Raw genomic sequence first — 288358 nt, 5'->3', positions numbered from 1 at the left:
CATGCATATTAATTACTTATTGTGTAAAATCCAATTTTTTTAATCTCTGCAGAATGTTATTGTAATGTTTTTTTGTTTTCTGTTCACTAGTGCAATATGTGGAAAAAAAAAACCCAAACCAACACTCTACCGAGACCCTTCTCTATGCAGGCTGAGAAACTGAGCTACAGAAGGATTCAAAGGCATCGTTTCTCATGGATCATTCTTCACTGCTGTGAGTACTGATATCGATAAATGCTGTTTGCCAGGCCAGCTTTAGAGACATGGAAGGGAGATGAATTTTGTGTTACGACAGCTTCTCTGGATAGTGGTCGCCTTTGGCTACTCACAATGCTGTCATATTCCGACCACCAAGACTTTATGTTCTTCCTTCTTTCCTCTGTGTACAATCAATATTATATATTCTACAATATTGTTTTGTTCTATCTAAGTTTGAGAGTGTGAACCACAATTCAACTTTTTATCAGAGATCTCTTCTATTCCTTGGATTAAGTTTGTTTTTCTCCTCTTTTTCTTGCGTATTTCTTGCCTGTTTGTTGAAGGATCCATAAGGGGGACTAGATGTTGTGTGGGTGAGGTCTTCAGTTTCCAGAACGGGAATTTATAGTGCTTTATTGGTGCTTTTTTTCCCCTGTTATTACATACATGACATTGCTCCTACAAAGCTATTAGGAAGAATGACTGTTTCTTACATCACTTCAGTTGAGCTACGATGAATGACTAAATGGTGCGCATAAGAATTGAAGCATTAGTGTGTGTGTGTGGGGGGGGGCGGGGGGGGGGAGGGAAGTTGGAACCAGGAAAAATCTTACATCTGATTACTGAAATTCAACTCACTATTAATTTCTTCATCTGTAGAAATGTTATTGAGTATCTATATTTTTATTTGTTCACTGTTTTGGTTTCAGAGCAGAATTTTGCAGAACCTTCTGGTAAATATGAGCGCTGGATATGGTGGTAGATTAATAGTATTGGAAATAATAGGCAATAGGTCATACATCTTTTTTGAAGTGGCTTGCAAACCATTGTCTGGGTCAGGACGGTCATACATACAGAAACACTACCAATGAGCTACAATGAGAGGCAATGAGTGCTTAAATTTCCAGTCCTCACAGATTCACAGGCCTGACGCAAGATGAGTGGATTCCTTGCGGATCTGGGTCAACAATAGAACAGCAGTACTGTATAGATATGAAAACATCTGCTGTCTAAATTAAGTATACAGAAATCTACATCTTTTAGAAGCAAAATTGTCTTCATGCAGCCATGAGTGGTTAACCAAAGGCAGTGGGCAGTGTATTATTTTGAGACTATTGTGCAAACTTAGAGAAAGGAGATTTCCTTATAATCGCACACACAAAAAAAAGTCCTATAAAACTGACTCAGGTACAGACTAAATTCTGAAGGCTTCATAAGTGAAGTATAAAACTTTAAAAGTCTGAATTTCTTTTTAGTCTCTAATAAGAACTCATCTTATTAAAAATTAACACCTTTTTATTATATCTAATTTACTTATAAATCTTATTGCCACTCATTATCAACTTTCACAGACATCTCAATCAACCTTATGATTAAATCTATTTTTTTGAGGGTATTCTTTTCCCACTGTTTTTAATTTTATCTTAATGACTTTCCTGCTTTGCTTGAAAATTCTTTCAACTTTTGATTCTTACTGTTTCACACGTCACTGGGCTCCTTTTGTAGATACTGTCTGGGTCTTTTTATTACAGGTATGGTTTTTTGTTGAGAATTGTATGAACTCCAAACTCTGTAATCAGGTTGGTTTTGTTTTTTTATGGTTTCTTACCTTCCACTATAATGCAAAGAACAAGAGCTAGTTTTTACGTTTTGCTCTCATGTATTTGCCAAGCATTGTTGGCTTTAGCTGTGACTGAGTAACCACTGGAGGTTAAGTTTTAAATTTGATAATCCTTACCAGATAAAATGACCACAGGCAAACAATAAAGTTCATCTATTCCCTAAGGTTCTAGTGTGCCAGAAAACTATTAGACCCACATGCTAGGAAGGTTTCTTATAGAATCTGAAAATGAAGTCATTATTTTACCTGATTATCTGCAGCTTGAAGGAATAATGTTACTCTCTGACCTATCGTGCACTAATAACTGAGAGTATGTAAAAAATAAAAAGACATCTTCTAGAATATGTTGAATAATTTTGCAAACCGAATTTATCCTAATTCTACACAGGTTCATGTCTTATTGTGTCTCAGAATCTCCAAAGACAATTTTTTTCTCATTATAAGGCAAGCAAATGGGCAGGGGCTTCCTTTTTGTCTTTTTTATACATTCCATTCTATTGTGTTTTATTCTTAAAAGTGCAAAATAAGGTCTTTCTATAGTAAATCAAACACTATTTCTTCCAACAGTAGAGGTTGTTACAATGATATAAAACAAAACTATCTCAGTGTACCTCAGTGCATTTGGATTTACTGAATGAAGGATAAATGAGGAATTTGCCCCACTGAGAGTGTATTTGCAGGAATATGGGTCACTACTATAGGCAAGACAAAATCCCAGTAAAGAGAAACTTATTGAATGTTTCCATTAGTTGTGTTGTAAGATAGTAACAATAATTGTTCCACTGAGAACTACAAGAAAAAATAAGGCATAGTTGGGATTGTGTTTGTGAATGGATTAAGGAAACTTCAAAATGTGCTCTTCTTAATTTATTTTAAGAAGTGCTTGTTTAATGATATTTTTGTCTTAATTTTTCCATGGATTTGTTTAGTCTTAGGAGCACTTTAGGTAAGTATTTTTAAGAATAGGTAGATATTTAGCATGTGTATTTGCTTAAGCACTCTCCAGAATATTGGAGTTTTGAAACATAGCCAGCATTTTTTATCCGGTAATCCAGTTGTTTTAGTATCTGTGTGCTCCAGTCTCCTGTCAGTCATGACAAATGGTACAGTTTCTTGTTTGTTTTATTTTCTACTATTTTTTTTTTTTTCCTGTAGAGTACTAGCTATAGAGAACTGTTTTAAGGAAAAAATGCTTTATTATGTAGTCTTTCACTCACATTGCTCCCATGGCATGATATTGTTCCTTTATGCTCTGCTGTTATTGTGCCAACTTGGATGGGATAATAATCAGATAATAATCGTAACACAAGTTCTCTATAAAAAATCTTCAAACCTTGAAGTTCCAATTGTATGTTATTTGGAAAAATAGTTTTAATATTTGCGTCTCAGCTTGCATAAGCAATATCACATTGTTTGGAACTCTGTTTCCCTATGACAATTCCCTCAGGCAAGGACTTTGCCGTTTCAAAATGTTTTTGTCCCACTTGGCACAGATAGATTTTGCTGCAGGAGCCAGTCGATTGTGAAATAATGGGAAGTAGTTTTAGTCTTGTTTCTGAAAGTTTCCTCAGTTGTCCCTCTAGGTGCTGCCCCTGCAGACAGCAGGGGCAGTATTGAGCCTGTGGATTTCCTAGTTTAAATAAAAATGACTTGACTAGATATCTTTCCTACCTATGTGACAAAAAATATATATTTGTATCACCTTTTTCACTTGAAAATGAAGAAAAATTCAAATGTTTTGAATTCAACAAACAGCCTACATAGTATACTTACCATTTGCTGACCTGTCGGTCATTGTTATCTAGACTGCTCTAGGTGTCCCTGGCTGCAAGCTCTTTGACAACATCCCTAGCAGCCACTGCCATTTAAACTGTAGACCTTTTTTCGAGAGTTGTCTCTCTCTTCCCTTCTTTCTCTCTCTTTTTTTTTTTTTTTTTTTTTTTTAAAACTCTTAATAATAGAATTTTGTTACTGTTTTGAGAGAAACTGGAATAGTTCTATTCCCTCTACTTTTTAGGTAAGTACTTTCTACTTAAAAATTCCATTTCTCTTTGGATTAATCTTTAATTCTAATGAAGATTTAGAAAATTTCCTGCTAGCTTTCTAGAACAGTATTTTTCACCAATGTGAATAAAATTATGTAGAACGCGGGTTATTTTCTTTTTTAGATAAATAATGTTTTCTGTAGTGAATTTTGAGGTTATACAAGAGGAAATCTGGACAAGACAATGCCTAAATACTGCACACTTAAACACACTATAGGCTTATAATTCCCTGTATTCTGATGCTCTTCAATGCCAGTGATCTTCAACTGAGAGCTGTGGTTACCAGCAAAACACAAAGTTAGGTCACTGTGTGAGGTTATGTTGATTGACTGGATATAATGCCACCAGTTAGCTTTTAAGGCCATGCAAACTCAGTAATAACAAACTGAAACATTTTATAAATGGTTTCTAATTGTCTTTAAAAAAGATTTGCAAATCATATTCTATTGAGACTGCACATTAAAATATTTAAAATACTGTTCAAATATATAAAGATTTTTTAAGCGAAATGAAATGTCATAATTTAAGCATCTTATTCTGAGGCAATTATATGATTCTTAATTTCATAATGGCATACTCTGTATGCAGTATGTCTCACAGTCACATAAAAAAAATGAAAACTTAATTGTATTCTTAATAAAGACATGACATTGACATTAAATAAGTTCACCGTGACGTTCTAATCATGTTATTGGCATTTATTCAGAAACAGAGTTCTCTAAAATGGCTTGAATGCATTCATTATCACCAGCTAGATTCTTCTTAATGTTTTTATCAGTCTGATTCAGAATGCTAAGATACTTGTAGAGTAAGATGCTTGAGTTTACTACTAAATCAAGCTGCAGTCTATTTTTTTTCATATTTTAAATATTTCTGAGCTTAAGTACACTCTGGAACCTTGTTTTGAAAATCTTTTGCCTCCTGAAGTTACTTCTGTATCAGCAAAACTAGACAAGCTTATTCATACAACTAAAATAAACTGATCTGAAGCTAGTTTCCTTGAAGTACTATGATTCTCAAATAATCCAAGTTGGTTTGTCTAGGAATTGCATTAATGCCCTGCATATAAACCCAGAGATGGCACCTACCTCTCAGTTTGCCGGTTCAAGTGTTGGCTAATGACTCCTCATGCCCTTAAAAAAAACTTCACAGTGGAATTTTAATTTAAATGTTAATAGGTAACAGAAAGTTGGCAGCAAATTCCTCCCAGTGGCTGTAAAAAGGATAATGAAAATAAACACTGTGGATAAAGTAAAGATGATTGAAAAGTTTCTTGTTCTTCCAATAACAGCATCTCTTTACTAAATAGCCATTTACCCTTTGAACTTTGAAGAAGGTAATCGTTTACCCTTTGAGACAACCCTGATGAACACCAATTACTTAATAAAACTGTGGAATGATATTTATCAAGCAGTTATAAATTATTAGTTGTACTTCTTATTGTTGGAAAAGGAAGGGTAATGGTCTAGTTAGTGTCCATCTGGTGCTGAAACCATCTGTAAGTGTTTTGGCAAAAGGATCAATTGCACTTTTAAAAAGCAGTAGTAACACAACTACATGAATGGCTTTACATAAATCATGCATGTGTCATAAGAATCCGAAATGTTAAATCTATCAGCAGTGACAGAAAGAAAAAGGGTTCCTTCATTTCTTAGTAGTGTGTTTCTAGTAATTAAATCAGGAAAGGAAGGTGGAGAAGGGTTATCTAACCTTCGGTTAGAAGGGTTATCTAACACTTATCTAACCCTTAACCCTAACAGAAGAAATGTGGAAAAAGGGTCTGAACACTTGGGAAGAATATAGAAATGTTGTCAAGGCCTGCAGGGGTGCGAAGAGGAAGGCTAAAGCCCACCTGGAATTGAATCTGGCGAAGGTGATAAAGGATAATAAAGAAGACTTTTTAAAGTATGTTGACAGTAAAAGGAAGACTAGGGAGAATGAGGCTCCCCTACTAAGTGAGGGGGTGTTCTGGTAACGGGGGATGCCGAGCAGGTGGAGATACTGAATGCCTTCTTTGCTTCTGTCTTCAGCTCTCCCTCAGGAATCCCGGACCCTGGAGGTTAGTGAGAGAATCTGGGGAATGGAAGACTTCCCTTTAGTCAGAGAAGAGGCGGTCCGAGGGCACCTAGGCAATGCCAATGTTTATAAATCCATGGGACCTGATGGGATGCATCCACGGGTGCTGAGGGAGCTGGTGGAGGTGTTTGCTGGACCACTCTCTGCCATCTTTGAAAGGTCTTGGAGAATGGGGGAGGTGCCTGAAGACTGGTGGTTAGCCAATGTCACTCAGGTCTTCAAAAAGGGCAAGAAGGAAGATCCAGGTAATTACAGGCCAGTCAGCCTCACATTTGTCCCTGGAAAGGTGATGGAACAGCTTGTGCTGAGGATAGTGGCCACCTTCAGCAAGTTTGCTGATGATACGAAGTTGGAGGATTGACTGACACACCTGAAGGCTGTGCTGCCATTCAGGGAGAGCTGGGCAGTAAGAAACCAGATGAGGTTCAACAAAAGCAAGTGTAGAGTCTTGCATCTAGGGAGGAATAATTGCATGCACTAGTACAGGTTGGGGGATGACCTGCTGGAGAAGAGCTCTGCTGAGAGGCACCTGTGTGTCCTGGTGGACAACAGGTTGGCCATGAGCCAGCAGTGTGCCCTTGTGGCCAAAAAGGCCAATCATTCTGGGGTGCATAAAAACAAGCGTGGCCAGCAGGTTGAGGGAGGTGATCCTCTGCCTCTACTCTGCCCTGGTAAGGCCTTATCTGGAGTACTGTGTCCAGTTCTGGGCTCCCCAGTACAAAAATGACAGGGATCTCTTAGAAAGAGGGACACAAAGATGGTGAAGGGCCTGGAGCATCTCCCCTGTGAGAAGTGAACTGGGTCTGTTTAGCCTTGAGAAAAGAAGACTGAGAGGGGACCTGATCCAGGTCTATAAATATCTCAGGTGTGGGGGGCAGAGTGGCGAGGCCGGACTGTTTTCAGTGGTGAGTGGAGACAGGACAAGGGAGAACGGCCAGAAATTGGAGCATAGGAAGTTCTGCACAGATGTGCGCAAGAGCTTCTTTACAGTGAGGGTGACGGAGCACTGGAACAGGCTGCCCAGGGGAGTTGTGGAGTCTCCTTCTCTAGAGATAGTCAAGATCTGCCTGTACACCTACTTGTGCGACCTGGTGTAGGGAACCTACTTTGGCAGGGGGGCTGGACTTGATGATCTCTGGAGGTCCCTTCCAACCCCTACAATTCTGTGATTCTGTAATCCAGGTGTACAAAAATAGAAAGAATGTCAGCTCAGCCCATGCTATAGCTGTGGCTAATACTAGGGAATTTGAAGCAGGAACTTTTGTTGTTGCAGTTTTCCTAAGACAATGGTCACGGACCCAAGTCTGCCAGAGTTCAAGAAGTCTTTGACACCACTCTGATACACAGAGTTTGAAGTTGGGGTATTCCGGTGTGGAGCCAGGAATTGGGCTCACTAAACTTGGTGGGTCTTTTCTAACTCAGAATATGCTATGATTCTATGATGTGAAATGCGAAAAGATTTTTAAAAATTGATATTTTTTTTCTCAGGAAGAATGCTGCAGTTTTCTGTACACTATACAATGTCACTTCTACTGATATTTTTATTTCATTCTTTTTTTATTTTTTATTCCATCAATTAGTGTTTTAATGGAAACATTTTGTGAAGTAAAATATTCAGGTTGATTCTTTTTTTTGGGTGAAAGAGGGTGGTACAGACAGATGATGAGTCACAGAGCTGCACCTAATTATGTCATACAACAATATCAGAAGCAAACTTTTTTGATCTTTCCTGTCTTTTCTCAGATTCTCTTAGTTACAGATTTTCAAGCCTTTGAACATTGATTCACATCTGGTTGCTAGAGCATAATTTATGAAAATCAAAGACAGGAAGATCTACAATGGGTTTTTACTGAAATCACAGTAAAAAGTCTTGAAAAGTGTGGCGTTACAGTTCATAAATGCATGGGGAGTTTTAGTCTAGATTTTACATTATTAGGGAGCATTGTACTTCAGATTAAAAAGAAAAAAAAAAACAAAACAAGACAAAACAAATTATATGCCCTACTAGTAAAATAGGAGGAGCATTCAGTTAAAAAGCATATAAACATCCAAAATAAGCATAAGAATTTACCCTTTTATTTTTGCAAGGGTGATTATACGCTCACTGGGAGCTTATTCATTAAAATAGTAATAGCCATCATTTACTCTCTTTCCACAGTGAGAGCAAAGTGACCGTGCAAAAATGAACTGACAAAGTGATAATCCAGCTGTTTCTTTGTGCTTTTACCTTCAACTCTGCAAAATTCATAGCTACATTAAACAGTAGGAAAATATTTAGAAAGATAGGATTTTATCTTGGGGATAGAGGAAAGCACGGGTAAAGCTGTAAATTAGTAACTTTGTAAAACCAGGGAAAACAAAGCAGTCCTAATGAAGCACAGTGTCATTTCAGAAGGTCCTAGCATGGTTCAGCAAACATAGTTTTTTTCCACTCTTGATGCATACCAGGCCTTCTTTCACCATGGCAGAGCAGGGCTCCAGGAGCTGACTGTCCTGGTGCTGGCCAGGGCTGGTTTTCCTGTGTCCAGTGGCCTCATGCCCACAACCTCCCCAGCTGCACCACAGCCCTGTGAGCACCACAAACTGCCTGGGTGCAGCCCAGGGATTTGGTATGTGACCCTGGAATAGGGAAGGGAACGGGCTGTGCCTCAGTGAGAATGACACCAAATCAGTGTGTAGGCATTAGGAAGATTTCATAAAACAATTTTATTGTATTACTAATAAGACTTCACTGTATTTGCTAGTTAGACTTTTGGACTGTTAAAATAATAATAATAAAAAAGAATGAATTAACAGTAAATTCTTTGCTCCATTTATACCTTATATTGCCTTTTGGATGTGGTGCTCAGGACATGATTTAGCAAAGGATTGTTAGGGTAATATGGTTAGGTTGCGGATGGACTTGATGATCTTCAAGAGCTTTTCTAACCTGAGCGATTCTATGATTCCTTTTGACTAGAACAAGACTTTGAATGCAACACTGAGTGAGTGGGGCAGAAGGAGCTGGAAATTAGGTATGCTAAACACGTAGGAACAGCTGAGATGGTCAGATCTAAACACTTGAATAAAATGGTTGAAGAGCTTAGGTAAAAGATGGACAATATAAATCATATTGGACTAAATGGGCTTGGGAGGGATGTGACATTAAAATATGAACTGAGACAAATACTTTTTCTCCCAACAAAACATGATTTACAAATTAATGAACTGTTTTCTAGTCAAGAGATTGAAACCCTTCCTGGTACCAGAGAGATTAAGAAATGATGCAGAACCTGAAGGTTAAGTTAATGGAATCAGCTATTCTTCCTGGGTACAACACATAGCTGTGCCCAAGGTGATGAAGGATTTTAACTAAGGGCTGATATAAGAGGAGAGGTGAGACATGGAGTGGGCCCTGGCCCATCTCAGGCAGCACAGCTCAAAGTGGCTGCATTTTCATGGACAAGAAATGTGGCCTATCGGTGTGAAATAAATATGGGGAATCTTTATTTATGAAAGTTAGCTTTTTTAGAAAAAAAGGTGCTGTTTGAGCCTATCTCCGGTGATGCCTGTATGGGAACACTTTTTATTCCTGAGTTGATGTTTCCTTACAGAAGCAGGAAAAGAGGCTTGGCTGTGTTCAGGGTAAACCAAGGTTTCTGGGCTTTTCCAAAGCCAACTTCATGGTTAATCTGTGTATACTGTGGGCTGTATGTAAAAAGTTGATCTTTCTAAATCTAAGCTGTTATTTTTCTAACTATCTGACAACCCACATAAATTCACAACTGCTTTTATGGCGCTTTTTCCATTATTTTTTGTTGCTTGCTAATTACTTTTCTTGCCCAATTTCATTTGCAGTTTGAATAAATAAACTGTTTTGTTCTGCCTTCAGGTTATTGTAGGAATAGTCAATATGCAGCTATAATAAAATCATAAATTTCTTTGAACAGGCAATTTTGAACATATCCTTCCACACAGGGTTTTTAAAGCTCAATTATTGTAGAAGCAACTTGCTTAGGAGCTGGAAAGTTTTAGTGCTAATTTCTGAAGTTTCAAAGAAATTAAAATCATATGTAGCTCTATATATTGCACAAGTGGTTTGAACATTTGCCTGGAAAGTTAGATAAAAATGTGTATACTGGAATGCAGAGCACTGAAAAAATTTATCCCTCTTTAATCTAAATTGAGAGAAGTTTTAGGCTGCAATCAATACACTGGGAGGAATAACTTGTAACAGAACTACAGGCTACATATTTTCTGTGTTATGAGCAAGATTTTACCATTCTTACCTGGATAAAATTTTGTAAAAATAAATGTTTGCAACCTTTTCCGTGATGCTATTTTGAATTAATATTACTGTAGTTGATCATATAAAATGGCATTATTCCATTTCACCTTGCTTTCTTTCATACTACATGAAATTATTATTTGCATAGAATTTTTTCTCATACCTAAAAATCTTTAAAGAAGGGCAAAACCATTAACTTTTTGCTAAAGTATCAACAAATTGCACGTTCACATTAAGGATAAGAGGGCACTTTAGAAATAGGCTCGTTTTCCTACTTCTACTAGTATGACAGCAAAATAAGGTCCTACTTAGTATAGTGTCAGCAAAGGATGCACAATTCTGGGTCACTGACTTCACTTGTTTTGTTTTTTTTTTTGAACAATTGTTCAATTGTTTTTAAGTTAGCATATGTAAAACAACTTTCTCCTGCACAGGTTCAGTTATATGGCATTTTCAGTGGTCTCCTTGGGCACTTACCCATTTGCAGCTAGATATTTATTATTCTTGATATGCTGTGCTCACTAATGATAACCTGAGTGTTGTAGACTTTGGTGGTCTTTGCGACTGCAGCCCAGTAAACTCTTTGGAGCATGTATATCCCATTTTCTCATGTATTTAGTTCCCTCTTCTTATCTCTCAAGGTTTTGTAACTAGATAATAGAAAAGGACAGTTCCAAGTAGCTCTGCGTGTATAAGCTTGAAAATAACAAGGCATTAATTTCTTTTTGTCTTGTATTTATATCAACACAAACTCATTTGCATTTGTAAGACAGAATGGTGGGCATAGATTAACCATGATCTGGTACATCATAACACTGAGAGGGATCATTACCTGCACTACAAATACTAAAAATTACTTAGGTATATCTAAATAGTCACAGAGATAATTGCTTTTAGCCACACAGCTATTTAATATTCTTTAAAGGTCAGTTGCTTAAGCTGTATCTATTGCAGCATTGTGCAAAGGCTGTTCATAGGAGCTGTGAATAACGGAAATGTATGAAAGACTTTATAATATATAATTGTTAATGGGCCACTAGAGGCTGCTGCCTCAGGAATAAAAATTAGGATATCTCATGAAGAGTAGTATACATCTGGTCAATGTTCTGCTGATGTAATGTGACCTTGATCTCTGGACTAGAAAGAGATCAGGGTGGCAAAGAAATTAATTCAGCTTGGTTATTGTATGTTAGTGGCAACGGATGAGGTAATTTGTCAGGCCACAGCTAGACTTGCTGACTAAAATTTCCTTTCTTCCTTCTCTATACATAAAATAATGGAGGGCCAGGAGGATCTTTAGCTTATAATCAGTGTTGTGTGCTGCTTGCATAATATATGAGCCTTGGGAATAGTCCAGTTATGTACTTTCATACCTGCCATAAGTACTATACTCTAGCAAACACTGAATTAATGGATGTTTAATCAGTTGGGAGGGTTTTTGAGGTCAGGGTCACATTTAAGCCTTGTATTAGCTAGAAAAAAAAAATTTTTTTTTTTGGCTCTTTAAGTCTTTAAGGCAAATACAAATGCATATTTCTCTTACTTCAGCAGCAGGTTTGTTGAGCAGCTCATCTTCTGCCGTATGCTGGGCAAAACTGTGAAGTTTGAAAGTTTGATCTTGTGAACTCAGTGACTGGTGCTATTGTCTGTGGTATTGTGTGAATACTAAACCTTAGAATGCAGCAAGGATGTAAAATATCTATCATTGTTTTAAATCTCTGTAAGGTTAATTAGAGAAGCAGGAAGATGTATAGCTTCATAGCATGCTTGTAAGATTTGTACGCAAATGATATCCCAGATGCTGTTGCATGCATCTTGAGACTGCAAGTCCTTATTGGTTGCCCATGTGATCACAAAACTTAGTATTTATCCCAACTAATTTGTGTCATGTATCATGAGTAGTTTTTCATGAAGTGACTACCTAGGCACTGCACTAGAGGATGGAGCTGAATTTCTGCCCTTGTTTGCTCTGTTACACCATGTAATTGTTTATTGACAGCAAAAGTGGCACTACTTTGCTTAATTGCTGTCAATATACGGGATATTCCAGGTCCTCAAAGCATGTTCTCCTTCCCTTCTTTCCAGATAGCAATTTTATAATAAAAGACCAAGGGCAAATAGATAACTGGCAAAGAATTGATCTATCCTAAGACACACTGTATATCTGTTCCACAAGTTTGTTATGAAGTATCCAAAGCGTGAAGGATAAAAAATGAATAGTATATGGGAAGTAGGCCAGGTTACTGGAGTAGGATGACTCAGAGTGGAAAGGTCACTGGTATAACTAGCAGCTCCAGCAAACAAACTCTAGTAGATCTGGTTGAAGTGGTTAAAGAAGTTACTGCCCTTACCTGTTCATCCTTGCCTTCTTGCATCCCCCTTAAGGAAACTGGTAGAAATAAGTACTTGATTCTATGCTACTTGCAGCCCAGTTCAGTTCTAAATATTATTGCAAAACTTTTTTAATTGGTCTTTTGAGCTACAATTTAAGGTGTAAACTAAAGCATGGGATTATGTTTTCAGTAAATGTAAGGTACAAAGTTCAGAGCGCAACAGCAACTGCTGGATTTGTGCAATGCTTGCAATGAAGTAATATCAATATGTAGCATTCTAGATGCTACATGATATGACTGCTAGTAGTGAAAATGAAGTGAAGAAATTAGAAGAAAGGGAAAATGATGTGAATACAGTTTTGAATTTTATAGAGAACACGCTTTATCATATAGCATTCTGGGAAAAAGACACATATCATAGAGAAATCAATCAGTTTCCATTAAGTGCTATTAAATGTACATAAAGTAACATTCTGGATAATAATCCATATTCAGTGGATTAAAACTATTGATAATCTCTGGAAATTATTCTAAAAGGTGATTGCCACAGTATAAATGTTTCCAGACTGATAGGACAGATCAATATTATTGAACATTGCAGTAGTTTCTGCAGTGATCTGAAAGAAAACTCCACCTGTAAAAATTGCACATAGTCATCGTAGATCATAGATTACTAAATAGCTAAAATTGCCACCTTATTTCCTTTCAAAAATGTGTGGTAAAAAGTATCATGTGTACACTACGGATACCCTATCTCCTACATATCCTCTGTGAAAGCTGTTGGAAAGGTGCATGAGTCCCTAGATAAAATGAATATGGGAATTGCTGAATCAAGAAAAGAACAATGGCTCATAAAGAAAAGCCTTGAAACCATTGCTAGCTTCAGAATTGTTTTGGTTTTGAGCATGATACAGTGAATGAACATGCTCTGCAAATTGTTCAAACACAACTCTAGACCCACTGAAGTAACTTTTACTTGATGTCCAGCTTCCCAGTGAGTTTTATCTGAGGTTTATGCATTCAATACAAATGTTTCTCTGTGAGCTGTTACTGACAATGCCTCTTGGCACAGTCGCACTGAACTGGCATGAAGTTACTAAAAATTATGATGGAATAATATCATACTACTGGAGGCTGAGGTTCATCCTGATAATTAACACCAGTTAGGATTTAATAATAGTAACATTCAGGGTTTGATCCCCTCTTCATTAGTGAGTAAAGTCTATTCAAGTATTTTTCTGGTACACTAAGTTATCTGAAGCATGATATTCCAACTTATATTAGAAATACTCTTCTCCAGGAACAAGTACTCATTAACAGAGGTGAAATATCTAGTATTTCAAATGCAGTAGTGTTTATCAAATGTAGAGTAAGCAGTATAACCAAACGTAACCAATCTAAGCTGTAAAAACGTAATCATATGGTAATGGCTTGAGACAGTAGTTTATTCTTTTCAATATTGTTACAGTTTCTTTAGTGAAACTAGCCATCATGAATGTGTGAGTAGACTTATTTGTCTGCATCAGTTTGTGCAGAACTGAAGAAAGTAAAGATGGGAGAAAAAGTTGTCATCAGTTCTGGAAACTGTCAGTGAGACTGCATGTTTTAACTTGAACATTATTCCTTAAGAGTCTCTTTTCATAGGTCTGTCCGTCCTGGAGAAACACTGAGTGGCCTTTTAGAAGCATTAAGTTGTTTAAAGAAAAAAAAAAAAAAAAAAAAAAAAAAGAATAAAGTCATGAAAACTGTGTCTCTTATGTAAGAGATCCTAATTTCACCTCATATTATGACACTTTCTCTGTTAGTTTGTTAATTATTCTTTTTGCTGTAGTTAATTAAAGCCAGCTCATAATAAAGTGGTTATTATGGTTGCTTTTTTTTTTAATGGCTCCATAAAAAAATTTCTTCCACTCTTATCTTTGCCCATATGACCTATCCTGTTATGGACTATTAGAACTTAAAGTCAAGCATTGAAACTTGGCATTTATTTTATTAATAGTCCTAGATTCAGTTTGCTCTAAACTTGAAGGCTTTCCTATGTCATTCTTTCCCTCAGCGATTAATACAAGAGATGATTCACCTTCCCACAGGAACATTTTCGTTTTTTCATTCCTGACATACTTTGACATTTAAAGTGTAAGTCTTCTAGCAACAACATAGTACAAAAGCTTTAAAAGACAGATTATTATTATTTTTTTAAATATTAAAAGATGGTGTCACTGAAAGTTTAAAATGGTAAAAGTGATCCTGCTTGTGAACTGTGACTAACCCAAGTGGAGGCAGTTTTTCTAGGAGTTGGACTTGAAAATTATTTTGTAATTTAACACTCTCAGGTGTCACAGTTAGATAAAGAATCCTATTCACCATGCTATAGCGTATCCCTTGCCAGCATGAAAACCTGAGCCTGATGTAATTCTGATAGGTTAAATTTCCATTGCAGGAGTCCAATTCTAATTTTTTTTTCCCCCTTTAGCTACAAGGTTTAGTAATAATATAAGATTTTAGAATTTCTACCTTAGAGGCATATACATTTAAAAATAGTGAAGTCAGGTATAAACTCATTTACAGGTAAAGGTTTAAAGCCCTCTGGTTCTGATAGAAGTTAGGTTTTTTTTCAAAGCAACATAGCTGGCAATATAAAAATTAAGATATGTTTCAGAGATTTCTAAAATTACATGTTGCTCTTCCTGTCTACTTCTAAAGGAAGAAAAAAAAGCCTAAGTATATCCATTTATTTTGTGGGAAGCCCATTATATTATCTACAACTGACAGGATCCAAGAAGATGTTGACAGGTGTAAACTTACTTTGTGCCATGCTGACAGCAGGATATGAGAACATTTAGCATGGTTAAGAATCAGTGCATTTGCGTTATCCTCTTTTGTTGAAGTAACTCCTGCAGTACCAGTTCATGCTCTCTTGTTAAGCAGTGGAGGGAAACAGGAGAAAGAAATGAGGAAATTCCTGTAAATCAAAGAGAACACAGCGATTTCCCCAATGACAGATTTCTACTGAAGAGCTGATAGTTAAAATGGTGAGGCCTCCCAGCAGTCTCCTCTGTAGGCAGGGATAGGCTAGCACCTCGAGAGCAGTGGTGCTTACAACCTCACTGTAAGCACCACTTACGGAGGACTAAGTACCAATGCCACAGGTGCATCTGGTCAAGGGCCAGTAGAATAGTCATACGTTTTATTGAAAATAACTTATTCAGTGTAAAAATGGGAGATGGCAGAACTTGAAATAAAGATAAACCTATAAAGCAAGAGTTATAGTAGCTCGCTGTGTCTATGCATGTTCTTCTATATTTTGTTCTCTCTTCCTCTTTTGTCTTTTAGCGAATATTTTATAGTAGCTTTTATATTTTATAGTGTTTTCCTTCAGTCTGTTTCTTTCCGTTATATTCAGTTTTCTTTAATTGTTTCCAGTTTTTTCACCTGAAATACTCTTTCAATCTTTAAGGCTTGCTCCTTTTTTCCCAAGTCAGCTTACTTTACCTATCTCTTTAGATCTTTGTGAGGATGCTCCTCTCTTTGATATTCATGTACTATTTCCCAGGAATGAACACAATATACTCTCCTGACAAGAAAGTCTTTTAAATTATTGCCAACTTTATTATACCTATTATTTAGGCAAATATATAATAAAAGAATACCACTGTGATAATGATTATTTCAGGAAATCTACGTTAATCTTGGGTTTTGAATTAGCTTCTTAGCCCACTACTTAGCCTTCTCTATTTAGCAAGTAGACAAACTTCTGTTTTTCTTTGGGATTCCATGGAAAGGAACATCTTTATTCCTACATCAGAGACCTCTCAGTATGGCAGATCAAGAGATAATTTAATCCTTCAATTCCATCTTCATTATGTGTTTGTTTACATATGTTTGTGCTCTCTTCTGCTGGTATTGGTTTTTTTCCTTGTCTTTATATTTTGTGGGTGTGGAGTATGGAACTTCATTCTTCACATGCCGATGCATTAATTGGTAGAAAAGTACAAATAGAAAACTGTTCTAGCTTTATACCATCACACCTGTGAGTCAACTTGGTATGCTGTTTTTATCTCAAATGGCAATTGCCAGGAAACTGTTGTAAATGATTACATTTGAAGTTTTATGTAATTTTTTATGTTGAAAATAATTACTAAATGATAAGAAAAAGTGTTCCTGAATTGTAGTAATAATAATAACAAAGGTTGTTCATATACAAATCCTCCAAACAATATACGTATACAATAACTGGAACCCAGCCAGGGTACATAGCAGGCAATACGTGCTCTATAAATATACTAAAAATCACAGTCCCTGCATCGATTTGCAAGCTGAAATCTGGCATAAAATCTTGAGAAACAGAGAAGAGGGTCATTGGGCTTGAAAGATATGTTAGTAATGGCGGTTGGATATGTTCAATTCTTGGCTATCCAGCATAAGTTGTATATATGTAATTCTCTACTTGGTGAATCAGATTTCTGTTCATATTACCAAATAACTGAGTTTTCTGCAGTGACATGAAAAAAAGATAAAATGAATAAAGTCCCTTTCTTTGTCAAGCTATAAGCTATTGGGTATAAGGGAATATGGAAGATATTTCTCAGAAAATTTGAAAAGTACAGATTATGCATCTTAAATATCACTTCTTTTAGAGTATTGTTCTGGAAACAGCACAGTAGGCAAAAAGAAGACCAGCATTGAGAGGTATATATATTGAGAGGTAAGAAGACCCAGAAAAATTTATTTTGTGCAGTAGGAAACAAAGATTGAGGGGTATAGAAGGCTATATAAACTGTGTTTATAGGCATGCAAGAAGATGATCTGTAGAATACCTATAGTAAATTTTAAAGCACAAGGCTGCAGATGTCATGACCACAGATGAGGTGATAACAATGATATCAGTTTGAGAGTAGAAGAGATGGATATGTTTGTCTGGGGTGGGTGGAACTGTTAATTCCAAAAGTCTTTGCAGGAAGAAGGCTAGTGATTTTTATTTAGTCTCTCTTTCTATGTGAAAAACAGCAAAATGTCAAAGCTGAAGTTAAAATTAGAAATAGAAGCAGAGAAAGCTAGTGATGATTTGACTATAATATTTTGTGGAGGGAGCTGCAATGGTATAGAATAATATTTGACACAAAAATAGTCAACGAACATAAACTGAGAGTAGTCTATATGCCACCCAACAGCTGTATTTATGTATATAATTGCTATTGAGCCACACTATGATGATGGAGTAGCATTCAGATAAAATTAGCCAGCAGTTGTAGTGATAGACTGGTATAGACCAGAATCTGCAGTATGGATGTATTCTTGCAAAACAAAAACAAACAAACAAAAAAACCTATAAAGGTAATATAGTTATATAGATATAAATATTTCATTTCATTTTATACCAAGATTTTTAGTAAAAAATATATGTTTATGCTTTTGAAATCTCCTTCTGCTGTGGGCAAATTAAATTTCTTCCCTCCCTCATCTGTAACATATGTAAGCAATATTAAGAATGTCTGTGCATGATAAAATTTTAAATATGAATTACTAATGGCTCTATGTGTATGAGCTCAGAAATCAGCATATAGATTTTCTCATTTTACTACTTTTCTTCCTTGCTGCTTGTCAGCTGTTTTCTAGATTGATTTCACTGCAAACAAATAGAAGTTCTAACCTAATATTAAGTGAGTGCTCCAGGGCTAATCACTACAAAACAAAGTCATAGTCAGAACTTCTGGCAGTGCAAGTGTCTCCGTCTCCTTATGCCCTCATTGTCCTACAGTCATTCAGAGGGATTTTAATCAAATCATAGAAGTATAAAACCGTACAATTTCATGAAGTATTTTAAAAATAGCATGAATATAATTTAACATACCATACATTTGTTTTTAGTAGAATATAAATAAAAAAAATTACTCTACCATAACATAACTGTATTGGTGTAGCATTGTATAAGGATTGTGTTTCTTGGGCAAAACAGCTTTTATGTAACGCAAGCATAGAGCATAATGTCTAACCTCACACAGTTCATCAGTAAACACAGCAAACGCTTCTTAGTAATTGGTTTTTGAGTTCATCAGAAATGTCTGAAATTATTTTTAGGAGACAGAATCACTGGTGAAGAAGTTTTGATTCGTGATTGCGATGGTGGGTGTCCTGCCAACAGGAGTTCACCTATGGAAATAATATTACAGCTTTTGTATCTTTTCTCAAAGTTCAGAGGAATTCCAAATGGCTGGACAGATGCAAGCTATAGTCTTCATATCTACAAATTACCCTATTTTCCTTAATCTCTGTGACTATAAATTATTTCACCTATCTACCTATGTGGATGCAAAGACTATCAGAGACCCCTGATGAAGTAAAAAGACTTCCTTAAAAAGAAATATTAGTAAAATATTTATCTTCTAAGTTCTAATGCAGGAACAACATTCTGTTCCTACAAGTTCTACTTCATTTTTTTTCTTTGTTTCTATATTTTTTTAATTCTTCCCTCCCATGCCATTGGAAGGGGAGGAGAACAAGAAAGCAATTGTGTGGTGCTTAGCTACCTGCCAGGTTAAATAAAGAACAACAGCTGTAAAGAACTGACAAAAATCATAGTGTTACAGTATCTCCTCTCTCAGGGCTGCCGGCTTTGCATCTGGACGTGATTCTACCCCACCAGTTCTGTATGTTTAAAGAAAAACAATATCTATTCTGGTACCAAGATTCCATAATTAGACTCCTTGGCTGGCAGCAGCCTGCTGAGTCATAGTCTACTATGTGCAGAGGTGCATATTGTCTTCTACAAGAGCTGGCACTGTTTCATCTATTCATCTATTTAGAAAGTCTCCTTTGCCAGTAAGGTGGATACTGTCAGAGCAGATTGCTTTCAAACCAAATGCTTTTGTCTGTTTCATGAATCAGTATACCCTGCACAGTTCATCTTCTGTCAAAATACACACATGAAGTGTTCTGTGGTCTCTTATATCTGCATTTCCAAACAGTTCGGATTTGTCAGAAGTCTTGTTAAACTTCATGTGGCTAGTGATTGTTCAGCTCTATAATTTGTCAAGATCCATCTGCAAGACCTCTCTACTCTCAAGGAAGTCAACAGCTCCTACCAATTCAGTGTTGTCTTCAAAATTACTTAGTATACTCTTGAGTTCTGCATAGAATTTATTTATAAAAATAATTAAAAGAAATGGTCTTGAAGTGAAGCTCTGGAGAACTGGCTGAATCCTGAAGTAATCCAATTTACTATATTCCTTTGAGATTGACCTGTCAGACAGTTGTCCACCCATTGTATTATGTACTTATCCATATGGTTAGGGCATTTTTTCCAGAAGAATACTGTGAAAAACAGTATCAAAATCTTTTCTGAAGTCCAAAAAGATTATATCATCTGGCTTCCCTTGGCCAAGTAGGTGAGTAATCTTTTCAAAAAAGCAAATTAAGTTCATTAAACTGGACATTCCCCTAGCGAATTCATGCTAACTGTAACTTATTTTGTTGTTTTTGAACCAACTTATTTTGGATTTATGACAGCTGAATTTTGTCTACCACTTTATTTCTCAATCACTTTGTATCATAAGATTCTTTATAGTTCTTTGCAGGTACTGTGTTTAGTGCCCTCTATAATTTTTCCTGTCAGCAAACTTTATCAAGTTGCTACTTACACTCTTTCTGTGCCGTTAACCAGCTTGTTTTACACTGTCTGGATGTATTTTGGCACTCACATGCTCAGCAGCAGAAATTTATTTTATGATAATTTTAAATATTTTAATATTTAAATGTTTTACCATGGTTTGTTGGGATCAGTTCATTGGTTTTAAAAAATAACATATTTAAACCAGAAATTGATTACACTAGACAGGTCAATCTGCCCTTACAATGCCTAATTAAGGTTAGTGAATCAGCGATTAGAGATTATTTTACAGATGATAAAAATAAATGAAAAATTACAGAAGTCATAAAATGAAAATCACTCCCCACTTTCCAGCATTCTTTGATATTTGGTGAAATTTGAATTCAGTGTGGCATGTTCAGCTCAATCGTGTTGACCCAGCCTAGCTAAAAAGTAAGGAAATTCAGTTACTTGCAACTTTTTCTTAGTTGACTTCAGGTACAACATTAATCCCAAAAGGTAGCATCAACAAGAAATGGTAATCAACACTGAGCTCAGGTAACGTACTAATTTGTTCATGCTATAAAGACCACATCTAATACTATCTAAGATTTGTTATGGTTATTATATATAGAATTACTTCATCTCTCATTGGTAGCCATTACTTTGAGGTGAATCTCAATTTATGTTCATAAAAAGACACAATTTATAGGAATGCATAGAAGTAATTGAAGTAAGATGTATTTATTTGGGATATGCACATGCATGCACACTCATATACAAAATATCTGCGTATGCTAGCAAAATGGTAATGAACTTCAGATGTTTCCAAAGTAGAAATAAAGCTGAAGTGATAAAAGGCAATGTGACTGTAATTTGGTGATACATAATCCTAATATAATTGTAAAATATAATATAAAATATATTATTTATCCAAATTATATTATTATATCCAAATTATATTTATTTTATATTAAAATATAATATAAAATATATATAGTAAAACTATCAAATATTTTCTAGACTTTATCTAAAAGACAGAAAGTTGTGTTTATTGTCTGATTTATTTTCACCTTCTAACTTGTCAGGATAGCATGATGGCCTTTCAAAAATGTAGCTCTTGAGTAAGAGTCAACAAAAATGAAACTGCTTCAGATTATATATCTTTAGCTAAATTGATGCAATATGATACAGATCATTAACTCTGAACACCTTATCCATTCATCTTTGCAGCATACACACTGAGGTTGCTGGATGAGAAATGTTATTGAGCATGCAGACCATTTTTAACATTGATATAAGAATACAATAAGTAAAAAGATGAAGTTCCTGTGAATTCTTAGTGAATAATAGTTTAAATAACTTTTGCTACATATACTTCTTCCCATGGATGGTCGCTATATATCACTCTGAAATATGAAACAGAGTACATTTATTTTGAAGTGCTGGAAAAATATATAGTGCTGCCTTTTTTTTTTTTTTCCCCTCATATGTTATACATTATATTGTTGGTTTTTTTTATCTTTCCACAAAGAGGATCCATGTAATACAAATTGTCAGGTTTCTGGAATATTGGTAGCTTCACCTAATTGTAGTAAGTGACTGTATATCATTGCTGAAGACCTACTATTTATATTAAGATAAATCTTATAACCTTCAAAGGCAAAGAAAGCCATATTTATAGGCTTGCTAAACCATATTTTTATTTCACAGATCAAAACTTATTTGGTAGCAGAAACCATCCCAGCACTTCAAAATATAGATTTGCAACTGTGATGTACTGTTAAAATTTAGTACAACTTTTAGGGATAAGTACTTAATGATAGAAGTACTTTATAATACAAGGCATAATCTATAAATACAGATTACCTGGTGGACTTTACATTCACTGTACCAATTTATTCAGACTTCTTGTTTGGACTGTAGAAGTATTAGTTCCTCTCAAGCTAAGGTTAAATAAATGCATCATTAAATAAAGGAAGAGAAAAAGTCTGCTATCAAGATCAGTACATGCAAAATATTGTACAAAATGAAAACAATTGGAAAAGAAACTGTAAGATGTGTTCTTTTTAATAATGATTAAAAAATATATAACCATAATATGCAGTCAAAATGAAAGCATGGTCAACATATGTTTCATAGACAAGAAATAACAGCTGCTATGCCAGGAGTTTATTGGAAAACTAACAGCTGGATTGGAAATCAATGTTGTTATTGTCTCTTTTGATTGAGGTTATATTCTAGGTATCATATTCAGCAATGGAAATGTCAGTTTCTCAGCAGTACTAGACAGAACAATGATTGATCCAAAATATATACAGGTACTGGTTTTCCAATTGTTCTTAGTAATATATTAACATAATCCCATGGAGGTTTCATTTGAAACTCTTTGAATACTAATGGATATTATCTACAGCTATTTTGGCATTCTTTGTAGTGCAAATATTGGCAGAACAATTTCAAATGTCTGTGATATTTAAGCTATATATTTACCTACTAATTGTAGTAGAGTGTTAATACTTTAAAATAAAATATTTAGCATAGCTCTGTTATATTTATTTAAAAATTTTTAAGCTTCTCTTTTATGGAATTTAGGAAGCTTGAAAAATCTTTCTTTGTTTGCCCCACATCACTCACACCAGCCAAATTTTGACCTGTCAGTATCAGATGTATCTCTTTGGTCTTTGTTCCCCTTCTCTTTACTTTGCATGACACCAGCATTTTATATATTTGGTGAGAAGTATTTCAGCTCGTTCTTTTTCTGTTATTTCTGCTGAAGACCCACAAGAACATAGTTCCTGTATGTATTCCTTATATATTTCTTCACAGATAACATTGAACTGCATGAACGTCAGGAGAGCTTGTTAATAAACCTAACAGTCTTGTCCCAGTTCCTGCCCATATTTTTAGTCCAAAAAGTGTTTGGGGCAAGGAAGAAAGTGAGGATTAAGAGATAGCAGGTGCATGCTGGGGAAAAAATAGAGGAGTGAGAAGATTTATTTTTAATCCACATAATTTCACTGAGGCACAGTGTCTCACAAACTGCTGAAAAAGTTTTTTCAAAGAGACAGTGTATAGTAGCAAAATGGTGAGAGCAGATAATTCCAACATGAAATATATTTTGAAACTATAGACTATATGCATCTTGATGCAAACCACTGTATCTTGAATCTCTAGCTCATACTGCTGTCTTGGGTTAGGATTCATGAATTCAAAGATATGTATGAATGTGGTACAATGCACAGCACAGGTGAATTTAGAATGTCATCTATTTTACAAGTAGAATAACAGATGCCTGTCTAAACCCCGTTTATTTGTCTTAAAAGTGCAATCAAAATGTAATACAGTTTATTTTTTACATTTGTTCATAAAGTAAGTAGTAAGAGAAAAAGCAATACGTCTCTTCAACCTTAAAGGAAATATTAAAGGTTAAGGAAAATGGCATAAAGTAGACTCTGTATTTTTGTATATTAAAAGAAATACATATATTTTCTTTATATCAGTTGCACAGATACCTCTTCTGTCAATCATTCATTGCCCGTATTCAACACCGTGTCTTATCAGAATAACCCTTGCTATGATTCACTTTATTGCTGCTTTTATGCACATATTCATAAAGCAGATGAGTACTGTGTACCTCTCATTTGCACAAAATATTTTACATCCAGGAGAGCAATAATTAAAATAAAGGCATGAAATTTCTTGAGATTTTTTTCAGTATTGGTTTGTATTTTACCATATTAGTTACCTTTTGTCTCTCATGTTTACAGGCTGCATACTAGCAAAGTGAAATCTTTCTTTAATATAGTCCTTGCTTTTCAAAGAATCTATTGGTTTTTCTTTGTTTGAGGGATTAATAATAAGAATGGTGGTTAGAATTTAAAAAAAAATCTTACCACAAAGCACCTCTTTACAGTGGCAGATAGAAGGAAACTGATGTTCCATCTAATAGCAGATAGCAGGTAAAACTTCAGTCTTTGACACTGTTGTACTTCCTCGCATCATCCTCTACTAATACTTTCAAAAATCTTTGAAATGCTTCTTTTTTTTTTCCTCTTCAGAGTTTCATTTTCCAGACTCTTTTCTTGCCTCTTGATAGAGTTAAGAAGCTTAGACAGACTTAGAAGCGAAATTTCTTTGTTGTTAGGTTTTTGTTTTGATTTTTTTTTTTCTTTTTAAACACCATAAGCTTTGCAGTCTTCCGGGTCTATTAAGAACAAGTTATTTTCTGATACTGTAGCGATTGTGTCAGCAGTCTGTACAGCCACGGGGCATTCAATGTCTAATGCAAAGCCCTTCTTATAAGGAGTCATTCCCTTGACTTCACTGGGTTTGGGATCAAGTCCTTTCCATCCATCACTCCTCACATTTCTACATTTCTTAATTAAACGAAGAGAAAAGGTCCCAAGTACCCATGCTATGAAATATTGACTTTCTAGCAAAGATACAGAAAAAGAGCATCTGCTCAGTCCATCATTACATCTGAGACTCTCAACACTGGTAACTTACTACAGTAGCACATAAAAATGATACACTGTCATTTTCACTGGCGGTGACCATGTGAGACTTTAGAGTTGACCTAGGTGTGTGACACACAGGAGAGCTGCTCCTGAGGGAACAACTAGTTCTCTTTTTGTCATATGCAGAAAATTGCCTGGGCTACAGCTACTAGAGGAAAGGAGATTTTGGAAAGCTTTTCTCCCTTGATTTTGCTTCCAGGCTATGACAGCTTGTGCAATGAATGCCATCTTCCTCCATGCCTGCAGTTAGCACAGAGCTGTGTCTGGCAGAGCTACAGCAAACTATGCTTAGTCACCACTGTGTTACGTCTTCTTAAAAGTGCTGTTCCCCACATATGCTGCATATTTTGTTGAGTTAGAAGTGTTTAGGTAGCTAATGTGATTCTAATAAATATTAAGGGAAATAGTGGGGAGGGTGCTTGTTTATTGGTTGGTTTATTCATTTATGTTGTGTGTGTATGTTTGTTTGTTTATTGTGATTTATCCATAGTCAGACTCTGACGTTTAGAAAAAGTAGCCTGATCAAAAATAATTGTTCTTGCTATCTATTATGGTTTCAGAGGTTTCCCAGAAGATCTGAGACAAATTTTACGTATAAGTTATTCTGTTGAATAGTAATAGTTACCAAACTGTCTTGCATTAACAGATTAATCCTGATAATGCAACTATGAGCTTATTACTTTGAATTTCTAAGTGGTTTAGGGAGACCAAGCTACCTGAAGTTAGATGATTTAAAACATAATTGGGCTCCCTATAAAAAATGCTTAGGTTTTCAAGTATGTTTAGTACCCATAGCTACTACTAAAATAAGCATCAGTAACTTATCAAAAGACACAGTAGGAACATCAGCCAGCTGTAGGACTCCTGCCGGTAAGTCGTGTGTTCATGCCATGGATTCCTATTATAGTGAAGCCTGTATATGCAGGAAAATTTCAGCAAAGATCTTAAGCACAAATAATGGAAAGAAAATGAAATCTAGGATTGAGTGAAGTCAGTGGTTATATTAATACTACATAGGTCACTCCAAAAGGGATGCCTCCTTTTGGTTTCTTGGAAACTGCAACAGATAAAAAGAACACGGTAACACCTTTTGGTAGCAGATTATCAGCTACAAAACACTACTTTTCAACACAGTCATTGCTGTTAGCTATGCATTTTCACCAGCGATGAACAAGAGTCTGTATGTTGTGCTTGTAAAACTCTGCACCAGAAAAGGTGACCCACTATTGCCACTATGGAAATGCACCACCCACCACCTCACTATGCTCACATCCACTGTATGGTCTCCATCAACATTCATCAAGTTTTGAGGAATGTCAGGGGGTGATATTTTTTCTACATGAACAAATTCAGTGACACAACTTTTCTTCCTACTCACTTCCACATCAGATGCCATTTTGTCAGACTGCCCCTCTGTTGCCATCTGTCACATGGCAACAAAATGTAACAGAATACTGGTGGGAAGGTTCAGCCTCTATTGCCATACCATCATGAGCTTTCAATATTGTGGACCAACATAATATCATAGTAGGCATTACTTTCAGAGAAGCCCTCATAAGTTCAAGTAAGGCTCAATTTAACCCTTTAGGTTTTGTTGCTTCATTTAGCAAGTGTTTATATCTTTGTGGTAACAAAAAATGACTGCAAAGTATAAAAATAACTGTTTCTTGAAATTGCTAAAACGATATGAAGTAAAATAGAAAAGAATATCATACCTCTCTAATGAAGATTAGATATGACGAAGCAAAGAGAGTTATGGTCCCTGTGGAATGCACAGATTAATGTAATCGTATGTCTACTATAGGAGAGTATTTCTGCACCTGAAACAAAATGTAGTGGTAATAAAATGAGAGAGAAGGAGGGATGCTGGGTGGTAATGTATAGTAATTAAAAAAGAAATCTGCAGTATCCCACTGGATGACTGCAATCAAAGACAGTTTAAAAGATCAATTTGAAGTATTTTTATTTTCACAGTATACAAAAAGTGAGAAATTAAATTAGGGTGACCTGTGCACATTTTGCAAAGGGCAATGCTACTGAAGAGGAATGCTGATGATTTGTGAATGTGACTCTTATTTATAATACTCAAGCTGATTAGAAGTTGTCTGCAGCGTGCATACACTACTGGAATATAATTATTTAGAAGGTAGAATATTCTAAGATTAAATTTAGGGAATGCTTTGATGTTGTGACTTTAATATTGGTAACCCTAGATCTTTCAAACAAATGTGATTAGTTAGACTATGTGCTACATATTTAAATCACAGCCACTCCTCTTCACAGTATTTAAGAGCTCTGGGCAATAATAAAAATTGAGTAATGGCCTTTTTCATTTCAACACTGTAAGCAAGAGGTAGAAATGCTCACTGATTATGAGAAAATCGTGATTGGTAGAATGAATAAGTGGTAATTGTTCTGCATTAAGTGAACAAAGGAAACTATCATAGATTAATGCAGTCTCAGTTTTATTACAGCTCAGCTGGAAATTCTAATCAACTGCGACAGGAGCTGAATGAATTGGCTGCACCCAAAGGTGCTGTTTATTAATTTATCTTAGCAAATAATGATGGTGTGTCAAAGTAAATTATGTTGCTTCATATGTTGCACGTCTTTGTATTGAAACACAGAAGTGAGAGAGATTTGTTCACTTGCCCTTTTCAAAATCAGAAGTATTAAGCTGTCTCTGTGTTACGAGTTTTTGTTTCATTCCTTTTTTTCTAAAATTCAGATTAATCATAGGATAACCATATAAGCATGTAAAAATAAATACCCACACATGTGGGTACATACAGTGCATGTGCATGTATCTTCCCATACACTCTCCCAGACTCCAGTGTTTGTGCCACTTTGCACTGTGGTATTTAAATTATGTGAAGATTTGCCTGTTTTGTATAATCACAGAATTGCAAAGGTTGGAAAGGACATCAAGAAATTGTCGAGTCCAAGCCCCTTGCTAAAGCAGGTGTCCTAAAATAGGTGGCACAGGTAGGCATCCAGACAGGTCTTGAATATGTCCATAGAAGGAGACTCCACAACCTCTCTGGGCAACCACTCCAGTGCTCTGTCGCCGATAGTGCTTAGAATCCATACACAACTGTTGGCATTTGAAGTGGAGATTAATTATGTATTTATATGCTCAGATTAGTACATGTACATATGTACAGACAAGTTTATGAGTTAAGAATCTGTTCTTAAAGCAAGAAGATGGGCTGTGAGGGTAGAAAGAAAAGGAAAGAAAGAAGGAAATGAGGGATTACTTTATTTTCATTGATGAAGTTTGAAACGTGATATTTTAAGTGATTTGCCCAGTGCCTGAAAATAAATTAGTGTAAAAAGCACTAGGAATATATCGAAGATCTCTTCACTACAGGCCTCAACCATTTCAGCTGTTTTTTTAATTTTTTGTCTCCAGAAATATTTCTGATTGGTGCCTCTAGCCCTATGTGCCAGTGGTACCTTAACGTTGATAAAAAGTCCTTTTGAAGTCAAATAGACAAATTCAGAGAATTTTATTGTTTGACTGTACTGAATTGATACGAGTTCCCTAATTAAAATATACATGATTTAATGACCACTTCAGTGCTAATTTGTTATATCTTTTCAACAGTAAAGTCTGAATTACTGCATTTGTATTAAATAGGAATGAGATTCAGTCCTGAGTAGATATTTCTGTCAGAGATGAAATATGAGAAAAAACAAGTACATATGTGTAATGTGAATACTAGTGCCTTAAGTTTTCCAACCGAAATCCAATTTGCTGTCAGATACAAAAATTGGTTTGTAATACTGTCCTTATGGCAAGTCAGAAAAATTGTATTAACAGGTTTAAGATTCCCAGAGATTGTTACAGAGATTGGTATTTCTGTAATGCAAACAATTTAAACAGAGATTGGAAAAGGACACCTCTGAATATAGACTTTTTTTCAATAAATAAACTTGCAAGGTGTGAAATGTTCATTGTAATAGTAATTGTGGATTTAAAAATAGACAGATTACCCAGCAGTATTTACAAACAGCATATAAAAAATCCTACCATGAATCCTAAATTCCCCTTTCCTATTAATGGGAGCAACTGCTTTTTTTGAAAGATGCCTGCATATCTTTTTTGGAGTCAAGACTTATTTCTGGAAGTCACTGCCATTGCAGTCCTCATCACTGGACCTCATTATTTTCCTAAACAAAGTTTCTGCTTCCTTGTGAATTAGCATTAGAAAGCAGTGGTATCCATGGTCAGCTGGTCAGATTTTTTCAGATGAGGGTTATCTCAGTTGAAAATGAATAAAATAAATTCAGAATTCCAGTTACATTATACAAAATAATGTTACTGTCTACTGTCAAGTTATGAGCGTCAGTATGCAGCTATACAAACTGATTACAGAAAATTAATTCAGGGAATTGCAAGGAAATTTATGTTCCCGGAACACTTGCCTTCTTCCAAAAACTTTGTGCTTTGTATGAAAATTGTTATGTTTAAGTTAGTAGAAAATACCATTGATATGCCTTATAGCATAATCCTAAAACTAGGATAAATCAACATATTGTAGGACTACTTTGCATTTCTATTTTATTTGCTTATTCCTTCATTAATATTTCTCACTATGTTGTCAGCAGAAGGGAACATGAATGCTTCAGAATAAAGTAGAACATACTTAGATATCTTAGCCTTGTTTACCAGGAAGATTTTTATATTCTTTAAAAGCATAATAGCATGGAGAAAAACGTGTAAAATGTGGGAAATTGTTTCATTTTGATAATCTACTGCTGGATGATTTTGATAATAAGCTTCAAGAACTTTGTTGGAAATATGTCCTTTATGCATAAATTTATATAAGAAACATTAATAGTCTAATTCGTACGTGTTGGCACACTATAAGAGCTGAGAAAAACATCCCTGTTTTGACTATGAAAGTGCCGCAACCAGCTAAAGTGTTGCTATCTTTTTATCTTTCAGCCAATATGTTTACAATTTGCTATGCTTAGAAAATTACCCTGCTTAGAATTACACTCAGTTTCAACTTTTGCTGAATTGCAAACATATAGCAAATCATAATGATGGCATATTGGCAACACAGAGAAGAAAACAGTGGAGAAAATAATCCAGTTGTTCGTATTTCCTAATTGTTTTTTCTTATTGTTCAATATTTCAGATGCATTAATGTTTCAGCTGGTGGATATAGTAAGAGGATTTCCCTAAGGAATGAGTAGGAACTCGATATATAAGACCAGAGGTCTCAGTGAAATTAGTTTTGGTTTAGATTTCTAAGTAAAACTGTAACCGTAGGATTGAGCTGTAAGAGCAGGTAGTAGGTAAATCAGCAGTGCTGATGACTGGTGACTCAAATGTGCCTATTCACTGTACTAAGTTTATTTCTTTACTGACCTATTTAAAAGGATGTGTGCAGCAAAGAGCTATATGTGTCTGGAGCCACCCAGTTTGAAAGTTCCCATCTTTACAGTTCAGGATTAGGGATATGAACACAATCTGTCTGCAGTGAGCTACTCTTGTGTGATCAGAGTAAACATTTTTTAATTCCAGTTTAATTAATTGCATTTATGTTTTTAAATGTAGAAATTATTGACGCTTAAAATAAAGTTTAAGAATTAATAGGACCTGAAGAATGTTGCTGTATCTGTTATCTCTGACAATTTACTACTTCTTCAGATGTGACAAGTCACATTTATGGCCATGAATCCTCATCTAGGTATCTTGTATCTGACTTGATCATAAATCTTTCAGCAGTTATAAACCTCTGATCTTGGTCACCATGACAATATATTTTATTTCTGTAGATATTAAATTTTTATAAAAATTCCCCTTACTTCTTAGGATTTTATGAAAATGAAGTAAGCATTTCTGCAACTGTGAAAGAGGGGGTGATTTGTATTATTTTCTTTTTCCCCTGAAAGTCTTGACAAAGAATATTCAGGTTTTATCGAAGTCCATGAGGAAATTCCGTGTGCTAGTTTTCTGTAGAAAACAATCTCATGAAGAGAAATTTTAGAGCATTTGATTCTGGTTTACAAGGTTAAATCATATCCTGATTTCTTAATCCTTCAGCTTTTTAATACACTTTATCACTATTCACTTGTTTGTTTGTTTGTTTGTTTGAAAACATTATGAAGGCATATTTACTAAGTGTTTTACAGTCTATTAACTCTTTAGCTGCAGCTTTTGAATGCTATAGTTCATAATCTCTCACAAATCAACTAAAAAGCCTCATCAACAGTGTACTATCACATTCACAGGCACCGAGATGCACATATGAGAATTGACTAAAAAATTAAAAATAAATAGATAAATAAACATTTGCCTACACTTAACATGCTTTACTTTCAATCTAGAATCTATGATGCCTGATATTTGAATATAAACAAGGCCTTGGCTGATTTGCCAAATTGGCACCATTAATATCCATTTTTTATACTGATATATACATGGATATATGTGCCCAGAACTTTTCCATATTGCTTCAATCTTCACATCTTTTGTCTTTAGATCCAATTCTAGGCCAAACTACTTAGCACAATTTTTCCAAGAAACTTTGATTAGAGTCTTCAAATATGGCCTGAAAGATGGACAAACGAGTTTAACAAAACTACCTACAGCTGTTTACCAATTTAGTGGCACGTTTTGAATCTCCTGCAAGTTTATTTTTTGCGTTCACACTTGTATACACACACAGGTTCGCAGCCTTAGGAAAATAAGACTGCTAATACAGCAGATGTTCAAAAATGAGAAAGCTGTGAAAGGAAAAAGAAAAAATATAAGAAAAACACGGGAATTGTTCAGCTGACCTGAGAGAGGTCAGTACCTAATACGAACATTGTTATATTTTTGTTGTCATGTCAATCCATTGACATTCATCAGTGCTTTCTGAATATTTATGGAGACCAAAAAGTGGGTATTAGCATAGTGAGGTGGTGGGTGGTGTGTTTCAGCAGTAGTGACAGTGACATGAAAGATAAGCCATGTTCTGGATGATGGTGAATAGCTGTCACATCATAAATGAAGACCTTTTGTATTTGCTTATCTGTGCAAATCAGCTAATGGTGGTTACTGTGTTGAAACACAGTGTTTTGTAGCTGGAAATTTCTTCTATCAAATAGTGTTATTGTGTTCTTTATGTCTATTGTAGTTTCAATGGAAATAAATAGGAGGCATTACTTTCAGAGTGACTTGGTACAGATTGAATGGCCAAGCCAATTATTTCCTCAGAAGTACTTATTACAACTGTGTTGAATGCATAGAAATAGAAAAAGAAACATATTCATGAATATGCCACTTGTTTCTAAATTAATTTCTCTCAACCTTGACAGCATGCTTTTTGAGAAATAATTATTCGTATACTTGAGGTGGTCTTGTAGTACTACAGCAAATTAATGTTACAGCGCTCAATGTGCTTGCCAAATGAATGAGTTTGCAATTACTGTGCCATCTGTGTTAATGCTGTATTCTCAGATGTGGCGTATATAGTTTAATTTGGTAGTGAACAATGAAACCTTCCGATAATATGTGTTGTTCATCAATTCAGTACACTGTGTTTTCTCCCAGAGTATTTACTTAATACTGCCCAGGTAATTATGGTATACAGTTGTATGCGTGGTGTGGCATTTATATATTGCTGGAAAACCCTAAGGTTTTTCCTGGAACACTTTGGTATAGCAAATAGCACACTTATCATATTTTAAAATTATTGAGCAGTTGTGCATCCGTTTGTACTTATGCATTACTGCTTAAATCATTAACTTCGTTATAACTCACCTTTCTAGTGAGCAACAAGCTAAGGCACTTTGTGGGGAAAAAACTGACTAGGTTTCCTTCTTAGTGCATGTTTTCTTGTTGGTTTTATGAAAGCAAAATATACTATGTGCAGAAACACAGCTTTTTGCATTGAGTAATTGGGGATATTTTGTCATTTATAAAGACATATTTTGATCATAATTTATCTCCTTAATCTGTGCACTTAATCTGTGAGTTTTAGGAATGCTTGGCCTTCATCTCCTCTTTCTATTCTATTAATCTTCTAGCTGTTGTACTGAATAATGTCATGAACTAGAAAACCAAAGGATGACAGCAAAAAGAAACAAAGAATTATTACAGAATAAGATAAATGTAGTGCCACTTCTGCTAATCTTAATTTACTTAGAATTTACTGAGGATCCTTCTGTCATATCATCCATCACAGATAGACACTAGGGTGAGAAAGAGGTAAGCAATTAAAAACATGTTCTTAATCTCAGGTATTTTGTGATTTCTTATTCAGTTAGGTTTCATTGACTGTTTTGCTCTTTCTGCCAGGTATAAAATCATTTGTCAGTTTCTGTGGTTAAAATTAGTGTCCCTGAAAGAACTAGCCTTGACAGCTGCTGAGGATAGAGTATGAATATATTTTAGTTCTAGAACAGGTGCTGCATTAACAATGACAATTGAAGCTTCCCCAGGCTGTCCCATTATCATGTGTTTCTGTTCATGATGAAATCTGATGCTTTGGCATTCAGGTCACTGGACTTTTCAGGTAGCACAGCTCACCTGTAGAATTGCTGATGGAGCAAGTTATAAAGTCAAATGCTGTGCAGGATTTTATATGCACAAAAGACTCTCAGATCTATGCAAGCTGAGATATTAAGCATAATCAAATTTCATACTCCAAGGAATACACTGATTGCCTCAGGGATCAAGAAAAATTTAACTCTGTGTACTCACCTTTCATGCTGCTTCAGGTAAACAGATCAGGTAAAACTTGTCCACATTTTCTGGCAGAATAACAGATTATAAAGTAGTGCAACATACCAGAACCTGTAGAAGAGAAGATTTTCTACACTGGAACATCTTAAATTAGTAAATGGTTTACATTTAGACTCATGCTCGTCTTTAGTTTATACCACATCATAAACCTAAATGCTACAATACAAATCTAGTTAATATAAATATGCCTGTAGAACTGTTGACACCAACCAAATATTCCTGGTTCCAAGTCCTGGCTAATGGAATTTGGCCGGACAGCACTGAAGTTAAGGAGGTAAAGAACTTTACAACTGCTTAACATCTTGCTCTTGATTACTCTATTCCTTTGGTTTATGATTGATGTTATGGAAAAACTCTGTGGGTACATTTGAGCTGGCTGCTGACTTATTTGTGTGCCAAAGCTAAACTCAACCACATATACTTTAGTCCCCATAATTTTTCCTGTCCACAGTAAAGCTGCTTCAGCCTTAGTAGTATTGAAAGTTAATTCAGAATGTGCAATTTGTAAGCAAGGTATTCAGCAGGCATTTTGGACTAAGATTAGTGTTACTTTAAGGGTACTAATTTCTGACTTTTTTTTTTTTTTTTTAATTATAAATGGAAATAATAACAAAGTTGTAAGATGAAAACCAAGCTTCTTGTTTGAGAATTTTGGGGTTGGGGATTTTGTATGATTTTGTACTTTTAAATATTACTCTTGAAATCGCCAGCTGTGTTTTGTAACATGTGCATTGCCACCTGAGGCAATCATCCACTTTTTGTGAGGGCAGAGCTGGGTGCAATGAGCCTGAAGACCCTGCCCAGCCCCACCTGGGTGTAATTTAACCTCAGATGAGGGGCCTTCTCTTTCCTTTGTGAAGGTTTGAAGGTGGCTTTCTCCGAACATGTCTGCTGGACTTTCTTCCATGTTTATGAGGTAACGATAGAACTGCCCAGTTTGGAAAATATCTTAAAGATTATTGAGTCCAATCACGACTTAACCATACCACCCTAACAACGCTCCACTAAATCGTGTTCCTGAGCACCACATCCACATGGTTTTTAAACACATACAGGAACTGTGACTCAATCACCTCCATGGGGAGCCTATTATAGTGCTTAAGAAACCTTTCTGTAAAGAAGTGTTTTCTGATATCCAACCTAAACTTACTCTGGCACAACTTAAGGCCATTTGCCCTCGTCCTGATAGAGTGTGATAAACACTGAGTCTCAAGGGAGCCTACTGCTTTTGCCAGCCCTGCAGATATGAGATCTGGAGCCTCTTGGTGTGGTTCTTGCCAGTGTTACCTGGGATCCCTGCTTTCCATCCCTTATACCACAGTCCTGTTTCTGTGTTACCTCAAGCACTGTGACTTGGAGGTGAAGGGGAGAGCCTGCATGACTAACAGGTCACTGCCTAGGTTAACCCAATTTAACTGGATAATCCAATTTTGAAAGTCTCAGATTTGTGATATTACCTTTTGCTTTATTTTCCTCACCAGAAGGTGGTCTGAGGCCTCTTCAAACTGAGGGGAAAATAACCCCTGAGGTACAATAACTGAGAGACGGTAGGCGTGGAGGTCTGTATTTGTTTTGTTATTGCAGAACTTTCATCTGTTCTAGGTTGTTGTCTTGAGATATGAGACTTTCTGAACAGTCTTATGGTTCCTTTCCAGGCTGTCCTTTTTTTCTCTACAATGCAACTGTATCAAGCTTTGAGAGCTACAGCCTTTCCTTGCTCTAATGTATGGCTCTGTTTCCATTGCTGTTATCCAAAATTGTTAATATGTATCTATATTAATTTTGTGCACTGTTACTTGATTCAAAAATGAGTCAAGAATAGGGCATAATTCTGGATAAAAACATGTACAGTTATGGAATTGTTTCATGTGTTCCTTAATCCTAACAGGTGGCTATTTAGGGAATCAAATATGGGAAACTACTGGGTTACAAATAACTCCTGTTTCTGTGAGGCTCTTCTTTCAACTAAGATTGTCCCTAGCATTGTTCTGGGGCAGCTGTACAATTTTTTTTTCTCAGTAGGGCTGCTTGGGGAAAGAAGGGTTGGAGAGCTAGGAGTTACTTCTCTGAGCTTCATGAGCTGCGATTGGGATGTTGGAGTAACTGCATAACTGTTGTGACCTGGCAGCTTTTGGAAATAGCTGGAAGTCTTCTGACAATAATATTAGTATTGTTTGGGTAGTCTGTAGGGCTTTGGATAGTAGTATCTCGAGAGAGTCTGGAGGTTGATGAGATTTTTTCTGTTCTGGGTAGATGGAAGATGTTTGAACAGGATGTGTTGAAGTTATGTTGTGGACATGAAACTGATATAAAGCTGAAGCTCTCAGAATAAAATGCTTAAATTCATGAATGAAACTAATACTTCATTATAACTGTAAGGTAGAGAGGTAGCTGGTTTTTTTTTCATTTGTTAGTATATAATGACTTTGTTTTTCTTCAGTGGTACCTTCTAGAGAAGAACTGCATTCAGTTTGGTCCCATTATACTAAGTAATATCACTGGCCTTGCTTGTATGCTATTAAATCATAGATAACTTTTTTAGGTCAAAGATAATGTAGAGATATAAAAGTAAATTCTAATTAGGACACTGTCCAATAACTGTTATACTTTCCCATGTGTATGGAAAATGTTAGGTCATGGCCTGAACCAGTGATTGAACACCTGGTGAAGAGACGTGGTCAGCACTGGGAGCACAAATGTAAGCAACCTGTGCAACTCTAACTTCATTTAAGGGCTGGCAGCTGAGAGGGAAATACTTTTACTAGTAAGATGCTTCTTTTGGGGAGTTTTCTAGCAAGACTATCTTCAGACTGGGGTAAGCTGTTCCTTTCTTATTACTGGATTGTGACTAATATCTTTTTTGAGTTGTCCAAAAACTGATCAGAGGCAGCTGTGTATCTCTGTTTCTACTGCCATACAACACATTTTCTCTTGTATTGTCTTTAAAAAAGTCTTGTAAGTTTTTACCTTTTAACTAATTTTAAAAGGAGATGTACGTTCTAGTGAGAGAATTTGCCAAAGCTAAAGCCAAAGTCCATGAAAAATAAGGTGCTTGAAAACTGAGGAGACAATGATGGTAGAAAATTCAAGCTGGCAGATGGTATTCAGTGCTCAGAGAAAACTGGAGCAATCTAAAATGGATGGAGGGTAAAGGAAGGAAATGGACTGAAGCTGCAAAGACTGACATTGCCGCCTGCTGGCTGCCTGTGACCAGGCTGGAATGAAAGTAGAAATGTTTTAACTACGTTCTCAGTTTGAATGCCACAACAGCTTAAGTCAAGGAAAGTGTCCTAATAATGGAAATAAATAGTGTGCTCTGTTTTTGCAGAGGAAAACATGGTGATGGAAAAGCAAAAATAAGATGTTAACTGCATTGGACTTAAGGCTGTTAGTTGGAAATTGATCTGAAATGAGAAAGGCAGAAGTAAAATTAGCTGACTTAAGGGAGGGAACATGTAATACTAAAAGAATAAAACAAGGAGACTGCCTGTCTATGGAATATGGTAGCTTAAAGAAAATGCAGCTTTCCTCATTGTGGCTCTGTAGCTAACTTTCTGAACTTCTGAAGAGCTATATACATATATATATATATATATATATATGATATATAAAGCCCTTGGTAGTGGAGAGATGAGAGCACTCTCCAAACAATAAGAATAAATCACTTTTAAATACTAATATTCATAATACTGCAAAATACTTTTAGGATAGCTTTGTCCTGGTCTTATCATAGTATGAAATGGCAACACACTGAACATTTTTTCCCAGTGCATCTTTAATTTCCTGGTAAGCCTGAGATGTCATCTGCTCCAACTACATTTATAGTTTAGATTACTCAAGTGTGACTAGGGGAAACAGGAAGAAAGGTTTTCCTCCTTGACAGTATTTGCAGCTTGTATTGGCTGGTCTGCCTTAGATTCCGTATTAAAATCAGAATCTTCTTATTGATTGTACTGCACAACTTTTGTATGGAGAATCAAATCACCTGTGAGTCTGCTGCCAGTTTATTAGTATAATTGAATAGTCTAAGCAGCATCTTAACAGCTGCTCCAAGAGGCTTTAACCTCTGTGTATACACACTTCGTAGGATTTTGTTTTACAAAGAAGGGGATTATTGTCATGTACATTGTAATCTGTCTAAGTACCATAGGCCCAATTCCTGACTGCTTTGTAGCTTCTGCAGTCATTTACAACTGTCTAAAAGGACTATAAAATCTGCAGATGCTAGAATGACTGTGATCTTATTACATTTGTAAAGAGATAAATGATTGTGCATTAGCCAAGACTAAGTGCTGGGTCCTGCACTTTGGCCACAACCTTATGCAGCACTGCAGGCATGGGGCAGAGTGGCTGGAAGACCACAGAGAAAAAAGACCTTGCAGTCTTGATCAACACTTGGCTGAACTTGAGCCAGCAGCATAGCCAGGAGGCCAACGGTGTCCTGCCTTGCATGAGAAATAGTGTAGCTAGCAGGAGGAGGATGGTGATTGTCTCCCCATACTCAGCTGTGGTGAGGCCACACCTCAAGTACTATGTTCAGTTTTGGGGCTCCTCACTGTTAGAAAGACATTGAAGCCCTGGAACACGTCTAAATCTAAATCTATCTTTCTGCCTGTACTTGGGCTTGCTGGGAATTGAGCTGATTCTGTAAATACCAAACTCAAGGCAGTCCTTATTCTAGGTTGTGGTCTGTGCTATTTGTTTTATGTTGTTTTTGCACTGCAAATAGCTAGATAAGCTTATGGCTGCAGAGGAGGAAGTGAGGGGGGAGGTAAGAAGTTGAATCACCTCTTAGGAGTAACTTTTTGTCGCTGTCTATGAATCTTGTAGCACAGAACGTCTCAGACATAAAATGCCAAATCTCATTTGACAAATAATCCTAAATTGTATTAACATTTAAGGGGAAGGAGATATATCAGGAGATTTACTAAATTTCCATATGAATAAATCACTCAGTTATTATTATTGTTCGGAAGTGCTGCATTTCCGAGGTTATGCTGTTGTCAAGGTGAAAGGTTCCATAGTGCCTTTCCAACCGAGCCTGACTGAGTAGGGTGCTGGAAAGAATATGTTTTCCTTCCAGAATCTTAATTAGGTTGACTTTAACTCATGACAGGAGATTCTGCCAGCTGTCAGGTACTGCTTGGATCTCTTACTAATTAAAACTCTGACGAAGCCTATTAATGGTGTTCAAAAAACCAAATCTTTCTTTAAAACATCATTGGCACCGCAACAAAGAGCATGTGACAGTGATATTGGAGCTTAGACAATGTGTCTTTTGCCTTTCTTCTTGGCGGTATGCCAGGAATGCTACCTGAATATTCAGGTTCTTCTCTCAGAGCCCTTACCTGTCATCTTCCTGTGAATGGACTAAAAGGAATCTGAGGTGAAATTTTGCTGGTATTCAGTTTTAATAGAGCTGACATTGAGATTTTGTAGAGTAATGACTATAACACATACTGAAATACTTTTAATTTATTTTTTGGGGTAGCAATGTTAAGTAGTTAGTAAATATTTCAAGTATGAAAATGGATGACAGTGTAACTCATGATTAGCATTATTATGCTCCTTTTCATGTTAATTAGATGCTGCAGCTGGGGGTACTGCATTTGAAAACTTTCCCACAGTAACTGCATCAATCAGGATAAAAAAAGAGTCTGTAGATACCTGGACAGTTTTCTAGGCCAACAGAAATCCTAGTCAGGGTACAGATATACTGCCAAAAATCCTTTTTGGCAATCTCTCTACTAGGAGCCTGGTGAAATAACTTTAGCTTTTGCAGGCAGTCTACTAAAGAAAGAAATCTGGTGTTAGAACTGTGTTCTACCTTTTAAAGTATAAATGGATAACAATCAGAGAAGATTTTGCAGGAAGAAAACAGTTTGTGGAATAGAAGGAGAGCTCAGATAACAGATATTAAATGGATGGGAAACAACTTTTAGTTTTTTTAGAAGGTCACTGAGTTTGGGACTTCACTCAGACTATAATTTGGTTCAGACATAGGTTTTCAAGCAAGTTGCTGTTTTTCTGTTAAGGATGGTAGGGCTATGAGAAACGCAGATGTGAAAGCTGAGAGTTTCTAGGTGAAATTATTCTTGGTAGGTATATTCTAAGAAAATTAGCTAGCCATAAGTTTTCCTCATCCATTCTATAGTGAGATATGTTGCAAGATTTCTGACTTAAGGAAGGTAAAGCCTAGAGCTGCTGCCAAGATTTCAATTAACCTGGGATCTTGTAGGAGAGAGATGTGTTCTTGTCAGAGGGACTCTAGATTTATCTTTGAGAGAAACATGAGAAACATGTAGAGCTGATGGAGCAGGTCCTAAGGAGGGCCATGAAGATGATCAGAGAACTGGAGCACCTCTCCTATGACGATAGGCTGGAGGGAGCTGGACTTGTTCAGCCTGGAGGCTCTGTGGAAACCTCATTGTTGCCTTCCAGTACTTGAGGGAGCTTATGGTCAGGAGGGAGATGAACTTTTTACGCCTTCTGATAGTGACAGGGCAAACTATTGATTAATGCTTGTGCTGTAATCCTTTATAGGCTCTGGATACTTGTTAACAGAATTGTTTTATCTCTGTTTTTCTCCCATGTTGTGTTTGTTCATTTACTTTTTCCTATCTTCTGATACTCTTGCTTCAGTCAGTGTTGTGTTGGTCTTGTTTTTCACGCTATTTCTTCAGTCATGCACGCAATGTCATGCAAATGATATGTATATTAAATAGCTCCAGATTTCAAGGTGCGGAGGCAATTCTTGAAGCCTTTCACAACTTAATAGGTTAATTACAGGGTACAGTTTTATTAATTGAATTTCAAACAGTGACTTCTGCGAAATACTACTTCTGAGGACAGAAAGATAGCATGATTATTTAAACTTAAATACTTAATTTGCTTGGGTGTGCCCATCAGTGGAAAGAAGAAAGAAAGCTTGAACAAAAGTAAGTGCCTTGATGGGTTCATTTGTGAAGTCAAAATGGGAGAAATTGCAATACTCGTTATATACAATTCTATTCTTATATTCATCCTTCAAGTTGTTTGTATTTGTATTATATAGGAACATTTGTATTTCTACTGCACTTTATTTGAAAAATGTCTCTTAATTAAACTGAAAGTGACTGAAAGTGGGGGTTTTTATTTGTCCTTTAGTTGTAAAAGCATCACTTGAAAAGTACTGAAAAGTCATCCAATTCCATATACTATTAATTATATTATTTTTATCAACTAGAGTCACTGAACTATTGTGACACTGTAATACATCCCTGCCTGTGTCTGAGTAGTGCTTTTAAGTATTACTATGTGGGAATCTGTATGGTAATGTTTCATTGTGTAAGAAGTGAACTAGATCATGAAATTATCAGTGCAGCTGTACAATTTTCGCATGGCAAGTTCTTTATTCTAGCCCACTAAGTGAGGCATTTGGTAGCTCCAGAAATGCATGTTTACTTTGCATGGTTTTAATCTAATGAAGAATGAGTGGTTAGAATGTAAAAAATGCCCATTATTTTGTCATTGAATTTGCTGCTTGCTATATATTTTCCAGGAAAAAGCTTGTCATCATGTGTTTGTTTTTATATACTTACATGTATACGTATGCATATGATGAAATCTAAAGTTTTTGGCTGATTGCATTCCCACATCCAGTTAGATCTCTGTGCTGCCCCAGTCCCTCTTGGCAGCACATTTCCCTTTTTTCACATTTGTGTATGTAGGTATTGATTTATCTCTGTGAGATAAGTTACAGCCAGGAGACTAACTTTTGACCTGTGTCAGTAACACAAGGTGTTGGGAGGAAAAAAAAAACACAAAAAAAACCCTGTAAAATTCACCACGTTGTTCTGATATAAAAAATAACTCCTGAGTAATGTGAAGAAAAAAAAAAAAAAAAAGGCAGGTATAGATCTCCTTTACAGGCAAACTGTTTTAAATGGTTTAAGCTCTGGACCTTGTTTTATATAAACTTGATCTGAGGCAGTGTGACAGCAGGCTGAGGGTGTTAACACGATGTCAGCTGAGCTCTACTCTAAGATGCAGAATCTATGTTTTAGATAAGAAACTTGCCACCTGGCAGGGAAGCAGAGCAATTTGAGAGGAAAAAAAGAGTGTGTGGAGCAGTCACATAGCAGTGGGGGACTTGTCTTTTCCCAATCTGACTTGCACCTTTCCTTTTGATTCCATCCTCTGGCACTGCTGGCTTGGCCACTCATCTCTAACACCCTTCCTTTACCCACACCAGCTGGGGATGCCTGTTGATTTTCATGGCGAGTATTTTCTCTCCAGTAATTTCATAAGAGCAAACAGTTCTTTAACATGAAGGGGTATATATTGTTAGGAGTGGAGCTTAGATTCTTCTTCTGGGTGTTGTATACACCCATGTCTAAACAGTGAGTAAAAGCATGCTTGAAGCCCTCGTTAATCTGCAGATAAATGTTCTGTACTGAAAACTCCCTTTTATCTTGAGAGTAGGACTTCAAAACTCAATTAAAGCAGTGTACTAACAGGCAGCCTTCTTAAGTTCCAACATCAGGTACATTAAGAAGAAGAAACTTACAAAAGCTTTTCTAATTGTTTGAGTATCATCTGACTCAAACAGACACATCATGAACAAGTAGTGTCCTTCCTACGTTGAAACACATTGAGTTGGACTGGAAATTTGTTTGTTTTATGGTCTCTTATGAGAAATTATTGTCCTTCCTATTTTATGCTATTTGGCAGGTGGGTGTTTATAGATTCTATGCAAGAATGGTTTTCTGGCTGCCAAAATCATTAGCTTTATTGTGCATGTCAGACACACTGAGATGCCAGCAAAGGGGGCCACAGAAATATTTAGACAAAGATTTATTTGTTAAGTAGCAATTCAGTTCCTCAGATATAGAAATGCTATGTAATTCATCTTGTTTCAGTTATTCAGGTACAATTCAGCCCTTAAGGTAGCTCACCTTCTTGCATGAGAAAAATAAATTTTTTTCTGGTCATCTATCTTTCTTAGGGAAGAAAAAAAAAAAAAAAAGTACTGGCAGGCAAAAAAGAAAGAAATAAATAAAAAGGAATAATGGAAACCAGGAAGTATCTGGTTGTATTTATATACTAGGAAGTCTTGTGCTCTAGTAATGAGTGCTATAAGAACACTGTGTGCCAGTTTTATATATTAAAAAATAAAACAACACAAAACTTCTCTTTGCTTTATAGTGCCCTCATTTGATTTTTTTTTTTTTTGAATGTTCGCACTTTATTGTTCAGACATATTAAAAAATAAAAAAATAAAAAAAAAATAGAGGTAGATGTAAATAGGTTGCTCCTTTTCACATCCCTTGTCCAAAGACAGAACGGAATGGCTAATCTCCAAAGCTTGCAGCAGCAATTTTTTTAATATTCTAGTGCTAAAGCCAGTCACCATAAGCATTGCGAAAGAGCTGGGCTACTCTAGGACTACTCAGATGCAGAAACAAGTTTGTGGAGCCCAAGAGGTATGTATTTTTATTTTGTATTAGGAAAAAAACCTGTATTTGTTTAAGGAGAAATTAATTCCGAAAAGTCTATATGGAGTACAGCAGGAAAATGAGATAACCAAGTCCTTTCATTTTCATAAAAGCAGTAGTAATCAGTGTTCCGAATTCATCATGTTCTTATTTTTCACCTTGGAGGAACTCTGCTAAAGGATGGAACAGGGTTAATGTAGAATGAAATCCTGAAATGTAAACTTCATTTTTTTTTTTCTGTGACTACAGTGTTTTTCTTCTTTTTCTCTCTTTTCTCTCTTTTCTTCTTTTCTTCTTTTCTTCTTTTCTTCTTTTCTTCTTTTCTTCTTTTCTTCTTTTCTTCTTTTCTTCTTTTCTTCTTTTCTTCTTTTCTTCTTTTCTTCTTTTCTTCTTTTCTTCTTTTCTTCTTTTCTTCTTTTCTTCTTTTCTTCTTTTCTTCTTTTCTTCTCCTCTTCTCCTCTTCTCCTCTTCTCCTCTTCTCCTCTTCTCCTCTTCTCCTCTTCTCCTCTTCTCCTCTTCTCCTCTTCTCCTCTTCTCCTCTTCTTCTTCTCTTCCTCTTATATTTGCTCATATTTAGTGGATATTTTCTCCTCCAGGAACTTGAATTTCTGAAAAAATACCACACTAGGGAATTAATTTATTTCTTTGAAGCTAAGATGCAAAATTATACAGTTTGGAAGTGTATTGACAAAGAGCAGGTTGCTGCTTCAACCACGCTCCCTAGAGAAACAAAATTTGTTACCATTAGTTCACAATTCAGTTGCAAAATGTGAAAGACAAAGTAATGTGTGTTCTGTTCAGACGTTAGCTAAGTCTTCAGATGATACTTCCAGGGTTGTTTCCCCTTTGGTAAATCTCCTGTGCTAGTGCTTGAAGTGATAGAGATCAGATTGTTATTTCACTTCTAAATCTTTGTTCAGACAAGGCACTAATCTGCTGCATTACACTAGAAAAATATTTTCTTCAAATTATTTTTACTATGCCATTAAAAAGAGAGCAAGACATGGTGGATCAAAAACATCTGTTTTGAGGAAAATCTTGGAATTGTGCAAAAGCTGTAAGGAGTTGCCATGTTCACGTTATGCTGCATTTTGAGGTGAACATAGGAAATCAAATTCTCCTTCCTCCAAACTAAGTTAGGTGTAAGCTTCAAAAAAACAGAACTCCAAGGGAAAACATTTTAAATAATCATGATTATTAAATTGCTGTTTCCATGCCAGAATTCCCTATGCCATTGAGCTGGTCAGCATTGGAAACAAAAAATGATGCGATGCTGTCTGTTTTCACTGCATCACTTGCTAGTTCCTGTTTATCTCAAATTAGATATGTGAACATGATGATACTTCTGTTGCTAATAGCCAGGGTTAGGCTGATTTAATGCTTTTTAAACAGGCTTATGCTGATGGAGATAATGATACTTAGAAAACAATAAATTTCAGAGTAGCAGGACTTGTTCTAAAATTTAAGACAACTTTCTATTTGAAATTGGAACTCTTCAACAGTATATCTACTACCTATTTACCGTGAGTGTGGTGAGACACCAAAACAGGTGGTCAGATGAGGTTGGGAATGCCCCCTCCTTGGAAGCATTCAAGGCCAGGCTGGATGTGGCTCTCAGCAAACTGGTCCAGAGGGAGGTGTCCCTGACTGTAGCAGTTGGAGTTGGAACTAAATGATCTTAAAGGCCCCTTCCAACCCAAACCATTCTATGATTCTATGATACTGTACACACAGGTTCTATCCACATTGGCATGAGCAGTATTTTGAGAAAACGCAAAAAAAATGTGCTAAAGAAAATAGTATAAACTAAACAAAGATCACAGTGCTATTTCAAAGGGGAAAGATCAAAGCCTTGTTCTTTATTTTAAAGACAAAAATAGAGCAATTTGGGGCATTTCCATATTTGTACAGACACAACTTACCAACGTTTGAACACGAAAACCCAGATATTAGTGTTATTCAACAGCTGTGCTCTAAGGAGTCTTACTGTGTGTGATCAAATTTGTGTAGAACCTAAAGCTATAGGTTGCTCCAGTCACATCTCCATCTGCTACGCTTTTGTTGCTTCACACCTTTCGCTGCATCTGTATATTCCACATGGCATCTCCTTCTGGAAGATGGTGTTTGATGGATGTGTGCTGATTCTTCAGGAAGAAAGGTTCTAATAAATACATTTGATTACTGCCACAATAGAAAACAAGGTAGTGTTGACTTCTGCTGGCCAAAGTTCTTATACTAAATAACACACAAGTTTTAACAATGTAGTATGCTAAAACTCAGAGTTGTTGCTTTGTAGGAGGCTAGAAAGAAGAAATAGTTTCATTTTGAGTGAAATATATGGTGTTTTAAACAATTGTATTTGTTTTTTACAAAACTGGCACATGTTTAATATAGTAAATATGAGCTTGAGGGGACAAATGATGTCATATATGAAGCAACAATAAATAACTTGAACAATATCTTCAGAGTATAATGCAGTGTACTCTTCAGGTACACTGAAGAGATTTAAGGAATGTTTTTATATTACAAATGCTGTAAGGTGTTGTTTAATGCAATATAAGCTCGGGATTGTATTAGACCCTCTCAATGGGAAATGAAAATCAAATCCTATTAATGTGAAATATGGTCTTCTGTTACTTTTTTGTAGCTGGTGAAACCTTCTCTGTTGCAGGATCTGTTGCACTGATGTAAACCTCATGTTTCCCCCTGGAGTTCTTCAACATTATGTAGCATTAAGGTCTAATAACATACACTGCCACTTTGCTCTTGCAGAGCAGGAGACTATGTTTTTATTATGATAACATCTATTCGACTTGCAGAGACTTTTTACTGTTTTGGTACACCTGAACAGTGACAGTATTGTTCTAAATGTAACACATTATAGGGTTACAGTAATTGGACATTGGTCAAGTTTCTCTCTGGTGCAACTCTGCAGCTATATCTGGGATGAATTTGGACCTTAATGGGGACATGGAAAGATGTCACTAGCATTCACAGAGTATGTTTAGGACTCAGATATGTTCCACGTTATTTCAAGCTAAAATTATTCCACGTTATTCCAACTAAAAATCTAACATGGGGTGAAAAAAAGAATGTTTATTTTATATCATTATTTAACATGTAGGTTTTTTTCCTCTGTACTTTTCATTCTTTCTCTAACAGTTAACATGAAACACTCATCATGATTTGCAAATAGAGGCTTTATTCGTAGCCAACTAAAATGTCTGCTGCTATGTAAGTTAAGACTGCACAGATTTCCCTTCAGAAGAATCTTTTCCTGATAGCTCTCATTTCTACTTTTGTAACAAAGTTGTGAATTCACGCATTTTTTTTTTCTACCAAATTCTTTGCTGTTTGTCCAATCATTGTTTGCTGTACTGAGTAAAATGTTTTCTGGCTATTCTAAAACTTTTTTTTTTTTTTTTTTTTTTTTGGGGGGGGGGGGGGGAAGGGGGGGAAGGCAGGTGTTAACTTTGTTACCAAGGCAATGAAAAATAAACAGAAAATATGCTTAAAAGATTCAACAGAGGCATGTTTGCTGATGTTTTACAAGCACATTGTAACATCTTTCTAGGGGGTCAATGACTGTCCTGAGATCTAATGAAACTGTGTTCATGGTGCCATATATTTTTAAACTAATGACTTCAATGTTTATTTTTTGGTGGATTAATTCAGGATTTTTTTTTTCCTCCATTTTTGCTGTGAGTTTAAGGTGTGTGCATTGATAGAATGTATGTTAGCTGAGCTATGATAACTATATATAGGTAAAATAATAATGTATTTGGGGCTGTTAGCAAGGATAATTTAAATTGTCTTGCTAATATATGCTTTGTTTCATCTGAAATTCGTTTTGTGTAGAGCAGTGTCACAATGACTGCATACCCAAGTTTCTTGTTAGTAGCAGCTGAACAAGCCTTATGCTGACCCTTTGCACAGGGATGAACTTTGCCTAAGGAAAAATGGTAGTAAAATGTCACAGAAGTGTCACATGTTCTCTCTATATTAACTTTGCATGGAATGCAGAAGCAGAATATGTTCAATCTGTTCTGTGAGGAGGAGGAGGAAAGGAAAAGGTGCTGAAAGAGTAAAATTGTGATTATAAAATTGCTATCATTGCTAAAATGGGGAACTGACCCTTTTTTCTCAAGATGTGTGCAAACATGAAACTGCAAATAGGTTTGAAATGCTTCTGCTAAATGCAAGTACAATAAGAAGTGTAATGAGAGCAAGTGTTCTTCAAAAATAATAATAATAAAAAATCCCCAAACAATTCCCAGCAATGTAAGAATGAAATATACAGTTACTTAAGCAAGATGGTAAGTAGACCTTACAGTTATTTTCTATACATTGCTATTGACCTGAATTTCTGAAGCTATTCTTGTGCCTGCCAATGGTTGGTCTGAAACTGCTCTCTTTTCCAACATCTTTATCTTGTTCCTGCTATCCATACAAAGCATAGCCACATCCCCCTAAAGGCTAATTCCTAAGTCAGTCTCTTGATTATTTTAGGTGCATTACCATATTTTTTTTCTATTAGCCTGAAAAGAAGATCCATTCAACTAGGAATACCTACCTTGATGTAATAGCTACAAGAACTCATTAATCAGGTATTTTTTAAAGCTTGGGCCAGAAGGAAATACAATCAATAAAAAAGGCAATTTCACATTAAAAATATTCTAATGAGCTTAAAAATTCTGACATTTATCTATTACACAATTATTGCTGACGCAACATAGGACAGAAGTCTGTACATAAATTTGCATTAACCTCTTGCTGTGTTTCTCTGATGCTGATAGGACACCTTAAGGTGCACAGATTATTGGACAGATACCAACAGAATGTAACAAATGAGCAGGTAGCAGTGCTCATTAATACACTTCTAATGTATAGCACTGTTGAAATAAACCTCTGTGGATCAATACTATTACTGTTCAGCACAGACATCTTTGTGAAGCAGGTAATTAAGTAATGTCCTGGACATAAATAATAATAAACATGTATGGGGACAGAAAGATTGGGTAAGGGAAAGCACTGTCAGGTCCTACTGGGCTGCAGCAGAGTTAAACTTCTATTTTGTCTTAAGTAATCTATACCAAAAGCATTCTCTTAAAATCTTGGGTTTTTTTTCTTGCCTTCTTTCTCAGATGTGCAATCCAAATGAGATTATTTTACAGCTGGTACTAGATGGAAGAGGAGCTTTGAGAATGAAGAAGAAATTAAAAATACCAGTTCATCGTATATTTAAAAAGCTGGACCTGGTCTGACATTTTGTTTCAGACTGCAGTTATACTGAGTTGCTCTCCAGTTACACTGTGAATCTCAGATTTATCCATTGCCATGCATACAGGCAATGGATATTACACCCCAAACTCAAAATTTTTCAGTCGTAGTAGTGTAAGCTTCTGTCATTTACTCTTATAAGAAGTTTTTCACCACTGGCAGCTTGAAGTAAAGAAAGAAAACCAAGTAGCATGACTTGGTTTTCCAAGCCGAGAAGAGAAGAACAGTTAGTAACTGGATATTAGATTGGTATAAAATGAAGTTCAATTAGAGATGAATTAATCTCTAGATTCCTTTTTTTCAAACTGTTAATAACTGTGTACCTTATGCCTTCCTTTGGAGATGTATGTATTAAATTGGCTTTAGAAAGAAATGGAGTTTACACAGATGCTACTTACTGCCTGATAGAGTGTATGTGTATATATATACATATATTTGAATATGAGTAGTTAAAATTTCTGTACTGAAATGCACATAATTTTATGATTCTCTGGAAATAGTTTCGTAGGTAAGACATGACTGGTTTTCTTCTTTCACAAATCCTTCCCTGTGCTGCATATCTTAACTGCTAATCATTTAATCAGAATTGCTGCTTTATTGGGATATCTCCCAGGAAACCAATTTAGCCTAATGATGGTGAATGGCAATGACTACTGTTTAATTGGGACATTATTAGCCAAAATTCTGCGTATACAAAAAGTAGCTGGCCAGTGCAGTGAGGTTAAATAATGTTTAACCAGGTGTTAAATAGGCCTACAGGCCTAAGCTCTCCTTTTTGAAGAGGAAATAGCTGGATTTATTCCATATTACTCCCATTTTTTATGCTGTTAGTACATAACAGCAGTATGCAGACATTCTGCTTTCAAAAAGCAGATCTTCAATGGGACAGCTGTACATCTGCAGGGCAAGCTCACAGGACAAAATATGACCTGTTTTGACAGACAGTGCCTTGGAGTGCTGATCACTTTCTGGCTCTCAGTGACTCTCAGTGTACTGAGAAGGGGGACTAATTTTAACCTGTTCTTTGCACCTCAGAGAGGATGCAAATTTTAGCAAGCAGTGCTATCCAAACATGTCTGAACTGAGAACCAGGCTGGATCTGTACCTGGAGGCAGAATACACAAATTAAAAGAGCTGCAGGCTGAAATCAGATGATTTGACTACTGGTTTAAATGCCTGTCTCTGATGTAGCTAGGGACAAAGCAGGAATAAAGTGTAGTCCCTAAAAAAGAATACAGAGTTAGATTTTGATATTGATGAATTTAGAAGGTATAAATGACAAGTGCAAAAGATCTAGATGAAATTTTCTTCGTTCAGTTTGAATATATGCTGCTTCTGTTTAAAATAGACTGGAGACCTTTCTTTGCTTCCAGTGACTGTATCACTGAAAGGCTAAGCCTGCTGGAGTTGACTGTTCCCTGGAGGTCCTTGATTCCTGCCACCATTAAGCAATGCTTAATAATCTTCTATGCTAGTTTTCCAGCCATCATTTTCCACCACAACTGTTACTACCTTTCAGTACTTTTTTCCACTTGAATTCCCATGCTTTCTGCACAACAGAGAAATAAAGGCACATTTTCTGTTTCATTCAAATTTTAGTTCTAAGATCTTTCATTCTTAAATTCAGTTTCTGAAGCAATTCTTATGTAAATGTTACCATTGGATCACACTAACATTTTTTGCACCCTTTAAATAGAGTGGTCTTGCTCAACGAAATTCTATCAATTAGTGGAGTGTTTCTCTCATCCCTTTTCTTTTGCTGGTGCTTGGGATACAGGGATCCCTTTGCAGTGTTGCACTGCTATGTTTTGAGTGTGTTGTCTCTTTCTGACCTTGTCTGTTCCCTTGGGGTAAATTCGTGGCTGTCAGAGGGCCCCAAAGGCAAGGCACTGCCCTTCCTGTTACGTTAATACTCTGGGCAGCTGCTCACCACAGCAGTTGTGCTGCAGCATGTGTTCATGATGTGTTATTGTGGGGTATCCCACATGTCCAGGTGTTCTGCTGTATCCTCTGAAAGAAGTGCCAGTTTCAGCACTATTGACAACTGCAGAGAACTAGACAGTAATGCAGTGAGTCTTTTCCAGTCCTATGTTTCTATAACAGTTCAGCCAAACAATAAAATAGCTAATAAAATACGGGAAACCCATTGGAAACTTATTGGTACTGCTCTCCAAAGCCAAGGCTAATTTGTTCCTGCTTTGCTTCATGAATCTATTGGTCATTTTCTATTAATTTGATAGGTATAACTATAATTCATTACTATTTTTTACTATTTGCTTTATGGAATTATAGTGTTTCTATTGGAATAAGGTAGTATTGAACAAGTACAAGTAGATACAGATCTGATTTTAAAGCACTTGTTTTCTTATATGATTGAAAGAATCCTCCTCTGAGCAAGGAGGGCATAAATTTACAGCTTTACTAACAATGATTAAATGTGTTTAAATATAGGAGTTTGTGTTTAAATATAGAAGTCTCAAGGTCACATGATTTCTGTATATGAGTTTGTTTTTCCCTATGGCTGGTTTGTTGTTTGTTTTGATTTTTTTCAAGGCTGTTCAAGTCCTAAAGTTATGACTGTGGCTCTCTGTAGTAATTCTTCTATTTTTGTAAAATAAATTGAAGACTTATTGGGCTAGCAGCGGCCTGAAAGATATCATTATTGGGGCCTTCCTCTGATTGAAAGGTGATATGAGTATTGCTTATGCAGATGTCTACCACTGCAAAGATGGATGAAAATATAAAAAAGAAGTACTAGACGAACTTGAGGACTGTAAAAATGGCAATGAGATAGTAATTCAGTTGTATAAAATGTAAATTCTTGCCCTTTGAAAGTAACAATAGGGATTTCTGCTCTAAGTGTGAAGATTATCATCTAGAAGAAGGGAGGGGAGAACTTTGTAAATGACTCTGAGACACTAATAAGACAGAGCTATAAGAGAGATAAATGTGATCCTTCAGGATGCATCAAAAGATGTTTTTTACTCAACTGAGAAAAGGAAATATTAATGCTATTGTGCTAAGTACTGTAGTGACACTCCTCAGAAGAGCTGTCTGCAATTCCACTTACCCGGAATTGTTTCAGAAGATGAGTTAAAATGGGAACGAATAAAGAAAAGGTCTAGTAGCATGAATGAGGGACTAAAAATGTGCAACTGTTAAATCTCTGATGCACTTACAGTAAGTGATTGCTTTTTCAGCTTTTGTTCTTCTATGCAGGGAGGAAATAGATCTATTTAAATTTAAAACAAATGGATGTTCTAGAATTTTTGGCTCCAAGGTGACTTAAATAAGAGATTCTCCCACAGCATTCCAGTAGGTGCAATGGGAGTCTACAGAATCTAATTGATTTTATAAACAGGGCTTGATCAATTTAGGTGTGGCCATGTGAGTTAGCTATGGTTATGGAGACAAGGTGATATTAGAGACAGGGAGAAGTTAGTATTTGGTAGGACCACAAGGATGGCAACTTGGTAACTCCACAGGGGAAGGAACCTAAGTGCCATCGGCCTTTAAGAAGCAGCCCCATTCCTGTCCTCTGATTTCTATAGTCCTAAAATGTGCTTAACTGAAGGTGCTAAACCAGAAGGCAGTTGAGCCTTTTAAAAAGTGTGTTTAGAGGAGATTGTTTTCTTCATGATAATTTCCATCCGTGAGTCCTTTCCTAACAGAGCAAAGAATTGCTAATATGGGAGGTGCATGTTAGACTGTGTATTGATGAGGGAGATTTATCTAGGCTCCTAGGCCATTTTACTTCCAAGTTTACAATTAAAAAGGTGCTCTTAATTCTCGTTGTACAAGTTTCCTAGGAAAATAGCAAACTGAAGTATACTCATCTTCCTTGCTACACCTAGAGTACTTTTTTGGTAATAGTAATGACTTGTATGGGAACTGCTGAGTCACGGCCTGAACCTCTGATTAATCACCTGAGGTGAGCCATGAGTCAGCCAGAGGAGCACAGGTGAAGGCAATTCACCTGTGCTGCCGGAAGGGGTGGAGCCTGGCTCCACCCCTCGTGGACCTATTTAAGAGCTGGCTACCAGAGGGGAAGGATCTCTTCTGGAGATTCCCTCTCTTGGTGTCTTCTGGTGAGCTCAACCCAAGGGTAAGCTCTTCCACTTATTCTCTTTTGTGATCATTGTCTGCTTTGCCTTACTCTCTTGATTATATTGCGATTATAACATCTTGGTTATACACGACTGAAGTTTAAAATCGAAGGATAGAGCTGTCAATGCTAGCCCTAGGGAGGGATGTGGTTTAATATGCTCCTGGCATTAGTTTTCTGGTGGCTGGTATACTTACCCACAGCAGCTGGTGTGCCAAATCTGATTTTGAGCAAGAATACTTTGTAGAGAACAATTCTAATTCATTCTGTTTCTTTTCAAAATACTTCAGCGTGATTTTTTCATCATCTAAACTATTATACTAAATTTAATTTGTTATTATCACTTATGTGATAGAACAAGTTATATATTATTCTGATAAACAGATTGTACTGTTTGAGCAGAAGTGCCAGTGATGCACCTTGCAAGAACAGCAATAACAAAATCTTTCAAAGCTTTCTCTTGCATTAAGAAATGTGTGCCAGATTTTGAGCAAAATGAATAATAAATGCAAGCTGTGGACTTGCCTATAAAAGGTACTGAATGCTTCCTGGAAACAAAACGTTTAGCAGCTCTCAAGAGCATATTGGCAACTTCTGGGACTGCAGTTAGAAGAGAAATTTAAACATCATTTGATGGTTAGTAATGGTACGTTTATTCATAATTGCAGGAAGATCTAGAAAGGGGTTAAATAAGAAAATGCATAAATGAACAGGCTAAATGGAAGGAAGTAATCTAGTAACTGTTTATTGAACTATGAGTGCAACAGATTAAGGGCTTGGAAAACCTCACATTAATTTGGTTACAGGGTAGTCTGTGTTAGGCAGTATTTTCAGTTTAAAAAATGAAGGGCACTTGAGGCTAGTTTTTAATCACTTAGCTCTTGAAAGTTCCTTTTTCTTGTAAGCACATTAAGGTATGTAATAAATATGCATAGGCTAATTATCAATTACATATGTGTATAATATCTATAAATAAGCATCTGCTTCATATGTAAATCGCATAACAAGAGACCCTCATACTCAGATTGCTCTTGCTATGCCTCCATATTTTCGCTGTTGTGAGGCCCTTAGTGCAGAGTCCAGTGGTGCTTTCACCTAAACTTTCAACTACCTTCTTCTAGCACTGCTCTATCTGTGTAGACAAAGCTTGAATGATGTGATGTCATGGGGAGCGGGGATGTGGAAGTGTAGGAAACTCTCAGCTCCAGGTGGGAGCTGCTGCCACTGCAAACAGAACTTGGCAAAGGGCAGAGGGGTCCATCTTGCATGCTCTTAGCTCTGTTTCCTGGGCAACTCAGGAAGCTCAGGAGGAATTAGTGGCGATTTGCAGCATCCAAGTATGTATCTGTTTTACTTCAAATGAAGCCCATTAGGAGAAGCCCTTTTCTCCTTTATGAAAAATGTTATGCACTGGGACAAGTCACTGGGTGGAGACGTGTACATACAGACTGTACAGGTGCATTAAAGTCCAATTCTTCCAAACTGGTCCATTAAGAATAGTATGTAATATTGTCCAGGACAAGAGAAAAATCTACAAAGAATCTGTAAAGCTGTGCTCAGATGCCCCAGTTCTTTCCTTTTGAGTGGTAAAGCTCAGTGGTTTAGAGTTGTGCAGGTGTATGTACTGTGTAGTATGGGAGTTGGAACAGTAGTTATTCTATCAAATATAATGAAAAGCCTAAGGCAGGTAACTAATGCAGTGTCATTTTGGTAAATGTTCTTATTTTGTTTTAACAACAGAAATACTTGGGTTTGGGTGTTATTTTAGAAGTGGGAACATGGTCAGCCCTATTTTTACCACACAATAAAAAGTAGGACATACCATTGCAACACAACACTTAGCAAACTTTGTAAACAGGATAGTTACAAGAACAATTAAATAGCAAAGTTGAGCACCCAAAACTTGGGATATACAAGAATTAAGGCTTACATATTAAGAATAGGGAACAAGTTACAGACATCTTTGTGGTAGTGCTGTGACTTCTAACTACTGCATCTGCCTGATTCAGTATGATACTGGAAAACAGAGGGAGTGAGTCTTCAACATTTTCTTTCCCTAATTGTACACAGTGAACCCTCAGTCTTTTTTTATTGAACAGCAGTTGTGACAGCTTTAAAAATCTTTTTGCCTCTGAAATGAATGGATGGTATTATCACTGTGCTATAAACAGAAAGTAGAAACAGAACAAGGAAAAGTATTTGCTGAACAGAAGTACTGCTGTATATTTATTTTTCAGACTAATTAGAGTAGTTAGAGGCAGTCCTTATCTATGACTGTATTCACATAATTCAGTAGCAAGTCTTCCCTCGTCTACACTGGCTCCCTCAGACCAAGAACTTCAAGCACAGTGTCAGATGGGGCAGAAGTTTTATAAAATACATCTTCTTGCATTATACAATGTGAACTTATCCTACCTACCGGCCAAGTTAACTTTTTGCTTTTACTAATGCCTTTGACATCCTCAATTTTGTGAAAACTATGCCATCTTATTCTTCAAAGGATTTTGGTTCAATCTGGTTAACTTGGTTTAGGAGTTATCTCTTCCTATAAGACAAGTCACTATTGAAAAAAATTACATATATACTAGTCAACTAACTGGTATGTCCCAAGATGAATATTATGAATATGTGAAGTAAAAAAGGTTATAATGTCCAGTGTTGCACTTTAAAATGCAAATAGAGGCAGTTCCAGAAGAAGGCAAATTAAAGAATGGTGTTGTCTGTCCTAAGGGGAAATTAGGGGAGAGCAAAAGAAATTTCTCAAGTATGTCCATCATCTACTAAACAGTAAGTTTTACCTGAAAGAATTGGAAATTGCTAAGGGAGAGTAATTGGACTAAATGTATTTATTAGGGAGCTTGGACAGTAATGGTGGAAAGAGGATGAAGAAAAATCCTGAATTACACTTGGAAGTAGAGTAAAAGTAGCTAGTTTAAGGCTTTAAGTTGAATGTGAATAATTGAAAGTGTGCTTTTAAATCTAATGTGGGTTTGGTGTCTCACCTTACACAGATAATGAAATAGAATTACAAAAATTCTCTGCAATTTCTGAAAACGGGCATATGCTTCTATCTCCTTAAAAAGAATAAGTTTTATGTAACATGATCGCGTTTTAGAGAGCTCACTGAGACACCCAACCTTCTTTTCCTCTTTTTTCTAATTTTGTAGTGATAAAATTAGGTGCTGATTTCAAGTCTTTCTCATTAGGATTGCTCAGATGTTTCCTTTTTGGGTGAGCTGTGCCAAATGGGGAGTGTTACTGGTGAAGGGAGGTGTAAAGTTTTGACAAGTAGCTTTTGTATGTTCCTGGTTTTCTCTTTATGAAGATTTTGCATCACTAGGTTTGCTTCTAACACAAGTTTTCTTTCTGTCACAGTAGCAAATGTACTGTAATAGTTCTTCATTTCTGTTTTACATAAACACCATTCTTCACTTATTTGAGGGAAGAGCTCTCTTTGCAGTGATGACACTTTTAAAGAGATGTTTCTTCTCATTGTAGTTCAATCCATTGACTTCTCATGTTGCTTGAAATTCAGCCAATTTTGCAATTACCATTTTATAGGACTATTATAGATTTGTGTGAAATATCATTTATACAGAAACAGATTGAGTGAGTTTATGTAAAACAATTCCTTTGCAGTATTTTGTCATTTCAAAATGAGTGAGACTGACATAAGCTGTGCTGGACTCAGTTTAAGGAAGTTCATGATGGTGGCGGGAGAGGGGCATAATTTCAGTGCAAAGTTTGAAGCTTTCTTTGGAATATTTTTTTTAAAGTATATCAAGCTAAGATTTAAGACCTTACCGACTGGAGTAAAATGTTGAGAAAAGTGTATTTTCTTCCAAGACTCAGTATCTGAACCTTACATCTATGGATCTAACGCACTAGTGACAGTTAGAAGTACACTTCTCACCTGGTGTACAAAATTTGTGTGCATTCAGTGCATCCTGGCATGAGTTTGTCCTCTAGGAAATAATATATCTTGATTGTTGTTCCTTTCAAGGAATGTCAGGAGTATGGTGAAATTTACAGATTTCTTCATGAAGCTTCCTGTTGTCTGCCTGCCTGAATAGTCAGGTGTAATGCCACTTATTCAAGAATGAGGAATAATATTAAACAACTTATTGCTCAGAAATGCAATAGTTTAATATTAAATCATAATTAAAATGCATATTCTTCTGATAATGGATGAACTTTGAAAGCTTTTGAATTTTGGTTCTCCTACATTGTAAATGAGGCTTTTGATTGCATCCCCAATGTCATCACTGTCAAGCATAAAAGCCCACGGAATGACTTTCCCTTCGGGACAACGTGATAAGATGCTGCCATCTGCAGGTAATGCACGTTCTTTTGAACTTGTCCCAGGATCCGAAAATAGTTGGAATTCCTGCTACGTATATCCCCAGTATTTCAGACTTTCTTTTGAACTCAGAAAATATACTTGTTAAAGTCCACGGGGAATGCATGTAGCTGCAGGGCATGTTCCGTTTGCATGATGTGTGAATGCAGGTATTTTGAAAGTGGTAGGAATTTAAGCTCGTATCTTAAAATATTTGTATATAATTTTTTTCTTGCCCAGGGAAGTCTGTCTGGAAGTTAAGAGAACTGTTTACATGCAAAAAAAAGTTAATTGTGTATTCAGTGTTCCTATCAAGGTTTTAAGTTGCCACAGACTTTTCCAATCCCCTGCTACTTTCAATTTTTTCTTGATATGCTAGAATCATAAAATAGCAAAGCACAATTCTGATGCATTTTTTCATTACTAAGGTTTGAATGACAGAAAAGCTTTTAAAATAGCTTAATGTAAATGTTTCCATGACATTTATTAATCCATTCAATGAACAAAAATCAGGATGCCAAAAGAGCAGCACTGTTCAAGTTAGCATTAATCTAAAGATTTAATATTAAATATTGCCATTTTTGTGGCTTTTCAAATGTTGTTAGCCTATAAACCAGTTTTAAGGTACTTGTTCACCCAAAGGATTTGAGGAAAGATTTGAAGCCATTAACTCTATATCAGACTGTTTCAGGCTTAATTGATTGTTAAGGGATATTACACGGCAGTCATGCTCTAGGAAGTAATGTGCTAGAAATAATCCTCTCTGAAAAGTTGTACAGTTTGATGTACACTGCTAAGGCAGGAAACAGTGACCCTTACTAAACAGATAAAAGACCTGAAAAAAAAAAGGAAAAAAAAAAGAAAAAAGAAAAAGGAGTTTATCTTGTATAGATTTATTTTGAAAGTAAGATGAAGTATCAGCACAGGAACTGCTTTTGGACTTGTATCTGAAGTGCAGAACATTTTCTTCATCTGTTATTGTTAAACCAGAAGGGAGATGTGAGCTCTTGAGTCATGAATGGAATGGCATAGTGACGGTATTGGCAGCCCAGTACAATAAAGGATTTAAATTCTTATCTTTATGTAGGCCCCTGGTTTTGACAGAAGCAAAATGTTGCTCTGAATTTTGATGTGCATGGAAAACACTTCACTGCCCATTCGAAGCTACTGGAGTGGTGTGCAGGTTATCATATGGTAATAAATTTGTTACTAAAGCATGCCATCATAACTTCTGTGAGCACTGTATTTCACAGGAATCCCACTGTATTTCAAATAAATAACCAATTCTTAGTATTGGTTTACATCTTTCATAAGTTTTATGCTTTTTCATGTCTAGCAAATTAACTGAAGTAATTGTTGAGACAAGTCCATTACATCACAGAATCATAGAATGGCTTAGGTTGAAGGGAGCCTTGAAGACCATCAAGTTTCAACTCCTCTGCTGTGGGCAGGGTTGCCAATCACTAGATCAGTTTGCTCAGGATCCCATTCAACCTGACTTGAATGCCTCTAGGGACATGGGGCATCCACAACCTCTCTGGGCAGCCTGTGCTAGTGCCTCACCACCCTCTGAGTAAGAGAACTTCTAACAACTAATTTAATCTCTTTTCTTTTAGTTTAAAGCCATTCCCCCTTGTCTTTCCACTTTTGGACTGTAAAAAGTCAATTTCCCTCTTGCTTGTAAGCTCTATTCAAATACCAGAAGTTTGCAGTGAGTCTCCTTCTAGCCTTTTCTTTACCACACTAAAAAAGCCCTTCTCCATCAGCCTCCCTTCAGGGGAGAGATGCTCCAGCCTTTTGATTATTTTCACTGCTATTCTCTCAGCCTGCTCCAACAGCTCTTTATCCCTTCTGTATTGGGGGCTCCAGGCTTAGACATTAGATATGTGTATTTATATATACTTTAATGTTCCCATCTGTCCGAAGCTGGCAAAATCTTGAGCTCCTGAACTCTTCTCAGATATGCTTGTTCCCAGTTAGAGGCACATGGCTGACAAGGTGAGGCCCTAGAGAGGTGCAGGAGAGTGTGGGAGTGCTGTGCAGGGGAATGAGAGGGGGAGGATAACCCCAGGTATATCTGCAAGTAGTGAAATTACAGACAGATGAATTGGAAGAGTGGAGAAAAAAAAAAAAAAGGATTTGGGAATGGTACAAGAAGTGGGTTGGAATGTCAGAGGGAAGAGAAGGCATCTGTGAGGCCCCAGTAAAATGGATTACCAACTGCTGATCCAGCGTGTTATACCTGCTCTTAACTTCAAACATATGAAGTCAATGCACTTAGAGTAAATGCATTTTAAGAACCCTATTGAATCAAAGGCAAAGTGCACATCTCTATGTTTAATTTAGCCTTGGCATGCATTTAACTCTTCAGGTAGGATCTCTGTGAATTATATGCATGCTCAGAAATAGGGCTATGAGTGTTCTTTAAAAGAGTTTGCAGAATGCTTTTGAATTAGAGAAAATTCACCCAATGTGATTTCATTGGCAGCACTAATTTGCAACATATTTGTTTGTAGAATTGTTATATTAATCTCTTTGGCTATTTCACTTTGCTTAATCTCTCACTTGTTACTCTTTATCCAGAATGTCTGTTCTATTTTGCTTTGTGCAGTGATAATGTATGGTCTGATTCGAAGCCTACTGAAGTTGGTGGAAAGACTCATACTTCAGTGGCTTTTAGATCAGACCTGCAGTATACACAGAGGCATAGATGAAAAAGGATCACTTTGAATATCTGCAGCAAGAGGCACACATTATGCAGCTTTAATACTGGAGACTCATAAAACTTCAAGGACCCATTTTTTGCCTTTTTGTAAATTAGAGCTATTTTTATTGAGTCTATAAGTTTGTAAAAATGCAATTATTCTTTCCACTCTTAACAAAAGAGGTTAGTGTGCTCTGAAGTTAACAAGATCACTATGCTAATTATTCCTTCTGTTATTTCCATTTATAAAGGTCTACATCTCTTTATTGCTACTGCTACTCTTGCCTCCAGGGTCATTTTCAGAAACTTATTCTGATTCAGTCTACAGATGTGTTATTGAAATGCATATCAATGGGTCTTCTCTGACAATGTGTCATGCTAGGATGACAAAATTGGATCTGGTTAAGTTTGCTCCCCAAACCTGATGCTTCTTAAATGACATTTCCAGATCGTTACTCTCTATCAAATATGATGAGGAAACTTTCCAAGAAAGAGAAGGGAGCTTAATATCAAAACACAGGCACTTTAAAGTATTTACATCCTTCAGGACTACTTGCATAATTGTACAATTTGTTGCTTGGAATGAGGAACAGTGAACAGTGGGGAATGGAGCTGGGGAATGGAGAGTTGTATGGTTCAGAATTCAGTCAACACAGCACAAGATGAACTGGGAGGCTTGTAACTGTGCTTGTGCATCAGCACGCAGCCATAGCAGTCAGCAGGCTCAGCAGTGTATTTTCAGTTTCTGTCTAGGAAGAAAATATACCTTGTGAGCAGAGCATTCTATATTTGGAGCAGGGCTTAGGAAGGGGTATGTGCAAAGATGCAGATACAAGCTCCAGTTGTTTGGTAACTTCTTTGACCAAGCTAACTTGTCAGCTCTGCACTTGGCTATCTCATTTGTGTTGTTGTGTCATATCCCCCGTGGTTTGAGCTGCTTCAGCAGTTTCACTGTATTGGGAAAGTCTTACTACTACCTACTTAACTTATGCAAGCTTAGGTCACTGCTGCAGAACCTGTGAAAAGGAGTTTGTTAGAGGCTTTTCAGGCATCTTAGCCAGTTCCTTGGCTTATTTCCATTTCTTGTGAGGTAATTTTTTTTAAGTGCATCAGTGTATTGCAGTGTTGATTGATACACTGACAGGAATCCAGTTCATGCTTGATCTCTGATCAGCCTGTATAACTTCTTGCTGAATGCATATTTGAGGATGGTGTGGTTGTTCTTTATCGTGTTTATCATATTCTGGAAATGCCTCTATGAAGTCAATCACTGTCACTTTGTCATTTCTGGTTTCTCTGTTTTCTTCTTCTCTTGAAAACGTGAAAGCATACCCTGTCAAAATAGCAATTTAATTTGAAACCAACTCTGTTCTTACTAAATTTTCTGTCCTAGAGAGTTGGTGGCTGCTGTGTTGACTGTTCAGTGCTAGTAACAGAACTAACCTTTACTGTGGAGCCAGGATACCTGTATTTGTAAACTGTCTACTACACACAGCCTTGATATACTTTTTCTAATAGGATTTCACTGTGTTTCTATGAGCAGTGGAAATAAATTGCTTTTTTTTAAATAAAAAAAAAAAGTGTCTTACCACATTAAATGGGGTTATGTGCAGTTGTCCTCTGCCATGTGAAATAATTCACAGTTTCACTAAATGCAAGCTAGGAAGCCACCCTCAGGCATTTGTTTTTTTTCCATCTTAGCCTAGGAAATACTGTAAATAGCAGTTGAAACAGAATTCATAGCTCTGAATGACAGTAGTCTGCTACAGATTTTTCCTCTTTAAGCCTGATCTTGCCATCTTTATTAATATCAGAAAAATATGTTAACTTGGAAGAAGCTTCAGTGAATTATTTTCAAGCTATTTTTTATGAGGGTACCTCAGTGTTTCTTGGCTCATAATGGTTTTGTGTATGTGATATAAAATATATTTTGAACAAGCAGTTTAACTGAATCCCTTAGCAAATATCAAGACTGAATAGTAAACTGTTAGTGATAAGAATGTTTTATGGGCACATAAAATTAGCAAAATAAGTCTCAATTTATTGTGGACTATTAAATATTCTCTTATAACTGTCTCATTGAAGTGTCAATACTGTGTTCAACTGAATATTAAATGTATATGTTTTGTATGTTTAGAAAACATAAAGCATACAAAACGTGTGCAACTTTTTATGCTGTCATGACCTTTGAAAGCACAAAAGATTATTCCAAGATGAAGAATGTGCTTTTTTCTCTCCCATTTTCCCCAGAACCAATCAGTTTTGAACTGTAGTGATTTTGATATCTGCTTTTGAAGGAGGAGATAGCAGGTTTTTAATTTTATTTCCAAAAGCAATTGTTAGGTTTGTAGGCTGTCATATTGTATTTTTTATTTAAATGCTTACATTCAGAAGTAGCTATTTTAAGAGCATTTTTTTTTTAATTATAAGCATGGAGTACATTTGAACATGACTGCTTAACATATATTACTTGTCTCTGACAAAGATTTATTGCTATTATCACACAGATGCTTCTAGCTGGAGAAGCTGGTCACTAGTAGGTGCTGACACTGGATGTATGCTCACCAGCCCCTCTCTCTCCTGGGCCCCACTGAGGGCCAAGCTGCAGCAGGCTTTCAGCTGCTTACAGTGCTGCTGGCACTGGCAGCATTGCTGCCATCTTGCCTGGGGCCTGATGTCTGTGCCATACTCCATGAGATCATGTGTTATAAATAGCAAAATAAGCACAGCTCTTCAATTGTCTAGTTTTTCTAAGCTATTTTACAAGTATGTAATGCATTGCAAGAAATCTAGCTGTGAACAATTCACAAACCATACCATGGAGTGTATCACAATAGATATTCTGATTAGATCTATGTAGAAGTTTTTTATAATGTCAGTAATTCCAAACACAGCTAAAATAAGCTCTGGCTCACCTGAGGATATTGCTGCTTGCATGTTCTGTAAAGGCAGGTGCTCTCTCTTGGATTCTCTTGTTTTTTCAGTTGTTTCTAGGCAGGAAAATTATCATAGGACTAGGCAGGAAATTCAGGCATGTGAAAATAAGTGTGCATGAGTGATAAGAAAATAGTTTTTATTGCTTCCTTGAAGCTTAGTTTTGATACTCAAAACACTGACTGACTTCAGTAGTTCTTGGCCTGAAGGGGTCCAAAGCCAGCTAATCCATCAGTTCCAATAGCAGTACTCAAAAGGCTAAGCAAGTAAGAAAGGTGTGTGCCCAAATTAGAAGGTGTAGAAAGATAAGCACGCTATTTCTGCACCTAATTGACTGAACGTGGCATATCAACATAGTGCTCTGAGGAGCATGGACCAGTGATTTTAATGAAAGCATAACCATGAAATGTGATTTCAAGTAAATCATTCAAATGTGAATAAACTACTCTGTAGACTTGTGGCTAAATAGGATGTAATTGTTTTAATCAGTGTTTGACATACACCATCATTAACTATACAGATAATTTCTACCTTGTTTAATAGGAAATTAATCCTACAGGAAGCAATGCAACAGTATGTGCCCACAGTGTAATATCCAAAGGATAGTATGAGTTTTCATTTTCCTCAAAACCTCATTATACAGAGTGAATACTTGATAGTTACTGGCTTAATTTGCCTTTGCTTTAGGAGCTTAAGCTGGTGTACCACAGCACTTCAGCAGTGCTTGCATTCACAAAAACAGACTGTCCTTCAGACATCTGAGGGCCATTTCAGAAGCATGTTGCTTTGCCATTTCACAAGCGGAAATTACTGAAGGACACAAATCTGTCTGCTTTCCCCTGTACACAGAAAAAGCCTCCCAGGCAGAGGTTTCAGTTCAGCACATTCATTACCTTTTAATTGCTTCTAAATTGCATCATGACCTGTTGCATCAATAGCCAAATCTAACAGAAAACTAGCACAATCTGAGCATATGTGTTGTTAAAATCTTTACTGGCAGTTGTTTTGTCACTGAACTGCATGAAGGACGTTGCGTGAAGGACAAAGTCATTTTGGGATGTTTTTCAGTAACGTGCCATTAATGTTATTTGGAAGTAGCTTTAAATATCAGCTTATTTACATGCTAGAAACATTTCTTTTGGGCAGCAAGCAGCATAAGCCCTTGTATTGTCACTATTGGGTATGTGCATGTATATATATAGGTTTGTTTTAATTTTACTTCTCACTGACTAAATGTAAAAGTTTCAATGTCAGCTGCGGCATGCAAACACATCTACAGAAAATGTACTTGCATGCAAAGTCTCAACTGAATAAAGCATTTTATTTAACATTCTAAGCCATGGCATAAAAATCACCCTTGGAGAAAAGATAAGCTTGAATACTTCTGTGGCTGAGCCACAGCAGGCACAGTGCCATAAAAGGTAAGCTATCATACCCACTGCTGTGGAAGCTGAGGTATAAAAAATCATTGCTCCCCTGGAAGACTTATTCAAAGCTATTTCACAATCACTTATAGTATGTTACCACACCATCCTTCCTGCTAATAATTTCAGCTAGCTAGTGTGTATTTATTTCTTTTACTCCTTCCCCAACCAGAAAAAATGCAATTACTGTGAGCCAAAGTATGGTGTTGATTGTTTATTGCAACTGCCATTTCTTTCAAGCTTTACATTTAATAATGTATTTTTATATGTTCAGTTATTGCTGCTTTACATTTTGGAGGAGCTCTTTGTGTCTTACTGATGGAAGAGCACTTGGTAAACCATGAAGAGCATATTTTTATGTATTGACTTCATCTAAAACTTACCTCATAGATTTATCAGTTTTTTGCACTGTGAAGATTGTCATGACTTCATTCTATAGAATGATTTCCATTTTAGAGCCTGTAATCCTTTGGATTTCTGAACAGGTTTCACTGGTCTCCACAGTGTGGGATGCTGGGGGGCAATTTGAAAGAAAATGGTTCATCTGAAAACTAGGTGGTTTGTCTGCTGGGTAGCGCATGCTAGCATTTCTAAAGATTCTGATTGTTGTGCGATTCTCAAGTCGTGCGATCACTTTGTAGGGAACTCTTCCTTCAGAACAGACTATTCCTAAGCCTATTGAGAATATCAGAAATGCTTGATGGTTCTTAAATTACAAAAGAATTTCAACTCCTCCCAGGATTATGGAGTATTCTCTCTTATTTTGTGATCCGAGAGGGATCCCTGAAGGGAAAAAAAGTGCTGAAATTGACATCTGTAGCAGACTGATGATGCTCAAATGAAAAACAGAAATAGCCATGAGTGTACAGTGATTCTTTTTGAATGGAATGACCAGAGATTATAGAGAGACAGCAATACATTTTCTGAAAGACAGGTGGATATAGGTGCCCTCATGCCACATCCAGATCGAGGCTCAGTCCTCTGTTGTGTTCTAATGATGGTGCTCCTTTCAGGTTGTATTCTTCATTTCATGCGTGTGTTTGTCTGAACAAAAATGCTTTTTTGAGATACTGAGACGTAAGCACTAAGCATTTTGGAAGTGACTTTCCTTTTGGACTACATGTTCCTCTATTACTAATGGACTCCAAATATCTGCAAGGCGTGTAAGAGATGCTGCAGATTGATATAGGTTGGAAATGACCTCTAGAGATCATCAGGTCCAAGCCCCCAGCTAAAACATGTTCCCTAGAGCAGGTCACACAGGTAGGCATTCAGACAGGCTTTTCATATCTCCAGAGGAGAGACTGGTACCTCTCTGAGCAGTTTGTTCCGGTGTTTCATCACTCTGACAAAGAATTTCTTCCTTGCACTAGTATGGTACTTTTCAGTTTCTGCCTGTTGCCCTTTTTCTACTGGAAAATGCTTGTCTGGAAACAGTGTAGAACACTGTTGTCTTGTCTTGTTTAAAATACTCATGATATTAATAAGATAATTAAATTCCCTTATGTATAAAGAAAAATGAAGACTGAAAATACCTAGCCAGTGATGCAAGTAATCATACTACATGGTTATGCTCTTCAATTCTGACTTTAAAAGCATAACATCTATCACAATTTCTTCAAAGCTACTTTAAAATTTATCATAAGGAGAAGTAGATTACTTACAAGGATTAGCCTAGTTAAGGCATAGTATAAAAATACTAAATATACAAATATTTATCAACTACTTCTCTTTGGGAACTATTTTTTGGCTGCAGTGTAAAAAACAAACAAACAAAAAAAAAAAAAAAAAAAAAAAAACAAAAAACAAAAAACAAAATCTGTTTGATGCCCCAGAAAGCTCTCCTTTTGCAAAAGATCTTAAACTAATGCATTTCAATAGAGTTCAATGGACTATTACAATGAAAGGTCTATCTCTGTTCTTCTCCCCATTCAGTAGCTTTCAAATGTTGACAGATGTGATCTACTGCAATGCTATGAAACTGTCTGACTTTAAATAAAAGATCAGTTTTTACTCTCCCTCAGCTGAGCAAAAGTTGACTGACCTCACTAAATAAAAAGCTAACCTCAGAAGAATTTTTAAGAATACTAGTGTCTGAATATCAGAGCTGGATGAGTCACTCAAGTTTTAGCCTTTCACGAGGATTAGTCACTGCACTGTGGGTCCCCACTGTTCTCTACAAGTACTACATGGTGTTTGAAGTAACAGCTTGCTGCTGTGCTCTGGTTCTGCCTCTAGGAAGCCAGCGTGGAAGCAGGTGAGCTCATACTTGAAACCACATCTCTGTGACTGCCGTTGGTGGCCAGGATGAGTATCTGGTTGTCTCCATCTGTTAATTTCTACACACTCCTGAACCTATTGACTTTTCCAATGAGGCACTGGTGAATTTTACAAAGCCTTTAAAGTGTTTTCAACACAAGTGCCTAAGCACTTGTTAAATTGTGGATATCAAAAGCACAGCATATCTTATAATTTATGATGCTATTAAAATAACTCTTAGAAAAAAACCTCTTGTTTAGATGTTTGGTTGTCTGAATACTTGTCCTATATGGTCACTGTGCCCTGGTGCTCTGTTGCGTAGACGTCTCCACCTTTCCTTGACTGTCATCAGGTGAACTGAACAACCAGCTCAGTATGTTTTAGGCATAGGTTAATGTTGTAGTCCAAGTGTTAACCAGTCTGTATGAATCTTATGGTGCCAAAAATAAATAAATAAATGTAAACTTGACCAGCAAAAAGCATCCCTGAAGGGATTTTCTTGCTAGTGCATCTGATTTGCAGATAATCCAAGACTGTTTTGTCCCAGTTCCTGGCAAAGCAGCAGTGGAGAGTTAGCTGCTTTGCAGGAGGAGGATGTGGTATGAGGTTCCCTCAGGCAAGGACAAACAGCTAAGGTCTTTAGTAACAGCTTTAAGTTGCACTAGGACCTGTGTAATAGAGCTGACTTGCTGACACTTCAAGTTTCTTCAGGCTGAGGCTCAGAGGTGCTTTCACTTAGATGTGAATTAGGCTTATTTTTAACTTCTGACAATTGGAGAGGTGACATCCTTTTTCCAAGGTCACATAAGAAGATAAAGGGAGCCTGGGAAGGGAACCCAGGTCTCCTGGCTCTAATTCCAATATGTTAGTCTCAAAGCATCTCTTCCTTCCTTGCCTGTATGCATTAATCTCTCGCTTCCATACTGATGGTGTTTTTTGCTGTACTGTATAAACTGCTAAGCTTTGAAACCACAGCATTATAGGTAATGAATGGCATAAATTTTCTTCCAAGTACTGTGTATATGTAGCACAACCATATTAACACTGACAAGCTAGCTTTTATGATTGGCAAATAAATCCTGGATACCAGCTCCTAAGTAAAGTTAGTATCTGCCACATAGATATTAACCAGGAGAATAAATAACTCTTGTTAAAATGTTTTTTTGGTCCGTATACAACTGTAAATGTTTAATTTACCCCATAATCTTTTATCAAAGAGAGTATTTATGGTAATGCTGAAGATAGTAAAATATTTCAGCTTCCTATTATTTTCTTTCCTGAACAGATACTGAGATCAAATTGTTTTGTTGACTTTTTAAAATGAGATAACGAGATGAAAATAATAAGACAATTTGTAGACGTGTTAGACAGAAATAAGCACACATCAATAAAATAAGGATGTTTCAGTACGGAATCCTTCCATCCTCAAACTTATATTAAGTAATTCTGCTTATATCTCATACAGTCTGAGAAATAAGTTCAGTGATGTTGCTGCTTAGTGAGGAAGTATAAGAAATTAGCCTGTGTATTTCAGTAACAAAAAATGTAGTTAAAACAGAAAATTCTGAATTATGGCCATCATTGAATCAACTCTGCTTCATAAGACTTGTGTTACAGATGGTAATTAATATTGCAGCGTTCTGATTCTACTTAAAAAAAACTCTCTGTAAAACCACTTTATATAGTCTTCAATCCTTAGCAATGGCAAAATGAAGCTGAATATATTCTAGCAGCACTATGAAATTCCTTTAATTCTGGGGATAGGAGTGGTTGAGGTGGATCCCTTATTGTAATTAATGGAGCCTCTAGACTGCTCAATTTTTCTCGGCTGCTTAAAATCTTAAGAATCCGCTGGTAAAGGGGATATCTTAGGGCAGGAGTAAGCATAATTATGTGTGCAAAGGAAATAGGGGTAGCACAAGCAATAATATCGTGTGTTACCCAGAGACCATCTCAACCTGGCAGAATCCTTAGGGGTCACTAGATTTTGTCTGAATTAGGTCCGTAGCTCTGTGTCAACTCTGAGAATTAAAATGTCCAGGAGAAAAATCTCTTTACCGTATACAACCTCAAAGCCTCAGCACAACCAAAAACAAAAGATGGGAAACTGAATTGGTTTGTTACTGTAGAGGAACACCTTAATTTGTTCTAATACTGGGATGAAGATGCAAAAGTAAACTAATTTACATTTACCCATCTGGGGTGGACTGGGGATTTGCAAAAATAAATATTCCTTAGTCTGTGATTCTAGATAAGGAATGCATAGAATTGAATGGAATTTCTGTCTTTCAAGTCTCTATTGTTCCTAACGCCTCCACTCTTTGGAATCCTTAGTTGTTTCCTTTGTACTGGAAATACAGCAAACAAGCCATTGCAGCTGGCAGGCCACAGCTAATAACACTAATACAGCCAGATGCAGCTGTGTGTTCATCAGCTTGAGTCTATACACAATCAGTTCTGTCTGCTTCCTATACTGCATGCATCCTAAAGCATCATAACACGTATTTGCTAATTGGTTTTATAGCCTGTTCACTTACTGTACGTACCAATCATTTCTCTTTGTGCTCCAGGCTGTATTCCCTGCTTTCATGCATCATGCTGTGTAACCTTGGAAAGGGCACGTACAATGTAAATTTTGAAATTACATTTGAAATAAATTTTCTTTTTAGGCTTTTTCCCCTTGCTATGGTCTTGCAAGAGAATCCCCTTTGGGCTTTAACTTCTAATAGTTTGATTCCAAACCTATTGAGTGATAAATTGTATATTCCAATGTGATTTCTTTGTGGTTGCAACAAAATTGCTTAAATATAAGAACAATTTACTTGTGACCTCTTCAGTGTTAAAAGGATGAAGAGCAGTTTGGCTGGCGTGCCAGTGTAGTTGAATTCTCTCCTATTAAAAATTCCCATGATGCACTTGAATACATGTCTCCAGGAGAGTAAGAAGTGATGAGAGAGTTGGGAATGATCCTATGGATTGTAGGGGAAGCGCAGTGGGGAGAGAGTCCTGAATGCTAGAATCTGTTCTCTACCTTGTTCTGTTGACTTTTAAAGAACCACTCTTATTTAGTCTGAGAGCTGTCTAGAATCTCTCTGTGGGCGATTGACATCCCATGTGTTACCAGCTAAAACAAGTGAGGCTAACTGCAGTTGTAGATGTTTTCTTCTGCTTCCATACTGTTGTGAGAGCAAAGAAAAGCAATCTTATATTACGTACTAACAGTTTAAGCAGCTACAGATAACTAAGGAAAAAACGGGGCCTAGGAAGATCTCTAAGAGTGTTTGGAAGAAATACAGATTAACAATATGCTAACAGGTTACTTTTCCCACTTCTGTGTAAATGGGAAAAATTCTTTTTTAAAGAATAATTGTGAAGAATAAGCCTGTGTGGGAGTGCCATGAAAATTAATCTCTAAGTAGATTGTGTGGAGATTTCATTGCCTGGGTGCTCACAGTGAGATCACACAAAATGTTCAATGTCTTCAGTGGCTTTCCAAAGGCTGATTCTGCCAATTGGGATGGAGCTGTGGCTTTGCATTATTCAACCAATCTGAACATGTGCTTTTTTTTTGCCTAAAATAATGTCTCAAATCAAAGAACAATCCTGTGTGTATGGAGAAATGAAGGACAGAGAATATATTAGTTGGTCCTCACATTGTTTCATTAATACTGTAGCTATTAAATTTTTACACGGACAAGATAGTGCTTTATATTTTAGGCTGTTAAGCTTTTTAATTTTAGAATTGGTAAAGAATTTTATTGTGTAATAAAATTTTGTCTAGATCCATATTTGCTGAGAGTTAGGATCCAAATAGAATAAGGTCATCAAAACTTAAGTAATTTAAGCCTATCATCTTGTGCTTATAACCCCATAACATCCCAGTAAAAAAACTCATTATTGATTGTGCCTAAGGCTTAGGATAAAGTATGTCTCTATATAGTTAATTGTACCCCTAGGTATGCATTTCTGCTGTGGCAAGCTCAATTTAGTTTTGTGAAAGTATTACCTGGTAAGATTTGCAGATGGGTCTAATAGATACCCATTAATTAGATGACCACAGGAAATGTGGAGCTGTCCAGTTGAGAAATGGGACTTGGTAATGAATTATGTTTAGATGTGCCAGCATTAATGACATCTTAGCGTTCAGTGGATATGTAGCAGGGAAAGCAAATGAAGAAGCTATTTAAATAAGTTGAGATGAATTTGTATAGCACTGCAGATAGGTTAAAAGTAGCTGATTCAGGATTTGATCCTAATCTGTTTGAAGCCATTGCAAAATAAGAAGCTCAGTGCCATATTTATGCCTATGCATGTACCAGTACTAGGGCAAAGAGTTAAAGCTGTTTGAAAAATAGCAAAGGCTTTTCAGCTGGTGTGTTCCTTGTTGCAACAATGAATTTCTTCACCCAGTAATACCCAGTTGTCTGGATGAGCTCTGTCTGCCAATCTTCTACAGAGGTAGGAAGCACAGTGTTTTGTAGGACCATCTAAAACACGCACTTTGGTAGCACTTATTTGTATTTAAGAACAATTTTTGCAACAGATGTCTATCCACAGTTATTTCTGCAAAATGCCCTGAAACTTTAATTGCAGCTGGGTAAAGTAGTACCTAGACTTCTGAACTTTGGCTTTCTAGGAGATGCCAAAATTTCGAGTTCTCTAAAGCCACAGTGAAGACCTGATTGCACTGTCCTTTTACTGCATGAAACTCTTCATAGTTAATATGATTGTTCTACGTTTATCTCCTAGCATCTTCTTGCCTGATTCCTTTTTTTTTTTTTTTTTTTTTTTTAATAAAGTAGATGTCAGTCAGGACTAGTAGTTTAGTAGTCTAAAAACATTTAACATCAATTTCAGTGGTTGTGTTTATCTTCTTGAATGTTTTGCTATGTCACTGTGTAAATAGAAAAACCATTTCCAAACCTAAATTTTTATGGCCAATTCAGATCATTTTTCTGCAGTAGCCATTGACTTTGTGATTGAAGATTTTTTTCTTTAAATGACTACAAAGCAAGCATATTTCTTTTACTAAGACTATTTTTTAGCACAATTAGAATTAGCGAATTTGAAACAATAAAAGTTACAATAAAAGTTTTTACTCATCAAATAAGATATAGAACAAAATATTACCAAGAAACTTGATGCAAATGTAGAAAACAGTCTGCTATCATAGCTATTCTCCTTCAAGATGTCCAGTTATTTCTGGGCTCTTAGACTAATGCCACGTCAAGTTATTTGAGATAAAACGGTGCTGAGTAGAATTTGCAGAACTGTTTTTACTCAGTGGGGTTCTTCCATTGAAAGCCCATGCTGTAGCACAAGATTCTTTTTTGTGTGTGTGTGCAGCCGCATTTGAAGAAAAATAACACTTCAAGAAAACAAGTTCTCAAATGCGTAGTTTAAAAGAAAAAACTGAAGGTCTTCATTGGTGTGAGTCAATAAAAGATTCCCAGTTCTAATTTGTATGGTACACAATGGCAAAACACTGCTTTCAGCAGAGGTAAATACTATCTTTGTCAAGAGCTCTGTCTGTAGCTTGAATGCTTTTTCACTGAACTGGATGATTTATGGCCATATTGTTTTATTTTCCAGAATGACTAAACTAGAAGATCAGAATATGAAATAATATATTAAATGGGAAAGGTTTTTTTTAATACCATTCCTATGACTTAAATGCCGATTGGAAGTGTAAGTATATATGAAACTCATTACACTCATTAATTGGAATAAAATGTAATCTAGAAAGATAATGTAGCTCTTTACCGTGCTGATGGTTTTCAGTGGACATTCATGTGTACAAAATTATAGATGAGCTTATTGATTATCTAGATGAAGTACCTACCATGTAGAAAATTAGTTTTTATCCAAGAAAAAAATTAAGAAAAATTAAAAAGTTATAATGAAAATACTGTAGTTATATTTTTAGGTTTTTTGATTTTTTGATTTTTTTGGTTTTTTTTTGAGGCAGGACATTCATTTTTTAGTTGCACACCACTAGGGTGCATTACACACACACTTAGTTTGCATCAAGTAATAGCATCCACATCTGCAAGGCTACACGGTTAACTGTTAGAAATGACTTTCCCGATGAAGAAAAGAAGCAGGAACATTTTTATGGGTAGGAGAGGAAAAAAGGATTGTTACAAATTTGTCTGTAACAATTTTATATTAGGATTCTGAAGAAGAAATTATTTTGGTTGTTAGGTAGTTGGAAAATATTTATGCATTTATGGTAAGAGGACAGAGAAATGAAATTTGGACACTGTCCAAGTAGCCTCTGAAGCAAATTAAAGCACAATTATTTGCAGAATGTAATGAGGGTGAAGCACAAGTTGCCCTTCTCTTTCCTCTCACAATGCACAAACATTTAAAGACAATGATGAACAAGGTGGCAAGTATATGGGATCAATTAAATGTTTGTCAGCATCTCACAATGTTCTGAAAGGCAATTGCTCAACCAGCAGCTACTCTTTTCAAAGGTCAAAAGTGTGTTCTGCTTCCTGCAGTCTCTGGAAGCAGACATCAGTTCCTCCTTCAACTCACTGCTGTGCTGAATCTATGCAGGGAGGGAATCTGTGCATGGCACCATCCCTCACGCTGCACTTGCAGGGGAGCATTGGGCAAAGCAATCTGTTGTGCACCATCAAAGCAACAGCTGTGAGAAGTGCTGCACTGATCAGAAGAGTGGAATAGTCCTTGAAGAACTGGAAGCTTATCACTGAAACAGGTGATTTCATTTATTTAATTATAGCTAAATCCATGGGTTAGAGCACAGAGGCCTCACTATTTACAAGCAGAAATTTCAAAGCAACTCAATCTTATTTTTCTTGCACTTAAAACCATCTACGCAGGATCTCATACTTGGGGGGAAAAGAATCGTCACTTACTGGAACGTAAGCATCTTTCCTTGAAAATGGCACCTAGATGGATTTTGAGGCAAAAATTAAATTAGATACCTATTGATCACCTGTGGCAGACTAGTAGAAATTCCTGTTGATTTCTGGCTACCATTTTGGCACAGTCCTCGCTCTGCCCCCCTTGTCTCCCTGGAATTTTTTCCAACATTTCTCTCTAATGCATAAAATGCAAAGGGGAATGCATCTTCTCAGGAAGAAGCCTGATGTTTTTGCTCATTTGGGTGATGATGTGAACTGCAATCATAGGAGCAGGGTTGACTGTTCAGTACCCATGCAATTGCCATAGAATCCTGGGATACTTGGAAGTGTAAAATGTTTATTTAAAATCAGGTCTGTAGCAAGGTGTATGATTGAGAAATTAATTCAAATTTTGGTTATCAGAATTGTGAAATTTTCACTTAATCAAATGTATGGTTTATATAAACAAGTTTAGTAGATCTTCAGCAAAGAAATCTGACTAAATGGTAGCTGTGATGCTGCTTCAGGACATCGGAGGAGGCCTGTTTTAGTTTTCTTGAGAAAAATATCAGGGAATGGGGAAACTTGTTTTCAGCACATGCATTGGTGGTGGTACACTGTCATTCCATGCTATTCTATTGTTTTTTTTCTAATCTGTTAGTATGTCTGAAATATGTGAATAAGCATAAAATAATAACAATTCTAATATGTAGCAGTTCTTGGAGTTATTTATAGTTGCAGATCCTATAGCTGAAGCTGTTAACTAAAGTACATTAATTGGCTGAAAGTGCTTTCTGCTGAAAAAGCAAATCATGTGAGATATAACTATTGTGTAAAGAAAAAATTTTTTGTCAAAATAACTTCATAGAATAAATATATACCATACTCAGTGGAATTCTGGAAAGGTACTCATGCATTTATTCTTACACTTCTCTCTCCATCGTTCCTCAATTGCTTTGCATATTAAAGTAGGATTCATAGCTGGCTGACAAGTCTAAATGCAAATGTATTGACAAACCTGCAGAGAACAGTACAGTGCAGATGCGCACAGCATCAACAATTGTAAATGACAAAATGCATATTTTTACAGCTATTTTTTTGAATGTCTCTGAAAGAAAATAAAAACTTCAGATGATGCCATCTTGTAGTAACATGAGACTACTGCCTGTCATACAGCTGAATCTGAATTTTCTGTCTGACGCACTATCTCACTCTTGCTTTCCTTGGGATCTCATCAGGCTAATTTATACTGTGCTGTTTAAACAGACCTTCTCCAGTCAGAACAATAACATGGTGCTCTTCTATCAATTTTATTTTATTTTATTTTTTGTGTATTTCTCTGCTTTACATCTCAGAGTAGAATTTGAGCTGCATTCATCTGTGGAAGGAAATAGGAGGACGGCCATCAGAGAAAGCAAATAATGGCTTACTCCATGAATGTCCTGATTCTGCGAGAGCAGAATTAACAGTAACACATCCAAATAAGGGGGCTGCAGAAATCGTAATGAAACGCTACTATTTGAGTTGCTCATATCATGCATGTTTATGCATCCTTATCTTGAAAGCACTTTCTTTAAAGTCTGTGTTGCATAACAATCCACTGAAGTAAGTAACGCATGAATCTTCATATATTCTTGCACTCAGTATGTTGAAGAAACCAGGAGAGAATTAGTAGTAGAGGAAGAAATTTTATATGAATATATACTCCACAATTTTTTTTTTTTTTTTTTTTTTTTTTTTTTTTTGTCTTTAGTGATGTGCTACTTAGTAGTGCTTTATGGTAGAGTCAGTATATTTTTTATTTGTATGCATAACATAATCGCAAGTAATATGTGCCAAGAATCAGAATTGCTTTATCTTTTGTGACTGAATCAAATTCTAGTTGCTGTTATTAGTTACATTGGTGGTTCAGGTTGCTGTAATACCTTTCAGATTATACCTTTCAGAATACCTACCTTTTAGATTTTTTTTCTGTGTACTTTTTCCAGCAACTTTTATGTTGATTTTTCTTTTTAATGATCCTTGTTCATAGCTCTAAGTATCAAGCATTGCTTCTGCAATTCTCATTTGAAAATTTGCCCCCATCAGCTTTAGCTCATGTGTTCTTATTTTCTTATGAGTGTGCATACTTCCGTGCTCTGCTTGAAGAAGCGATAATTCTGCCTTTACTCCCTTTAATGCAGTTACTGATAACAATTCAGCAACATCTCTGACCATATCAGTCTCTCTATAAATAATGCTTTCTTTCTCAGAAAAAATGCTGCCTAATTATGATAGGCTGCTTTATGAGAGGCTAAAGGAAACATTCTGTTTTGGGTGAGAGCTTACTGGAAGTCCTGAATTAAGATATTCTTCTCACAAATCTTTGAGGTTACTGCTTTGAAAGATTTCCCTTGCTTGTTGCATAGACATAGATCTACAGAACTTATTCAAGCAGTAGCACATTTGTCCACAGTGTACCATGGAGGACCTGTCTTCAGTACTATTAAATAACATGGTTTGTGATGACTGCATTTCACAAGTCCTATTCATGCATTCCTTCAGTCTTCCTCTGCAGGAGGTTGTTAAATGTTGCTGTCTCTCAGAGCAAATATTTGCAGACTTCAGAACAAATTTTGCTTCCCAACTGCGTTTTACTTACTAGCTTGTTCTCAGCTTTAAGTTTAACTTAGTTGTTGGTATGCCAAAACAGATGATGGTCAGATATACTTCTCACATATAATGTATAAAGTTCTTACTAAAAGTGTAGAAGATTTTGTGTTGCACTTGGCAAAAACCTCAAGATAATAATACAGCTGATCTCCTTGTGTCATATTAACTCAGGGTACTTGTTTTAGTAGTTCAAATACAATAATTTTTGGCTCAGAATCCACGTTATATCTATCATTTGAAACTCTGTGACTAACTTCTTGGGCAGGTGACAGATTTTAGGCTTTGTATCATGTATGGGGAGAAATATTGGATAAAAAGAGATGATCTAATAACATTCAGTGAAACTTAGTATGTCTCTTAGGTTTAATCTGTGCATTAACCATAGTAAAAAAAAATAATATAAATGTAGCCAAAGTAATGCGAAAAACAATTACTATCGTAATTGTTATATACATTTTGCTCTATAGGAAAAAGAAATCAATAAAGCCATTCCTATTTTTATCTTCCAAGTTAAATTTTAATTAACTATCCAATTGAACTAAATGTATGTATTTCTTTGCTTTCCACCATTCTAAATATCATATTTAAATAATTTTTAACCAATTAAAATTTTAAAGAGAAACTGCCCTAGAAAGTAGATGTGCGTTCAATGCAGTTACGAACTTGGTGATAGCACTAAGTTTAGGATGCTTCATGCAGTGTTACAGGTTAACAACTTCAGGTTGGGTCATGATATAATTTTCAAAATCTTTCAGCTGTCCAAAAATTTGTTTCTAAGTTGCCACCAATGTGGGTAAGGTAAGGTAACCCTTTTCTCAGCTTTTTTTTTTTTTCTCCTCACCTCCAGATGTGCAGTAGCATTAGTAGTTTACTTGCAGTTACTTATACAAGTATGGACTAATCCATTCAGATTCTTCTGCTGCCTTTGGAGAAAGGTAGGTAGTTCTTTTATCAAAGTACTAGGTCTTATTATAATCATCATGTCACATAAAATAACCAAATGAAGGAGAGCACAAATCTATTTGACCCACTGACACACTGCTGCATTCATAGAGAACATTACCAGAGACATAATAACTATGCTGTTTCCAATGGGAATAGAGCTTTTGTGGCAGATAACTGTAATTCCTTTTTATTTTTTGCTACATATCCAAATAGTTTTCAGCAAATGTTACAATAAGTTAGAGAAAGCAGGAAGCAATTCAAACACTTCTAGTTTCCCTTTCATCTTGCACTATTTTTTATTTCTCAAGTGATATTTTATTACAGAGAAATATGATCACTTCATGGCCTTACTAATTGACCAACGTTGCCCATGTTTTGTATTGAAATTAGCCAAACTGTCTATTCCCATATTCCTGTTTTCTCTTGGGAATAGGATGGTAGAAGTCCTGAGAGAAAAAAAAAAAAAAAAATTAAAAAAGGGTTCTAACAGGATTAATTGCTGTAGATAGATTTGTGTGAATATCTATCTGGAAATACCAAAGTCGCGATGATGGAAAGTTTTCATTTTCTGCCACTAAGAATAAAGCTTTGGAATCCCACTTAATATAAGACTGTAAATTATAATGAACTTCTGTTGCTCTTTCAGTAAATGAGTCTGGTTTCAGTTCTGTAGTATTGTTTAGTGAGTTATGACCTCTTTACTTCACAACACTGAAAAAGTAAACCTGAGTTTACTGGACTTGCTGAAGTGCTATTTTTCTCAAGTGTCATAAAGGCATAGAGGTTTTCAGCTGGTTAGCAACAAATTCCAGAGTGGGTGACCTGCTGGATGTGCTTTGACTCTGTTGAAGTGCTCAATTCTAAAAAGATACAAGAAAAGCTTCAGCTGAGGCATATGTAAGTAGTGTGTGATTTGACTTTAAATGTCAAAATCATCAAGCTTTCCAATACCTAAATAAGATTCCTTTCAAAATCAGGACCTTACTAAATTCGGAGAAGTAAATATAGGAGCTAAATCGTAATTGCATCTGAGAGACCCACAGCCAGAAAAAGATTTTTAGAAAATTGATTTGTATGAGAAGCCTATTAAAGGGAAACCTAAGCAATTTATCTGATTGTGACTAATGTAGAATAAACAACCTATACTCAGGTGAAAGGTAGTGTTGAAAGTGGCTCTATGCCTGACTGAGGAGGAGGAATAGAACCTTATACTGACTAATGTGCAACAAATTCTATATACATGCTTTATTATTCACAGCTTGCTGAAAAATGAGGAATTTGAAATAAATTCGCTACAATTTTCATGCTGCTAGCATTATTATTATTTAGCGCTAGGTAGGGAAAGTTGAAATGTACTGTTGGCTATATGCCATGACTACTACAGGCAGTCAGGAATGGGTTTCTTCTTCCTATAAGCACCTGTGCACAGATAAAGGGCCGGTACTCCTTCATAGCCAGGATAATGCATCAGATTTAGGATTTATCCCAGAGTAAAAGTGCAGAAATGGAGATAAATCATGCTCTAAAGGAATGCAACAAAACAGTTCTTGAATGTCCCACTGCTTAAGTCAGATATTGCTGAGTAATAGCCCACTGTTAGGGAAAAACTAAGGATGAATATGATTGGAGGGAATGGAAAAGCATATCTGATTTGTACATCCGTTGTCAGTTAAAGGGATGGGATTTATAGCTAGCACCAGCATTGTATGGTGAGCTCCGCCCTTCTGTTTCCCCAACAGCACCTATGGCTCGTGTCTGAGTGAGGTAGGTCTGGGAATCTCAGAGATTGACCCAATATCCAGCCACGGCTCTGGATAATTCATGCTTGGAATAAAAAGAATGAGATTTTGGGACGTTTTTTGTTTCTCTATGAAGTATGTATAAGTTATTCGGCCTCTTTCCAGTAGATACTTTCCTTGGTGTAGTTTCTTCTCAGCATAATGCTTCTAAGGCTCAACTTTGTTTCTCCTCAGTTTTATGCTTTGGATTTATTCTCTCATGTTTGGAGCCTTCTCTTTGAGCTCCTGTTTTGCCCTCATTTTCAGTTCCCACCTATGCATGTTCCCACTCCTGTGTTTAGTCACTTGGGAAGTGCCACCATTCTCTCCCCAGTAGTTCTTGCCCTCTTATTGCAGTGTTCTTCATGGTAGTATTTATTCTTGTTATCTCACTCCATACAGAAGCTTCATTGTTTTGTTTCAGGCTTTTTATTTAGCTGAGTGATGAGCATACTAACTACACTACAACTTTAAGTCTGTGGTTGCCTGTAGATCAAAGGCATGACACCAGCCTCTAACACCTTACAGGAGAAGAGGTTGTTTAGCTAGGTGTATATTCATGCTGCTTAGCAGGTGGATGTGAAGCAAGCCAGCATGATAGCACTCTGTGGACCCCTACAGTGTGCTACAAATAATGGTGTTTGAGAATGATTCAGCTGTGTTAGCTGGACTGATATTCAGAGGTGATAAAGCCCCAGTAACACTGTTTGTAATTTGTATAGCTTCTACAAACATGCAAGGATAGCTTTTATGTACTTTCAGATTACTTGTCAGAATCATGATGAAAACAATTTTCTGGATTTCTTATAAACGGAAATAAATTACATTGCCTTCTATTAAGTATCTTTCTGATGAATCAGTGGTACCCATGATTTTTTTTCCATAATACTGCTGATCTAAGACATATGCTGTAACTTCTAATTTGGACTAAAATAGGAGAAGCTAGCCTGCTAGGAGATACAATTGTTCTGCTGCTCATGGGGAAAACAAAACAGAAAAGCGTTTAATTTTTGGAAAGCCACTGCTGTTGGAAAGAATTCTGAGCAGCAGTGTTGAAATGCTGGATGAAGAGGGTTAAGTATAGTCTCAGAGAGCAAGATCCTAACTCATTTTAAAGGTTTCAGTAAGCTTATTTATGAGGAATTTTTTTTTTTTTTTTTTTTTTTTTTAAAGAAATTGATCTGAATCTGGCTAGAACTGCTTGGACACGGTAGTCATTAAAAATGGGTGATAAATGCCAGGGGAACAGATAAAAAGTTAAACTTCCTTCTCGTTCAACTGAAAATGTTGAAAGCGTTTTAATAGGAAAATACAAGCTGTGAGTAACTTAAGCAGAACATAATGCAGAATATACAATGCATGTATAAGGAAATAATCACTAAGACTATGAAACACCAAAAAAATATCCTAATTATTTTGACAGAATTTATCTGAACAGTGTAGTCTGAAATGTTATTTGTTATCTGTTATTTCAGAATAATGAGTAAAAGCAATGAATGATACTGAAATAAATGCCGTATCCTGATACAAATCCCACTGTGTATCCGTGGTATTGAGTGTAAACAAAAGTTATATCAACCCTTTTGATTATTTGTTCGAAGTCTTTCAGGGAAAGTTAAACAGGTAATAATCATTTATTAACAATCTTCACCGGAAAAGTAGAGGACAGAAAAAAGTACCTAGAAATTCAGCTGAGGAATGAGTTACTTAGAACAAAGTGCAAATATTTATTTATTTATTTATTTATTTTTAAATTGGAATGCATAGAAAGATTCACTCAATGCAACGTTTTCTCATTTTGTCTGTAGAATGTATTTTCTAAGAAAGCTATATCTAGCCACATCTGAGTTCTAGAATGAGAAACTTGCTGCTGTTTGCTTACTTTTAAGCACAGCCTTTTGTTTCAATCACGAGTTTGTTCATGTATCCTAACTGGGGCTCCAGTGATGGAAGAGGATATAACAAGAAACAACTTCTTGTGAAAATTTGCATTTTATGTTCCTGATACATTACCTAGAAACATACTGACTTGTAACTGTCACATTCATTTTAGAAAAGGGGAGTTGAGTAAACTGAATTTTGCATATATGAAGCTTCTTTGCTAGTATAAACACATCTTCTGCGTAGATGTGCAGCATGTATACATATTTACCCCTGAGTAAGGATGTAACTCGTGGACTGAAATTCCAGTTTTGATTTCAGAAATGAAGCTACAAAAGGTGGTTGTTTTTTTCTTGCTCACTGCAGCAGAAATTACTTAGATGACTCAAAACAGCTCATTAGATCTTTTATCGCATTGGTTATTTTTGCTCTCTTCCTCTCTGCCATCTGTCTATAAACCTATTGGTTTTCCCAGCATTCTGTGGGTTTTTTTTTTTTTTTACTGTTGATGGAATGTATCAATTTCCTTTCTATTACAAGATTTTTTTTCCGCTTGATCTTTGGAGGATGTTTAATCTTTGTTTCAGTTTCCATAGTTATAATGATGATGTAACCTTGGGGATAACCAGCATTGATCTAACACTGAATACAGTAGGTAGGAATAAATCACAGTGTAGAAGAAAAAGATGAGTTCAGTAGTTTTGAACCTCTCGCATATGTCATATAATCTTGGTGTGTTAAAAAATGCTGTTTTTTCCCCATTCTGTTATTTTATTTACCAGATATTATCACCGAATAATTAAAAGAACATTGTTAAAGGGCCATTTTTCAGACAAATATTTTTAGTGATGTTATTTATTCTATTATACCAATTCAAGTAGTTAACAGCCTCCTGTACAGTTCTACGAAGCCAACTAAAGACAAATGGTGGATCAAACTGCTTTTGAAGCTACTTGGCAAGATCTGCTCCTTGAAGACTAAGGCAAATAGGGGCTGATCCTAAATATTAGGGCTCAAATTAGAGTAGATGATTTCTATTTGATAACTTGAATAGGAAATCTATTTGAAAAATGCATTCAGTATTACTTCTTATGAAGACTACAAAGAAATTAAGCCTACTAATGCAACTCTGATTTTTCTTGTCAGTCTGTAAATTGTGTTTCTTAGAAGTGGGGGCATCTCTCTGTGATGTATTTACCTCCTATGCAAATACTCAAGGGAGACCATATAGCTCTCTACAATTACCTGAAAGGAGATTGTGATGAGATGGGAGCTGGCCTCTTCTCCTGCTTAACTAGCAATAGGACTAGGGAAAATGGCCTCAAGTTGTACCGGGGGAGCTCAGGTTGGATATTAGGAAGAATTTCTTCTCCAAAAGAGTGGTCAGGCACTGGAATGGGCTGCCCACAGAGGTGGTTGAGTCACTATCTGTGGAGATGTTCAAGAAATGTTTAGATGTTGTACTGAGTGACGTGGTTTAGTAAGACAATATTGGCGGTAGGTGGGAGGTTGGTCTTGGAGGTCTTTTTCATCCTTGGTGATTCTATGATTCTAAATAATGGGAATGTTCTCAAATTAGTTCTGCTTTTATGGTGAGGTTAAAAGCCTGGTACATAACACAGGGTAAGGGTTCATAAATTACATTAATAAGTGCAGACCATCCTATTCTATTTTATCAAATTATATTTTTCTTATACTTAATATGTTGATTTCTTCTCAAGGACAGCAATCTCTGACCTTTTCTCTCTCTAGCAATTTGATGAAGCTTAGACAGAACTGTGTATTTCTAACAAAGGACATTCTTTGATCTTAAGGTCTGCTATTATGCTCTGCTTTGTGACAAATGATCTTCCAAGGCATTATATTTTATTGGAGGTCAGTGCAGTGGTAAAGCTGATTCTGTATTATCAGGAGATTTAAAAAAAAAAAAAAAGTATAAATTGATTCAAAAAACTATTTGGCAAATTTTTACAGGATGATTAACTATTAATACTGCAATCTAGTTGTAACCTCCAACTAAATAATGCCTCAATTGCTTGTTGGAAGCTAGTAAGGTATTTTAGTCTAGCGTTATCTTTTGTAACTTAATCATTCTTTTAGCATCTGCCACTGGGTGCCTTCTGATGCAGTGCTGTAATGCAATTGTCTGCTGCTGCATGACCATTCAATTCTATTCTGTATTATGCTTCAAGAGCCTGGTTTTATTAGTTTTTAAGTTCATATAAATATAACTGGGGAAGGGAGGGGTCTTGGCAATCACCAAAACTAATAAGCTATTGCAGAATTTCTAGAAGTTCTGAGTTTTTGTTCTCAGAAATGCTGATTTGTTAAAACCAAGTCTTTGTTGCAGAAATTTATACATTAGTTTTGATAAGGACAGAGTTCTGAAACATCAATCTTCACAGAATTGCTGATGGATTGAAATAAACCTGCATCTCATACCCAGGGAGAATGCCTCAGGGGCTTTCCTTCTTTTGTGCATCCACAATCTGTAATGGTCCTGAGCTCATCCTGGTGAGCTATGAGAAAACTTTCTGTGAGAATGCAAGAGAGCTGCAGATTTTCAAGTTTTGACTGTAGTCAATAAATGCTTGATGCTTTTTTTTTTTTTTTTTTTTTTTTTTTAAACAGCTTTCTGAATAGTTTTCCTTTACTTGGCTGTAAGGAATATGAGTACCTTTATCTAACTAGCAGACTCTGCCTTGAATTGTTGCAGAACTATTTTGTGAAATGCAGAAAATGCACCTAGTTATGCAATCCCTAAGCCTACCTCTGTATAATATTTAGAGGATGAGCAAAATCCCCACCACTGTATCTTAACTTAGGAAACATTTCATTTTCTTAACATGCAGCCTATCCACTTGTATTCCAAATTTATTTTATGGCATTTCATTCGATCGCTACAACATATCACTTCATTTTTTATTTGTATGTTTTTCAATAATTCTGTATTTTGATTACTTATGATGAAATCAAGCATTGAATGAAAACATACTGAAATTGACTTTGAATGCTTCTAGTTAACATTGATTTAATGTAGATTATTATCTATGGCTCTGATCATTACATGAAACCTTGGGTAGAGTGCATTTCTGCCACAAGGTCAGGATAGTCTAATATTGTTCTCCTTATGACTTGCTGTATTTAATAACTTAATTCCTCTCTTAAACAAAAACAAACAAACAAGAAAAACTGAACAATCCAGAAAGGATGAACAGTTTGTGAAATGCTGTAGCATGGTAATTATTAAAACTGCCTGCTATAGTATACTGAGAATACTATCTAAAATATAACAGTGTAGGTATGGGTAAGAATAACAAGCCTCCAATTTTTTAATTATTTTTTAAATTCAGATGTGAACAAGCTTGATTTTGTTTCGCATATGTGATTTTAAGTGCATACGCCTCTTTGTTTTGTAACTTACCATAGCAAAATAGTGTTTGCTATGAATTTTTTATTGTAATTCACGTAAACATCTCCGTCGGTATTACAAATCAGTAAACATACAATGTCACAGAGGTTATATGTGAAAACTTCGCTGGCCATAATAAGATTTTTGAAAATACAGGAAACCAGGTTATTTCTCTCACTTAAGCAATTTTTTATAGAGTACCACTTTTCAAAGTATAAACTGTAGCTCAGCATAGTCAATTCAATGGCTGTGCAGACAGAAATCCTTCTATGTATAGTTCAAATAAAAATCATAATTCATAACCAGTAAAGAAAAAACATGGATGTGATATGGAGAGATACAGGAAATAATAATTGCTACTGAACGTTACAGTTTTGTGTAATCACACTTGGTGATTTTTGATTTGTTAAACAGCACAATGATATCAAATTGAACTACTTAGTCATTAAATAAAAAACAATTATGAACTATACAAGGTAATACTAATTAAAATCCAGGCTCTTATACATTGAAATTTATTGCACTCATAGTGTGATTGTGCTTTTAAAACAAATCAGCATGATACAAATTGAATGTGTTGTGAATTGGGTCCCTTCATAAATTTTTAGTACCTATTTGTTCCATGCTCACATGTTCCCTCATTTATTCTCAAAGAAGTACCTGTGCTTTGTGGCCTGCTACCATCGCTTTATCCTCACTTCCCTTGTGTGCCGTGCTGTCGTTAGAAAATGTCCTGAAAGTATTTTATTTATTTATTTATTTATTTTAGAAGAAATGGGATTGCTTTGAGAAACTGCAATTTACAGACTGGGCTGTATGTTTTACAAGTGTTGTCTATCCATTTTACCTTGCTAAATGTTATGAAAGGAGGAAACCAAGCAAAATGATAGTAATCAGGCTGACATTCTTGTATTTCTACATATTCCGTCCTTCTTACTATACGCCAAGGGCTTTAAACATTATTTTATGCCCCTATCCTATAATGACTAAAAACATGCACAGTGGCGTTATAAGGTTGTTTAGGACATAATTTACTTGGATGCTTTTTATCTGTCTGTTGGAGACTATTCCAGAGGAAGAAACTTCACCTGTCACTAGTTAACTTTGCAAGGGCATTACATATCTTGTGAAGCATATCTGCTTAGTCCCTCTCAGAGATAGGACATGGCACTAGATAGATTACTGATACCATCTGTAATGGTAGTTTCCTAATAAATGATGTTTGAACAATGTCTAATATTTAATAGGATCTCTGAGATTGCAAAAAGACATTTCCAGTGAAGCATTTCCTTGAACTATTCTGATGTATTTTCAGTACTGGATGTTAAATTACCCTTATTTGAGCATTCACAATGCAGTTTTTCATGTAATGAGACAGGAAAAACTGAATTTTTTGAACAGTTCTGACATGTCTAATATTTGTTACAGTAATGCTTGCAGAGGCAGCCTGTACGATCAAACACTGCAGAGTTCTGCACATCTGAAATGCTTTCTAAAACTTGTATTAAGTTTACTGATTCTTTTAGGTTGAACAACAGTGTTGGGCAAAGGGGTAGACTTTTACACTAACTACTAATTGTTAATAGTTAGTAGTTACTAATGAGTGTGACACCACAGTCAAATATTGGAGATTAAAATAGACATTTGCTGTTTATATTAATGTTTCTTTTGCACTAGGTAGGTAGAAGCTAATCAGGGTTTCACAGTATCTAGAGTTTATAGTGTTTACTGTTGCAAATAAAAAGATGCTTATGTTGTGGACATGTTAGTAAAATATTTGATTGCCATAAACTGAGATCTCAGGCTCCTTTAGTAGAGTAATGGGAACAGCTGATACCAAGATTTTCAGATGCTCACATATGACTCCTTTTACTAAAAATGATTAACTATTTGAATAGAATATCCTAATGTAAGCAATTGCTCCAAAAAGAGTGATCTTTTCATATTGACATCTAGATTTTTTAAATGCCTGTAGCATGATCACTATAAACTGTAACTCATGGTAAGTTACAGTAGTGACATGATTTTTTTTTAAGTGTTGCAGTCTCCAAGGTTTTTCTGTGATTATGGTGGTTGATTTCGGGTATTTTTTAGATAAATGCATTCTGGAGTCCTCTTTCTTTCAAGTAACTGGTATTGAAAAAAAAATCTGTTCTCATATTTCCATTATTATTTTTGGTCTTCTAAAAACAACAACAACAATAAGAAAAAAAAACCAACACAAAACCACCACAGTGTGTTTCCTAGGTATCCAAGTCTATCATAGATTTTTACTGCCAGAAAACATGAGTGATACTGGAAAGCAGGGAGATTTGGGATTTGGCAGAGTAGAACTTCTAATGCTTATTTCTCTAGTTCTTCTGTAAAGAAGACTTGGGATAATGAGTTATAAGATGTTAACAAATTATTTGTGGTGCAGTTACGTTTATTAACATATTTCCTTCATCCTATTTTTAACTAATTTTTTTAAAAATATATATATATATATTATTTATTTTTCTGTCAAACAACACTGGAATAGAATTCCTATTTAAAACATGGTCCAATTTAGCATACTCTTTAAAGAAGCAAATAATAGATTATATTTAAGATAAAACTGAAATAAGGATTGGCTTCTCTGTAGAGCATAACTGCTATAACTACTCCTTGATCATGAAGAAATGCTTCTTATTCAGACGATTGCATGTAAATGTTTATTTGTCATAAGAACATGAGGATAGATATTTATATACAATTTCTTATCAGAGTGAAAAACTCCTCAAAAATCAGGCCTCAGCTTAATGTTCTAAAACCTGGAAACAGAAGAGCGCAGGATACATGATTTCTAAGTTCTTTTGGTGTTGTTCAGCTAATTTTTGATTGTTTTTTGAGGTTATGTTTTATTTCTTAATTTCATGACTTGTGTCACTATTCAGAGATGTGAAATTTCTGAGAGTTAATTGATTTATCCTGTTGTTGTAGCAAACCATGTCATATTATTTGTTTTATAAGCTAATGGAGGTGACCTCAGTTTTGAAACCCAGTGTTGGTTAGTTTTAATTATTAAACATTCCTTCTGTAAAGCGGTCTCACTTCATATCTTTTTTTCCTCTTCTTAAGCTTCCAAAGCAAGACTGTTTTTAAGTTGCTTTTGATTTGTTTTGTTTTTTACATCCAAGCAATCTTGTATACATTTGCCTTCCAAGAGAATTTCTCCCTAACCTCCAGACCTTCCCAACCTCCTTAGACACTGGATTTAGTCCTATTCTTTATGTTGTTGTTGTTATGAAGTTTTGTCCAAAGTTTTGTCTCTTACCAAAATGGCCTAGCACTTTCAACCTGTCCGTTAACCTGTTCATGCAGTGTTTTGAAGAAATGAGCATAAATGGAGTATGTTAAGTGTAAAAGTGAAGAAAACAGGCTATGTAAATTAATTTAAAACATGAATGAATAAGGAAATGTCTGAAAAATAACTCTGAAAACAGTAAGGATATTGAATATCATGAAACATCTTAAAAGTTTTTTGTCAACTACAATTCAAATTTGTATTTACTGCTCCCTGTTGAGAGGGACATGAAAGAGGACATTGCCTTGTTGAGAAGTGTGAAAAATACTGGAGTGTCACTCAAGTTTCTCTAAATTTTGACACACCTCTGAAGGGAAGAAACATAAAATGTCAGTAATGAAATGAATCTTGAACTTTGCTAGCAAGATGGATTTGATGCTTTCTATGAACAGACGTCTTGTTTGATTGGAAAAGATCTTGCCTCCCATTTATTGTCAAACACGTTGATTTTTTGCTATCAAAAAGTGCTGTTCCATTTTTGGTGTTTCAGCATCAGTCTTCTGCTATTATAATGCTGCTGCCGTTGACTGTCAAGCACGCACAGGTTCAGTTGGCAGACTTATCTGTCTTCAGCAGGATTAGACAGAAATATGTCTCATTCACATGATGCTCCAGCCTTAGGCTGCACCAGCCCCAGGAAATTTGAGTACATTAGCTTCAAAGAAACTGTCTGCAATCCCTTTTGACAGCATGCTCTACCAAGTACCCTCCAATCTACTCCTTAAGCTGCTTTCTCTGTCTTTAGTATTTACTGTTTGTATTCCACAAATACTTTAGCACTTGTCTTGGCTATGGCTGGAAATGTATGCTTATTTTTTTAAAAAAAGTATAGTCTAACACTTTATAGCATAACTTAGTTTTGTGCTAATTTATTTCAAAGTATAATGAAAATAATAGCAACTGATCCAGTATAAAATGGTCCTGTACATGGAAACCAAATATATGTGTGCATCTGTTTTTGCATGTGTATGGAATGACAAAAGAGTACTTATTAAAGACCTTTCCAAAGTTGCCTTGTATCCTGATACAAATAGTTTTCATTTAAACAGCAAATATATTCCATGGATTTTTTTTTTTTTTGGTTGTGAAAAGAGGAAATATGTCACTACTGCCTGTGAAGCTCTTGTCACCACCGTATTTGATACTACATCTTTAACTGCTATCTCATATTAAAGGAGCAAAATGAAGTTAGCTTCATTAGTCTGTTTATGTGCAGTCATACTTGTATTTATGTGTACATGCACACACAGCTGTACGTATGTAACTTTGAATGAACATTTTATTTTCTAGGAAGTAGCACCTCGGAGCAGACATAGTTAGCGTGTAAAATATTAGGCCATAAACTGTGTTTATTCTCTTTGTGTTAAGCTATGTCATTCTTCAAACAGTTTGCTGTTGCATATTACAGCACTTAGTGCCTCTCTAAGCTGCTTGTTATCAGCAATTGCATTGCTTAAGATCTCCATTTGCCTATTAGTAACACTGACTGTTGTATTTCATGTCATTTCAAATTGTACAGAGCATATCCCAACTGAGGCAAGACAACTAAATAAAACTTCAAAACTTGAAGTCAGTAATATCACTGAAAAAGCTTTATGTACCCTACAAGTTTTCTTACTCTTCTGATACACAGGAGAAATGGAATCTGCACTTCACTATGAGAGCATTACTTGTTTTATTGCTCCGATTACATAGAGCAGGCAAGAGCACAGGGAATGTGCCCTTGAATGCATCATGAAAAAATCATGCTTTAAAATTCCTAATTCTGCAGCTGTAAAAACTACTGTCTGGGCAAGCATGAATGGCTGCAATGTGACTGTCCATTTCTACTGTACGTGCGCCAAGGGGAAAAAATGGTATTCTGCTAAGGTGAATACATCCAAACTGCAGACCACATTGCAATGTATTTTTATAGGCCTCCCCACAAAACTTCTGAGCATAAAGAATAGTAATGTTTAATAATGTTGTTGTACACTTTTTTCTATTGTACTTGGAACAGATAATCAGAAAACAAAGGTGTTTCTATTACAGTACATGGAGAGATATCTGTACAATATACTGCTGCAGTATTTTTGAAGCTGTTTCCATGCCAGCAGACTGCACCAATGGAGTTGTCTGATTGGACTTTCTCCTGTCTCTATCAATAGCATATTTTTGAAAGGCAGCCAGTGAGTGTTTTTCTCTTAGGAAAAATACCTTCTGTTTCTAGTCTGGAGCTACCTGTGTGCTGGATAACTCTGGATAACTATTTCTGGAGTGTAGATTAATCCATTTTTAGCTGCAACCAGGAGCTTTCCCATCTGCTGTAGGGCTAGTTTGAGTGCTCTTCTTGTTGTTATTATTGTTTCTTGTTGTATTTTGTTGTTGTTGTTGTTTTAACTAAATAGCCTCCATTTCTTTTCCTGAACCTTGTAGAAACTCTTCGGTCATTTAACACTGAGTACCACTGGTGACTTAACAGAAACTCAGTTTTTCTCCTGAGGAGACATCTCCCACTGGTAGTGGCAGTCTTGGGGAACTGTTGAAACGATTGTTTAGAATGTGTTTTGAGTACTGTCCCCTAAAAAAAAAAAAGAAAAAATGACTCTTGTTGGACTAGTTAATTGTTTGATGTTAATTAAAAAGAAATTGCCACCTATGAAGGCAGTTTTGGCTCCAAGCCTTCATTTCTTAATAGTAAAGCACTCTAAAATTGAACTTGAACAAGGTGATAAGTATTAAAGTTTGTTTAATATAGCAGTATAATTTATGTTGACTTAAAGCGATTAAAATGGCTTTTTGAATTTGAAGAATGGAATTCTTATAAATTCTGCAGAGGAATGTGAGCGTAGGGAAACGTAATTTATGTTTTAAAAATACCAACAGACTTTTGAAGGACTCTCAAGTTAGCTCTAAAACCTGTAGGTATAGCCAAAGCATTGTTCTGTGGATGAAGGATACTTAAAGCCTTAATTTCTGGGAGCAAATCTTAAATTTAGAAGTTTCCTTCTTGTATGGGAAGGTTGTTGTTGTATTAGTTAAACACTGAAGTATAAACTGTTCCTGGGGAGTCAAGGAGGGAATGCTTCTTCGCATGCAAGTGAATGGGTGAATTCATGTATGAGCTGACTCAAATCGATATCCTAATGCACTTGTTCCATACGTATGTCTATCCACATTTTTTTTAATTTAACTTCTGAAATTAATTTTTGTTCTGAAACAGTCTTAAAACACTAGAAGCTGATGTTTGATAGAAAGCCCATTCACTTAGACTATAGAGAAAATTATTTTTTTTCTGCTTTAAAGTCTGTGAAAAGAGAACTGCAGACAACACTTCTGAGTGTTGTGTAGAAGTGATTTTTATCTACATCCTATCTTTGCCACTGAAATGACTGCATTAACAGCTGGTAATTAATTGCTCACTATTTGCAGAGAGTATTTTACCTTTTGCAATAAGTCATGTTAAGATCTGGTGATAAGAACTCCTCAAGTACAATTAAAAAGTATTTTTTTCTTGTTTATGTATAGGCAGAAGATTTTTTACTAGTATTAATTTACTCTAACTGGTGTCATTGAAAGAGGCTTTTTGAATGTAACTTTAAAAAATAACTTAGATATCGCTATAATATTTATAAACCCATTTTGCCTTGTTAAGATTTCCTACCTGAAGCTGTGTTAAGCAAGAAAGAGGAATATATAAAATGGTAGCTGTGGTGAAGTACAGAATAAACTTACTCTTATTACAGCTGCCAGTAGGATCTCATCTTGCTGATGCACAGTTCTGAGTAAACTTGCAGGTTGAAACCAGTAAAAGCTTTTATGAACTGGTGTAGATGTCTGTAGGAGAGCTACTGCAGCACTTAAGTTTCTGGGAAAAATTTCTGTGACAGCACTGATTGCCTTACTACATATGACAGCCTGTTAAAATTTAAACGAGGATTATAATAAAGATGGAGAGAGGTTTGTTACAAGGGCATGTAGTGAATAATGGCATGTAGACAAGGGGTAGTGGTTTTAAATGGGAAGAGAGTAAGTAACTTCTGATTATATGTAAGGAAGAAATTATTTTTAAAAGGGAGATAAGGCAATGGAGCATGTTGCCTGGAGAAGCTATGGGTGGTGACACCCTGGAACAGGTTTTCCAAGGAGGCTGTGGATGCCCCATCCCTGGAGGCATTCAAGACCAGGCTGGATGTGACTCTGGGCAACCTGGTCTAGTGGTTGGCAATCTTGATGATCATTATGGTCCTTTTCAACCTAGGCCATTCTATGATTCTATGGACACCCCATCTCCGGAATTGCTGGACTGGGCTCTAGGCTATCACTTCTAGTGGGTGGTGTTCCAGCCTCAGGCAGGAGTGTTGGAATCAGATGATCTTTAAGGTCTCTTCCAACCCGAATAATTCTGTAATTGTAAAAACAGATAGGCAGCGCAGCCATGTAAGTTCCATTGCCATAGGAATCAGAGCTAAAAGGAATACTTAGGACAAACTTCACTAATACTGCTCTGTTTGTATTAACCTGATTGTGTGCAAATCTTTTCTTCTGCATTTTCACAGAGGTCAGATTCTTTCTATAAATCAATAGCAATGATACAACTGCTTGTGTTCATGAGATGTTTTCCCTGACTCTATTAAATTACTTTTAAAATATCATTTAAATTATTGGTATCTGCAAGATGGTTTAGAAATGCTTCTTCTTTTACTTAATCTTCATTAAGGTTCAACAAGAATATTTGCCTAAATGTCTGGTCTGTGCTATACTGGAAAGAAGCTGTTACAATTAAAGTAGACCTTCATTTGTCCTTTGTCATATGTTAACATCGATAATGTTCTGATTTTGACTACAATATAGTTCTCTATGGAGCAATTCAACCCAGCTAGACCATCTGAAAACAGATTTGTCATGCGCATTCTCCTTCAGTAGTTCAGCTATTCCTTCAGTAATTAATGCAATTTTAATTGCCTTGTATGTATCTGGGCATAACCTAAAGGTATCTGAAAATTTTTATATCCCCTCTTTCTTACTGCATCTTTTCCCAGAAATGTCTTCAATTATTACAACAGTAAAACAATGAAACTAGATATGTACAAATGTAGGGCTCATTCCTTTTTATTGCACAGGTTAGATATGTGCCTGGGACAACTCTGAATCAGAGCAAACGTTCATCTCTTGAAATAAATCTGCAGTTAATATCAAAATGTGTACATCTCTTTTTCTGTTCTTGTTTTTTTGTTTGTTTGTTTTTTAAGTCCTCCAGCACTTCTCACAAAAACTGTTCTGTTTGTACAAGCACTCAGGAAAATTTTGCAGTGAGAAGTATGCAATGCAGTAAACTGTCACAGCAGGAAGTTGGAGTCACCCTTTAAGGCTGCATTAAATAATGTGCTTAAGTATTTGAATCAGGAGAACAGTGATGGCTAATCCTTTTATTTTACATGTTTTAATGAATTAGAGAAGTTAATTTCATTCCTTTTTATAGTACTTGCAGAATTGTATTATTTATTATTATATAAACTTCAGCTTTCTGCAGTGGAGAAAAAAAATTACTTAATTCAAAATAACTGCAAATTACTGTCAAGGTAATCCTTTTTAAAATCTCTTCCTCCACAAGCACGGCCCTTATCCTCTAAAGAGGCTCTTCTCCTGGTGTGAGGACGTTGTAGAGCATGTTTCCTTTATTCTTGTTAGTACCTTAAGATTAACAGCAAACAAATAAAACATTTTGCTCTTTAGTGCAAAATATTGTCTATTAGTGATGTTGTAGGTTGATATTAACTTATAACCTATTATTATAGGTTGATCTTCAGAAAGTAATTCTGAATGTTGTGTCTGTGTTTTAGAAGGAAGCAGCACATCTTAGCATTATTGCAAAACTACCAAGAATTATTTGTTGTGTTTTTAACCCTCTCTCCACCCCAAAAATCTCTCAGTATCAACCTAGAATATACAGTTCAAGGTGGGTTCTTCCTGGCACGTTTCACCAAAGATGAACTTTCTGCAACCAGACCTACCTTAGAAGTGAAAGCCTACTGACATTTTTAAATGCAGTGACTTTGGGAAAAACAAAAAGTAATTGATGGTTGAAGATCGGAACCAGCTGCTTTCTGGAGTCCAGGGAGCTATAGGATTTGCTAATGCTTCTGTACTTTGATGGTTTTGTCATTTAAATAGCTGTTCAAGACGGTAAATACTTGCAACTGATAGAGACGCTATTCTTTCTGCCTCTGCTTACTTTCTTCCATAAGGGAGAAGGACAGCCCTGGGATTTGCTCTTTGCCTTCCCTTTGCCTTGGCAGCTGTGACAAATTTTCTCACCTCTTTCAATGGCCTAACACTCAAATTGTGCTCAGAAAACACAGGTGCTTTGCAGGAGAACGGTGTGCAAAGGCACAGAGTTGGATGTTTGCAATACAAGATGCTGAGCTCACTGCCTATGCTTTTAAAGCTCCACCTTATCAGGCTCTTACTCTAATGGATGCTGCTTTGGTATGCACATTCAAGCACAGTCTGTCTGACTATGTCTGCTTTTTATCCCTGCCCCAAAATGAGGAATGTGTGGTATTAGTGGTGCTGAGCACTGTAGCTAGTTCCAGTTATGAACCATACCAATCTTAGTGTCAGACTGTGGGAGCCATGGGCTCAAGAGGAGGGTGGTCATCCTGAATCAAAGCAGGTTGCAGTTAGCCCAGCATCCTTTTTTAGTATGAATGGTGTTGGGGTCCACAGGGTTGAGAAATAATTTAGAACTTATCTGAATGTGCTCCCTGATTTCATTGACCCTTCAAAACTCCAGTGCAGAAAATTGAGTTGTCTTTGCTCATCAGTGTTGTTGCACCGTCCCCACGTGCCTAGGTGTGAATCAGTGCTGTCACGTCAACCTCAGTAGTTCCCAGTCAGCACTCCAAATAAGATCTGTTTTAAAATGTGGAGGAAAGAAAAAACTTTTATTGCTCTAGTTACACTGTCTTAAAGAATTGCAGTCCAAAAGTAATAATACTTGTTTGAGTATTATTCCTAGTTCAATACCTGAACTGTACAAGTTGGGGGTTAGGACTAACAAAAAGGGGCACCTACCCTTAGTCAGTTCCAGGTAAGAAATAAATAGGGATGTACAGAGTGCAAGACCAGAAGGAGCACCTGGCCATTCTCTCTGCCAGGTCATGCAGTGTCCCTACAGTGCCTCCACAGGAGGTTTGCAGATCAACACATTTGCACTCTGTCAGGATGCTTCCTGACTTCTGTTTTGGGAATACTTCCAGTTTCTTTCTTTCCTGCTCGTAACTTTTTTTAATGCTGCCATTCGTCCAAATGACAAATCGCTTGTTGAGTCATTGCCGTGCCTTAAATTTCTTATGCTCTTGACTTCCCTGTCAGGAGAAGAAACATCCACATGTCCAAGTAGAGGTTCATAGAGGGAGCGACTTAGTTATTCTGCACTATGTTGGGCATTCTTTATAAAAGATCTCATTTGCTGTATAATGCTAAAGTATGTGAGCTATAAGTAATGAATAAGAGGTATCTCACTATGGCTACTGTGAACAGTCAACATTGCCAAGTACTAAATGGTACTTGCCACTAAGTAAGGAGCAACCCAGACTACTTAATACTGCTGTGTCTGTTATTTTGCACACTGTTGGAGTATAAATTGTTTCACTCCCCTCATAACTTTCCTGTGGGAATTAGATGGTAAATAAACTTCAGAGAAAGTAGCACCTCTTTTCAGTAGCACCTCTTTAATTTTTGTTGTTGTTGTTTGTTTGTTTGCTTGTTTTTAAGAAAAAGAATCTGTGGTTTTAAAAGATGTCAGCATTTTTAAGTGTAACTGAAAAAAAGTGCAGCATCAACTCCTGTACAAGATGGAGGATTATGATACGGATTATGATTGGTTTATGATGTTCTTAAACTCTTAGGTAGCTCTACACTGTTATGTGCTGGGAGTGCTTATCTATGTGGATCAATCTGAAAGTAATGCCCCTTTCTTGTCTCTATGGAAAATAAAATAGATGCAAAGACTACAGTAATAATGTTTGATAGAGTGAATTCTCTGCTACGAAACACCATTTTTTTCAGCATACACACCACCATTAGCTATGCATTTTTACCAGCCATGAACAAGAGCCTGCATGCCATGCTTGTAAAAATCTGTAGCAGTGGAGGTGACCCCACTGTTACAGTGACCACTGCTGAAATGCACCACCAACTACCTCACTGCGCTCACATCCACTGTTTGGTCTCCAGAAACATTCAGCTAGTGTTAAGGGAATGTCAATGGGTGCAATTTTTTCTCCATTGAGGACTGTATTTCCTTAGCTTTGTACACATTTACATGTCAGAATCCATTTTGTCATACTACCCCAGTACTGCCCTCTGTTGCACAGCAATAAAATGTAATGAAATATTGGCAGGATGGCTCAACCTGTACTCCCATACCATCAACATCCACCCCAGAACTGTGGGCCAGCATAATAAAATAGGAAACTTTACCTTTTCCATCTATTTTTTTCTTAGTAGCTACATAAGACGTAAGGAAGTTGATAATAATCTCATGTATTTTAGTGACATTAGGTAGAAAACTCAAACAGTGCTACTACATACATCTTTGGAAAGTTGGTTGTTAAAGTGTGAGCTGAAATGAGATTTTGTTTTGCAGTCAGATGTTCACAGCAACTTTTTCAAGTGAGGGTGTGGTCTTGCAGTTTAATCAAGCAAGGCTACTTAGAGACAGATTTACCTGGTTTAGCAATCATAGGAACTGAAAGATATGATTGTGTTTGTGTGTCTGTGTCCAGGTTTGAGAATTTGTAAGGACAGTATTTAATTACTTTGAAAGATCTTGAGAAATCCAAATGCTTAGAAATAAACTCAATACTCAAAGCCCAAATTTTTATGCCTATTTATCCCAGTGGTGAGTGAGCTCACCCTCAAAGATATATTATTTTAGACATTGCCTTAGAGTAAGACTGCTTGGTGTTTAGTGAGAGAATCTGATGCTGGTGGGTTTAGATTCACTTGGGTTTTTGTCAATTCCTGTGATTCCCAGTTTACAGCTCCCAATTCTTGCTTTCATCTTCTTTCTTTGCACTCTTGCCTAGGAATAATCATCACATGTCTCTTGAAGAAACTAATAGGTCGAAATATCTTCTAGAGATAACTTTCAGAATTACTCTTCTTGCAAAATTTCAAAGTGTCTTTCAGGTCAATTCTATCACTGTAAGCACTTTGTTTTATGCTTTTTTCTCATGCTTTTGACTCACGTTTTGTGTGGAAAAATGACATAGATCTTCCACTTCATACAGATTTCAAGTCTTGAGTAGTTTTGACTTGGCTATTTCTTCTCTCATTTCTTTGGTGAGAGAACAGTAGATCACCATGTGCTTAAATGGCAGCAGTTTGCCTCATGCAGCAAGGCTGGCTTAATTCTTGTGCTTTTGTTCATGCAATGGGAAAGTGGTCAGACAGTAACCAAGAAGCAACATAAAGAGTGCGGTACTGCTTTAACGCTTTTCTTCTTGGTGTTTTATTTAATTCCCTGAGTACTCATTTAAATAGTTACTTTTCTATAAGGAAAGTGATGCTGTTGTTGCCATTTACAGACTTCTTGTCTCCTTCTCCAAGGGAACTTCTTGTAGCCATACATTATTTGTATGTGCGTGCCTGTACATGGAAATACAGTCACTGAATTGATAGAACAAGCTATTATTGCCTACATTTTAAGCACTCACAAACAAGAATATAAAAAATTCAAGGCAGCTACAGTGAAGCTGTTGGTCCACTAATGCAGAATTACTTATCTATATCTAATCAGCTTGATCCATTCTATCAATACCAAGATGAAAGTGTAGTTTCTACCCTTCTAGTAACCAGCTTTGCAAATGCCTTCTTAAAATTGTCATGCTGAATTACGTGGTTCTTATCGTTTGCTGATCTCTTTTGAAAGCAGCCCCAGGTTACATGCATATTGGATTACCACGCATCAAAAAGATTAAAATAGGTGTGTTATAAAGATAAGGGCTTTTTCTTATTCTACTTTCAAGAAATTATATTAGAAAGACCCTTCAGAGAAAACAAAAAAGGGCTCACAGGAGCCAAGCTGGAAGCAACAGCTCACAGAAAATTGCAGAATGGCTGACAGATTCCTGACAATATATGCTGGTGCTTTGTTTCTTGCTTTAATGTGTGTTTTTATGTCCTCATGAAGTAGCATAAAGTTGAGCATTAATGTGTGAGAATATAAACTACTTACACATCATCTGCCCATTTTATAGTATTGTGAAATTTTAAAGAAAATCAGAGTTACTTTCAGATGCTAATTTTCTCAGGTACTCCTCAGTAGAGGACCTGATGTGAATTTATAGGCAACCAAGTATTTTTCAAAGTGCAAGACCTGAATTTAATCAGCGACTTTAAAGGAAGGGGTGACGTGAGGCTTTTTTTTTTTTTCTTTTCTTTTCTTTTCAATTTCTTTTATCTGGGGATCTGGAAATATAAAAGTTACATCTAATCCCATTCCCACTACCTACTAGCAATAGAAAGCCCACAACATGAAAATGTGAAGACACAGTCATTCATGAAAGTATGTGTGCATATAAGGATCAAAGCTAATTAGGAGATCATTGAAATTACAGATAATATGTGAAAGAGCAAATTCTACTTGGGAAAAAAATTGCTTTTGAGAATGATGCATGTGTAGATATCTGCCTCACATTCTTGCTGAGAGAGAACCCAAGTTCTGAGAATGGTGCTTGCCCTTCAAAGTAGTAATCCAGTTCCTGAATGCTGGCAGAATATCTGATGTTGATTTCAGGAGCCTTGAAGTCTAAGATATTGAGTAACTCAACTTGAAAGATAAACAAAAGCATGAAACATCACATGAACAGTAACAAGTGTAACCCAGAAGAGTTTTTCTGTGGTTCAGTGTTTTCTCTATAAAGAACTGGTTCAGAGTCTTTGTCTTACATAGTGTAATTTTACAGATCTTTAATTGATTAGGAGTTATTTTTAAAGCACATGTACCTCTAGGCGATCTATTTTATTTAGCCTACTATGAGGAATCAAAGAAATTGGTCTATTTTACCACTGTCCTAAGCTGATAGGACTAAGTAACCTGTGTTAGGAGGAAATAGAACATAGTTAAGATGTTAGAATGTGAAAGGAAATTAAAAACGGGGAAGAAATGTAAGCAGATGAATAACTTGGAGAAAGCTGCAGATGTTATTTACCGCATCTCAGAATAATAAGAAGAAAAAGAACCACAAGTGGGAGATTTTAATTTTGAAAACAAAACAGAATGGGAAGCATATAACCTTCATTGATCCAGTCTCTCCATTTTGCCATGGTGTGCCTGCAACAGGGAAGAGGCTCCATATTCTTTACAAGAGCAAGGACAGAGGAGGGTGGAGCACCCGGACCAATTCTTTTTGGGAAAGGACAAAAGTGTCATTTACCTTTCTGTCCATCAGTGCAGTAATGGGGCACCACCTTGTTAATGCTGCTGATCTAATAACTTGTATATCACCCAGTCCACCACTGCTCTGCCTTTCGTTTCCAACAAACGTACTGTGACTCTAATGTAGGTTTTTGTACTGTGCTCCTTCTTGAGTTTGTTTCTGAGTACCTTCTGAAGATAATAGACTTGTAATTAAATGTTCAGATAGCATTTCAGGGCCAAGTACCGTGTCACACTAGAGGTGATTAGTCACCAAAAGAGCTCAGTACTAATCACAAAACTACTGAATTTGTGAGTGTTGGCTGAACATATCCTCAGCTTTCCTAAAATGCTATGCAATCTTAACAGTTGTCTGTACCCCCATATGTAGGACCGCGGATCATAAGACAACAGAATGAAAATATAACATTTAATGTTGGTAAGCCTCTTATGAGCCTGGAGCCTTACTTTTTACCCAAGACACATTGTTTCTTCTTATATTAGTAGGTTTCTATAAAATAGTCTCTGGCAAATGTAACCATTTTCAGGAAAATTGCCTGCTATTGGGTACAATTGACACTGTCTCTTTTAGGCTATTCTTCAGCTTTTCAGTGAGCCAGGACAGTGGATTTTTCAGAGGAATGGTTTTTCTGCCTGGAAATCATGTGATATTTGAATGTGCTGTATGAATTTTGCAAATGCTAGCAATTTCTTGGTAGACTCGAGAGCTTTTGGATGTGGGCTAGTATGAAAGCAAAGTGTTGTGGTTTGGAGCAGGCTTTACCTGGATCTTCATTAAGATTTGCCACCCCGAGAAGCTAATGTACCTTTTCCTTTAGATAAGATTTGCTGTTTCCTTGTTTCACAGACATATCTTTAATTTCAAGACTTTACTCATCTACCATTTCTTCTTCATATGCTCATGACACTTAAGCCCTCCAATTCTCTGTTTAGTGTTGTTGATTCTTATCTCAAACAATCTGTGCTCAGATGACTAAGATGTCATAATTAAGGAATTTTCATCTCCTGCAAGAAATAAGAATGTAGATCAGATGAATTAATGAAAGCAGAAGATTTTTTTATGCTAATTGTTTTCAAAATAAATGGTAAAGAGAGAATCACAGAGTATATGTCAGCAGTTTAGTATCCTTGGTGCAGAACATCAATAAGTTCTTAAGATCTTGTGGCTCTTTCATTTCATATTTAATTAGGTTATATCAGTCTAATAGTAATTTCTTTGAAATAAATGCATCAATTCATTAAAATATTGGACTTCAGCACTTGGAATGGAATGCCAGTCTTGTCTGTGATATCACAAAAATCTTATTGTAGTACAAGAATTAAATTCATGCTGAAATTCAAGCTGTGATGCTTATTCTTTGCAGCTACCAGCACTTATCTAAACTAAAGGTGTCTGACCATTCTAATGCCTGAATTTTGCTAGCTTACCTCACACATTTGTCATTTAAGTCTAACTCTCTGTATACAAATGTTAGTGTTGTGAGCACACAATTACTGTGTCATACGCTTTGAAATTCTTATGTGGTTGACTGCCCAGATGTGTGGTGGATAGGTTGGTACCCTGAAGCAAGAGAAGAGCTGTATTTCTGTATTTCTGCAGTGCTTCTTGCAGTGACTGTCCTGACGGAGTGAGGCCCACTGTGGACAGGGAAGGGCCAAGGCAATTGCTGGGTACATGCACTGGCTTCAGCATGTCGCAGCCAGGAGCTGGGCTTGTGGGTACCTCTGCAGGAAGCCCAGTCCTGCTATCAGTCATAAGAAATCCCCTGTGCTACAAACATGGCTCACTGTCTGAAGAGCCACATGTGAAAGCCAAAATCTGGCCTTCGTGGATTTAGAATCTCACCATTCTGTTGTGTGAATGCTGTATAAATGCTTAACACCTAAAGAGTTACAGATCAGGTAATGCAGTAGAAGACTTTTAGTTCAGTATTGAGCATGCTTGACAGTAACACTTGGCTTTGGCAGATGATTAAGTATGCTGAAATGCACCTTGCTTAGAGCATTTGTGGTCAAGTAGTATTTTCTATGGCAATAAAGTAAAGGATTGAAGTAAAAGAAAGGAGTTCTTATCATATGAAAAAACTCTTTGGAAAAAATTGCCTTTATTCTTACTGCATTTAGGAAAACAGTGTTCTTATTATTTTAGAAGAGTGAAGAAGAATAACTTTTGTCTTTGTGCAACTGGGTACAAATTCTTTTGAATTAATAAATGACTGATTACCAGAAACATAAAAGAGAACATGAACCTTTTACAGCATTAAATTACAGATGAATGACAAGGATTTCTTCTTGGGAGTGCAGTCTGATGTAGACTTCAGTAAAACCAATTGTGTAGCATAGAAGTAGTGGAAGTGTAATCTTTGATACATAATTAGAATTAATCTTCTATAGTTAAGATGGCATCAGGTACAGCTAGAGAAACTGGTTCACTCTAGTTTCTGTAACAGTTATGGTTTTCTTCTCAGTCAAGACCTGAGAAGAATCTGGGTAGATAATTAAGTAACTGTGCATTTGAGCTGCTCCTTCAGAAAGAGCAGAGCTAAAATATATTTTGAAACAAAAAGTGGGGGGGAAAGAGCTTTACGTTTAGATTTTTCTGAAATATAATTAATTTTCATACTGTAGCTAAATGTTGCAGGAGAAAATAAATGTCTGAACAGCTATACATATGCAGGATTTGATCAGCAAACACATCATCAGCTTTCTTTCAAATTTTAGGTCAGTGCTACAGTTTCTAAACAAAAGAAATCCATACATATTAAACATAAAGCTAGAATTCTAACTGATTGTGTGGATGCTCTAAGCATAGCTTAGCTATTATGTTTTTTAGTGGAATTAGTAATGATATACTTTTGTAGTATCCAATAATCAGTAATGTTTTAGTTCCTTAGTGTCTCTTCGTGTTTGCTGAAACAGGGATGTTTGTTAGAAAACATGTTAGATTTCTCAGTTGTTCTTAAGTTTTTATGACTAGCTTTGAAGCGTCACCAAAGTTTTATGGTATAAAATGGTTGTGAATCCAGTTTCCTACGAATGTAATAAATTTTAAAATTCAGTTCTGCTAAAAAATTGTCACTCATGTAAATCTTGATCCGATGTCCAGTGAGAACAGTGAGAGTGCTTATTTCAATGGACATCAGATCAACTCTTTTCAATTTTTGCTTCCAGTACATAAGTGATTTTAGTACTATCTTGAAATCTGTCCAGATGTTGGGTATATTCTTAAATGACTGTCAGAAGATTTTTCCTTTTTTATCCTTCTTTATTTTTTATTTTAAGAAAGGCATAGATCGTGAAAGTGATGCATTTTGGAGGAAAAGAAAATGTTGCAAAGGTATTAAAAGGAAATTTATATTAAATGTTCAATCAGTAGCAGCCACCATATTGTTACTGAAAAGAGAAAGAGAGTGGACAGGCAAAGTCAAATAGATTTGAATTGGACTGAGGAACTGCTGGAGGGAAAGATGAGAGATCAATCAAAACATAACAAAATTAACATCTAGAGCTCATGAGCAATTTTTTTCCCCAAATAATAAGTCTTCTAAGTATTTTAGCTAGAATAGCCAAAGACTTTTGTTAAAACCAGTGTCCAAGAAGTTCAGTCTTCAGAACAAAGTGGATTTGGGATGTCAGTTTTGATTTCTGTAGAAATAGGATTTCGGATCTACACTGTGTTTAACAGTGAATGTGGGAAAAAGGTATTCAGTGAACCCTGCCAGGCTCTGTAGGTACCCTCCCTCTTTTTGCTCCTTTGTTACATCCTATGTTCTGATAACACCAAATTCAGTACAGTAGCAACTGCATTGTTTTTACATCAAGAAAACACAGTGCACACGGAGCAGCAGCTGGAGGATGTTTCCCTCAAGGGTGTGTTGCCAGAGTCTTCCTGGGCACACCTGTGTAAATTGGGAATGCATTTGTCCTCTTCTAATATACTAGGGGGTGTCCAGTATCTTTAAACACATGAAAAAGATTTTAAAAAGTTGAAAAAAGTCTCCTGCATCTTTTTAGGGGGGGAAAGGGTGTTAACCTCATAGTAAAGGTCTCTGTATGCATTTTGAATCTCTAGTGTTAGAAGAGCTACATAAAATTACCTTGAACTAATGAATGAATATCACAGTTAATTGGGAGAAAAAATTGCGTTTTCCATAGAACCGTCTGTCTGATATTACATATAAATGTATGAAAACCTAACTTGCTGTCAACATTTTTACTTGCACTAAAAGTTAGGGAAATTCTTAAACCTGATGTTGAGAGGATACGGTTGTCCATGTGATAAATTAATTAACAAATAAGTGCCATATTTTGTCTATATCAGCAGTTAGATGTTACTTAGATAAGAGCAGTGTTGACTCCTTCAGTCTTTGAAACCATGGGAGAGTGTATGCTCCTATATTATGATGCCATCAGTCATTTGTTATCTATCAGGGACAGTGAGTATTTTTTTAAGCATAACTACTGAAGATATTTTATAGTAACGTGTGACCTAATTAACTTGAAACGCTCTTTAAAATACAGACACAGGAACCAAGACTGTCTTCATGTCACCCCAGACTCTTAGTACCACAGTATATATACAGCTCATAGTCTTTAATATATAATTCCCACTTTTTTTTTCTTGGATGCAGACATAGTGATATTATCTGCATAAGGTAGAAAGTTTTCTGCTAAGTTTTTAAAATTAGAACTCATATATCAAAACAAAGATTTACCAGAAACAATCTAATGTCTGGAAAGGTAAAGGCTCCAAGGAACTTGGAGAAGAGGGCTGATGCATGTAGACTGTTGATTGAGTTTGAGTATGGGACAGCTGTGTTCAAATGCCATGAATGAATCTAAATGGCCATGGTCTATTTTAAGTATTGCATTTTTTTTAGAGAAACTTTTAATAATTTAGCTTGAGTTTCAATGGAACAGTGGAAGGAAATGTGATCACTTTTTTTTTCTTTTTCTTTTTTTTAGTTATGCAGTAACATACAAATGATTTTTTGGGTTAGCCCTGTTTCACATACAGATAACAAAGTCTTTGTAGTTTCCTAATGGACCTCCTTTGCATATCATATACTTACAGTCATAAGCTAATGTGTTAACCATTGATCCACCCCTCTTCCTTTATAAATTGCTAATGAACAAAGTGGCAGGGGAACTACTAAATTAATACTTCTTTGTAGTTGCTTTATTATGAAGAGAGAAAGTAATGCCTGCAAAGGGAAAGGACTTAAGAGAAGAATTGTGGAGAAACAAGCGCAGAAAGAAAAAGATGCACAAAGGTCAAATCACAGCAGTGTCATCAGGAAAAGACTTCTTTCTTTTGTGTCAATATCTATCTTAGTGATATTACTGAAGTGGCCTAGGTCTTGACTGCATCAGGAGCTATACCATGAACATAACATAGTAGAAGATACCTTCAACATCAGAAAATAAACTATCCAAAAGAAAAATGGTTTCTCTCTAGAGTTAATGGTACTTGCTGAAAAGATTACGTATGAAGTAGTTGAAAGTGAGGTTAAAAGTTGGAATGACCAAGTCACCTGCTGTGAGTCTCCTGACCGTTCTTTTAATATGTCCTTTCTCGATCACATGTAACTGGTGAATTTATCTGTACACTGTTATGAAGAAGAATAAAAGCTAACGCTGAGTGCTGTTTATGTAAGAGCAACATGGAAAGGTTGAGGACTCAGGTTTTCAAGGGCTTCTAAGTTTGTATGAACAAAAAAACATTGATGTGAAACTTTTCTTACTGATCATTTTTCTTCCTTTTTCTGCTTTTATGTTAAATGCTGCGAATGATACTTGATGCACTGTAGTTGTAAAATTCATTAGGGAAAAATCATGGGCTTTGTCTACAGAGGTGTTGAGGTTTCTCTCAGGATTTATGAACTAGGGAAGGCAGCAATGAGAGACATGAGGTTACAAAGTCCAGAGTGGTCTACAGCATATCTTTGAGCAACTTATAATAATCCTAATGTTAGTCCTTTAGCACAAGCCCTTATATTCCCTGTTTTACCATGACTGTATCTATTTCTGCTTTTTCTCAATGCAATCTTAACCGAAATCCCACGTTAGTGACACATATGAAAGCCTGTTCCCGTGGTGAAGCAACCACACCTTTTGCTTCAAAATAGCTTTTTGGTTCTGGTGTGCCTGAAATGCGAAATAACACTTTCAAGTGAACCACATTAGCTCTCTTGGTGAAAGATTAATCCATTTTCTTAATAGATTCACTGAAAGCAACTTACCTGGCCAGTGCTTCACTGAAGTGCTACTGTCTTGGTCAAAGAGAATTAATCGTGCCCCTTGAATTGTGAAACTTTCACTTCTAGATTATTAGCCAGTGTCTCGTTGTGAAATAGAAGAAAACAAGGCTGGAACTAGTAGCAGTATCCTCCCTGGTCAAGTATGGAAACTCTCCACTCTGTCATATGTGCCAAAAGCTTTTGCAGTAGATGTCAGCGTCTTAGAGGACAGAGCATAACTTTCCTTCAAGAAATCAAATTGGGGTGGTACTATATCTGGTAAAAAAAAAAATAAAAAAATGTGATATTAAAAAGAAAACCAAGGATGACAGGAGGCGATCTTGGTGTTGCAACTATATACAGCCTTGTCTATACAAATAAGCACGCAGTGCATTTGGACAGATTTTGGAAGAAAATGATAGCGTGCTAATAAAACTTACGGACAACAAAATTCTGGAGGCCTGGAATGCAACAAATGAGCTATAATGTAGTTTACAAAGTGCAGTGTTGTGCATCTAAGAAGCAAAAAAATCAAGAATTTCAGCAATAAGCCAGAAACTCTTCAACTGAGGAGGCCAGAGGAGCAGAACGACCTTAGAACATTAATTAATTAGGGATTGGCTAGAAGCCAGCTGTGAGCTGCAGCTGTGAAAAACAGATGTATCTGCTGTACTTCTTTCAGCTGAAGTAAAGCCAAACCTCATCTAAAATGCTGTATGCTGCTCCAGTTAAGCATGTTTGAAAGATGTTGAAAGAGGTGAGGCAGAAGAATTCTGAGGCAGATGCAGCTGAGGGTCTTGAGAGTCCTTGGACTCTGGAAAGTAAAGAAGGACATAACGTCTCTGTTGAGTTAAAAATCTGCCTTCGAGAATTTGCTTGTGTAACAACACCTTACACCTTGTGTCAGGAGTGCTACTGCTGAGATTGTGGTGTGAAGTTGGCTTAGAAGTTCTGCTGCTCTCTAGTCTGGGTATGAGGGACTGTATCTTTTCCCACTACGTGAAATCTGTTACTAAGGCAAGTAGGGAAAGTTGCAAATGTGCCTTTCAATGGAACTTCCTCTGGAATTCTAGCAAAGCAAGAGCTGGATGTAGAACACTGTCCGTCAATCTGATAAGCACAATAATTAAGTCTCTTTTTTTTCTTTTTCTGAAGCAAAACTGTTGCATGTTCAGTTCAGTATGCATCTATATAGAATACAAATAATATAATTTATATATAAAGAGAGAATGAATAAATGATTTCTGGAAGTCTGAGTACCCAGTGCCTGTAGATTAGAGTCTGTGAGTGGGGTTATATGAAATTCTATACCACTGTAGAAATTTGCACTGAATGGTGCTGAAAAGTCCTTTGGATTGTGAATACTGAGTTCAGAGCTGGGAACATATGTATCTGGATACACATGCAGGAACAAAAATTACTAAGATTTAAAAGTTTGTATGACATACAAGATTTTTTTATTTCTGAGATCAAAAAATAAACTTAATCCTTCCTATAAACAGCATATTAAATACCTTGCAAAATGCACAATTCAGCTCTGTTACAAAATTCCTATAAACAATACACAAAGTGGTAATTTCATGCAGCCTAAAACTAGATTAAATGGGGTCTGGTAGTTGGTTGTTATTTTTCATGGACTGTCTTTGGATATATTAGTCCAAACGAGTAAAAAAGCTAGAAATGCCTTGATATATAATTGTGTTTGCTAAGATATCAAAGCTGGTAATAGATCAGCAGAGCAGAGTAGATAATTGATTTTCTCAGCTATTAAAAAGCACAGATTATGCACCATGGTAGGTATAAGGATTTGAAAAGTTCAGATTCGCAAAGATGTCCATTGCCTTCAAAATCAAATGCAAAGAAATGCCTTTCAGTGGAAACAAAGAATTCAAAGATGTTGAAAGCTCACATTTCTACAGCATAGAAAGTTTTCCGGGTGGGGGGGACGGGACGGGACATCTTTTTACCATTCTTTTCTTCTATGCTTTGAGCAACTTGGTTCTTAAACTTCAGTTTTTAGAACAGTGAATATTTAGTCATAAATGCTAAATCCCGTGTACATTTAATCAGATAATATTTGCAATCTTATTATAAGGTAACCTACGTCAAATGCTGTATTTTTCCCTTGAGTAAGAAGGAGAAAATGTCCATGAAGAGTTATGTATGCAAGCAGAGTTTCAGAGCTTATCACCCTCCAACATTTTATAGTGTTATCTGCAAGATGCAAATATCTTATACTTCACTTAATATAAATTGTGTAAAGGAATTATAGTATCATCAGATACTTATGAGTCAGCTTTCAGATGTATTGTACATTGATTTCTGTGGCACATGCATTTTATTCTTATCTCAACATACCTAAAATTAAATGTGTAATGTGGCTGTAAGGTATAGTTGAAAACAAAATAAAACCACAACAACAACAATAAAAAAAAAAAAAAAAAAAAAAAAAAAAAAAAAAAAAAAATTTTTTTTTGAACCAGTAGTAAATGTGCATATAGAGAAATGTGCATATAGAGAAACTCTGCAGCAGAGACAGCAGTGGTATTTCTCCTACCTACCCGTGGGCCCGGTCACTAAGGTGACTTCAGGTTCAAGTATCATGTGTCATAGATTTTGTAAAATGATTGCTGATAATAATAGGAGTTTGACGTTGATCTTACACCTTTACATTTTATTTCATTCAGAATATCCAAGAGGCCTGCTCTATATATATGTCTTCTCAGAAGCTTTATTCATGTAGAGTGTTTTTGTCCCAATTTAGTGTGCATAAAGAGCACTGGGGGGGATAGATGTTAAGGATAGAGGTGTTGCCAGCACTCTTAGCAAGCTTTTCTGAACTTTTTCATCAAACCTCTCCACGCCTAGTTGCATGCAGTGTGAATGAGACTAAAAGTATACTCTAAGCAAGGAAATGATAGTAATATAGTAGACATCTCATATCCTTTTATTTTTATAGTAAGGTTTTGTTAATCTTCTTCAAGAGATTTGATATATTTGAATGTTGTTTTTGAAATTTTAAAATTACTAATGGGTAATCTATGGAATGATTCATGTTTCTGTCTTAATAGCTCCTCTGTTATAATTAAACATTTTCTTCCATAAGAGACAACTCGTCCAGGAGGGGACATAGGCTATTTCATATTTCATGTAGGAAGGATGTTATAGAAATTGTAGAGTCATTAAGCTTGGAAAAGATCCTCTAAAATCTTCTAGTCCAACTGTCCGCCTACGATCTAGTCCACCTTGACTAGTAAACAATGTTTCTTAGTACAACATCTAAATGTTTCTTGAAAATTTCCAGGGATGGTAACTCAACCACATTCCCGGGCAGCCTATTCCAGTGTCTGACCACTCTTTTGGAGAATGTCTTCCCTGATATTTAAGGGATGCCTAACTAGTTACTGTGAAGCAAATGTCTCTATTCAAGTTTTTTTTTTTTCTAATTCTGAGTATTCCTACAAGAGGAAGCCCCAAACTGGATGTTCCTTTTGTTTTCTTATAACTTAAATTTTACCCAAGTATCCATCAAGTATCTGATTTATTTAGTCTTTCATTTTGTGAAATACAAAACATAAAATCTTATCTATGAAACTCTGTGTTTTGGAATTTAGGTTGTCTTGATGTCCTTGCCTCTCTGTCTTTCTGTTTTTTTGGTTTTTTGTTTTGTTTTTTTTGTTTGTTTGTTTAATAGTTTTGTTTTATTTGTGCATGGCCTTGGAGGCCTTTTCAAGGTGACTTAACAGACAAAATTATAACCATTTTATAGATTTATATATTGAAGAGTAATATGTGTTAATTTAATGTGTTAATTTAAGCTTGCTTCTTATTTCTATAATCAATCTGACAACTTTTCCACTGGCCCTTTCTCTGAGTCATGCTGCAAGAATGGACAGCATTTTTTTAAGCTGTATGTTTCTTGAAAAAAAATTGTATATCAAAATTACTAAGTATAAAGTAAATATTTATATAGCAGACTGTAAAATGCTGAGTAATGTAGTGTTATAGTCTGTATTCCTCTTTATTTTATCACTTCAGTATCTTCCTATTGTTAGCATTCTTTGTCTATACTCTCTACACTCTATTTGTAGTTAAAATAGAATATTGTCAGTGACATTGAAATTATTTTGAGATTATATTCTCTGTTTTATTTCTTCCATAGATTCTTCTTCTAGATTTTTTTGAACAGTGCATTTGAAATTACCCTCTAGTTTTGATACTGTAAATCATGAGAGTTCAAATTACCTAAGGTCAAAAACCTTTTTCCAGAAGGGCTTGCATACTAAATGTGTTAAGAAATGCATTGTAACTTTTAAAAGGCGAAGTGATGAATAAGTTATCAAAGGAACTTTTAACAAGAGTGGAAGTAATATATATCCCACAGGAAGCTATTATGAGACCATTAATACCACAAGCCAAAGTTTTACTTACTGACTGTGATCTAAATTGTGTTGAACTCATCAGCTATCAAGGGAAATAGTTGCTGCGGCATGTTGGTTGATCCATTTGTTTGATTTGTTCAGATATCTTTCTTCCTTCCCACTTTGTTTACAAGAACGGTTCAAATGCAATTATACACACCGCAGAGATTTAAAATCCATAGTACATAACAAGATGGTATTCTTTATTTATGAATGATAGACACATTTTTTCTGATCATCTGCATGTGATGCTTCCAAAATTCAAGTGTTTTGTGGTAATCCTCTGTAATGCAGGGTTACATGGATCAGATCACCTTGTCTAAGAACGATTGCTACACAAATCGAGCATGTGGTAAAATATTGCAAATGGCAGCATGTGAGCCATACAGTGTTCCAGGGACAGCGCTCTATTACAATCTCTAAACATGGTGCATTTTGGATGCACCCTTCTTAGAAGGCTCGTCCCACCATATACACGTGCTGTCTGCTGGGTAGTCAGTAATGCAGCCTCCCGCACTGACTCCTCCCGCTAGCCCTCGGGTTGCCTCCAGTCTAGCAATGGCTGCTGTCCGTCATCCCTGCCTTCAGCCAGGTGAGGTCATGACTGCATGGGACTTCATTGCTGCTCTTTCCCCTAATGTGTAGGGATGGTGGCTAACATCTGTTCCCTCCTGAGTCTCCTCATGTGAATCCCCAAACACAGCTCTAGATGATTTTATGGTATGTTGCTTTCCCTTCTCATTCTTTTCGGTAGTGATATTAGCTTATCCTCATGTGCTAACAAAATACATCCTCAGTAGATACTTTTCTGCAGTTTAATATTACCAGTTTACTGATTCAATTGTGATACGCTTAAAACCTTGTTCTCTGAAAAACACATAAGGACATGGTTGCTTAAAGACAGGATCTTGCAGTTTTTTACTCTTTGGGACACTGAGACCTAGTTTTGGTATGGTTAAGTTTAGGTCAAAGGGAGAAGAAATTTCTCTTTGAAGGCTGAATTGTCTCTGGAAAAAAAAAAAAAATAGAAGAAAGAAATAAAAGAGAGAAAAATGGACATAGCAGACAACTGCATTTTCTATCCCAGATGGCTCAAGTTTCCAGCATTTTCTGCCAGAACCAGGTCTCTTGCAGTGTCCCTACACTGGAAAATTTTTATATAACTTGAGCATGTTAAAATTTTTTCTGGTACTTAATTGTATTATTTCAAATATTTCTCATTCATATATAGCAAGCATGTGTGCTTACCACTGGTAATTAGTGAGAGGATGGCAAAGGCCACCAGATGTGGCTGGATCTAGCCAATCTCTTATTTCCTGTCAGCTAAGTCATATATGGACCTAGCTGAAGAAATGTCTCTGAAGTTCAGAAGTTCCCCCTTAATCATGAGCAAAAACACTTGACCCATATTTTCTTTAAAATAGGATGAATAAAGAAACTTGATCCTTCATGATTTATTCAGACTCCCAGCACCACCTCCAACATACCACAAGGCTGGATAGAACAATTCCAAAACTATGTCTTTCTCTCATACTGAATCAAGGTTATGCCATGTTTTAAGGCAGTGAGGAAAGCCTTTGCAGTTACATTTTAAATTGTACGGGGGCTAAAAATAGGCTATATATTTTACGTTGCTATTTCCTTAACCAACCTCATCTAAAATATTTATTAGTGTCTCGATTATATTTTGGTAGGCCATTAACCTCACTTTCCCTTTCAAGCTCACCAAGTTAAAACATTATGCTAAGATATATAAGAAAAAAAATCAATTAAACAGGATAAAATATCAGACAATCCTATCGCTATAATGGAGAGAACAAAGCAGAGCATGGTGTCATTTTTGTAACAATTAGCTTCAGTGGAACAAAAGCTTTTGAGAGGATTCTACCTGTCTATTTATTCTTTCTGTTCTGCATTTTTAGAGTGCAATTCAGCAATCGATCATACAGTACATACCAAATAGCCAGGCAGCCTTTAGTAGATGCTTATTATGTATGCCCTTCACATTTTTTGGCAGCTTCACTTCTATGACTCATTTTATCATGAGCTTCCACTTTGATGGCCTTTAAACTATCTATCCATAGCTGTTAAAATGACTGCAAAGCTTGAAATTCTTTCTTGGCACGACTTAATTCTATAACCCAATTAAATCAGATGGTATGAGCTGTTTCTTGAGCATTCTTGCATGTACCACTTATTGCTCCATATCCAGCTTTTCAAATGCTGAAGTTTGAGCAAGCCTAAGTTTCTTTCCTTTGCTACCGTGGAATGCAGCTAGTGCCTTGTCGTGATGAAAGTGGATTTGATAAGCACTTAATGGTTAAATGATTTAAAATAGAATTTTCAATTTGTCCATGACAAATTTGAAATATGTTTTTGCATTATCTGATTTATAGGAATATGGCTAGCATACCATGCTGGGCCAGATATGGGCTGTCAAATGTCTCTTTATACTTGCTGTTGCTTTTCCTTCCCAAGAGAATCCTTTACACGTACACTGAATATCGTTCCTGTTGCAGTATTTGAAGAATGAGAAAGTGTTCTGCATGAGCCTCTCTGAATTGTTATGGTACAAGATGGCATACATCTCTTTAGTGTACATTAAAATGGTCATGCTAACTAGAATTACCATCTGTCTGTGCTTTAAGTACACTCTAATCCCACTTCTTATTTGAGTTCTGTGTAGGAATCTGCTGTTGCCCACTGTTGGAAACAGAGCAGCAGATTTGTCCACAGATGGCAGCTCTTCATTTCTGTTTCAGATATCAAACTCTTGTGATCCTGAGGAGGCAGGAAGAGGTGTAGTTATTTAATTATTAGTTGTATCTTTGCAAGCGTGAGAGCAGCTTCACTTTGACCGTACGCTTGAGGGCAAGTAGCAGTGTTTATGCCTGCCTTGTATCCTGTCAATCTGCCTCCTGTCATTGCTTAAAACACCTCCAAGCTGATTTGTGCTTTGTAAAGTTCTTGACAGCTGCTGTGGAGATGTTAGGATATTACCATGTCAGAGGATAGGGGACACTGATAGATTTTTCTTTGTTTTATTATTACATGTAACACCTAGAACTTTATGAGTGTTCCTTTTTTTCATTAAAGGATTAATCTATAGCACTGTTAGCATGCTTAGCTGAAGCATTATACCACTGATAAGGGAGTTTTGTCACCAGTAAGAATGCTAAAAATACTCTTTAACTTCTCTGGGAAAACTACATTAGGAGCAGATCACATCTTTATGGAATAAGCCCATTTATGATTTCGTACAAAGAAGGATGATACATCAATCCACACTGGTGACTTTTCTGTTATGTTTAGATAACTTAGTGTAATGTATATTTCGATGCTAAGGAGAGAATGTTAATGATGGTTCTGAGCAGACATCAGCTAGTTCTTATACAACAACACGAGATTGACATGGTTTTCCTTCCCAAGTAAGAGATGAACAGACACATAAGCAAAAAAGAGCTAGTATCAGAGCTAAAGTATGATTATTAATAATCACATTTTTTCATATATTTAATTGGAGCACAGCTTTATCCCATTCGCTATTTATTGCTAGGAAAAGTCACTTAGGGAATACTTGTCTACCTTGACTGTGTTTGCATATCATGTCAGACAGATGATAAAAATTTAAACTCCTCTTCAGGTATTATTATGTACTTTTCTGTTTAGCAGCAGCACAGGAAGTGGGGAGTGTTTAATTGACATGAGACAGAATCACTGTGCTAAAGAGAGACTTAAGGGATATCACCCTTCACTAGTGTTTTCTATTAGTTCAGTTGTAAGTACATAGCATTTATTTGAAGAATTACTAATGAAATGCAAGTGTGAAGGCCAGATTGTGACCTTACCCACTGAAGTCATGGCATTCAGAAGAATCAGGATGGATATTTATTGCTCGGATTGTACTTCGGGGTTTGTATCATATGAGCTGTCTGTAAGTCAGCCAACCTTCTGTAACAAAGAAAACTGTTCTGAATCAAAAACTGCTTTATGATTAAGACTGTTATCAAGGAATGATAATACAAAGAAATGACCATCTGGGATGGCAGAGGATGTTTCTGTGTGTGCAGATTTAAATGCATATTTTATAATTAGAAACAGAGAAGCTTGAGGAGGTAAAATGTTGGTTGATTAAAAATGAGCATGTGATCATGTTCTGCAACCTACGTGTACTTAAGATTTTCAAATACAAAGGGTTTGTGGAGTTTTATTTTCTCATTAATACATAGAACATTTATGTGCCACTTAGCCCTAACGGGAAACCCATATAAATCTATTGCGCCAAGAGGATCTCACAGAGTGTGAACAACTAGTGACATTTTTATACCTATGGAAATGTAACAACGTCCCTTTACAGGTTTGAAAATTTAAGGTGAGAATGCTGCATTAGGTATTTATGGTGCATAGCCAATAATGCAATTTAAGGTATTGTTTTCTCATGATTCAAAACAGCAGAGACACTTAGCAGTTTTTCCTGTTATTATTCCAAATACGAGTAGTAATTATATTAAATATGTAAGAAAACAGTACCAATCATTTATGAAATTATTTATGCAAATTTAAGGGTGGATGCACACATTGTCTGAGTAAATGAAATGAAGCAGTTTTACTTTCTCCTTAAATCAGATACAAGCCAGTGGAACCAGAGGAATCTTGCCCTTGGTTATACTTTGTGCAAATAAATGTATAAAATATCACCTCCTAAATATGTATGAGTAAAATAGTACAGTACTTGATAGGTTGGTGAACGTAAAGAACAGCCAAGTCTAACTGAAAAATAGAAGCCTTATTACTTTTTAGTGACAGAAGTAAAATTTTGCTCTTCTTTGATTTTTAAAGAGACAGGAGTTTTCTAGTGTTTCATTTAATGCTTGTGTAAAAAAAGACAGGGTGTGTAGCCAGTGTCAATATCTAATCCAAACCCTTCTCTGCTTCCCTAGCTAAACTCTTGTTGCAGTGTTTCACATGTTATCACTGCAAAGACCCTCTCATTTCCCATTCTATAGAATGCCTTCTGCTCCTAGTACTTCTGCCTTTGAAATAAGCTACTGTAGCAGTTTTTATTCCAGAGACACTCTGGCAATGTCCTCTCTTTTGTTTCATGCTGCCACACTCAGTGGCTGCCCCACTGAGACTCTCACAGCCTTGGCCCTAGAGGAGAGCCAAAATGTAGTATAGAATGCAGAAAATAATAATCATTTGAGTACCTGATGTATTATCTATACTTGAGAATTTGTAACTAGTAAGCATGCAATACTTGTGTCTACGGCACATTAAGGATACTCCAATCGTACTAAAAGTGTCATAAATAGAAACTGCCAACGAGAAATTTGAGATTGTCCTGATGCAAAGCACATCGTGCTAGTGGAAGTCATTGCAGTGTTCATTGTGACCATTCACTGCACTGGAGAGAAAGCCCTAAGGAAGGCATTTGTCTGATGTCATCTTTCCTCCTCATCCATGTGATTTCCTTTTTCCCCCTCTCTTTCTTTCCTACCTGATTTTTTGCTCCAGTGTGGTTTTTCAAGTCTATATATACCATGAACCTAGAGACCCTGCTGGGAAATGCATGTGAGCCTATCTCAAGATCTTTTCTGCAACATTATTTTACATCTATATATTAGAATAAAAATGTACATGCTGATTGTAAGAAATTGAGAATATTCATTTATGAAACAATAGTATATGGAGGCTTAGGCTAAAGTCAGAACCTACTGTCTCAGATGTGGCTGGGAATGCAGTGAGTATATTTACGTGATGCTATGCAGTACTATGCAAGAATACTTCAAAAGTATTATTACAGGCTTGTTCAGCTATTTGAATTTTATAGCCATCATGAATTTGAGAACACAGCCTGGATAAAGCTCTGCACTTACACAGCTGCCTTCTGTTACCTAAGATGCACCTGTGATTCTCCACTTTGAAGTGTGTTGTGGATATATTGATAGTGATCAAGAGTCCCTCCTCTTAACATCTTGTAGTTTGAATAGAAGACATGGAAAATATTCCATATGACATGCCATTCTCAAGCAGACAATGGTAAAGCATTGAACTCTCTGAAATCCCATACATGTGTTCTAACTACTAGTCTACACTACCACAATTTACTTGTGCTAAAATACATTGCATGCAGCCACAGATTTACGTAGTATTCAGTTCTGTACTTGAAAGCTTTTCATCCTATTCTTTCTTTATGAAGCCTGTTCATAAAGAAATTATGATGTTCATATGTAAGCTCTAGTATATTTAGTTTATTAGACATTTGAGTAGAGTGAAACTGTTAGTTCAGCTAAAAAGAATTTATTGTTCTCTGACTTAACTAAAAGCATACAATGCAGTGTCACTACCACTCTAAAACGTAATTCCTCTCAGTTTGATTTCTCCAATTTGTGGACTTCGTATCCTAATTCCAGATTTCTGTATGCCTTCAAAATACATTTAAAGACAAATATAGAAAAGGGTCATGATCACACTTGGGTAATATTTCTTTAGCAGAACTTTCAAAAAGCTTTTTCTGAAGGCTGGAATGGTCAGATGTAGCTTGATATTCTGCTTTTTCTCAGAGATGAATAAAGTTAGTTCTTAAAAAATCTGATGCAATCTAATCTTTTGATGTCCTTTAACTCCAAAGAAAACAGAATCTTTCCGGAGGGAGGTCCAAAGAAACTCCAGAAAGAATTTGCGAGAGCTTTGAAACTGATAACCAGCTGGCTGTGAAGCAGCAGGCTGCTACTACAGAAAGTGCTGCAAATCTAATAATAGCCAGGAAAGAATAGTGAGCTGGCTTATGCTTTCAGAATATCTGACTGCGTGTATCCCCTTCATCTGATATCTAAGTATTTCAGCTCAAAGACCACCTGTGTTAATGATTCCTTTCAAGCATGTGAGGTGTAGAGGTATACCATGTAATGTGTGTTCTTTGCACTGAATAATCTTAATCACCATGTCTTTAGCTGACTGGCTTCTGACACACAATATCTAAGACTATATTATTCTTATTTTAAAAATAATGACTGCATATACACAGAAAAAATTACGTCTCTCTTTTCTTAAAAATAAGGCTTCTAAAAGGACATCATGACTGATCTTGCTCAGAAAATTGTATGATATACTTCTCGTTGAATTTATGCACTGGTCAATGGGCTTAGATGGGATGTGGATGACATATGAAAAGATTCACTTAAGACCTCAGAGCATTGCATTCATGCTGAATCTCAAATGCATTACCAGTGTGAAATAAATTACTGTCCTGAGTTAGGATGGGAGTCTGCATGATGCAAACAGTATTAGGTTTTATCTTTCCAGTAAGGATGTTGACGCATATTCTGTCAGGGTGATACTTTACTCATTTTTAATTAGTCCTACTTACCATGAAACTAGCTTAGCTTCTTTGTACAGTGCTCTGCTGTGTCACATAATCCTACATAGAAGGGCTTCTCCAAAAGTAATGCTTCCTATTTTATTATGGCTGCCCACGACATTAGAAGAAGATGTTGGTGATATAGCAGTAGATGTTGGACCTTATTGATGATATTCCATTACATTTTTTTACTGTGTGATAGATGGCAGCTGAGGGGCAACCTGACAAATGGTATCTGGTATGGATGTGCATACGAAGAAAGGGTGTGTCATTAAATTCCTCCATGCAGAAAAAATGAAACCCATTGATGTTCATGGACACTTTCTGAAATTTTATGGAGGCCAAACAGTGGATTTGAACATAGGGAGCTGATAGTGTGTTCAGCAGTGGTGACAACAGCAGGGGTCACCTCTGGTATGCAGGCTCCTGTTCGCGTCTGGCAAAAATGCATGACTAATGATGGTGACTGTGTTGAAAAGTTGTGTTTTGTAGCTGAGAATTTGCTCTATCCAAATAATTATTGTGTTCTTTGTATCTGTTGTAGTTTCCATGGTTATAAATAGGAGACATTATTTTTGGGGAGACCTGTGTACATGTAATATCCATACACGCTACTTTGCCCCAGTGGTAATACGATAGATATAAAGGAAATCGCACAGTAACAGATTCTAATGAAAACGACATTGCATTGTGTGTTTTTATAATGCATAGTGTCACTTTCATTGTTGCACTAATAGCTCTAGTTCTGTGCAGAGAGCCTCTCCCATCCCTCTGCTGGAAGAGGTGTGTTTATCTGGTAAACAGGTGACCTGAGACGCTCAGGGCACACTTTTGCTCATGAACTAGGCATGCTATCCACAAGGCTATTCAGTACACTCTTGCAGTGGCTACATCATACCTAGTGTTCTTTTGGGATGTCTTCTGAAGACGATACTTCAGTTTTGGAAGTGGTGATATATGGTGATGAATTAAAAGAAATCAAACTCTTTTTCCTCATGCTAACCAGAGTCCCATCCCATTTCCATCCCCAGACAGGAGAGGATGAGAGAAAAGTCTATTACAGTTTGCAACTGTACAGCTGTTATGGTGTTGCACTATGTTATGTAGACTGCCACCTGTGCTTATAAAGGGAGGCCAGAAGTTTTGGCTTCTACATCTCATCTCCTCTGCTATAAATATTGCACAAGTCACACACTAGGGTAGAAATTCAAAATTTACTGTTCACTGATGGAATGTGAACTGGGAGAAATCAAGCTCTTGAAAACTAAGCAGGTATTTTGATAAATTTGAACCATAAGGAGAAAAGGTTTCCTGTGACTGCTGAACAGGGAGAATGTGAGCAGACTAACAGAGACTGCAAAATGCTTTGAAATAAGCAACTGCATAATAAATGGATAAGGGGTTAAAGAGACAGAAGAAGAAAAAAATAGAATGAGCAACTGAATAATAAGGGAGTAAGGAACTGAAGAGACTTAAAGAAAAATAAAAGTGCATGTAAAAAGAGAGGAGTTTGTGAACAAGAAAACACAGGAAATGAAATCTGTTTCCTCAGTTTTAAGAGTTCACCAAACTAAAAATAGTCTGCCAAGATTTTGAACTACAACATTCAGAATTTATTATCTAAACCTAAATGCCAATATTAAAAGCAGTGGTCCTGTGGGTATATTTGTTAAAGAAAGAGAGAAGTACCCACACTTGTATAATGATTTATACAAATCATATAATAAAACCCATATAATGATGGGTGATTTTGGTAAACAAATTGATACATACGCTTGAAAGGAAATAAAACTGTATAATGCAATTTGACCGCTCAAGTGAAAGCCACCTTTTTGGAACTTGAACACCAAGATTAATTAGCAAACTTTGAAAGGTCTCCTGCTTCTAAATGCTTTGTCCTTCCTTTGAAAGGCAAAATAGTCAAACTTCATTTTACAGTATGATATCTAAATACAATGCAAAATTGCTTTTTTTTACCTACACTGTCCACCACTATTGATTTGGAACAATTGAAAATAGCCTTTATTAAGATCACCAATAGTCTATTCTGCAATAGTGGCAGGAAATGCTTTTGTATGTGCATACTGTATGAGGTTGTCAGTTGTACTAGGGTAGTTAAAGCACAGGGGAATATGTTTAGTCACTGTACAGACGCTCCCACAGGAGAAAGAACAAACTGTTTTAAGAATTTCTATTAAATTCTTCACTCAGAAATATGTTATTTATGGAGGTTTTGCTGAATTGAACTTAGGTTTCCCACAATTACACTCTATAGTTCCAAACAAGCCAGCAGAAATGTAAGAAAGACACAAGTGGCAGGAAGCCAGACAGAAATGCAGCTGCAAAATCTGTAGGAAGAATGAAGCAGATGTTATGATGATAGTGCTGAACTTGCTCCACGAGGATACGTAGTTAAAACAAAAGACCTGTTTCCCTTGGTTCTTCATTGTTATTGCATGCATACTTGCATGTGTAACTGTTAATTAGTGCTAAACTAGTTAAGAACTCTTTTCTTCCCAGTTTGAACTTTAAATGCAAGAAATGAAGAATATAAAATCATGTGTATGCAAAATTAGAAAACATTTTTATCTTTAATATTTCAGTTTCCATCAGAAGCAAAAGCAAAGCTCTATTTGATTTACAGCACATCTCCAGTGTCTTCTCTTTCTTTGAGAAGTACCTTCTGGGTAGCAAAAATTTTTATGGGTATGGAGTGTACTCAAGCAACAAAAGCTTGAAAGAAACACTTCTGAACTTCAGTGAAGGTTTTGATGTGCTGCTACCTGGAAAATTATGTAGATGGAGTAAAATAGGGACACATGAGAAATATAATGTGACTAAAGAACTGTGTAGAGAGCAGCTATGGTGTCTACGGAGAAGCAAAGTTAGCAAACTGGCTGAATTCCATATAGATGTGGAGAACTTAAGAACTTAAAAAAATATATATGTATATATATGTAGTGATAGAATTGCCTAGGGGGAAAAAAGCAACCTGAAATGTATTATTAGAATATTACACATGAAAAAACTAAATTACATGAAAAAATTAAATTATTGAGTGAAACTATGGAAATAAAATTAATTTTAACAGTACTAGTTGAAAATCAGGTACTTAAGGTTCAATCAAGCTCTTCGCTTTTGTAACAATTCTTCTTGACAGATTGTCTATCTGGATGTATATTTATGCATCGCCGACTATTGGGATCTTCCAATGTGCCAAGACCATGAATAAGCCACCTGTGATTGTCTTGTTTGTCTGACGTTATTTCTAGCAAAAGTTTGAAACTGATACTATCAGTGTTCAAATTACTGATAATTTCTTACCTGAAATACTGTGGAAAATGGAAAACTGAATTCAGATTGGAGTGGTGAAAAAGCTGCAGTATTTAACAGAATATGCAGAAGTTACATCAGTGTAGGGAATTGGATGAAAGATTACCGGCCCTTTCCCATTCTTATTGAAGTGAAGTTTATTTGATATTTCCTATATATTGACACTGTGATTCCACTCTGTTTTTATTTTGTTGTATTCCATTTTGTTATTATTATTAAATCAAGATAATGAGTAGTTTATATCACTTTTGATTAAGCTGGTACCAAATTTTACTTTTGCCTTGCATACACTGATTACACTGAGTCCGTACAATGCGCGCATGGACATAGGTTGCCTAAGTGTATGCAGCACAATACTCCTGCTGCCTGATTAGTCTCCCTAGTATTTGCTCTCAATGCAATAAAGTAAAGCCTACTCTCTTCTGCATTATTCTAGGCAATGAGGAAATTATTTTTTCTATTGAAGAAGAAAATTTATTCCTATTGCACGTTTGTGTGTAAAATTAGGACCGTACTATGTTAAAGACCTCAGAGTTCAGTATTTCTAGCTGAGTTTTTAGATTTTTTTGTTACGCTTAACTCTAAAATCCAGTTACACTTTGTGTCTGACCAGATTAAACAGTCATAAATGTAATGCTCTAGCTTACTCTTTAGGATGTAATTGAAAGTCAAGATGTTCATTGGTGACTAGCTGCATTTCTTTCAAAAATTATTTTCTAATAGGTTCTGTTACAAGGTTTACTGTACTGGTGTAGAGCTGCTCCAAGGATTTCCAACCTCTTGATTTACACCAGAACGTGTCCTTCTACCCCCAGATTCACCCCATTTGCTCTGCTGAATGAAAAGTTTTTTGCATTTCTGGTGTCTGTGTGGAGACGTCTGCAAGCAAACAGCATGTCCTGGCAGACAGCATCTATGCTCTGCAACTGCTGAAGACTGTCAGGTCAGTGTTTTACCTAAAAATGTAAATAAAAATAGCTATTATATGTTGTATTAATATTGACGAGTGGTTGTTAAGCAGTGTCTCCTTGGACAGCACATGTTTGTTTCAGTTATTTTCCATTGTAGTTGTTGTTAACATTGCTTATCTGCTGGTAGAGTGCTCTCTCACCTTTCAGGATTGAATTTGTTGTACCTATTAAGTATCCCTTGATACAGTTTTGTGTCTCATAAAAGCCCTTGAAACTGAATTTGATGTACTTGAGAATAATCTTGATTCCTTCAATCCCCTTGTGTGCAATTTGAGGAAACAATGGTATCTGTTCAAAATTTAGAAGAGAAGAAAAGCAGTGGATTTACAGTCCCTGGGAGAAGGTTGTAAACTCTTACTGGGGTGCTTATAGAAGGGCATTATCACATTGGAAAAGCAGAGGTGCTTGAAAACAACTTTCAGATCTGCAGCCTTCAGGAGTTTTTTTTTTCTCTTTGTGGAAACTAGTGTTTTGTAACACTCATATTTTTATACAGTAAATTGTTTTTTCTATCTTGTTTTATTTGATAGATAATCGTTTCAGATATGGCGGTGGTGGAGTAGAACATTCTCTAATAGCTTTGCAAATAGCAATTCTAACCCTGAACTGATTGAAATCCAGTTGTGTCAAAAGTTTTTGGTAGATATATAGAGAAATAAAAATGCTTAACAGTGTATGAATGCTGTACAGTTTTAGGCTAGGTTAGTTCAGTGTGCGTGAGCCTCAATTAAGTGTGCTATGGCTGAAAGACAGAGTAATTGCACTGCATAGCCTGCTCTGAGAGGTTTTTGGTCTCAACCTAGGTTTTACTGGCTTTTCTTCCACATTACCAAAAATGAAATCATTGTGCTTTCCACATTTTTTTCAGTGACAGTAAAAGAATAAAGGATGAGAAATTAGGGCTGGGCCATCCAGTGATGTGGATTGATTGAACTGTCAGTTCTGACATCAACGTAAAGAGCTGGTAGGAAGAATGAAGTTATTTGTGGTATATCCCTGTTCTAGCAGTAGAGGGATCTGCTAGTCATGGTGAGAATCCGGAGCAATACATATGAATGAAACACTAGTCATCTGCCTACATACATTTTCTGAGTATTAGTAGCAATTAATCTCCCTATTAGTTGATTGCATTGACCATCCACTTTTAAGCATTTGTCTCATCACTGTTATGGAATAGTTTATATTTCATTCATGAGTGATAGCAGAAAGACATCTGAAAGCTTATATTCAAGGATAATACTAAGGATAGTCAGGAGATTCCTCCCTGTTGCAGAAATAAGGAAGAGAGGGAAGGCTTCAAAAATGGTAGCAACTTGTATAGTTGTCTGCACTTCTTATTTTGAAATTAAAAAGTAACAAGTGAAGTATAAAAAAGACTTCCCTTGAATATGCTGTCACACTGTTGTAAATAACATGAACGTATAGAATTATTAATGGAACAGTATGAAATGCTCACATTTGCTAGTAAAATGTAATGCTCCATTTGTTCACCACTATGAAGTCAAATCATAAAGGGTTTCTGCCCGTACAGTTCAACAACTGCATGATGTGGCATCATGATTATTTTTTTTTAATAAATCAATGTGATAAAACAGGATTCTCATTAATATCTGTCCATCATGTTTAGGAAGATGTGAACATTTTAAAAATGAGTCTAAAAAGGGTTGTCCTTTAACCAGTAATTAAAATATTAGTCCATTGAATTGATAAGATATTGAAATTCCAGCAGCTGTAAAAAGTTTGTATTACCTTGTATCTCTTGCTTGAAAGAGCTGAAAAAAATTATATGTCCAAAAAATAATAGACTTTCCCTGAGGAAGCCATTTGGTATCTTTCCTCTGTATGGTTTTCCCCTAATGTTTCAATTCTTCATAACTTTCAATCCTGTATAAGTTAATATTATCTGTTAGTTTAATTTTCACCAGATAAATTGTAATTCTTTTATAAGCCACTTAAACCAAACCCATCTGGAACATAACTGGATTTATTATGTCTTGAAAATACCTGAAGTTAACAATCTATTATTTACCTGAAATGAAATTTGCTTTATTGACACTTGCCACTCTTCATGTTCTTCAATCAAATCTGATTACAAAAATTGTCTTAAGAGTGAAGAAGATATAAATATTTGAACTATAGTAAGTGTCTTGAAACTGATAGTGAAATAAACTCTTTGGCAGAGGACTTACTGTGTTAGTCTTATGAATTAAAAATTCCTTCTCAAGAGAACACTCTCTTTGTATTCAAGATTTTTCGTATAAGGATTTTTTTATATTTCCATCAGATATTTGTTGCTCATTTGTTTATATATGATGCCCAGTCACATCCGCATGTTTCTTTTTACTCAAAATTAAGTCCTAGTGAGATGTCCCCTAAAATATATTCAAACTTCTTTAGCTAATTCTTTTTCTTTCTGCTTGCAAGTTGAGAATTTTAATGGGGGGGGGGGGGGGGGACTATAAAAAGTGTAAGTTCAGTTTAAAAGGGGTCTAGTACTTACGGTTAATACTTTTTTTGAAAGGTCTATCAATTAACTAATATCTGTAGATGGTACTGTTTGAGTGTGTGCAGGAATGTTTCTGGCAGAAGCACAGCTTGGACTTGTGAGTAAAAATGGCTTTTTTGAAACTTCCATGTACTGTCAAACAGAAAGACACTTAGGTGTAAAAGTGTCTGTCCTGAAATCTGGCACTTATGAATTTATGCAGCTGTTTTTGTATTGTTAAGCACCGCCTAAAGAATTATATAGGTAACATGAGTCAGACTGCTGCTTTTCACCAAGTAAAAGCATCCATCTGAATGAAAAACTTTCCATAAGCATCAGATTCTTTTTTGGCATTGAACTAAACTGAGAACTTCCTAGTGGCTGACACTGTACCTTTGCAGTGAATGAGGTTTTCATGTACAAAGTTTTTGTGCAGAGGAAAAATAACACACTTCAAGACAACCAAGAACAATGTTAGGGCAAATGAAAATGCTCAGATAACAGCATGTTACTACTGATTATACGGCAATACGGCTTAGGTCACTGTAGTTATAAGATGCTTTAAGATGAGAGCCAGCCTTCCTTTTCCTGTGTGCACACAAAGCTGGCTCAGGAGTAAAAGTTTACTCTTCTTAGTCATCATCTATGACATCCTCTGTTGCAAGGAATCTGTAGTATTTTCAATATTGTTTTTACCAACCTAAATGTTTTAGGAATCTATAGACATAGCTTTCATGTTTGTAAGAGCTGTTAAAAAAAAACAAAACCTTCTTATCATTATGTAGTAGAAGACTCATCTTAGTGAAACTAAGTGAACCAATTTTTAGATCACTTACAACTAAGAAACTAGATATACATTAATATTCTTTGTATTAATATGAATAAATCCATAAGCGCTGTGTGTAAGGTACAGTCTCCCAGAAAACACTGATTTCTGCAAATTAGAAACATCAGAGTAATGAGTAATAACGATCAATGAGGACAGGTTATGGATAACCTATATGCTAAGCTGTATTTGATCTCTGATGGATTATCATGTGGAAAAGCTGAAAATCAAATTATGAAAAAAAAAGAGTATTTATCTGTCTTTTTAGATAAACATCAACATGTCCACCTGCTATTTGGCTTTTATTGTATAATGTAGGGAGGCTCTTGATTAAAGGAAAATGTGTGATCAAATATTCAAGTATTCCTCTTGAGAATGTGTGTATGTTCTTAAAACGTAATCATATAAAGAAAACATCCCTGCTGGAATACCTGCAATGCTTGAAGCTGCCACAAATAACCCCAGTTTTCAGCAAACAGAACCCTCTGTTCCAAGCATGCTTCATACATAAAGAATCAGTTTGGCTGTAAAGATGCCTAAACCTCAACACAAACGTGCCGTAAAAATGGTTCCTGCAGGTAATCAGACAATAAGAACCAGACCCAAATAATAAATTTATAAATACATCTTATTTTCAATATATATAAGAAATTTCCCCTCCCCCCTCCTCCCCCAGATATCTTTTCAACCAGCCTCTGCTGTCCAGCTATATTTTTTTGAGGTAGACCCAAAGCAGAATATAGATTTGGGCATCTGACCTGAAGTGAGGTTCAGAATCTGAAATCAGCTTAGCTCTAAAGTGAACAGAGCCAAAGACCTGGATCTGAGCTCATTAAAATTTTGAAAAACTTGAAATTAAGAGCATTCATATTTTGCTTTTAATTTAAAACTCCTGATCATTCATTTCCACTCTGTTTTGTCCAAGACATACACTGTGTCCTCAATATCAATGCATCTACATAGTGTCTGGCCTTTCTCAGATCGCCTCATCAGATGGGTGACCTCCTTGCACCTGAGCACAGCTGCCACTGTCAGAATTGAGCAGGTTATGAAGCATAGCTTTGAGATTTTTAGCTTTTACTTGAGTATATTTTTGAGTGTAGACCAGTAAAGCAATGGAAGTGCTCTAGATCTGGAATTGCCCCTTTCCTGCGTAAAAGAAAAAGTTCTATCCGCAATCTCCAGAACTGTACTCTTGTTTTCATAACCTTAAGAAAATACAGAATGTTTTTACTTACAGCTGGCTTCTTTGAATATACTTCACATATATCTAAGTAGAATAGGTGTTGCCTACTTTTCACAAGGCAGAGTTCTGAACTTTATTAAAATATTAATAATAATAATTACTACTGCTGCTGATACATCATTTGGCTGTTCAATAAGTCTTTTTAAGCATGCCATTTCACAATATTTTACTGATGAAACTTGAGAGAAAAAAGTCCAACTTGCAGTGTAACAACATTTCCTGGAATTTCAAATCTAATTTCTGTATTAGATAATGTGGTGAACATTACCCCTCTTTCTGAGGGCTAAGCTTTTTTTCTGTAGATATTTCTCATCTCTTGACTTCTGTAAGAAACTGTTAGTAACGGTTATCTTTCGTAAATGCAGTTATGCACGCCACTCCCCATATATTTGCTTTTGCATTATCTTGAGATGTGCAAACTTTGTTACTATCGTATATATATTTATGGGCAGTTATTGTCAAATATGTTATACTTAATCGTATACTTATAAAGAAAATACAGATAAAAACTAGAAGCTAAAATGAATTTATTCTTTTCATGATACATTTTTTGTTTTACAGAGTTTTCAGGTAAAATGTAATGGGGGAACTAATCCATTCACAGCTCTCAGAGAATTGAGTCAGAATGGTTTGCATTTGTATCTGATAAAAACTGTTGGTCTCTCTCCATCCCCTGAATAGTGAATGCTGAGACTCTTCCTGCTCAGAAAGGCTTATTACTGTTAAATTGGCTTTTAAACCAACCTAATACAGGTCATAAAGTGTGGTAAATTGGCAGCTACTCTAACTGATGAAAAAAATAATTGCAATGTGAGGCAGGATAAGTTCTAAACTAATTTGTCCCTAGCACAAAATAGGTCTTATCTAACATAGAAAAACCTATGCTCAAGTAACCTTGATTTTTTGCCTTGAAGACAAAAAATCCCTGGAATTTTTAGTCAGGGAAGTGGCCACTCTCTAGAGCTAATGTAACCTGAGGAGCAAACTTCCTCGATTTCTTTGATCCCAGTCAGTAATTTACAGTGGCCAAATATTAATTGTAAACATGTAAACAATTCTAAGCAGCAAAATCTTGTTGAATACTCTTCACTAATTCTAGCGATAATGCATTTTGAAATGCCTTTTGGATTGTTTCATCATAAACTTCAGAATAAATTTCCTTTCTACAAGACATAGTGCTTTGCTCTAGGAGAAGCAATACTTTTAAAAACTGAGGTAAATATCTGATGCAGCTTATGGATACACCCTGAAGCAGAACATAATATTTGCATAAGAAATTACTGACTTATCACATAAATTTTCCTGTGTAATTTGCTAGCTTGCCTTCAGGGGGAATGTAAACCTGAAAGAGGGAGAAGTCAAATGTAAAAGAGCCATTTCTGCTCCAAAAGAGCAGTCTTATCTGAGGGATGAATGTGTTGTATTCTGATAGGAAGGGGATTGTCTCTCAGGGATACATTGGGGAATACAAGGGGATACATGGAGAATTTTGTAGGGAACTGATGAGACTTCTTAGTTGAGATATTGAAGATGTGTTTCCTGTATATCATGCTGAAAAAGTAGGGCATCTTTATATGTATTTACGCTTCTTTAAAATGTAATTACAACATCCAGGATATTAAGGAAGACAAAACTACTTCTAAAGCTGAATTGCTCATAACTAGCAATGGTTTATCAGACTAAGATACCATAATGTAATGTAAAAAGTGTTTTTTAAAGGAAGAAGAATTGGCATATATAAAGGGAAAATGTTTATTAATGACAGAGTCATCTACATAATTCAAGATGCAAACAGTAAAAAATAAAAGAAAAATGGTGGCTGGCTGGTGGTGAGCATGCACACAAATAGGTTACCTGTAGCTGAAAATAAAGCTCTACATTAATGCCAGCAACAAAAGAAAACTGCAGTGTGGGCTGGTAGAGCATGATGCCAGACATCACTGCTTTAAATATTTATTTTTTGAACAATGATTGTTGGTGGCCAAGAAAATTGGAAACTATCTTTCCATGCAGTATTTTTTATTAATCACAGGATTGGGGATTTTGAGAGCAACACAGCTGTGTGTGATTCTTGAATTGGAAATATGATACCTCTCCTTCATTTAACAGTCAAGGGTATTGGTGTGGTAAGTTGTTGTCCATTCGAAATCACTAAAAAAGGACATTAAACTCAGTAGATTCTTGCCCATTTACCATCAGATATTTTTATCATTGATTCTCATCTACTTCTTTTTGTCAGTAAGCTACACACAGCACTACCTTAAATATCATTCTGCCAAGAGCATCTTCATCATGTCATCAAATTCATGACATGAATGGCTTGGAGGTGTTTTTCTAGAGAAGGACACAGATCAGCTGGGAAATAATTGAACCTCGAGGTTACAAAACACTAGGTGGAGGGGTTAGGATTTAATTTTGGAATTGTTACTTATTAAATTCAGTGAAGTAAAATCAAGCTACATCATTGATCCATTTCCCATCTGCAGTGTGTTTCTTCCCGTTTATTCAAATCATTGAAAATGAGGAAGTTGTTATTTCTATTGGATTGCCTGTAGTGATGCACTGGAGAAAACTTACTCAACAATCAGCATCTATCTTGAGGCTCTGATCTATTTGTAAAATGCAGACTGTTTTATTCTTGGTGTTTGTGGAGAATGCATAAAAGTTCAGAGTCTGAATGATCCCAGTGGAGTCAGGGAATCTACTACAACATAAGGTATAAATAACTATTGAAGTATCTTGAAATTGGTATTGCTTTTGTGCCTTATTGAAGTTGATGTTTGTACAGTTGTGAGGAAAATACAGTGCTCAGTAAAGAGAGGATCTGTTGAATAACTGGAAAGGGTCTTTCTGGCCAGGCTTTTGAGAACCATGCTGTGCTGGTCTCTGCTGGAATCTGTATTTTGCATACCTCACTATAGCCGCATTTTCTGTCAATGCCAGAATTGTTGTATTCAGTCATCATTCATGGAAATATAAAATTTTTGTAGTGCCAAGTGGTGGAAAGACAATGACATCTGAATTTCTGCATTGCGTGATACATGCATATCCAAAACATATGGAAATGTCTGTGACTGCAGATGACTACCTCCAGCTCCTTTTAAAGTAAGCATTTGATCATTTGCACATCAGATGTCCTGCTAGTCTGTAATTCTGCAATATGGTGCAATGTAATTCTTTGTCATTAGGTTGGCCATGAAATCTCACTGCTAGCAATATATTATGAGACAACATGACCCACCAAACAACTAAAAGCCGACCCCACCTCATAGAACAAGATGGATAATGTGGTAACCAATAGCATTATCAAAACCAATGTGATGGAATCAACCAAAGGTTTAAAAATACTGCACTGATTTAGCACATTCAATTTTACAAAAGTTAGCTATTCAGTTCAGGAGATATTTAAGTGAATTGAAAACAGCATTGCAGATGCCAGCTAATGTACCTTGCTCTTGGGATGAAGAGAAATGGCTACACAATCTGAAACAGCAGTACTATTCATTTGAAGGTTGAGATTCTAGTTCAAATGGAGTCGAAACCAACCCAGTCTGAAACAGCTTTGTTCCAGGCAGAATGTAAGAGCAGAGATTACAGAGTCAGACTTGCAAAGATCACAGTGGTACTACTGCCATGTATACTTTGATGTATCAAAGCAGACCTCACATCTGGATGCCACGCCAAAGGTTTTTTGCTGTGTTTTGTTTCAGAAACTTCTTTTTTCTTTGCTGCAGGAGGTGGAAGCATTACTCATGTAGAAGGTGTATACAGCAGCTTTGTAGAGTACAGTATTTTCAAGCAGTAGAACAATATTCTGTCTGCTGTGGAATTCTGCCTTACTTGTGTTCAGGACATATAAAGAATTAAGATCACGAAAAAAAATTCTGGCTTTCTGCATATCTACCTGACACTGCACCATTCCCTCAGGAATTCAACCTGTACTGGCAATTGGTAAACACAAAGCCAGATTTTGAAAAGTATACTGTTGGCTAACATGCAGATAGAAAGCCAGAGGGGACTCCTGGTATGCATGGCCTCAAGCCGCAATGGAAACTTTGTTTGGACTAAGCTTTTGATTGTGATTTATCAAGAATTCCTTCAAAATAAGAAAAATCCAGAGCCTTAAATAATGTCACAAAGAAAAGAGATTAGCTGGTTTTCTCACAGTGCAGAGCTGTGAGCCAAGCCATCATTGGCACAGCTATGGACTGTATCCATCAGCTGCCTTATCCTGGAAGAATGCTTTAATGTATTGACTGTTCATCTTTTCAACATCTGCTTCTTTCAATCTGGTCTCATCATCTCCATTTTGTTCTCTTCATTTCACCATGAAAGGATTATTGTAAGTGAAAATCTTTTAAACACATCCTGTTCAGATTCAGTTGTAACTCACCATTTCTGAAGTTTTAAAGCCTTTGTATTATTATCATCTCTACACTGATAACTGCTAGAGACCAGATATACAATGAAAACTACACACTAGCAGAAAAGCCATAATGTTACAGTGGTGAAACCAGCAGGGTTGGTGCAGATCATAAACCAGTTCCCCTTCTGTTTAAGTATAGTGATAGAACTATCAATCCCTTCCATTCAAGGCAGCAGAATTGGAGACTGTTTTTTTTCTCCTCTCAGAATTATATTGGGCACCCAGAATTTTTGCTGACTTTACCTGGAGCTACAATGCAGAGCAACCTTGGAAATCTAGTCCCTGTAGTTTTCTATGAAGTGTTGTTCAGATTGCCCAGAGAGGTTTTGGATGCCCTCAGACTGGAAGCATTGAAGGCTAAGCTAGATGGGACTTTCAGCAACTTTGTCTAGTGGGTGGTGCCCCTCCCTGTAGCAGGTGGATTGGAGCTAGATCATCTTAAAGGTCTCTTCCAACCCAAACCATTCTATGATTAGAATGATTTTGAGTTCAAATGCCTTATCTGGGCCAGAAATGTTGATGAAGTGCTCTGTTAATGTTGATTACATACCCTGAAAAGACATTGTTGTTGGCTCACAGATACTAGGCATCTGAAATATTCCTATAGAACTACTGAAAATTTTGGGGAGTGGAAGTCAGTCTGGAGATATTCAAGGTTGTGTGAATGTGAGTTCTGTAGATACAAGAAGTTTCATGAAGTGTTGTTTCTGGAGCAAATGGAGGAACATCAGTAGTAAGCAAACTAATTTCCATTCTTTTTGTTATAGTATCAGATGCACACAAATTTGGCACAGATTCCCAGACTTCAGCTGGTGTTCAAATTATTTCTTTACCACGTCCTTTGAAACAGAATAAAGCAGTAAAATATTGCTCAAAATCAAGAGTTGTTAGTGCCTTTCAGGATTTAATGATTTATCACTTGATGGCAAAAAATCACTGTGAATGTTTTTATGTCTATTTGACAGCAGAACTGAGCTCTGATTGTGACTCTTCACTTAAATGAGATATATTTATTCTGTTTTGCCTTGCGTGTATGTTTGTTTGTTTTACCTGGCTTGGATTTTCTCTGACTGTGCTTCTTGGGCTGAAGGAGGGAAATTAGTGAAACTTTTTATGCCCATTAAGGAAAGATGTCAAAAAAAAAAAAAGAAAAAAAAAAAAGGATAACAGTTCTGTGGGGTTTTTTTGTTGTTTGGTTGGTTTGGGTTTGATTGTTTGTTTGATTTTAAATGTAGAGTTTTTAGTTTTGTAGTCTCCAAAGTTTGTTTTGTCTAAATCATTGGTCAAAGTAGATCAGTGAGACTCCACGGGAAACCTTGCTTGGTTTGTGCAAAGCTAAATTTTATCACTTTTATCTACAAGAGAACTGTCCTTGCTGACACGGGCCTTGTACATCATCTTCAGTGCCAAAGCGGAAAAAGGACTGTGGCTATCGCACTCAATCTGTCTATCATCATGTTTTTTATTTCCTGACTTTGGAAGCACAAGAGGTCTCCATTCCGCTGAATAAGAAAGTGGGCAGGCGAGGTAGGAAACCGGCATGGCTCAGCAAGGACCTGCTGAGAGAACTGAGGGCGAAGAAAGGGGTGTACAAGCTCTGGAAACAAGGCTGTGTCACCTGGGAAGAGTACAGGAATGCCGTCCGGACTTGCAGACGTGGGATCAGGGAAGCCAAGGCGCAGGCAGAACTGAACTTGGCAAGGGACGTGAAAAACAACAAGAAAACCTTCTACAGGTACATTGCCCAGAAGAGACAGGCCAAAACGGGCGTACCTACTTTGGTAAATTTAAAAGGAGAACTGGCTTCAACAGATGAAGAGAAAGCTGAGGTGCTGAATGAGTTCTTCACCTCGGTCTTCACTGGTGGCCAGGATTCTAGTCTTTTTCACGTCCCTGAACCCTACATCCCCAAACCTCTATGTGGGGACCAAGGAGGTAAATCCCTCCCCACTGTAAGGGCAGAGCAAGTCCGAGAGTGCCTCCTTAGACTGAATGAATACAAGTCTATGGGGCCGGATGGCGTGCATCCCAGGGTCCTGAAGGAGCTTGCCGAGGTGGTTGCCGAGCCGCTCTCCATCATATTTGAGAAGTCGTGGCTGTCAGGTGAGGTCCCGGACGACTGGAGGAAGGGTCACGTCACTCCCATATACAAGAAGGGGAGCAGGGAGGACCCGGGGAACTACAGGCCGGTGAGTCTCACCTCCGTGCCTGGGAAGATCATGGAACAGATCCTCCTGGACAACATGCTCGGTCACATAAAGAATGAGCATGTGATCCAAGACAGCCAGCACGGCTTCACCAAAGGAAGGTCATGCCTAACTAATCTTGTGGCCTTCTATGATGGAGTGACGGCATTGGTGGACGAAGGGAAGGCGACCGATGTCATTTACCTGGACCTGAGCAAGGCCTTTGACATGGTCCCCCACCACATCCTCATCTCCAAATTGGAGGGAAGTGGATTTGATGGGTGGACGACCCGATGGATAAGCAATTGGTTGAAAGGCCGCAGACAGAGGGTGGTGGTCAATGGCTCTATGTCCAGGTGGAGGCCGGTAACAAGTGGTGTCCCCCAAGGGTCTGTCTTGGGACCGGTGCTCTTTAACATCTTTATTAATGACATCGATGAGGGAATTGAGTGCACCCTCAGCAAGTTTGCTGACGACACCAAGCTGAGTGGTGTGGTTGATACGGTGGAAGGAAGAGATGCCATTCAGAGGGACCTCGACAGGCTGGAGGGCTGGGCTCGGGTGAACCTGATGAGGTTCAACACGGCAAAGTGCAGGGTTTTGCATTTGGGCCGGAAGAACCCCAGGCACCTGTACAGGCTGGGAGGAGTGGTCCTTGAGAGCAGCTCGGCAGAGAAGGACTTGGGGGTCCTGATGGACGAGAGACTGAATATGAGCCAGCAGTGTGCTCTGGCAGCTCGAAAGGCAAATGGGATCCTGGGCTCCATCAGGAGAGGGGTGGCCAGCAGGGACAGGGAGGTGATTGTCCCTCTCTACTCGGCTCTTGTGAGGCCCCACCTGGAGTACTGTGTCCAGGTGTGGAGCCCTCAGTACAAGAAGGACATTGAGATTTTGGAAAGGGTCCAGAGGAGGGCGACTAAGATGATCAGGGGGCTGGAGCAGCTCCCCTATGAGGACAGGCTGAGGGAGTTGGGCTTGTTCAGCCTGGAGAAGAGAAGGCTGCGGGGTGACCTCATTGCAGCCTATCAATACCTGAAGGGAACCTACACCCAGGAGGGGAGTAAACTCTTCAAAAGGGCTGACAACAGCAGGACTAGGGGAAATGGTTTTAAGTTGAAGGAGGGAAGATTTAAGTTAGATGTTAGGGGGAAGTTCTTTACTAGGAGAGTGGTTAGGCCCTGGAACGGGCTGCCCAGGGAGGTTGTGGATGCCCCGTCCTTGGACGTGTTTAAGGCCAGGTTGGACGGGGTCCTGGGCAACCTGATCTGAATGTGTATGTTTGGTGGCCCTGCTAGGCAGGGGGGTTGGAACTACATGATCCTTGGGGTCCCTTCCAACCCGGGTGATTCTGTGATTCTGTGATCTGTGATTCTGTGACTTTGTTTGTCTCTGTTTACTTCTGATCTACAGCCTGGTTTCAAATTTTTGTGACGCTGAATAAATCCAGAAATAGGGTGTTTTTTCCCTGTACTGTTAATAACCTGTGCAGGTTATTCAAATGATTTTTGTGCACTTCTGCAAAGCTTTTTAACAAATAATTTTTTATTAAAATATTTATATCTTTCTCTAGACAAGAAAGAAGATCTGAGATCTTTTGGTAGTTAGTTTTTGTTGTTATTGTTTGTTTGTTTGTTTGTTTGGAAACATTTATTTATTCAAACTGTTTTATTTCAAGTACATGTCAGCATTCTCCACAGATTATTAACAGTGAATCCATTCCTCCAAAGTTAACACTGATTCAGTGATAATCTTTAGACCAGAAGCATTCTTCTTTGTACTGAAAAATTAAGTTAGAAAAGCTCTTTTCTTAGGCTCACTGGAAAATAGAGTTGATTAATTGCAATGTGCTTATTGCAACATCTGCCCTTGATAACTGGGCTGTAAAGTGATGCCTTCTTCATGCAGAGATTGCATCTGGATATGCTGATGCCATCTACTCCACTGTCCAATAACATTTTTTTTCAAATCTAACCACGTTATTCTTGAATTGTTTCTAACTGCAGTATGATCACTGCTTTGCATCCACAGGTTGAGAGATCACTGTAGTACTTGAAATATTACAAAATACTTGCTTTCTCCTAGGGACCTGCACTTTCCATACAAGTGAAGCTGCTAATAAATTGACATAATATACATGCTTTCTGATCCAGATCTCTTAAAAACAAACAAACAAACAAACAAAAAAAAAAAACCTGCAAATTATGGAGAGCTAATTCTGAGTGAAATCTCTAGACTACACCCATTTTTGCTCATTCTAAATTGATTTGGCTATTCACGGTGTCCTTATGGTACGCAGTTGTCTTATGATCTACTTCATATCTAGACTGGTTTACTGTAGCTAAGAGCAGTTGCAAACATCCTAATGGCTGTATGCAGCATAGTAAGGGAACAGGAATATCAGAAATATGTTTTGCAGGGCTATCTAGAATATAGGATAGCCACTTCAGTCCTTCTGTAAGCCAGAGTGCATTTCTAACTTCTCTCAAATAGGAACAGATAAAACAACTCTTTACCTCATTACCAGCACAAAACTGTCCTCTGTGTAAAGACAGATCTTTTGAATGAGCTTCTAAAAAGACTTACACTCCACTTTTACCCTAAATTTGGCTTATTTCATTTAAGTCCACCTATATCTATTATTTCCATAGCATTTGCACACCTCTAGCAATTATAGCAGTCCAGAAGTGAGATATTGAGAACATTTAAAATGCATTTTCTGTTAGAAATTGCATCCTGCTCATGGATAGCAAAGTATGCTGACTGTTTGGTGAGCCATTAGAGGTCTCCGATTATACAATCAAGAAAGTCTCTATGAAGAATTGTCACAGATATTTACTGATTATATAAGGCAGTGCATCATTCTAATATTCACTGTAGCCTAAAATACAAGAAAGGTATTTTTCCACCAATTTATTTGTGTATCTGACCATGTAAAGTAATGGAGTCTTGCCACATGTCTGGCATTCAAAATTTTGCTCAGAATGGTTAAAATAAGTCTATCACCTGAAAATGATGTGAAATGAGGCAGAGCTGAAGTTACGCGAACTGGATGCTACAGTTACAGAATTATGATGTTGAGTAGACAAGAGAGAAGTGTTCTAAAGAACTTAAAATCATTTTCTCTGGAAACTTCCATTTTTCGAGATGACCCTGTGTGCAATGGCAGATACACTGTAAAAAGCAACATACGGGTTTCCCCTACCCGGAAGCCGAATAGCAAGGATTTTCTTTTTGGTTTAATTACTTGGACATTTTCTAGCATAGGAACTATAATGAAAGGAATGAAGGCAAAGAAAAAAAGAATTATCTGAAAGGAATATGATTTAAAAAGATGGCTTTCCAATTTTTAAAGTGGAATTGGGTAATGAAAACAAAGCAGATGTATAAATTTAGATCTGAATTGTAATGTGAAACCAAACTACATTTCTGAACACAAAAACAAGACATTCCTCTGTGAAATTCATTTTACAAAGAACTCAAGTTTTAATTCTTACTTACTCATGTGCTCTAAAATCTCTAGGACATTTTGCAGTTTGCATTTTGCAATAATCATGTACAACAGCAATCTCTGCCCTTTGCAGGCATGTAAGCAAGAAAAATAATTAGAATATGGCAATTTTGCTTTCTTTTTAAATAAGAGCTTATCCAAACGTGCTAGACGAATCCTATCTAAACAAGATAAAAATCCTAATCTATTTTAACCTGATGAGAATAAATGAAATGTTTTGGGTTTAAATCATCTATTTCAAAAATATTAAGACACAATATACAGAAATAATAATTTTGCATTCATTTTATTTGTTGTTACATTTTTCAATATTTTTGTCAAAAATTCTCAAAGCACTCTGCAGACATTTCACCTTTGCCATAGATGAAATGTTTTCTCGTTAACCCAAGTAGACTGTGAGGGTAGAGTGTGGCCCTTCTAGAAAATCCTAGAGGAAGTTTGACTCATCTGGGTCAATAGGCAGGAACCTCTGCATTTGCAGTTTAAAATCTCCAGAAAAATTTAGAAACAACTGATGATTGTTCTAAAGAGGATGTATGAAACTGCTTCCTGGTGATTTTTCAAGATCTATCTGTACACTCTTATTATTTTTTTGAATAACAGAAAAAAATTAATTTGTCTGCCAAAGCTACTAATGTAGCTTCATCTTTAACTGTACCTAATTCTCCTCAAGATGAATGAAAGCAGCCTATTAATGCCTTTACGAAGTGAAATCAAAGAGTGTTCTCTAAAATTTGAAGTGAGGACTCAGAGTCGTTTCTCTATGCTGTTAGACTTCCATATTTTCTAATTGCTGATGGTAGAGCAGTATATGTGTGTTTTCAGTAGAAGCAAAATCACCAAAAAATTCTCAGAACTCTGCAGTCATGTCTGTGATGTTTGCTTTCCGTCATTTCCTTTTATATTGTTTTTGTTACTTATATATGTTTTGTTTACAGGAAGAGAAATAGCCATAGATTCTTACTAGAATCTAGCAATTACTTAAGATCAAAAACAATGACATGATCAGAGATCTAGGCCATTTATCAGAAATAGAATTTTTAGGATATTTACTGAAATATGCCTCTAGCTGGCACTGCAAAAAGCCATTAAGTAATGAAAGCACTTCATCTGTTCTTTGAGCTAAATTTGCTTTTGTTAGCATCTTGGATGCAAAGCAGGAATATGGACATGATCAGCACACCCGCCCTGGGCTATTGCCCTAAACGAGGGTGCTGCACAGAGCAGCTGTCCAACAGCAGATCTCATCCCCTTCTGGATGGTACCTTCCCCAACTTGCTGAGCCATGAACAGGGCAAGGAGCTTTGCAGGTCACAGGATAAGTGCTGCTTTGAAGAGGTTCTCTGCTGCCTCAGAAACATGTGGCTGTGCAAGGAAGTGTTCTCCCTTTTTTTCTTCTTTTGAACAGTACTGTTTTCAACCTGAATCAGTTTCTCAGATGAAGATGACAAAGCAGCTTACAGTGTGATACTGCAAACACATTATATAGGCAATGCAGATGCATAAAAGAGTAGTTTGATGGTAAAGACTTTCTGCTTGTAAACACCGTTGAATGCATGAAGATCTACTATGCCAGTAATCTAGTGTCATATAGTTTCAGATTCTATAAATTAGCTTCTGTTTCATTATAATGAAGTTTTCTTGCAATTGTTGTACACAATTCTGGCACATTAATTCTGGATTAGGCTGGTAGCCAATGTTAGTTGTGCTGTCGTTCTTGAAAATACTATTTTCTGCTGTCTTTATGAAGATTAACATGGTATAATGACAATCCAGATAGGTAGAAATAAATCCAGACATATTAGTACCCTGTGTAAATGCTGTCATTTATCCATGCAAACATAATTATTAGAAGAATTCTTCTGGAGAAGAATTTCATTTTTATTTTAAAATAGCTTTCCAAACTCCAACAGTAATTTCATTTTCACATAAGACAAGATGCACAGAGACAAACCTTTGCTCATACTAGTATTACCTAGCGAGAGTATACAATTTTTTTGTCAATGTATTAGAACTGGCTTACGATGCAGCTGAGAGTTTAATCGTGGGCTACGTTAGCATTCTACAATTCCATTATGAATTCCACTTGTTATTTCTTCCCATTGTTTTGTGTTTTTGGGGTGTTTTTGTTGTTGTTATTGTTGTTGTGGAGTTTTGTTTGTTTTTGTTTTGTTTTTTTGTTTTTTGCATATATTATTTTAAGGAATAAGTGCAAATTGTTGCTATCTAACAAAAGCAACTGTTGAGATCTTTCTGAAATGTAAGTATAGGTCATAGTAGCCCATACTTGCCATAATCTGCTTAATATCAAGTGTCATGTAAATCTGCATTGCTTTACAACATACTGTTTTCATGTAGTATATCTTCAAGCCTAGACTGAAACCTAAAATGTGATTAGTATAATTTTCTGAGTTAACAAAATTCATGAAGAGACCACAACAGCCATAAAGGCTTCATACCTTCTGTATGAAATCCTGAGATTAAAATATTTTGGTTCAAATTCACACAAAGTAATTCCAAGCAGTCCTACCATGCTACACAAGTTTCAACCTTGCAGTCTGAGCAAGCCAAAAAAGCCTTGCATTTGCATGTAAGAAATGTAGTTTATGAATCATCCTTTATGACCAAATTATTGAATGTGAAGATGGAGAAACCTACTTGGTGTTACCATAGGTGAGCTTTCAGGAACACACAACACTGAGTAAGCTTTCTTGGAACTGCTTGCAGCTCAAAGACCTTGAAAAGCCAGTGTTTTTTTCCTCACAAACCACAATGAACATCAGAGTTGGCATTCAATTGTCACGACATCAGAGCAGCTATTTGAAGTAGAAAGCTAAAGATAATTGCGAGGTTATGACGCTTCTTTCTTATCTGAGATGACTGTGTATTGATTAATATTTCAGAAATCTTATTTTCTTAGGAAATTTCATAGCAAAACATGAAACATGTTCAATGATGTATTTAGAAATGTCATTGATGTTGCAAGTCCAAGTTAAAGACATAATGGGATTTTCATCTCATAGTCAAAAACAGTTGTTCATAAATACAGATGATCTTTACCTTCAGGCTTCAGATGTGTCAGAAAAATATTTGATTTCTGTAGGATAGATATCTTAAATATTTGTATCTGGGTTTGCTGCAGATCTTAATATTTGTGATTATCTTATTACAGCAGTGTGGCTAAAAAGCTGGGTAGGTGCTGACAGCGTTTCTGGCATGTCTGCCTAATAGATTTTGCTCTTCTACTTTTGCCTGGAAGACCAACCAGTTATAGTATATAGTGTGGTGTCATAAACTCCTGGAGGTGAGAGTACGTGTTACACACTGCTGGAGAGTGTGAAATCCACACTATCCAGTACTAATCACTATCTGTTTATTTTAAATTTCCTGGTTCATAAAAACCAACTTCCATTCTTGAATAATTTACACTGTATTTCATTCTGCTTGTGGTTGCCTGTGGTCATCCAGATTTCCAACCGTCTGGTCTTGTATCAAATGAAAACGCAGGGGGAAATATTTAAGAAGTACCAGTGCAGCTAGGTGACTCTGCTATTCCTTTACTTGAATTTTTCTTTCTTTGTACTTGCCAGCTAGAAAAATGAGAGAATACCTCATTATTAAACTATACAGTGTATCAGTTCCCTAAAGGATTCTGGCATTCTTATTTGACGCTAAGACTTATATTCATAGACAACGCAACTCAATCATTTTCCTTTTTGATTAATTTCTTATTCTTCCTTTCCATTAGTTTCTGAGAATAAATCAGCAACATATCAATATTCCTTTGGCTACATGGCAAAATATGGATATTTCTCCAAACTTGTTTTTTGTTATTCCTCTAATAGCTGCTTAAAAGTTTATGAGAAAAAATAAAACCTACCGTAGGGATAATCTCAAAGATGGCAAGCAGCTTTTGCCAAATGGTTCGCAGCAGCCGTGCAATTACCTTATCACTTTATTTCTCCAAAGGGAAACAGTCTTTTCTCATCCTTTTGTTGCAGAATTTGTGAAACTCTTAAAAAAAAAAAAAAAAAAAAAAAAAAAAAAAAAAAACACCTTTCTATTTTAAAGGTCTAATTTAACATGAAAATTATATGCATTGTAAATGTTTTCTCTGCAATTTACTTGTCATAAATGTCTATTGTACTCAAAATCTCTACAGGGAGTTGGTTATATTTATACTGCATGTACTTACAAATTTGTTAAAAAAAAAAAAAGACACAATGACAATAAGAATAGAAATATTTTGACTAGTTAAAAAACCCTGGACACAAAGATTGATTTCAGCTCAAATGCAACTGTCCATGGTTTGTGTTTAAACTGGACTTTATAGTAGGAATTAGGTACATGCTATCGTACTTTTATAATCAGGAAATCACCAAACTGAATACAAATATTGTGTAGGATTGTCAAGAGATATCCAAAGCACTTGCACACAAAAATATTGCAAGAAATAATGCAGAGGGCTCAAATCACTGCTATCTTTGTGCTAATTTTATTCTGATGCAATGCTCTGATTTTTGTGGGAAAAAAAAGTAGTCCAAAAAATGCTTCTGTAGTCCAAGCTGTGCTCTAGTTTGAACCCTACAGGCAGAGAGAGTTCTTTGGAAAGCCCTTTTTGGCTTCCATGAGGAAAGGACCTTATTGGCTGATGGCTCCACAGAAAAAAAGTGAAAGAACTCAATTTTCACCAAAAGTAGCCTTAATCAGGCACTCAGCCCCCATCAGCACTCGGTTATTAGAGTTATTCACTGGAAAGGCAGCAGGATTTGAGGTGGAATAGTTGTTTCAAGCTCTCACATGACTGAGATACAAATACTTTAATTCTCATAGGGAAAATGCTTCCATTGGAAAGTCTTTTGCAACAGTTTGTATTTCACAGTCTTCAATTATCGTTTAAAAACTATTAGCTGGTTGATTTTATTTAAATACAGTTGCTCATAGTGGACTGTATTCCTGTGTATTTGGCCACCGTGTGTGACAGAGGGGTGTTTGTGTGTGCTCCTACGAGGATGCAGCATGATCTCTGTTACGCATGCCTTCAAAATGCTGGACGTCTTGGGAGCATTCACAGATGTGGGAGAAACCAAAGGCACACAAATGCAGTTCAGAAGTGTTCTTTATTACTTGATTAGGATTGTTTGGGTATTTATTCATGAAGAAAAAAAAAATGCCAGAATCTGTTCACTAAAACTAATCCTTTTCCTTCAGAAATCTGCCTACTTGGAAGAGTTTTAATAAATTGTTTCAAATTCATAAACTATGTCTAATTTGCATGAAATGTTTTCTAAATGGAAGTGTACCAAGATGTTTAAGCTTAGACTAACTTTCATTGAAAAGCATAAAATAATGACGCTACTTACATTTAAAATGCTGGAATTTAAACAATGTTTTGAAACAATAAACAAAATCCTTTTATGTTTAATGAGAAATTTTTCCTGATCTTTCAGTTAGGGATGATTTTGGGATCTTAGCCTGCTCAGGCTTTTTGGAGCTGTGGATTTCCTCTTTATGTGTGACAACACGTAGAGATGGAAAACCTTTTCCTGTCAGGCCTTGCATACTGTATGTTATGGACAGAAGGGAAAGCAAGCCTTGAGATTCTATCCCCTGCTTGCAAGCAAATAAGTGTTGTCAGATGGTCTTCCTCAACAATTTTATTGAAAGGAAGTTGTCCTCATTAAAGCTTTAGCTATGCAAGGACCGCAATAGTGACAGAGTTGTTCAAGAAGTCACTGACAGATCCAGAAAATAAAATCAAATATTTTTGTTATATCCGAATGATCACGGTATCTCTGGTGAGTGACTGTGATGTACTGAAACAATCATAAACCATCAAATGAATCAGTGCATCAAAAAATAGCAAGCTTTGGCATGACAAGAGCAATTCATTCTAGAGCATTCTCTTCATAATTTTGTCAGTTATCCTAGTAAACCTCAAAATGTGTAGTCTTACCATCAACTGAATGTCCTGCTGGCATCGAGCTTTTGTTCCCTGCTGAAACACAGGCTGGTGGCACAGGGCTGCCCTCTGATTTTACATCTTAGCAACTGAAGCTGCTGCCAAGCCAATTTTTTACTGAGTTCCAGTCCCAAGAGACCTAGGAGCTGGGTAAGGCATGGAAGGAATATCACTGCTATCTTGATAGCCATGGAGGGTCTTTGTTAGCCTCTGTACGTTTGTTAACAGTGAAACAGCTGAGCTGGCAGTGGGTCTGCTTGTGTTCCTGCCTGCTGAGACAGGCTTCCCTGGAACAGCACACGGATCTAACAAACTGCAGTAGCGTTGCTCCTGTGCAGATTCTGTGCAATAAAATCAGAATGTGCAGTGCTGTATGGCAGGCTCATGGCTGAGTGTCACTGAGGAGCCCAAATTAAATCATACCTCCAGAAGTTGCAGTTCCCCAGGTACCAATATGAAAATAATCCAGTTCTAAAGATAAATTTTCCCCACACCTCAAAAGCAGAGTACATCAAATTTTGCAAGAAGGAAAAAAACAGCAGCTGTAGGGATGGTTTCAGCAATTTTAGTGTGTGTAGAGGAAACCTGGGGCTATTAGCATATTTTTTACCTTTTTGACAGCAAGTAAATGTTCTGTGGCAGACAAATCTACAGGAAATAAAATTTTATGATGTGATGTAGCCATACTGGTTATATATCTGTACAGTGCTGGCAGACTATCAAAAGACGCACACTTCGAACATTTTTGAATGTGACTTCAAAGCAGCTTGACTTCTGTAATCATAAACACTGACAAGCATTCTCTGCGTGCTCACACCAGATGATGTCTCTTTTCATATTAGAGTGATGGTGGTGTCCAACTCATCCAGCAAGTTCAAAGGGAACTCTAAGGAAAATGAATTGTTTCTGTCTCACCTAAATGTTGATTACCAACCAGTTGGACTAAAACAGGAACGTCATGCATAGCACTGTAATTCCTCCATTTTCTATCTTGTTACGTTACTTTTAGAATACCTATAAATACTGCTGATAACCCTTTCTTTTCCTTTGTAAGTGTTTTAGCAATCTAGAGCCAAAGCTTCTTTCCATTTGTCCTAGAATAATCCCCGATGGATGGTACTGCTAACGTAAAAGCGAGGACAGCTAATTGCAGACATGAGTCTTTCTTTATGTGTGTACATGTATGAGTATTTACAAGAAAAATTCTGACTAGTCTATACTTAATTTTAAATCTTTTTCTTACTCTCCCCAGGTTAATAATGTTAAATAGATATAGATAGATCAGTTGTAAGCATAAGTTTCAAAAATACCTCTCTCTTCAAGCTGCTGTTTCTACCTACTAGAAATGATGCAAGTGATTTCTGTCCACATTGAAAATCAGAGTAATTTGTGATGTCATTCCCTTTCTCTCTGTGCAAAGGTAGTAAAACCAAGCTGAAATTGCCTTTCAAGAATGAGTTTCGGTGGAAGAATCAAAATCAAGCCTGCCAGTGTGAGGAAATCCAATTGTGTTGTCAAGTACTTTTCTTTCATGAGAAAGGCTACACGTCATCTATAAGCATGGAAGTGCAAGCAAGTAATCTAATCTAATCTAATCTAAGTGATCTAATATAAGGAAGGTATGTTCTGCTTTCTGCTATCATCCTGAAAGAATGATTCAAAAAGGCGATTCTTTCTTCTTTTTTTCCATTATTTTACTGTGGCCCAGATTCCCTGTACTGGTCAGTAAGATAGGAACGTAATGTGCAATTTGTTGGAGGCTTTCTTTTCTTCATGCTAGCAATGAAGCTCAGTGCAGGACTGACTCCCAGAATGCAGACAGAGCTGCCTGGTTTTGAAGGTTCATAATTCAGTCACTCTGACTTCAATTCCCTGCTCAGCGATCTTCGCCGCATCTGAGGAACCACAGGCAAACCTTGCACTTGAAGTGTGTATGGGGAGGGCATGAATCTTTAGGATTTTTTTTTACAGTGTATTTAAAACACGGGACTTGGGTGTGTAAAAGCTCGACTTCTTGCCTGTCATTGTTAGTTCCTGCTTTTCCAGATAACACCTCTTCCATTGCACCTTGCCTCTGTTGAGGCATCAGATCTTCACAGCAGCAGTGCAGCCGATGGGATCGGTAGCTGACTTGTAGCCAGACAAGTATATCTGCACATATGCCTTGGAAACTTGCGGGGCAGCACTGTAGAGATGCTGTCAGTCTGCAGAGGGGCAAACTGGCATGCAGAGCGGGCAGCCAGCTCCTAGAGTGGGGCTTTGCTTGGAGCATGGTACGCTGTCTCTTGAGAGTTAAAACAGACGCCAAGTGGAGGATTCTGTCTCCCTCTGCGTGCTGTGCCACTAGGGGCACAGGCTGGGTGTGCAGGCTGATGTGGCTTATGGGAGTAGAGCCCACCCCGTGACAAATGTAATCTCTGATGTGAGTCTTAGGGGAGGACTTGCTTTCGTTCCTAACCAGGAAATATATCTGCCACCAATACTGAAGCAGATCAGCTAAAGAAATAAAGTGTTTTTTTAGAGAGGAATACATAGAGTGTAGCAAGACATTCAGCATACCAATTTTCAGCAGGCTTTCTGCAAAATTAAATAAAATAAGCAGCGGCTCCTTTAGAAATGTAGTGGTTTTTTTTGTTTTGTTTTGTTTTTTTTTTTTTTTTGCTGAGGGCTGTTTCAGTATACAATGCTAATACTGCCATGCCAGATTTTACACAACAGCTACCGCTGATGCTGGCTGCTATGAAAAAAAAAACCTCCTGAAGTGATCTGTTCTATAAGCTTCTCAGTTTAAACCATAGCTGTACCTCGTGGCTGTGATTTACCTGTGGAAGCCTAGCATTAGCTTGGTCAGGAATGCTGTGCTTAGCCTTTGCTCAAAGTCAAGTTAAAATCTACAATGGAAAATTTTGTGCAGTGAAATGCATTAGTATTCCATAGAAGTCAGAATACACCTATACACTGACCTCTATTTTGAATCAATTTTACAGCTTTAAATGATTAAGGCTTGAAATAAATGATTGAATATGCCTTGTGAGAATATGTGCGGTGAATAAAAAGATGACAGATACTTCATTTTCTGCTGAGACCTGGAGAAGACTCATGTTAAAAAAATTAGCAGAGTGATGATGGGGTAGTAATCTGAATTTTCATTTTCAATTAACAGAGGGATTTGCTTAACCACGATTTTCCTGGGATGTTTAGAATCTTTCTTAACATAGTATTGCTTTTTGAGCCCTACTGTCCTCTCCTTTTAACTTTATGAAGTTATATGTCTATGCTGGAGCTGTCCACTGATAGAAAGAAACTTATAACAGATGTTCCCAGCTGAAAAGAGGCTGCATTGATTTCCCTATGGCTGGCTGTTAAACTGTAAAATCATTTCAGGCACTTGACCTGTGATTTGAGAAGACTTAGGAACGGATCTGAAATCTTTAGGAGTGCTATTAGATAATATATAATACATGTGTGGCAAAAAGAGACAGTAGCATCCACTCAGATCTAGCTTTTAGGCCCAGTATTTAAGTATGTATTTCTTGAGAGGCTCCAGTGTACTCTATAATTAATGTATTCAGTAATTTATTACCAAAACCTGTGGGAAATAATGCCCTTTAACAGCAGATAGAAAGATCACCTTTTTAAAATTCACTGAGCAGAACCTATGCAGACCGGTGTCTCCTCCCTCCTTTCGGACCTGAAGGTACTTCCACTTTTTGTTTTATTAAAGTTCTTATTTGTCTGGACATTAATGTTATTGAGCACGTTGTTGGAAATCATGGGACTGATCTTGCACTTCTGTCAGTGAAGCTGACCCAGCAGTGTCAAACCTTATGTACGTTTATTTCCTGGACAGATAGAAGAGGCAATTTCAAACAAAATAGGCAGACAGAAATTTCCTTTTGGAGAAGAGTTCTCAAAATAAAGTGTTGTTTGCTAGCAGAACATTTCTTTATACTTTCTGCACAATTAGCACTCTAGCTAGAAGTCATCTTTATAAACCTTGTATTGCTTCAGGAAAGGGCTTTTCTGTGATTTTGCTGCTAGGGATTCAGATCAGCACAAGATATTGAAGAAAGATTGTTCCCGTGGAAAATGGATCCCCCTCGGCCTTGGCACCATGCTAGCAAAAAACGTAACATGTCCACAGGCCTTTGGTACTGGCATGCACCCCCAGCTGTGCTGTGCTTTCCAACCTGCAGCAGGGCAGCTGGGACAACAGCAAGCTTTGTGTTTTTCATCAGAGTAATATGCAGAAATTTTGGAGGTATATATGCAGAAGCCTAGAGGAGTAGGGCCACCACTAAGAGAAAGCAAAATTGTCTGATGTATGCACTATGCTATACTCTTAAATTCAATACTAAAGTTCCTTACTAATACTGTAATCAAATATTACACAGATGAAGCATGTTCCTTTCTGTGCTATAGTAGATATTTTGTGCAAAGCACTATCAATACAAGCAAATTAAGCCTAATAAATGAAATCACTTCATATTAGTAATTTTCAAAAGACTTTGTCTGTTCCCATAAAAGTAAATCCTATATCTTACCCACTTAAACTGCCATTGGTACTAAGCCTTCCCTATATAATGGTAGCTGCTCATTTATCTTGCACAAGTGATAGTCTTTTTTAGCTGACCTGTGGTGTGACTTTAGCTGAATAGAATGCAAAACAGGAGCTGATAGAAAACATTTTTACATCTGAAGGTCATAAATATTGAACAAAATCCCTGTCAGGCTTGTAAAGATGCGTCACGCCTCTTTTGGTTTTGCAGTCTGTCTTTAAAAAGCAAAGGTCTAGCAAGAGTATTGGAGTATATATAGAATATTTCTTCACACATCTAAAGGAGTGCAGACCCGCTTCTAGAAATTTATAAATTTGTAATAAACACAAACACTATGCGCTTCAAAATGCTACATTAATGCAGTGCTAGCACTTTAATATAAGGCACTCAAAAATCAGAATATTTTAGAAGGTTAGGCAGTTCTAAGTGTAATGTGTCTAAGCTGCATATCCCACATTACATATGGCATATTTTAATAGTGAAAATGTATTAAAGCTTACATTTAAAAACCACTTTCTTGTTCGATATGTGAAGCTTATGGTAATGAAGAGTGTGAGACAAAGTCAGATTTGAAGGTGATCTCTTCAGTGGTTAGGAATTTTCAAACTCAAGTTTCACATGTCCTTTTTGGCTGTCAGATTTTTCGTTTAAACACGCATCAAGTAAGGTAGTTGAAATAAACAGTTTTCTCATAGTTAATCCGTTTGCTATTTAAATATCAGTACCTCTGAACTACAATGGTGTGGTTTTTGGTTTTTGGTTTTGTTTTTTTTAAAGGAGAGATTGATATACCTGACTTGAATTTAACTACAAATTTAAAAAAAAAAAAGAAAAAAAAGAAAACAACCAAAAACAGATTTTTGAAAGTGCCCACTACCTCTTAAGACGATTATCCATAACCCGTGAAGCATATATTGGGAAAAGAAATGGCTGTGGGATGCTTCATACTCTTTTTCTGAGTCCAACATTGAAAATTCTGTGTCAAATTGATCTGATGAGAGGCTTGGAATGGATGTTGATTTCAGACTTTGTTTCATGGGTGCTTCAATATTATTAGTTCATAATGTGCTACCTGGCATTACTAAAATTTCCACGTATTTTAATGTCTCCCTGTTTGGATACACATAAAGCAGCATCAGTGGATGTTTCAGATTAATATTACAACGCCATTTTGATGAGATGTGCATCAGAAATTTCATGACCCTCCCGTGGTCTTCTAAAGAATGTTCTTGGGTGGCTAACCTTGACACCTACTTTTAGGAATCTGACATCAACTGGAGGCCTGAGCCCGAACTTGTCATTCTTTCACTGAATCAGCATGGCTTCTCACTCTGGCTCTGCTTGTCAGTTATCTGGGAGAGTATGGATATGGATGGGACCTGAAAATGGACATTTCATCTCCTTGTGTCCCATGTGCCACCACCAGGGTTGGTACACACAGCCCTCCAGCCACTTCCCGTGACTCCACAGATTACAAGACTTCAGCAGGGAACAGGGTACTCCTGCCACACAACTCACCCTCAGGCTTAATGATTTGTGTCCTCACTAAGTCACTTCCACGTTTCTTATTATCTATGAATATAACTAGTATCTCCATGGGAGGCTGAGCTCAACCTGTTCTCATTTACCATTTACTGGATTGACTAAATTGAGCATACTGATCTCAGTTGTTATATAATGAAAAGTGGAAAAAATGACACTGTTGAATTCCTAACTTGTTCAACTACTAAATAGTTTTCCCTTTTTCCTTTTTCTTTTTTTTTTTTTTGGCTTTAAGCTAAAGATCTCAGTAGAAGAGACATTAATCTGTAATTTCTTGTTTGTGTGTTTTTAAATTGTTCTTAGAACATAAACTATCATGTAGCATGTGGATGTTCAAAGACAGTTCCTAAGAATGATCTGTAGACTAACACTGGTTAATTTTTTTTAAGTAGAGTCACGCAGAATCGTTGATGTTTTTAAAAAATATTTGTGTGTTAGGAGTAATAACATTACACTGCCTTCTTTGTTGATGGCAATGGTTGCAGAGAGTCTATTCTAGATAGAAAATAATCCCATACATATTCTGAATCTAAATAAGATACGGCAGCCTTTATTGTGCAGGTGCATGTCTTTCACCCATCTGCACAGATAAAGCAAAATGATGCTTCATGAGTGTTTCTTGCTCTGCCTGTCGGATTAGGAGCACGCTGTCGGCATCAGACTACAATTTGTATTCTTGAAACGAGGTAGCCACTTTGCAGTTTGTGTTACAACAGAGTAGTTGTAGGAATTTAACAGTCTCAAAAAATAATCCTCCTTTGTTTAAGATGTGCTCCATTTTGGCCTCAGCCTGCTTGCCTGCTAGCATTTTCCTGCTGGGGATGCTGGTTGCCCTTATTTCAGAATTAACAGCCTTTTAGCCAAAAATGGCCTTTCTCGCTGTTGAGGCTTCAGTGGGAAATAAATGATGGAAACAAAATGGAACAGAAATAAAAAGCAGATGGGGAGGGAGAACAGCTTTTCTTTTCTTTTTTTTTTTTTCCTATCAGAACTAAATTCAACAGGATAAACAGATTATATATTTATAAATTAAGACATGTTTTTCTAAACAGTGAGCAGCATTCTTGGATTTGATATTCTGCGTCAGTCTGTTTCTCACTAAAATTGCTTTTTTCTTCACCACACTTGTTGTTGGAAGTCATGCAAACCTCTGCGTGCTGAAAAGCTGTGGTCACTGAGGGTTGCTCGTCCCATTTGCTGAACAACATGTCACCAAATAGAGCCAGGAACAGGGGGGCTCTGTGCTCCTGAGACAAACAGGAAATTGGAATCCCAGTGACATGGTGAGTTTTGAGTCATGATGAGCTGGTGAGTGCTGCTGGGGCTTCAGGAAGGAAGACTCCTCCTCACCTGGCAAGATCTATAGGGCTGGTCAGGATTCCAGAGCATGTTTCCAGCAGCAGAATTTAAAACTTGTGCAAGGGAAAGAAGAGGGATATTATTAGAGTTGCAGGAGACTTCTTGTCCCAAGATGAGCTCTGCGAGGCTTTGTGCGCTCTGTGCCCAATCGGCTTCTGAAGGGCTCCACGTCATCTGCTGCTGGCTTTGGCAGGTGGAGGAAGCCATTCTGCTGGTCATGTGCAAGTCCTCAGAGGGCCCATCTGAAAACCCTATTCAGTAGCTGAAGGATAACCTCCATATTTATTAGGGACTGTTACAAGAGAGGTGAAACTTAATCTTTCTGTAAGAATGATTTTAGCTTAAACTTGCTAAAACAATTTGCCCCTGGGCTGGTACAAAGTCGGAGAATATCACCAGAGAGGGAGACTCTCTGGTTTCAGAGAGTTGTCTGCATGAAAGTACCTGAAAGTTATAATGACATTCCTGACATAACCTTAACAGCTCATGCTACTTGAAGCTTGCTATAATAATGTATCTTATCTGACCCAAATCCAACAACAAATAGTTTTGTTCTCTTTTCCTGTGCATTTTGCTGCTGGCTACAGATAAAATTGAGTGTGTTCCATTCAAAGAATATTAGTATCTAGATACCAATTATTCACCCACTTGCAGGTACAAAAAAGAATAGTAAAGGGTATTTGCTGAACATAATGACTTCATTAAGCAAACTGGAACACAAATAGCTCAGTATTACTGAAACAAAGAGTTTTCGTAAGTTGAAGAATGGCATAGGTGTGAGTGCTCCACTTTCATGGAAAAAAAAAATTGCGATGCCTTTGATAAATGTTATCACAAAACCAAACTGGGTGCGATTAAAATGTGTCATGTCTTTATGTGTTGTGGATATGGTCTAAACTCTTGCAGCTATTTTTCTCATGTCTATCGAAAGAGAAGGACTCTTAATTCATAATTTATAAGCGTAGCCACTCCAGTGAGTGTGACTGCAGGCTGCTGTGCTGCCTTTGTGACCGACAGATCACAAGCAGATTACTAAGCAGAAGCAGCATCATCCCTTCTGGAGTTAAACCTTCTCCCCCCTCTCTCCCCCATTCCATCATAAGTATTTTCTTTTAGAAATCTTTGGATGCTAAGTCCTTTGCCTGCTGTCACACAGGACATTAGATGGTCATCTCCGCACTGTTTTGCAGATGAAAAGACTGGAAATAACACCATGCTGACAGAGTAGAGATGGTCTCTATTGATCAGTACATCTAACATGGTAATAAGAATGTAAACTCAACCTGGTGCTGCTTTCCATCAAAGCTGAACTTTCCTTTTGCACAGGCCTGCAGTCATCTCTCAAGATGTCAATATGTCCTGATAGAGCTTTTAGACACTTATCAATATTTAACTACACTCCTATTGATTCAGCAATTACACAATAATTGATTTAAGATTGATTATCATTATATTAACATTTTAGTGGTCAAAGGCTAATAAGACTAACTGAATGTGAAATTATTTTAGATTTTTATTGTCTTTGTGCATGCCCATGACTGTTACTTTCCATCAGATTTTTTTACCTGTTCTTATATCATTCACTAAAAAGTAATTCAAGCTATTTTTAATAGCCATATTATTTTCCAGAATGAAGCTATGTTTTCATAGCACTTTTTTTTAAACTAATATATAGTTAAAATATTATTATTATGTATTACGTATGTATTATACAATATATTATAATGCATATTATATTATTAAAATGTTATATTAAAATATATAAAATGTAGCTCTTCAGAATATTTTGTTATTAGTGAAAACAGAAATGTTGGGTACAGGGAAATAGCATAAGAGGCACTTAGCTGAAGGATAAGACAACAAAATTATTTTGTCAGCTGTAGTATTGTGTGTGTGAGGGCTGGTTTTGATGAATGATGTTTTTCATGAATCAGTTATATTGATTTCTTGCATGGAGAGGTCTCAGGTGTAGGCAGAGCTCTAACGGGTTTGAGCTCTGCCAGCTGTGGTGTAAATAAATATTAGCCAAGGAAAATACCCGATAAATAAAACCAAGACCGTAGAAAGATGGATTCTTTTTCAGTATGACAGTGGTTAACTCAGTCCTATTGATCCCATTAGGACTTTCGGTGTGTGAGGTGGAGCCGGAGGCTGAGAAGCCACAATCTGTGTTGTGAGAGCAGCAGCTCAGGAGAGCAGGGTATCTGCAGCCTGCATCTTCTCAGGGTTATGCATGTTAGACAGAGGCTCTAAACTCAAATAAAGGACCATTTTTTTGAACAACTGAATTAGAAACAAATTGAACCCTGGGAAGAGGAGGAAATGGGTTACAAGTATTTCGAAACTGTCACTTCATTTTGTGCACAGCCTTTTCTGAAACTGACGGAGATTACTCTAAGAAAATCTAGCATTTCATTTTTCCCTCTGTCTTTTTTCTTGACTTACTGGGGCTCTTTCCAAGAAGCCGCTTCTGAAACTTTTTGTGACATATAGAGACCCACTCCTCTTACAAACAGATATGGAAACCTGAGCTTTGGATCTAGGCTTTTCACAAGAGAAAGAGTAAAAGAATCTTCATAGGATTTCTTGCTCTGCAAACTAAGAGGTCGGTGAGATTTCACTGCAAAGCTAAGTCTTTTGCTTGTAATAATTGAAAAATGGTATTTAACAATAGATGAAGTGCAGAGCTGTGGAGAGTTTTTCAAAGTTTGTGAATACTGCTTTAAAAAAAGTTGTCAAAAAGCTGTCACTTACTGGGCTGCTACAGAAGTGAAGTCAGAGCTTGCTTTCCTTCTTTGTCCCTGCAGGATTTGGTCAGATCTTTGACCAAAATGTGTATATATGTGTCTTCTGTTCCTGTTCATCATGAAACATTGCACGATCTGTGATTTTCAAACATGAAAAGTCTGACAGAGATCGTCCTGGTCAGAATTTTTTGCCAATGTTCTTGTTGAATGGAAAACATTTCCTTATTTTTTTTTATTTATTTTTTTTAAACAAACATAAATTACACTAGTAACATGCTTTCTGAAAAATAGTCACCTCCAAATCTACAAAAACTATTTGGCTTGATTGCTCTGGGTTTGAACAATAAGTTGCTTTTTGAAAGATTAGCTCAAAATAATATCTATCTTCACCAGAGATCTTCTAGAAGTTTTGTGGCTATTTTTGATTTGTTCATGCATTTGCACTGTATCATAATATGTTCTTTAATTCTAACTGTGCTGAGTAAACAAGGGAAAGAATGGAAACTCTCTTGATTTTTTTTCTTCTTTCTTTCAGCTAAGATTTTTTTCTCACCAAAGCTGAGGTATATTCTGAGGTTATATATGGGGTACCACAAGCAAAAATGTGAGAGGAAGAACTGCTTCATTTAATATTAATGTGGATAATTATTCCAGTAGGTCAAGAGAACAATCATCAAAGATTTCACTAAATCATAAGATTGCTCTGTCTTTTGTCTACTTGAGACATCCATTTTCAACATACATTCTAGAGTAATTTCAATACAAGAGCTCAGACTAAGCAATTAAACTAAAACTTGCAATGATAGACAGTGATACACTAAATCTGGCTTCAGGATTCGTACTACCTGATACAGCATCCCAGCAATGTGTCACAAAATGTTGACATGCTTTTATGAGTCAGTATAGTACTAGATCATGCATCGTCTGTCCCTTGTCCTGATCTAAGACATGAAGTTGTCATAAAATGCAAATTTGGATTGATTTAGTGAGATTAAAATCGACCCAACTCAAATTTGGTTACCTCTGTGATCTTGTCTACCTTAGTGTTAGGAAATGGAGTACTGCACCTCAACGTGAACTAAATGATGAAGTACCATAATTATCTGAGAGGCTGCATGATTACAGAAAACCTTGAAAGGCAACACAAAACTTTCTTGGGGAGTCCAGGAGAAGTAGTTCTGAAGATCTGATGAATCTATTATCTACCAAGACATTAGTTGAACCTTTTCAGAAACTGCCTTAAATGGAGCCTCATCAAATAAATCTGCTCTAAGAGTAGAAAAAATACTTCAGATATACAGTTGACTCAACCATCCTATTTATTGCTAATATAGTAATTCAGATCAATTATTTTTCTCATTCTCAGAGTAATGAAAAAAAAAGATCCAACTCCACATATAGTAAGCACTACCAAGAAGCTAGTTTTGTAGTGAATTTCATATCTACCTTACCTCCATGACATATTAGATGTGCATAAAACGACCAGAAGTCTGACCTTGTTGCACTGTTCAATTACTTTGCCCTGTTTGTACGTGACTAAGTCAGGTCTGGGGACCAAAGTGGATCTTTTGACTTATTCTCTGAAACCAAATTAGGACAGTAAGGAAAATCAGTCTGCTGCAAAAAAATTCCTAGGAAGGGTTGAATTTTCTGTGTTAAGATTTCCAACACGTTCTGTCAGTTTGGATAAGGAATTACACTTCTGGATAGTTATCAGCACTAAGCTGATAAAGGTTGGACCATCAATAACTCTTAGTTTGATTTTTTCCAGTTTTCAGATGAAGCATGCAGTGGGCCAGATAACTGTTTATTTCAGCTGAAGAATTTTATTTTTACTGAGTGAGACTATTGATGATGAAATGAATAAATAATTTTAAAATGAAAAACTAATCCCTGTGTATATAGTTCATTTCATCTCAGCATTTAGTATTTTATTTAAAACTAAATTGTTCGTACAAATTACTGACTTTTAAATTAAATATTTTATTGTAATTAAAACTCAAAAAAAACACAAACCATCCAATATCATACCACCTCTTCTTCCTCCTGCTACTATCCATCCCCATCTGTGATCTAAGTGGAGTGCCAAAAGAACTCTGTGATGATTAATTGTGGCCTGATTATAGGTACTCTCCTTTCTCAGAGGTTTTTAATGAGGGTTAATTGGTGATAGATGTGATTAATTATGCATCTTTTATTATTGCTACAATTTTATAAGTCATAATTGTTTGAATAATCAGTTTACCTGTTTCTATTTTGATTGCTTACAAAAGATCTTTTAAAATAAATAAATAAATAAAATTTAAAATAGCAACAAAGTCTTCACTACAAACTGATCAGAAGTGTGAACCCGCAGCTAAGGGGATAGTGAATCTTCCTCTTCATATCTCAGGTCCATGTTAACAAAAGAAGGGGAAAAAAAAGACTCTAGATTGCATTTTCTTATGTGTCATCATTTTCTGTTTCTAAAAGTATCCTTGCCTTCATTGCTTTACTTTAGTATAATAGAAGATCCAGAAGCAGCATTTTTGCATGAGAAATTGGACTGTTACGGCCAATCTTGTAATTAGGACAGAAGGTAGGTGTCTTAGATTCACATTTAGGGAAAGAATGACAAAAGATTAATTGCAGTCTACTGAAATTCTAAATCTAATGACATAAAAGGGGAGTTGGCCTTTCTTCATTAGTCTATTTCAGGATAGCAGTGTAACTTCAGGGAATACCATTCAGAGCCATTTAAATCTACATCATGTTTTGTTGTTGTTGAAAATAATCAGAGAGGTCTTCTTTTATAAAGTAGCCTGATGAAGACAAGCAGGATCACAGCTGACAAAGGGAAATGTTTTTTCACTACTGAGAAACCCATTTGGTAATGAAGTATTCAGTTTAAACCAGACTTTTTGTTCTGAGCTTTGGGAAATTTGTTTTTGCTCACTAAGCGATTTAGAGCAAAAAAAATCCATCCTGCCCTCTTGTCTGAGTGAATTGTGTAACAAACCAACAAAAAACAACAACAAAAACAAACAAACAAAAAAAAAGCAGCAAAAAATCCCTGTCAGAAACACTGCACTACTTTTCTATAGTATCCATTGCTAAATCTATCTTGAAATGATTATAGCTTTATGATCAGCTAATTAGGAACACTCATTATAATTTTCATTGGCTGTTTGCAAAATATTACATCTGGACAACTTAATGCAAGCTACTCCATGAACGCTTCCTTAAAATAACACACAAACAAATTAAACAGTACAGACATCTCATTTCATGACAATATTGTTAATGTCATTTTAAAACTGCTAGTAGAAGCAAACTAAAACAACATAAATTAGGGCCACAAAAATGATCTGAAGGATGGAACAGTTTCCCTACAAGGACAGGCTGAGAGCTGGGGTTCTTTGTCCTGGACAAGAGAAGGCCCTGATTTAACCTGACAGCAGGCTTTCAGTATCTAAAGGGAAGGAGACTATAAAAAAGAAGGGAACAGACTCTTTACTGGATCTGCTGCGATAGGACAAAAGGAAATGGTTTTAAACTAAAAGAGAGGAGGTATAGATTGAATATAAGGAAGAAGTTTTTTACAGGAGTAGTGTTGGAGTAGGCACTGGAGCAGAGTAGGCACTGGAACAGGTTGCACAGAGAGATAGTGGAATGCCTCATCCTTGGAGACATTCAAAGTCAGGCTGAATGGAGCTCTAAGCACATGATGGAGCTCTAGGTGTCCCTGTTCATTTCAGGGAAACTGGACTAGATGACCTTTAGTGGTCCCTCCCAACCTGGAGATTCTATGATTCTATGAAAATGTGTAATATAGAGTCCTAATCTTCACAAACATAGTATCTTTATTTCTGATATTTTTTTGATAGCCTTTTGCTCCACATTTTTTACTGTTGGGATGGATGGCAGCTGAAATATTTTCTTTTATTTCTTATACATAGAATTAAATGAGGAGTCATTTTTATAAACTTAGTGTACTGCTTGTATTCTTCATGTATTATTCCTCACCAAACAGGCCTCATATGCACATAAGAAATGAATGCAAAGTATTAAGTATCCTGAAATCATTGCAATGGCTTGGCAGTTTGTTTCAGTGAGGTTCCTGTCCAGACACCTAATAATTATTGAATTTTTAGCCTTAAAGTGGCAGTAAGAATAGGTGGCTCTATGCTAATGCTCAGGGAGTGTTTCATGTATGGTGTCAAGTGGAGAGGGGCAAAAGGGAAAAAAGTAAAAGAAAAAAAAAAAAGAGGAAATGAGTGATGCAGTAAAAAATTAAGGGGAAGTTGAGGGAAGGCCAAAATGGGAGAGATGAAAGAGAGAGAATAGTAAGCAGGCAGAATCTGGCAAATTGTAGAGAGCATCAAAATGATGAAAGAAATAGAGGGTGAAGACAGAACTGTGAAAAAAAGGAAAGCAGAAGACCAAGAAAAGTGGCAGGAGACTAGTTCTGCTCTCTTAGCTGTTAATCCTAGTGTTCCTAGCACTAAGCAGTCCTCACTCCCATATGATAATTTCATATTTCCCACCTCACCACAAAGGTGAAAGCAGTAGCTCTGTTTTTAAATTTTTAGAGAATCTAACACTTGGAATCAGCTGCCACTAAAGCATGGATGTATAAATCTTTTAAGAATAGACTTCATTAATTGCCTGGAATTAAAAATAGACATTCATTAATTACTCTTACTGGCTTTTCTTCTTTATAAATTTCCACCAAATGGTGAACTGAGGATATGATAAATTTATCCTCCATAGGAAACGATTGTATAATCATAGAAACAGGGATATGGCTATTCTTTTGAAACTGTCTCCTTAGGATAGAAGAGAAAAAAGAACGTGGGCTGACTTAAAACTTGTCAGATTTAATATGTTTCATTTTTATCTCAAAGAGAAGTTCTTGTTAAATTGTCGGGTCAAATACAATAGCCATAAAGCTGTGACTACAGTTTGAAAGCCAAAAGGAGAAGCTAAACATCTGAAGAGAGAAAGAAAAGAAAGATTTTAAGCTGAGTGAAAATAATTGATAGAAATTGACAGATATCATTTTAACAGTGAGTCAAAAATATCTCTTTCAAGTGTGCGATTGTGAACTTGTGTATATTATTTATAAAATTATTAATATTATTAAAAAGATGTCAAAATGACTGAATTAATAAGTGGAAGGTTAATGCTGGGATATTGAAAACAGTGTAGAAACATGCCCACTAAACCGACATACAGAGTACAAATTCTCCAGGATATTACATGTCCTTTGTAGAGGCTTATTGGATTGGGTTAGACAAGTGAAGTAACAACAGCAAACGAAAAACATGATGCAACAGAAAGTTATCTAAACAACCAGGACAAAACAGAAGTAGCACAGAAGGGAGTTCTGTCAGTAAGTAATGGAATCATTACCATTCTGAAGGCAAAATATAGCAGAATTACACTGAGCAACTTCTCAGAATCTATTCTGAGTCAGTAACATCTCAATACAATGCAGCTTTGACACTGGAGGTTGTTTTGTCTGTTGGGCTGTCCCCAATCCCAGACATCCTATCTGCATGGGGTGTCTGGACTCCCACTGGAAGCCATGGAATCTCTTGCAGCAGCTGCACCATGGCGCCTGCTTCCATTTTACCTTAATTCTGAAATAATTTTTCCATAAATTTGCTTTTGAGAAAGATGACAGAAATATTCAGATATGGACCCACACATGGAGAATTGCTAGCTCCCAATTAGGAGCTTCTTAAGTGTTCGTTTTTTTAGTGCAATTCTTTAAGAAAGGGGGCAAAGAGTCTACAACTTTGTTTAAAAATGCTTTTAAAATTGCTTTCTGTGTCTGCCTGCATTTTTGTTTTTATTTATTCACTAAATCCTGCAGTATATCTCAGTGTAATTTTTTTTCAGGTACAATATTTCAAGACAAAAAAATAATCTATTTTTGCAGGTCAGGCAGAATGCACATGAGTGAGAATGCCCATTTCCTTTATGTTTGAACTTTGCTTCCTTGATCATTTCCGTAATCTCTATCAATTTACCTGTCTGTACCTCCACATGTAGCACTGACCTTGACTTTTTGTAATAGATGTTTCATATGGCCTTTGCTCTTTCCTTTTATCTCCTTTAATTTCCATGGTTATCCCCACTGGTGGTTTTCTTCCTTTATAGCCTATTTATTTCGCAGTGATATGTTCTTCCTTGGACTCCCATCTAATTAAAGTTGTACTGTCAACTTGAAAATCACATTTCCATCTGAAAATGTTGTGTCTTCTCTTGTTATAAGAAGCTCTTGAGATGACTCTAAGAGACAGAGCTGATTTGGGTTGTTTTTTTTTTCCCTTTCCTTTTCTCATTTTGCTTGCCTTCTGTAACATCCCAGCATTATCTGCGTGTCTGGTATTTCTGGAACCTGAGAGGGTCCTGCCACTATCTGTTTCGGAAGGAGGAGAGGAATGATTCTTTTTTCTTCCCTGCATTTCCCTCGTGGCCTTTCAGGAATATACGGTTCAAGAGCTGAACGAAAGAAGCTGTATTACAAGGCTCCTTTAAAGGAAAATTAAGCTCAAGGTCTGCTGCTCTGGTTTTTAGGGAGAGGCCAGGATGTGTGGGGGCAATTCTGTGAAGTGTCTGTTAAAGCTTTCACAACTTCTGAAAATATGACTACTTCTGTTCATTTCTTATTTTTCCCTGCTCTGCCATTCTGTACTTATCTCAGTAAATATGGCCCTCTCAAATAAACAGTGTGGAGTAAAGAAAAGTTTTTTGTGTTTCCAAGTATCCTCCATCAAGAGAGAAATTACTCCTGATGTACCAAAGCTGTATATTATGGAATGGCATTGAGTTTGTTTATTGGTTTGTTTTTAATTTCAGATTTTGAAACTGCATCCAAGATGGTTTTATACTAATACTGTCATTTCTTATTCAGTTTGACAGATGCAATTATTACTGTATCAGACAAAAGACATTTTGTGTTAGATAGTTCAAACGCATTTGAAAATAGACACTGAAAATAGGAATAGTACTGTTTCTCTCTTATTATGAATATATGAATAGATATGAATATGTACATATTTATGTGTGACTACAAGACAGAGAGAGAAAATACAGAACAAATTTTGAAAATATGGAAGTGACATTTGGCAGTAAGCTGTGGCCATCATAATTTACAAGGATGGATCTCAGTAATGCAGCAGTTCATAAGAGCATTTAATTCATCTGCTCAGATTCACAAGGCTTTTTTTAATAAAAGTAAAAAATCATGCCCTTTTACATTATTGCTGGTGGTGAATACAGATTGAGTTGTTGTAACACTTAACATTGCTTAACATTGTAAGGTAAGGCAGGGAAGAAGTATAGACTTAGAGAGCTATCTGTGTGACAGGAAGAAGAAAATTTACTTAAGAGAATACCACGTTTTCATTAGAGGCTTTGTACCACTCATAACATGCCAACAGACTCAGACATGACTTGACTTTTCTTTCTTGCTCAAAGGTACTGAACTTTAAAGTTTTTACTCTACAGGCTGAAGGGGTTTTTGAAAACATATTTTTTCAGAAAACCTGTACAGTGCAGACATCCACTGAGTTACGGGATTAACAAGGAATTTCTCTACACTAGTATAATGAATTAAATTGCCTACATTTTTCAGTAGTTGTGTTTATCAGTATTACCCAATGAACAGAAACTACAGTTCTCGGCAGAAGACCTTTTACTGAAGTAATTTGCAAACTTGTCCCCAGTTTAGATAATTCTGTGCCTTTTAGTAAGAGTAAATGCTTTCCCTCATATTGGGCCTTTTCTAAGTGTATTGAATTCTGTATTGAAAAATATGTTAATAAATATACAGGAATTTACTAAGATCTGGAAATCAATGTCTTCCTCAGTGTGTTTACTGGAGGGAATTATCAGTGCTTTTCCTCATGCATTGTCACAGTTGTTATTCCCTGGAAGGATTTCTGTTCCTATTCTGTAAGTGCTGTGTCAGACATTAAAAACAAAGAAAAAAAAAAAAAAAAACCATCTTTCATTTTTGGTTTAAATGCATCTTTGCATTTTGTATAAACTTGAAATCTAGCATTTTTATCCTGCATTTAACTCATTTTTTATTATATTTTCTTAGAAAAAACACTGTACAAGATGAAAAAGACTACATGTTGGACTGAAGACAGAAAGCCTGTTTATAAGAGGAATAAACTTTGTCTACAGATAATATAACCAAAGTTCTTGAAGATGAACTCTGCTCATTCACAGCTACTACCAGCAGTTCCCATTTGCTTTGAGTTCTACTGTCAGTTCTGCTGTTGAGGAACCTGTTAGAGTGATGAGCAAGCACCTCCTTGGGCTCCCTAGCAGGCAGTGCTAGGAAGATGCTCTGCTGCTGCAGTCAGTGCTTCTGTAGCATCACCCTGACAGTGTGCTACTGTTGCCATGAAGGGATGCCAGCTTCAGGTAAGTAACGTTCTTACACACAAAAAAATACCCTTTCACTGAAAAATCTGCTATCATTTCCACTGAGGAGTACTAACTGTAGTTTTATTTTGCAAATTCGGTACTATGTATTACCAGATATACTGCTTAGGGCATTGAGTAATCCCTCTAATGTTTTTCACAACGTGCCATATCTAATAATAAATGCTTATGAGGCACCACTAACTGAACACAAGTTTCAGTGCAATGAGGGTGGGTATGGGCACTGTGCAGAAGGGAGATTTTATTTTTAGATCGGATACCTTTATAACTAGGAAGGGGAGGCATTTTTTATATTGTTCTCTATAGAAGAACTTAAACAAATTTTAACACCTGAATTTTTTTCATGTATACATTTGAGTTATTTCTTTCTGATTAAAATGAAGTGAAAGATAGTCAGGTTAGATTAGCTACTGGAATAAATACACTAGGATTTTTAAGCACTAGAAAGGACAGTGGTAGCTTAAGATCTTATTTAAGAAACTGTCAAAATTAGAAAATACGTCCTTCTAGATTCTGAAAGTCTGTAAAATTTTATTCTAAAGATAAAAAAGAAAAGGATTTTATTCCTATGGAACTTTCAATGAGAGCACACTGCAGTCCTCCACAGATCTGTCTTGATCTTGTACTTGACTTTCTGCAGCTTCATGGAAAAGATTTACAGAACAAATGCTTTACTACCCGTTTGAAAATGTCTCTGGGACAGGTCTTTGGTATAACTCCAGTATTTCCTGCAGCTAATGGTGAATGACATTTTGGGGGCATAAAGTGTACTTGTTTAAGTTTACAGTGAAATATCATCAAGTACTAGTGTTAAAATCTGATTTGCTTTGGATTCTTTGGTAAGAGGTATATATATAAGAATCTGGGTATACAATAGCTATGAATTGAAATAACTGGGTAAATAATTAAAAGTTGTTTCTGTCTTTAATGGAAAAACTATCTGAGCGAACAGCATACCATTTTCTTAACAAAGATCATAGTCAAAGTGTCTTATTGGATATTCACCTGCTTTTAGATGTCCAGACCGTGGACAAAATCACTTTTCCATCTTCAGTTGCCAAAGAGCTTGTGCCCTTTTCTGTCCAAATCCCTCACAAGAGTTATCCATGCCTTCTTGTTCCTAGATTAAGTTGCACTGACCATATTTTGAAGTTCATTTTCAATTTTCAGTTCAGCACTGAGAGGATTGATTCAGCATTGGAGCTACAGAGTATATTAACACGTTAGATTTTATGTGCTGTTTCTATATTCAGTGCAAGTTCCTAGTTTCAGTCTCTTCTCTAGACCTTTCAAATCTTCATCTCTTGTCATGCTCTACCCTTGTAACTGAGATGAGCTGAGGCTTGAGAAAACCCTCTGTAGCTATTTTTGTATTAGGAAGCAAGACAGTTTCATTGGCAGGATATAATTCAAAATTTTCTTCCAGTTTTGATCTGTGAAGTTTATTGTCCTGCAGTACACATATCTCGGCCTATTAAATGTACTTTGGGGTTGCTTTCAGCATGTACTTGAAAAGGCAGTGAGGTATGAAGGCCCTGTTATTCTGCCCTTCAGTCCAATTAAGTGAAATTTAAATCAGTGGAAATCAGTACCACTTAGTTTCTCCCTGCTGTCGGGACATCACAATTAAGAGGACTTGCACAAGGATCAGTATTGTCCATAAAAAGAAAAAAGGTCATTTCTGACTGTGTGTCTTGGCATTTTTAACACAGTACCACTGGAAAACGGATGCATATATACATGCACAGTGGCATGCATTCAGTCTTTCCACCTTGCATAATAGTGTAGGAAGAACTAATATACTAGCTGTTTCTAGAATGCCTGCTACTTAATATGTGAGTTATCACAAAATAAACTGTTTTCTTTCTCTTTCATTTCACAAGAAAGTAATTTTGACTATTGCTTTATATGAACTCGCATGACAAAAATTGGATTAAATAGATTTCATAGCTTTTCTACCACAAGTTATGATGGACAATTCCTTGTAAATCTCATTATCCTAATCAAATTCTACTACAGTATGCTAGGACAAAACAAAAACAAACAAACAAACAAACAAAAAACACGTTTACATGCAAGCCTACTTCACTGATTGGCATCTTTATAATACCTAGGTGTTCTTCGTGCTTTATTTGTGAGACTTGAATTAGATGACCTGGAAGTTCAAAATAAATGTGTAAGGTTTACTAGTCTTAGAAAGTGGAAAGATGGAGAAGGTGTTGCTATTCTTGTTAGTGAAACTACTAAAAAATTGGATTACATGTGCTTTCAGGGCGACATCTTTATGTGATTCACAGAAGCAAATTATCTCCACACACCTCCTGCACAAATAGTTTCTATTTAATGAAAACAACTGGAACACCTACTTTGACAAGCCAAAACTGCAAGTCAATTTTTAAAGCTCAAATCCAGCAAGCTATATATTAATAAATATCATTCAGTACTGCAATTCTCATTTCCTTCTGCAACTCTCATTTCCTTCTGCAGCTGAAGGCACTTGGTTCCACTCTGGATGATGCTCTGTAGCTTCTATGAAGTGTACAAAGTGAGTTCAGCCTTTTGTTCTATTTCAAAATGATTAACTATCTCCGAACTCTTCAAAATGCAAAATTTACTTTTAAGTGGGTAATATATTTCCTAGTTTCAGTGTTATCCTTAGCTTACTCCCTGGCTTTCAAGACAGTTTAACTTACATCCTGGAGGAGCTAGATAGCACTACAGCCTGTATTTGAACTCTCTTACTAGGATGTAGAGGTTGTCTATGCTGCGAGTTCTTTTTGGCTGAGCTGCCAGTGTGCATAATGGCTGTGAAATGTGCTGATTTTCTGTTGATGTAGATACACTATTTCCTTGAAAATAAAGGAAATGGACAAGAGAATTCTTTTGTAATAGATTTTTCCTTACCAACACACAGATACTTATGGGTGGTCTCCTGTCTATTTGGCTGTAGCTTCATGGATTTGGATCCATTTGCGTATTCTCTCATTCAACAAATTCATTCAGAGGTATTTTGTGTTACTGAAAGTATTAAGGAAATGGGACAGTGTGAAGACACAAAAAGGTGTGCAAAGAAGATGTCAAAACAGGCATTATGTTGATTACAATAAGCTTTTTAAAAGAATTGCTTAACAGTTTAAATGTAGAAGAATGCTGGTATATCAACAAAATTGAAGATGAGAAAGGGAAGAACAACTCTTCTAAGCTAACATGTGCCACTATATTATACTGTATTACATAATATCATGTGTCATTTTTTTCTGATGCCTAATGCAGATGGAAATTAACAGTATAATATATTTTAATATATGCTATTACAACCACTTCTAAAAGTTCTGGACAGTGCAGTTTGGTTTCTGGGAGACAGTATTTAAACTGTTAATAATACTCGGTAAATAAAAAGAAAATCCAAGATAAAATAAAAAAATATAAATTGGATTGCAACAAAATAAAGTTTCATTAAACTGCGGTAGACTATGCTCTCGTCTTTGAGTTTATTCCAACCTCATTGATAGAGGGCTCATTATTTGAATTCCATGGCCATTACTCTGATAACTACTTTATCTGGAAAATAAATGAATAAATAATTAAACAAAAGTTAAAACTGTGTCAGAAAGTTAAACAGTGCCAATGAAGCATGGATTACCTGGATACTTCATCTCTCAAACTTCCAAGATAGAAGTAATCTTTTATTTTTCTGTGAGTTGCAAGGCTCTTTTTTTTAACACTACACTACATTTTCACCTGCTTTTCTTACTTTTTTGAATCTCCTTGCTAAATCTGCTCTGTGTTTATTAGGTGGCAGAGATGCCCCTTGGCCTTATTAACAGCAAATGCTTCGTTAAAGCGTTTTTTTATATAAAGAAGATGTCCTGGACTATGCAAGGGTTCATTATTCAGAGTGGGAGACAAATTTTGAACCCTATATTGGTTGAACAGTAGAACAGATCAGTGAAATAAAGCATAGGATGTTTCAGAAAAGGGGACAGAGTGATAAAATGGAAGTATACGTTGCTTGAATGTCTTTTGTCTCTGGGAGCTATTTTTTCATGTCTGAGTTTAATGATATTCAGTCAAATGTATTTTTTTATTTCTGGTAAATTTTGTTTTTTACTTATATTTTATTATTTTTCCACAGTAACAGCGCTACTCATCTAGCACTACTGAATGGCAAATAGCACTGAACAACCCTGTATGTATCATCATATTTGACCAAGGAGAAACTGATGAATTTTCACTGTGTTCAACAAGCTATGAAATATCTAGTCCAGTGCCAATGAAACCATAACACTGCAGCATCATAAATTATCACTATAGCACACAGGTAACAATAAGGGCAAGTTTTTTGACATCTTGGCAAAATAATAATTTTGTATATATTTTAACTGTGAATAACTGCATCATAATCTTTATTTGGAGCTCAGTCCTGTATTGTCTCCTGAATTGTGCACATCTGTGCAGATTCTACCACATAAGGATAGTATATTGCACCTAACTGAAGAAATGCTAGATTTCATTGGCAGACTATGTTCATACCATTAGCTCTTTTTCTGTTCTTGTGAAGAACAAATACAGATCCAGCTGGGGCCAAAATTTGGTTCCGCTCTGTTTCCAGACCTTGCTTTTACTTCTAGTTCCATACAAATCTAATAATCAAAGAAACACTTTTTACTTCAAAGAGCACAATGCTAATAGCAGCAATAACACTTGATACTACAGAGTTGCAAAATGCTGCTTAAGGGAACACATAGCTAATGTAGGACCTGCATCTCATGTTTTGATGAAGATTTTGATCAGGGGCCCTGCAACATTATCCTTAATTACAGAACATCCCAAATGAAAGCTGAAAACCTTGAGTTTAATTAATAATCATATCTAATCTTAAGAAAGAGGCATTTTTACTTGGATCTACAGAATTCTCTCTCTCTCTTCTGCTAGCATACGCCTAAGTCCATTTGTTATCAACCAGCTCTATCTCTAAGTAGACTCATGAAAATGATCTGACACAATGAAAGTTTGTGGCAGGTAGGATTTGTGACTCGAAGCTTATTTCTCCACACTCTGTTTTTAATTTTACTCAGTGAAGCACCACATCTTCTATTACTTAAAAAAATAAATAAGTAAAATAAAAATTAGGAAGTACTTTATTCTTTACTGAATTCTTATTTACAAACAATTATAATCTAAGCCAAAACCATATTTAGAATGAGGCAATTATTCAGCACCATTTGTCACTTTGCATTTTAATGGTTTTGAAGAACTCTTCCAGTCCCCTCCTCCCTCCCGGCAAAAGAACCTGGCAACAATGAAAAAACTAATTTTTTTTCTCTACCAAATTTTGCAATGAGTTCGTTTCCATGTCTTTGCTCAAAGGCATCATCTTAAATATGTTCCGTCAGAGAAACTATCATATATCCTTGTGATTTTCTTAACGTTGTGTTCTTTCTTATTATAATACTAATTAAATGGCTAGTGAAGCAAAGGACAGGCAGTGTTGGACAAATTACACTTAGCTCCAAACTATTTCTCTTATCTTTAAACTGACTCCAAAATCCATGACTTTAAAGTGCCACAGTAATAAAATTGCTAAATCAATGGAATGCATAAGCTGGATGATAATTTCTCTTATCACCATGTAATGCGAAGAGGGAAATGATAGAAAAAATAAGCCAAGTGTGAATTGTTCAAATTATGATTCTTTGCTTAATTCTGAAAGTTTTAAAACCAAAGAAGAGTTCAATGTAGATTCATTCTTCATAAAAATGCACCAAGTGGACGTTTCTGAAATAATATGCGGATAAGAGCAGAGTTTTCTCTGAGTAATTTTATCTGAAAACTACTGTACAAGTTTTTGATTGCACACTATTGAAAAATCATGCACTTGGTACATGGGATTAAAATATCATCTCATTATCTTCTCTGCCGACACTCAACTTAGCATCCTTGTGGCTTTGGTTTGATTTTAACTGCAATGTTTTCCTATTAATCTCTTGACATTCTCCTGTTTTCTAAAATACCAGATATTCTGAATTTTACAAGCTTACTTGTATAAGATATTTTTCAGCTACCTGTATTTTTAAAAAGCCAGTTCTTCATGGAAGTTACCTATAATAATTCTATCATTAAAAATGTAGGGATGGAGACTGTCTTGTAGGTGAGGAGTGAGCAGTGTGAAGATTTCTAAATGTCTTTGCTATTTCTAGTGCCATGACTAGTGATTCCATTCTCATATTGGCCTGAATGAAACTATGCTGTAGTCAAGGAACTTACCTCAGGATACAAAAGTAGAGTAATTTTTTTTTTTACTTGGAAAATGTGTCACTGTGGGCATCTCAGGACTCACACTTGACAGGCAGTGCAGTGGTTTTTTTTCATTGGCAGTAGACATTCTGCAGAACTTCCTTCTAGCCTAGGAGTAAGATCTCCTGTGTGAGAAGGAAATGAAAGGATTTTCTTTCATTTCCTTCAGAGGAAAAGGAAGTGAGAAGGAATGAAGGATTTTCTTCCTTCAATTCCACCTGATGAAATCCCACCACTTCAGAGCACATCAGTGCCGGCCCACTCTAAATGTCTCCAAGGTATATTTACTTCCCACAAAGACTCAGGTCCATCCTGAGCAGTGTGGCATTTCATCCTGCACAATGCAGGGCTTTGCTGTTTTTGCTATGTTCTTTATTTTATAGCAGCGGTAATATAAAATAGATTTGGTTAATAAGAACATTGCCTATGGTTCCCTCAAGAGACCATTTGCTTTATTCATGAGACTTCGTGCCCAAAGTTGATAGTAAACCAGAAATAGAATAGTGGAGTATGAGGTAGGAAAACTGAGTTATTCCTGCATTATTCTGCAGGAATAAGAAAAAAATAAAGAAAAAAAAAATAACAAGCCAATAATTTTCATTTAAATCTTCTTGTGTATGGCACCTTTTAAAGTGAATGCATATTTCTATTCAGCAGGGTTGTCAGGTCAAATAGTGCTGTTTACACATTTAACTGTAGCGGTTCTGTTCAACTCCTATCCATACGTTGTCCTTCAAGGATAGAAATGTATCTGGAGGCAGTCTTTTTTCACAACAAAAAATCTCCTTGATCTGTCATTGGTGGGTGGGGAAAGGGGGGTTGAAGAAAAGTTCAGCATTACCAAGTGTTGTGAGAAAACCTTTATGTTCCTCACAAGATTTAGACAATGTTTTTGTAACTCCTTTGCATGTTTCAAAGTGTATTAAAGAGGAAATAAATACAAAGCTTTAAAATGCTAACTTTCCAATCATTTTTTCCCAGACCACACACACAAAAAAAGCACATAACATTAGTGTTTTCGTGTTGCTAAGACATCATTAAAAATAGTGATACATACAATGCTGCTCATACTTCTTCACTGAAAGATTGAAGTTTATGTGATAGCTCTCTATTCAAAGATAATTTAAGCTGACTCCAGATAGAACTCAGATTCTGAATTCTAATGATATCTGCTTTTGTTGTCATTTTTGCTAGCATTTTCATCACCAGCAATGGTCATTTAAGCGGAGAAACATAACCCCCAGTATGGAAGGATTACTTTGCTAATCTCCCTGAAAGCTTCCCCCAGGAATCAATATGAGGTTGTTGGTAGGAGACAAACTTAATATAAATCCTGGGGTTTTTTTGGAGTTTGATTTTAAGTTGCATGACATACCACAGTCATATAGAAGGTTATTTACTAGAATTATTCATTCTTTCATTCTGCTGTCCCCTAAATTTAAGACCCAGTTGGAATAATGTTTTCCTGTAGCTGCCCTGGCAAATATGCTTTTTATTACAGGAGAATCACACAGCTTTCAAATCCAATTAGAGTCCTGCCATCCTGCTCTGACATACATTAAAATTGAGCAAGTGAATCTTATAGAATGACCTGCTTGTTTTGCCATAGTTCTTTTTCATTCTTTTGCAGTTCTTTTATTAAAGGTTTCTTCAACCTGGATTTTTTTGTTCCTGCATTCTTACAGTGAGTTCTTTTAGAGAAGGAGAAAATAAGAAAACATAGAAAATGTATTCAGAGGCAATGCTATAAATGGTATAGTAAATTCCATCTCAGATAATCAAAATAACCCACAAACAACAAAAAGATATAACCATTTCCAGGGTCTAACTGGCAGGAGAACCCACGAGGCAAAATAATAATAATAATAATAATAATAATAATAATAATAATAATAATAATAGCAATAGCAATAATAATAATAATAGCAATAGCAATAATAATAATAATCACACGTGCTTTAGAAGTCCGTATCTCATTAAGCAGATGATGCCACTGTCCTGAACGTACATTGTGAACTGATTTCACCAAGAAATCTGAGATTCACTGTAATTTTCTTCAGTAAAAAGGCCCCTGTCAAAACCACAGATCATTGCAGCCAGTTCTGGCTGATTCTTGCTGGTTGAATGAAGTCTTCATTCTTTTAGGTATGAGAATTTCCAGTTACCATTTCAGAATATGAACTAACACACTAAATATTTCATTCTGTGCAAAATTAAGCATCAGAGGCTTTAATTTATCTTCATCAAAATTGTCCCTATTGCAAGTAAAGTAGCGCCAGTTCAGGAGAGTAAGAGAGGACAGGCATAATAATTAAAGCATAAATAATCAGTGCACATGACTTCATTAAAATTTATTGTTAAAGTTTTTATAATCTATCATTCCTTTAAAGGTGCATTACTGTAATAAAGTGTTCTAGTCTGGGGCACTTGGTCTTTGAACCTTGCAGAGACAGTCCTGCAAATGGAATGGACCACACGAGTGGCACCATAAAGCCCCATCGTGGTCTCCTAAGTCCCATCAAGGGATCTTGGCAGCCATGAAAGGGGAAGTGTGAAGCCAAGAGTTCTACATCTGTAGATCCATCCTTCATGAACTAGAGCATGCCTTTCAGAGTTCCTTCAGGGAAAGATCAGACTATCTAAGTACCAAGAAGACACGGGAGATAATGTGCTCAGTGATTCCTGGGAGTTGGCATGATACACACCGTATGTCTGCACATTGAATGCCTGAGACTGATGAGCTCATATACCAGCTCTGTGACCAACAAATATAGCGCAACCTTTGCCCTCTCCTCTCCAATGGACCAAACATAAATGCACTGTGTCTGAGGCTCTTATCTAGCTGCTGAGTTCTAACTTTTGATCCTAAAAAATGAAATCACACCAGACCTGAGAATGGTCAGGATTATGTTTGCTTAAATACTTTGATAAAACTTTTCTATATGAAACAAAGCTTTCCATAATGGTTTTGTTTTATTTATCTGTTGCAGATTATTTTTAATCATGGGTTTTCATTGTTTAATTCATTTTGTCTTGCGTTATTATGAGATTTTTATGCTGAGACCATCCTGTTTACTCATGCACTTAGTCTGTCCACACTGTTGCAGCTGTACATCCTTTGTAGCTGTGATGGTCTTGTAGAAGCAGGCTGTGTACACTGCTGCTCAGGAGCATTTGGAGTCATCTGGTATCACAGTGTACAGGAACTCTTTCTATTAGTTTTGTTATAATTTTTTGTCACAATGTAGAATCTGAACTGAATATATAGGGCTGGGATTGTGTTAATTTTGCTCTTCTGCCTTGTTACCTTGTGATGCTGCTCTTTGTATTACAATTTTACCAGTTCTTCATCAAGTCTATTCAGTTTCCAAGAGGGTGTGCCTGGAAGTAATTATCGTCTTCTCCCTCTGTGATACCTGTGCTTTCTACTCAGTGACTCACTCAGAAACCGTTCCTCTTCTGAACATTTTAATAGAAATGCCAAAGGTAGTAAGTCTACTTTAATGACTGAATGCATTGAAAATCAGAGTGGGTACATTAAAAAGAACTTCAGAGCTTGTCCTCAAAAAGCATTTGAAACCCCACCAGAAATATGACTAATCTTTAAGAGCGAGACTGTTACTGTGGTGTCACATAGTAGGAGCCTGTTCTACATTCCAAGGGCACTTATTTGAATCTTCTTTTGAGGTACAACAAGGTCAAAGAATTTCCTTGCTTGCCTATTCTACTGGGCAAGAGGGTGGGAGGATGAGAATAAGCAGGTAAAGACTGGGGTCTTATTTTCCTCTAAGTCCCTCCTCAGTGGTCTTTTTTCTGGATTGAATGGATAGCAGTTTACTGTTTCATTTTATTCAAGGATCAATACACAGTCAAAATCTAACCTTCTGTTAGAAATGATGAGAACTATTTGTTTATATAGGTCACTGATTCATCAATGGCACTTTTTCCAGCTGAATTAATGGTACTCCACCTAGCTGCTCTCCAGATCTTATTTATTATGTTTTATTTACATCAGCTCCTCTCCAGAGCCAACAGACACAATCATTAGCAAGGGATTCTCGTGTTCTTTCTGCCTGGAAAAGCCCTTGTAAAAGCTGGAGGCTGTTACAGAAGTGTAAGAACCAACAGTGTTTGTAGCCAAGCTCCTGGCTTGCTTTCACAGGGCAGCCCCTCTGGAAGCAGAGTTTTCAGTGTGAAGCACTCCTTCATAAGATACTGCCATATCAAGGAGTGATCTGACCCATAGGTATTAGACTTAAGAAGACCTACTCCAAACTCTGCAAACAATGAAGGTTGATATGATCTACAATCCTCCAGGATTAACATTTGCCTTGAAATCAGTGACCCTTTCAGCTGTATTACTTCCCTGTACACTCATTTTGTACTATTTAATCTACATTTTTCCCTTCATTAATTTTGAGCTATGAGTACTTCTACCTGCTTTCCCTATGCTGCCAACAGTCTTCCCACAGCAGTTTCCAATTTTGTTTTCTTAAGTACTCCTAAGTACTCATAGCCTATTATCTTGTCATTTTTTCTCTAGACAGGGCAAATTCAGCAGCTGTTTTTTTTTCCTAACCCCTCTTAATATAACTGTGTCTTAGTTTCAGCTGGGATGGAATTACTTTCTTCAGACTGTCTAGTATGATGCTGTGTTTTTGGTTCAAGGAGAAAACCAATGTTGATAATACACCAATGTTTATAGGTGCTGTTTAGCAGTGTTGTATAGAGCCAAGACCACTCTCAGTGAAGAGCTCAAGGAGCTGAGAGAGAACAGAATAAGGAGAGCTGATGTAAGCTGTCATCACGTGAAAGGAGTTTTGAAGGGCTGAGAGTTCATCTCTTCCTTCTGCTGTTCAGGGGCACACTGGGTGGTCAGAGGGTGGTAAGCAATTGCTTTTGCCTCACTTTGTATATACATTCATATGTATATATATTATATACACATACATATAGCCAAACTATTATCCTTTTCTTTTTCTCTCTCTGTAAATAGTTTTATCTCAACCTACAAGTACTACTTACTTGTTTCTGATTCTCTCTCCTATCCCACTGGGAAGTAGAGAGTGAGTGAGAACGACTGAGCAGTACTGAGTTACCCCCTGGGTTAAACCACAAGAAATAGTTACTGACCTCTGAACTTTGAGGATTTTGTTTGTCTGTTGGCTGCCTGAGTTAAGTCTCTTTATTTAAACTACCATTGATTGCTAGTAGGGAATGCTCACAGTAGTGCACGTGTGGCCTTTACCAGCAAGGACTGTGTAAAATGTTGTTTTGATTCCATGTAAAATACCTTTGTTCATGTAGCCACAAGGACAGTAATCAGTGGGATAAACAGAAAGCACTGAAGCCAAAGGTAAAATCACTGAACACTGTGAAAATCTGCAAATGTTGAAGTTCAGTACCCACTCGTAGGAGGGGATTGATTTTTTTTATTATTATTATTATTAAAGAAATTAGAAATAATATTTTAAATCCCTCTGTCCTTGTGTTCTCCACAGAACGCTCTGGGACAAGCCTATCAGCTGCCCATCTCACATAAAGACACTGCGCTTCACCTGCTGGTCTGCAGGGTGCTTGCCTCGTTCCCCCATGCAATGCATGTCCCAGAGTACCACATCTTATTGCCTGGTTAATGTGTCACCTCCCAGAGCATAACATTTACAGAAGGAGGTGAAATAGCTCAGCATAAGGCAAGGTCCAGTTTGAAAGCACTGATTTACATTCAGGGTAAAGAGCATCTATTGATAGTAATATTACAAAAGGAGACACACAGCGTATCCTTTTTGAAAATAGCTTTTACATTGAAGGGATGGAAGGTTTGGCATAAAGTGTATGTTTGTTAGATTTAATTTTAATTTGCAAATAAATTTGCATAATGTGCAGTTAATATTATTTCAGAAGAATTTACAATACCCCCCATCTTATTTCTTTCTCAACACATTGTGAAAAACTAATGGGGGAGAGGATAATTGCTAAAAAACATAAACTTTTAATTAAAGGTATCTATATGTGAAGGTTCTTTCCTTAGAATGTTATTCAATGTTGCCACCTTCAGGCCAAAGTGTGTCTAATGAGTAGGAAGATTTTACCAATACAGAATCTTTTGATTTTGCACTATTACACTTTTTAAACCACTCCAGTGCCTCCTCTTCTGTGTGCTGGGAGGGCAATGGCTGGCTGTGGTGGCAATATGAATTTGGAGAAGTTAAATTCCTTCAGCTTAAGGGAAGAGAAGCTGAGGGGAGGAGAATACCACAGCTACTACAATAAACATACATAATATGTGGTTTCCTTTAAAAAATCATCTCAGAGAATTAGAATTATTCTCATTTACTGTCTGAAGGTTTCTTCAGAACTGCAAAGTATTTTTGTTGCTTTCCCTCTTCCAGATTTTTTCTCAGACTTTCACTTTCTCTTTTCAATGCTACTCTGGCAGCATAAAAGTGAATTGTAAAGTGAATAGATTTAGCTTGGTTGAAATTCCAAACAAAGTTAAACTTGAACTTACGGGAGGTAATCGCATACTTACGTAAGGAGAGTAAATTCTGCCAGAAAATAAAGAAACTCGTGGTATAGAAACTGCATATTGATCTCAATCTATTGCAAAAGTGCTAAAGATATCTGATTGCAGGAAATTTGAGTCTCCCTTTAGGGGTTCAATGTTAAAACTGACCCTTCTAGGTAGGCACTCACATTAAGTAACATTCCCTTTGTCCTCCTTCCTGCCTCTGCTGGTTTCTTCCAGTGCTGGTCTACTGTGCTGAGCTATTGATTAACCGGTGGCACAGTCCCATTTTCTGTGTATCCCAACCTAAATCCTTTTGAAATATAGCACTGCAAAAACAGCGCCTTCCACCCAAAGAAAAATGTCATACTGTTCTGTAACAACAATGGCAAACACTCTCTCTTTGGACTGAGGAATAGCGCTTCACTTCCTGCTTAAATGGTTTTGCACTGTTGCACTAAAGAGCTGGCACATTACTCCCCACAGGTGGCTGCATTTCAGCGCCTAGGTGAAGTGTGTCTATTTCATCTTTCAGCCAAAGTGAGTACTAAACATAACATAGGGCTCCTCTATTTCCACAGGCTATTAACCTTCCAAAACATTCACCTCGGAGGCTAAACTTCGCAGTACTTCAGCTTCAATTCTGAGAAATGTCTCTTTTCCACAACAACATGATAAGTGAGAGTGAATGAAGTCCCTTGCGCAACAAATGGTAAGCATATGCCAGAGCTAAGCAGGCGCTTAAACAGCTTTCTGAACTTAGTCCTTCTCAAAAGTAACATTTTTATTTTAGCAGGTTTGAGGAATACCTCTTCATCCATCTTCAAATAATAAGAGAATGGCAATAAGAGACGTGATCTGACTGAACTTCTCTCTATGAAAGCATTTTAAAATATGGCACTTTACCCATGGTATTTTCAGAGGACATGCAAAATGCAGCAGAAATTTGGAAGAATTGAATACTGACATCTCTAACAGAAACCAGTAGGTCTGCAAAGACTCGTAGTGTCCTTGACCTGAAAAAAAAACACAAAACAAAACAAAACAAAACAAAAAACAAAAAAACCCTAGATTTCTTGTGTGAGCAGAGGGGGGAGGGGAAGGGGAGGGAGGAATTATAGAGAATGACTTAGGTTGGAAGGGATGTTAAAGATGATTGAGTTCCAGCCCACTACCATGAGCAGGGTTGCCACCCACAGGATCAGGCTGCCCAGGGCCCCATCCAACCTGGACTTGTATGCCCCCAGCTGACAACAGGACCACCTAAACAAGCAGTTTTTCTCTGTTAGTTGATGGTAATATTTGCTTAATAGGGCAGGTGGAAAGGGTTTTTTACAAAGTAGTTGATCTGATTATTAAACTACTGCTACTTCAAGAGCTTAAAGTGAGCGTATCCCAGGCAAACTTTGAGGGAGGAGCTTTGTCATAGACAGGGGGATATGCATATATATACACTACATCTGGATTAAACAAGATGATGTTTAGAAAAAAAAGATGTAGCTGAAGATGAAATACACTCTGCATTTCTAAAATGGGCAATTATAACCAGAAAAATGAAGTGATTAGTCAGAAATACTTCCTACAATGGAAGGAGGAAATAAAAGTGAAATTAGCTGCTAAAGGGATGAAAGTGCCTTCAACAATAATTCACCATTCAGTCAGTGGTAAAGAGAGCTTAGTGGTCCGAATAACAGATTTTGAAATATTTAATCTTCAGGATCCATGGATTTATAGAATAGAAATCTTGACTGTTTTCTGAAATTAAATTGATTGAGCTCTGTGCATTGTATTACATGGTTTTATACTGATTAGATTTAAAACTAAATGTCCTTCTGCCCAAGAGACATTCAAAAATTCAAGATTGCATCATCATCATCATCATCATCATTATTATTTTAATATTATGGGTTTATGTCAGGGACACTGCAGCATTTTTTCTTCATCCATGGTAGCTCAGAAACCAGCATTGCCAGTTGGCTGCCACCTTCCACTTGAAAAGCTGCTGTGGTTCACTGTGACTACATGGGAACATTCATAATACACTAATCACAGTGGTATCTGTGTACTGTATAATCTTTGAAGTGCTTGAGAATGAATGGCTTATATGTATGTAGAATATTATTACTGTATGCTTAATTGGGACATGCTGAATAGAGATAGCTGCATTATTGGGTCGATTTCCTTGGAAACTGATGACAGTGTATAGTAATAACTGTTCATTAATGAACACAGTATTGGCGTATGTTCTGCTTAAGAGGCCTGATTTAGATTCTTCCAAATAAAGTGTTGTTTAGCCAGGTGACAAACGTATGTGAAATACTGAACTGTTTTGTTTGCTTGTTTGTTTGTTTGTTTGTTTGTTTGTTTTGATATGCAAGTTGCCAGACCAAGATGAAGAGATGTATTCTCCTGGATTCTTGGGTGGCTCAACTTAGGCTGGCTGAGTTCAGTGCATCGGCTGAGGACAGGGCAGCCTGCCAGCACAGCTTCAATTTCTTTGGATGTGGCACTGAAATGCTGCTGGCAACAGTAGTTCTCTCTTGGCATTTCTTAGCTCATCATAGGTGAGTGAGTGAGTAAGTGCACAGCCCCATGTACACAGTTATGCACCAAATACTTTGTCACGCCATCCAGTTATGAGCATGAAGAAGATCACCATGGTGTATCTTCCTCCCAGTTTTGCCCTGTGGAAGACTTCAGGGCTTTGGAGGGCATATGCAAGCATGTCACTCTCTTCAGCGAGCTGTCTTGCATATTTACTTCTTCCTCGTCAGAGCCTTGCAAACTCAGCTTCAAGCACAGATGGGCCCAAGTAGACATTTTCATTTGAATTCAGTAAGTCTCCTCGGACTGTGGTTCAGTCAAGAGCAAAGCAGGAGTTCTGCTAAATTAAGCTGCTGTCTGTGGAAGAACTAATTCAATTTTTAGTCTTGAGAAAAACTGTGGTTTGATAGACTTGGCACATAGGTGGAACTGCCACCACACTGTCATGACAGATAGCCTTAAATCATTTGCTTAGCTGTAATATAGAAATGTATGAATGCACGCCTTCCTCCATAACGACTTTGATCCTCTCTCATCTGACAAAACACCTATCCTCTTCATAGGAATCACCAAGTCTTTGATTTCTTCGTTAGAAAAGTAACCATGTTAGTAAATGTTGCAAATCACTGTGTTATTTGTAACAAGGTATTAAAATAAAAAGCCCACAGATGCTCATTAATAATTTACAACCTCACTCTATAGCTGGTTAAGCACCTTAGACTGTTTTACTTTACCACAGAGCTAAAGAGAGTTTACCATTGCTTCTGTGTTGAGAAACCCTAGAGACATTGATAAATCATTTATCAGTAAAAGAATCTGCAAAGTTACCAGTAGGTGTGATCCCAGAAATTGTTTCTGCTTTCTTTTCAAAATCACTATTTCTTTTGATATTAAAGTATTGTTTTCTATGTCAGTAATCCTTCTAAATATTCTATAAAATGGATCTGGTAATTGCTGGAAAGCTGTTTTACTAGAGCTGCTTGAAATAGATATTGTTTGTTTTTTTTCTGTGCAGCTCTATGCATAGGTACTGGAGCTCCTATCTGCCTCCCTGGTGAGCAGGGTTACTCAACTTGTTCAGTGCAGCGGCTCTCCCCAGAGCCAGCCAGCTGCTTTTTGTGGAACTAGGAAAGAATCAGGGGTACCTCCTTGAGGAAATTCTCAGCACAACTCTTGGCACAGGCCGTAAAAGCATTTCACGTGCTAATATTCCATTCAAAGTTGCAGTTGTGTCATCCAGACAAGTATCTTCTGATTTAGAGATGTGAGAACAAAATGTAGCCCTGTTAACTTATCTGTCAATTATCAGTAGTCAGATCCTAGATAATTAAAAACAAACTTCTTGTTAACAGACAGTGGGAATCAATTCTTTGCACGGTCCTAATTTATTGTATTTCACAGAGAAGGTGAATCAGAATCCTGATTATTTTAATTCTCTGTAAGCCCTTTGAAGTCACAGGATGAAATAAAATTGTGACTGAGCCTAGCAATGGACAGGGATCAAGACAGTTTTTCTCTCCATCATGAAACGGAATGGAGTGTTATGAAAAGGTTTTCTTCCAGTTTTTGTTTAGGAAAAAAGAGTCAAATAGTGAAACAGAACATCAAAGAAAGGGAAAGCTATATTCTGAAATAGGCAGAGAGAGACCATTTCAACTGTTCCCAATTTGCTAGAAAATATCTTTGCCTCTCTCATCATCGCCTTTCATTTTTCCCTCTCTCAACTCTGTTAAAATAGTCACTGAGGCTAATGCCTAAAACTATAACAAATAAACAGCTTTAGTGTGGGGTGAATTTATAAAAGGATTGTTATAACTTGTGTCTAGGGACTGGAAAGAACTGTACATCATTATGCAAATATACATGGAATAGGCTAAACAGTGAAACAAAGAGGAAAAGAAAGGAAATCCCTCATGGATAGACCAGAGAATTGACACAAGAATTTCCTCTGAAGCAATTCTGTCACATTGTGAAAATACATGTCTGGACCATTTTAATACTTTTTGTTATTTACTCAGTAGACCATAATGGCTCTGAAGCTTACTGCAATGTTTATTCAATAGACTAAGTCTGTCTTTTTGGCCTATCGTGTGAATTTGTATTTCAGTAATTCTGAAAGGGTGTATTTTACTCAATGGACCACAGTGGCTTCTCTGGTGCCTGTTACATTGTTCAGTATTTTCTAGTATGTTGCAGCTCCTATGTTAATACAGATATAGTGATCTTCGTGGTATGCTTTTTGACTGTGCTTTGAGGACTTGTTTCCTAAGTCTCTTAGGTGCCTGAATAGAATATCCAATATATTATATTAGTATTGCTCCAAGCAGTTTTACATTGTGCCAGGCTTCTGTCTCACTCTTTAAAAACGAAAACCTCCTGGAGATGAGAAGGTGGGAATTATGCCACTGTCCAAGGATTCCTGGAGGAGCTTACAGTTAAACTGGCATGAAAGAAATCCAATTCCCTCCAGTCTCCAGTAGTCTCTGCTTGAAATATTTATTTTTCTGGTTTATCTATAAACATCTCAATGACACTAACTTAAACACAAAGAATATAATGTATTTTTGAGACAGCTTTTGAGCTTTGCCTTTCACTGATTCTTTTCAGCATTCACCACTGAGGATCTGCATGTTTCTTAGTGATCCAAAAGCAAAATTGTAACATCTTAGAAATGTCTAAGGTACAGAGGTTTACTTCCAAAACCAGAAGCATCTCTAGGTTCTAGGGAGAGAGGCACTTTTATAAACAGCAGTTCTTGAAGACCACAAGACTTTTCACCTGTGCCTGACTTTCCTACAGAGTGACAAGGCCGCACATTGAGGTATTTATCTTAGATGCTGTGACAGGGTGAGGATCCCATATTAGCCATGAAAACACCTTTTTGGATAAAAGCCAGATTGGACTTTCAGTGCATTTTAGCTGGAAGCATTTTATATTGTAATCTCTGCTCTTTCCCTTATTTTAGCAAAACAAAATTCATTACTTCTTTTTGTTGTTGTTGTTTCTCCTTTTCTTGTTTTCTTATATCTTTCAATACTGTTGGCATTACCAAGGCATTAACATTAGTAAGAGAGGAATTTGCATATGCAAATTTTACTCCCTTAATTAAAATCAGGCACACTTGATTATGCTGCTGAGCCCCACAGCTGCAAATTTGTAAACAAAGGTTACAAAGGAAAATGCCTTAAGTCACTTTTCTGTGGTAGACCTTCCTTAGTCTTTAGTCTGCTTTTAATGTGAAGCCCAGTGCTGAATTAAATTCTTTGTTCCTAGACTGGAATGCATGCTGTTCCAGGGGCTCATTTTGTGGTTATTTTGTTTAGACTTGGGATTGCTTTATTTCCATTTTGTATTTGCTCATCTAGCTTGGAACCTCTTGTTTTCTGGTTTGTAGGAATAAAGCAAATAAGGTCAGGTGAATGTTATATAATGTGATGAGATTAATAGGGAAAAGAAGCCATGGAATTCCAGCTTTTTTTTTTTCTTCTTCTCCTTTCTTTCTTCTCCTTTCTTTTCTTTCTTCTTCCCACCTCTACTCTTCTCCCACTGTGCGGCCTCATTCCTTGGAAACTTGAAAAATACTGCATTTCTGCTGGAAGTTATGCGCTCTGTTCATGGATCTGAGAACATAGGTTGGTGAGGCATTTTCCTTTTTCAAAAACATGTTCTCTGAAATGCTTGCTTCTGTCCTTGTGCAGTAGTCTTTAGCTCCACTCTGTTATGTTTATACAGACCTTCTTTCTAAAGGGATCATTCAAAAGATCCAGTAAAAAGAAGAGCAATGAACCTAGCAGAGCATCCTAGCACCATGTGCGTCCTCTAAATCAGTTAATTTCAGAGATTTCATTTATAGCACAGCTCTATGCACAGTGTTGGCATGACCAATACATGTAATGTGAACTAGGTGGAAAGGGGCATAGGTGAGGAATAATTACTGTTTAAATTACATATCAACATCACGAGTGTACTGTGCAGATGGATCCTCTCTGATGCAGACAGTGGTATTGCATTTTGATTTTTTTGAGCATAAAACACTAGCTGAGCAGAAGATTTGTTTTTCTAACAAATGTGCAGCTAATTGAACTGTCAAGTTCTTTTTGACCACTTATCTCCATGTCTTAACACATGAATCCAGTTCTGGAATAGATAAGGGAGTCACAAGAATAGCTGTTTATTCCCAGAAACTATAGGTGTTTCTTTAAAAAGCCATGTATGTGGTGCAAAGTAGCTGTGATGTTCTACCTTGCTGTTATACTACACTTGTTTTACAGGGCATAAGTGACTATGTGAGCTATTTGTCAGTAGAGAATGAGACTGTTGTTGTAGGCAAGAAGCTCTGAGATTTTGGAAGGTTATGCTGTGATGTACACTATTAATTTTTTAAGAACAAATATAGAAGAGACTTATTTTTTTCAACATTGATCCTAACTTCAACACTTGGAGGTCTTCTGTCCTTATTGTTTGAGTATTTACATATATATATTTACATTATATATATGTATTTACATATATATATATGTATACATATATACATTTTGTGAAATATATGTGACAAAGTTCAGTATCTGCGCTGACAATTTTTCCAGAAAGAGGTGGGTTTGGAAAAAGGCAGCGTTCTTCAGAAATGCAAAGTCTGAAGCTGATGCATGACATTTCCAGTTTGTAAGTTCTACTGACTCATTTCACTGAAGGATAGAGTGTAAGTCCAAGTCCATTCATCACTCTTCACATGCAGCCCCTAATTAGTTAGGGAAGACCAACAGAAATTACCAACAAACTCCACAGGCCTCTTGAGATCATCTAGTAGAACACAGCTGGCAGGACCTAAGTTCAAGGTATATCCCAGCTACCTACTCACCTACCAGATTACAGCCTTAGGTAAATTAATTGCAATTAAGAAATACAATTTTGATCAAATCCCATAGAAGCAAAACGTATATTCAGCCATTCTACATTCTGACCCCACCATAAACATGCAAATTGCTGTGCTCTCATCTGTGACATAGAGACTTCACATCATCTGGAAAATGGATCTCTGCATTTTGTCTTAATTTTGCAGAATATTTAGATGCTTGGTCACAGCAATACCCAAACTAGATTATTAATAGAAAGCCATGCATTTTCTAAAGATGAACTAGTACCAAAACAAAGGGCAAGTTTCAGTTATCAAGATAAAGTATCTTCTTTTGTCAGTTCCTGCACACAACGCATTAACATTAATGACAGTTTCAGCCACATGCATGTGCATCTCTCATTAACTCTAATGGACAATACATGCACATAGATCTCTGGTTACTACTGAGGGGAATTGCATATACGTGCAACACTCATTAGTATTAATGAGGGTTCTCCTGTGGGTACCTAATGATCATTAATGGGAGTTACACGCATGTGTATTCTCCATTAACATTAGTGGCACGTGCATCTCTCATTAATATTGATGGGAAATACAGGAAGCCGTATCTCATTAATGTTAGTAAGAGCGATGCACACACTGCAAGGAGACAGCTTTTCCTGCTATATCTTCAATGATGGAAGTTTGAGCTGTTGTTAACTATTTTCTAAGGAATCTTTAGTTGGTGTTATCTTTTTTGGTGAATTATCCAAGGTCTCAGTGACCTTTGCCAGAATGCACAGGTTCCTTCCCACCTGCATGATTTATTTTTGAAAAAGCCCAAACATCTTTTCTTTCATACTTGGGAGTATGTCATCTCTATAATTTTTCTAAGTAAGCATATTTCTGAATTGCTGCTATTTCAAAGAACATTGTCTATGTGCTCTTCACAGCTTAGGGGTAGCACACACCTACTGAGTTATTGTTTATAGGCACACAAAATTTATTACAAACTCTTGTAATTGTAACTACATTTTATATCGTACACTAAAGCAGCGTTGTGTTAAACTTTGACATGGTTTCTGATGAATATAGTAAAGATTAAAGGGCTTAGCTTCCCTTCAGAGGGAAAAAAAATATATATATGAATTTACTACAGTACAGAGTTCTTCATCCTTCCAGTTACAATGAGATTAAATTTCAGGTATTGCATTCAGTTCTGGGTCCTCCACTACAGGAAGGATATTGAGTTGCTAAAGCATGTGCAGAGAAGAGCTACAAAACCAGTGAAGGGACTATAAAATGAGTCATGAGGAACAGCTGGGGGAACTGGAGCTGTTTAGTCTAGAGAAGGCTGAGGGGAGGCTTCATCACTCTCTAAAACTACCTGAAAGGAGATTGCAACATGAAGGGTGTCAGTCTCTTTTCTCAGATGACAGGTGATAAGACACAAGGAAACAGCCTCACAGTGTATCAAAGGAAGTTTAGATTGGATGTAGGAAAGAGTTTATTCATGGAAGAAGGTGTTCAAGCATTGGAATGGGCTGCTCAGGGAAGTGGTGGTGTCACCATCCCTGAAGGCACATAGGAAATGTGTGGATGTGACACAGAGGGACATAGTTCAGTGATGTGACTTGTTTGCCAGGCTGAAGGTTGGACATGAGGATCTTGAAGGTCTTTTCCAGCCTATGTGATTTTGTGATTCTATTCTATGATTTGATGTTGCATTTGAATGTGTATTTGCTCACCTGCCAGACTGTTTCCATGGAATTGACTGTGTTTTATATCTCCTTTTTGAACATCTGCCATTGCTGTTGCACAATACCATTGCAGAGATTCATATTTTATGTGGTGCCCTTCTGAGCTGTTCCTGGAGAACACTTTACTTTCTCTCCACTTTGGGGCATCAGCATCTGGGTGAGTGCTGAAGAGCCAGGGAGAAATATTGCATGTGATATGAACAGGCAAGATTAAGGAGGAAGGCTGATCTACAGAAACTGGGGAGTGGTTGTGTAAAGTTCTGATCTGGCATACAAGTGATCTGCAAACAGTTCCCACGTACCCTACTGTGAGTTAAACTTTTATTTTTCTGTTCTTTGATGTATCTACCACCTTATATACAGGAATTATAACCTGAAATAAGATCTCTAGATGCCACCATAATGCCTTAGCTATAGTTAATACCAACAGAAACATCCATGCAGATATATGCTGTTTAAAACAGAAAATAATATATTTAGTTTTCAAAATGCCTTTTTGTAAGATAGTCTTATTGCTTTTCTCATTTGCTTGTACAGAATTAGAATATCCATTGCCCATGCAAATTAGTTACCAAAAAAAAAAAAAAAAAAACAAACAGATTTGCAAATAACAAATGAAATTTAGAGGATTATGTTTAGCACACACAAATATACTAAATCAGATTCCCTAAGGCTGAGGGAGAACAGCACACTTTCCTGTACAGTAAAGCCTCTGCTGCACTGGACGACTTCAGTGAAGGGAGTGGACAGACTATATTGGTGTGGCTATTCCATTTCAGGAGCCTTCTGGAGAGAGGGAGTTAGAGCAGTTTTAACTCCCACAGGAGCTGTGCAGACAAACTGCCTTGCACAAGCCTTTTCCATCTGTCCTAGCGCTGCCCCTTTGGCAGTTTGCACAGAGCATCCTTTTGTTATTGTGCTGGTTCCTCATCATTACCGTGGTGCAAGAGATGTCACTGCTTTCTTTACCAGCAGATGTTTTATTTCTGATACCTGACCCCAGCAGGGTCCATATGGAGCCTGTATAATCTCCTTCAATTCACATGAAAATCAATAACAAATTTAGATACAGCAGGCATCAAAGCCTGGAACTCTTTCTAAGTGCACACATAGAGACTCAGACATATGCTTGCGTAAGACATGCATGCATCTGCATTCACCCATTCTCAAAAGTCAAATGCGGGAAAGGTGATTATAGTGCTAAAGGGTGACAGATGTCAGAAGGCATCAAGGAAAATCATAACAATAATATTCTGTTAGGCTACAGCAGCTTTAAAGATTATAATGTGTAACTACAGCTTTCACTTATAATTCAGAATTCAGCTGCTAAGCAAACTAAATAATTTATCAAGTACAATATGTTTTAACTCTGCAGCTTGCAAAAGCTGTAGCCATGCTGTTGTTTCGAATAGTTACCAAATGGTGGAAATGTCAAGCTCTTCCTTAAATTGCATCTTCCTGAATTCCCTTGGTAGATGCAACTGATTTATTTTTTTTTTTTCTTTCTAAAGATGTTTTATTGTTTTTCTACTTTTCATCAGGGTGGGGTTGCCATGGCAATAAAGTAGGATGTCTTGCTGGATTTCACCTTTGCTGTCTTGCTTCATATGGTTCTCTCTCCTCCGAGCAAACATGGTGGACGCAATGCACATACAGATGTCTGATTTTAGATTTCTTTCTTGAGTGTGCTTGGCAGCTGCTCTCCTGAGACAGACGAGGCAGTACTTCACAGGCAGCAATTCACATTCATCTTCCCACTCTCTAATGGCCACCATCATGTCTCACTTGCTTTGTGAGCTCTCTTTTAAGATGGACAAAGCTTTTCATGAGAGACTTGCTCCCAGTGTAAGCAGAAACTTTTGGTTAAGTATTTCAAGTAACTAAGTGACCAAACCAGTTCTCTTTCCATGGAAACTGGTCCGAGTTAAATGGTGAAATATGCCACCACAGAAATTAGAGACATCCATTTCACATCCAAGCAAAATGCCCAGAACAAAGCTGGTTACAGGATTTGTAAGGCTAGTTTTAGGTTATGACACTGCCATTGTGATTGCACCTCTGAAATGTGTCTTTCTCCAGTCTTTCAGTTAAACTTCTAGGATAAACCTGGTTCAAAATTTAGATCACTGAGATTAAGATTTTTCATTTTAGGTATATCTTTCCCAACATCTTTCAAATAATAATTTGCGCATCTTTTGTCTATGTTGGAATTTCACAGTAGTAGCATCTCCAAAATCTAGATAAAAAGGGACAATAAATGCAAATCTGTATTACAGTTCATCAGTTCGAACCTTGTCAGTGAGCTCTTCTCTCCTCAAGGATTACTGTCAGTGGAAATAGTTGTTATTTTAGGATACACTAAAGGATAATGCATCCCAGGAATGTATCATTAATATCACTGTAACTTAAAATCCCATATCCCAGTGATGTGAAACTTCACTAAAGTATTTTGATTTCTCTCTGCAATTCAGATGAAGTAAAACTGAACTGATGTGTTACATGAATTCCTGTGGTTTACACGTGATGCCTGCCTTTGCCTCTTCTCAGTAGCCTACTTGAAATGGCAAAGCTAACAAAATGCTTCCTAATTTCCAATTCTTGGTCTTATTCTCTGCTTCTTTTTTTTTTTTTTTTTTTTTTGTCTTACTCACTAGAGTAACATTAAATTTCCAAAGTCCTCTGATGTCTCTTACATTGCTCTGGCAGAACATCAGTGTCATTTTAAGGTATCATTATAACATTCGCTCATCTGACTACACTGGTCTCTGACTGTCAGTCCCACTTTTTCTCTTGAATAGATAGTATTAGCATAATTATTATTCACATGTTATAGCACCCAGGAGATATGGACACTGTCTAGCTCTCATTTAGTTAATGCTTTAGAAAACTTGCAATCTGGGTAGAAGGCAAGAAACAGGACATAAATAGCAAAACAGAGGGGAAGACAGGTGTAAAGAGACTACATGAATTTGTATGTTAAGCAGCAATATCAGCACTGTGATCCTACCACGTTTTGGATATTATGATAAAAGACTGAACGAAGGGAATCTCCAGAGCTTTTATATGGTTGGGTAGCTGTTCCTTCACGAGACATTTCATAGGATGTTGTGGGCCATCAAGCATGCCCACATTTGTCTTAAAATCCTGCAGTTAGCATAAGAAGTTGACTTGCCGGATGAATGGATGATTGATTTCTTAATAAAGAAGTCAGTCTGAAGATTAAACAGAGTTTTGTGTGAGTTAAAATAATTTAGAGCACTTTGTTTTGCTGAACTGGGACTTCTGTTTTGAGCCTGGTAATAACGGCCTGCAAATACAGATTCATCCCTGCCATCATGACAAGAACTGTATGTTCTGTACAAGACAGTGTTTCTATTTCTACTGCAGACTAACACGTTCAAGCTTGGCAGGTTGTAGTTACAGCGATCATCATGGTTGTAGAGCAAGCTGTGTCTTGACTTATTCTCTCCAGAATGCTTCTCAGAGCAGAGGTCAAACTTCTCACGAGTCTTTCACACAGGAACAGGCAATACTGTGGCTTTTAAACCAGCCCTCATTCCAGCTTGATCATATGTGGCCCAGCTTCCCTGGGCATTGATAAGCCTTTCATCAGAATAGCTCACAGTACACGATATTAATAAAAGCAGGTTCTGTACGTATGCAGTGTGTGTAGGTCTCTTGTCCTGGAAAAATGAAACTGTGGCTGCTGACTGCTATTATAAGAATGCATCAAATTCTGTATAGTGAGAAGAAAGCTAAAGGCTTTTTAAGGTAGTTACGTTGCTTTGAAGGATCTTGTGTGAGTTTTACAGTTATCTCTAGATTATACATGATGAGACACAGAAAGTGCAGATCAACTACTTCTTCAAATACATGCGAGAGGAAGTGATAAAATCAGAAATCAGATCCACCACCCTTACATGTTGTAACTATCACATAGCCTGTGTCATGTCCACCTGTGCTATTTATGATTTTAACTTAGTTGTGCTCCTTGCCATTTATTGCAAAGACAATATGTACATTTTGCGGTGGTGGTAGAAGGGAAAGGGAAACCACAGATTTTTTGGGCAAGCCATGAGTGCTGCTTACAGTCTAAAATTCATTTAGCGTGAAAATCTGATGACTCTTGAAAATATCTTCCTGGACTTCTTTGCTGAGCCTGCCAAGAATACTGATAATTAACAGAAGTCATGTCTGTGACAGAAACAAAAACACTGACCATATGTCTTGTTTATAGTCCTACGCCATTTCTCTGGAAGAAAAATTGAACTTCAAATTAAGAAATATATAAACTGAAAACATGCTCTGTTACTTATCATGTTTACACTAAATAAAAGCAGAACTTAGCTTCTGCATTCAGTGGTGTTATCAGAAACATCTAATAGTATTTGATTGACAGTTCTTTCATGGGCCCAAGGACATAGCTGACTGAGCTGTGGTGTATATTTCAGTGCAGTATCACTTGTTTGCCAGCGTGTGAGTTCTGCCCTTTGGTGATTCAAATAGTGAAGCCCACGAGTTAAATATCAGCTTCATTGTGTGAATAGTAACCATGATATCTGCAATATCACATTACAGCAGCGGTTCAGTCAGGTGCTATTAAATTCCCCTAATTCTGTACAATATTTTTATTAATAAATAAAAATATAGCTACCTCAGATTGCCTTTATCCAAGGAAAGGAAATGCACATCTGCTGCTGGAAATGATTCTGTCCTGACACTACTGAGCAAAAAACTTTCACAGGCATCACTGCCTGTGATAAAAAGCCAATAGAACGTAGCAGTGCAACTACAGTAATGACGGACCATGTATAAGTGTTAACATAAAAACTATATTTTATTTTAGTCTTTCAAAAAGTTTTGCAAACCAGATAGTGAAATGCCTTGGATATATCATATTACATAACAGTGGTAATAGATAAGTTAAGCTATTCATACAGTTGTTTCTGGGTGCTAAAGTAGGAAAGCTACTTATAAGCTATTACAGCTTTCATCTACACAGCAGATTCCCTTGTGCAGTACATGCTCCTACTCCAACTGTTATTTCACATATGCATGCATCAAGTATTTATTTGGCAGCCATTAAGTTGTAGTGTTAAAAGACTTACTAATTTTTTTTTTAAATATAGCAATGACTCTTCCTAAGATGACAAATACTCAGTCACCCTTTTATTCACTTTCTGATCCTTTTGACGAGATGACCAGATACTGGTCACTTGTGACATGAGTGGCAGAACAAAGACCCATGATCCCCTCCTTCCAGCAGCTATAGAGTATATGTTTAAGAGGTTAATTCCATCTCCTTTCTGCTGACCTGTGTTGAATTCAAATTACCATCCTAAAAGGAAAGGTCTGGGTAAAAGCCATGTCAATCCTTGAATGCATTTATCTTTGGGACATTTTAGCAGGGGACAAGTGGAGATGAGTAAGACACTAAACCCAGGAGATTGCTGCTCTTTAAACAAACAGTGAATACCTGACCTATAATTGAAGACAGGTCATGATATCTTATTTCTTGTGGCTATTATAATACCCACAGTTAATCATAGAGGCAAAGGTTTTAAGATACTAGCACAATTCATATGCTGATGAGCTAGAGCTCTGTCATGTGAAAACTGAGGTTGTTAGTCTGTGTGAGAGCCATTTCAGTTTACATTATCCTGTTATTCTTCAGTTGTTTGATGCCTTTGATATTACCCATTATTTTTATTTTTGTATGTTAGCAATACCCTGAAAGGGGGTAAGACATACATAATCTTACATGGATTAGAAATTTGCTGATATGTGCTTGTGAATGTTCTAATCACCTTGCCAAACAAAATAAGCAAGTTTCTGTTGGTTGGAAAATGTTCCACATAAATTAAGCAGTGCATCTGTGTTCACTTCTTACTCCAACAGTAGCAAACTGTCCAGGTCTAAATACTCTTGGTATCACACATTTGATTCAGTGTTGTTTAAAGCAAGCAAAAAAAAAAAAAAAAACAAACCACCAAAAAATGAAAAACAAAAATACAATCAAAACAACAATTCTCCTTTGTGGCTAAAGAGAATAGAGAAGAGTAAGTCAACCATCAAGTTGGATGCTCATTTTAGACAGTGTGAATACATCACTAATACAAATCTGAAGAATTTAAAATTCTTTTTTTTTTTTAATTAAACAAAAGCCACAATTCTTGTCAACCACACTGCTGAGGACATTTTTTCCCATTTTCATAAACCTGGAAGTTCTCTCTCTGAAAACAGGAACCAGCATCTATCATCACAACTCAAAGAAATGTTAGTGAGCTTCACTCCAGCATCTCAGAGAAAAGATGCATTAACTCTTCAGTAACAGCAGTTCAGCTTTTGCACAGATGCCACTCGTTTTAAAATAGTGAGAGGAAAAATGACATGTCATATCTGTGAAAATCTCAGTAGACTGATCCTTTTTTTTTTTTTTTTACCTTCATGAAGCATTAGCAAGGTTTTAAATAGCTGCAACTGCATATTAAAAATGCCCATGTGTATAATACATGAATAAGGGCACCTTGGCTGAATACATTATAGAACAGAGCTGTCATCTTCACCCACTTCAAAATCTTGCTTTCTCTTGCTTATGTGGATAGACAATGCTAATGAGATGAACTGACCAACACTTAGACAGTGAAGCAAAGGCTTAAAATCAGGTTGTTGTTTGTTGTTGTTTTTTTTTTTTTTAATGAACATCATTTCATGAGTTCCTTTATCTTCCTTTCTTTCCATCACTTCCACAAATCAGGCCATTTCTCTGCAGCTCTTTATTTAAGCACAGTAAAGGACTGTGTTTTATCTGCAGACTGACTAGTTGGGATTTTTTGTTGGGTTTGTGTTTGTTTTCTCTTCTGTTACTCATTCACCTCCTACTTCAACAAAGACATAATCCCATATTTTTTTGTATAACTAAGAGCTGATTCAGATACAGGAAAAAATGTATGCTGCTGAATGGAGGCTGTAACATGTACTGTGCTTGATGGATTTGAAATGATGTATGCAAAAATTTCTACAGTTGTTTGTGTTTAGAACAAGAGTATGTAATAATGCACTTGCTAGGCAGGAATGACTCACTGAATATTTCAACAAGATATGTAGATTTTTATGCTGTGCCATTCGATAAAATATATTTATTTCAGTAAGCCATACTGAAATAATATGACTTATTGAAAATAAATACGGCATGAGCCATTTGTGGCTCATGCACTCATTTCAAGGAAAAAAATGCACAATTTTTGGATCAAAATATCTTTTTTTTTTTTTTTGCCCACTAAAGAGTTGCTTTCCCTGTATAACTGTTATTTTGTGGCTCTGTGCAAAGGCTTACAACTCAGTTTTTTAAAGATGCATTCTCTCTAATGATGGAGGAAATACAAAAGTTTTCTGGTGAAGGTGGCTTTTGTCTCTGACAATGTTTTGTAGCTCTCGAGTGAGTGGAATTCATTTATGTATGTATAGCTCCAAGTGACGAGGCTTATGAATTGCTGTTATCGTTGAGAGCTTGCTGAGAAAATGAAGTGCATGGCTACACTTCTATTTTATATTTCATGGAAATTAAAACTATTTTAGGCCCTGCATGCAGGCCTATACCGATATCTGAACCAATTTTTTTCCATCTGACTGATGTTTCTCTGAGTCATTCGTATCACTTTCATATGCAGAGAGATTTTGTAGGCTATTTATGATCACCCTTAGAGTATATTTAAGCTCTCCTTTTTAACAGGGGCTGGCAGTACAAGGAAATAAAGTTCCTTCTGGACAATGTTTTACAATGAAAGAAGTTGCAATGGTGTTTTGAAAATCAAAATCCCTTTCTTCTGTAACAAAAAACCCACAGTGTTTATGTAGGAGCAGACTCTTACCTATGTTTCCCAAATTTCATTAATAAGGAAACCTGCTTTGCCCCTTCTTGTATGACCTTGAAAAGTCACATCATCTCAGCAGCCTTAAGATTTCACAGACTTTGGAGCTGAACAGAAGTGCCAGGTTCTATGCAGCAGCAAGGCAGCCGTTTGCAGGCTGTTCTGTGCCTGTGCCAGAGCACTCCTTGGCACAGGAGCAGCGACAGAGTTTGTTAGCAAGCCTGTGAGACAGCACTTTGGCAATTCATATCATACCTGGGAACAAACATCAGTACTGCAGGAAAAAAGAAAGATGAAAGATCACTCAAATGGCAGAGCTACTGTTTGCTTAAAGGAAAAATGAAATGGGCAAACAAAAGCTTTGGCAAGTAAAGGACTTGGGATTTGTTGTTACCTGCAGTGGAGGTTTCACTGTCCTTGTGTTGTTCAGCATCCTATTACACTAAGGATATGAAATTAAATTTCCTTTCTTCTCTAGGACTATTTGCAAGCTGCTACCGAGTCCCACATCAACACACACTACTTTCTTGAAAATGGCTGCCAAATTGTGAAGGTAAGAAAACAAAGCTATCAATTCCTGTTTAAAATGACAGATGCTAGTTAGCAGAAACATTTTTTTGTTGTTGGTTTTTCAAACCCCTACTGAGATAAAAGGGGTGTGTGTGTGTGTGTGTGTGTGTGTGTGAACAAATACAAAACCTCCAAGACATAGCCCTTTTGTGGGAAGGTTGGAATGGTCTTTTCACAGCACTCTTTATATTTTGATAATTTTCAGAAATACAGATTAGAACACATCAAATAAACTGATTAGATAACCCAAAACAAAGCGTGAAACAATATTTAAATGATGTGCAACTTCATTCTTGCCTCAAGGTATGCTTCATGAAGAAAGTGCTCAGGATATTTCACAGCATGGTGGTACACCTCCTGCTTCCCCAGCAGGTCATTACTGCCTCTCTTGCTGGGTTCTGGTGCAAGGCACCCTGGTGGCTACTCTGTCCACCTCAGTCTCAAATAGCCCCTGTAAATATCAGTAGAGGACTCTTTCTCTAGAATCTCCAGAGCAGAGAAGCTCCAAAAAAAAACAGTGATTGATTTGCATTATAGGACGGAGCTGTCCAAAAAGAATTCTCTCAAATTCAGAAGGCTTGAAGACAGGCTTCTCGCACAACTTAAGCATCCGATATGGGCAGCTGTGTGTGATTTATTGAAGTATACTTCTCTGACTTTATGCAAGATAGTAGATTCTAACTGAGTGACGGAAAGAAATTCATTAAAAAGGGAGAAGGAACAGAACAGCAAATACAAAAGAATAGGAGGGCTGAATGTAAAACACATAATAGCAATGTGTTACAATGGATGAAACTGTGAGGAAAAAATACTTCATTAGTGGGATGTGGTGAAGCCACAGCTCACAGCTGGCAGAAAAGAAAAAAAAAAAAAAAAAGAAAAAAAAACACCTGCTTTTCTGTGTAGCATTGTGTTGCTCACATAAGAAAATCTGTGGTTGATATGGAGGTTTTGCACAGCCATCCCAAAACCTCGGCTGGCATCTGCAGACTCATGGGAGGTGTCAGTGGCACTGATGACCCCAAAGAGAGAAGAATTCCCCCACAGACTTTGTTCTTTTGGTAAGAAATCACCTTCTAGCCTATTTTGTGCCCAGTCAAGTAGCATAACAGTGACAGAGTAAAAACCAGACATATTTGGAGACTGGGGTGAGTTCCAGGAGCCTAGCCCTTTATCTGCTTTAGGCCATTGGAAGTTTGCTTTGTCTGTACAAATTGTTAGTGAATGAAAGCTTTTCAGTAGCGGCTGATTTTTATAGAGATTTTGACAGAAAAACTGTCAGATTCCCTGTTTGAAAACTAGTGTAACTGTGAACATTTTAAGAATAGACGGAAAATAAAATCTTCATTCTCTCCAGTAAAATATCTATCTTTCTGGAAGCAAGTAAAATTCGAAGGCTTTAAAATATGCTTGTTATTTAGTCTCTTTGTGGTTGGATTCAGAAACTGAAAAAGTAATCTTCTGGCAGCATTAGTACCTTCTTAAAGCTAAAATTCCAGTTACTAATAATAACAGATTCTCATGTAGTGACGTAGGGGGGAAAAAAAAAAAGAAATAAAATAAAAAGCCCAGCTTTTATGGTATATTATCCAATTTTTATTTTTGACTAGTTCAAGTAATTTTTCAAACCCACTGTTGTATTTTTGTAACTCTTGTGATGGATTGAAAGTTGGAGTCATTTATTTTTTAAAATGTGATAAGAAAAACATCTAGTTAGTATTACAGTGGGAAGCATAACCTGTGATCCTATTGTACTTATTTTAAGTCTGAACAAACTTCTATTATTATAATGGAAATGAAAAATGTTTGAATCAATAAAGGATGCTGCAGTATTACCTAGCAGAATTCAGGAAGTGCAGCTGAGGATAAAAAATAGCTATAGGCTGCCATGTAGTGGTTACTAATCTACCTTGTGAAATCTTCACCTTTGTATTTTTTTCTTTCTTCTTTCTGAGAAGTAGCCTCAGTCAGTGTATTGATTTGTTTTTACTGCAGTTTTTAAACTGTAAAAGTAGTTGTGACTCTTAGATACCATCACCTTGACAGCACTTGTAGGCTTGAATCACAGCTACCTGCTATGTTTGGAAAAGTCCTTAGGTTATGAAGGCCCTGCTAGATCATAACCAAGGTTATCTTACTATACTTACTTGAAACACAGCAGTATACATCAATGGAGTATACAGCAAATGTGAGCTTTAATAATGCTAGTTTCTTATTTAAGCACTAGTGTTTTTAAGCTGGCAACACAATAATATGAAGAAGACAGAGGGTGTGGAGTGCAATTATGTATCATGTGGATTAAGAAACACATGGAAGTGTCAATGTACTTACCAAATTATGACATTGCTAATCAATTCATACTTGCTCTTTCCTTCATCTGCTTTACTGAGTTAAATCCTGCAGTTGTCCTTTGTGGTTACAGATGGCTCCTCTGCTGTGCAGACAGCCTGGTATTTCTACAGGACAGAAAAGGTATAATAGCCACATGGGCATACGTGGCCAGTGGAATGCACAAAGGTTAATTTCTTGCTCACATGGTAATAATGACCAGTAATATAAGAACAACTAATTTTAGAAAAGAGATTAATTTAATGATACACATGCAAAAAGTGACCAGTTTTTTTTCATTCTAGTGACTGAGCTATAGAATAAGAGTCAGGCCATTTCATACTACATAATCAAGCTTCCTGCCTCACCATTCCCATCTTTAAATGTCCATATTATTTCCTGACATCCAAAAATGTGTAAAACCACTCACTGATTATGCAAGTTTTATTCCAGGAGACTATTCCTAACTTAAAATGGTTGCCCTCCTTCATGCCTTTTTTCTTTTGCAATAATACTCATTATTTCTAGTTTCTAATATTTATGTCAGATTATTTTCTCAGCCCACTCTCCTAAGTTCTCCCAGCATGGTGGTCATTGCATACCACCCCTGGTCAATGTTCAGAGACACTACATAATTCTCATAAATGCTTCTCATCAGTCAAAATGTTCTGGTGCTTAAACATTTGTATTGCTTCTTTTTTCCCCCTAAGCTCAATATCTCACCATCTATCATTACCCTTCATTTGTAGCTTGTCAGACAATTTTAAATCCACAAGACAGTGCTCATTTCAGACCCATCTGAGACTAATTTTTCAAGTATGATTTCTTAGGTATTGTATCTGATGTCTACTAATGCTGCATGCATGATCCAAAATTGCTTTTTGTTACAAATTTTCAACCCCCACTCTAGTCACCCTGTGTTCCAGTGCATATGTGCATATCATAATTTCACAAGCTGCTGTTTATTGCTCAAGTTTCTCCTGTCAGCTGCTTACTAAAAAAAAAAAAAAAAAAAAAAGGCAAGCTCACTTCCATTATTTTCCTAGGGATTGTAATGTAATTTATCAGACGATAATTTCCACGATTACTCTTTATTCGTCTTCTAAAGTTCAGTGCCATCCAGCCATCTGGTGTCTCATTAGTTCTGCAAAAGCCCTAGCCTACAAAGAAGAAAAAATTACTCACATGTCTAATTTTAAGCATGTGAATCCTAATGATGCAAAGGAGACTGCTCATATATTTTAAGCCAGGAGTACAGATAACTCTTGCAGGACCAGGCCATAAAATACAGTCAAAAGATTTCTTTGGTTAATTGCATGAAGTAATTAGCTTGAACGCTGCAATGCACTTCATAGAGAAGTGCTAATAGGCCTGCATTAAGGCTTTTCATGCAATTCTTTACTAGCCTTTTGTTAATCATCTAGGCATTTGATATGAACAGAGGTACAAATCAGTGTTGAAGTGAAGCATGTTGATGAGTGTATGTTTTAAGGAGAATTGGTATCAGATGCAAAGTCTTCATCGCCGCTAAATTAACCATTTTGATTCTCTTCCTTGTGGTGTTTAGAGACCTGCACAACATTACACTTTTAGAATCAGTGTGATCATTTTTTTGGTTCTATTCATTAAATAGCAGATTTTCTGTCTCAAACTCCATGTCCTCACTGATATACATGTTAAACTGCTCACTTGTCCTGTTTTCTGCTACTGGTATTCATCTTTTTTCTGTCTTTGAAAGGTGTTACTGCAGAGGAGCAGTTCTTTTCCATACCTCCTTTCCTGACTTCCTGAAATACCTTTCAGATTGTTAATGCATTGATCAGTAAATGTATCTAACCTATAGAAATTTTAGAGTGCCATTATTAGAGTGCAAATCATTTTGTGAAAGGCACCTTGTTATTGCTATATATTGTACGTATATTTAAAACGCTCACTGTTTGAACTTGTGACTCGTTGGACTGGCATCTCAAATTTCCTTCTGCTAATTACAGAATACTGATTTTGCTCATTGCCATCATAACAATAACACCTAGTTAAAAAGAAGAATGCTCTCTCTTCTGTCAAACTGCAATGTTTCATTACTTTCTTACACTTAGCTTATTAAATCAGCTAGCATACTGCCAATTTTTTCACACACCTCTGTAAAATTCTGAATATTCTCTTTTACGCTCTTGAATTCAGGCAGAGTAACCCAGAGTATACAAGTCACCCTGTCCCGAACAACGTGTTCCCAAAATGCATGAATCATACATTCAACTATGGGTGGTGCTAAAAGGCCTCCCTGTGATGTTCTGTTGCTGGAATTAAGATCAGGATAACTTGGGTTTTCAGGAAGATATCGCAACAGGAAAGAAATTGTAGCTTTATCATGTTGCATCAGAAAGGAGGTGCAATGAGGTGTTTACTAGTACTATTTTCCTCAATTATAATTTTTTTTTCTAAAGACCTTTATTAAGTTCAAGATACAATATGGTCTACCACAGACAAGATAAAGAAATCTGGACATTAAGCTGGAGATCAGAAGGCCAGACTATCTGTTCCCAGTACTTAGAATACTTATGTTAATACATGTTTCCTGATTCAGAAAAGAAAAAAAGCAACTTCCACCTTAAACAAGAAGATTCTATAAGGGATGCTCTGAAAGTAATGCTTCCTCTTTGATTACGTTTACCCATGATGTCAGAGACAGATCTTGGTGGGATGCAGTAGAGGTTGAAACTTCCCACCACAATTTCATCAAATTTTGTTGCCATATGACAGATGGCAGCAGAGGGGCACTCTGACATGGAAGTTCATATGAAGCAAAGGTGTGTTTCTGAATTCCACCATTTGGAAAAAACAGCACCCACTGACAGTCATCAATTTTTGCTAAGCGTTTATGGAGACCAAACAGTGGATTTGAGCACAGTGAGGCAGTGGGTGGCGTGCTTCAGCAGTGATGACAGCTATGTAAAAGACAAGCCACATTCCAGGTGGCCATGCATAGCTGTCACATCACAAAATGAAGAGTGTCTCGACCAGCCCATCCACACAAACCAGCAGATTACAATCAGGACATTGTGTACAGAGCTGAGTATCAGCTTCAAAGCATTGGAAACAGTGGTGGCAAAATTGGGATATCCCAAAGTTTGCACTTTGAGTTTGCACCAGATGAGTCCCGTGAATGCTCACACAGGAATAGAAAGACACTGTATGCAAGTTTGTCAGGACCTATTGAACCAATATGAGGCTAAAGGTGATGATGGTGTCACCATTATGAACTGTAGTCTAAATGGCAGTCCATTGACAGGTGACATATGAATTCCCTATTGACAAGATGCAGGCCTCAGTAGGTAAAGTGAAGTGCACTTTTTGGGCTAGGAAAGAGCTGATCCATCTACTTGGTTTTTCTGGAACTTGAACAAGCCATCAGCTGTGATCACAATTCTGATTAAGCTGAAGGCTTGAAGTTCCAGAGTCAGGCCAGAGAACAAGACAACCCTTCTCTTGCAACACAACATCAGGCCCCATACCAGTTTGAAGACCCATGCAGCACACTGGCAGCATACTGCCGATTGTGGCTGAAATGTCCTACCACATCCACAGTATAGTCTGGATGTGTCACCTTCTGAATCCCATCTGTTTGGGCCAATGAAAGATGGACTGTGTAGGCTATGTTTTCCTAGCAATTATGCCATCATAGCACCTGTGAAACAGTAGGTCCTCTTTGCTGGTGCTGATTTTCGTGAGCACAGCATGCAGGCTCTTGTTCATTCCTGGTAAAAATGCATAGCTAATGCTTGTGACTGATGTTGAAAAAACAGTGTTTTTTAGCTGAGAATTTGCTCTATCAAATTTTATTCTTCCTATCTGTTAGAAATAAATAGGAGCATTACTTTCAGAGGGAACTATGGAAATCAGGGTTGCCTACAAGGGCTTTCACTGGTGTGTTTTGACAATGATATATGGCACTTTTCTCAGAACGTCTCTGGAATTATGTTGTTTTTTTTGGATTTGCTACTTTAAATCTGCTTTCTGTCCTGCGATCTGTGTAGCCATTCTTCTCCACAGATGCTCTCAAGGGCCTGAGCCCTTCAGGAAGCTTTGGAGCTCCTCCATAGTAAGAAAGCTCAGTGGAAATGCTGCTGCAACCCCTCTCCAGCTCCAGATCCCCAGACTAGGCAAACTGTCCTGCAGCCAGGCTCCCCAGCCAGCTGCTTTGCATTTTAGTGCATCTTGGTTTTTTTGCTACCTTTTCATGAGCTCTATTCCCTTGGAAGATGGGCAGGACCTAGAGAAAGGATCTCTGATGCCTTTTTCTCTTTTTTCTTACAGAACAAAAACTCTGTTGTGGTAGGGGTTTTTGGTTCGGAGTTTTTTGTGTGTTTGTGCGTGTGTTTGGTTTGGTTTTTTTTGTGTGTGTGCGTGTGTGGTTTTGTGGGTTTCTTTTCCATCTATGGATTTTCCACTCTTCATCTAAGTCACCAACTGGTGAATATTTAGAGTCTGAGGCAGGACTCATGAGTATAAAAGATCAAACCACTTTGGATAGATGGTGGCAAAGAACATTAGGGTACCTCAGAAAGTTTCGTGAACCATATTTTACATGATAATTGCAAATGATAATAATGTCAGAAACGAGTCAAAAAAGAAACAGCTGAATATTAAAGATCCTGTGCAGAACGTATAAGTAACCTTTAGTCACAAGTAAACATCAGATAAACATCCTGACAAAAGAAAAAAAGTCTTTTTCAGATGGCCTCCAAATTAAAAGTATTGTGAATTCATTTCAGGCTTAGCATAAGTAAGTCCTGATGGACTAGTATTCTCTTTGGGATGAGAAAACCCAGCATTTCAGGAAGAGGCTTCAGTGGAGCAAAGTCAGTTCATAATCATTAAATTCAAAATCTCCATAATTTCCTTTTATTTAAACCATTATTAAGAAATGTCCTTTAGCTTATCACATATAAAGCTAAGCTTCCTTTGGTATTAACTTTGACACATACAGAGCACTAAGGGGATTATATTCATTTAGGTGATGGTACCTGTTAGTGAGCATTTGATTGTCCTTAGTGTAGAAGGATTTACTCTTGTTATTGATTTGTTGGCAAATATATTGGGTGGAAATCCCCTGGTATTGCTGGTAGCTGCAGATTCCAAATTTTATTGGATTTGTGAGCAATTTTCCTCCCTGTTTAAACTTCTGATTGCTTTATATAAAGAGGAGCCGAACAGTGAGGCGAAAAACAAATGCTAGATTTTATTCTGTTGAGAAGGAAAGCTTCCTTGTTTTGCTTTCCTCCTGGTTGTTGATTTCATTTGTCAGTCTTTTGTGATGGTGATTCTTACAACAGGCACAGAACTGAGAATACATTGCTACAGGAGCCAGCCAGACAGAAACTATTACAGCTGATGGACAAGGGGTCAACAGGGCAAATACTGTTCCATGCAGAGAACAGAAATCAGACCCGCCCACCCCTTAAGTGCCACAAATACATGTATGGCCTGCCGTGACTTCCTCTGTGTCACTGTTTTCCTCCCAAAAAATTTTCCTTGATCATATAGACAGCAATTAGTGAAAGCCAAGAATAAGCCAGATACAAGCTTTGTTATCCTGACACCAGATGGTATGGCCATAGGTAGCCAGGCAGCTTCTCTCCACTCGTACGCACCATGGGCACCAGCTAGGGGCCAGTCTGATGCATACTGGTTGCAGTGGACTATGGGTGAGACGTGGTCAGGGTCAGGTAGCTCCATGAGCACTTGGGGGGATGCCAGCCTTTCCCTACGCCTTGGTTCGTGCTCCAACAGGCACTGTATTCTTAGTCCTTGTTATTGGATTTTCAGGAAAGGTAAATTGATTTGCCTTTATACGTTCCTTGCCAAGGCCCAGTCCCTCTGTCCCTAAACACTGAAATTACTGGGAGAATACTACAGAAATGTCATAAGCAGTGAATGCAGAATTGAGCCTCTAGGACAGAGAAGTGTCTTCTCTTCAGATTTTCTTTAAGACCAATTCACAAAACTTGATTAGAATTAATAACAACAAAAACAAAAAAAGGAGTTTAATTAAACCCAGATTGGGAGATGTTTGAACAAACAAGGTTTCATTATGTTCTCTTATTATATCCTACAATATTCATCCACTTAAGGGTAGCACTCAAGTTATTTTAATATGTGGAATGAATAAGATAACATAAGATATTGTATGATTGCTCCAGCTGAGACATAATAGTTGAAAGTCATTCTTTCCAATAAAAATAACAGTGAGCAGTGCTATTAATTCATGGTAATGAGGCCAGTGGGAGAAATATATGACTTCCACTGCTGAATAATCAACAAAAGTAAATTAACTTTTAACTAGTATGTCTACGTCTGTGAATCTAAATGACCTTGAGGAAAAAAAAAAAATGAGAAAAGCAAATTAAATACAGTTTTAAGCTACAGTATTTAAACTACATATTTTGAAAAGTAGTCAGTGTGAATTCAAGAGTCCAAAAGGCAAAGTGCATTTCTTGCATATCTTCTTGCATATCTTAACTATTGCACAGATGTATACTCCTACCTGAAGCCTTTCCAAATTTCAGCTCTGTCAGATGTAGAAGTACAGTTCCTAGCACATTTCATTTTAACTTCTAACCCAACAAAATCAGATGGAAAACAATGATTTTAATAAATCTGTGGTTTCTTATCCTTTGTCACTCAGTCCTCACTGACTCTTTCAATCTGGCTGCTAGTTAAAGAGAAAGCATTTATCTCCTTTGTAGACATTTTTATGAGCCTTTTCAAGCTAAAACACTCAACTTCTTAATATGTAAAATGATTTTTAGTTGTGTTTATCTACCATTTTTTTGTCTGTCTTTCCTACTCTTCCTCCCAAAAAGGACATATTTTTCTAATACTGCCTGCTTTTTACTTTAATAACTTTTTTTTATTATTTAATCACATGGTTCTGTTGAACCTATTCAGGACTTAATGTGTAAATTCATCTTATCAAATTCAATCTTATCAGCTTTGAAGGAAAAAATACATTTCTGTTTTAAGTCAGTTTCTTACTTTTTTTTCATATGTTGATACTCCACTCACCTTCACTCAGTACTTATTTGCATTTCTCCAGATCACATTCCTTACAGTTCTTTCAATAGCTTCACATTTTAAGAAACTAAAATCTTACAGATATGATAGCGAATGTACTAGAACTTCTCAGTAGCTCAGTAAATGCTGACATGAAAATTACAACACGCTAATGTGTTGAAAGAGTTTGGAAAAGTCAATGTGAAGTTAATGTGCTCTTGTTTTGTTTTGGAATCAGTTATTCCTTTAAGAAACATCACGAGAAAAACACATATTCATAGAGAAGGCTTACCAAAAGATGAGATTGTCGATGACTGTACTGCACTGTCCTTCCAAATATTCATCTGGAGTGCTATCTTCTTACAAGGAGTTGGCTGCTGTGGTGAAGGACTCTTCTTGGCAGTTAATTATCTGAAAGAAATGCTGCATTGATCACATTGATCCATTATATGGTATTTTTCACTGAAAAACATGTCAATAATTTTGAGTATATATGGTAAATTTATCGTGACTATGCTGGATGTCACTGGATAAGTAAACAAATGCATGTTTTATTGTTCAAACTCTATGCCTTAGATTGTTGATCTCTGGAAATACCTAAGACTAAAAATTTATGCTAATTTTAATTTTATATTTTCAGTTATAGCTTCTAATGATAAATCTTTTTAAGAGTATTTACATTAGACTGGAAAGCCTGGGCATCAACAAAGCAGTGAAAAAAAAGAAAGCAAGGTCTGTCTAAAAGTTTGTGATGTTTTCTCAAGTTGACACAGGACATAAAATCAGCAGGTGTTTTGCCAGCTGAAATGTGGTTATCCTATACACATTCCTACTGAAGACATGGCAAGTAAAGAGAGAAATATTGACTTTCACTGTCTGAATTTGAAACAATAAAGATATTAAAGTGACTTCTAAGAAGGCAGAGGAAAACATCAAGAAACTGCGAGTATTATCTAGGAGCTGACTGTCACATGAGATGGTGATGAAGTCGTTTAGGTCAAAAACTTTTTTTTGTTTTTCATTTTCACATGCCTGTAAGCTAGGCAAATGAGAAATTTTTACTAGCAGAAGTGATAAAACAGAAATTTTTGTCTCTTCAAGTTGAGATTGGCTCAGTGAAAGTTTTCAGCTGTATGACAACCATAATGATTTCAAAGTCTTGCAGGTAGTTTGCCAGTGCAGTGGGTGTTTTAGACTGAGCCAGTACCTTTCATCTAGGATAACCCTGTTCTGCTAGATGCCCAACATCACTGTGGATATTCATACCTGTTCTGAAAGAATTTGGATCTGATTCAAAGTAATCTACATTAGTGGGGCTTTCAAAACTTTCTGTTCAGTTGACAAATATCTTAAAGTGTATAACCAATTCATGAAGAATATATATATATATGTATGTAAATTTGCAAATATGAGCCTTGCAAGAAATATTCCAGCCTATCAAAAGGGAATCCAAAAGTTCGCAGCACTCTGGAAGCTAACGTATATGTGGAGGTCAAAAGGTAAGAGTAGCTTCTATGTTTTTCTTAAGGTATATTCACTTAAAGCCTGGAATGTTGTTTTGGTTGTTGAAAATAATTTAGATTGTACACCAGCTGCAAAGGTTTTTTTGAAGATCAAATGAATGATACAGTGAAGAACAAGAGATGTACTGGTAAATGAGGTTTTTTTTGTGTTTCAGAATGAAAAGAAGTAAAGCTTTTGTTCTATTTCAATTTTTAGAAAAAATATTTTGAAAATTATGTGACTTAAAGTAATATATTAATAACAGAAAGACTTGCTTTCTGTTAAAGTCTTTGCAATTTTTTCACAATTAATTTGTAAGTTAAACTCCATTTTGGGGGGGAAAAATGTCTCTGTAAGCATTAAGTCTGCAGCAGAATATATATACTGTAACTTTCTGCTTATAGATGAAATTGTATTCTTACACTGATTTTGCAATGGAATTTTTAAACTTAAACTTTTTAAGTTATTAAAGGTCAAGGTTTGTTTAAAAACTTGACTACTGCTAGGTCTTCAGCAACCACGATACAAGTTTCAGTATCAAAATTATTTCTGGATATCTAAAAGTATTCTAATATATAAAAAACATAAATGTTATTCCTGAATTTTGGGGAGATTTTTAAGATGCACTATGCTAACTTTTATATAGCTTAGCAAATTGTGCCATTTATCTTCATATCTTCTAATGTGCTGAGTATCCAGATACCATTAGCAACTTTATTGTTGCTGGTAACGATTTTTTTTTAGCTCTCAAATAGTGGGATGAAAGATTCTCTTTCAAGCTAAGTAGCTGAAACAGAAGTGCATTTGATGCTATTGCTGTTTTGAGCAGGTGTGGTATTTTAAGCAGAGATTTATTTTTTTCAGAACTGCTCCTGTGTCAGGTAGTAATCCTGCTTCTTCTGTCATAATAATGGTGGTTTTGGAGGTTAGGAAGACAGAAGTTATTTCATCTTTTGCTACAGATAATTATGCAGTGTTTAAGGAACTCATCAGTAACCCAGACCATCCCTAACATAAGGAAACTATTTTGTAGGTTGCAAAATTCTCACTTTGCTTATCATACGTGATGCATAACCTATAGGGGACAACATTCACCAGTGCATTAAATACCAAGTGAACTTAGCTTATGAATTGCTCATTCATTTCAAGCTGCTAAAGTACATCAGAGTTCAGATGCTGTACTGATGATGCAAGCAGGATTTTCATGTGCTTTCCACACAACAGAAATAATAGATGAATGAAAATGTCTGCCATGCAAATTCTTTCCCAGAATGGTAAATCAGTTTGTGACCTACTTCCTGAGTAGAGGAAATCAACACAGTATTGATCTATGCTGTTCTGTGGCTGCGATAATTAAGGAGCATAACAATTTGGGCATTAGTCAATTAGTTATATAAAATATGTGGATTTTCTACTATTTTTAAAATTTCTTTTAAGTAAATACACAATATGATGTCTTATTTATAAGTGAAGCATTCTAATGACTTTTTTTTTTTAAATGTTTGTCAGTAGATCTACCGCATTAATTTTAATTATCTCTATCTGTAAAGGGCCAGGGAGCTCTGTGGGCACTCATCTAAAGTGACAGTTAAATATTAAAGTAAAAATATCCACATTTCAAGACATTTTTACCTTTGACTTTTCTTTCTCCATTTTCAGTGTAAAATGAATGTCATTTTACAGCTTTACATATTTTTGCATTTTTTAAAATTGTTTCATCTTTATTGTGATCTCCAGTTCATGTTGTTTTGTTTACCTGTGAGCAGCTTTGTTGTGGGTTTGTTGTTTTTTTTTCCCCATTCACTCCCTCATGAAGTGATCATCCACAAATTTCAGTTCAGAGCACTGAGATGGGCATTCTGCACAAGTAATAGGAAAGAGCATCAAGCAACTCTCAGATAGAAACAAGTGCAGAATAACTGCAAACTTCATCTGAAGAAAATTCATTCACAAACGCTTGTTTATAATTATATCATTAGCTACCTTGTTCTAATCTTACCCAATTATAACCAGTAGCATAAGGCTTAAGCTATTTTAAGCTATATTAAGGCTTAAGACTATATTCAACGCTTAATGTTGTGTGTGGAAACAAACACTCAGCTTTCAGCTTGTTAAACAAATTTGGGATATTGAGTAATATTTGTCTTGTCCTTATAAAGAAAGAGTAGGTAAGAAAAGATGACAGCATCAGTACCAGCACAGCTCTTTGCACGCTGGGAGTATGTGGGCAGTGTGGTGTTGAGCTGAAAAACACATTTCTAGGGCATTTCATGCTAAAGTGAGAAGAATAAATTTCTAGTAAATATATATTGTCTGCAAAAATTGAGGCAGCGCTGTTGCTGAGTTCTTCATAATAACCCAGTTAAAGGGTCTGGATCAGGGCTACACAGAAATACCAAGGTAAATAACAAGGAAAGATGTTATCATTTTGAACCTTCCTGCGGGTTACATTTACACTGCTTTTAGCACATTGGAGGTAGAAGATTTTAAGATCTGTCCAGTAATGTGCCCTGGTAGGAAATTTTGGCCACCTTGTGATCTGAAGTGACCTGAAGTTAATTGCCTCTTCCTTTCTGCTTGTCTATAGCTGCTCAAGCCCTGCCAATACCAGCAGAGAAAGGCACCTCCTCTACAGCTGCTGTTGCCCATTTTCTATAAGATTTTGCAACACTGCTTTTTGCATATGACCAGATTTTGCAATACTTGCAATGACAGGAAATGTTCAGTCTTGTTGCAGACTTATTAATACTATGCAATGTATCATTCACAGACATATCAGTATGTCTCTCAGAAAAAAATATATAGACTCTCTGAAAAAAAAAAAAAAAAAAAAAGAAAGAAAGAAACAAAACCTCAGGAAATTTGTTGCCATGAGATTGTGTCAATTGCTGATCAGATAGGATATGAAGTTTGCTGATCAGATAGGATATGAAGTTTGTTCTGGTCTGGTTTCTAGGAGTCGATGTGGAGGGAAGGTAGATACATTTCTTTTTGGAACTCTGAGTGTTAGTCAAAAATACAAATTCCAGTTTCTAAAGCTGTGAAAAGCAGGGCAGCAACTACTCAGTGGGATCAGTGTCCTTCATAGCATATTTCACTTCATGCAGTGTGTGTGTCTTTGTCTTCAAGTGTACACATGTAAAACAGGAACAGAGACACTACTAGAGCTTTCTAAGCTCTATGGTCAAGTGGTATTTCTATTTCAGATATTAAGGCCTGAAAGCTTCAACACTGGTTGAACATATTATTATTTTGCCTTGAAAGTATCTCTATGCTGTCTACCTGAGGAGTAGCAGAATCAGCGATATACTTAGGGTCCATTATTTCTCTGCTTTGTTTTTTTTTTATTTTTATAGCGTTTTGTGCAATGAAATACTTGAAGAAATTTCTGATAAGCTAAAAAGCTGAAGTACTAAAGGTTGGTTAAAAAAAAAATAGCTTTGAGGTATTATCCAGAGTGGCACGAGGTTTTGTCTGGAGCATGTTGATGTTGACAGGTAGCAACAGCGACAAGTGGTAGTGTGTCTCATCCGTGTCCAGGAAGACTCATGGCTGGAGCAATGATTCAGGGACGTTACCGGTATAATGCAAATGGGTGTCAAAGTGTAGGTGAGACAGGAAAGTCCTGAAGACCAAAAGACCAAAATGAAAAATCAGGTCTTCTCTAAATACAGGCCCCTGTGAAATTTTAAACGGCAACATGCAACTTGCTGGCTAAGTCTAGATGTCAAAACCTGGATTTAGCAGATGAGTTTTGGCACCCAAAATGATATTTGGCTATTTGGTTTAGCCTGAATTCTATTTGGCCTGGGAACAGGCTCCAAATTTTTTTTCTCCCACACTATCATAAATCATATTCTGCTTGATGAGAAAATAGCAGTTGACTAATATTTTTGTAGTTTAACGAATAAATTGCACATGTGAATCTATAAGAATAATAAAGTGCAGGAGCAGCTATAAATGGTAAAGAAAACTTTGTATTTCAAAACGTCTGTTTTTTTATGAAATAGCATTTAATGTGAAAAACCCATTCACAGAAATGAATTTTGTACATACAGCTGAAAAATCTTTAAAACTAATGGCTCTCAATTACATGCTTATCTAAAATGTTGGGTATGTTTTAATTTAAATTGACTTCAGTGACTTGTACTTTGGCCTTGCCTAGTGAAACAGGAGTATACTACAGAAGAAAGTAGATAAAGCAGGTATGGATACTTCGGTTTTAATACAGCACTTCCAAGCTCATTTTTAGTTGGGGAAGTACTTACGTGTGACAAAAGTGCTTTTGTAGAGAGAAATGCTACGCAATTTGTTTCCCATGTTCAGTTGGAGTTCCAAAAGAAACTTTTCAGCTTGAGTTGAAAAAGTCTTCCTAAGCAAATAAAACTACAGTGATCTAACATATGCCTTCAACCATCTGTGTTTTGCTGGCTTATAAAATTTTTATGAGAGTTTGTTTTGATGATGAAAGCAGCACTTTCTCATGCTTTCTCTGCATGAGATTACAGACAAATGTAGTTATATTACACTACCATTCCATAATTGAAATATTCTCAATAACCTATTTTCTGTGGGAAACAACATAATACTTACACTTTATATCTTCTCCACTACTCATACAGCTATAGATCCAAGTCTTGGGAAAATAAGAAAGAAAACAGCTTTCATATTAATATAGATAGTCTTTCTCTTTCTTCTGTTAATGCAAATTTTATCAAAAATAGTTTGTAAGTCTAATCTGGGGACTCTTCTGTTCATGATTAACAAAAGCTAAAAGAGTTTAGAGAGCTCGTTTGACAAAGAACATGAACAAATTAATATTATATGATTAATGTGAATTTCTGGAACTAAACTTCCTCCAAAAGTAGATAACACATTTCTTTTACAGAACGAAGAGGAAGAGGGCTCTAATATCAGATCTCTTTGATGCTTTAAACATGCCAAGCAGATTTATAGCTATCTCCCTTAGCCTAAATCTGAAATGATGAAATTTTTGTTTTATTAAAAGGAATGGTAAAGCCACTATGGCAGATTTCTCTGTTTCCATAAAGTTTCTAGGAGCAGTCATTAAGATTGAGCTTGAAAGTGTCCATGCTTTTCAAAACCTTTCTGATAAATGTAATCTTCCATTCTTCAGACTTAGATATATGGCTGAAAGTCTATAAACACAAAAACAGCCCCTAGATTGTCTGAAGCGCTCTCTGGACTATACATTTTGCAAATGTGCATTATAATTTTGAAGCTGGCTTCTCTTTGCAGGACTGTTCAGTGTAAGTACTAGATGTTCAAACAGCTGGGAAATTTATTCACTTACCCATCTGTCTTTTACTCTTCTGGTCAGTACTACAATAGCATGTTGAGAAAATAAATTTACAATGCAATGTTTTCTTTTATATAATTAGATTTTCTGCTTACTAAGTCATTTTCCATGAAAAGATATTCAAATTACAAGATATTTATCTATTGATAATTGATAATGGATAATTGATTATCCACTTATGTTTTCATCAAATTTGCTGATGTTAGAGCCTTGTCTAAACCTCTTTTTTAAATCTTCACTGAAGGATTTTGAAAATTCATTTCTTATACTGGATTCTGAGCTTTCTGAAAAAGAGCACAAGAGAACCAAAGATAAACATAAGGCCAAATGAGAAGCTGCATTGTACTGAAGTCCCTACAGGATCTTTCTTTATTCCCTGAATTGATTTTGTTCTGGTTATGTGGGAGGAAGAGGAGTAAAAACTGAGAACAGTTCTCATGTATGTGCTTTCTTTTTATAGGTTAAAGTTATATGGTCTATTCAGTGGATACTGAACAGTTCACAATGTGTTGCTGATCATTATCATTTATTCTTCCCTTTTCTAGCAGTTCTAGAAGTTCTAGCATGTATTCTTCCCGTTTCTAGCAGTTTCTATCATTATGATTAAGGGAAGATATTAAGGGGAGAGGGGTGGAAACAAACCACTGCAGTTGAAATTGTTTTAAATACTATGGAGCAGAAGGACATAGGCTGGGAGGATATTCCAAATATTTCAATGCCAGCAAATCTAAACAGAGATGGCTTTTGATTGATAAAAGCATTGGAAGGGGACTGTTGTATTTGGAAGGGTATGGTGACCCCATCATGTATGTTGTACTCAGCCAAAACAGCACGTTTGACTGCCTTATGCACCAGACTGCTTTTCTTTTGCAGTGAAAAATTTCAAAAACTTCATCATCTTTGAAAAGCAGAAGATAGATCAGAGTAGCAGGCAGAAGTGTTTGACAAATTGCAGAACTTATGCAGTCTTGTAAAAAGCTGAAAAAAAAATTTTACAAAATACATGTAGAAATGTAGATGAGTTTAGCCGTATTTTGCTATAATGAATGGAGTAAACAAATGTATAGAAACATGTTCAGAAGGCATAATTCAACAGATATTTCAGCTGTAAAGCACTTACTGTGAATAGCTTAGACTTGTAATGCTTGTTGGTTGTCCTCACAAGTGTTATCAGTATTAGTTTTGGATAGCCAGGACATGTCCTGAAAATTAAACATGAAGACATAATATTGTAGTACATTGGTCTTTTCTGAGTTAATTACTTTGTAGGCTAACTATGGGTAGAAAGCACAAAGTAACGAATTTCACTTCCAGGACTAGTCTGTGAGTAGTAGTTATTGCTTGTTGAATGCACACAACAGCCTTCTTCCATATCTCAGTACCCAGAAGCGTGTAATTTTCTCTGTTAGATCAGTCTTGTGGTCCTAATGTTCTAGTTTTCTGGTGGTGCTATAAAGCTGCAAGCAGCAATACGTTTTAGTACCTCAACTCCCTCTACCAACCTTAGTGCAACAGAAATCTCAATTTAGATTTTGGATGGCTTGATCCTTATTTTCTCCATAATACGTTAGTCATTCTTTATATTTGCCCATCTTGTTCACTGTAGGGTAGCTAGAGCAGATTATGGGATGTCAAAGTCGCCAGAAAAAGTCTTTGCTAAAGGTAATTCTTCCCAAAATGACATTACTATGTTAGGCAGTGGATACATATTGAAATCTGTCTCGGATAACTACATGCCTTGCTGGAAAACTTCTCTGAATACTGATTTTTTTTTTAAATGCGGCAGACCTTATCTGGCAGCTATTAGCTTCTCCAGTATCTTTGAGCTTAATGTAATCTGAAAAGTATGCACAAAGTAACACACAAACTCATCCATTTTTCAGCCCATGTGTGTTTGGATATCCAGAGCATGGAAGACTTGGAAAAGCAAAGACAGTCTGACCTTCTTTACGGTCTCCCTTCATTCTTCTGTACGTGTCTTCATGAAGGTCAAGTGTTTTCTGCCTTCTCAAATGCAAAAATAAAACTCATGCCTCTTGCCTCTGTGGAAGCAATGTTGCTCTCTAACAGCAACTGAAAACTCAGAGAGTGTGTTGCTGTAGTAAGGAGTCTCCACCCTGAAAATACTGTGAAGGAATGATCTACATTATATTTAAGGTAGGTTAAAAATGAGAAGACTAGAAACCCTCATGCTTAAGAGGCATAAATCAGCTACTGTTTTACCCGAGAAATTTCTCTCATATGAAGTTATCTTGTAATGCTTGATTACATCTTTTTCTTGCACTTTCTGTAGAAGCAGCCCACTTTCAAAGACAGAATATTAGGCGAGATGGACCACACTTCTGCTTTGGAACAGCAAACTCAGTGCTCACAGAAAAGGTAACGTATAGCTCAGCAGTTGTCTTTTGGTCCTGTAGCTCTCTGTCATCCTCTCATAAGGTATGGCAGCGTGACAAGTCATCTAGATGTATTTAATGTGAAATGAAGTATGTTGCTTTTTGTTGCCTCTGTCTATTAATTTTTTATTTTAATGGCATGTAATCTTAAAATATATACTTGAAAATACTTTTGAACTTGGGAGCATATTAGTCTACAGGTCACCTTGTTATTTATTTATGCTTTCTTCCCACACTGTCAATGCTACCATAACTGCGACAAAGAGATTCTGTTTTTCAGAATTGGGTAATGTTGCAGCATTGTAATCTTTCAAAATAATTCATTGTATCAGATACGATTATCTTTGGTGTGCTTCCTCCTGTTTTTTGAAGATTTATATATGCAGTCTGGCACACTGTCTTTGCAGAGGAAGATGCATTCCATTATGGTAAGAGCTTTCCTGTTCTGAGCCTTCAGATCTCCACTGAGTCAATAGTCTTTTTTGCATCCTGACCTGCAGAAGATTTGGCTTATGATAAATCATGGAATGTTGTTTTAAGGCTTTATCATTTGGTATGTTACAGGAATAGAGTTTCCTGATACTTTTCCAGCATTCCTGTTAGCATTGTATGAGAATGCACATGTGTATTTATGCACATTTCACAATGAACTCATATGCCTTTGGTGAAGCTCTGCCTGGCTGTACTGTCCTTATTCGTAAAGCTCACCACCTGCCTTCTCAGAGCTACTGATGCATAAGCAGCTTGGTTTGGAATGATTCTTCTTTCTTTTTTTTAACAGATAATTGCATTAAGTAATTCATAACATAGCTATGTAGTGCCTCAGAAAGGAGAATGCAACATTTACACTGGAGTATATAGTATTATTTGATCTGCTTGCTCTGAATGACGCCTTTTGATGTGACACCTTTTATACTGATGAAATAATATTACATCCACTTTCTGTGTTGGCTTTCTGTTGCCTGAGAAGGACTGGAATTATCAATATGATAGCTAATAAACAAAAATAGCTGTCAGGTACTATTCAAAGGCATCAAACTTTTCTTCTCCAGAAACTAAGTACACAGAGAAGAAAACAAGTTTGCAAAGTGTTCATTAACGGCAGTATGTTCATTCTTATCTTTTATGATGTTTGTGTTGAAATCCATCAGCATAGTTCCACTGGTGTTTCAAACATGATGTTGAACAAGATCGTGTTCTAAAGTACTCATTATAAGCAGAATTAAAACAAAGCTTGTGGATGCTGTTAACTTCTGATTATCTTCCTTAAAAAATCACATATTGCACAGCAGTTGTCAAAAAGTGTTGTGCATTCTCTATATTATGAATGGTCATAACACTATTGACTTGGTTCAGTAAGCTTTATCTTTAAAACAGTATTGCCATCTTGTGGTTCTGACAGGGTTTATCAGTCTGTTCCTTTCTGCAGCCATTTTTTTTTTCTTTATTGTGATGGCAAGAATTTCTGAAAATCCACGGAACATAAAATGTGATTGGTATTGCCCTCTTGCAAAATGTTCACAGAGAGAAAATTAAAGCCTGTATTTGAATGTCATAAAGCATATCATCAGTCTTTCAACAATACGATTGTATTATATTCCACTGAAAGAAACAGAGCAGATACCTAAGGCTTTTATTAAGAAGACCATTGTGAGATGCCAGATTGCAAGAGCTGCCTTTTTAAAGACTACTTGCTTTTGGTAGGCAGTTTGTTCCAGATGCATATCCTTCACCAAGTGTCTGCACTCCCCATCTGTGGATCCTGGACCACTGAAAGTTCATAAGATCACACAGGGTATTAAAAGAGAGCTGTGTGGTCTGAAGAGTATTTTTATTTTAGAGATTAATGATAAAGGCTCAGAAAAAACATACCCAATTCAAAGTGGCAGAAGTTAAAAATGTTCTTTCTTTGGCATTTTTGTTTAGTTTATTTTAATAATTGTTTTCTGTGTTTACACAGTGCTAGTATTGCGGGACCTTGCTCTGATTCACCAGTGGGTGCTGAGGGACCTGGGAGTTTTTGCTAGAACACTCTCCATTATCTCTGGTAAGTTGTGGGGAACAGGAGAGGTGCCTAAGGACTAGGGGAATGCAAATGTCACTCCAGTCATCAGGAATGGCAAGAAGGAAGACCCCAGGTAACTATAGACCAGTGAGCCTCACTTCCATCTCTGGAAAGGTGGTGGAACAAGTTGTCCTTGGTCTCTAGGCATATTAAGGATAAGAGGGTCATCAGGGGCAGTCAGCATGGCTTCACCAAGGGGAAGTTTTGCTTGACCAACCTGATAGCCTTTTATGAAGGCATAACCAGGTGGATGAGTTGATGGTAAAGCAGCGGATGTGGTCTATCTTGATTGTAGTAAAGCATTTGACACCGTCTTCCAGAGCACCCTCACAGCTAAATTGAGGAAGTGTGGTCTGGATGATTGAGTAGTGAGGCGGACTGCGAACTGGCTGAAGGAAAGAATCCAGAGAGCTGTGGTCAGTGGGACAGCCTAGTTGGAGCTCTATCCAGTGAAGTCCTTCAATGGTTGGTACTGGGACCAGTACTATTCCATATATACATCAACAACTTGGATGAAGGAATACAGTGCAGTGTCAGCAAGTTTACTGAGAGGAGTGGCTGACTCACTATAAGGCTGTGCTGCCATCCAGCGAGACCTAGATGGGCTGGAGACCTAATCTAGGTGTTCCTGCTCCCACAGGGATATTGGACTAGATGATCTTTTGAGGTCCCTTCCAATCCCTAACATTCTGTGATTCTGTGACTTGTGGACAATAACATACTATTGTCACTAGCCTTACGTGAGAGGATGCCCTCTCAGAGTGCAATATGTGCCTCCCATTTGGCAATGAACAGAACCATATGATACTTTAAAGACTGAATGCAATTAGCCACTTCATCCAAAAGACGGAAGATACAATTCCTATGTCACCTGCAGTGAAAAGAATAGCTCAAAATATTTCTATGGCACAAGTCATTTTTCAGATAACTGGAGAGCTCTGCCTTAACCAGATGAATTGCTGAGCACCCGATGTTACCCAGTCCCACTGAGAGAAAGGGGCCATGGCTTCTGACGAAACTTTAGAGATGGACGGGATTATTATTTTTTCCCCTTTCCATGAAGAATATCAAGCTGCTAATTGTCTGCTCTATTTTCTGCTCTAGTTTTTACAGAAAATATTAAGTCACATGCCAGGAAAATTCATATTCTTGATATTAAATCTTCTGATAACACTGAGAGAGTGTCATCCATCCAGACCGGTAGCATATCTGAAGCAAAGACCCTGTAAATAAGCAGTGGTTTACACGGGCTTTGCTCTTTTCTACTCCTCTGCAAAGAGTTCTATCTGTTAAAAAAAAATCAATATTGTTGTCAGTAATCTGGATTTGAGGATCTTTAGAAATCTGTTAGTAGTGAGCAGATACATAGAAAAATCTCTTCTACATTGAACACTGTATTGCAGACTCAACTCACTAACTTTGTTTTCTTTCCGGACAGTTTCACACTGAGTTTTTGAAGAAGGATTCCCAGTTTTGCAGGTAAATTCCAGTGCCACTGTGACTGGCATTATCAGGGTGGGAATTTTCTTGAGAAAGAAAAAATTTTCCAGATCTAAGATTCCTGATGGACGCTCTCCATTTTAAAGCTCACCAAAGCTGTACATATTTGAGAAAGATTTTGATTGTAACGAAACCAATGCAAATCCTAAGCTCAGGAGTTCAAACAGTTCTTGGTCTATGACATGGCATATGAAGAGGTACGTATATTTGGCATCTAACTATTTTATGACATGCTCTAAAAGCCAATTCTGAGTACTTTTATTGTTACTAATATTTTTATTTATATATATAATTAATACACATATTACTAATATTTTTGTTGTTACCCTAAACACCAAGAGTCTATCTCAAGTGTTGCCTTACAGTAATGAGTAAAAGTCAGCTTTTCAGACTGTTGTATAGATGCTACGCAATACTGATTGTCACTTTACACTCACCAAGTTGATTTTTTGTCAAACTGGTCCATGTTGAAGCATTCTGTTTTAACTTTCCGTACAATATATCCATAAAGATAAGACTGTGGAAATATCATTTTCAGACTGGAAAGCCTCAAGATGAACGGCCCTCTAATGGAAATAAGCATAACACAAGCAACAGCTTCATAGCTGAGCTATACTCTGTATATGCACTGACACCCATCTTGGTGCTTGAGTAGCAAGCACTGCTAGAGACAACCTGTGCTATGTAGTTCCTAATTTTATTTCTAACACAAGTAACCTATCTATCTTGAAAATATTATATTTACGGGTAAGAAATTTTCTATCTAATAAGGATGAAACTGTAAAGCAAAGTTTTGAAAGTAAATTCTGTACATAAATTTTTTCTATCTTCTGGCAGATTAGTATGAGAATCAAAGGACATCATTCTTTCACTGTAGTGATACTAGAAAGTGAAGTGCTATCGTGGCTGAATTTGCACAATACACACTACATATGACATTGCACATCATTTACACTTAGAATTCAGGTTGAGGAGATGAAGGATGAGGATTGTGTTTGTTTATGCATGAACGTATTGAGCATCTGCCCAAACCTATCTAGGTATTTTATTTGTGTTTCAAGAAAGTTGACCATCTGCTCTGTAATCAGCAAAGACTTTGTTCTAAAAGCTACAACAAAAGATCTCTCATCTTGCACACCCTGTTCTTACTTAACATAAGTTGAAATTTTAATAGCATCCATCTGCAGGTATGATTAGTGACATGAAGCAGATACATACCTACTGAGTCAATATTACAGCTAGAAATGTAGTAAGCAGAATGACAACTAAAACAATTAAATTTTCCCATATAGAGCAATGAAGTCCTATTTACTGTATGTGAACAAAGTACTTACTGATCCACATGCTTTAGTCTTCTCTTTCTTGTTTTGACTCTATTAAGAAATAGAAAGTGTGAAATCATGTGTACTGCTTAAAACATTCCTTCTGTATAATTATAATTCAGATTCTTTAGACACCTATAAAACCCAGAGGGAGGGCCTCTGTAAGGGAAATAACCTACAGGAAATGCTTTCCTGCCTGTGATAACAATAACTAAGTCTTAACATTTGGGTTTGTCAGATCCAAGTACTGACTGGCTTCAGAGGCCAAAGATCAGTTGGCACAGTATTTAAGGAGTTTCAGGCCTTGACATTTTAAGAAATGACAAATATGGATGTTGAGTGATTGTCTTCAGTAATTGCTGTAGGGGCAAAATTAACCTACTAAACTCAAATACACAGAACGCTGGAAATATTCTAGATCAGAGTCTACAGTGAGAAGCAGAAGAATGAGAGACCACCTACCACTCGCAAAGCAGGGGAAGATAGAAACTCTAAATGATACTTGTCTGCAGGTAATATTTTAATAATCTGCTTTTTCTCTTAAGCTTTCCTGGGGCTTGGAGCCATGGCCAAGTGACAAGGGTTTCTTGTATACAAGGTCTTTGGGCACTGTCTTGGTTTTGCCTTTGTGTCGCCCATCCTCTAACAGCTACGGGGGATTTCTCCAGACCTCAGAGAAGTCACTCTAGCTTTACAGCTCAGCTGGAAACCACTGGGAAAGACTGACTTGTGGCATTTAATATGTATATGACAATTTTTATTATGGAATAACTTGTTTGAACACATCAACTGTTTGGATGTGTGACATAAGCATACTTACTGAACAAACTACTTTCCTTCACACTAAAATTTTCAAGGTAATGGTGAGTAATAATTTTGAAGGTGGATATTAAGTAGAATTGAATGAATTCAAGCACAACTGCAAATCTCTTGAAGCTGTTGTTAACCATGCAAAACTACTTCCTCTGTGACAGTTTGCTGAGCACAAGAACCAGTATTTGAAGAACCTAAGTAAGTTATTTATTTCAATTTGATGAGATGCTGAGCAAAGCTGATATTTCAGTTACATATACTAGAAATGAACATACAGATGATCCCATATGTACTATAAATTTAGGTACAACACTGTATTTCCGTATATCTTTGTAATACATAAAAAACACACATCAGGAACTGTGGTAATAATGTCTTTCATTTGCACAGATGGAATACTTCCAAAATCAGTGGCAGAACTGAGAGGTTTTATAGGCTATTTCTTTTCCACTGCATAGTTTCTAAAGTAAACAGCAGCATAAATATATGTATAAAATAACAAGATTGTGAGCATGACCTCAACATCACCGTGAACAGGTTTGTTTTTTTTTTAGAATTTCTAGATATTTGCATTAAAAAAAAACGTATTCATGCCTACATTTAACACAGACCCTTTTGTTTGCTTTTTTGTGGGAAGTAGTATCTATTACTTTTTAAAAAATGATAGAAAATTATAGGGAACTATAGTCTGGAGAGGTGTTGCCAAGCCACTTCACAACAGTACATACCTAAAACTCTAATGTACTTTTAATTATATCTTTATTTTTAAATCAGAAAATTAGGTTTCCAATTATAGAAGATTTGTGCTGTGTGTTTTCCTTAGATCTATTCTAAATATAGCTTTAAAATATTAGCTTTATTGCACAACAGTTAAAGCATATAAAGTCATCATGGCTTGAGGCAGTATTAAAAAAGCATGATCGAGAGCACTGGGTTATGTATAGAGGTGATAAAGTAGTCAAAAAGCAATAACATGATGAGAATGGACCATTGTGACAAAGTACCTGTCTCATTCTTGTAAGATGAATTTCTTGACACCAAGTTAATTTTTACTGTTTGCTGCTATCTTTGGCATTTAGATTGCAACTTTATCCACAGTTGTGTTCAACCTACTGAAGGATTCCCTAACAGTAGCACACAGCCTCTTGAAACAGATACAGTTAATATCATGTCTCTGAGAATATAAAATATTTTGTGTTATTTATGATATCGTGTTGAGCTTAGATTCACTGAAATCAAGAGGTCCTTTCTTGGCTACAGGATGCGAGTTTTCAGCTGCCTCCAGTGCATAAGATGAGTGATTAGAGTGCTCTCCTGAGAAGTTGATAAGGAGAGGTAAGTCTTAAGACTCCTTTGAAGATTGGAGGGCTTTGGTTCTCTGCTCCTGTGTTTTAAAACATTTCTGTATTAAGTGGCAGATTAAATGGGCGGGACAGGAAAGGTGTTCTCTGCCTTTTGTTTAAAGTGTGCTGCTGACTGTCCAAAGTTCAGCTTCAGAGAGAGACAGAGACTAGGCTGATTCACTGCCTAAAAGAGCAATTTCCTTCAAGAGTGGGAATGCTGGGTGTCCAGCTTCAATAAGCAGCTGAAAAGCTTTTCAGCTTAGTATTTCTTCCTGAGAAGAGCTTTGCAGTTTCACATTCTGAAACGTAAGAATGTCCTACAGAAACATCCATAGCTCCTGTACACATGATAATTTTCTGAGGCTTTCACGACACATCCTATTCCTTCCAAGTCTGCCCTGACCAACTCCCTGATTTGGAAGGCTGACAAGTAGGCAACTCCAGGCCAGTTTTGCCTAAATTACCTCTCTAATACAAATTGGTCCCCAGTATAAATTGCTGTGATAATAAATTTGTATTTTTCAGATGTTCATATCTTAGTAAGAGAAGGAATGAGGTGCATAAATGCAGATATAAATAGAAGTGTCCTTATTTCTCTATTAACTTCAAATTGCTCTTAGTTGACTGTAATTAATTGAAATTATTTCGTTTCATAAGTGACTATCCTGTAATCAGATACCAAACAGACTTGTCAATTCTCATGTTTTCTTTATGTGACTCTTCATAGAATGGCTTGGGTTGGAAGTGACCTCACAGATCATCAAGCTCCAACCGCCCTGCCACATGCAGAGCCACCAGCTTATATATCTAATACTAGACCAGGTTGCTCAGGGCCCCACCCAACCTGGCCTTGAACATCTCCAGGGACAGGGCATCCACAGCCTGGGCAGCCTGTGCCAGCACCTCACCACTCTCTTGGTAAAGAAATTCCCCTGATATCCAAACTCAGTCTTCCCTCCTTCAACTTAAAACCATTTCCCCTTGCCCTGTCATTATCTATCCTTATAAAGAGTTGACTCCCCTCCCATTTGTATGATCCCTTTAGATACTGGAAGGCTGCAACAAGATCACCCCACAGTCTTGTCATCTTTGGGTTGAACAAGCCCGGCTCCCTCAGCCTGTCTTCCTAGGGGAGGTGCGCCAGACCTTTGATCAGCTTTGCGGCCCTCCTCTGGACCCTCTCTAACAGCTCCCTGTCTTTCTCATACTGAAGGCCCCAGCTCTCAATGCAGTATTCCAGATGGGGCCTTACGAGGGCAGAGTACAGAGGGATGATCACCTCTCTGTTCCTGCTGGCCACTCCTCTTCTGATGGAACCAAGGCTACCATTTGCTTTTGCAGACAGCATCCCTGTATTCTTCCAGGTGACACACCCTTGTTTTCAAAGCTTGTGTGTACCTTTCTTTGTCCTCACTTTGCCCAGCAGGTCCTTGCTAACCCATGCTGGTTTCCTGCCTCCTCTGTCTGCTTTGTTATTCAGACGGATGGAGAGCTCTTGTACTCTCAGAAAAGGCATCCTTGAAGAGTAGCCAGCTTTCCTCAACATCTTTGTTTCGAAGGACAGCATCCCAGGAGATCTCAGCCAACAATTCCTTAAACAGCCTAAAGTTTTTTTGGGTTTTTTTGGGTTTTTTTTTTTTTTTTTTTTTTTTATACTTTTTGCCAGGCCCACATTCCTCAAGATCACAAGCTGAACCAGGGCATGGTCACTGCAGCCTAGGCTGCCTCTAACCTTAATGGTTTTTCCAGAAGATATCCAGATGGTTGAAGTCCCCAACCTGGATGGGAGCCTGCGAGCACAGTGCCTCCTGCAGGTAAAGCAAGAAGGCCTCATCAATAGGCTCCCCTTGATCAGGTGGCCTTTAGTATTCTCTTATCCCCAGCTGGCTTTTATTAGTCCTATCCCTAATTATAAGCTACAGACTCTCAACCTGTTCCTGACTGTTTCTCAGAAGGAGCTCTCATCTCTAACATACAAAGCAACTCCTCCACCATTCCTACCTTGCCTATCCCTTCTAAAGAGCCGATACCCCTCACTGGTGGTATCCCAGTTGTAGGAGCCATCCCACCATCTTTCTGTGATAGCAACAAAGTCATAATTTACCAAGTGCATTACAGTTTCCAAATCTTCCTGCTTATTTCCCGCACTGTGTGCAATGGTATAAAGGCACTTCAGCTGGGCTTTCTGTCTCACCACCTTTCTAGGATCCCCCCGCCCTTCTCCATCCCTTTGTACTCCACCTTCCTGACCCATCAAGTTCTGTGTGAACTCTTGAACCCACTCAACCCCTGTGAACTTCATTTTGTTCCTTTTCCCCTTCATACCTAGTTTAAAGGCCTTTCAACAAGTCTCTCCAGTTCCTGGGCTAGGATCCATTTACCCCTTGGAGACAAGCAAGTTCCATCTGCAGCCATCATGCCAGATGCTGAGTAAATTGCCCTATGGTCAAAAAAAAACCTAAAATTCTTGTGTTTCCACCAACCTCTTTGCCATTTATTTATTAGTTGGTTTTTCCTGCTCCTTTCAACATTCTTCCCTGCCACTCAAGGGACAGCAGAAAAAACCACCTGCATGCCCATTCCTTCAGATACCCACCCTAGCCCCCGAGGTTTTTTTTTTTTTTATAGTTCTCAAGCTTTTGTCAGCAGCTTCATGACTGCTGGCCAGAACTATCAACAAGGGATAATAATCAGAGGAGCAAATCAGACCAGAAAGCTTCCTAGAAATATTCCTGACCTATGCCTCAGGGAGGCAGCACACCTCCATACAGGTAGGGTCAAGACAACATATAGGGCCCTCCATTCCTGTCAGCAGGACGTCACCTACAACAACCACCCTTCCTTCCAGATGGAGGCAGTCTGGAGGCATGGAGTCAACTGCTTCACCCAAGTCAACCCTGTGAGCAGACCTCCCACCATACCCTCACTGACCTCTCCAGGGCCTCAAACCTGTTTCACAAAGGCTCTTGGGGAACCAACCAAGCATCCTGAGCACTTGGGGTTGCTCAGGATGGCAGTTACCTACACCACCTAGCCAGGACCTATTTTCACACCTCCTCTTCCCTCAAATTTCCTCACTCTGCTCAGCAATGGCAGGGCATCCATTACTGTCTTCCAATTATCACCCCAGTGTCTTTCTTGCAGAGATTCACACAAGTCTATCCCCTGCTCACATGCACTGATACTCCTTACCTTCTCAACATCCTTCTCGAGTTGCACCACCATTAGAGTAGGTCACCCACCTCCTCACACAGGCAGAATCCCTGCCCCCATTCTCCAGCAGCAGTAGACTCAGGTGCTGCAGCAAAAGACTTGAACCTCCACTTCTTTAGGCACAGACTTGTTTCAGTCGCCACCGTCTTTCTCACCAGCCTTTTTCCCTGGCGCAGAGCACGGCGCGATACGCTGCGCGCGAGACAGCCGATAGGCGACCGGTCCGACAGCGAGCAATGACATTACCTCGCCCTGCTCGCCGCACTCCCTGGCGGCAGCTTTTATACACGCAGGGGGTGGCTCGCCGCTGCTCCTGGCTCCGCCCCTTCGGTGTCAGATCGCCGCTGCCACGCGGGGAGCAGCGGTGTCCGGCAGGTGCTCGCTGGCTGGGCTACCCGTCAAGCAGCCGAGGCGGTTCCCTGTTGCGGTGCGGAATGCGTCCGCTCCGTGCCGCGTACCTCGCCAAAAACAAACAAGCAGATAAAAAAGCAACAACAACAGGCTCCATATGTTATTCCCCAAACACAGTATCGGTATTTTAAGCGCTCACAGAGCGGCTCCCTGGCTCCACGCTCTGCGCCAAAATCAGCTGTAGTGCTCACTGAGCTGCGGCAGCGATGTTGTCTCCTGCTGAAATCCCTGAACTCCAGAATATCCTGCAGCACGGTCTGTGGTCCGTGGCTGGGCTAAGATCCTTTTGGGTGGGAAATTGGATTTTTTCATTCTTTCCTATCCAAATCTGAGGTCGCCTTGCAATACTGTAAATATTCAGAGTAGCCACGTGGAAACAAAGTCTATAGCAGCAAGGTAGTGAGGGGAGAAGACAAAAATCTCATTTGCTTAAAAAGAACTGCAGTTTCTGGCATTTTTGATGAGTAGAAGGGAGTGGGGACAATTCAGTCTACAGGCATTTTACTGTGTGAAATAAATTGGTATTCCGTAAAAATTATTGACTTTGTTAAGATAAAGGTGAATTAAAAGTCCATTTGTCTGTTAAATCATTCAGGCACCTTCCACACAGGTGGTTAGAACTCAGTAAAGATACAAGTCATTATTTCACATATTTTAAGGAAAATATGCATGCACAAAAATCGTGACTATATCTGATCATTCTGATCTGAATTCCAATTATTTTTGTTTTTTTCTATTCATACCAATTTCTGCTTGATCTTAATGACATTTTTTGAATATAGAATAAACATGAGACTGTACCTCTGATTATCCCTGAAATCACAGAATCACAAAATCGTAGGGGTTGAGAGGGACCTCTGCAGCTCACAGATGTCCAGCCCTCCTGCTAAAACAGGTTGCCTACAGTAGGTCACACAGAAAGTATCTAGACAGCTTTTGAATATCTCCAGAGAAGGAGACTTCGCAAATCCTCCTGGACAGGTTGTTCCAGTGCTCCATCACCCTCAATGTTAAAAAAAAAAAAAAAAAAAAAAATTAAATGGAGAAGAAGTATAGAATTGAAGAAGAGTAACAAGGTAGAGAAAGTAAATGTAAAAAAAAGGAAACAAAAAAAAAGAATTTTCACATTTCACTCCGTCTGCTTATAAAACAAATGTCTCTCAGTGGATATCCCCTTCTCATCTCGTTGGCATGAAGGCTGAAGATGGGAACCAGGATGCTGTATCACAGCCCCGTGGGGGAACGCTGAGCTGTAACATCAACAGAGAACAACGTCACGTCCAAACGGACCGGCCGACACAACCAGGGTAGCCTCGTGCACAGCTCCCAATTTTCCTGGGCTCCCTTAACAAGAGCAGCTGATTTCACAAGCTGCAAGAAAGAGCTAGTTGACGGAACCGAGAGGCTCGTGTTCAGTCAGTTCACACGCATGCTCCTTCACATGCCCACGTGAAACATGGGGAAGATTCATGACTTATATGTGCCTACAGTACTGTGAAGCACAGGTGCATTTCCGGAAGATAAGTCTGTGATGTACACCACTGCACTCATTAGTAAGGTGACTAAGTGTTCAACCTGAGATAAACTACTCCCTTTCCTTGGTTTTACTCTAATCTTTATACAGCAAGTTTAAAAAAAAAAAAAAAAAAGAATTCAAAATGCTGCCACCTGATTTGTCCCCAGGATTTTCAATGTCTCCACTTCCAATATGACATCTGCCACCACTGAAAGTCCAGACAGAGCGTGGAACAGCCATTCAAAAAGATTTACACAAGGCGTCTTCCCAGCCTGAGTGTTGGGGTTGTGCTGTGCCCAGCAAAACCCTACAGCTGCAAGGAGAGAAGGACTTGCAGGGTGCCTTCAGCATAAGGTATGGTCTTTCCACTGGCCATTTATACTTCTGCAAGATGACAAAGTTCCTACTGCAGCTGACACTTTTCACAGAGATGAAAGCTATCAGTGACTGTTTGTCTAGCTAGCTGAGTATCTTGCTTTTCCTGAATTGCCACATGACTGCAGATATAATACATTCTCACAATGTTCGTATCTTATCATAGTCCAGGTACTAGTGAGCAGTACACTCAAATTTGAGTTTGTATTCTTTCCAGTCATATAAATAAAGTTAAGCTATCAAAAGATACGCAAAATACGACACATGGACCTTGATGGTCCATGGACACATGGACATGGACCTTGACTCTGTAAAAGGAATAGAAAGGAATTAGAAGGCAATTGGAAGTCTCATAACTGTCAGAGGGGGAATAAATTCACCAGCATTCAGAGGCAGCTAGCTCTCAGGATTCATCGGAGCTTGAACTCGGGTACCTGATCAGCCGGTCTAGTCAATAGGAATTGTTTCACAGTGTACCATGGGATTTCTTCAACAGCTGAATCACTTGCCATTACCTCAGTACAACTCAAATGGAATGGTGTTGTAAAAATTGACCTCAGACATTTAGTCAGTCTTGGTAATGTTTAGTCACGATGGATTTGTTCTAACTTGTCAGTCAGAAAGTGTAATCAGCTGCATTTCCTTGCTCCTAGAAAGTGGGCAAGGTCATATGTGGAGCCAGTGTATAGTTTTGAAAAATGGAACTGAGAGTTGTGTTACCTGTGATATTGAAATCCTTACTCCCTCTTGCTCCCATCTAAAACTGCCAATACTGACAGTAGACACCAATGAACCACCCCCCCCATCCCCAAACCGAAGTTCCCACCAATCAGCAAGTGTCAAATACATCACTGCTGTTAATCAAAATAAAGGTAGTGTTTTTTGTTTTTTTTTGTTTTTTTTGTTTTTTTGTTATTGTTATTATTGGTTTTTTCTTATGTCGGGTTTTTTTCTTTTTTTTTCCTTTGTTTTCTTTCTTTTTTTTTTAATGGAAAAAGAGACCTTTGATAAGATTTGTGATACAAAAATGAACAGGTGGCCAAATGAGCCCCACTTCTATACTTCTTCCCATAATATGAACTCTGGAAAAGAGAGGGATGTATCTGAAACGCATTCAATGACATGGCTCGTTTCAGAGAAAAACATACTCCAGGCAGTTCAGGAACAAACTGAAATTAGAATACTTTTCTCCTGGAGTGGCTGCGCTTCTTTGTGGACTTGGTATTTTTCTCACAGTTATTCTCCAAGCTTCTGGTCTTAGAATTCAGAGTGTTGTTCTACCAATGGCCTAAGTCTAGTCTATTCCTGGCACATTGTATGGAGACCCTTATGTTAAACATCAGTTCCCAAAGATTAACTGGTACCATGTCACGAATCTGCAAGGTTTCTGGAGCAGGAAATTTTGGTAAACGCCAAAAGGGGAACAGAACCATTCAGCATTTCAGTTCCATTATATTGCAGACAACAAAGACTCATCTGCAGTACCTCTTTACACACAATACTGGTTTCCTTACCTGACTCAGACAAATCATTGGTAATTTAAAATAACATGAAAACTTAAGCAGATTCTCTGTTGGAAATACTTGACACTGATCACTTTAAGGTAGAGAAACATTTAGCGTGTGTGGTTGTGTGTTGAAAAACTGATTAAGAGTTCATATCAAGCATGGGACAATAACAGTAAAAGAACAGAAGCCTGTTTTCTAACTAACGGTGAGATTCAGACCTCAAAGTCTCACAGCATGATGTGTGATATATTTGCTGTTGACTGACAGTGGCTGATCTGGTGCACAAGTTTGAGCTCGGAGTAATCCTGAGAGCTAGATGTCTCTGGCTGCTGGCAAATTCCCTCCCTCTCTTAGAACTATGAGACTGTCACTAGTCCTCTCCCTTCTTACTCCCCTTCCTCTTCCCTTTGTTTTGTCTGTGCTTTTCCCTTCTCTTTCCTTCCCTTTCTCCTTCCCTTGGCCCTATCCCTTTTCCTTCCCCTCTCCCTGCCCTTTCACAATCCCTTCACCTTTTTGTCAGTGTGCCTTCCTCTTTTCCTTTTCCCTTCCCTTTCCCTTCCCTTTCCATCTTCTGGAATCCCTTCTTCAAGCCCCAAGTGTCACATTTTGAATAATGTAGAACTCTCTTAGTTTACATTATTGGAAATAATATAATCCTAAATTTGGATGCTTTGTTCAGAGACTGCTTGGTATATGATAAGGTATAAACACTGGGAGAAGGCACATTATCTTCAGCTGTGGGGCAGTTCAAGATAAAACAAATGGGAATATGGATACCCTGTTAGCTAGACAAACAATAACCGATAGCATTCATTCATCTCTGTGAAATCTGTCAGCTGCAGTAGGAACTTTATCATTTTGCAGGAGTATAAATGGCCAGCAGAAAGACCACCAGCCTTAAGCTGAAGGCACCATGCAAGTCCTTCTCCTCCTCGCAGCTGTAGGGCTTTGCTGGGCACAGTATGACCCCAACACTCAGACTGGGAGGACGTCTATCGTGCATCTCTTTGAATGGCGCTGGGACGATATTGCTCTGGAGTGCGAACGCTATTTAGCTCCTTATGGATTTGGAGGAGTTCAGGTTTGTAGTGTCCTGCCCACAGGCAGTAAAATTGCTTTGCAGCATTTGCTTAACAATCCAAATAGCCAGAATTGCAGACAATGAGTTCCAAGTAACTTTCTTGTTCAAAGCAGGGATGGGAGATCCTGCCAGCCTGGTATGAGTGTGTGTTTAGCTGCAGATCACCTGCAAGAGGGCTTACTTTTCTCTGATATGTTCGCTTACAAAGCTAAGTTTTCCTCTTCTACCAAGTCAAGTACACAGACATACAGAGTTTCGGCCGTCCAAAGGATGTCACATATCCAGGCAATCCATGATAACAAAGGAGAATTTCCTAGATATCAGTCTACAAGACTTACATTTTGCAGACCTGAACTGTCTTATGGAAATGACAGACTAATCTCAGCACTGAGCACACCTTATTGCACTTAAAACGTGAAATGGGAACTACAGATTTCTGACTGAGGTACGTCCTTTCACCCACAGGTTTCTCCTCCAAATGAAAACATTGTCATTACTAATCCGAACCGGCCCTGGTGGGAAAGGTACCAGCCCATCAGCTACAAGATCTGCAGTCGATCAGGCACTGAAGATGAATTCAGAGACATGGTGACCAGATGCAACAACGTTGGAGTAAGTGCCTTGAAAACGCATAGCCGATACGCTGAGAAGGGCGGTTTCTGTGGAGCAAAGTTGTCGCTCCTATTCTCGAAGGAGGGCTAAATGGAGAGTAAAGGGAGGCGGATGAAAGGTCACGCTGACAGCGGTGCAGTAAAGCTCCGGCTGATGCTTCAACAGCATCACAACACAGACTGAATCGCAATCGCACCTTTTCCAGGTTCGCATTTATGTGGATGCTGTTGTCAATCACATGTGCGGATCTATGGGTGGCACAGGCACCCACTCAACATGCGGGAGCTATTTCGACACCGGGACTAGAGATTTTCCCGCGGTGCCGTACTCTGCCTGGGATTTCAACGACGGCAAATGTCAGACCGCCAGTGGAGACATTGAAAATTATGGGGACATCTATCAGGTAACTTTTGTTGATTTCGATTTTGATATTTTTTCTTGTTTAAATCTTGTTGTGTACAGTAAAGCCAAAGAAAGGGAGTAGTTTATCTCGGGTTGAACGCTTAGTCCCCTTACTAGTGAATACAGTGGTGTACATCATAGGCTTCTCTTCCGGAAACGCACCTGTGCTGCCCAGTACTGTAGGCACTGAGAAGTCACAAACCCTACCCATGTTTCACATGGGCATGTGAAGGAGCATGCGTCTGAACTGACTGAACACAAGCCTCTCAGTTTTGCCAGCAGGCTCTTTATTAATTAGGACTTTGGAAATCAACTACCCTTGTTAAGGGAGCCCAGGAAAATTGGGAGCTGTGCACGATGCTACCCTCGTTGTGTCGGTCGGTCTGTTTGGACGTGACGTGGGTGACGGTTCTTTGTCAAGTTCACAGCTCAGCGTTCACCCACAGGGCTGTGATACAGCATCCTGGTTCCCATCTTCAGCCTTCATGTCAACAAATGAGGAGGGGATATCCGCAGAGAGACATTTGTTTTACAGGCAGACGGAGTGAAATGTGAAAATTCTATTTTTGTTTCCTATTTTTCTCTTCCTTTTTACTCTTCTTCAATTCTGTACTTTTCCTCCATTTTGATCTTTTTTTTCTTTCTTCCTTTTCTGTGTTTAATTACCCAGGTCCGGGATTGTAAGTTGACTAGCCTTCTTGATCTGGCTCTGGAGAAGGACTATGTACGCTCAACAATTGCAGATTACATGAATCACCTCATTGATATGGGTGTAGCAGGGTTCCGGATCGATGCTGCCAAGCATATGTGGCCTGGGGACATAAGTGCGTTTCTGGCCAAATTGCACAATCTAAACACTCAGTGGTTTTCAGCAGGAACAAAACCCTTTATTTTCCAAGAGGTAATTTCCGTTGTTTTTTTTTCCTTTTTGCCTGTTTGTCTGCCACGTATTGTGTTTACTTTCTTTTTTATTATACCCCTTCTGAGGAACGGAAGTAGTGATGTGCGCTTGTTCTTACAAACCAGGAAAGATTGTCAGTGCAGTGGGTCACGGGCACCTGCCCTTCAGAACTGCAAAGCATCTTGAAATCTTCATGGGGATTAGTCTCACAAGGAGGTGGTACGCTGCAGTTTAGGACAACAGTGAAGCCCCACGTTTCCACATGATTTCATAACATATAATTAATCCAAATTTGGTTGATACGCTTGGCAGAAATGAATGTGCTCGTCAATACATTTTTCTTGGTTTAATGCTAGAGATAATGGTGAGAGCTGTGCACTGCATTACTGATTCATTCTGTTAAAACACAAGTGACGCTTTTTCCCATGCCAGGTAATTGACTTGGGAGGAGAGCCAATCACAGGCAGTCAATACTTTGAAAATGGCCGAGTGACAGAGTTCAAGTACGGTGCAAAACTGGGGACGGTGATCCGCAAGTGGGATGGAGAGAAGATGGCCTACTTAAAGTAAGGGCGAACGTCCCGCGACCGATGTGAGATAAGCTGGATGCGTGACATGAGGGGGGAGAATCAAGTCCTTGTGTTTTTCTCTAGGAACTGGGGAGAAGGCTGGGGCTTTGTGCCTTCTGACAGAGCCCTGGTCTTTGTGGATAACCACGACAACCAGCGGGGGCACGGGGCAGGCGGAGCTTCCATTCTTACCTTCTGGGAATCCAGGTGAGGAATGGCGGTGTCTGGATGATGATGCTTACTATTCTCTTTTTTGGTCTGTCGCTTCTTTGGCATTGTTTCTCTTCCATGTTCTGTTACGTTTTTTGTCCAACAGGCTTTATAAAATGGCAGTTGGTTTCATGCTCGCTCATCCGTACGGGTTCACGCGGGTGATGTCAAGTTATCGTTGGCCAAGATATTTTGAGAATGGAGAGGTGAGTTTGTAGCGCTGAAGATTCTGGCGTGTCAAACGTAAACGATTTCTCTGTCCTGTGCCGGATCTGCCAGATGGACTTTGGAACCCGAATTTATCTTCTCTCTCGGGATACTCTCTGTACATTTTCCAGTAAGGACTTTGAAAAGTTTTTTTTCGTTTAAGGATGTCAACGACTGGGTTGGACCGCCGAGTAACTCGGATGGATCGACGAAGTCCGTGACAATCAATGCCGACACTACCTGTGGCAACGACTGGGTCTGTGAACATCGCTGGCGACAAATAAGGTGGGAGGAAAACGTAGGAAAAGCAGTGACTCTTGGGTCACGCGCCTCGTGGCCGCAGAAGTCCTGCAGCTACAGCTCTTGTTTGCATTTTCAGGAACATGGTTGTCTTCCGTAACGTGGTAGACGGTCAGCCTTTCTCAAACTGGTGGGACAATGATAGCAATCAAGTAGCTTTCGGTCGTGGCAACAAAGGCTTCATTGTCTTTAATAATGACGACTGGTGAGTGATTTCCGGGACAGCTACATATGAGTTCACAGTAGAGAAGACGAGGCTGTGAGTAGGATACGGCCCGGGGGTCTAAGCATCAGCAGCTTAAGTTCTGGTGGTTATGGGCAGAGAGGGTAGTTTATCACTTCCCTCATCTGGCCCTAGCCCATGTAGTCGTGCCAATGCAACCGTAATGGTGTGAATGATCCCAGTTAGGGGGTTAATTACTTCTGTTTAACCGCATGCATCCTGCTGTAGGAGCTGCCTGTACGCTTTGATTTTCTCCTGTCCTTTCCGGACAGCGAGACCAACCGCTACAGCCTGAGCTAGATTCACACGGTTGCGTTCTAGTTGTGAGGGGCTACAAAGGGAGTTTAGAGAAGCGGGGCCCTCAGTCTGAGAAATCCCTTGCGATGCATCATCCTCACAAGTAGCGGAATTGCATCGGGCTCAGCAGTCCTTTGCCTGCTTTGAAATTCCTCTTTTGAAAGCCATGCTTTAAGCAGTGTACTTTTTGCGTAGGTATATGAACATCGATTTGCAAACGGGGCTGCCTGCCGGTACCTACTGCGATGTTATTTCTGGAGATAAGGAAGGCAGTGCGTGTACTGGAAAGCAGGTGTATGTTTCTTCGGATGGAATGGCCAATTTCCAGATTAGTAACACTGACGAAGATCCATTTGTTGCAATTCACGTTGATGCCAAGTTATAACTTCAGTTGCAATATTTTTTCTGTGCTGTTGCTTTGTATGTATACTGATTGTGCCAGTTTTGATTCCCTGATTTTCAAGAATGAATGATTCTCTATGTCTAGCAAATAATAAACTGCTACCAAACTGAAATATAATGCCTTTTTCTGCTAAGGAATTACACTGCAGCATTGTAACGTCATAACTGTTAGACTGATACAATCCAGTCCTCACGCACCCTTAGTGGAGCTACATTGTGAGTCATCTGCTGCAACATTTCCCACGGTTACGGTTTGTCCTTTCTTTTGGACGAAGCAAGCATATATCCCTGATCAGCGGTTGAATCTGGGCCATCTGTCATGCGAGTTGGTGACTTGATTCACACTCAGTTTATGCCCAATGTTCACACCATTGTTCTCCGCAAACTACTGCTCGTTCTAACTCTTTCAAATTTGTATGTGAAGTGAGTTGCACTCCTAACAACCGATTATGATGTTGACCAGAGAGTAGCCCATTCTTGTCTCCATGCTGTGTTTTCTCTGCTCTTTCTTGGATGTCCTTGCACCGAGAGTTTTTCCTTTTCACGACACGGTAGTCCAGCCTCTTGGTGTATAAGGACAAATTGGTGTCACTTGCTCATTGAAAAGAGCACTAAAACAAAAAAACAAGCTGAGGTCTTCCTTTTCATTTTTATGGGCAGCTGATCTCCCTTTAACATTGCAGAGTTTAAAAAAAAAAAGATTAACGAGGTGCACTTTAAAATGAGTCTCTAACCTTCACAGCATCGGATCAGCAAAAAACCAAAACAAAACAAAACAAAAAAACAACAACAAAAATACCCAACCTGCTGAAACCGCTCAGTATCCCAAAGCTATTGTTATCAAAAGCAGTGTTGCAAATTGTGAATCCTGCAGCACACTTTGGTAAAGCTTATTCATTTTTAGGAAGCGTATGTTGGAAATAGTGACCGTCAATTATTTGTTCAGTTTTCTTCCAAGCAAGTAACGCTACGTCATTTGCTGTCTGTGCGGAAGTGGCTTAGCCAAAATCTTTCACGGCCTTCCCTGTTGATGTTGTTATCCTCTGCGGTAACCAGCACAATACCGGCGGACCAGCGGCACCTAGAATGGCGAGCCAGACTCTTTCAAAGGGGCAGGAGCACTCAGTGACCTCACCCCAAGAGCAAAAGACAAGTTTGAGAAGGACCTGATTGAGCAATAGTGGCTGGAGCATAGACTGTTCTTGTTTCCTTGAAGCATAGATATGCCTCCATGCTGCTCGAGACTCAATCATTCTGTAATGTCTGGCAGTATTACTCAGACCAGGAATAGATATGGCCGGCCCCAGCGTTTCGACTGTGATCAACTGCCAAGATAAATGTGAGAGTGCAGCCCTCAGTTTAAATCAGAGAGCTTTATGGAACTTTTAGAAGCCATTGAAACTGTTGGAGCTTTCCTGCCCCTTTGAAAAGGATTGTTAGTGTCTACCTTCCGAACTAATGTACAACGTTAAAGCCATTGCAAGCTCTAATGACAGTACTTATTGCATCAAAGCAGTTGAAATGGCACTTACTGTCCTGAGGATTCCATAAATAAAAGGCAGTCAAAACCTGTCAGAATACACAGACAGGTGTGTCACTGCCTGTGATCACTTCAGAATCCAAATTTTTGATACGATGGAGGCAGTGTTTGTTTTGTGTGACGTAAGGATAGAAGACTTAGGGCTGAATTCACCAGTGACATAAAGTGTTATACAAGTACAATTTGCTCCTTTGGTATACTAAACAACTTCAGTCCGCTTAGGTAGAAACCTTTGGAACAGTCAGTGTTAAAATAGCTTCCAGCAATCACCTGAGGTTTCTGCCACCTGGTGGGTCAACTATGTTTTTGTTTTCTTAACGGCATGAACTGACAGGGAACCAAACCACCCACAGTTACGATGCGATGCTATGATCCAAAATACTGAGGAGTGAAAATCTTTGGTCTTCAATTCGGTTGACAGAGAATCACGAAACTGGCACAAACAATATACATACACAGCAACAGCGGCAAAAAAAATTCTGAATGAAGTTATAACTCGGCATCATTGTGAATTGCAACAAATGGATCTTCATCAGTGAGGTGATTCATGTGCGCTGCTATTGTTGAGCGTACATAGTTCTTCTCCAGAGCCGGATCGAGAAGACTAACCAAGCATCAGTCCCTGATGTAGGAAATTTTATTATAGAAATCAAACCAAGAAATGTTACTGATATCCATGTGTTTGTAAAACAACGGTCTCTGGGTGAATATCCCCTCATTTCATTGTCACGAAGGCTGAAGATGAAAACCGGGCAGCGTGGTGCACTGCAAGGGCATGACCTACATTTGACCCTGACCCACCTGCCCCATGGTGGGCTGCATGCCTGCCACTGATCTCTGCTGCTGCCGGCAGGGAATTCGGCTCGCCAGTTAATTATTTCCATTTCATATTCATGTCTCTTTGCACTTTTAGAAAGTCAAAAACATGAAAGGCACAGCGCTGTTCACTTACAAGTACTACGACAGCAGAGCCTCAATGACATTTGCTATGTTGGAGGAGGTGTACCAGATTTCCCCCTTTGGCAAGCCCGATGGGATAGCAGCCGTGGAATCCAGGTGGGAGCAGTGAATGTCAGTGGTGCAGCAAGCAAGGGCGAAAGTTCTCGCCTGTCTGGCGACACTTCCAGACAATGCAGAGCAGTGCACAAACTCAAGATTGATCCGCATTGCGACAGCACAGCTGCAGTGCCGGAAGCCCTCATCCCACGGCTCCAGCTGTACGTGCCCAGCTCTCACGTGGTTTGCCACGCTGCCACTGAAGCGTTTCTGTCTTTTGCTTCAAGACAAGAACCGGTTCTGGTCAACATTCACGCTTTTGCATTATTTCTCAGATTCGCAGGTCATTTGAGGCACAGTACCTTTCAACTTTCTGGGTTTTTTTTTCCCCGCGATTAGCAGAAGCACTGCAACAATTAGCTCAGAATGTTGAGGAAGGAGGCACTTCAGAAGCTTCAACTGAGTTCTCACAAATGGTTCGACAAACACAATGTGTTTTCTTCTAATGTTCTAAAACGTCAGCTGTTGGCATGAATGAGGAATGATTTAGAAAATGTTTCCTAACACTTAATGCAAAAAAATTGTGAGGAATACTGTTAGAGCTGTCATAATAAGATTGCTTCTGATTTCTTTTTGCCAAGATGTAGATAAAAAAATTGGACAGTGAAGAAAATAACGCAAAGTAAGCCGCACCTAAAGCACACGCATCAGAAATGGAGCAGCTCTACTTTAACTGTAGCTGAATGAATCACTAGGATTTGATTTAAATTTTGAAAATAAGAACACAGGAGAAGATCCAAAGTAATTTCTCTTTACTTCTCAGATACAAACGTTTCACTGCATAGCAGCTCTAATAAATGGAAACGTTAACAACTATGACTTCATTGTTTTGCAGACAAATGACAGTTTTTGGTCACAACAACCCCAGGCAAACCTGCAGGCTTGTGGAGGAGTGGCTGGAAAGCTGTCATACAGAAAGGACCTCAGCGCACCGATAGACGGTCGGCTGAATACGAGCCAGCAATGTGCTCAGGTGGCCAGGAAGGCCACTGGCATGCTGGCTTGTATAGGGAACAGTGCGGTGAGCAGGACTAGAGAAATCATCTTGCCCCTGCAGTCAGCGAGGCCTCATCTCAAGTACTGTGTTCAGCTTGGGGCACCTCAGCGCAGAAAGGACGTGGAGGCGCCGGAGCAGGTCCGAAGAAGAGCAGCAAGGCTCACAAAGGGCTTGGAGAATGTGCCCTGCGAGGAGCGACTGAAGGAACTGGTGCTGTTTAATCTGGGGGAAGGGAGGCCAGAGGAGAGACCTTATCGCTCTCTTCTAATGCCTGGAAAGTGCTTACGGCAAGAGCAGGGTTGGTCTCTTCTCACCGGCGAAAGGTGACAGGACAAGGGGAGACGGCCTCAAGTTGCGCCAGGGGAAGCTTAGATTGGATATGGGGAAAAACTTCTTTACAGAAAGGGCTGTGAAGCACTGCAATAGGCTCCCCAGGGAGGCAGTTGAGACACCATGCCCAGGTGTGTTTAAGAACCATTTGGACGCGGTGCTCAGGGACATGATTTAGCAGAGGGTTGTGAGGGTAGTCTGGTTAGGTTGTGGTTGGACTCGACGATCTTCCAGGTTTCTTCCAAATTGAACAATTATACAAATCTACGATTCAGTGACTTTTCTGACCTATCCCCAAATTCAGAACGCACCAATGCTGTGAGTACTCGTTTACCTGGGATATGGTAGCTTGGTAAATAAACACTGTGCTCAGCCTTCATTTTGTCATAATGAAATTCTTCAGGTAGGCGATGCTCGTCTCTTATTATTTCCTTAGGAGTGACTAAAGTTTTAAATTAAAAGTGTCTAATTTGCTTCTCGTAACGCTGACAGTTTGGCAGCGAGGTGTTTATGTGCCTCACTCATAGCTGTGATTTTTTTCCGGCATTAAAATCTGAGCAGCTTTACTCAGGGTTTTGCACCAGAGATCATTTTGCTTGCTGTGGCAGTGTGTTTCTTATTATGCAATTGTTACAGGATCGCTGCCTGATGCGGTTAAAAACAGCCTGCTCTGATCTCGGCCACTCCGCGACCTCGCTGCCGAAGCTCCCGGCAGAAGCCATGTTAAAGATGTGGCCTTGCCTTATAGGCAACGCAGGAGAGCCAGCCAGCATCAAACGCATCCCAAAGTTTTTGCCAACGTTTTCACTTACTGTTGCAACATTATCGAGCAGAATTCACGCTGATGCTGTGCTGGCCTTGAGGAAAATATTAGCCAAAAAAGACCCTGTGAAGGTAACCAGCATTATTGTGCCTGAGATTGCATTTGACAGTGCAATTCGGGCTGCCTTAGCGATGTGGGAATAATAAAGGCATCGGGTGACGGTAGCAACTCCAGGCAGATTTTATAGTAACCGGTTTTCCTCTTTCCCACGTTGCAAATCCCTGGCATTACCCCATCCATGTTGACATTCTGGGAAGGGGGTTGCATCAGTCACCGTCACACTGCGACTGTTGCTAACAGGTCTTTCTTCCAGCCCTGTTCATTACGCATCCAGCAATTTTTTTCATTTTCAGCGATGGGCTCTGTGCTCAACACTTTTTTGGGGGTTTTGTTCACCATTCACTGCAGATCAGACGTGCACAGTTTAGGAAACACTTTTTCCTGAGGAATTTTGAGGTATTCACAAGTTGTACCTTCCTTCTCAAGGTAAGGGAGATCACTCTCCAAGTTTGTATGGACAGCGCACTCGCTCCTTATGTGCGTGTGACCACTTGCATTGCTCTCTTTGAAACACAGCCTTCTCTTCCTATCTTGGCAGCCAGCGCCAGCTCGCTGCTGACGCAGACCAGCTAATGAGCGTCTAGTTTCATGTATACGCACACGAAGGCTTTGGCAGTATGCAGGATCCCACAGCTCTACAATCTACAAGTAGAAGAGATAGAATTTGTAGCTGCAGACGGTGTGACACATTTTGCTGTGTTTTCTAAGAATTTGGTCACAGTTTACTATCTTCATATGGTTTTAACTCTTTATCATTCAGATTTGCTGCTTGCAACATTTCCATTAAACTTCTGAGCCCCAGACTTGAGGGGTCGAGGGCCAACCACGGTCTCTTTCGGAGAACCTTGGGAGCTAGTTCTGGAGGACACGGGTCCCAGGAAGGCTGGGAATACTGTAACGAAGAAATTTTAAAGGTGCAGGAGCTGACCATCCCGAAGACACAGAAGATGAACCGATGGGGAAGGAGACCGGCCTGGCTGAGCAGAGGCCTTCGGCCGGAACTCAGGAAAAAAGGAAAGTTTGCAGTCATTAGAAGAGGAGGTGAGCAACTTATGAGGATTACAAATACGCAGTGAAGCTGCGCGGGGAGAAAATCGGAAAGACGTGAACGACTTACGGGCCAGCTCCACTCATTTCCGTGACCAGATGGAGCACGGGCAACCACAGACTCACACCCCAGGGAAGGAGGAATGGGAAAAGGGGAAAAAAAAGAGGTATGGAGATGGGCCTAAGAACAGAACAGTGACACCAATCTGAGTCTTATATATCCGCTATCAGGAACGTACAAAACTTTTCTTCTTTTTATTGAAAGCAGTAATGAATAAGTAACCACCACTCATAAAAATGTGATCGCATCACGGAAGGCCTGAGCAGCCATTCCCCTCGTATTTACCACATCTTTTGGCGGCTTTAATTGCACGGTAATTTGTAGGCACCTAGCAGTTTAAGAGGAGCCCGCCAGCAACATCGTCGAGCCTCTCGGTCAGATTCCGCAGCTCAGGATCTCCACCCTTCAAAAGGACACGACCCTTCACAGACAGTAGGTTCCAAAAGTGAGAGATGCTGTATGTAGATAATTGATGTGTAAGCCACTAGTTGTGTGAGACAGGAACCGATTGGTGTCATTTAGAAATACAGATGAACTAGACAGCTTTTGGAGAAAAGCAGTAGGAACACGTTCTCGCTAGCTGTACTCAAAACCGCTTCTATGAGGGAAGCTCTTTGTAGTCGTTTTTCTTTCTCTCGTCAAGCTGGAAATGTTGGGAGAAAGAGCTTGTTGTAATCATTTAGAACTGTGGCCTACAATTGCTTGTGAAACACGCTATTTGCAATTTAGGCCATCCTCTGGGAAACCATCTAGTGAGTAGGATGTGCAGTACAAACATTCACAGTTCTACAATTATAAAAAATAAAATTGAGCACAGGCCAACTGTCAGAATTTTAAATGAGGAATGAAACTGCTATCTGAGGTGAACGTTATCGCTGAAGTCTTGTAGTGCCTGTGTCCATGATTAGAAATAATTAAAATCTTAGAGAAAGTCATCCTACTGATTTATAGGACACGGGAACGTAGCCCAGAGCAACGCCGCACGGAACTGTTTGCAAAGCTCCGCTTCCAATTTCACCGCTATGCAATTTTCTGGTGTGTATCAGTAGCCCAGTTGGCCACCGGTCACATTGCCGCTGCTGTATTTCCACTGCCATCTTTAGTCACATGTTTTCTGAGATGAAATTTTTCTACCTGTTTCTCAAACGATTTATTTATGTATTTATGTATCTATGCATTTATGTATTTATGTATTTATGTATTTATGTATTTATTTGGAGGAAGCGCGCGGCGGGGGGGGGGGGGGGGGAGGGCTCTCTCGAAACCGTCAGGGCCCGTCCTCCGGCAGCGTGACCGTCTGCCATTCCATTCACTTTAAATGCAAAGCGAAGCGATCCTTTTGAATCGGGTACAGTTATTTAACTTGTCAACGAACCCAACAACGAGGCGAGAAGGAGAAGCGTGTAACAAACTTTCAGTTGAAGTGTGCTTTAAGTCCGTAATTCAGATCCGGAGCCCACGTGTCGCACTGTCAGGCACCCGATCGGCCCTAACGAGACCCAGCCACGCTAACGAGAGTCAGGTGGGGCGCACAGCCGCACCTCGTCGGGAGCTCAGAGGCGGGGCCCGCCGCAAAGCCTCTTAAGCTCCGCCGGAGGCCGATGAGAACTACGAGGCAGTTCTCGGGGTTTCTCGGCTGCGGAGCTACTTCTGTGCCGTTGCTCGGGTGTCGTGCCGCCGGGGTTGTTAAGGTACGTGCGGGGCTGCTTTGAAATGAAACTTTGTTAACGTAGCGTTCTCTGTTGCTTTGTTTCAGGCTGCAGCGAGACCGCGCGCAGTGAGCATCAGCCCGACCCGCTGAGCGCTCGGCGGGGAGTCGCAAGGGCCGTCAAGCCGCCGATTTTGCGTTGGCGTAGGGCTGCCTTCGGGCTCTCCTGGCTCTTCATAGCTGGAGTGCCGTCGCTGCCCAGCTTCCATCGCATTTTCGGTACGGGCCGCCGCTCTGTTTCCCCAGGTCCCGGCCCGGCGGCACTCTCAGCACGCCGGGGGTTTTCCGGCGGGCTCTTCGGTTCGTGCCGCCGCCGTCGGCGGGAGCGTGAGGGACCGTATCGCTTCAGCCTGCGTGCTGCTGGGGGTAAGAAGCGACACGAAGGGCTGCGGAGACCTAAGTTCATCTTATTGCCGGCAGACCGAGGACCGTGGCGGAGCATCTCGTCGACCCCAACCGGCGAGCGCCTGGGGTCCCTGGTGAGCGCTCTGTGCTGGGGGTTTGCGTATGGCCGGTGCTCGGCTATCTCAGAGTCTCTAGGATCGGCACGGTACCGTCGCCGGGCCGTCACGCAGCTTTTCAAAAAAAGCCGGTAGCACCTCGAGATCGAGCAGAGCCCTGCGTCAGCCTCAGCCCTTCTCGCGCCCAGCAGTGGGAGCGAGTAGGACGGGACCGTGCGTCTCCTCTTTCCTTTCCCGCAGCTATGTGTAACTTCAGGAAGACCGTAAGACCGTGTCATTCCCGTCACGGAGCCGCGGCTCGACAGTTTGCGTGACTGCGACGCTGTTGCGGATGGCGGTGTTCTTTTTAGCGAAGACCGACCGGCGTGGCGGCGGAGTCGCGGTTAACGCGAGGGAACCGAACGGACCGAGCTCCGCCTGGGGACGGAGAGCGGAGCGCCCGGCGGCGGGTAAAAGTGGGGAACGTTCCTGTTAGTTATATTCCAGCATGAGGAAGCCGGTAAGACTTGCGCAGCTGGAATTAGCTTCGGTGCTGCGAGCGCTCTGTCTCACGATACAGCAGCAGGGAAGAACCGTACGGAGCAGTCCAGGTTAGCGACCGGCGCCCCGGGAGCGATGTTCCAGAGGGACCCGGCCGTCCCGGCGGCGCGCCCTCCCGGCCGAGGAGGCCGGCGTTATCCCGGGGCGCGTTACAACGAGCGCGGCCGTTGGGGGCGGCGCGTGGTTCTCTTTTCAGATTTTTCCCCCCCCCCGGTGAGGCCGCTTCTGCTTAACGGCTCTACTGCTCGAGAACGACGGTAAGTTTGTGGAGCGAGCAGGATGGAGACTGAGAGTGTCTCCTGCCTGAGGAATGGAAGGTGGGAGTATCACCACCTCAGTTTGTGAGTATCTGAAGCGCAGGAGCATAGTTAGTGGGGGTGGGCTTGCCTGGATGCATATGGGAGGTCCTCAGCAGTAGAGAGGGGTGTAATGTGCTCAGAATTGAATGGACGAAGCTGTATGCGGTGTGAAGAAAGAATAACTTCCCTGTGAGAGGGATTGAATTGGCTGTCGAGTGCTCTTCTCTGGGGCTATTTGGGTTGTTTTTGGATGCCTTCCTGGGCAATGTGCTGCAAGGTAAGCTGCTTCAGCAAAGGAGTTTGACTTGACTGCCTCTGGAAGAGCTTTTTCTATCCCTAACAGCTCTGCAGTTTCCATTTCCCTGCAGAACGAGGACTGCTGGAGCCTTCAGCAGCGAGTGCTGGTCTGAATGAGCGGTTTCTTTGCTAGTGGGATGGAAGTGAGTGATGGTGCTTGGGCTGTGTGCCCTGTAACCTGGGGGCTGGTGGCCCCATGGAGCTCTTCTTTGCAGGCTCAGGGCCAGAGTGACGATGCTGGTGTGTTATATTTTATTTTTTATTTTTCCCAACATTTTATCAACAAGGGATAATAATCAGACAGCAAATCAGACCAGAAAGCTTCCTAGAAATATTCCTGACCTATGCCTCAGGGAGGCAGCACACCTCCATACAGGTAGGGTCAAGACAACACATAGGGCCCTCCATTCCTGTCAGCAGGACGTCACCTACAACAACCACCCTTCCTTCCAGATGGAGGCAGTCTGGAGGCATGGACTCAACTGCTTCACCCAAGTCAACCCTGTGAGCAGGCCTCCCACCATACCCTCACTGACCTCTCCAGGGCCTCAAACCTGTTTCACAAAGGCACTTGGGGAACCAACCAAGCATCCTGAGCACTTGGGGTTGCTCAGGATGGCAGTTACCTACACCACCTAGCCAGGACCTATTTTCACACCTCCTCTTCTCTCAAATTTCCTCACTCTGCTCAGCAATGGCAGGGCATCCATTACTGTCTTCCAATTATCACCCCAGTGTCTTTCTTGCAGAGATTCACACAAGTCTATCCCCTGCTCACATGCACTGATACTCCTTACCTTCTCAACATCCTTCTCGAGTTGCACCACCATTAGAGTAGGTCACCCACCTCCTCACACAGGCAGAATCCCTGCCCCCGTTCTCCAGCAGCAGTAGACTCAGGTGCTGCAGCAAAAGACTTGAACCTCCACTTCTTTAGGCACAGACTTGTTTCAGTCGCCACCGTCTTTCTCACCAGCCTTTTTCCCTGGTGCAGAGCACGGCGCGATACGCTGCGCGCGAGACGGCCGATAGGCGACCGGTCCGACAGCGGGCAATGACATTACCCCGCCCTGCTCGCCGCACTCCCTGGCGGCAGCTTTTATACACGCAGGGGGTGGCTCGCCGCTGCTCCTGGCTCCGCCCCTTCGGTGTCAGATCGCCGCTGCCACGCGGGGAGCAGCGGTGTCCGGCAGGTGCTCGCTGGCCGGGCTACCCGTCAAGCAGCCGAGGCGGTTCCCTGTTGCGGTGCGGAATGCGTCCGCTCCGTGCCGCGTACCTCGCCAAAAACAAACAAGCAGATAAAAAAGCAACAACAACAGGCTCCATAAGTTATTCCCCAAACACAGTATCGGTATTTTAAGCACTCACAGAGCGGTTCCCTGGCTCCACGCTCTGCGCCAAAATCAGCTGTAGTGCTCACTGAGCTGCGGCAGCGATGTTGTCTCCTGCTGAAATCCCCGAACTCCAGAATATCCTGCAGCACGGTCTGTGGCCCGTGGCTGGGCTAAGATCCTTTTGGGTGAGAAATTGGATTTTTTCATTCTTTCCTATCCAAATCTGAGGTCGCCTTGCAATACTGTAAATATTCAGAGTAGCCACGTGGAAACAAAGTCTATAGCAGCAAGGTAGTGAGGGGAGAAGACAAAAATCTCATTTGCTTAAAAAGAACTGCAGTTTCTGGCATTTTTGATGAGCAGAAGGGAGTGGGGAGAATTCAGTCTACAGGCATTTTACTGTGTAAAATAAATTGGTATTCCGTAAAAATTATTGACTTTGTTAAGATAAAGGTGAGTTAAAAGTCCATTTGTCTGTTAAATCATTCAGGCACCTTCCACACAGGTGGTTAGAACTCAGTAAAGATACAAGTCATTATTTCACATATTTTAAGGAAAATATGCATGCACAAAAATCATGACTATATCTGATCATTCTGATCTGCATTCCAATTATTTTTGTTTTTTTCTTTTCATACCAATTTCTGCTTGATCTTAATGACATTTTTGGATATAGAATAAGCATGAGACTGTACCTCTGATTATCCCTGAAATCACAGAATCACAAAATTGTAGGGGTTGAGAGGGACCTCTGCAGCTCACAGATGTCCAGCCCTCCTGCTAAAACAGGTTGCCTACAGTAGGTCACACAGAAAGTATCTAGACAGCTTTTGAATATCTCCAGAGAAAGAGACTTTGCAAATCCTCCTGGACAGGTTGTTCCAGTGCTCCACCTCCCTCAATTTAAAAAAACAAAACAAAACAAAACAAAACCACCTAAATGGAGAAGAAGTATAGAATTGAAGAAGAGTAACAAGGTAGAGAAAGTAAATGTAAAAAAAAAGGAAACAAAAAAAGAATTTTCACATTTCATTCCGTCTGCTTATAAAACAAATGTCTCTCAGTGGATATCCCCTTCTCATCTCGTTGGCATGAAGGCTGTAGATGGGAACCAGGATGCTGTATCACAGCCCCGTGGGTGAACGCTGAGCTGTAACGTCAACAGAGAACAACGTCACGTCCAAACGGACCGGCCGACACAACCAGGGTAGCATCCTGCACAGCTCCCAATTTTCCTGGGCTCCCTTAACAAGAGCAGCTGATTTCACAAGCTGCAAGAAAGAGCTAATTGACGGAACCGAGAGGCTCGTGTTCAGTCAGTTCACACGCATGCTCCTTCACATGCCCACGTGAAACATGGGGAAGATTCATGACTTATATGTGCCTACAGTACTGTGAAGCACAGGTGCATTTCCGGAAGATAAGTCTGTGATGTACACCACTGCACTCATTAGTAAGGTGACTAAGTGTTCAACCTGAGATAAACTACTCCCTTTCCTTGGTTTTACTCTAATCTTTATACAGCAAGTTAAAAAAAAAAAAAAAAAAAAAAGAATTCAAAATGCTGCCACCTGATTTGTCCCCAGGATTTTCAATGTCTCCACTTCCAATATGACATCTGCCACCACTGAAAGTCCAGACAGAGCGTGGAACAGCCATTCAAAAAGATTTACGCAAGGCGTCTTCCCAGCCTGAGTGTTGGGGTTGTGCTGTGCCCAGCAAAACCCTACAGCTGCAAGGAGAGAAGGACTTGCAGGGTGCCTTCAGCATAAGGTATGGTCTTTCCACTGGCCATTTATACTTCTGCAAGATGACAAAGTTCCTACTGCAGCTGACAGTTTTCACAGAGATGAAAGCTATCAGTGACTGTTTGTCTAGCTAGCTGAGTATCTTGCTTTTCCTGAATTGCCACATGACTGCAGATATAATACATTCTCACAATGTTCGTATCTTATCATAGTCCAGGTACTAGTGAGCAGTACACTCAAATTTGAGTTTGTATTCTTTCCAGTCATATAAATAAAGTTAAGCTATCAAAAGATACGCAAAATATGACACATGGACCTTGATGAGGAGACTCTGTAAAAGGAATAGAAAGGAATTAGAAGGCAATTGGAAGTCTCATAACTGTCAGAGGGGGAATAAATTCACCAGCATTCAGAGGCAGCTAGCTCTCAGGATTCATCGGAGCTTGAACTCAGGTACCTGATCAGCCGGTCTAGTCAATAGGAATTGTTTCAGTGTAGCATGGGATTTCTTCAACAGCTGAATCACTTGCCATTACCTCAGTACAACTCAAATGGAATGGTGTTGTAAAAATTGACCTCAGACATTTAGTCAGTCTTGGTAATGTTTAGTCACGATGGATTTGTTCTAACTTGTCAATCAGAAAGTGTAATCAGCTGCATTTCCTTGCTCCTAGAAAGTGGGCAAGGTCATATGTGGAGCCAGTGTATAGTTTTGAAAAATGGAACTGAGAGTTGTGTTACCTGTGATATTGAAATCCTTACTCCCTCTTGCTCCCATCTAAAACTGTGCCAATACTGACAGTAGACACCAATGAACCACCCCCCCCCCCATCCCCAAACCGAAGTTCCCACCAATCAGCAAGTGTCAAATACATCACTGCTGTTAATCAAAATAAAGGTGGTGTTTTTTGGTGTTTTTTTTGTTTTTTTGTTATTTTATTATTGTTTTTTTCTTATGTCGGGTTTTTTTCTTTTTTTTTCTTTGTTTTCTTTCTTTTTTTTTTAATGGAAAAAGAGACCTTTGATAAGATTTGTGATACAAAAATGAACAGGTGGCCAAATGAGCCCCACTTCTATACTTCTTCCCATAATATGAACTCTGGAGAAGAGAGGGATGTATCTGAAACGCATTCAATGACATGGCTCGTTTCAGAGAAAAACATACTCCAGGCAGTTCAGGAACAAACTGAAATTAGAATACTTTTCTCCTGGAGTGGCTGCGCTTCTTTGTGGACTTGGTATTTTTCTCACAGTTATTCTCCAAGCTTCTGGTCTTAGAATTCAGAGTGTTGTTCTACCAATGGCCTAAGTCTAGTCTATTCCTGGCACATTGTATGGAGACCCTTATGTTAAACATCAGTTCCCAAAGATTAACTGGTACCATGTCACGAATCTGCAAGGTTTCTGGAGCAGGAAATTTTGGTAAACGCCAAAAGGGGAACAGAACCATTCAGCATTTCAGTTCCATTATATTGCAGACAACAAAGACTCATCTGCAGTACCTCTTTACACACAATACTGGTTTCCTTACCTGACTCAGACAAATCATTGGTAATTTAAAATAACATGAAAACTTAAGCAGATTCTCTGTTGGAAATACTTGACACTGATCACTTTAAGGTAGAGAAACATTTAGCGTGTGTGGTTGTGTGTTGAAAAACTGATTAAGAGTTCATATCAAGCATGGGACAATAACAGTAAAAGAACAGAAGCCTGTTTTCTAACTAACGGTGAGATTCAGACCTCAAAGTCTCACAGCATGATGTGTGATATATTTGCTGTTGACTGACAGTGGCTGATCTGGTGCACAAGTTTGAGCTCGGAGTAATCCTGAGAGCTAGATGTCTCTGGCTGCTGGCAAATTCCCTCCCTCTCTTAGAACTATGAGACTGTCACTAGTCCTCTCCCTTCTTATTCCCCTTCCTCTTCCCTTTGTTTTGTCTGTGCTTTTCCCTTCTCTTTCCTCCCCTTTCTCCTTCCCTTGGCCCTATCCCTTTTCCTTCCCCTCTCCCTGCCCTTTCACAATCCCTTCACCTTTTTGTCAGTGTGCCTTCCTCTTTTCCTTTTCCCTTCCCTTTCCCTTTCCCTTCCCTTTCCATCTTCTGGAATCCCTTCTTCAAGCTCCAAGTGTCACATTTTGAATAATGTAGAACTATCTTAGTTTACATTATTGGAAATAATATAATCCTAAATTTGGATGCTTTGTTCAGAGACTGCTTGGTATATGATAAGGTATAAACACTGGGAGAAGGCACATTATCTTCAGCTGTGGGGCAGTTCAAGATAAAACAAATGGGAATATGGATACCCTGTTAGCTAGACAAACAATAACCGATAGCATTCATTCATCTCTGTGAAATCTGTCAGCTGCAGTAGGAACTTTATCATTTTGCAGGAGTATAAATGGCCAGCAGAAAGACCACCAGCCTTAAGCTGAAGGCACCATGCAAGTCCTTCTCCTCCTCGCAGCTGTAGGGCTTTGCTGGGCACAGTATGACCCCAACACTCAGACTGGGAGGACGTCTATCGTGCATCTCTTTGAATGGCGCTGGGACGATATTGCTCTGGAGTGCGAACGCTATTTAGCTCCTTATGGATTTGGAGGAGTTCAGGTTTGTAGTTTCCTGCCCACAGGCAGTAAAATTGCTTTGCAGCATTTGCTTAACAATCCAAATAGCCAGAATTGCAGACAATGAGTTCCAAGTAACTTTCCTGTTCAAAGCAGGGATGGGAGATCCTGCCAGCCTGGTATGAGTGTGTGTTTAGCTGCAGATCACCTGCAAGAGGGCTTACTTTTCTCTGATATGTTCGCTTACAAAGCTAAGTTTTTCTCTTCTACCAAGTCAAGTACACAGACATACAGAGTTTCGGCCGTCCAAAGGATGTCACATATCCAGGCAATCCATGATAACAAAGGAGAATTTCCTAGATATCAGTCTACAAGACTTACATTTTGCAGACCTGAACTGTCTTATGGAAATGACAGACTAATCTCAGCACTGAGCACACCTTATTGCACTTAAAACGTGAAATGGGAACTACAGATTTCTGACTGAGGTACGTCCTTTCACCCACAGGTTTCTCCTCCAAATGAAAACATTGTCATTACTAATCCGAACCGGCCCTGGTGGGAAAGGTACCAGCCCATCAGCTACAAGATCTGCAGTCGATCAGGCACTGAAGATGAATTCAGAGACATGGTGACCAGATGCAACAACGTTGGAGTAAGTGCCTTGAAAACGCATAGCCGATATGCTGAGAAGGGCGGTTTCTGTGGAGCAAAGTTGTCGCTCCTATTCTCGAAGGAGGGCTAAATGGAGAGTAAAGGGAGGTGGATGAAAGGTCACGCTGACAGCGGTGCAGTAAAGCTCCGGCTGATGCTTCAACAGCATCACAACACAGACTGAATCGCAATCGCTCCTTTTCCAGGTTCGCATTTATGTGGATGCTGTTGTCAATCACATGTGCGGATCTATGGGTGGCACAGGCACCCACTCAACGTGCGGGAGCTATTTCGACACCGGGACTAGAGATTTTCCCGCGGTGCCGTACTCTGCCTGGGATTTCAACGACGGCAAATGTCAGACCGCCAGTGGAGACATTGAAAATTATGGGGACATCTATCAGGTAACTTTTGTTGATTTCGATTTTGATATTTTTTCTTGTTTAAATCTTGTTGTGTACAGTAAAGCCAAAGAAAGGGAGTAGTTTATCTCGGGTTGAACGCTTAGTCCCCTTACTAGTGAATACAGTGGTGTACATCATAGTCTTCTCTTCCGGAAACGCACCTGTGCTGCCCAGTACTGTAGGCACTGAGAAGTCACAAACCCTACCCATGTTTCACATGGGCATGTGAAGGAGCATGCGTCTGAACTGACTGAACACAAGCCTCTCAGTTTTGCCAGCAGGCTCTTTATTAATTAGGACTTTGGAAATCAACTACCCTTGTTAAGGGAGCCCAGGAAAATTGGGAGCTGTGCACGATGCTACCCTCGTTGTGTCGGTCGGTCTGTTTGGACGTGACGTGGGTGACGGTTCTTTGTCAAGTTCACAGCTCAGCGTTCACCCACAGGGCTGTGATACAGCATCCTGGTTCCCATCTTCAGCCTTCATGTCAACAAATGAGGAGGGGATATCCGCAGAGAGACATTTGTTTTACAGGCAGACGGAGTGAAATGTGAAAATTCTATTTTTGTTTCCTATTTTTCTCTTCCTTTTTACTCTTCTTCAATTCTGTACTTTTCCTCCATTTTGATCTTTTTTTTCTTTCTTCCTTTTCTGTGTTTAATTACCCAGGTCCGGGATTGTAAGTTGACTAGCCTTCTTGATCTGGCTCTGGAGAAGGACTATGTACGCTCAACAATTGCAGATTACATGAATCACCTCATTGATATGGGTGTAGCAGGGTTCCGGATCGATGCTGCCAAGCATATGTGGCCTGGGGACATAAGTGCGTTTCTGGCCAAATTGCACAATCTAAACACTCAGTGGTTTTCAGCAGGAACAAAACCCTTTATTTTCCAAGAGGTAATTTCCGTTGTTTTTTTTTCCTTTTTGCCTGTTTGTCTGCCACGTATTGTGTTTACTTTCTTTTTTATTATACCCCTTCTGAGGAACGGAAGTAGTGATGTGCGCTTGTTCTTACAAACCAGGAAAGATTGTCAGTGCAGTGGGTCACGGGCACCTGCCCTTCAGAACTGCAAAGCATCTTGAAATCTTCATGGGGATTAGTCTCACAAGGAGGTGGTACGCTGCAGTTTAGGACAACAGTGAAGCCCCACGTTTCCACATGATTTCATAACATATAATTAATCCAAATTTGGTTGATACGCTTGGCAGAAATGAATGTGCTCGTCAATACATTTTTCTTGGTTTAATGCTAGAGATAATGGTGAGAGCTGTGCACTGCATTACTGATTCATTCTGTTAAAACACAAGTGACGCTTTTTCCCATGCCAGGTAATTGACTTGGGAGGAGAGCCAATCACAGGCAGTCAATACTTTGAAAATGGCCGAGTGACAGAGTTCAAGTACGGTGCAAAACTGGGGACGGTGATCCGCAAGTGGGATGGAGAGAAGATGGCCTACTTAAAGTAAGGGCGAACGTCCCGCGACCGATGTGAGATAAGCTGGATGCGTGACATGAGGGGGGAGAATCAAGTCCTTGTGTTTTTCTCTAGGAACTGGGGAGAAGGCTGGGGCTTTGTGCCTTCTGACAGAGCCCTGGTCTTTGTGGATAACCACGACAACCAGCGGGGGCACGGGGCAGGCGGAGCTTCCATTCTTACCTTCTGGGAATCCAGGTGAGGAATGGCGGTGTCTGGATGATGACGCTTACTATTCTCTTTTTTGGTCTGTCGCTTCTTTGGCATTGTTTCTCTTCCATGTTCTGTTACGTTTTTTGTCCAACAGGCTTTATAAAATGGCAGTTGGTTTCATGCTCGCTCATCCGTACGGGTTCACGCGGGTGATGTCAAGTTATCGTTGGCCAAGATATTTTGAGAATGGAGAGGTGAGTTTGTAGCGCTGAAGATTCTGGCGTGTCAAACGTAAACGATTTCTCTGTCCTGTGCCGGATCTGCCAGATGGACTTTGGAACCCGAATTTATCTTCTCTCTCGGGATACTCTCTGTACATTTTCCAGTAAGGACTTTGAAAAGTTTTTTTTCGTTTAAGGATGTCAACGACTGGGTTGGACCGCCGAGTAACTCGGATGGATCGACGAAGTCCGTGACAATCAATGCCGACACTACCTGTGGCAACGACTGGGTCTGTGAACATCGCTGGCGACAAATAAGGTGGGAGGAAAACGTAGGAAAAGCAGTGACTCTTGGGTCACGCGCCTCGTGGCCGCAGAAGTCCTGCAGCTACAGCTCTTGTTTGCATTTTCAGGAACATGGTTGTCTTCCGTAACGTGGTAGACGGTCAGCCTTTCTCAAACTGGTGGGACAATGATAGCAATCAAGTAGCTTTCGGTCGTGGCAACAAAGGCTTCATTGTCTTTAATAATGACGACTGGTGAGTGATTTCCGGGACAGCTACATATGAGTTCACAGTAGAGAAGACGAGGCTGTGAGTAGGATACGGCCCGGGGGTCTAAGCATCAGCAGCTTAAGTTCTGGTGGTTATGGGCAGAGAGGGTAGTTTATCACTTCCCTCATCTGGCCCTAGCCCATGTAGTCGTGCCAATGCAACCGTAATGGTGTGAATGATCCCAGTTAGGGGGTTAATTACTTCTGTTTAACCGCATGCATCCTGCTGTAGGAGCTGCCTGTACGCTTTGATTTTCTCCTGTCCTTTCCGGACAGCGAGACCAACCGCTACAGCCTGAGCTAGATTCACACGGTTGCGTTCTAGTTGTGAGGGGCTACAAAGGGAGTTTAGAGAAGCGGGGCCCTCAGTCTGAGAAATCCCTTGCGATGCATCATCCTCACAAGTAGCGGAATTGCATCGGGCTCAGCAGTCCTTTGCCTGCTTTGAAATTCCTCTTTTGAAAGCCATGCTTTAAGCAGTGTACTTTTTGCGTAGGTATATGAACATCGATTTGCAAACGGGGCTGCCTGCCGGTACCTACTGCGATGTTATTTCTGGAGATAAGGAAGGCAGTGCGTGTACTGGAAAGCAGGTGTATGTTTCTTCGGATGGAATGGCCAATTTCCAGATTAGTAACACTGACGAAGATCCATTTGTTGCAATTCACGTTGATGCCAAGTTATAACTTCAGTTGCAATATTTTTTCTGTGCTGTTGCTTTGTATGTATACTGATTGTGCCAGTTTTGATTCCCTGATTTTCAAGAATGAATGATTCTCTATGTCTAGCAAATAATAAACTGCTACCAAACTGAAATATAATGACATCGGTCGCCTTCCCTTCGTCCACCAATGCCGTCACTCCATCATAGAAGGCCACAAGATTAGTTAGGCATGACCTTCCTTTGGTGAAGCCGTGCTGGCTGTCTCGGATCACATGCTCGTTCTTTATGTGACCGAGCATGTTGTCCAGGAGGATCTGTTCCATGATCTTCCCAGGCACGGAGGTGAGACTCACCGGCCTGTAGTTCCCCGGGTCCTCCCTGCTCCCCTTCTTGTATATGGGAGTGACGTGACCCTTCCTCCAGTTGTCCGGGACCTCACCTGACAGCCACGTGCCTTTTTCTGCTAAGGAATTACACTGCAGCATTGTAACGTCATAACTGTTAGACTGATACAATCCAGTCCTCACGCACCCTTAGTGGAGCTACATTGTGAGTCATCTGCTGCAACATTTCCCACGGTTACGGTTTGTCCTTTCTTTTGGACAAAGCAAGCATATATCCCTGATCAGCGGTTGAATCTGGGCCATCTGTCATGCGAGTTGGTGACTTGATTCACACTCAGTTTATGCCCAATGTTCACACCATTGTTCTCCGCAAACTGCTGCTCGTTCTAACTCTTTCAAATTTATATGTGAAGTGAGTTGCACTCCTAACAACCGATTATGATGTTGACCAGTGAGTAGCACATTCTTGTCTCCGTGCTGTGTTTTCTCTGCTCTTTCTTGGATGTCCTTGCACCGAGAGTTTTTCCTTTTCACGACACGGTAGTCCAGCCTCTTGGTGTATAAGGACAAATTGGTGTCACTTGCTCATTGAAAAGAGCACTAAAACAAAAAAACAAGCTGAGGTCTTCCTTTTCATTTTTATGGGCAGCTGATCTCTCTTTAACATTGCAGAGTTTAAAAAAAAAGATTAACGAGGTGCACTTTAAAATGAGTCTCTAACCTTCACAGCATCGGATCAGCAAAAAACCAAAACAAAACAAAACAAAAAAACAACAACAAAAATACCCAACCTGCTGAAACCGCTCAGTATCCCAAAGCTATTGTTATCAAAAGCAGTGCTGCAAATTGTGAATCCTGCAGCACACTTTGGTAAAGCTTATTCATTTTTTAGGAAGCGTATGTTGGAAATAGTGCCCGTCAATTATTTGTTCAGTCGCACATCTCATGACTAGGACAACAGTTTTCTTCCCAGCAAGTAACGCTATGTCATTTGCTGTCTGTGCGGAAGTGGCTTAGCCAAAATCTTTCACGGCCTTCCCTGTTGATGTTGTTATCCTCTGCGGTAACCAGCACAATACCGGCGGACCAGCAGCACCTAGAATGGCGAGCCAGTCTCTTTCAAAGGGGCAGGAGCACTCAGTGACCTCACCCCAAGGGCAAAAGACATGTTTGAGAAGGACCTGATTGAGCGATAGTGGCTGGAGCATAGACTGTTCTTGTTTCCTTGAAGCATAGATATGCCTCCATGCTGCTCGAGACTCATTCTGTAATGTCTGGCAGTATTACTCAGACCAGGAATAGATATGGCCGGCCCCAGCGTTTCGACTGTGATCAACTGCCAAGATAAATGTGAGAGTGCAGCCCTCAGTTTAAATCAGAGAGCTTTATGGAACTTTTAGAAGCCATTGAAACTGTTGGAGCTTTCCTGCCCCTTTGAAAAGGATTGTTAGTGTCTACCTTCCGAACTAATGTACAACGTTAAAGCCATTGCAAGCTCTAATGACAGTACTTATTGCATTAAAGCAGTTGAAATGGCACTTACTGTCCTGAGGATTCCATAAATAAAAGGCAGTCAAAACCTGTCAGAATACACAGACAGGTGTGTCACTGCCTGTGATCACTTCAGAATCCAAATTTTTGATACAATGGAGGCAGTGTTTGTTTTGTGTGACGTAAGGATAGAAGACTTAGGGCTGAATTCACCGCTGACATAAAGTGTTATACAAGTACAATGGTATACTAAACAACTTCAGTCCGCTTAGGTAGAAACCTTTGGAACAGTCAGTGTTAAAATAGCTTCCAGCAATCACCTGAGGTTTCTGCCACCTGGTGGGTCAACTATGTTTTTGTTTTCTTAACGGCATGAACTGACAGGGAACCAAACCACCCACAGTTACGATGCGATGCTATGATCCAAAATACTGAGGAGTGAAAATCTTTGGTCTTCAATTCGGTTGACAGAGAATCACGAAACTGGCACAAACAATATACATACACAGCAACAGCGGCAAAAAAAATTCTGAATGAAGTTATAACTCGGCATCATTGTGAATTGCAACAAATGGATCTTCATCAGTGAGGTGATTCATGTGCGCTGCTATTGTTGAGCGTACATAGTTCTTCTCCAGAGCCGGATCGAGAAGACTAACCAAGCATCAGTCCCTGATGTAGGAAATTTTATTATAGAAATCAAACCAAGAAATGTTACTGATATCCATGTGTTTGTAAAACAACGGTCTCTGGGTGAATATCCCCTCATTTCATTGTCACGAAGGCTGAAGATGAAAACCGGGCAGCGTGGTGCACTGCAAGGGCATGACCTACATTTGACCCTGACCCACCTGCCCCATGGTGGGCTGCATGCCTGCCACTGCTCTCTGCTGCTGCCGGCAGGGAATTCGGCTCGCCAGTTAATTATTTCCACTTCATATTCGTGACTCTTTGTACTTTTAGAAAGTCAAAAACATGAAAGGCACAGCGCTGTTCACTTACAAGTACTACGACAGCAGAGCCTCGATGACATTTGCTATGTTGGAGGAGGTGTACCAGATTTCCCCCTTTGGCAAGCCCGATGGGATAGCAGCCGTGGAATCCAGGTGGGAGCAGTGAATGTCAGTGGTGCAGCAAGCAAGGGCGAAAGTTCTCGCCTGTCTGGCGACACTTCCAGACAATGCAGAGCAGGGCACAAACTTGAGATTGATCCGCATTGCGACAGCACAGCTGCAGTGCCGGAAGCCCTCATCCCACGGCTCCAGCTGTACGTGCCCAGCTCTCACGTGGTTTGCCACGCTGCCACTGAGGCGTTTCTGTCTTTTGCTTCAAGACAAGAACCGGTTCTGGTCAACATTCACGCTTTTGCATTATTTCTCAGAGTCGCAGGTCATTTGAGGCACAGTACCTTTCAACTTTCTGGGTTTTTTTTTTCCCCGCGATTAGCAGAAGCACTGCAACAATTAGCTCAGAATGTTGAGGAAGGAGGCACTTCAGAAGCTTCAACTGAGTTCTCACAAATGGTTCGACAAACACAATGTGTTTTCTTCTAATGTTCTAAAACGTCAGCTGTTGGCATGAATGAGGAATGATTTAGAAAATGTTTCCTAACACTTAATGCAAAAAAATTGTGAGGAATACTGTTAAAGCTGTCATAATAAGATTGCTTCTGATTTCTTTTTGCCAAGATGTAGATTAAAAAATTGGACAGAGTGAAGAAAATAACGGAAAGTAAGCCGCACCTAAAGCACACGCATCAGAAATGGAGCAGCTCTACTTTAACTGTAGCTGAATGAATTACTAGGATTTGATTTAAATTTTGAAAATAGGAACACAGGAGAAGATCCAAAGTAATTTCTCTTTACTTCTCAGATACAAACATTTCACTGCATAGCAGCTCTAATAAATGGAAACGTTAACAACTATGACTTCATTGTTTTGCAGACAAATGACAGTTTTTGGTCACAACAACCCCAGGCAAACCTGCAGGCTTGTGGAGGAGTGGCTGGAAAGCTGTCATACAGAAAGGACCTCAGCGCACCGATAGACGGTCGGCTGAATATAAGCCAGCAATGTGCTCAGGTGGCCAGGAAGGCCACTGGCATGCTGGCTCGTATGGGGAACGGTGCGGTGAGCAGGACTAGAGAAATCATCCTGCCCCTGTAGTCGGCGAGGCCTCATCTCGAGTACTGTGTTCAGCTTGGGGCACCTCAGCGCAGAAAGGACGTGGAGGCGCCGGAGCAGGTCCGAAGAAGAGCAGCAAGGCTCGCAAAGGGCTTGGAGAATGTGCCCTGCGAGGAGCGACTGAAGGAACTGGTGCTGTTTAATCTGGGGGAAAGGAGGCCAGAGGAGAGACCTTATCACTCTCTTCTAATGCCTGGAAAGTGCTTACGGCAAGAGCAGGGTTGGTCTCTTCTCACCGGCGAAAGGTGACAGGACAAGGGGAAACGGCCTCAAGTTGCGCCAGGGGAAGCTTAGATTGGATATGGGGAAAAACTTCTTTACAGAAAGGGCTGTGAAGCACTGCAATAGGCTCCCCAGGGAGGCAGTTGAGACACCATGCCCAGGTGTGTTTAAGAACCATTTGGACGCGGTGCTCAGGGACATGATTTAGCAGAGGGTTGTGAGGGTAGTCTGGTTAGGTTGTGGTTGGACTCGACGATCTTCCAGGTTTCTTCCAAATTGAACAATTATACAAATCTACGATTCAGTGACTTTTCTGACCTATCCCCAAATTCAGAACGCACCAATGCTGTGAGTACTCGTTTACCTGGGATATGGTAGCTTGGTAAATAAACACTGTGCTCAGCCTTCATTTTGTCATAATGAAATTCTTCAGGTAGGCGATGCTCGTCTCTTATTATTTCCTTAGGAGTGACTAAAGTTTTAAAAAGTGTCTAATTTGCTTCTCGTAACGCTGACAGTTTGGCAGCGAGGTGTTTATGTGCCTCACTCATAGCTGTGATTTTTTTCCGGCATTAAAATCTGAGCAGCTTTACTCAGGGTTTTGCACCAGAGATCATTTTGCTTGCTGTGGCAGTGTGTTTCTTATTATGCAATTGTTACAGGATCGCTGCCTGATGCGGTTAAAAACAGCCTGCTCTGATCTCGGCCACTCCGCGACCTCGCTGCCGAAGCTCCCGGCAGAAGCCATGTTAAAGATGTGGCCTTGCCTTATAGGCAACGCAGGAGAGCCAGCCAGCATCAAACGCATCCCAAAGTTTTTGCCAATGTTTTCACTTACTGTTGCAACATTATCGAGCAGAATTCACGCTGATGCCGCGCTGGCCTTGAGGAAAATAATAGCCAAAAAAGACCCTGTGAAGGTAACCAGCATTATTGTGTCTGAGATTGCATTTGACAGTGCGATTCGGGCTGCCTTAGCGATGTGGGAATAATAAAGGCATCGGGTGACGGTAGCAACTCCAGGCAGATTTTATAGTAACCGGTTTTCCTCTTTCCCACGTTGCAAATCCCTGGCATTACCCCATCCATGTTGACATTCTGGGAAGGGGGTTGCATCAGTCACCGTCACACTGCGACTGTTGCTAACAGGTCTTTCTTCCAGCCCTGTTCATTACGCATCCAGCAATTTTTTTCATTTTCAGCGATGGGCTCTGTGCTCAACACTTTTTTGGGGGTTTTGTTCACCATTCACTGCAGATCAGACGTGCACAGTTTAGGAAACACTTTTTCCTGAGGAATTTTGAGGTGTTCACAAGTTGTACCTTCCTTCTCAAGGTAAGGGAGATCACTCTCCAAGTTTGTATGGACAGTGCACTCGCTCCTTATGTGCGTGTGACCACTTGCATTGTTCTCTTTGAAACACAGCCTTCTCTTCCTATCTTGGCAGCCAGGGCCAGCTCGCTGCTGACGCAGACCAGCTAATGAGCGGCTAGTTTCACGCATACACACACGAAGGCTTTGGCAGTAGGCAGGATCCCACAGCTCTACAATCTACAAGTAGAAGAGATAGAATTTGTAGCTGCAGACGGTGTGACACATTTTGCTGTGTTTTCTAAGAATTTGGTCACAGTTTACTATCTTCATATGGTTTTAACTCTTTACCATTCAGATTTGCTGCTTGCAACATTTCCATTAAACTTCTGAGCCCCAGACTTGAGGGGTCAAGGGCCGATCACGGTCTCTTTCGGAGACCCTTGGGAGCTACTTCTGGAGGACGCGGGTCCCAGGAAGGCTGGGAATATTGTAACGAAGAAATTTTAAAGGTGCAGGAGCTGACCATCCCGAAGACACAGAAGATGAACCGATGGGGAAGGAGACCGGCCTGGCTGAGCAGAGGCCTTCGGCCGGAACTCAGGAAAAAAGGAAAGTTTGCAGTCATTAGAAGGGGAGGTGAGCAACTTATGAGGATTACAAATACGCAGTGAAGCTGCGCGGGGAGAAAATCGGAAAGACGTGAACAACTTATGGGCTGGCTACACCCATTTCCGTGACCAGATGGAGCACGGGTAACCACAGACTCACACCCCAGGGAAGGGGGAATGGGAAAAGGGGAAAAAAAAGAGGTATGGAGACGGGCCTAAGAACAGAACAGTGACGACAATCTGAGTCTTATATATCCGCTGTCAGGAACGTACAAAACTTTTCTTTTTATTGAAAGCAGTAATGAATAAGTAACCACCGCTCATAAAAATGTGATCGCATCACGGAAGGCCTGAGCAGCCATTCCCCTCGTATTCACCGCACCTTTTGGCGGCTTTAATTGCACGGTAATTTGTAGGCACCTAGCAGTTTAAGAGGAGCCCGCCAGCAACATCGTCGAGCCTCTCGGTCAGATTCCGCAGCTCAGGATCTCCACCCTTCAAAAGGACACGACCCTTCACAGACAGTAGGTTCCAAAAGTGAGAGATGCTGTATGTAGATAATTGATGTGTAAGCCACTAGTTGTGTGAGACAGGAACCGATTGGTGTCATTTAGAAATACAGATGAACTAGACAGCTTTTGGAGAAAAGCAGTAGGAACACGTTCTCGCTAGCTGTACTCAAAACCGCTTCTATGAGGGAAGCTCTTTGTAGTCGTTTTTCTTTCTCTCGTCAAGCTGGAAATGTTGGGAGAAAGAGCTTGTTGTAATCATTTAGAACTGTGGCCTACAATTGCTTGTGAAACACGCTATTTGCAATTTAGGCCATCCTCTGGGAAACCATCTAGTGAGTAGGATGTGCAGTACAAACATTCACAGTTCTACAATTATAAAAAATAAAATTGAGCACAGGCCAACTGTCAGAATTTTAAATGAGGAATGAAACTGCTATCTGAGGTGAACGTTATCGCTGAAGTCTTGTAGTGCCTGTGTCCATGATTAGAAATAATTAAAATCTTAGAGAAAGTCATCCTACTGATTTATAGGACACGGGAACGTAGCCCAGAGCAACGCCGCACGGAACTGTTTGCAAAGCTCCGCTTCCAATTTCACCGCTATGCAATTTTCTGGTGTGTATCAGTAGCCCAGTTGGCCACCGGTCACATTGCCGCTGCTGTATTTCCACTGCCATCTTTAGTCACATGTTTTCTGAGATGAAATTTTTCTACCTGTTTCTCAAACGATTTATTTATGTATTTATGTATCTATGTATTTATGTATTTATGTATTTATGTATTTATGTATTTATTTGGAGGAAGCACGCGGCGGGGGGGGGGGAGGGGGGCTCTCTCGAAACCGTCAGGGCCCGTCCTCCGGCAGCGTGACCGTCTGCCATTCCATTCACTTCAAATGCAAAGCGAAGCGATCCTTTTGAATCGGGTACAGTTATTTAACTTGTCAACGAACCCAGCAACGAGGCGAGAAGGAGAAGCGCGTAACAAACTTTCAGTTGAAGTGTGCTTTCAGTCCGTAATTCAGATCCGGAGCCCACGTGTCGAACTGTCAGGCACCCGATCGGCCCTAACGAGACCCAGCCGCGCTAACGAGAGTCAGGTGGGGCGCACAGCCGCACCTCGTCGGGAGCTCAGAGGCGGGGCCCGCCGCAAAGGCTCTTAAGCTCCGCCGGAGGCCGATGGGAGCTACGAGGCAGTTCTCGGGGTTTCTCGGCTGCGGAGCTGCTTCTGTGCCGTTGTTCGGGTGTCGTGTCGCCGGGGTTGTTACGGTACGTGCGGGGCTGCTTTGAAATGAAACCTTGTTAACGTAGCGTTCTCTGTTGCTTTGTTTCAGTCTGCAGCGAGACCGCGTGCAGTGAGGATCAGCCCGACCCGCTGAGCGCTCGGCGGGGAGTCGCAAGGGCCGTCAAGCCGCCGATTTTGCGTTGGCGTAGGGCTGCTTTTGGGCTCTCCTGGCTCTTCATAGCTGGAGTGCCGTCGCCGCCCAGCTTCCATCGCTTTTTCGGTACGGGCCGCCGCTCTGTTTCCCCAGGTCCCGGCCCGGCGGCACTCAGCACGCCGGGGGTTTTCCGGCGGGCTCTTCGGTTCGTCCCGTCGGCGGGTGCGGGAGTGAGAGGGACCGTATCGCTTCAGCCTGCGTGCTGCTGGGGGTAAGAAGCGACACGAAGGGCTGCGGAGACCTAAGTTCATCTTATTACCGGCGGAGCGAGGACCGTGGCGGAGCATCTCGTCGACCCCAACCGGCGAGCGCCTGGGGTCCCTGGTGAGCGCTCTGTGCCGGGGGTTTACGTATGGCCGGCGCTCGGCTGTCTCAGCGTCTCTAGGATCGGCACGGTACCGTCGCCGGGCCGTCACGCAGCTTTTCAAAAAAAGCCGGTAGCTCCTCGAGATCGAGCAGAGCCCTGCGTCAGCCTCAGCCCTTCTCGCGCCCAGCAGTGGGAGCGAGTAGGACGGGACCGTGCGTCTCCTCTTTCCTTTCCCGCAGCTATGTGTAACTTCAGGAAGACCGTAAGACCGTGTCATTCCCGTCACGGAGCCGAGGCTCGACAGTTTGCGTGACTGCGACGCTGTTGCGGATGGCGGTGTTCTTTTTAGCGAAGACCGACCGGCGTGGCGGCGGAGTCGCGGTTAACGCGAGGGAACCGAACGGACCGAGCTCCGCCCGGGGACGGAGAGCGGAGCGCCCGGCGGCGGGTAAAAGTGGGGAACGTCCCTGTTAGTTATATTCCAGCATGAGGAAGCCAGTAAGACTTGCGCAGCTGGAATTAGCCTCGGTGCTGCGAGCGCTCTGTCTCACGATACAGCAGCAGGGAAGTACCGTACGGAGCAGTCCAGGTTAGCGACCGGCGCCCCGGGAGCGATGTTCCAGAGGGACCCGGCCGTCCCGGCGGCGCGCCCTCTCGGCTGAGGAGGCCGGCGTTATCCCGGGGCACTTTACAACGAGCCCCCCGTGTCTGGAAGAACACCACAGCTAAATGGTGCTGAGCTGTAACCTTCATAAAGAACTGACAACCCATGCCACATCCAAATGGAAGGACAGACGAACAGACCGACTGACATAAGCGGGGTAGCATCCTGCACAGCTCCCAGTTTTCCTGGGCTCCCTTAACAAGGGTAGTTGATTTCAAAAGTCCTAAGAAGGAGCCCGCTGGCAAAACTGAGAGGCTTGTGTTCAGTCGGTTCAGACGCATGCTCCTTCACATGCCCACGTGAAACATGGGTAGGGTTCGTGACTTCTCAGTGCCTACAGTACTGGGCAGCACAGGTGCGTTTCCGGAAGAGAAGCCTATGATGTACACCACTGTATTCGCTAGTAAGGGGACTAAGTGTTCAACCCGAGATAAACTACTCCCTTTCTTTGGCTTTACTGTACACAGCAAGATTTAAACAAGAAAAAAATATCAAAATCGAAATTAACAAAAGTTACCTGATAGATGTCCCCATAATTTTCAATGTCTCCACTGGCGGTCTGACATTTGCCGTCGTTGAAATCCCAGGCAGAGTACGGCACCGCGGGAAAATCTCTAGTCCCGGTGTCGAAATAGCTCCCGCATGTTGAGTGGGTGCCTGTGCCACCCATAGATCCGCACATGTGATTGACAACAGCATCCACATAAATGCGAACCTGGAAAAGCAGCGATTGCGATTCAGTCTGTGTTGTGATGCTGTTGAAGCATCAGCCGGAGCTTTACCGCACCGCTGTCAGCGTGACCTTTCATCTGCCTCCCTTTACTCTCCATTTAACCCTCCTTTGAGAATAGGAGTGGCAACTTTGCTCCACAGAAACCGCCCTTCTCAGCGTATCGGCTACACGTTTTCAAGGCACTTACTCCAACGTTGTTGCATCTGGTCACCATGTTTCTGAATTCATCTTCAGTGCCTGATCGACTGCAGATCTTGTAGCTGATGGGCTGGTACCTTTCCCACCAGGGCCGGTTCGGATTAGTAATGACAATGTTCTCATTTGGAGGAGAAACCTGCAGGCGAAAGGACGTACCTCAGTCAGAAATCTGTAGTTCCCATTTCACGTTTTAAGTGCAATAAGGTGTGCTCAGTGCTGAGATTAGTCTGTCATTTCCATGAGACAGGCTTTGTGCCAAACCCATTCTCTGCAGTACTCTCTGCAGTACAAGCTTAGGTCTGCAAGATACCCATCTTGTAGACTGACAAAAAAATTGTCTTTTGTTGCTGTGAGCTGCCTGTATCCACCGTCCAAGGACATGTGTATGGGAGGGCTGAAGCCACGTTAGTTATTTTTGTCTGGAATAGTCTGGACATCCTTTGGGCAGCCTATGTCTGTGTACTCAATTCAGCAAAAGGTAAAAGACAGTGTCATACATGACGTGTGACAGCCCCCTTGCAGGTGACCTGCAGCTAAACATACACTTGTATCAAGCTGGCAGGATCTCCAGATCTGCCTGACGCAACTCAGCACTTCCATCCATGCTTTCAACAAGAAAGTTACTTGGAGCTCACTGTCAGCAGTTCTGGCTGTTTTGCTTGTTAACCAAATGCTGCAAAGCGGTTTTATCGCCTCTGGGCAGGAAATTGCAATACCTGAACTCCACCAAACCCAATAGAGCTACATCGTGTTCACACTCCACAGCAATATTGGCCCAGCGCCATTCAAAGAGATGCACAATAGACATCCTCCCAGCCTGAGTGTCAGGGTCATAACTGTGCCCAGCAAAGCCCTACAGCTGCGAGGAGGAGGACACCTTACACGGTGCTGCCAGCTTAAGGCTGTGGTCTTTCCACTGGCCATTTATACTCCTGGAGGATGACAAAATTTCTACTGTAGCTGACAGATTTCACAGAGTTCTGTTACTGTTGGTCTAGCTAGCTAGATATCCATATTCCCATTTATTTTATCTTGAACTGCCCTGCAGCTGAAGATAAAATACCTTCTCCCAATGTTTATACCTTATAATACACCAAGCAGTGCCTGAGCAGCACTCCCAAATTGGGGATTATATTCTTTGCTGTCATGTAAACAAAGACTTTATGAAAATTGGGACTCTGGAAGGTGAAAGGAAATAAAGATGAGCTCAAACCCATGTATGATTTCAATCATTCTTGTTCATTATTAGATCATAGGAATCATAGGATTGCTTAGGTTGGAAAAGACCTTAAAGATCATCAAGTCCAACCAAAACTTGACCATATTATCCTAACAACCCTCCTGTGCCATTCCCCAGGCAAGAGAAATCCTCGTGAGGAAATCAGCATCAAAATGCAGGGTGAGGAATTCACCTGAATGCCTGGGCTTGGCTTCAGCTGGTCCCTAGAGGTTTTTGAGACCAGATTGGATAGGGCCCTGGGGCAGCCTGGTCTAGTATTAAGCGTAGAGATTGGTGGCCCTGCCTGTGGCAGGGAGGTTGGAGATTCGTGATCCTTGAGGTCCCCTCCAACCCTGGCCATTCTATGATTCTGTGATTCTGGTTATTAAAAGGTTATGCTGAACCCACAGCTGAATTTCATAGAATCATAGAATCACCAAGGTTGGAAAAGACCTAAAAGATCATCCGGTCCAACCCTTCACCTATTCCCAATAGCTCCCAATAAACCATGTCCCTCAACACAACATCCAGTCTTTCCTTGAACACCCCCAGGGTCGGTGACTCCACCGCCTCCCTGGGCAGTGCATTCCAGTGCCTGACCACCCTTTCCAAAAAGTAATACTTTCTAATGTCCTTCCTAATGTATTACACAACACATCGTAAGTCTTTAAAATCTGAATCTCACCAGAAAGTATAAACCTACGCTTTTTTTTTTTTAATTATTATTTTTAATAGGATGTTCATCACCGTCCTTTTATTTCCAGGAATTTATGTTCAAGGACAAAATTCAGAAGCTAGTCCAATTTGTTCATCTCCTCATTTTCCTATCACAGACCCAATTTGCCAATACAAAAAGTAAAATTATTCTCTACTTTGACTGACAGCAAATTCAGGAGAATTTAAGCACTGGGATGAAAACACATTTATGTGAAACGATAGAGTACTGCGTTTCCAGGCACTGAAAAAAGACATTTTGGTTTGCAAGTTCTCACACCGCAAACCTAAAATGCTCTTCTGCTTCCCTATATGGACATTCATTAAAAACTAGTCCACTCCATGCAAATCTTAGATATTACTGACAGTAATCAAACATATTGAATGTTAACTTCTTGAAAACATTAGACAAATATTTCCACTCCCCAGCAATAAAGAATTGACAGTAAGCAACCATCACTCTGACACCCTCATTTGCTTACAAGAGAAATACACCGAGGTGTTAGTTGGTGCAGTATATGAGGGAGTCATGTTAGGAATGGTTTGTGCACGCTTGTTCCAACTGTGCTTTCACACAGACATATATAACATCACAGATACATTACCTACTGACAGTTGCAGCAGTTCCGCTTCCACTTACTTCTCTCACGCTTTGTTTCCATAACTTGCTGCTAAAGAACAAGTTGATGCGGCTTCATTATTGAATAGGACACTGCTAAAATCTGAGCTCTACAGCAATCATTTCATTTTTAAGAACACATCTTTTCTCTCAAAATCAGTGCAAAGCCTTAAGATTCCTTTATTAACAAAGGGCACGTTAAAATTGGTCTACGGTATTCGCAATATTGCAGCTGATCAGCAAGAAAAAACCCTCTAACAAAGACATTTCATTTCTTCACGCTGCTGAAACTGCAGAAGATGGCAAACATTCTCTTATCAAAAGCAGGGAGAAAAGGACTGAGTACTGCAGGATGCTTAGCTGAAGTCAATCATTTGCTAGAAAAGGTACTTTGGAGACATGTCTATGCCTTTCGGTTGAATTGCTTAGCAAACAAGACTAGGACAACTGCTGTGCTCTGAGGAAGAAACACTACATCATCTGCTGGACACGCAAACGTGGCTTGACCAAAACCTATCCTCAGGCATTCTTACCGCATTGTCTTAGCGTTCACTGCCAACGTCACATGACGCAACGCTTCTGGCTGACTACAGCAAAGTGTCTGCTCCACAGTATGCATCAGCCTTGGAAATACAATGTTCCAAATTCAACATGTACTTGGATTCTTCCCCTCCTATTCCTTCTTTACTCTTGCGATTCTGTGAGTTCAGAAAAACAGTGCTGTATTGCCTTAAAGGCTACCAATGCTTTTGCTGCTAGTTGCATGATAATGCTATGATCCAGAATACCGAGGGGTGAAAATCTTTGGTCTTCATTTCCGTTGACATTTATTTTCAAGGGTTACAGAGAATCACCCAACATCGGGGAAACAAGCCTGGCACAAACAGTATACATACACAGCAACAGTGTCACAAGTTAGCAACACAACACACTATTCTCGTGCAAGGAAGATTCACTTTTATTTTCCTAAGCAAGCCTTTTGTATTCCAACACGCACGTTCAGTATACATTTAGACTAACAATCCATTGGCTAGAAAGCAAGTCATAACAAGTCTTCGTAACAGCACAGAGCTTAGCTTATAGCTAGCAACAAAACACCCGTTTACTCTGTCCATCTCTCTTTCCCAGCACCTTATTACCAGCAAGTCGACTTTCAACAATGTTGAGTCAAGCTCTTCATCTTCCACACAGCAGCAAAAAATAAAAAAAATAAAAAAAATTATAACTTAGCATCAACGTGAATTGCAACAAATGGATCTTCGTCAGTGTTACTAATCTGGAAATTGGCCATTCCATCCGAAGAAACATACACCTGCTTTCCAGTACACGCACTGCCTTCCTTATCTCCAGAAATAACATCGCAGTAGGTACCGGCAGGCAGCCCCGTTTGCAAATCGACGTTCATATACCTATGCAAAAAGTACACTGCTTAAAGCATGGCTTTCAAAAGAGGAATTTCAAAGCAGGCAAAGGACTGCTGAGCCCGATGCAATTCCGCTACTTGTGAGGATGACGCATCGCAAGGGATTTCTCGGTCTGAGGGCCCCGTTTCTCTAAACTCCCTTTGTAGCCCCTCACAACTAGAACGCAACCGTGTGAATCTAGCTCAGGCTGTAGCGGTTGGTCTCGCTGTCCGGAAAGGACAGGAGAAAATCAAAGCGTACAGGCAGCTCCTACAGCAGGATGCATGCGGTTAAACAGAAGTAATTAACCCCCTAACTGGGATCATTCACACCATTACGGTTGCATTGGCACCAACTACATTGGCTAGGGCCAGATGAGGGAAGTGATAAACTACCCTCTCTGCCCATAACCACCAGAACTTAAGCTGCTAATGCTTAGACCCCCGGGCCGTATCCTGCTCACAGCCTCGTCTTCTCTACTGTGAACTCATACGTAGCTGTCCTGGAAATCACAAAATACACAAGGGAGACCACAGAAATAGAATGTTTAAAATGCTAAGAAGTAGTTCTTACATCTTCACACACTCACATCAGACACCTCACCCTCACTTGTGACATTCCCCATTCACTTTTCTGTGCTCCATGTGAAGGACAATCCCTCTTCCTAGCACATAAGCTCTTTCAGAGTCGCGGCTGAGGAGCTGCACTTCTCTCCAGGGACACAGTCTATCCCACCAACTCACCAGTTATCATTATTAAAGACAATGAAGCCTCTGTTGCCACGACCGAAAGCTACTTGATTGCTATCATTGTCCCACCAGTTTGAGAAAGGCTGACCGTCTACCACGTTACGGAAGACAACCATGTTCCTGAAAATGCAAACAAGAGCTGTAGCTGCAGGATTTCTACGGCCACGAGGCGCGTGACCCAAGAGTCACTGCTTTTCCTACGTTTTCCTCCCACCTTATTTGTCGCCAGCGATGTTCACAGACCCAGTCGTTGCCGCAGGTAGAGTCTGCATTGATTGTCACGGACTTCGTCGATCCATCCGAGTTACTCGGTGGTCCAACCCAGTCGTTGACATCCTTAAATGAAAAAAAAAACTTTTTAAAGTCCTTACTGGAAAATGCACAGAGAGTATCCCGAGAGAGAAGATAAATTCGGGTTCCAAAGTCCATCTGGCAGATCCGGCACAGGACAGAGAAATCATCTATGTTTGATACGCCAGAATCTTCAGCACTACAAACTCACCTCTCCGTTCTCAAAATATCTTGGCCAACGATAACTTGACATCACCCGCGTGAACCCGTACGGATGAGCAAGCATGAAACCAACTGCCATTTTATAAAGCCTGTTGGACAAAAAACGTAACAGAACATGTAAGAGAAACGATGCCAAAGAAGCGACAGACCAAAAAAGAGAATAGTAAGCGTCATCATCCAGACACCGCCATTCCTCACCTGGAATCCCAGAAGGTAAGAATGGAAGCTCCGCCTGCCCCGTGCCCCCGCTGGTTGTCGTGGTTATCCACAAAGACCAGGGCTCTGTCAGAAGGCACAAAGCCCCAGCCTTCTCCCCAGTTCCTAGAGAAAAACACAAGGACTTGATTCTCCCCCCTCATGTCACGCATCCAGCTTATCTCACATTGGTCGCGGGACGTTCGCCCTTACTTTAAGTAGGCCATCTTCTCTCCATCCCACTTGCGGATCACCGTCCCCAGTTTTGCACCGTACTTGAACTCTGTCACTCGGCCATTTTCAAAGTATTGACTGCCTGTGATTGGCTCTCCTCCCATGTCAATTACCTGGTACATAAAAGAACATTCCTTGCTGCTAAAACACAAATGGGTAAAAAACACTGTCCTAGACATTGTTTTAAGGAAAAGTCAGTGTGCGAGATAAGAATATTACTTCATTTCCTTTCAAAATTGCATTTTAGCCTTTTTTATGCTCTCAGCATAACTGTGAGCTTTTTCTCATTTTCTTCCTCAGTTTCCTTTCTGTGACGAATCAGTACTGTATTATTACAGCCTAGGCAGTATAAACATTCATCTTTCACCAATGCCTCTGATTTCAGCACACAGAATTTCAGGCAAGCCCATTTCTTGTTTACTTAATGTAGCTAAGCAACATTTCACTAGTGGCATTAGATCTTATAGGTCACACACTTTTAATAAGATTTATGGACAGACCTTTACCTTAGCTCTTCATACTACTATTAGTTACTCTAACACAATTAAAAAAAAAACTGGGATTGCCCAAATCATGCTGCCTATGCGGTTTCAGACCATCATCATCATTTATACCTTCTGTTACAATTTAAGCACTCGGAATTTAAAATTCAGAATTTAATTTTTTTTTTTTAAATCAACTCAATTTTTACATTTACTTCAGTGCTGTAAATTACATCCCAAATGAAATTTCCCAGTTAATTAGCGCCAGGAGGTCCGAAACAATTGACGCATTTTTCATGTCAACAAGGACTTGCAGTCACATTAGATATTTAAAATTATGATTATTAAACATTGACATCATTTTATATCGAAGCTGAAGGGTACTCAGAACTATCAGAAGCAAAACACCCTTAAGTTGCTAAACTGAGCGTATGCTGCTGCTATATAAACAAGCACATAAAGTTAAATTAAGAAAATAAAGATTACTTCCTGATAAATGAAAGGCTTAGCTCCTGCAGGAAACCATTTCGTATTTAGATCTTTCAGCTCATCCAAAATTGCCTTCACATCCCCTGGCCACATATGCTTGGCGGCATCAATCCGGAACCCGGCTACACCGATGTCAATGAGGTAATTCATGTACTCTGCAATTTTGGAGCGCACGTAGTTCTTTTCCAGGGCCAAATCAAGAAGACTGACTAAGCGGCAGTTTCGGACCTGTATAAAAATTCTAAAATTAAACATTTTTCCATAGTAAACTAAACAGATTATTCTGCATACTTCTCTTTGAATTTCTCTGTCTACATTATAATGCCAAAAGAAAACCCTCACTAGTCATCATTCACAGTGCACATCTTACACCTTCGACGGTAACACACACAGTTGTTTTGGACAGTTTTTTATAAAGAGCATTTAAGAAATCCTCAATTGCCCAACACGTGGGTAAGTGATAAAGGAACGTATCAGAGAGGCAAATACTAAAACCTTAATTAATTTCTTAATGCTGGATTAGGGCAAAGATATATTATTTTTGCTCCAGTATATTAACGTGCAGATTCATTACTATTTCAAGTGCACTCATTAATTCTGTGATACAGGAAGGATTTCTAGAAATGATACTTCAAAACTCGGAAGTATACTGAACTATAAAGACATACAAAAAAAAAAACAACTTGTTTTCTCACACCCTTTCTGCTTTGATTTCCTGTAAATAAAAAATGATAGGCATAGATTTTCATCAAACTAATAGTTCAGAGAAGCATTTCTGTATATTCAATGTGTATTCAGTAAATTTCATGCTGGATTTCCATAGCTATGCGTACATCTGTCTGGAGACAGTGAGGTTCATCAGCCTACGTTGCAACCTGTACTAAAGAACCGGCAATACAGATGATCCTTTGGAGCTGCTCAAGACTACAGGGATGTTCAATGCCTCCCAGCCTCCTGCAGTTTCTTCAACCACCTTCGACCCTAAACTTAGATTCAGGAATAATAAAGTACACTGGAAAGGCAGAAGACACTGTTGTAAACAAACAAACAAACAAACAGAAAACAACGAAAACGAGAACAAAAACACCCAGTTATTTATAAAATTGCATTAAGAAATGCTAATCTCTTTCTTCTGAAATTGAGACCAAATAAAACTTCCAAATTAGAGCAAGAGGTAAACAGTAACTCCTACTTTTTAAAAAACGTAGTAAACAAAAGAATTCCTAAATAGATCTTATGATCTGTAAAACTGTCTTTATAAAGTACCTAAGCACATAACTTAAATCTGAAAGCACGCCTAAACTGCCTCAAGTAGAACTATCCCCTAGCTCTGGATAAAGAAGCGGAATTCATGTCAGTAATGCTATCCTCTATTATCATCAATTAGGATGGCTTTCTGTGAGCTCAGTTTTATTCTTCTATACAACATCTGTCAGTAAAGAGGAACAAAGAATAGCCCAAGAACACACAGATATAAAAATGTGTTATTAAGTTTACCTGAGGTGCATCTTGATAATCCTCAATGTCTCCACTTCTGGATTTACATTTAGCATCATTAAAATCCCAGGCAGAATATGGCACAGCTGGAAAATCTTCCTTCTCAGCATTGAAATAGCTTCCACAAGTAGAATGATTGCCAGTACCAGCATTACTTCCACACATGTGGTTTATTACTGCATCTGCATAAACATATACCTAGAGAATAATACTCGAATTTCAATTTAAGAACATTCCTTCCCACAGCACCACTATCTGAATAACATTCTCTTCCTCTTGTCTCCCGCCATATCTCTCTACTTCCGCTGGCCTCCTCCCCCAACATTGTAAGATACTTTTATTTACAGCAACGGCGATACAACACGCACCTCAGTGAACTGAAAAAAATCTTTAGTCCGCTGCTACCACACCTTCTAAATTACCCGGTGTCTATATCCTTTCACTAATCCTTTCTGCTAACACCAGAATGTTTTCTACGCGCTTACACCAACATTGTTGCACCTGGCCACCATGTCTCTAAATTCAGTTTCGTTTCCCGATCGCGTGCAGAGTTTGTAGCTGACTGGCTGGTATCTTTCCCACCATGGACGTGAGGGATCAGCAATGACAAGATTTTCATTTGGAGGCGAAATCTGTGAATAAGATGGTACCAGTAATGTTTTCGATATGTTTTCACAGTATTGTTAGAACAAGAACGTGAAAAACAAAAAACAGATCAGTCCCTTTAATGAAAACTGATTGCAATACATAACCTACAAAGATCCTTAGTATACTGTACTTAAACTGTAGCAGGCTACAATTAAAAGACTTAGGCCCAGACATTCAGTAGTTAAAAACATTCTCTAAAAATGATGTCCATGGATATCGACAGATCCTAATCATTTTTGAGAATGCTGACCTCATGGATCAAAAGAATCATGTAAAACACGATGGATCAGGACAGTGGAGAAAGCCCAAAACCAGGAAGGAACAGACTGCAGAATATTTGGTAACATCGCTCCACTAAAATTCATTGGACTTTACATGCAAGTCTGCATCTGAAAAAACCTTTCATTCTGAGATCCTGCCACAGTATGGATTGAAAAGATATCCAAATATATATTTTCAGTCTGAGAAATCAGTTTAAAATCGATTAGATCCATGTGTCTGGAAAGAAGGTTGCATTATTTTAAAATTACGTGACATTTCTCACTCAGGCCAGTTCTCAAGTTCTTGGGCTACCGGAAATTAGCAGACTTTTGCAGCATTCTCTCACTGATCAAACAAACTGAAGCAGTTTAATAACTGGCTGCTCTCCAGCCATAATACCCCGTCAATACAGCGCTACTAGTTCCACAGGAGCACGCGTCTGTTCTTCAGACGTCACAGATTCTCATCACCACACCTCCACCAGAACTTGTGCTCGGTTCATTTCCGCTTGCTCACCCAAGTTCCTGCCAAGCATGGTCTTTTAATGACTCGCTCTGACGTGCTTTACAGAGAGAAACCTGGCAGTCCGGGTGAACCCAGTTAGCAGCCTTTTGTGCTTATCCATTTATTTCTAACCTTCACCACTCTGGTACTCTCTTCAGGAACGCTTTTTGTAAATCATACCTTCTAGTAGACTGTTTGTCTAGTTCTTAAGGGACTTCCCTTGATTTATATAACATCAAGCAGATAAACGTACATTATTCAAAACAATAAAAAAAGATTTAGTCAGCAGTAAGGAATTCTAATTCATCCAAACGTAATAGCATAGAGAGCAAAACGCGTGCTTTGGAGTGATTAAACAAATTTACTCTTAAATGACAGCACCTGAGGAATATACCCGTCAGCATTTACAATTAACAATCTCTATTTTTCTTCCTTATCATCTGTCCTTGGGTGAACTGAACATTTTAATCTGAGAAGCATTCATCTACGAAGCAATCTCACTACATACGGATAGGAATATACATACCTGAACTCCTCCAAACCCATTAGGAGCTAAATAGCGCTCACACTCCAGAGCAATATCGGCCCAGCGCCATTCAAAGAGATGCACGATAGACGTCCTCCCGGGCTGAGTGTTGGGATTGTACTGTGCCCAGCAAAGCCCCACAATGAATGCAAGAAAATAGACGCCCATGGTGTGTTCTGTGATCAGCTAAGCTCTTCTTGCAGCATATTTATTTTCCTGTAAGAGGGTAAAGTGCACATTACAAAACAGACATTTACTTTTCAGTGGTAAACTCTGGCATCGTTTTTATTTTTACTTTTAATTCTGTTTGAAAACTGGTTTTGCCTAAGCCATACTGATTTAAAGAAGTAGGCCACAATATATTTTGTAATACATTTTTAGAAATAGCTGATTTGAAGAAGTAGAAATATCAAAAATTTTAATAGTGAATTTTTAGAAATATAGTTGTTGAATCGTTGCCATATGTGATCAATTCCTGCTTGCAAAACCATAATAGCTTTTACATGTTGCAACCAGTTATGAATGTGAATTCAGTAGTGAACGAATTATGGACTAGAAAGCATGTTGTAAGGCTGTTCTATTTTGACAAGAGACCCTCAGCGAATGAAACACAATAATGAAAGCCAGGACCTCCATGCAAGGCTGAATTGTTTCACTCTGGGATTGGGTTGAGATGCAACAGGCAGATATCAAGATGCTCCCCTCTATCCTCCTTATCTTATATACATAGCTAAAAGACAGGTTAACACCCCAGTATACATCATTAATCACTATGCATCATAAAAGACAGGTTGCCAAACTTATCTCTATCCAGGGACAAGTCCAGAAACAAGCCGAGTGAGCAAATGTTACAATTTTGGTACCTACAGTTCACTTATAATAGGCATTCTCCTACTGAGCATACGTCAATGAAGAAAGTTAATCTAAGAGACGAGCAAGGAAGATCACCGAATGAAGTAAAAGGCTGTCGGGTTGGACCGTCACGATGCTAAAAGGACACTAAACAAGACCATGGAATAGAAGACTGGAAACTGCACAAATCACTACCTGAGATAGGCACGTATATATTAACTGTCTCACGTATAATTGATGAATATATACTATCTGTGGAAATATAATTAAGTCTGAATCACGTAATCTTCGAAGCACTTACAGTGCAAATATCCCCAGTGCTTCCCAGAGCTGCTAAAAAGGACTCAGTGGTAATAAAACTTTGCTGCTAAGTTTCTATGCATCGATTTCTTTGATTTAGTATCAATTTCACATGTTTAATGGTAACTTCATTTTTCTGAAGATAAAATTTAAATATTGTCTGATATAAGCCGTCTCCAGTGTGCAACGGATTTCTAATAGTACAAAGCTGAAACCAACCACAACTGGGAAGGGAATAGCTTACGTGGACTCAAATTAGCATTTCATTTTATATTTTATTATATAGTATTCTGTATCACTATTTACTCTTGTAAGGTATCTTTTTTTCCCACTGTGCTTATTTAGAAAGGACTTGAGAGGTAAGTTCCTTAGAGTTGCCAAGAAAACCCAGATATTTTTGAGTTTCTCCAGTTGTCTGGAGCGTCATACCCCACAGCGTATCTACGCTCAAGACGCGCTCTGGGAGTGGGGCAACAGACACTTTATATTCCTGGGGTGGGAGATGCCCAACCCTCGATTTCAACCACATTTAGGTGACAGGAATAGTCTGTCCCCCCAAACCTCTGATCCTTACTCTGTTTCCTTGGAATTTAGTCACATCACCACAAATGACTGAAGTTTCCACGCTCATGTCAACCAATGCCATAACCTGTTGTACACTTCTTCAGGACCAAGAAATCATTAATTTGACATAAAGCCTCCAGTCCGGTTTGGAGGCCCTCGTTACAGGAGAACTAACATTCCCTGTCACGCCATAAACCACCTGACAGCCAGGTCTTTTTCCTCAGGTGGCGCTGGTATTGTAGCTCAAGTCATCTGAGGAGACTTTTCCCCCCTATTAGGGACCACAAAGTCCTCTAGGTTCCAAGTTCTTGTTGGTATTTGTTAAATTATTTGTAACCCTGCACTCTTAAGAGTACTTTGAAATTTCTGATCGTTTCATAACTGTTTCCATAATTGAAATAAAGTATGATTAGGCTGCTGGTCAATCTTGGCAGGGGTACCCCAGCCCACGTAAGATCAATGAATATTTGTTTTTGGGACACCCGTATGGGGCCCGATCGGGGTGTCCGTGGGGAAGCCTTCCTGGTCTTAACGACTGGGAGTACCTCAGCTTCTACAGCCCTAACATTACGCTCTTAGCTGCTGTGTCTCCCCCAGATCGGCTGCCAACTGGACAGCCTGTTGGTCGATGGCCTCCGAGACCACAGGGGTTCAATACAGATACTAAAGCATCCCGCCCATAAAAGTGGGAGGGGGCTGGTTGTAAAATCAAATCCCTCACCCTCGCTGACAACTTTGCCAAATCTGGGCTTTCAAACGTCTCCTTGTGTACTGCATCCCTCGTGACCAATTCACAGATATATATTTGAAGGTCCTCGCTAGAGGCCATAAGCCCATATGCAATGGAACATCGGCCTTATCAGGCCAAGTAACACAGCATGCTGCCATTAACCAATCTACTAACAAATGATTTTGGTCCTGGTGTTGTATGGTGACATATAATCTCAGTCTAAGGGCATGGTGTGAGGTGATAAATGTCAGTTTAGAAATTTCTGGTCCATTAACTACACCACTTTCTGCCCCCAAGTCCCATCATCTTAAAAGCTAAGTTGGTATACTTTCCCTAGGCTGTACTAAGCACATTAATTCAGATGCTGTTTAGGGGTGGGCTGTCACACACAGATGAGTTGGAGCAGTGGGCCATTCGTCAGGGGCACCCCTGCCAGTCTGTCTCATGCTTTCTTTGTTCTTTTTTGTGTTATTATAGGTTGGATCTCAAAGCAGTCCTTCTCAGGTGGAGCTCTGAGATGAGATCTTGAAACTTTACCTTTTGAATAGTCTAGGTCCATTGAGCCTGGGTATTTTTTAATGTAACATTCAGGACTTGCTTTATAGGGAAAGTCAAGCTTGATTTCTTTCCCATTAACATACCAAGCTGCTGTTCTAACTTCTCAATATTACCACGTAGCAATTAATTTTCGTTCTCTAATGTGTTATTTGAAAGTTCTGATTAATTTAATGCATTTAATAATGCCCATGTCACGGTGGATGCATCTAGCTGTCGCTCTTTTGTGATCACAATGTCTTTATCTAATCCACGGAAATTATCTGCTATGTGGGATGGGGAAGAAACATTTCCACAAACCTGCAGGGGACCCCATTTGTCAGGTATGACCACAAGCTTGTGATATGGTGATCCCAGAAATCCTGGGATGCGTCCTGATATAGTTTTCTCTAGGGGGGTAATGTTCTCCCCATTTAAAGACACTCCATAGAAAGGACATTTCAACATTTTTAGCATGACTGGTTCACCAAACATAGCAATCCAAAAGTTCAACACGATGGAAAGGTGATACAAGAGGTTTAATAACAGAGGTTCTAAAGCAATAGAAAGATGTTAGAAAGGATAGAAAGGAAAGAAAAAGGACTGCTCACCCATTTTGGAAGATCTACGTTCATAAGAGAGAACTCCACAAAGGAGGAATCTCCAGAAAGAGCTCCTTCCACAGTGGCAGTCAGCCCTTAAATGAGGCTTAAGAGAGGTGCAGCCAGGCTCCACCCCCTTACCGTTGCACATGTGAACTGCCTTCACCTGTGCTCTCAGGCACAGGTCCTTTCCTCAGGTGCTCAATCAGTTCTTCAAGCCATGACTGAGTTACCATGCAACTCAGAAACAATTTAAGGCAAGGAGGGAGTAAGGAGATTCCTGATCACTTCCACGTGGAAACCAAACACTTCAGTGAATGCTTAAACATGAACACGTGGCCCTCTGGGTTGCCGCATGCTTTTTTTCCTAATTTAATACACATTTGAGAATACACCCCTGAAAACTTTGACCTACAACAATATAAGATACCTAAACAACATTTAATAAAAAAAATCTTATACTATCTCTAAAAAAACCAAACAAAAATAACAAGCAAACAAAAAAAAAAATCAACCAAGCAACCAACCAAAAAAAACCCACCTTTCTCTCTCATATTCTTATTTCACGGAAAGGAAGATACACAGCTCTCAGCAGAGCTGCACTCTTTGGAGCACATTCAAGCACAAAATATCTTCTTGCTATCAGCTGTCACTGTACCCTGCAGGCAGCCAGAGTTATTTCAGATCAAGAAATTTAGCTTGATCTGCTGCTTGTAAATGAATTGTTTATTTACAGTTCTTTGGTAGAGTATGCAGGTAAGTTCCAGCCATAAGCAGTTCTGTGTTGTTTCCTTTGTCCCAGTGCATACATTAACTGAAAATACGCCAGGAAAGTTTGGTCTTCTCTGATGAGAAATGCCATTTACCAGATTGGTGGTGTATGCTTGCAGAAATATGTCCCAGTCACAGTTTTGTTATAGGGTTTTTGAGCAGGATTTTATCCCCTTGCCACATGCTTTGATATTTTTGTTGTTTTCTACATCAGAGCACATCCTGATCACAACAGTGTTGCTACACTTTTACACAAAACAACCAGGTCGTAAGTTCACAGCTCTGTGCTTTCATGTTTTCTGCTTGAGCACACCTAAATTGTAACCAACAAAATAGCCACTGAGTATTACCAGGAGGGAAATAGATCCACGCCTTTGGTTGCTCAAAGTAAATAAGAAAATCAAGTGTCAGATAAATTACACATGGCAGTCAGAACAACGTATTTTGACTCAAACAGCATCAGGCCTAGCGCTTAAGGAGAAGACAAAATACAGGGACTCATTTCTTTGAAATAAGACTTACAGCTGCTCCAGCTTCAGCACACTAAGACAAGGGCCATGCTGAAATCTCCAGCACACTCGGAACGCTCTAGCTTCAAAACGTCTCTTTTCTACAATTCAAAAGGTCCGCATTGCCGGTGGAAAGGAGAGCAGAGCTGACTGCAATTCAGAGAGCACGGAGGGAGCTGATCCCACTCAAGGCATCACTTCCCACTTCGCTGCCCACACCCGGTTCCCCGCTCAGCTCGAGTCTGCAGTACAAAACCCAACTGTTATTCTCCAAAATAACACAAACGCTAACAACCAAAAATTAGCTTGTAAAGAGAATAGTAAAAAGAATAGGGAGAATATTAAATGAGCACTGCACGTTTTAATCGCTGTCTTTCACACCTGGCGTCACCCATTCAGTAAATAATGCCACACGTGACACAATCAAAGCCAATTTCTCAGTAGCCATGACGTTCCTAACGTCGGCGTTACAGAAGTTACCGCAGCGCTACGCTTATCTTTAAGCACTGCGCTTGCTCCCGAGTTCAGAGCAAGGCTCCGTTTAAGCACCGTTTCTTCAGCAGCCCCAGCAGGAGCGTCCCGCGCTGCGCCCGGAGCTCAGCCCGGAGGAGTCGGCGCAGCTTCGCCGCAGCGAACCTCGCCAGCTCCGTACCGGCCACGTGCCAGCACGGCGTTATCTGATCGGTAACAGCTAACGTGCCACAGAAACTGCACATTTTTACCTTTCAGGAGATATTCATTTATTCCCGAATCGAGTGGCATTGGTTTTGGTTCAGGGCTTTTGTTTATTTACTTGCGGTGAGAAAAACAATACGTTGAAGCCAAAAATATTTTCAGGCCGCGAAAAAATTAAGGAACAAGCAGATAAACACCAAAACCAGCCAGCCGGAGAAACAGCACCGACCTCCCAGCCCCCCCGCGGTGCTTACCGGGCCGTACAGTCGGGTCGCCGCAGCTCCGCAGGGCCGTGCAGCGCCGGACGCCGCTCCCACGCGCGCTCCCGCTCGGCTCGCGGCGCCGCCCCCCCCACGCGCCTCTCCGAGCGGCCGCAGCGCCGAGCCGCCCCGCAGCCGTGCGCGTGCCTGAGGAGCTGCGCCGCGGTGGGAACGAGTTGGCAACGGACGAGTCTGAAGAGCGGGTCATCTGCGCGTTCTTTTTGTTGTTTTTCTTTTTTAATTTAAATGAAGTACTTCGCCTTTGGAGGCGCGCAGCACCGTCCTTTTATCCCGTTCCGGCGCTCCTTCCCGTAGGTAGGGGCGCGCGTCAGCGGGAAGGCTCGCGCAGCACGCTCGCACAAGCGGCTTACGCAAAGGAGCCCGTGACCAAGGACGTGACAGACTAAACTATTTCCTGCTCGGGGACAGCGGAAGGCCACCAGGCGACCTTCGGAGCGCCGGCTACCCGAAATGTAATGTAAGTGCCCTTCATGTACCACACCGACCCGTCAGTCACACCCAGCACGGCGCCCCAACCCCAGCTCTGGCAGCGTGCTGCTCCGGGCTGCCCCGCAAAGAAGGGCTGTGACCTTGGAACGTGGTCCTGAGTAAACCACGGTGGTAATTGCAGAGGAAACCGGTAATTAGACAGCATGAGTTCATGCCACTAGTACTGTCTGCCTGGTCTCCGAGAAAAATAAAAGCATTTACACTGAAATGAGATTATCCTTGGATTTACTTGCTGTTTTACCCTGAACCATTCATTAAGAGCTGAACATCAGACTTAAGGAAGTTCATAGTGGTGCCTATGAACATACACCCCAAATCATGTTGAACACGTTGTACAAAATGTCAACAAAGTTTGGGCAAAAGGTAAACAAAAAAATCCCAAAGCTTAAAGAATAGCATTAAAATATTTGCGTCTTGCTCCTCCTTCCCATTCACAAACCTCCCAACAAAAGAAAAACATAACATCGAGAGAAAAGAAATAATTTATTAGAGACTTCAAAAGCAAACTAACATGCATTTATCATGTAAGCCTTCTGACACACATACTTGGAATCTTTAAGATGAGGAAGTTTATACTCTGCCTCAAGTACTTTAGAAATGCTCTACGCACAGTTCCAGAGTCCCGATGGTTGTACTGCTTCCTTGCCAGGCTTGAGAACTCGTGGATGGGATGGAACGCAAAAGGAACCTGGAACATCACAAAGGTGTGTTAACAGCATGAACAACTAGATCCTAGCAGTGACATGCTTGCTTTTGACAACTAAACTGAAAGATGGTTGAGATTGTAAGACTTCTGAGTATCTGAAAAAAACTGACTTAGCAGGTACAGGATGTATTAGTTTTGTATTACAGTAAATGAAAAATGATAATGCAAATACAAAATGATAATAAAAAAAAAGTCACCATCACCAACACTACCTCATTGAAGAGAACAATCAAAGAAACAACAAAAATGTTAACCATGACTAATAATTCAATTCTGAACTCTGTAACTGCATTGTGAGACACTGTTGGATTTTGCTGTTCAAAAACAAAAGACAAATGTACAAACTGAAAATCAACAGTTTCTCATACAGTAGGACAACAGTAATCAAATGTTCTAAGAACACATCAACCCTCCGATAACATTAATCGTGGCCTTGTGACATACTTTAAACCTAGTGATTTATTTAAGAACAACATCCTCAGCTGTGAGCCCAGCACAGCTCCACACACACCAGTGAAACACTTCTAGCTCAGACAAGCTAAGGAACTGTATCAGAAATGAAATAAATGATATGACCTTTGAAGAGAAAGGTGAAAGCCACCTTTTAAGATTAGGAAAGTTCACTTCAACTATTCACCCAACAGATAACAGATAAAAAGAGATAACTCTTCTTTTTCCCCCCCCTGAAAAAGTTCTACTTTTAAATTGATAGATTAATTCAGGCTTTAAAATGCATAAGCTCCTCCCCAAACCTATTCTAGGTGAGAAATTAGAGGTGGTTGAGTGCTATAGGAAACATTGCACATAAAAGGATACAACAAGAAAGGATACACTCTGCATGACAGTATTATTGCAGTATATACGCAGGAATGTTTCTAAAGAAGAACAGCAGAATGTTGTTTAATTTTATTTAATTCTCAAAATTGCACACACATTAAATTTATGCTGCCTATCATAAACAAAAAGGTATAACTTAATAAATATACTTTTGACCCAGTCTGGTGAACCCACCATCAGTAACTCTGTATTCAAAAGTAAATCCATCTTTTGATAACTTTAACTATACTTGACAACAGCAGATTCTTGTTTTATTAATTCTTCCTCAGGTCTTTGACATTTTACAGACTCACTTTCTCCATCAGATCCAAAACCCAAACACGCTTCCACTCAATGCAGGCTTTCAGGTCACTTCTTCTCTACAAAGAAGCTGACGACCTCTCAGCATCAGTTTCTTTTACATAATTCTTATACCAAAAAACTATATTTTACCCACAGAAAAACAGTCACTCCAAATGCTAACTGACATTTTTGTCGTTCATCAAGAAAAAGGCATTTCAGTTAGCAGTAAGTCACACAGTGTTTTTATAAACCATTGTGTGTTGCTTTCTCTACCAAAGAAACAATATTTGTAGAGAAAGTAATAAATAATGTTTATGAATTAATCAATAAATTCTTAATTCAATTTTCTTACAGAAGAAAAAAAACACTGTGATACAAATCGTACTTCAAGTTCCCCAGGTATCTGCATGGATTTCGGATTTATATAATGGAATTCTGCATCACAAATTAGCATTTATCAGATTATTCCAGCAGACACAGGAAAACACATTCGATGCAGAAAAAGGGTTCTGCCTCATCATTAGTGTGCAAGTAATTTGTGATCTGTAAAGGAATGATTTGTACTTAGCCTAGGATTCTTACGGATTTCAATTAGTTTGTGATGCACTATGTGACTGTCACATATAAACAGTGAAGGCGTGGAAGAAGTCCTGTGCACCATTTACTAAAGCCATTAAACTGAAGCAACCCATGCAGGCTTTCAGATGTTCAGGTATGTCTTGAGCGTTTGCTCATTTTAAAAAAAAGCTTCTGAGTTGATCGTCAATATGATTAATAACATAGTAAGCACCTGGTTATTTTCTTTCCGCTATTCAAGTATTATTTAGCATGTTTGGTAAAGTCAGAATCAAATTTAATGCATTAAGCTGGTTGGAAATACATGACATGCCAGAATTACAGTTCAGAGTTCACACAGAAAGCTTTCCACCAGTTAAAAATACTTCAAATTTCCTCTTTCCATTTAAAACAACTTTAATAACATTCTTATCACATCCTGGAGAAAATATAACTAATACTTTTTATTTAACTAGGAAGGAATAAGAAAAAAATTGAAACACTTCTGCACACCCTCGTTTCTCACAGCTCAAAATCAAGGCTCATTCGTCTGCTTTCAAAAAACAGTACAGAAAAACACCTGTAAGAACAAGTCATCTTTTATAAAATAAAAGATAGCTATCATTAATAGAAATACTACCCTCACAATAACAATACCAAGGGAATGAAAACAATTTTCTGAAATTAAAATCAGTCGTTCACATTTCAAACTTCAAAATTGATTTTGTTTTTTTATCTTTTTTTTTTTTCTAAATAATAACCAAGACATTCGGATTAAGAAACATAAAGGAGTAAGCAGTACTTTTCTAAAGCACTCAACCGAAGCTTTAAGTTCTGATGTAAGGAGATGGATAACCAGAGTGACATTCAATCATAACATGTAATTCAGATAAAATGCTCTTCAAATTTGAGCTTGCTACTTTATCAGAGTGCAGGCTGAGAACTGAGCGTTTCTGTGGTAGCATCTGAAGTAACTGGTGCAAATCTGAGACAGTTCACAACCCAAATTTTTGGAGGCCACAAAAATTCCCACAATTTTGCTTCAGTTACTTTAGCATAAAGCAAATACTTAAGAGTAAGCACTAGTGAAGTAAAGATGTACGATATGATTACTTTTAGCAGAAAGTTAATTTCTCATCAGTTTAGACAAATGTTAAAAATATCAGCACTTGTGCACTCCGTAGCAAAGCAAGTCTCAATTACTGCATTATTAAGTAATACTTTCAGAAACACAAACATTCCCTAAATCAGACAAGCTTTAGAGACGCTGCAGTAGTCGTACTAAGATCTCATTGACAGAGGTGGCAGAAGCAAGTTTACTGCTGGAAACTGATATCTGAAACAGCTTTACAGCATGCATGGTCTAAGTAAGGACAGGAAAGGGCAAAGCTGCCACTCCTTTTGAAGCCAAAATCCCAGAACACTACTAAAAATGTAAGTGCTCAAATTCCATGAAGTCATTGTCCCTAAATTCCAATCTCCCAGGATTAAGGATCAGAAAATACAGACAACTCTCCTAGGATCTCAAGATAAGGAAAATAATAGACTCCAGGTTTCTAAACAGAGAAAGAAGCAATCTTTACTCTTAAACCAACTGCACATCCTGCAAACTGGTTTCCTGACAGAAGAGCTCATTTAAGAAAAGAACACTGTATGGAGTATTTCTCTTTTACTGTCACTATTCCTAAAGCAATTATAAAAAATAAAACAAAAAAAAAAGGCAACAAAATGAAATACAAAACCCTGTAATTTTTAGGCAAAGAATCCATACCTTTTGCTATGTTCTACTTTTTTCTTTTCACTTCATTGGAATCCTGCTTTGGTCTAGCTGAACGAGCAAATTGCTGAGGTTCTGTTAAGGACTACAAGTGTCAACGATAAACACAAGTCAATCAAGAAGCAACACAATCCTAGTCAAAGATAGGACCTCACTGATCTGCAGCATGCTTCAAGAGAGCATATCCTAGAGCTCATAAAAAACTGGAACATTTGGAACATTTAATTCAGCAATAAGAAAGGATGCGAAGATTTCAAACTGAAACAACAAGGCAATCCAATCAAAGAAGTGTAGAAACCCCAACACGATACATATGCCCCCAAAGTAACTAATCTGTATGCAATTATAAAAAAAACAAAACAAAACAGCCAACCAAGAAAACAAAACAAACACTTCATCTCCCAATTCTGCAAACACAGGTTTAAATAACTCAAAAGCCCTACATAATTTAAATGCAATGGCTATACACCTTAAACTGTCTTTTGGATTGGGCTTGCAGCATCAAAGAGCAAAGAACAGAAAAATAATTAAATCTTAAGTAAGGCTATTTACTTTCCTATTTCACAAATGGTGTCCCTATACATTTTTAAGATATAAATTCTACAATAGTACATTAGGTTCTTCTGTCTAGTTTTTGTAACATCTCTCTTCTTCCTGCAGATTTCTAACAAAAGCCTCTAAGAAGGCAAAACTAGATACTGACAGACAATTCAAAAAGAATGTGATGTAAACATTTGAAGAAAAAGATACAACGACCATGGGTTTTTCAAATAAGACGTATCCATTTGCTTCTTTTAAAGCTTTAGCAGCTGCTTTTTCATTAGGAAGTCCAATGAAAGCCTGACCCTTCATACGGCCTTCTTTCATTAAACGTATATCGAACCTAGAGGAAAAAACAGAGAATTAGGAAATCATAGAATAGAATCACAGAATCACTAAGGTTGGAAACAACCCCAAAAATCATCCAGTCCGATCATTCACCCAATATTTCCCCACTAAACCATGTCCCTCATTACAACATTTAAGCGTTACTTGAACACCTCCAAAGACAATGACTCCACCATTCTCCTGGGCCCATTCCAGTGCTTCACCATTCTTTTGGAGAAAACTTTTTCCTAGTGTCCAACCTGAATCACCCCTGGCGCAACTTGAGGCCATTCCCTCTCGTCCACAGAGAAGATGTCGACCCCCCATCTCACCAGCACCTCTTTTCAGGGAGTCATAGAGAGTGATAAGATCATCCCTGAGCCTCCTCTTCTCCAGACTAAAAAATCCCAGTTCTGTCAGCCATTCCTAAGGCTTGTGCTCCAGACACCTCATCGGCTTTGTAGCCCTTCTCTGGACACACCCCAGGGCCTCAATGTCTTTCTGTAGCAAGGGGTCCAGAACTGAACACAGTACTTGAGATGTGGCCTCACCAGGGCTGACTACAGAGGGATGAAAGATCACTTCCCTGCTCCTGCTGGCACCACCATTTCTGATAGAAGCCAGGATGGCACTGGTCTTCTTGGCCACCTGGGCACACTGCTGGCTCATCTTCAGCCAAGATCAACCAACACCCCCAGGTTCATTTCTTCCATGCAGTCTTCCAGCCACTCTGCCCCAGGCATTGCCGGGGGTTGTTGTGACCAAAGAGCAGAAACTGGCACCTGGTCTTGTTGATCTTCATCCCATCTGACCAGGGAGGGTCCAATAGCAACCTCTGGGGCATACCACTTGTGAACACCAGATGGATTTAACTCCTACTATATGGTTTGTTTTTTCTAACGCCTTCATATTTCAAAACTCTGATACAATGCTCCTACTTCAAGCTGAAATAGCCGATATGGATGCAATACCTACATGCAGGAATTATGCCACTGAAGACCACTTACATTTTGCCTAGGAGATGCTGTTTAGTAAAGGCTGCACTAAACTGCAGGATGGTAAATCTGTGTCCAACTGTAGTAAATATCAGATATGCTAAATCACTAGATTCACACAATCGTTCATGCTGTATTCATTACGCATTGCTCAACAAAATAGTATATTTAGTAACTAAAATATAAAGGCAAAATAGTAGTCTTTAGAAACTGGACAATAATCCTATTTCTGTACTTGTGACAATGTCTTCACATGTGAAGCATTGTTTCCTCAACCAATAAAGAAGCAGCACCAGAAAGAAAAGTAGAAATAACTGGTTTTCAAATTACAATTCTCACCAATATGAAAAAGTTAACATCAAAGACTTCATTTTAACTTACATATTTCGTTCCAGTTCAGACTCAAAGTCAACATATCTTCCAAAAATGAACTTGAGATCCTGGAATTAAAGGGCTGATTTCAGAAAGCTGCTGAAAAGCCTTTATGAGAAATATTTATTTTTTCTTCTTTACATACCTTTTCTTGCACTTGTTTAGCCAAATTCTTCACGTATATCCGGCAATTTGGTTCACCTGGCTCATAGTTTTTAAAAACAGAAAATTTTTCCATTTCTTGAAGAAGACAGAAAAATAGACAGTTATTTTTTTTGCTAAGAATAAAACAAATTATTAAAGTACATATAGCAAATTAATGCAGAAAATACTTAAACTTTTTATTACAACAAAGTAAACAGCTTCTATTACATAATTTATTGTCACAGTTGTACCTTCTCTAGAAAGTCTGTTTTTCTCTAGTTCTCTTCTAGAAATAAACTCTGATGGTATTTCATCATCTTCTTCCTCTATTTCCATTTTATCATTTGAGCTAGGAGTTGGGAAAATTCTTCCAAATCCTGTATTATTGATTTCTTCTGTGGTAGCACAAAGATCTGTCATTTGAACACATTATACAAGAAGGTCGTATGATTATTCACAAGAGGAAGGAGAGCAAGCAAAAAGAGTATATTCCTTTTATTAATATTTAATTATAGCAGACTCTGTAAAGAAATCTGAACACATCCTTAAGGAAAGTTCTATTAATTCCGGACTGGACAAATACAATTTGTTCTACAAAATCAACTGCAGTACCAAGACAAGTCACAGCACGTGCCTGTTACATTAAAACTAGCCCTGCTATTCAAAGCCTGTATTTTCATTTAAAGAAGCTCTAAAATACTGAAATACACAGACAAACCATAGCCCTATAAGAAACCACCACACCCTCACTGCTGGCACTGTCCTGCATTTTTACTGCAGATTATCAGTGTAGCACAGAGAAGAAGCTGGCAACCATCTTAATACTACTCTCTAAGAGCTGGAAAAAGAACACCTAAGATTAGCTTGATCCATTCAATTACAAGATATATAATAGTGAGAATACATTTGTACTGTACTTGCTACAGGCAACATAAAGTTTAAAAACTTTTAAGAAAAGGTGCAATTCACCATAAACATACATACTACAAGGACAGAAAGACTTTAAAATGCTCCACATCCTGCATTACATGGAAGCACTGAGCTCTCTTTAACACACGAAAAGCAACAAATGCAGACAAGATGCAAGGTGGTGTTCTTAAACTCTGATGTATACTATCTATGGAATCTTCTCCAATACAAAAGAAGAACAGGATTGTCTGGTCTGAATTTTAGCAGCCATCAGCATACTGAAACCACATGAAGTTGACATTAGATAAATCTGAAGTACACATGCTTACCATTTTTTTCTTCTCTTTCCGAATTTATCTGAAGAACAGATGGGATGTCAGTAGTAATATGGAACTCGATCTTTTTAAGACCTACATGCTGTGGTTGCTCAAAGACATCTGAAGGCGACAGGGTAGGGTGCAAATTACTGTTTAAAACAACAACGTGTTAAACATTCGGACAGGCACTTATTTTTCTTATTTAGGTTACTGATAGCTTTTCGTAAGTGGCATTGATGTTGCTCTCACACAGTGTGAAAAATATTCCAACCCAATTGCAGCTGATTATCACTAGATAGAAACTCTGGTGGCTACTCTGCCACAGTACTGCAATTTCAAAAATCAAGATGATCTGAACAAAATCAGCTCTTTTTCTCCTCCTCCCCCCCCCGTTTTTTTGTTTCTCAGAATTGCCTCAAGCAATACGTACAGATCACTTCTATCAGCACTGTAACATGAAATTGTTTTTATTTTTTTTATGAAAAATGTTCTTTTGATAGCAAGAGAAAGAGATAGAACTTTAATACTGTGGTTGTTAAACAGACTTCAGTTCATACTACACAACAACGCTACCTTGCTAGCAATTAGGCCCAACTTACATACCAGAGAATACTTTCATTAAAACAACACTATAGAAAACATGATGCAGGGAAAGACACTAAGCAAAAAGAATAATTTTTCTGAAAATATGCAAGCAGAAAAATAATACAAACCTGTGGGGAGTACATGTGGGAACATTCAGTAAGTCCCTAATTCTTTGCCTTTTTCTAACACCACGCTTCTTCGTGTTTATTGGTCTTTTAGGTTGAAGGGTCGCTAATTCCATCAATTTGGTCATTCTATTATAAATAAAACGAAGTTAAAAAAGATCCAAATTGGTTTACATTTTATTTGAGAATGCTCACTTGCAAATGCAGCCCTTCTCCCTTCCTCTAAGCCCCTGAAATGCAACTTTTCAGAATTTATTTGTCAATGCATGTATTTTTCTGAACATAACTCATATATTTCAGTTTTAGTAGCAGATGAAGACAACAATTTCTTCATTGAGTATTGTTTTAAGGCCTAAAAACAGCTCTAATGTAATTTATTCCCAAGCCTGCGAGAGAATCACAACCTCCTCCCATTACTGTTTGTCCTAGCAATATACACTCAATGTACAAAGAACATTTTGGAAGTCAGACAAAATTATTTAGGCTGAGTAATTTACTCTCTAAAAATGTGGAAAACTGAAGAAAACCAGAAAACAATTCATTGCTTCATTCATTATACTGCACTCTCTTTTCATTATGAGTTTTTGGATTGGTTTTTTTTTTTTTTTTTTTTTCTCCAAAGTAAGAAATTCTAACTTCTGTGCACACATTGCCACACTCACCCTCCTACTGTCATTCAAAACAGCACTATCCCTCCATTTTTCACTTACTATGGAGCTTTGTAACACATCGGGAAGACTATCTATAGGCTGCAAGTGTTCAGAGATTTAACCAGTGGCTGAACAAGTATCCAGAGAAGTAAAAAGTATGTATTAAGACTGTAAAATGCACACCTCTCTTTTTCCTCTGCGTTATCACTTTCATATTCTGATTCATCTCCACTAGAGACTTGCTCTTCTTCCTCTTCAGGCAAAGGAGGCTCCTCAGGAGGCAAAGGTGGAATTGGTGGGGGTGGCACAGGCACTGGTAAATACTCTTCATACTGGTAATAAGCAGAATGTAAAAAAAAGTGATGAAAGATTTTTAAGTAAAGATTTTGTGCATCTTGTTTTCCTTTGTATATATAGTAAAAAGCCAAGGCGATACATTACAAGATAGTAAGAAATGGCTTTTTACAGCACATTTAAACTTTTCTATTGCAGGGGTTTATGGGTTTTTTTGTTTTGTTTCTTTGGTTTTTTAACATTGCGTGTGGTCCTAAGGACTTTTTTCCAGAACACAGAAAAGGAGCCCTGAGCTACTAAACAATTTCAGTTTATACACTGAACATTCCAACAGCTGTCAAAACTACACCATTTCTATAAGCAGCGAGGATTTCATGAAAGGAATCTGATTTTTCACTAAGAGTGTGGAAACCACATATTACAAGGAAATACCTACATACAAAATCACTTTTACAAGTTTGAACTTTGGATCTCTTACCACACTTCTTATATTTTAAATTGTGAATCCTTTTTCCTGTACCTAAATACATATATTTTAAAAGTTACCATGGGAGGGCGAGCAGTAATTGGTCCAAAAGGCGGAGGAAGATTCATTTTATTCATCAGATGAAGTACCTGAAATGATTCAAGGTAAGAAATACCTCCATTAGAGAAATAAATACAGTTCCTTGCTAGATATCACAGCTGATTACTTCTGACAGGTAGAAATCAGTAGTTTTAATGACAGTACAACCACACAGGTTACCAAAAAATGTGAAAGCCAGCAAATGAGATGCAACAATACGAGTAAATACAAGCAATACCCTGAAAAGGCTAGTAAGAAGTACATAAAACATCTCAGTATGAAATTACAAGTGCTCATAGTTCAGAATTCCACATCAGCAAAGTAACCGATAGTTCTGGTCAATGAAGTCTCAACATAGCCAAGAACTAACACTGTTTAAAAGTATCACAGGACAGCTAACTTTTATTTAGTATGTAAAAAATTATTTCTACAGATAACTAGAAGAGGAAAAAGGACATGTTTTCATTTTTATTTTCATACTTCCTTTTTTTGCTGTTTTCTTCCCCCCCCTACTTACCTGGACATAAAACTTGGGCACGCTTGCCAAGGCATTTGCTATATTTGCTAGAATTGTGCTTGAAGGTGGTGGATACAGATACTTGAGGCAAGAATTGATGGGAAATGTGAGGCTGAGGAAGAATAATAAAAACAATGAATCTTAGCTGCATTGCCATAAAATAGCTGATAACAATTAATGGTTACTAAAAATTTTAGCTGTTAGTTAAATCTGAAATATCACTGACATATTACCATTCTCCCTAGAACAGTTACATACCATTTTGACTGGCTGGGCCACCCACATTATGTTTTTAGCACTGGGGAATAGAACGTCCCCTATCATATACCAGATTTACTGGGCTTGGACACAAGGAAACTAAGTAACTACACATACAGAAAGTCTAACAAACACAGGACAGAACCAACATCTTCCAACATCATAAACCCAAAACTCCAAGCACTGGATTAATCAGCCCCAAAAGAAAATTATTCTTCAAGTAGGCAAAAATACAAACAGAGAAAAAAAAAAAAGACCAAACTGTCTAAGAGAGCCCACTCAGCTCTTAAACTCCTGAGAAAGCAACAAACTGCACTATAAGACTTGGAGGCAACCTGTAGCTTCACGTCTCAAATTATCGGTCATTATTCAACCATAAGACTCCTAAATTTGAAGAACTATGAATGTTATCTTTACGAAAAAAATGCCTACAGCTACAAATGTAGAAAAGCAGTACTCTATAAAACAAAACTACTACTACTACATTCTCTCTTGTTCAACAGAATATAACACTTACTACAAAATAGACCTTAACAGAACAAATAAGTTAAAAATTGAAAATATTAACCCATGGCTAGGTGCAATTCCATTCTCTATTTTAAGACAGCTTGGTTCTCTCTTCTCTTCTTCTTTCACCGGCTCTTCTGAACTAAAAAATAACATTAATTAAAACAGGTAAAAAGTTCACTGCCTTCCAGACAACCTATCTCTCACTTTCAACTTCAAAAAATATTACAAATAGATCAGTGTAGTATTTTTAAGAACTTTATATTTGTAAGACAGATCTATGCAAATAAATATTTATCCATATTACAGAGGGTCTCCCCGTATTTATACATTTCTCATTTAAATCTACTCACAGGAAAAGAACCGAAACTATTTGTGCTACTCTTTGTTCAAAGGTTATAAGATAAAAATGTTGTTATTGATTTGTTCATATTCAGAGCAGACTAATTAACTTTTAAAAGCTCTACAGCTGATTTTAATGAAGCACAATGACATAGCTTTTATTGCTTTGTTGCATACTGCACAGGTAAATCTAAAAGTTTAGCTACACAATTTTTTTTTTTTAAATTACATATTCAACAAATATTTGAAATCCAAACTATCATAATCCTTGATGACACTATAATTAGGATTTATTTTTGTATTTTTATTTATATATTTCTTTATACATTTGAAAAGAGATTCTGTTTCATGTTTGATGCAAACTTAGATAGTACAGTCTTATGCAATCATACCTACAGGTGTCAATTTTGCCTGACTCAATTAGATTAGAAAGAAACACCACGAAAACACTGTACGTACTTTCTGATGGCAAAATGACACTACAGCTCTGACACAAAAAAGAAGCAGAAGAGACTCCTAAGCACAAGGAACCTGGGTATCACAGAGGTCATCTTACATAGACTGGAGTCTTGCTCAACATGAAAATTAGCAGGACTATCTCTGGTGAAGGATACCTTACAGGAATAAGGATGGGGACCGTTTCAAGATTATACTGAACAGGACAATACTAATAGGAGGAATGAAATCGCTCATCTACAGATTTGAACACACCTATTAACATTACTAAAAGGCTATGATTTACCCTTTTACTTAACAGTACCAGGAAAATGTTATGAATACAGAATTACACTTCCTTGAACACACACATATTGAATTATTATCCACATACCTTTTACATTTGTCTGACAGTGAAGGCTGGTTAAGTACCTGCACGCTATCTTGCTCCTTTGCAAATTCAACAACTAATGTGTGCCCTAAAAGTTTCAGCTGATGCAGTCTTGACAAAGCCTTCAAATTATTGTAACAGAGAAAGGAAAGAAACAGAAGAGGAAAAATATCAGATTGTTTCAAAGCAAGACTTCAAATTTTAAATCTGAACATAGCCATGGGACTGCAGCCTCAACAACACTTATTACACACACTAGTAAATCTCTGATTTCAAGAAAAAAATGCCTCACTTACAAACTACACACATGGTGTAGTCTACCAGTACTATCTCAGAATCTGTAAATTGCAAATTGCCTTGTTGTTACATGGTGAAGCTCTAGTTCTCTGCAAGTCTTGAGAGTCTACCAGCAACAGACACAAAGCAACCTAAATTCATCACTGTTTATCTCACAAAATCTTTGCGCCTTCTTTCAATATTATTTTTTAGCACGACTTAATAAACAATCTGGAATATAAGAGTGGCATTCAGGGCAGAGGCTTTTCACCAGTCAGATTTAAAAGGCATCACTAGTAATATCAGTTTACATGCATGTCTTCCATTAACATGACATTTTTCTTACTATTATTGAGGCTGGCACACAAGGCAGCTTTGAATTGTTTACTTCACTATGTCTAAATTTTGTCACATACCCAATTGCGCACGAGACAAGCAACTTAGGTTTGTTTTACAGCCTATACAAGAATGCACAAGCATCCTAGACAAAACACCATCAGCATCATCTCAAGTGACTTTGCCTTGCTCTAAGTCACAGGTCGGACCAGATGACTTTCAAAGACCCAACCCATCTTTCCTATGACTATGCAAGTGGGTTTTTTTTCCCAAATCCTTCTCCTTGTGGTTTAACCCTGCAAGCAGCCAAACACCATGCAGCCTTTTGCTCACAGCTCTCTCCCAGTACCCTAACCCTAGGGTACCAGTAACCTCTCTCCCAGTGATATGGGGGAGAGTCAGAAAAAAAAGTTACAACTCACAGGTTGAGATAAGAACTATTTACAAAGATGGAAGAGAGAAATAACGGTAGTCATAGACATAGGTAGATAGAAAGTTTATACATATGTGTATTTGCAAACCAATTGATGTGCAAGCAATCGCTCACCACCTGCTGACCAATGCCTGTCTGGCCAACTCCCCTCCATTTTTCAAGGTTTTTTTTTCTGCACGATGCCATACACTATGAAATATTCTTTGGCCAGTTTAGGTCAGCTGTCCTGGTTCCGTCCCCTCCCAGCTCCTCATGCTCCCCAGACCCCATGCTGGCAGGACAGTATGAGAACCTGAGAACCTGAAACATCCTTGGTTCTGTACACCGCTGTTTAATAACAACCAAAACATCTGTGTGTTATCAACATCGGTTTTCTCCTAAAGCCAAAACACAGCATCATATCAGACACCAGGAAGGAAGTCAGTTCTGTCCCAGGTAAAAACAGGATGCTCCTGAAACAGTAATATTTTATGTTGCTCCACACGAGATCACATGTAAAACGTTATGGAACAAATAGCAATACAGAGAAGTCCTTTGCTAAAACAATAACAAATTTGAATACAAACCTTTACAGCAGCATTTTCACTAGGAAAAGTAGCAAAAGCAGTATGTTTCTGGAAAACAAACAAAATGCCGCACTGAGTTCAAACCAGAAAAGTAAGAAAATTTCCAGTTATCACTCTTATAACTGCAGCGTGTGGCAAAGGCTTAGGGAACGTTCTTTGTAAGAAATCAGAATAAGAAGTTTCTGCATTACAGGGGAGCGAAGACCATTAAAGGTTGCCTCCAAGTCAAACGACTCTATGATTCTAAGAGGCAGAGCTGCGGGGCGGATCTCTGTCCCCCCAGCGAGCACTCCACGCTGCCCCGCTCCTTTTTCCAAAGGACGGCCCAGGCCGAAGCCCTCCGGGCCGCACCGAGCCACGAAGCAATCGGCCAGGGCCTCCTCACGCCCGCGCCCTCACCAGCCGCCCGTGGTCCGACAGGACGCGCACGGCCACTGCCCCGAAGTGCTGCAGCAGGTCCTCCTTCTCCGCCGCGGTCAGCTCGGCGGGCAGGTGCCGCACCAGGAGCGTCCGCCCACGCCGTCGCGCCACGCCGGGGTGACACTGCCCTGCGCCCAGCGCCGCGCCACCCGCCCGCTCCTCCTCGCTGCCCGACGCCGCCATCGCAGCGCGAGGCCGGAAGCGGCGGCACTCCCACAAGTCGCGCGAGAGCAGAGGCTGCCTCCCGCACCTCGGCGGGCGGGCTGTTGGCGCGAGACGCCTCAGCCATTGGGGTGGAGCCGGGGCGCGTTTGGGCGGGAAGCGGCTGCGGCTGTCCGCCTGGCGGCGCCTGTTCTGTGTGACTGGCTGGCGGCCTGCTCGGCCTCTCTGCCACTAGGGAGAAAAAGCTGGGGAAATGCAGCGTTTGGAAACACATCAAGTAGCG

At 38.4% G+C, this 288358-nt stretch overlaps 4 protein-coding genes and 2 long non-coding RNA genes across 13 annotated transcripts; 4 read left to right on the top strand and 2 right to left on the bottom strand.

Annotated features, from left to right (window-relative positions):
- Positions 1-123099: 123099 nt before the first annotated feature.
- On the bottom strand, positions 123100-288116 carry RNPC3 (RNA binding region (RNP1, RRM) containing 3). Of its 3 annotated transcripts, none has more exons than XM_048945461.1 (15): positions 287893-288116; positions 287494-287541; positions 285886-286004; positions 284776-284856; positions 283950-284061; positions 283414-283482; positions 282757-282905; positions 281927-282052; positions 281226-281362; positions 280239-280400; positions 279989-280083; positions 279853-279911; positions 278360-278492; positions 277604-277676; positions 123100-123111 (listed from the first exon to the last, which is right to left on the bottom strand). In XM_048945461.1, the coding sequence occupies exons 1-14, from the start codon at positions 288094-288096 to the stop codon at positions 277617-277619; spliced, it is 1554 nt and encodes a 517-aa protein (XP_048801418.1). In that variant the 5' UTR covers positions 288097-288116; the 3' UTR covers positions 123100-123111; positions 277604-277616. The 3 variants fall into 3 exon arrangements, with proteins under 3 accessions (XP_048801418.1, XP_048801416.1, XP_048801417.1); XM_048945459.1 differs by lacking the exon at positions 123100-123111 and adding an exon at positions 273809-275033; XM_048945460.1 differs by lacking the exon at positions 123100-123111 and adding an exon at positions 273814-274140.
- LOC125693475 (uncharacterized) lies at positions 171848-173769 on the top strand. Its single transcript, XR_007377116.1, has 3 exons — positions 171848-171956; positions 173213-173343; positions 173425-173769. It is a non-coding gene; the product is annotated as an uncharacterized LOC125693475 (long non-coding RNA).
- LOC125693461 (pancreatic alpha-amylase) lies at positions 222467-254421 on the top strand. 4 transcript variants are annotated; one of them, XR_007377107.1, is made up of 11 exons: positions 222467-223957; positions 224423-224569; positions 224775-224972; positions 225642-225872; positions 226305-226438; positions 226526-226648; positions 226758-226857; positions 227022-227143; positions 227238-227363; positions 231512-231649; positions 250995-254421. XR_007377107.1 is itself a non-coding variant. In XM_048945467.1 (11 exons), exons 1-11 carry the CDS (start codon positions 223790-223792, stop codon positions 228061-228063), a joined length of 1443 nt encoding a protein of 480 aa, XP_048801424.1. In that variant the 5' UTR covers positions 222467-223789; the 3' UTR covers positions 228064-230139. The 4 variants fall into 4 exon arrangements, 3 of the variants coding, with proteins under 3 accessions (XP_048801424.1, XP_048801425.1, XP_048801423.1); XM_048945467.1 differs by lacking the exons at positions 231512-231649; positions 250995-254421 and adding an exon at positions 227874-230139 and having other exon boundaries at positions 225642-225651; positions 225748-225872; XM_048945468.1 differs by lacking the exon at positions 250995-254421 and having other exon boundaries at positions 231512-232451.
- On the top strand, positions 235616-236915 carry LOC125693471 (uncharacterized). Its single transcript, XR_007377111.1, has 3 exons — positions 235616-235685; positions 235949-236181; positions 236404-236915. It is a non-coding gene; the product is annotated as an uncharacterized LOC125693471 (long non-coding RNA).
- LOC125693469 (pancreatic alpha-amylase-like) lies at positions 241349-246898 on the top strand. The gene is made up of 10 exons (XM_048945487.1): positions 241349-242993; positions 243459-243605; positions 243811-244008; positions 244678-244908; positions 245341-245474; positions 245562-245684; positions 245794-245893; positions 246058-246179; positions 246274-246399; positions 246646-246898. The coding sequence occupies exons 1-10, from the start codon at positions 242826-242828 to the stop codon at positions 246710-246712; spliced, it is 1416 nt and encodes a 471-aa protein (XP_048801444.1). The 5' UTR covers positions 241349-242825; the 3' UTR covers positions 246713-246898.
- Positions 260579-273068, bottom strand: LOC125693460 (pancreatic alpha-amylase-like). 3 transcript variants are annotated; one of them, XM_048945462.1, is made up of 12 exons: positions 272937-273068; positions 272021-272249; positions 267146-267361; positions 265692-265838; positions 265207-265404; positions 263707-263937; positions 262718-262851; positions 262508-262630; positions 262299-262398; positions 262011-262132; positions 261791-261916; positions 260579-261053 (listed from the first exon to the last, which is right to left on the bottom strand). In XM_048945462.1, the coding sequence occupies exons 3-12, from the start codon at positions 267311-267313 to the stop codon at positions 260864-260866; spliced, it is 1539 nt and encodes a 512-aa protein (XP_048801419.1). In that variant the 5' UTR covers positions 267314-267361; positions 272021-272249; positions 272937-273068; the 3' UTR covers positions 260579-260863. The 3 variants fall into 3 exon arrangements, with proteins under 3 accessions (XP_048801419.1, XP_048801422.1, XP_048801420.1); XM_048945465.1 differs by having other exon boundaries at positions 260579-260824; XM_048945463.1 differs by lacking the exon at positions 272021-272249 and having other exon boundaries at positions 272937-273047.
- Positions 288117-288358: the final 242 nt, after the last annotated feature.

The sequence above is a fragment of the Lagopus muta genome, chromosome 5, assembly GCF_023343835.1.
Source record: "Lagopus muta isolate bLagMut1 chromosome 5, bLagMut1 primary, whole genome shotgun sequence".
Lineage (NCBI taxonomy): Eukaryota > Metazoa > Chordata > Aves > Galliformes > Phasianidae > Lagopus > Lagopus muta.
The sequence above is the reverse complement of the archived record's forward strand: the minus strand, read 5'-3'. Positions and strand labels throughout refer to the sequence as shown.

What these genes read in the sequence shown, in the direction of transcription:
- LOC125693461 (XM_048945466.1), top strand. Translation starts at nt 223,790, where the DNA reads ATGCAAGTCCTTCTCCTCCTCGCAGCTGTAGGGCTTTGCTGGGCACAG. An exon ending in AACCCTTTATTTTCCAAGAG is followed by an intron (nt 225,873 to 226,304) that starts GTAATTTCCGTT and finishes TTCCCATGCCAG; the next exon opens with GTAATTGACTTGGGAGGAGA. An exon ending in GAGAAGATGGCCTACTTAAA is followed by an intron (nt 226,439 to 226,525) that starts GTAAGGGCGAAC and finishes GTTTTTCTCTAG; the next exon opens with GAACTGGGGAGAAGGCTGGG.
- LOC125693469 (XM_048945487.1), top strand. Translation starts at nt 242,826, where the DNA reads ATGCAAGTCCTTCTCCTCCTCGCAGCTGTAGGGCTTTGCTGGGCACAG. An exon ending in AACCCTTTATTTTCCAAGAG is followed by an intron (nt 244,909 to 245,340) that starts GTAATTTCCGTT and finishes TTCCCATGCCAG; the next exon opens with GTAATTGACTTGGGAGGAGA. An exon ending in GTCTTTAATAATGACGACTG is followed by an intron (nt 246,400 to 246,645) that starts GTGAGTGATTTC and finishes ATCCTGCTGTAG; the next exon opens with GAGCTGCCTGTACGCTTTGA.
- LOC125693460 (XM_048945462.1), bottom strand. Translation starts at nt 267,313, where the DNA reads ATGGGCGTCTATTTTCTTGCATTCATTGTGGGGCTTTGCTGGGCACAG. An exon ending in CTTACCTTCTGGGATTCCAG is followed by an intron (nt 262,399 to 262,507) that starts GTGAGGAATGGC and finishes TTTGTCCAACAG; the next exon opens with GCTTTATAAAATGGCAGTTG. An exon ending in GTCTTTAATAATGATAACTG is followed by an intron (nt 261,054 to 261,790) that starts GTGAGTTGGTGG and finishes CTTTTTGCATAG; the next exon opens with GTATATGAACGTCGATTTGC.
- RNPC3 (XM_048945461.1), bottom strand. Translation starts at nt 288,096, where the DNA reads ATGGCGGCGTCGGGCAGCGAGGAGGAGCGGGCGGGTGGCGCGGCGCTG. An exon ending in TTACTGCTCGCCCTCCCATG is followed by an intron (nt 282,906 to 283,413) that starts GTAACTTTTAAA and finishes GCTTATTACCAG; the next exon opens with TATGAAGAGTATTTACCAGT. An exon ending in AAACAGACTTTCTAGAGAAG is followed by an intron (nt 280,084 to 280,238) that starts GTACAACTGTGA and finishes GTCTTCTTCAAG; the next exon opens with AAATGGAAAAATTTTCTGTT.